This window comes from Cuculus canorus, chromosome 2, assembly GCF_017976375.1.
Source record: "Cuculus canorus isolate bCucCan1 chromosome 2, bCucCan1.pri, whole genome shotgun sequence".
In the NCBI taxonomy this organism is placed as follows: Eukaryota; Metazoa; Chordata; class Aves; order Cuculiformes; family Cuculidae; genus Cuculus; species Cuculus canorus.
Genome location: NC_071402.1, coordinates 101,601,302 through 101,889,659, shown reverse-complemented (window position 1 = coordinate 101,889,659; position 288,358 = coordinate 101,601,302). Strand labels below are relative to the sequence as shown.

At 39.4% G+C, this 288,358-nt stretch overlaps 4 protein-coding genes across 4 annotated transcripts; 3 read left to right on the top strand and 1 right to left on the bottom strand.

The window, feature by feature from the left end:
• Window positions 1-68,366: 68,366 nt before the first annotated feature.
• ADCY1 (adenylate cyclase 1) lies at window positions 68,367-226,051 on the top strand. The gene is given in 21 exon segments (XM_009568494.2): window positions 68,367-69,304; window positions 112,952-113,101; window positions 131,942-132,060; window positions 143,785-143,896; window positions 157,298-157,425; window positions 166,701-166,859; window positions 168,302-168,443; window positions 182,113-182,268; window positions 187,581-187,775; window positions 189,186-189,283; window positions 193,452-193,536; window positions 197,667-197,756; window positions 200,452-200,708; window positions 201,322-201,448; window positions 207,290-207,389; window positions 207,392-207,405; window positions 207,696-207,842; window positions 208,269-208,367; window positions 213,102-213,216; window positions 214,792-214,916; window positions 215,719-226,051. Coding segments are annotated over 21 exon segments (3,426 nt in total). The 5' UTR covers window positions 68,367-68,635; the 3' UTR covers window positions 216,058-226,051.
• An 8,998-nt stretch (window positions 226,052-235,049) lies between these two features.
• On the top strand, window positions 235,050-242,791 carry CCDC201 (coiled-coil domain containing 201). Its single transcript, XM_054060166.1, has 3 exons — window positions 235,050-235,122; window positions 240,635-241,197; window positions 242,122-242,791. The coding sequence occupies exons 2-3, from the start codon at window positions 240,655-240,657 to the stop codon at window positions 242,206-242,208; spliced, it is 630 nt and encodes a 209-aa protein (XP_053916141.1). The 5' UTR covers window positions 235,050-235,122; window positions 240,635-240,654; the 3' UTR covers window positions 242,209-242,791.
• A 15,027-nt stretch (window positions 242,792-257,818) lies between these two features.
• On the top strand, window positions 257,819-265,313 carry IGFBP1 (insulin like growth factor binding protein 1). The gene is made up of 4 exons (XM_054060720.1): window positions 257,819-258,269; window positions 259,787-259,965; window positions 261,587-261,715; window positions 262,833-265,313. The coding sequence occupies exons 1-4, from the start codon at window positions 257,852-257,854 to the stop codon at window positions 262,968-262,970; spliced, it is 864 nt and encodes a 287-aa protein (XP_053916695.1). The 5' UTR covers window positions 257,819-257,851; the 3' UTR covers window positions 262,971-265,313.
• A 7,011-nt stretch (window positions 265,314-272,324) lies between these two features.
• Window positions 272,325-286,903, bottom strand: IGFBP3 (insulin like growth factor binding protein 3). The gene is made up of 4 exons (XM_009568458.2): window positions 286,065-286,903; window positions 281,980-282,209; window positions 279,706-279,825; window positions 272,325-274,048 (listed from the first exon to the last, which is right to left on the bottom strand). The coding sequence occupies exons 1-4, from the start codon at window positions 286,447-286,449 to the stop codon at window positions 273,923-273,925; spliced, it is 861 nt and encodes a 286-aa protein (XP_009566753.2). The 5' UTR covers window positions 286,450-286,903; the 3' UTR covers window positions 272,325-273,922.
• Between the last annotated feature and the right edge of the window lie 1,455 nt (window positions 286,904-288,358).

Genomic DNA, 288,358 nt, shown 5'->3' with positions numbered 1-288,358 from the left:
ATAGCATATTCATGCTAAGCCTTTGTTTTAAACTAATTATGTTTTATATTAATCTGGCATACTTTGCGCAATCCTAGCTGTAGAATCCCTTACACAGTCGACTACAGTGGTGTAGAAAATTTCTCACAAGCACTGTGTGTTTCCAGCTTCTGTGTGAAAGCAGATCATTAAAAGGCTTGCCAGTCTTCTATCTACAAGGTATAAGGCTGCACGCTTAGCCGTGCAGGTGAATTTTCACCCTCTCTAATGTGCTATTTTATTATTGTCAGGCATCAACTTTTCCAAACTAAAAGTGATTGATGTGTGGATGCAAAATATTTGGAAACGGTAGTGCAGAGTCTCTTTGTGCATGATTGTGTTCCTGTAAGTGTATGTAGAAGATGCAACAAGTTAAAAAAACCAATTAAGTACTGTGAGGAGCAAGAGACAGTGTAGTTCTCAGGTTAACAAAACCTTTTTCTTTTTGTTAAACCCTACAGCTCATTTAGACAAGGAGCAATCCCCCCATCTCCACAAATTTATTTTTGTATTTTTGAAGAACAGTCTCTGTCATTAGCTAACATTTTTGTCCATGGTAGAATGGGAGAGATTCATGTTTTCAGTGGTGAACGATTATGTACTTTAAGACTATTATGTTCTCTTTAATCCATTTTATTTCACTTCTTGAAAATTTACTCATTCTTAGAGGTAACTCCCAGAAGGCAAGAGGGATTTTAATAAGATAACATCAGGATGCAAAATCAGATCTACTCATTCACTCATTTAGTCTAGTCATTTTTAATATACACCAGATAAGTGCTAGTACAAAATCCCACGTGTAGAACAGTGTTAATGTTAATAAGTTATATTACTCAAATACAGTGCAACCTTATTCATTCTATCTCCTTAAACTAGCAAATATTGTGATTGCTATCATGAATAGGTGATTCTATTCATATTCAAAACCTCAGCTTCATTTCTTGAGTTACCCATTTCATGCAAAGCTTAACTAGCAATGGAGGACAATGTGCTATTCATTTCTGATTGCAAAACCGCTGTCTTCCTGCATAAACAGAACCTTGCTTTCTTTTCTGCAGTTTGTTTAATGTGAAGATGGGAACAAAAGAACCAAAATCCATTGATCTTTTAAAAGTTACCTTAGTTGTTCCTATTGAATGCTTGCTTTCAGCACTTATTTATAAATGTAGAAGACACCTAGAGTAATTGACCTGGTAGCAACAACAGTTTGGAGCACCCATCTCATGAAAATGCAATGAATGTAAGTAGAATGAAAACAAATTTAAGACAATATGAAGAGCCTGTCTTAGAAAGTCATTTGGGTTTTTTTTTAAGTTCTTACATGTGTATTTCCAGCCTTCTGGAGGACACATGGACTTCAATGTGAACTTGTAAGAACATTTAAGTGGGATTTGGGTAACCCATCTGGTTTTTGCCAGGACATTTAATTTAGATGGTGGGCCCTTGCTAGATTTTAGTCTAGAGCTAAACTCAGGACATGAACAAATTCTTTTCTACTACTAGCACTGGTAAATTTGTACCAAGAAAATGCTGTTGACTCAGACCTGTCTTTACTTTTAGTAAAGACTTTTTACATTTAGTTTTTTACTTTTTACATTTTACATTTTACTTTTTACATTTAGTTTTTTCTACCTTAAATATTTGAACTCATTTTGACAGGATTCTGTATAGAATATTCTCTCAGGGTGGCACAAAATGTAGAAACAAGGCATAAAATCAAAACAAGAGGGAAAATACCCTAGTAAAGAGATGTAGAACCACAGTACAAATATATTAGGAACTATGCTCTTTAAGGCTTAGGAGATCTAGATCAGAGCAGAGGTCTATAAAATATTTCAGTATCTGTCCTCCACATTTTAACTGTAATTTTTTTTCCCCTTCCTTGGATTCAAACCATGTGAGTTTAGGTAATTCTGTTACAGTAGTAAAACTATCATTTGCTAATCTAAGCTGTTAAACATCATGTTGTCATGGGATGATATAAGAAGGCTAGAGGGCAAGAACGGTTTTTCCACTGATAGGTCAAAGTATAGATAAAATACTGAGCATCCTGTACTTCCATAATTTTTATTTATATATGAATGCAGGGATATGCAAAAATTAAAAAGTATTTTTAAATCTACTTTTCTCTTCAAACTAAGACAATATGCAGAAAATAAAATCTTTGGAAATTTCAAGTTCTTAAAACTAAAGGGAGAAAAATCTTCCTAGAATTCTCAAGCTGGTATTGTCTTACAGAAAATAGTCTTTAATTTGGAAAGCAGACGTGATTATTTTTTAAAAAGGGTATTTTGGAAATGAAGTATTTTTCAAAATCAAACCTGAATTACATTAAAGCAGATTATTTTGAGTATGGTACATATGTCTGAATTAGGTTAACTTTATTTGGCTTCTTTTGTTGTTGTTCTATTCTTTGTTTTCTACTACAGATAAGGCCTAACATAATGTACAGAGATTTTACCACATGAACACAGCACTATTTTCTCTTTTCACCTCAAAAAGCTGACTCCTTTTTCCTACAAAAAAACCCTCAAGTCCTGGTTACAAATGAGCACGATGATTAAAGCTGCATTTCTCCTTGGGGCTTTTCCAACTGGAATTTTGCCTTGAGTTACTTGACTGCCAGGTAAGTCACAGTAAACCTGTGGCTGGAAATGCTTGGATGCCCCTGAGTAAGAACAGAACCAAGACACAAATAAAACTGGAAAATTTGTAGCACAGAATGGATTTTAAAGAATTTACAGAATAAATTTATAAATGCATTAATTGATATTTAACTAAACTGTGGTAGAAAATGCTAATGCTAGGTCTTGTCTCAGAGTCAGCTGTTAACTGCTAAAGTCAGGTACTGCACATGGTGTCCTGGGCCCCAGAAGGATGAGGTTGTTCACATGTGCCTTTGGAGCCCGTTGGCTGGGCTCTGCTCCTGCTGTACTTCCAGGTCAGCTAAGTGGTATCATAATTGATCTGATATGGAGAGTGTCCTTGCACATTCACAGATCACTCATTTTCTCTTGCAACAAAATAAGACAGTACATCTCTTAACACCATGTTTATTTTGTTTTCCACTAGTCCTTAGTAGAGAAAAAAAAATACCATTACCACTCTTTGGATCCTCGTAATAGTAATTCATGTACAACTATAAAAGCTGTCTTTATAAATGTCACTTAAGTGGAACAGCAACCCTGAGGGACTGACTGCTGGAGTCTATGGTGAGTTTGAGTAATTTCAGCACTGAGAAACAGCCAACCTATTGCCACAGGGAGACAATCATTTAGTGCTGCTGTTGCTTTCTAAATGCTACGACCTGGCTCAAAGCCTGATTGCAAGGCTTCAGGATTTTGGCAAGCATGCTGTTTTGCTGTAGCTTTCATGGCATTACTTTTTCAGTGGCTTTACCTATCAGTGAGAGATGAACTAGAAGTCAATTATATCCCCACTCTTTCTAACAGGGTAATTCAGAAAAACGAAGACTGAAACCACACTGTTCTTGAAACCACACTGTTTGTAAAAGCCCTTTGGTTTTTCATGTCCTTGTTTGTTTTGCAGCTCACTGTAGCAACTTCATGAGAGCAGTCTGTAGGAATTTGACAGGTTTGGATGGCTCAGATAAATGTGAATTTCTGAGGCCAAAGCATTCTACACAACATACTTAAAAATTACTAACTGCAATACAATATTGCACTGACAGAAGACATTCACTCTAAATGCCACTAAGATTAGTGGTGATGCTGCGTAAAAGTAAGGTGGGTGGGGAAGCAAGAGAGTAGGCTCCTGGAGGTTTATAGGTCTGCAGGAAGATGTTATAGTTAAATAAATGTCATTAATGTTTAATAAATGTATCTTACCCACCTGATTACTGTTAATTTCTTGAAATGAAACTAATCATAGTTCATAGTCATCTTTGCCTGCCTCCTTTTTTCCTACTCACTCTGGTTTTGAGGCAGATGACTGACACAAACTGTATGCAGTGAAATAGAGCATTCAGTAAAAACTCTCTCCCCTCCCCGTTGAGAGTAGAAAATTCTATTAAACTTGTTTTGATTTGAACATGAATTCTTTGTCATTTCTAACGACTTCAGTATACTTTGATGTTTCCTTGAGAATAGGATAACTGAATTTAGGTGTAAAATTTATAACCTTCTTACAGTACAAAGTGGGAATTTTAAGGTGATAGCCTATATTATGGCACTATATAGGTCAGTGGATTGTATTTGACAATAGATGTCTGTAAAGAGTGTACAATCTCTCAGTGCTTTTATGTTTTTAAGCAGAAAGACTAAACGTGTATGTGTATAAGTGTGGAGGTAGTTAGCCATGTAAACATCCATATACATTTATACAGCCATGTATGTGGCAAACACAGCATCATGGTATCCATTAAGTTGAAAGGCACCATGGGAGGTCTCTAATCCAACCTCCAGCTCAAAGCAGGACCAACGCTGATCTGAGACCAGGTTGCTCAGGGCTTTATTCAGTTGAGTCTTGAAAATCTCAAAGACTGGAGACTGGAGAGTACCTTTCTAGGTAGCCTGTTCCACTTCTGGACTCTACTCACAGGGAAAAAGTTTCATCAAACTCAGTCTGTCTTGTTTCAGTTTATATCTGTTTTCTCTCATTTTCTACCAGCAGCAGAGCTGCACCATAGCTATCTAGCCTCCAGCCTGTACTGCTGCAGGGTTTGTCCAAAATTGCCAGAAACATCATTTGTCCTTGTTGACTTTCCTGCAGTTCCCATTGGCTGATTTCTCCAGTCTGCCTTGTCTGCTCTGAATCTCTGTCTTGCCCCTGAAAATACTGACTGTTTACCTTACTTTCAAATACTCTACAAGCTTGATGAGATGGCACTGCAGTTCCTCCAGATAACTGACAAAGATATTAAACTACTATAGGCCCCTGTGGTGCTCTACTTCTAAGCAGAACTCAAGCTGTTTAGTAATATGATTTTGAACCATTGTTTACCTGTATAGTAGTAGTCCATTCATCTCAATTATAGCACTCAAAGTTCATCTTAAGGATGCTGTGAAAGACCATGTGGAAAACCTTGCTAATGTCAGGGTAATCAAGATCTACTACTCACTTCTCATGCACAAGTCTAGTCATTTCATTATAGATGGCAATTAGGTTGCATTTGCCTCATTCATCTTTTGCAAATGCATGCTGCTTATTTCTAGTTACTTTTCCATTCTTTCATCTGTCCGGAAATAGAGGTCTCACTCTATGATTTTTCTGAGTACTCAAATGAGGCAAAACCACCTATACTTTCCTGAGTCATCTTTTTTGAGAATGAGTGTCATATTTCTTTTTCTTCAGCTACTACGGGTCTTTCCTGATTAAATGACTATTCAAGGATGACAGAGAGTTTCAGAATGTCAGCTTTCATAGCACACCCAGATACATTTCATCAAATACCATGGACTTGCGTAGGTTGAGATTTCTCAAGCAATAAGTGATTTCTTCCTGTTCTGTTCCTGGTAGGTTGTCTGTTCGCTGAATTTCATCTCTAGACAGAAAGACTTGGGAGACTTTATTGGTGAAGACTGAGACAAAGAAGGCACCGACTACCTCAGCTTTAACTGTGCTATTTGTAATACAAATATGTATTGCAACAACCAGGAATAAAGGCTGAAACTGTTGCTTAAAGTGTGACTCTAAGTGGCTATGGTAAAAATTGTCAATCTTAAAAGAGAATAATAACTATTTTGTCTAAAGTTTCCATGTTTCTGGAAATAAGGAATTAAAGTGGGTAACAGTGTTAAAGCTTCAAATATGCAAGCCAGAATTAGGATTTTCTGTCCATCTTTTTTTTTCTGAAGGTTGAAAGATCTTCTTGCTGTTAAGTTACCAAGCCAGACTTTTTCAGAGGGATTTTCTCACTATGTGTAGCGTTCAGTCAAAGACAGAATATGTTATTGAATGTTACTTTCACATATATAGCTATCTGATCTATTATCTGCATTATTTACCCATCTATGCACATTGACGTATAGAAATGTACACACATACATATAGATACACATACAAATATTTATATACTTATATATAAAGATGGGTCTTTAGTACCTGCTTAGAAGCACAAGGGAGGTAAGGTTCGAGAATGCTTTAAGTCAAGCATGAATCATGAAGGGGTTAAGCATGACACAATATAACTTTTCATGCTATAACTTAATCATTCAAAGAGTACGCTGAGCTTGTATCTCTTTAAGCACAACAGGGATGCATGAAGCCCAACCCAAGTTAATCTAATAAGCATAATAATGACAGATAGGCACTGATGGTGGGCCTTAGCATGCTTAAATATTCTCTATAGACCATGCATTAACTCTGCAATATAAATATAGGCAAAGATCTATGTTCTTACACAGCTCTGAAGGTCTAAAAAACAATAGAATAAAAGAGCAATGGAGTGGAAACAAAATGTGCCAGCCAAGATACTGTCCAACAAAATGATTGTTTTCTATGAGGGAGAGGGGAATTTAAGATACTGAAAATTCTTTCTCATGTGACTATTCATTTCTGCACCTTTATTTGCTGGCCATTTTCTCTAGGCCTCCATGGTGTCTTAATGAAACCTTTGTGAAACATTTCAGAACCTTTTTATGAAAACATGTTTCCTTTACCAAATAATTGTTTGAAAAATATGGAGTAGCTAAGTCATGCAATTTCCTCTGTTTCTGAGTCTACTAAATATAATGGTTTTGTGATGGAAGTCTGACATAGTTGCAGTAAAGTACCCTGTTTCAGTTATACTTGCCCTGTGTGAGAGGTTTTGACAACAAAATAATACACTGAGAAAGTATCCATGTAAAAGACAAGTTGTAGGGCATGACCAGGATAAATTTTATGTGTAAGAATGAGAGGAAAGGCCAACAAGGCAGATATCATAGTGGGTGTCTGATATAGACCCTGATACATACAATTGGGATGAAGAGTCAGATGAAACAGTGTATAAGCAACAGGAAAAAGTCTCACAATTTAGCTAACCCTTGTCCTAGTGAGGGACTTCAGCCTATCAGATGTCTCCTGGAAATTAAATACAGTGGAGAAGAAACAGCCTAGGAGGTTCCTGCAGTGTGTAGAAGATAACTTCCTGACACTGTTGGTGAGGGAGCCAGCTACGGACCCCGCTGAACCTGTTGTTCACAAACAGAGAAGGACTTGTGATTGATATAATGGATGGTGTTCATCTTAGGCACAGCGATCACAAAATAATAGTTTTCAATTTTTGAAGAAGTAAGGAGTGGGGTCAGCAGAACTGTTCCCTTGGACTTCTGGAGGGCATACTTTGGCCTCTTTAGGAGACTGTTTGACAGAGCCACTTAGGAGGCAGTTCTGAAGGACAAAGGAGGCCCGGAAGGATGGACATTCTTCTAGAAGGAAATACTAAATGTGCAGGAGCAGGACTTCCCATGTGCCAAAAGATCAGCCACCGGGAGAGACGACTGGCCTGGTTGAATGGAGAGATTTGGCCGGATCTCAGGAAAAAAAAAAGAAAGTTTAAGACGTTTGGAAGAAGGAGCAGACAACTAAGGAGGACTACAAACATGTCATAATGTTATGAGAAAATTAGAAAGGACAAAGCCCGTTTACGACTTATTCTGGACAGTGCTGTAAAAGACAAAAAATGTTTCTATAAATACATTCTCTGCAAAAGAAGGAAGAAGAATCATCATCTTTTATTGGATACACTGGAAAATCTAGTGACAGAGGATGAGGAAAAGGCTGAGGTAATTAATGCCTTCTTAACTTCAGTCTTAATAGTAAGACTAGTTGTTCCCCATGTAGCCAGCCCTCTGAACTGAAAGACAGGGACAGGGAGTACAATGAAGGCCCCATAATCCAAGGGGATACGGTTAGCAACCTGCTACACCACTTAGACATATGCAAGTCTATTGGGCTAGATAACATCTGAAGATACTTTCTTCAAACTGTCAGTAGTGCTCACCAAGATACTTTCAATCATTTATTAGTAGCCCTGGCTAATCGGATTGTTCCCAGTTGACTGGAGGTCAGCAAATATGATGCCCATCTACAAGAAGGGCCAGAAGGAGGATTTGGGGAACTACAGAACTGTCAGCTGGACCTCAGAGCTGGGAAAGTTTATGTATCAGATCATCTTGAGTGCCGTCAAGTAGCACATACACGATAACCAAGTGATCAGGCCTAGCCAGCATGGTTTCATGAAAGACAGGTCCTGCTTGACCAACCTGATCTCCTTCTATGACAAAGTGACTGGTTTAGTGGATGAGAGAAAGCTTGTGGACATTGTCTACCTAGAATTTAGAAAAGCCTTTGACACTTTTTTCCCCCAGCATTCTCCTGGAGAAACTGGCTGCTCATTACTTGGACAGGCGTAATGTTTCTGAGTAAAAAACTCGCTGGATTGTCAGGCCTAGAGAGTTGTGGTGAATGGAGTTAACCAATTGGTGGCCGGTCACTATTGGTGTTCCCCAAGGCTTAGTGTTTGGTCCAGTTCTGGACAGAAGGGATTGGGTGCATCCTCAGTAAGTTTGCAGACAACACCAAATTGGATGGGAGTGTTGATATGCTTGACAACTGAAAGGCTCTGCAGAGGAATCTGTACAGGCTGGATCAATGGACTGAGGCCAATTGTATGAGGTTCTACAAAGCTAAGTGTTAGGTCCCGTACTTGGGTCACAACAATCCCATGCAACGCTACAGGCTTGAGGACGAATGACTGGAAAGCTCAGTAAAGCTTTCAGCAGAAAAGCTTTTCCAGAAGAAAAGGACCTGGGGGAGTATTTGTTGACAGTCAGCTGAATATGAGCCAGTAGTGTGCCCGGATGGCCAAGAAGGCCAAAGCACCCTGACTTGTGTTAGAAATAGTGTAGCCAGCAGGATGAGGGTTGACCCCTGTACTCAGTGCTGCTGAGGTCACACTTCAAACTGTGTTCAGTTCTGGGCCTCTCAGTACAAGAGACATTGAGGTGCTGGAGCATGTCCAGAGAAGGGCAGTGAAGCTAATGAAGGGTCTAAAGAAAGAGTCTTATGAGGAGCAGCTGAGGGAACTGGGGTTCTTCAGTCTGCTGAAAAGGAGGCTGAGGGAAGGCCTTATTGCTCTCTACCTGCAAGAAATTTGTAGTGAGGTATGTCTTGGTCTCTTCTCGCAAATAACATGTAATAGGAGTAGAGGAAGCAGTGTCAAGGTGCACCGGGGAAGGTTTAGATTGGATATTAGGGAAAATTTCTTCACCAAAAAGGTTATCAAACATTGGAAGAGGCTGCCCAGGGAAATGGTTGAGTCACCATCCCTGGAGGTATTTAAAAGACATTTAGAAACAGAGCTTAGGGATATGGTTTGGTGGTGGAGTTGGCAGTGCTAGTTTAAGCATTGAACTCTATGATCTTAAAGGCCTTTTCCAGCATAAACGATTCTCTGATTCAGTGATTTTAAAGGTTGAGATTAAATTAGTTTGGGAGTTCAAAATCAAGGTTCAAAGTGTTTCAGGAGCTGAATAGCATCCACTGCAACCATCAATCTGTATTAAGATTCATATCAAGATTCAAATCTCAATGAGATTTTATCAATCCAGGTCTCATTTTCTGTGCCAGCGTTTTCCTATTCAGATGACAGCAGAGCATCTATTCCAAGGATCAAAATAGCTAGTCTTTCTGCTAGGTTTTGTGCACCTGTATGCAAAAGAAAGTTTCTAATATTCGGATCAGAAAAAAAATCTTATTATTGGCAATAGAGAACATGGTGCAAAGACTGCCATTGTACTGTATGATAAGGAAAATGTGGGCCGCAGAAATCTGGAGTGCTACCGAGTCTTGGCTCATCCACACTCTGCCACCATCTGCATTGCACAGTGCTGTGGCCTTGTGAGTAAAGAGGAAGAAGTGATTCGGGAATTGGAGAGCTCACTGTTAAAGGAACTACCAGAGAGTTGCATACATACTGTCTAGTTAAACTTCAGAGGACAAAAGAACAATCCATGGAAGTGGGTTGTAAAGGTAGCCAAAACCATCATGCTGTTCAGCTGTTTGAAAAGCACATCCAAGCTCAAATAATGAATGTTTACTTTTGAAGTATTTGGAATGTGTATGAGAAAGATTTAAACTAAACCCACTCTTCCTATGGAACAATGGGAGCTTTAGGATCTAAGAAGGAACAGTAAATACACTTCTCGTTTATCAATGTATATGCTTGTTTTGGTTTTCATTTTCTTACTATACTGTTTTATTTAGCCTACTAGTATGGAAGAATGCAGATATCAAAGTAAAACAGAATTATTTTCTTATGCTTATCTAATAACTGCTTGCAATTTTGCTGTCATTTCTTCGTATCCATTAGTCCAATCAGAACAAAATTACTGTTGTTGAAATCAAACAATAAAAAACTGTAGAGGTTTAAGTTGCTATTTTTTCTGCAGTGAAAGTCTGATCCTAACAAAAGACTCTCGGTGTAAGGGATATCTCTTCTGCGCACTGGTTTTAAAAATTAATATGATGACCTGTCCTAAGGTGCCACTACAGTCATTTATTAAGCATGTCCCATTATACTGTTTATTTACTATACAATACTCTTCAGCTTATCTAGGGATTATTAACACCTGCAGACCTGTGTTCAGCAAAAGGAGACTGCTGCTGGGATGAGAAAAGTAGAATGTGAAAGCAGATGTTTCAACCAGAAGATCTTGTCAGGGAGACACCAAAGAGTGAATCCCATTCCTGTACCAGAAAAGCAAAAGTACTATTTAAGAAACAACAACAAAAAAATATCCAGCTATTTAATAAATGCTGAATTTGATGGAAGGCTTCTGTGGATTTTCATGGGCATTGAGCTTGTGTTGCCAGTTATTTTCACACACCTGAATCTGTGTGCCTGTTCTAGTACTGTCCATTATCTATGAAATATGTTTCACTACCCTATGTTTTCTATGGGCATAGAAGGCACTCTACCTCAGCTTATTATTTTTTGGGCAAAATTCTAAATGCTATTCCAAGTTCCCTTCTTCTATGCAAATCAGTTGTCTTTTTGTACATGGTATAGTCTCTTCTGAAAGCTTGCTTGAAATAACAGGAAAGAAAGGAAAGAAAGAAAGAAGAAAGGAATGGTGGGATTTCTGCTGGCAGGCAAGGTTTTCTTAGTGCTAATGCTATAATTAAGCTCTAATAACCTTGATAGATCTGACGGGCGAGAAACTATATGCAAGGAATTGCCATCAGTGTGAGGTTTAAGACGTGGATGGTCAGCAGTTTTCTCATCAGATTAAAGGTGATTCTACTTATCTGTTCTGATAGAACCTGACTACAGAATTTTTCTTTTAGCTGTTTCTTACCTTATTCAAAAATTCTCAGCCCAAATCACTAGAAAAAGTAACATTTGAAAGAAAACATTTGAAAGATCTACTATTCTAATTGTCTGATGATCCGGAAACTGCAGCTCTCCCGGTTTCCCAGCTTCAGAACCATCCTAGTGTTTCAGCAGATTTCTTCTTCATTATAAACCTTCTGCCAGAGATGTTTTCAGTCTACACAGTGGTGGAAGTAGAGTAAGTTAAGGACATATACGTCTTCTGTTCTACATGATGAAAGACTGCTTTTCCCTGACTCTTTGGAGTACCCGGAGTGAGGAAAATGCCTCTATATACTGTTTTTACCAGACCAGACAAAATGTTTGCGTAGAATTTTTGAAGTTAAGGTAGTGATAAATTAAATGAGAAGCCCATTGCACCTATAGGTATTGTACTCTCATTGTCCTGTGAAGAATTATCTGTTCCCAGCACTTAAGGTGAAACCTGTGGAAAGGGAATTCATTATGTGAAGATGAGAATGATCTAATCTGCAAGAATAACAAACTGCTTATACCAATTAAGAATCCAAGCCATATGGCCCTTCAGCAAGACTTGCTGTATCTCTGCTTGGTGTGATAAATTAAAAAGCTGTTTCTATGTTCATACTCAGGCCAAACATGTTTTCTTCAAAAATACCTGCTGTCTTAACCACTCATTAGGTCAAACAGGAGGTTTTTCTCTTAGTTTGGTTACTGTTTATCATCCTCCACATTCTCAGCTGGCACCAACTCATGCTGACGTAGATAATGATGTGAAACTCAGTGCTTTCTTTTCACAGTAGAAACTGTCCCTGTGCTTCTGTAGTGAGGAATCACAGCCGGTGTGTTTCATTGTTACATAAAGGAAATTTCCTAAAACTGACATTCTGATAATTGAACTACATTCTTCTGGGATAGTTATTCACAGCTCCAGTTTCCTTCAGTGGCTGAAAACTTTGGAAATATACCAAAGCTATACTCAATTCACTACTGCATGTAACTTCCAACCCCAAGCTAGGCTTCTGTACACTTTCTACGAGGGACTTGCCCAAAGTAACCAGTAAAAGATGATAAGGTAGAGGTGAGACTTGAGTAGCCAACTGCAACCTGGAGTGGGATTGCCTCCTTTTCCTCAGTATTGACAGCCAGGATATTTGTCTTTGAGTTACAGATCTAAGTCTTTCCTACAGAAAACATAATGCCAACGTAGCACCTATTAATCCAGTAATGAGAGAAACTTTGCTGTGTTCAGAGAAATAATTTGAATGTGGCCTTCCAGTAGAACGCTATCATCACCTGCTGATAGACCAGTGTGCTCCAGGCTCTCCTGCTGAAGCTCTTTGATTCTCTGTAAACAGTTAGGTAACCAGCAGATGAGAGAGAGAGAGAGAGAGAAAGAGAGAGAAAGAGAGAATGTAACTCTTATTTAGTGGCTTAAGTGTTGATGTGGGTGAATCAAATTTCTGTTTTGATGAATCTTCAATTTTTTTCTGAAGAATAAGAATGGTTTCAGTGGGTTTGAGCTGTATATTAGATATCCTGCTGATTTCTGGCACTCATTGGGCTGAGACCTCTGGCCCAAAAGGAATTCTGAATCATATCTGTAGAGGTATGTTTTCAGCAAGTGCCTGAGATAGAAGTGATATTACGAGCAGCTTCTCCTAGCTCTGTGTGAGTATGGGAGAGACTGAAAGCAATGGAACACCAATAGTGGGGAAGTAGGGCTAGCTTTTACAATTCTTCAAAAAGAAGAATTTAAATTCTAAAAAAATATTTTGATGTCACCAAATATTTGAGCTTGCCCTGCTAGAAAACATTTGTATTGAAAGTTTCTCTTTCTGTGTCATTGCTTCCAAAAATAGTTACAAACATCTACTAGAACAGTTTCCAACTAAAACTAAGATTTGTGACTTGCTGCTTATCCTTAGTAACTTTACATATTCATGGGAGAATATTAGAATTTTTTTATCTCTTTCTTCTAGTCAACTGTATGTGTTGAAAAAAAAAAACCAAACCAAAAAACAATAATGCTCCAAGGCAACTGTGACAATAGGGCCTGTCGTCATCAGTCAAATAGCCTACCAAGGCATGTCAATGTATTCTTCAAAATTTTCAGGTTTGAACTTGGCTAGATTTTATATTTATGATGCATGTGCCACTCCTTCCCTGGCTCCCTTCATCTTCATAACAACAATGGTCAACCTATTATTAAGCCTCTGAAAGTATTATGCATGTAAATATGCATGTAAATAGGAACTATATGAGTAGTCCATAGGGCATAATTTTTTACCTTAATCACTGTTTTCTGGTACTTGGATGTGACAACAACTCAGACTGGTTTTGTGGTATTTAAAAAATGGCTCAGATTCCTTGTAATGCTTAATTGTCTCTACCATGTCTTTGCCCTTATCTTCAAAACAGCACTTCAACAGATAGGAATTAACCTCAGAAAAAGAGATTAATTCCCAGTCTCACTCTCATTTACTCTTGACATACTGCAGGTCATGAACTAGTTAACAGTATGATGGGTAGGTATCCCCATTGTGAAAGGCTGGAGTCAAGGGAAATTCTGAACCTGACTGCATACAGTTTTCAACTGAAATACCCATCTGTGCCCTTGATTTCCTTCAAAATATTTTTCTTTTTCTAAATCTCCATCTCCCCATCTCCTATCAGCATGAGATGAGAAGATGGAGATATATTATGTGCCAGTAAACCATCTGCTTATTTTTCTTTCAAAAGCCTCTTCTGCACTTACTGGTCATTTCATAGAAGATTATCCATAACCTTTACATATCTTATCTGAACTGGTTTTCTGTAATAAAATATAGTTTTGTTTACACTATAGTCATCTTTTACATCTTTCATTATTTCTGCTTATATTATGCGAGATGCTTCTATTATACGTCTCTTGAACATGACCCAAAGCATGTGGGATGCTAGAAATATCAAAATCTCCATATTGAATCATATTCACTGATGTAAGTGTGGTAAGATTGCTGTCTGTGTGTTCCAACACTTGTGAGAAAACTGTAAGCCTTGTTTGCCTGTCATTATTGTATAATTTCAATTGTGCTCTGTATGAGAAAGGAATATGTTTGACACAGGTATATAGGAATATGTGTTGCTATCAAATCTCAAATTACATTCTGGGCATTGTCAGTGGAAAAACCAAGCAAATTGCAAAGAATATTTGCCTTGAAACCAAAACCTTTCCTACTTAAGAAACACGTTTTTGAAAGGAATGTTGTGAGCGTTGTGTTCTTAGAAAAATCTTAAAACAAACAGTGAGAAAACGTTGGCAGCTGGAAGATAATTAAAAGACTGGAATATAGTCAAGATAAGTAATTTCTTTAGTACAAAAGGTAAGAAAGGAGCTTTTAAAAATATAATAAATTATTTCTTATAGAAGCCTGAATTACAAATATGAAACCTGAACTTTTCTCTCTTGAAGCCAATAGCAAAGATACTGGCAGGTGTGAGAATAGCTTTGACACTGTAAGTTGCTACAACTATATGAAATTCCTTATATCCACACTGCAAAATGTACTGCTGATACAGTAAGTCAGGTAGAAATTACCTCAGAGTTAAAAAAAATATGACGTCTGACAAGAAAAAAAAAAAAAGAGACTAACCCTAGCTCAGGAACAAAGAGTGGGGGGGAGAGACTAAGAAGACAAAGGGATGGTTATAGAACATGTTCTAACCTGTCAAGCGAGACAAGGCTCAACTTGAGTACTTCACTCAGTACAAGTGGATGCATGTTCAAATACAGATGCTTTCCTACCCTTGGTCAGAAAATGTCAGCGAGAACAGTAGGTCAAGTTTCTTGTGTACCTGAAGAAATCTGTGACAGACAGAAACTTCTAAATTATTGACTAAGGCACAAGGTGAAGATATCCCAAAGATCAAGTCAGTGCTCAAAGGAACCCATTATTTGCTTGTAGAAGATGTGAAAGCAATAACAACAGAGATCTTCAACAGCCTTTCAAAAAATGATCTGCAGAATTGCTTTGAATGTTGGCAACATCGTATGCAGCTGTGTCAACTCAGAAGGGAACTATTTTGAAGGTAATCGTAGTTGATTTTCTTAATTTGGTAAATAGAAAGAGTTACGTGCACAGTCTCGGGGGTTTTGTGTCAGATCTTGCATATATTTGCTTTATGCGGTACATCCTAAGATAGTTAAAAGTGAAAGACTTAGTTCTTCTGCAGATAAGTGACATTCAAACATGGATCTGTAGATAACGTGCAGAGTTCAGGTGAATTCAGAAGTCAGTTTTAGCTTGTGAAATGTGTACTAAAATCTACCCCTGCTGCCTGCTCAGGAAAGCTAGAGCTGAGGGTAGATGGGAGAAAGCCTGAAAGGAAGGCAGAGGGAAAATTAGGTTTGACAGGTGCTGACAGCACAAGGTTAAAATGACAAGTATACCTAACGCTAATGAGTCTGTCATACTACACATACTCTACTTCTGTCTTTTGTCAGGAGTCGCTATTTACTCTTAAGGCAGCATAAAATGTTGGGAGGGAAGAAAAGAGGAATTTGGTGTAGTTTCTCCAAACAAAACCCACACACAAGCATTCCTGCTACCCAAACAGCTTTACACTCTAGAAGAGGTTGCTGTGTTTGTCACACTGGCTTGTTTCACAACCTTCAGCCAGCTCTGAGCATAGAGGTAGAAACTCACGGGACACCACCAGCCACAAAAGTGGACCTGTGTTATGAATGGCAATGCCTTCCTTGTAATATTGACAACATTGCCTGAATCGGATGTCTTTGATTTTGCCATCTTCTGTCATACAATTCTGTCATGTCCTTCCCTTGTACTGCAGTGGACTGTTTAGGTGATAACATGCACAAAACATCAAATTCTGGGTTACATCACTATTCTTCTGACATTATGTAGGCAGGCACACGAATCTTTGGTTTTCTTTGCTGTCACTATTTGTCAAGTAGAAGTTTTCAGTTATAGCATTAACTGTATATCTCAAAAACAGAGATAAAAGGAGATGGGGAGTGTATAGTTATTTGAATTCAGGGCCCTATCTTTACCTCTTTAAATAGATAGATAGATAGACAGACAGACAGACAGATAAGTCCTCTTTTGATCTTTGAAAGCAGGTGGCTTATTTATATTCAACAATCTGAATTACTCTGTTGGGGTTTTAAAATCTTGACAGACCTATTGATAAAATAGGTAGCATTCACTGGGAAAAGATAATTGAAGCAGGAATAAGCAGGCCCATTCAGGCTGCTGCTTTTGTAATTCAAGCTTTCTGCCTTTGCTCAATGATTTCATCAAAAATAAGTCATCAAGGGAAAGTCTCATGTTGTGCTTTGTTTTTTCAGGAACCAGGTGTGGCACATGTTTGTAATTTGAAAGTGCTGGTATTCTGCAATTTCTGCAGCATAGGAAAAATCTGCCACAAAACCAACCTCATTGTCCAACTTTTTTTTCTTTCTCTTAAGTCAGTAAGATACTTTTCTACTCAGCTACAGCTCTCTGAAAGCCGACTCTCTAAAGACACAACACAAATAAATTATCAGATTAACATTCCAGTTTTGCTGGATAAAGATATTCATAGCTTTTGTATTCCTCCTCTGTTCTCTTATTAAACGTGTAAGGAATCACGTCATGTCAGTGAAAAAGACTACTTTGTGGAAAACTGAACAATTACCCTCTGACACTTTAATAATAAATACTCAGATATTCTCAGTTTCTAGTTTTCTACACCTCATAATTAGTGTTGACAAAGCTGACATCATGTCTGCAGCTGACATAAAACTAATATTGGCTCTTGAAATCAAATAGTTTATTTTTGGCAATTAACTAGGATTCCCACTAAAATAATGTATAGTACATATTTATGGAGCTATTGCCAAGAGTAATTCCCTCTTGTTTATAGTATACATCTTCATAATTACAAAGCACACAGAGATGTTCAGTTATGAATTGCTTTCTTCTAAACTAGAAATTGTTAAGCAAGGAAAAGGAAGACTTCACAGCAACAGGTGAAATGGTTGTGCAGGGGAGGAGGTGGGAGGTAGCATATAAAACAGTCCTGTAGTAAAGCCAGTGTGCAGTAGTTGCTAGTCAGTACTGGGTTCTCCACATCCTTAGGGAGCCATGTGTACCTTTACACTCAATAGTGTGAGATGTCCTCAACATGGGATGGATAGTGTTAGTAATGAGGAAACAAAAGCTAAGTTGTATACCAAGGGCAGCCTGTATTTTCATGCTTATTATACCTGCTCACTGTCTGCTGGGAAGGATGCCAGTTGCAAGTGCTCAGTGAAGACAAGCTATGCCCTAAATATTACTTAGATATTCTGGAAGTCTTTAGATTTTTTAAAATATAAGACCCTAGAAAGTTTCTTGAAAATTTTAAGTTGGCCAAAACACCAACTGATCTACTACAATCCCATTACCCTAGTAGTTAAAATATCTAGGATTCAGTTAAGTTATGTAATTATTCAAATCTTTGAATAGTTTTATCACAGATCTGTCCACGGGAAAGAAAAATCCTTCTTACACCTCCTTATACACGAAGGAGCTAAAGGGCAGAGACAAAAGGCCCAATATTTGAGACTGCTGAGGTGCTGAATGCACGTGAAAAGAAAAGATGACACTAGGGTCTTCCAAGACTCAGGCAGGCACTGAATGTCTTTGCCTGTTCTTTACGCACATCTTAGAGCACTGCCATTATTTTTATCAACACTTCTGTAATACGTAAAAGGGAAAGTACCATGCAGTCTTTTATTGCTGTATATCTGTATATCTGTTTGTAAAATATATCTCCCACTTCCTCAGTGGTTCACTCTATTGAACCTGTTCAGATTACACAGGTTTGCAGACTTTAATTGGTAAGGAGTTAAAATATTTTTAAGTAGAACACATCATATTGCCACAGGCTTACATGATTTCCATCACAAATTATGAGTATGGCCACGCAGAATCCTTTGAAAACTAGGTATAGAAGTAAATATCGTGTGAGTAATCTGTCAAAGTCAGAACCTTGCTTGCAAATTCTTTAGGCCTTGGAACAGTTGTGGGGTTTTAATCTATATCAAAGAAGGTTGCAATGAGGTGAAAAAGTACATTGCAGGCAACTTTAGTGAGAAAGAGCCATACAGAGAAATTGAAGTAATACATAGTTTGGGGTCAGAAGTTACCATCCCCTCTAGATTTTTGTTTTGTTTTGTTCTGTTTTAACAATTCAATATTCTTAGTTCAAATCAGTCTGTCTATACCTGCATCATTCACAAACTTTAATTTCCATGACAATTGAACACTATTCCCATTTTCCTGGTGGGATTCAGATGGAGACAAGCAAGTCCTCTCTGTCTCTGTTGACTAGGAGTAATCAGCTGTCAGTTCTCTGTTTTAACAAGGCAAGGTGTTAGGGAGAAATGTAGGGAATAAATCTGAACTGCTGTGATCTTTTAATATTTTACTTTATGGGTGAAATTTTATTTGTTTAAAAATGAAGTAGATGGTTAGAACTGATGTTTTTCTCTTCCTAAGTGAAATGTTGTAGAAGACTCTTACCCATGACTCTTAGAAGTTTCTTAGATAAAGAAGAAAGCCTGACCTTGCACTGTTGTGCTGTTAAATCACTGGTACACAAACATACATTGAGAAAGCATTGTGTCAGTAGTATTCCATTCATTAAAAGCAAAAGTAATTGAGTAAATCATAGGTGAATACACAAGCTGATGGAGGCTAAAGCTAAACAGGCATTTGTTTTTGTAGGATGAATTGAAGAATATCTCAACTTTTCCTATCTCTTCAAACAGTACTTAATGTATTACCTTTATTATGATAATTACTATAGTTAGAGGCAAGTAAGTTAATAAAATTCTGTCTGGCTTCATCCCAAACCCTTGATCTGGCTCTGCTCCCTATCCCTGAACATGTATGAGCTGAAGACAAGAAGAACCAAGTCAGAAAAATATTCAGACATTATACTGATAGACATAGAGGAATAGTGTGCTCATGCATCACATTCAGGACAAAGATGTCCTCAAAGGTCTCACATCTATTCTGATAGTTTTAATCTAGCTGCTAGAACTGGTCCCTAGCCCCCTGTGATCCGCACTGTAACCATGATACACCCTGTACAGTAGCCTGATGGTATTGAAGCATTAATAGCCCAGTGCTTTCTTAACTGCAAGAGACATGGGGCGCTACTTATTCCTATTTAGCAAATATTGTTGTTCTTAGGCCTCTATTTCATGACCTTTGTCCGACAGAAGGCACAACTTAGAGCATTTCCTCTGAAATGAATTTGTACCTTATCTAAGCAACATCTTATTTTCACCTTTTGGATTATTTGTTCCTCATAGTATTACTTAAGCAGCTTTTGTAGTTAGAAAGAAGGCAAGCTAAAACTTAAGTTTCTCTGCCTTTGTTAGGATTTTTTTTCATTCTATTTAGGTCTTTCTGAATAATGATGGGTTAACAGGTTTCACTTCTGTATTTTCTGCCAACACTTCTCCCTTCCTCAGCTGTGACTGAGCTGCATTCTGATGCTGGGCCAGAGGACTATCTCTACCAGGAAGCTCACCTCACACTACTGTCAGGAAAACAGCAGAGCTGATGTCAAGGTAGGAGCATCGTGAGCAAAGAGATGAGGAAAGAGATGGGGCAAGCAGCACTTGTGTAGACTGTGGGGCTTTTCAGCAATGTATGAAGACACTTCCAAAAAATTATCAAAATATCTTTTTGAGACAGGGAAATATTGTGTCGCTTGAAAAAATGAGAACTTGAGGGATAGAAGTAAAACTAGACTCCTGAGTTTTACTGAGTACTGTTTTCCATCTCAGAATACCAGCAGAATAGCTCAACTTTCCTGTGTGTAGTACCTTGTATAGTTCATAAACACTAGTACGAATTTATGAACCTTGTTTTTCTTCCACATAGGAATTTTACTATGGAAAATAAATGTTATATTATAAAATAAAAAAGTTATATTCAAAAATCCTGAAAATTAACTGACTGTTTTTCTCAGTTTCTCTAGTTAGCTAACATTTCTTTCTTTGGAGGTCACTATGAGGAGAAGTTGATATGTTTTACATCTTAAAGAACTGTAGTTGCTAGAATGCGAAGCCTGTTTTCTCCCGTGTCTTGCTCGTCTTGAGAAATTCATGGCAGAGAGTGCATGTGGCTAAGTTTCCATGCGTGGACATCTCCTGTACTCAGCGGATTTTTTTTTTTTTCCAGAAATATATTCCTCTGCACATTCTTAGAACATTTAGAAATGCAGTAAGTGTTTAAAGTAATTTTCATACAGGAAATTGTTTTATATTTTCTACTTGTTAAATCAAATCTTTCTCTGGATTTACTCACATGTGCCCACATAAACAACTGAGACATCTTGTAACCATTTTTATAATGTGTTCATCAACAGGAAGTTAGTGAGATAGTAATACTGAAATCTAAAGGTAACATGACTTCTAATGCATTTATTCCTGCTTAAAGTTGGTTACAGGTTATATTCAGAGAGGAAACAAAATGGCTTATGAAAAAAATGGATATGGAAATTTGGGGGGGAGGCTATTAAGTGTGTTTGGTGTCTTTAGTGGTTATATTTATGTGTTGTTTTTTCCCATAAATTCATTGCAAAGCATGTGGATCTGAATACAACATCAAAGCATAGCATATTAGTTACAGATCAGTTAATCTGCAATTCTATAGGCTGTCTGTTAAATATTAATTAAGTCAACTAGTGTGTATTTGAATGTATTTCCTATCAGTTATCATTGCAGACTCTATTAAATGAAGATGAGCTAATGAACAAATTACACATACAGACAGACTCATGTGGCATGTTCTATACAGCAAAAGCAGGAAGTAATACCTTAATGTTACAGCAGGCTGAGAATTGTTCTTTATTTATATTTGCAGAATGTGGAATGTTACCTTGTGTATGTGGTATTGGATTTAAAATTATCACCTTTGAAGTATAAAATGAGATCCATCAGAAAGCAGATAAATTGCACCTTGCGTGGGGAATGTGTGGCAGAAGGGATATTTTTAGGTTGGCAATCACACAGCATAAACTATTATTGTGGCAAATGAACTCCAGCAGTTTTAAAGGTTTGGTTGCTTGTTTTGATATTGTGTGCTAAGCATCCTTACGGTTAGTTGGCTGTGGATTATGTTGCTCACCACAGGTAATGATTATCTATAACTATAAAACCTGCAGTACATCAGAAGGCTCTAAATAGCTTTCTGTTATGGACGCCTGAAGGAACTCCTCTTACTAAAAGAAAATTATAATCTGACTAATCTTCAAAAAATCCTGAAGCCTTTCAGAGAGGTGCATAGGAAATACATACCACAATGACACTATCTTAGTCCTTACATCTATTTGTAGCAGCTAATCTTTTAAATCTTGTGTCTCGATAAAGTCTGTGTACACATCCTGAAATTGAGAACTAGGGGAATTTTAATAAAGCAAAATTGCTGCATTATTTTCTATTCTCAGGAACTCATGCTGAATTATACTTTTATATGAACCTTCTGCTGGCAGTTCCAATTTGTTTAGGAGGCCATGACTTTAAAATTAACAGATGCTGGGTATCCATGCATGCTTATTTCAGGCCAACTCTTGCAGGCCTCCCGTGAAAGCACCTAACATTCAGAAATCAGACAGGTAAATATAAATACAGCAAACCTCAAATTTGTGCATATGGTTATACAGAAATATTAGTTACCAGATATTTGAGGGTATACTTGATAAATGATACCTTGCCAAGGATATTATCTGCATAACATTTTGTGGCAGCAGACTCAACATTAAAACTTTTATGGATTGTACTGTATATAGTTAGGATCACACATGTTCTGATGAAGTGCAAATTCATTTGACAAAACTGGGTCTTAGCCAACTGAAAGTTACTTAGACATTTCTAAGAATGTTTGGGGTTTTTTTTTCCTTTCTTCTCTATTCTATACATCGATGACACTTAAAAACCGTGTACCTCCTTAGTAGGTAGACATTTTAGGGCAATTCACAAGTTGCCTAAAGTATTGCCTCCACTGCCTTCACTACTATGAGTGCTGCAGTGCTCTGTTGCTGCTGTGGCTGGAGTCTCACAGAAATCAAGATTTGAGTTGCAAGTATCAAATATACAGTAGGAGTACCAGAAGAATTCTGGGCAAGGTAAGAGGACTGTTATGACATCTGCTGCTGGTGTACCTGCTGTCTGTACACGAGAAAAATTTCCAGTCAACAAGTATTGTCTGAGCCAGGAAGATCGGTTTGGCCGTGTAGAGTCTGGGGAAAGAAACAGAGTAAGGTTTCCATTTTGAAGTCTTATATCTAACCCAATCTTTCTTTGAGAAGAAAGGCCTTCAGAGGGCAATAGACAGATATAGCAGCCAGTCAAGACTGAATAAAATACTGTAAAGCCAAAGAGACTATATTTAGCCACCTGTCATGCAATACTGAATGTATTTAGTCACACTAGCTTGTGCTGCTGTGCGGAAAAGGTTACAAGAGGCTCTCCAGTAAATTAAAATGCTTTGAGGGGAGAGAGAGAAAAAAAGCTAACTTTCTGCCTGTCAGCCTTCAGTATACTTTGCATGACTGACCTCATATGCTGGAAAAAACAGAATTAAATCAGACTTCCAAGTATCTTTGCCTTTGCCATGTTAAAACAAAAGGCTCAGCTCAGGTGTGTCCCAATGAGGGACTTCTCAGTGCTATTCTGTGTTGATCACTGGTGCAGTTTGTTCCCTTAATGATCCAGAGAGACACTGATCTCTTTTATTTTTATCTTTTTGATCAGTTTCAGATTTTAAATACTGTTTTAGAGATGTCTTTTGCTTTTTTTATTTGGGATCTTGCCACATTTGTAAATTGCTGCAAAGAAAGTGTTTTCCATTATTGTTTGTATTAAAATGAACAATTAGCTATTGGAGAACAAGCTAATTTTTCAAGCCCATGCATTTCAAGTGGTCCCATTCAGCATCAGAGCTGTATTTTACTTTCTCCACAAACTTGCAGGGCCTTTGACTTGCAACTCTTATGCCAAGTCCACATGTTTTTACCACAGACTATGTGGTAAACGCAATAGTATGTTTAATTATGCAGAGCAGGTCTCTTAAATTCTCTTACGACAATGCAAAACATACATAGCATTTTTTCTTCTTCCACAAATGTGCCAAGACATTTGTGCCAAGAAGGGGTGGTAGAAATAGTTTAGATGTTCACCGTTTATTTGGCTGAAATCCCATAGATTCCATTTAGTTGCCCACCCTAATAACTATTCTAAAACAAAGTTATCTCAAGCTTATCTGCTCTTGGTGGTACCTTCTTAACCATACGCTAGTCAGCATCAGTACTGTGGAGATATTTAGCAGCTGGGAAAGGACTAACAATTGTATATGAATACAAAAATAATGTAGCCCTTACCACTGCCTTTAAGAATACACAATACTATGATGTGCACAAGCAGAATTTGATCCATGAACTTAGGTATCGATAGCTTATAAATGTCAGCAACTTGCTCAAAAATTGTTAGCAATTAAGTGGTAGTCACTTAATATGGTGGAAGCACTGCGAAATGAAAGATTTCTTGAAAGAAATAATCTCAGATTGCCAGTTCAAAGTTTTAAAAATCTAATAAATTGTTGTCTGCTTTGAATTTTGAACTCCATTTTGCCTCATAAGGCTTTGCTGTTTATCATTGAATAGGAAGAATGTCAAAAGGGCTTATCTGCCAGCTATTGAAATCTATCTTTAGAGAATCACTAATAGGCAAATATAATCACAAGCATAAAAGGAAGACAAGGGAGTAAACTGAAACTCTCTTTGCTATCACAAGTTGAACCAGAGTAGAAAGTCATGATAGCCTTTTGTTAATCCCCCACTATGTGTACTCATTTCTGGTATTTAGGAAACTATAGATTCCTTTATCATATTTCAGCTAGATGTTAAGGCATATTTCAGCAGGCATCCCTAATACACAGTGGTATTATAGCATTTATGACGTAGAACCATATAACACCCAAATGAAAGCACATTTGATGGTCCAAATCAAGAGCATTTTTTCCTTCATGGAGATTATTCTAGCTAAAGATATGCAATATTAAAACGTTTTAGTGTACAATTAGTATAGAAAAGGATTCTTGTTGCTTTAGTTACAAAATCCAAAACCGTTGATGTCAAAGGTATCCAAGGTACCTCCACATTAGTGTTTTAACTTTGTTTGGGTGTTTGCTTTCAAAAAAAAACCCTCCTGATTATCCTCACTACCACACTTTGTCCAACATTGCAGAGCAGTCTCAGGGCACATGCACTGGCTTTCTTTATACCCTCTAAACACCACCTTGCCTTCAGTGAATGGGAACATGTCCCTTTTTAGCTCCCCTGTTCTAGCTAGGTCAGTAACTAAAACTGGGCAGCTTTAATCCCAATCCCACCACAGTAAAGGGAAAAAGGAAATGAGAGAGAAAGACTTACAGGTTGGAAATTAACACTAAAACAGCTTTAATGCAATAACAATAATAAAAGGAAAATAGCAATATTAACAAGAAAATAGTAAAGTATATACAAGCATATGAAAAAACAAGTCAAACTCCCCCAATAACCATAAGTCTGTGCTTGCTAACTCTTTAGGGCAGGTGCAGGGAAGGTTCCTGACTGAACTCAGCAGCAGGTGGGAGCTGGACTCAGAAACGTGTGGCTGAGTTTGGAGCAGACAGGCAGGTGAGGTCCTCCCTGAACACTGATCATTGAAGAAAACCAATCCCCATGATCTCTAAGCTTTTCGACTGAGTATGACATATATGGCATGGGTAATTGCAGCACCAAGTTTTGAGGGAGCCCAACAAAGAACACTTTATTAAAAACGACAGTTTGACATTCGGGATTTTTAAGCAGAGTTCTTGCAAGTTTTTTCTTGACCTTCACAAAAGCACTCCCTAGCCCTGCAGGTATGTTCTGCTGGAAAAGGCTTTCCTCCTCCTAGATTGCCCCTAACTTTCGCTACTGCAATGAGACCTGAACGGAGGTCGGAGGAGAACCAGTAAGTAGTAGATATTAGCTCAGTCTCTTAAAATAACTATTGAATTCTGGCAGCTCAGATGCAGAAATTGTAATCCTGCCCTCTGCTATGGCTTACTGATAGAAGAAATAATAATATTTGCTTATCTCTCAAGATATAATACTAATCTTGAAACACGAGAAAATAGTATTTCCCAAGCTGCTGCAGGTAAGTCGATGTGGTTGTCCTCTAAAGCAAAGTCTGCTGGCTCTTTAACATCTAATTTCAGGAACAGAGGAGAGGAATAGAGATGCTGGGTGATAATAGAATCTATATAAACTGTTAGGAAGTTTATGTCACAATAGAGTAAAGGCTTTTAAAAGTGTAATTGTGAAGTGTGTAGAGGCTTGTGTGTAATTATTTTAAAACAAACACAATTATTTTAGCTGTTTTTGATGCAGTGTTAATAGGAGTTGAAGGAGAAACAAAAAACATACTTACAGATACAGCTAGCTTTTTTAGTGGAATGACAGTTCTTAATTGCAAATCTTTTCAGCTAGTCTGTCTGTGAAGCTCCTTTTAAGTCAATAGAACTGCACTGATTTACAGAGATATGAGCATGTATCTTTGATCTTCCCCATCTCCTTACACAGATATTTTCCTCCTTCCTCTGCATTTATCTTGACAGATTTGCATCTGCATCATTAAAGCAGCATTTCCTTACTTGCCTTTCTTCACAATCCCTTATCTGTAATCTGCTTCTGTGGTTTATGAACACACTGGTTCTCCAACAAATTTCATTAAGTGACATCACCTTTGTACTTGTGTAGTACTCATTGAGAGACTTTTTCCTTGGAGAGGTGACACATCTTCAGAATTTGTTCATGTTACTCTTGTCACCAAGTGACTGCCCAATAATAAAGCACTTGTAAAGTTACCCTAAATCAATACTTTTGCTGTGAGCTACTACAGTGGCTCACCAACTGACGTATGCTAGCGATGAAGGCCAAATTATGTCCTTCACAAGTAAGCCATGTATTTCCCAAAAAGTTTTGATCTCTAATCTGTGTTTGGACAGGAGATATACACTGTTCTGTCTAAAGAAAGTAACTACTCCTCCACCTACCTCTCACTGCAGCACAGGTAGACTTTTGGAATGTTACATTCACAGTTCCCCTCAGAAGTGTCAATATTACATACAGACAGAAAGTCCAAAATGGTGTAATATTTTTATAGCACATCAAACAATGTTTTACGTTTTAATGCTTTTGGAATAAATATGAGTGATCTCTAATTGTGAACAAAATACAAACTTGAGACAGAAGCACAACAGTCATTCCATGAATTTTTACTTGTTTACTGCAAGCTAAAATGTTGAGAGTCCTTACTCCATGTCCAAGTAGTCTTTCAACCCTCTGTGCAGTAAAAGATTGCTGACTATAAAGATCCAAAAATGTTTTTTCAGCGTAAGTTGAAATGCATCTGGTTAGCACAGTCAGTCAGGATTAAACATCAAAATATACTTCTAGATATCATAGAATTACAGTCTTGGGTTGGAAGAGACCTTAAATATCACCTAGTTTCAATCCCTGTGCCATGAGCAGGGCCACCTTCCGCTAGACCAGGTTGCTTAAAGCCTCGTGCTGCCGGGCCTTGAACACCTCCAGGGATGGGGCATCCATTAATTCTCTGGGTAACCTGTGCCAGTGCCTTACCACTCTCATAGTGAATAGTTTCTTCCTAATATCTAATCTATGTCTACTCTCATTCATCTTAAAATTGTTACACCTTGTCCTATCACTACATTCCCTTGTAATAAATCCCTTTCCAGATTTCTTGTAGTCCTCTTTTAAGTACTGAAAAGCTGCTATAAGGTCTTCCCAGAGCCCTCTCTTCTCCAGGCTGAACAACCCAAATTCTCTCAACCTTTCTCCATAGAAGTGCTCCAACCTTCTTATCATATTAATAGCCCTCCCCTGGACTCACTCAAACAGGTTCCTGTGGACCTCGGTGCTGGACACGGTACTCCAGGTGGTGTCTCACAAGAGTGGAGTAGAGAGGCAGAATCACTTCCTTCAACCTGCTGGTCACACTTCTTTTGATGATATTGATCTTCTGGGCTGTAAGCACACATTGCCAGCTCACGTTGAGCTTCTCAAAGATCAACACCCCCAAGTCCTTCTAAAGGCTGCTTTCATTCCACTCTTCACTCAGCCTGTATTTGTGCTTGGGATTGCCCAGCCCAGGTGTAGGACCTTGTGCTTGGCCTTGCTGAAATTCATGATGTTCATATGGGTCCACCTCTCAAGCCAGTCAAGTTCCCTCTGGATGGTAACCCTTTCCTACAGCATGTCAACCACACCACGCAGCTTGGTGTCACCTGCAAACTTGATGAGGTTGCATTCAATTTCATTGTCCTTGTCACTGACATAAATGTTAAACAGCACTGGCCCCAATACTGACCCTTGAGGAACACTACTTGTCACTGATTTCCACTTAGAAATTGAGCCATTGAAAGCAAAAATGTTTGAGTGTGATCATCCAGCCAATTCGTAATCCACCAAGTGGTCTGTCCATCAAATCTGTCTCTCACTGTGCCATGTTATCCTCTCCCTCAGATTGAGGCCCACACTTACTCACCCTTTCCAGTGTCCCACCCTGTTTATACATCCCTCTTGTATAACTCTTCTCACAGTTCCAGGTTGTTCTTCTCCCCTTCTCATCCCTTTGTAGTTATGTTTTACCTCCCAGAAATTCATGCTGGGTTTTTTTAGGTTTTACTTTCCTGGTGGTGATATACCCATGCAGTTATGTCCTATTTGAAAACAGACTAAAGGCTTTTTGAATGTACTCTAGCAGAAGAAAAACAATTCATTAAGTGAAGCCAGAATCAATAAAAACCAACTGTCAGTCACCAAGGGGACCTGTTCTGGAGCTGGCCAGGCTGAAGGCAGTAGCTTAAAAGAAAGGAGTGGTTCAGGGCAATCCCAAGCATATATACAGGCTGGAGGTTGAAGAGAGTGAGAGTAGCCCTGCTGAGAAAGACTTAAGGGTACTGGTGTATGAAAAGCTGGACATAATGTGGTAATGTACACGTGCTGCCTGAAAGGCCAACCATATCCTGGGCTACAAGAAAAGAAAAGAAGTGTGGCCAGCAGGTCAAGGAAGGTGAGTCTGCTCTTCTACTCCAGTCTCATGAGATCATACCTGGAATACTGTGTCCAGCTCTGGAGTCCTCAGCACGGGAAAGTCATGGACCTGTCAGAGCAGGTCCCCAGGAGGGCCATTGATATGATCAGAGGGTTGGAGTACTTCTATGAGGAAAAGCTTTGAGAATTTGGGTTGTTTTGCCTGGAGAAGAGGAAGGCTTTGGGAAAATCTTATTGCAGTATTTAAAGAGGGCTTACAAGAAAGGTTGGGACAAACGTTTTAGCAGGGCCTGTTGCAGTAGGACAAAGGGTAATGACTTTCAACTAAAAGAGGGTGGATTTAAAGTAGATATGAAGAAGAATTTTTTTTACAATGAGAGTGGTAAAAAACTGGAACAAGTTGCCCAGACACATGGTAGGAACCCCACCCCTGGAAAGATTCTGGGTCAGGTTGTATGACAATTTGAGCACCCTGAGTTAGTTGAAGATGTCCCTGCTTACTGCAGGGGAGAGTTGAATTAGATGACATCTAAAGGTCCCTTCCAACTCAAACCATTCTATGATTATATAACGAAGAACATTTTGGTTATTTTATTTTGTTTTTTAAAAAATGTTGAGGGAATTTAGTGTGGCCCTGGTAATCGTAAGGAAAATGACTTTTCCCTTGCAAGTCAGATATTTTCAGGAAACAAAATCTATCAACCTAATAATGTCTTAGATGCGCATATCTGACACTTGTTGTCCAGCTGTAACATTTTAATTTCAGAAGGCAGATCTCAGCAGGGCGCTGCTGACTTGGAAGGAATTTTGCAACAGCTATCTGTCAACTTCATTGCACTGCAGAATGGGTACTCTTCACCTGGATATTTTAATGTTAGAACTGTCAGCTTGGTCAGGCCTGTTGTGGTTTGAGCTAAAGTAGAAACCAGTTTTCCAACTACAACTCAGTCTTGTCTAAGTAACTTCTTTTTCTGAAAGTTAATTGCATTGTTTTTCAGACAGTGTCCTCCCTAAGAGTGATAACATAGAGGATTGGTATGCAGAAAGGCCAATGCTTATATTTCTTCCTACAGTAACCAAGGTCATGCTCTAGCTGGTGGAGCTGTAAGTCAAAGATGAAGAAGGGTCACACCTGCAGGAGGGCTGGACAGGACATGTGACCCCAAATTGAACAGCAGAGTACTCCACCCCATACATCATACTCAATATAAAACTGAGAGATAACAGGGGTCTCGCTCTCTTCTTCGACGGCCCATGTCCAATGAGAGTCTCATCTGTCTGTTTGCCCTGATCGTCAATCCATGCATTCCTGAATACAGTTCCTGGGTCCTGCTCCCTCCTAGCCTTGGACCCTTTTCCCTCATGTCTGCTCTGATGAATAGTCATCAAGGGGTGGTGTGGGGGAGCAATTTTCCTATATTTATATATATTTTAGTATTGTCTTATTACATCATCATCATCATTTATTATTATTATTATTGCTATTATTGTTATCATTATTTCATTAAGGCTGTAGTTTTAGTTTCCAAACTGCAACAGTTTTCTTCACTCTCATTCCCCTTTCCCTGGTGGGAGGAGGAAGGGAATTGGGAGCCCAACTGCTTAGTTTTAGCTGTCCAAAGCTGGTTGGGCTGGGGCTGACAGATGACAGTTTTTTGTCACCCAATGTGGGGTGGTAAATTGGGCCAAACAGAACTGAACCAAATCACATTGGGTCCATCTGAACTTCTTTGATATGTCTGGTCAACCAACTTGAAGTAGCTCAGCCAAGGACTGCAGAGAAAAAAGTCTGTGCTGTGAGTCTCTGAGCACACAGCAGCTCAGCTGGCAGCCTTGACCAGCTCTGCTGATAAGGTTCACCTGGCAGAGTGGCAGCACTGTAAGCCTGAAGCTCCTGGTTACCAGGGTGAGATTTGCAAAGTACAGTTAGAAAGTGTTACAGTTCTGTGTTTTCCCTTGAGAGCTGAAGGGTTGGAAATTTTAACAGCTAGTTTTTGCTGCTTTTGAGAAAAACACTATGTTTTGGTTTTGCAAAATTTTTCTGACTGTTGATTAAAATAATATATACAGTAATGATGCAGATACTAATGACTGACATACGGATCAGGGATCCTCGGTTTTACTTTGTATTTTGTTGATTGTAAGTGCTGGGAAAAGCCATGTTACATCATGGATGGCCTAAGCATGATCTACTTGGTAATGTGTATAGTAGTCCATTTCCCTGTGAATTATGAGTTCAAAATACCTCATGATGCCCTTGTGAAACTTTGTTTACAGCTATTTTTCTCAGTGTGGCATGTGAGACAGAAGGTATGTTATGGCTTACTTAAAAGAAAAGTCACATAGAATTTCTTTTCTGAGAAAGATTGCTCCAGTCTCCAGTGGATGGGAACCTAATTCCTAGCTACAAGGTGTGGGTAAGCAAAATTTCCCCTGTGATCCAAGCAAACCCATATCTTGATGGGCACTATGTTCCAAACCAGAGGTGCCCTTTCTCCATCCATGTCATACTCAATATAGAACACAGATCATGAGGATCTCGCTCTCTTCTTTGACGGCCAATGCCTAGTGTCTGTCTGTTTGCCCCTGATCCCTGATCTATGTGTTCCTGAATCTAGTTCCCGAGTCCAGCTCCCTCCTAGCTGTGGATCCATTCTCTCATGTCTGCTCTGTAGCATTTGTGGTGATGTACAGGCATCAAAAGGTAGGCTGGGGATGCAATTTCATATATTTGTATATGGAAACCTGGCTGAAAACCAGGTGCCCACGAAGCCACTTTCTCACTCTCCCTCCTCAGTTGGACAGGGGAGAGAAAATATGATCAAAGACTAGTGAGTTGAGATAAGGATAGGGAGACTACAGATTACTGTAATGGGCAAAACAGGCTCAACTCAGGAAAGTTAGTTTAATTATTATGAATCAAATCATAGTAGGGTAATGGGAAATAAAAATTAAATCTTAAAACATCTTGCACCTTCCTGCTACCCCTCTCTTCTTCCTGGGCTTAAATTCACTGCCAATTTTCTTTACTTCTCCCCTGACGAGTGGCACAGGGGATGGGGAATGGGAGTTATAGACAGTTCATCACACATTGTTTCTGCCACTCCTTCCTTACCAGGGGGAATCTGCTCCAGTGTGGGGTCCATCCCACGGGAGACAGTCTTCCATGAACTTCTTTGACTTGAGTCCTTCCCACGGGCTGCAATTCTTCACAAACTGCTACAGCGTTGGTTCTTTTCCATGCAGTGCAGTCCTTCAGGGAAAGACTGCTCCAGTGGGGGTCCTCCACAGGGCCACAAGTCTTGCCATCAAACCTGCTCAGCTTGGGATCCTTTACCCACAGGGCCACGAGTCCTGCCAGGACCCTCCTCCAGCACAGACTTCCCACAGCATCAGAGACTCCTTCAGGCATCCACCTGCTCCAGCATGGGGTCTTCCATGTGCTGCAGGTGGATATCTGCTCAACCATTAACCACCATTGGCTGCAGGGGGACAGCCTGCCTCAACACAGTCTTCACCAGGGGCTGCAGGTGAATCTGCTCTGGTGTCTGGAGCACTTCCTATTCCTCCTTCACTGACCTTGGTGTCTGCAGAGCTGTTTCTGTCATGTATTTTTACTCCTCTCTCCAGCTGCTGTTCCCCAAAGAAGTTTTTTTCTCCTTCTTAGATATGTTATTGCAGAGGTGTTACCGCTGAGTCTGATTGGCTCAGTGTTGACCAGTAGCTCTATCAGACATAAAGGGAGCTTTTAGGAGCTTCTCACAGAAACCACCTCTGTAGCCCCCCAACTATGATAACCTTGCCATGCAAACCTAATATGTCTGGTAAAGCTTCCTTCACCAACCATGGCTTCTTCATTCTGCTGATCATTTATGATGGTTTCTTCGTAACATTTCCAGCTTCCACTCATCTATTCTAGATCACTAGAATGTGCAGCCATTCTAAGTGCAAATATTGCACTGCAGACATTCCTTTCTTGTTTACATCCCAGAGTTAGCCTACTCAGGCTTATGGCGTGAGCATTAAAAAAACATCTCTAAGATATTGGGTTGCTTTTTCTTCATATTTACAAAGAGAGCTTTAGCATTTGTTCAGAAGACTTCCTTTTGACTCACTAGAAAGTAGCAGCAGTGCAAGGCGATCTCCTTTTAACAATAAATGCAATTAATTCAATAAATAAGTACAAAGACAGAAAATCAAAAAGTTGTCATACTGCCTTTACAAGGCTAAAATGCGAACACTTCACTGGGGCCATGACTTCCCTCCAGTATAAGATGTGGTGCAGTGAAGGACAGGATTCCTGCAGGTGGAGAAAGTACTTAATTCAGCCAATTAAACTTACTATCAGAGGATCATCTGTTCTGAGTTTGAACTTTACAGCTCTGGCCAACGTTAATAAAACTCTTACCTGAGCTGCTGTGTTCTCTCACCTGCTAACCAGCTTTGCAAATCCAAGAAAGGCAATAGATAAGTGTTTGTTTTTACTTATCCCAAATAATGTTCTTGTACTCTGTAGTAAATGACAGTACAAAGAATTAGACTTTTTATTTGGTTGTCCATTTTCGTTAAAATTCAAGGTTCACATTTTCTGTCTCAACTTGCTCTAGATTTTAGTACTTAGAAGTGCTCATGAAAAGTATCTCTTCAGACTGAAATAATTTTTAGGTCTGCTATAAGTGCATTAGACATAAAAAAAGAATGCTTAAAAGTAAACTCGCCTATTCAGGAATGGAATTTGGGGTATGTAAATGTTTTAGGCATTAAATTATCTAGATTACATCCTCCATAATCTTTTCTGCAATGGGGAAACTGGATGAAATACGTTTATACAAACCAGTATAAGAGAGCTGTTGCTAGGATTCACAGATGGTTTCTTGTTCAAGATGATGCAGACAGTGTAAGCTTAGAAGACAAGTTACAAGTAGATTGGAACTCAACTTATACAACTCAATAGAGTTGTATATTTTTTAACCAAGAAAGTACTGTTAAAATAAACAACTTTTGTTACAGTTATGTGAAGAAAAAAAAAAGGAAGAAGTTTGTTATATTGTTTAGACAGGGCTATCTGTACAATACTTAGTCAAATAAGCGGTGTTTTCTTCAGTGGGTAGTTCTAGTAATTTAAAGTGCACAGTTAATGAGAGTGGTATCTGCGGTACATGAATTTCAAATAATTTGATGATTAAACAACTATAGATGACAGATTTTTCCATGTAACCTTAACTTTTAGTGTAATGCTGTGGCTGTGATTATTCTGTAAGTAAACAGGAGAGTAAAGAGATACTTTTTATTGCTGCATACAGAATTGAAAATTAATTGCTTGGAGTAATGCTGGAATAATCTCTAATATCCCTATGTAAACATTTGAGAAAAATATATTGAAAAGTTGTAGAAGATTAAGAAAATATATTAATATAATTTGGAATTTTAAGAAAAACACTACCTTTAGAAGAAACACTTGAAGATTATCACCTGGAGAAGATAATGTGACTGGTTAGACTAGCAGTATTCAAGGGCACCACCAAGCTAGTAGTAAATGGAGCATGAAGTTAAATTGAGGGATCATTCCGGACACTACCATGTCAAATTTGAGTGAGCAAAAGGAGGAAGAAGGTGAAGTGCGTACTGTAATGTGGTGCTCCTCGGAAAGGAAGCAGGATGATGAGTTTGTTGCAGAAAGCTTCTTAAGCAGACCACTGCGTGAGCTGGGCCTACTTGTGCACATCCCAACCCTGCTTCAATGGGGAGATGTAATAACCAAAAATCTTTTGGATCTGTCAGGAAAAGGAACCTGAATCCCTACAAATTCAAAAGGAAAGATACCATATTTTTCCAGTGGTGATGGTCCTTAGCCACAGGAAGAAATGTTGAGAGAAGTGATGGTTTCTCCATCATTTGATATACTCTGATGGAGATGAGCTATCTTTCTGAAATACATGCTTTATCAGCACAAAGCTCCTGAGCATAGCATAGTATGAAAGCAGCCTGAGGTGAATTCACCAGACGGGGTGAACCATGTAAAAATCTATCAGCTCTGGACAACTAACTAAAGGTTTCCATACCAGCTGTTTCTGGAAGAGCTAGTGCTTCATCATTTAGTAGAACTATTATGAAGTTTAATCCAATCACATCTGTAAGATACATGGACTTCTTCCTGTAGAAACTACCCCAGAAAAAGAAAATATAATTAGCGCAGATGATTGTACTAACTGTGTGCTCAGCAACACATCTCTCTCAGTGTTTCCTCATAAGGAAAATGCTGCATAAGCATAGTTTGGACGATAAGCAAATCATATGGAAGATCTCTTGCTCATATCTTCAACAAGACACAGATCTTTCTGAAGATTAGAAGCTGCTTTCAACTTTCATTTCACCTTTTTGACAAATTTTTATATGTATGCAAGGGGAAGGAAGCACATTTGCAAACTCATGGTTAAAAGAGAAAAGCATATGAGTTATCCAGCACCTGTTGTGGTATCATCTGTGTATTTGTTCCCCCTGTACTCTGCTTTGAAAAAATGAATCATGAATGGATGATTTGCAAAGGATATTTTGCATGAAATTAGGAAGGACATTTTAGCTTTTAGATATTATTAGTCTCTTTCTCTCTTTTAGTGCAAAATATTTGCCTTCTCAAGTCATCGCTAAACCACAGTAGTGTATGATCCTCTGCCTTGAGATCATCCTGCTTTTTGCCCCAAGTTTGGCATGAAATTCATCCCTGTGCTCATGCCTACCAGCATACAGGAAAGCAGACTACTTGGTGATATGAATGTCTGGAGACGTCCCTGCCATCTGTCCAAGAAAAGAGAAATACTTGCACACATTAGTTTCCATCCTTATTCAGTCATTGGTCTTTTTTTATTCTGGTATTTCCTTTCTACGTGTAGCTTAGATGATAAATTTTTCAGGCAATTATTGTGATGCTCATGTACATAATTATATAATGACATAAGTCAGAATTGATGTTATTTCAGTAACAAAACCCCCTCTTTCCTGCTTCAAAACTAAGACAGTGGCCTTTCAAACCCACTATCTTCAAGAAAGAAAGGGAAATGGAAGAACACAATCTATGTCCTTTTGTTCTTTCAGTGTGCCATCTCCACTGCAAATTAATTTGTTAATATTCAATTAAATAAAATATTATGTGTCTCATTTCATACATGTTATAAAATTACACCCACTGGATGTATCTTCAGATGTTTTGGCACAGTTTTGGAATAAAGAGTCAATTTTTAGCAAGGCTTCTGATCAGGGCTTTTAAAGATGCCTTCTAGAAAATATATTAGAGCATAAGTGCTACTAATATTTCACAGCATGAGGCAAGGCTATTGCCTTGCTGTTCATGGTAACTTCTGTTCTTTGGGTGCCTATAAATTTCAAAGCCAAAAAAGGAAATATGGACTTCAATGAATACTCTCTCCTTGAGGCTCCAAGAGAGAAATCTCAGTGCAAGAAGAGTGCAGAAGCTAAGGAAGATAGATAGATAGATAGATAGATAGATAGATAGATAGATAGATAGATAGATAAGTAATCTGGCATTAACATAGCCTACCTCTGCATTAGATCTCTTTCAAAAGGAAAACAGTGGAGTATGTTCAATTATTAGTGCAGATGTCAAAACTGTGAGTAAAGGAGCACATGAGAGAGGGAGTTGCACATTGTAACGTCAATTAGATTTTTCTCTGGATTATTTAAGAGCATTTAAAAATGCTTGAAACAACTTATGCAGCTAATCACTAGGATAGAGATAATGTATGTGTCCAGGAAGATAGTTTGTGCTATCTCTAAAAACTCAGACCTCTCTTCCAGCCTGTAGCTGCCTTGCATATAGGAGAGGAACTGGACTTCTAATGCAAGGTGCTTGTCAGATCTCATTCAGCCTGGATATCAAAGTGCTTGCTGCCTGTACTGTATTTTACACTTGTTCTTAGTTCTCTGCATGCAACCTCCAAGGCACTGGCAGCACAAAGAGCAGAACAGGAAGCTGTGAAATAGTCTTTTGTTGTGTTGCCAATAGCCGCTTTGGTATGGCCTTTTTTTGTGGGGGGTGTGTTTGTATGCGAGGGATCATTCCCCTAGGCATCTCTCCCCATACCAGCACCACATTTTGTTTATCCCTGCTGCACTTGTCTGTAAGAAGGAGGCTGTCTTCTCTTTTAATAATTTAGGGCAAAGAGCTAACAGAGTTAGAAAACTGCAAGAGCAAAGTCCTTGAAGTTAAATGGCTGGATAAAAATAGACCTTTAATAAAGAGAGGCAGATACTCTGCTTTCTGACTGGCAGTTCATCAAACAACCTTTAACACTGCCGTCACCGCCTCCCATCATCCTGCGAGCAGGCAATGGGGATCTCTTCCATGTCTTCCTGTCAATGGAAGCGCTAAGGCCAGTGGTGACACCCTGCACAGAGGTGTCCTGCCTGTCCACATTCAGTGTCTAGCAGCAGTATTTATCTTGCCATGCAGACAGAGAGAGGGCAGAAATTTTGAATAGATTCCAAGCCTCTGTACCTGTATTCCTGCATGTACTGCCGCTGATCTTGTTGCTTATGTTATTAAAAAAGACAAAAAAAAACTTTGGAAGACTCCTTTCCTCTCCCCTCCTTGCCTCTCCTCCACAAATGTTATGGAGAAGGAAGAAAAGGGCATTGTCACCAGCTGACACTGATGTTAGTGTTTTTTTACCCTGGTAAACTTGAATCACGGTAAATATTGTATCTGATAGATAAAAAAATCCTGGGGTCTGATTTCCATAGTGGTGTCACCGTGCTCACATTCATTTTGTACTAATGCATACTCAGAATTCCACATTTATTTTCTTTAAATACCTGAAGACCTGCAGGCATCCCTCAATCGAATTTCAGGATCAAACCATCTGTTTGCATTGTGTTTCCATTTAACATTGATACGAGGAGGAGGGATCTTGCTTACATTCAGCAGTTCCTTTTTTAAAGTACCTGGTATATATGTGAAGATACAAAGTCTATATATACACAGGAACTATGTATACTTGAAAACTCCTAAAGCAAAGGAGTAAGGCACTGGTAGCAGATGTAAATCTAGCAAACCCTTCCCATGTGTAATGAAATTGCTTGATAAGGGTAAAAAAAAAGAAAGCAACCACCTTGCAGAGGCCTGATAAGTTTTCTTACTGAGTGCTACAACCCTTGCTGTTGTGCTGAAAGATACAACCCTAATTCCAGGGAGACACAGAAGAGAGGTGGCTTTGATATTGTAGTCAGAGAGATGTGCATTCAGTGGAATTCACAGCTCTGATTCCTTTCCATATAAATTTGTAAAATGACTGTAAAAGATGGAAGTGGATTAAGTTTCCCTTACAGAAACAGCGGTGTTTCAGAAGGTAGTTTCTGAGGGTCAATATTTCTTGGACCTTGTTTCAGGTTAATCCATCTTGCTCAGTATTCCTTGCTATAAGCTGTACAAGGACAGCTTCATACTAACCAAATAATTATATTTTGCCTTGCTTAAAGGTGTTCTACAGACAAAATGTGTTTCAAAATAATTCAAATCAAGCCTTATCTCTTTATTATCTTGCTTTGCTTTTATTGGTTGGATATTCATGTAAATTGGTGAACTTTCAGATGAGTAATAAGTACCTACTGGAAGATGAACGTAGAATACAAAGTTGCAGCCTAACTGTACAATTTGTTTAGGCTGCCAAGTACAGAGGCATACTAGAAACAAACCAGACATGCTTCCTCAACTTGATCAAATGATACACCTCGACACAGGGCTAGATAGGAATCTGCCCACCTCACTACAAATGCCCAGGTTTGAGGTTGATTTTGTACTTCACAATAGGCTGATGGAACATCAGAAAGATTTGGTTAAGGCTCAGATGAGCAAATCTGGCTAATTCCGAGTCTAAGAGCTTATTTTCTTCAGGAAGGTGTGCTTCCTATATAAATCTGTGGAAGCTGATTCCCTATTCATAAATTTTTGACCGTCTGCTCCTCAAATCTAGGTACAATACTGATAAAATTAAGATTCCCAATCTAACTGTCAAACAAAAATCATCACCAGAGGTTAACAAATCTATTAGTTTTCATTGCCTCTTTAAAAATTTGTGTTTGAAGTTAATGCATGTGCATTAATCTTGCTTGGAAAAAAGTCTTTCAAAAAGTCATCTTAACAACTGTTACTGAACAAGGACCCTTTTTTCATTTGTCTGCTCTCTTGTGGGCAAACCTCAAATACCACTATCTACATTTTGGAGTCAGAATATCTCTGCACTATGACCACCATTTCAATTGGCTCAAATTTTAAAGCAACATTCTGCTGAAAGCTTGAATATCCATAGAAAGCCTTTCAGCATCTGAACCTTCTCCACAGGGCTTATTTGGGGTTGCTGGGTTTGTGGAAAAACAAAAGAAAGGACAGAGGTTTCCAGTGTCTTTCACTGGTTGTTCAAGAGAAAAGGATATAAAATAAGGAAGGGAGTAGTTGCATTGCAGATGATACTTTCTTAGCAGTATATGTGAGAAGTGGGACAAATGCACACTGTAGTACTGCTGAGGCAAAGTAATCTCTGTCTGGAAGACTAAGCTGTCTGCAGGCTATAGTTCTAATTTCAGCCTCCTCAATGCCTGTGTATGAAACAAATATTTTAACATAAGCCTGAAATGAGACTTTCGGATTTCCAGACCAAAGATAATGTATTTATTGCCCACTCCCCTTTATTGTTCGCCCAAATGAAAGATCTTGTTCAACTTCAGCATTTCACTTTCTCCCCCACCACTACCAACCTTTTGCAGTCAGGGAATCTGGATCTCTCACAGAGGACACTGAAGATAAAAGACTATTTACGTTACTTCTTTAGTGGCAAAGTTGGTGTTATGTGTGCTTTTGAGGAGTGAAAACATATTCTTTAGATTTGTTGAAAAGACACTGAGCATTTAAAAACAATATATCTGCATAACTTTCTCCCCTAAGCTGTATCTCTCTTGTTGGTCCATAAATAGGAGTAAGCTATTTAGAAGAAATGTCATTTTGTATACATCCTAACTATGGTTAGGTGTCTATTCTCAGTTTAATAATACTAGCACCTGAGAACTATTTAAAAAGAATTATTTAAGTCTGTTGTTTCTTGACCCATTGTCATGGGTTCTGAGCGAGACTTAATCCCTTCCCCCTCTGAAGCACTCACAGAGAGATTGTGATTTTTTTCCATTCATCTTCAGCCATTTTTTTTGCTTCACGTTTTGTGCCACTTCCTTAGGCCTTTAAGTTCCTTCCTCTGGATTTCTTCACTTCTTTCAAATTTTCCTTAAAAACACAGCTTCACAAAGTAGATACTATTCCAGATGAAATGGGCCAGAGATGTCTCAGGAGTAAAACATCTGTTTATAATCCCAGTCTCTGGGAGAAAACTTAGTGAAAATATAATACTGTTCATTCACGTCAGGCTTCTGTTCCACTGTAAACCCTGGCTACCTTTATTTCAGAACTACTCCCTACCCTCATCTGTATTTATATAGCTGAAGATTCACAGTAACCACAGTTTACAATAATACAGAGAGTGAAGAGCTCAAACATTTCATAATTTCAATTAAAGATAACAGTGAACTGTTACAAACTTGGTTCTAAACAAGGATATCCGCTGCATAGATCTATCTTGCATTGTAAATGTGTCATCTCTCAGTTCCTGAGCAAGTTTAGTAAGAAATAAAATTTCAGAAATGCTCTGTGAGCAGCAAGCAGTACAGTGTACATGTAGGGAGGGTGGAGAAGGAAGTAAGTTCAGTAGACATTTCAACATACCCTCTTTCAGGCCATTATAAGCAAAAAATTTAAGCTGTCCTTAGGTAGGCTTCCAATATGACCTAAAACCGATATCCCCATTATCGTGTACTAAGTGATGATTAATCTATAATGCTGATGAGATATTTCAAATTAAAATTAAAGGTTAGGCCAAATGACCTTTCAAGGTCCTGGGCTATTCCAGCCTTGGCTTTTCTATGTCTTTATGAAAATAGAGGAAGAAAGAAAATAAGCCTTTAAAATTATACTGTTCAGGAAGAAAAGAAGAAGAGGGAAGGTCAAGATACTCATTGTGCTCTTAAGCCATGTGTAATCAGTTGATGCACAACAGGAGAAAATAGAAAATGGCACAATAGCTATGCTGAGCAAAGGTACTGCTGTACTGATAAGCGCAGAGTGGTTAATAACCCTGCCCAGATGCACATAACTAGCGGCACATAGGTCATGCATGGTTAATAGGACCCAGAAACTGGAATTCATCCCTTATATAAGTAATAGATATGAAGGCATCTGGCACAAAAGAAACAGAAAGGATTTGAATACCTCTGGGAAGTGTGTTTGGCTGCACACTCACTAAATATCTCAAGACAAAACTACTTACTATTGGGCTCCAAAATGTCATGGTTTGCCTGCTGACATTGAAAGACTGTGCCCAGCATAATAATGATCAACTCTGATCTTTTGCTCTGTGCCTACATGATACAGTGTTTGCTGTTTTGCAGGATCTGAGGAGGAGAGAAGCAAGATGCGTGGTTCTGGAAACACACTTGTACTGGAGCTTTTATGGCTCTCTGTGTGGCAGCTGCTGAAAGAAAGACACAGACGTTTTCTCAACTGCAACTTAGCACAAAATAAAAACCAAACTAAATCTCCTTCCCCAAACAATGTTACCAAGAAGTTCAGAGCTAGTATCTCAGGATGATCTTTCCACCTTTGTGTTTGTGTTCAGAAATGTGCTGCATTTGCAAGGGAAAGAAAAACCCAAGGGGTGTTTTGAGGTTGAATTTGTAAGTTCTGCATTTGTCTGTGTTTCCGCAATAAGTGCGATCCACTGCAATGAAGAAGAAATAAAGGGACATACTTTCTTTCAGTTCTGAGATCCATTATTCGGTTTAAATTTTCTGTTTGTTTTGATAATTTTTCTTTCTCTCTTTATTTCCTCTATTCCAGTAAATGAGCCAGCTCGGATAAAAGCTTTATTTTCTGGAGTAGTTACTGATGTCTTATTACAGTATAGTGGAGCTAGTTCTGCTGTAGGAAACACAGGGAGATTTTTCCTTCAAGATGTTGATGGCAGTCTGCATGTATATTTTTGTGGCTTGCTGGTAAATTATTGCTGGGACCAAAACTGATAAAAGGCTTCCACAGAAAAAAGGCAGACAGAGTGGAAAACTTGTCCTGCAGATGGATTGCTTTGAACCTTGGTGACAGTGATGAGAGCTCTGACCATTCATCTTGCCTTATGCCACTCTTCAGAAACCTTGCAAAACCCATCTAGTCATATAAATTGCTACTGAGCCCTCCAGCTTGCCAAGCAGCCACAAGGAAAGAAAGTGCATGAAAAATAAAGCAGGCCCAGATCATTGCCTGAACCTGAAAGTTTCCCACTGCAGCTGTTCTTGAGTGAGGGCATAAAAATGCTCAGATCAGATCTTAACAACTATATTTCTGGTGCCCGTATTTAAGAAATGACTTGTGAGACTGCTCATGAACATAATTAATATGCTTTTTGGCTAGAAACTATGCATACAGATTCCAAGGCCTGAATAAGAATTAGAAAAGGGTTAAGAATACTTGGAAGAATCAGGAACCCATTTCAGAATGATAATAAGAAAGATATTTGCAACAGACACAAGATTTTTTATTTATTTTGATATTATGCCACTGATATATGAACATTTATATTCTACAAAACTAATTCAGATAGTAAGGGACAGAAGTACACAGAAGACACAGGCTGAAATAGACTAATTCTTAAGAAAGTCCTGTTTCCCCATATCCATACTGACTATTATTTGTTTCTAATAAGACCAATGATTCAGAAGACCAATCTCCAAACTGTAATGTTAACTTAAAAGAACAATTTATGATACTTCATACGAATGCAATGAAGGACGTTTGTTCCTATGAATATAATTGCATGATTATATTAATACATTTAATTATATTCATTCACAATAATGATTCAAAGACATATAAACTTCTAGATCACAATCTGCACATTTATTTTCCATTCCTTTCCTGCCTTCTGTCATCTCCTTAGCTTCTCCCCTTCCCATCCTCAGAAAAAGATAAAATCCATTATAGAACTGCTAGTAAAACAGTGCTTCATTATATGCAAACCAGCAATGATTCTTGGACACCCACAGGAAACAAGACGCCTAAACTGTACTTCTTTAGTGACAGCATATAAACGTACTTTCAAGAAAAGTCTACCATCACTCACAGACAGCTAACTCCTCCTTTCCTTTTGCATAGGAAACTGCTCTGAAATGGGTATTTTCCCCTGCCCTTCTCTTAAAGTATTGTAGGCTGTGTGAACACTAAATGAATTCACTGTCTCTTTGTCATTTGGTTTGAACTTGTTCTGCAGTCTTTCAGGCAGCAACAGATCAGCTGCTATTGCTGGTGCTTGATTGCCTGATAGCCCTGGGAGCTGAATTAGTGTCTTATTTGGTAAACCCATTTTGTGTATGGATGTCTGTATGAAGAATGCAGTAGTTAATCCCATTGATGAACAAGAGGAGGAAAACCAAAGTAGGATAGGCTGAGATACTTGGGGTATCATGTCAGCCAGTACATTGCAGCCTCTCACTAGCACCAGCCATTGTGGCAGCCGTTCTGTGTTAGGTGAGATGGATGAGAAGCTGCACCACCCACACCACAGTCTACCATGAGGACAAGAGGAATTGGACTGTGGCTTGCAGAGTCATAGAATTGAGGGAAGGAGGAAAAAGGCTATTTGCCATGTGTTTGCATAACAGAAAGCTGTAAAAGATATTTACAAGTATTGCTGGAGAATTTAAATAATACAAACTGCACTTCAAATGAATGATTCCCTTACCTTCATTTACAGGGATTTCAGGGCAGGTTTGCAAACTTTCTTTGACACTACAAAGTCTAGATGATTTTTGCTTTGGAAAACACCTTAAGATGTTTATGCAGTGACTGGACTCCAGGAACTGTATCTTTAAGAAAACTGTCAAATAATGCACAATGTCTATAAAAGCTCAAAAAGGGAAAAGAGTAAATTTTTACTTTTTTCTTTTTCTTAGAATCATAGAATTGTTTAGATTGGAAAAGACCTCTAAAATGAAGTCCAATCCTTAATTTATCACTGCCAGCTCCATCACTAAACCATGTCCCTAAGCACCACATCTACACATCTTTTAAATACCACCAAGGAAACCACTTCCCTGGACAGCCTTTTCCAATGATTGACACCTTTTGATATGGAAATTTTTCCAATCTAAACCTTTTCCAGTGCAACCAGAGGCTATTTCCTCTTGTTCTATCATTTGTTACTTGGAAGAAGAGACCACAACCCACCTCGCTACAACCAACTTTGTTGCTCTTCTCTGGACATGCTTCAGCACCCCAACGTCTTTCTTCTAGCAAGGGGCCCAGAACTGAACATGGTATTTCAGGCGCGGCCTCACCAGTGCCAGGTACAGGGGGGCAATCACTTCTCTAGTCCTGCTGGCCATGCTGTTTCTAATACAGTCCAAGATGGTACAAACTGAAAGGCAAATTCTCAGAGCTCTGAAATTAATAATGCACAGACAACACTACACTTCTGATGGCAGCATTATCTTTTGCTTAACTTCCTGGATGAGCCAGCAACCACTGTTTCAAATTTTCTCCACAACATCTGTTCCTATCAGCTGGAAAACAGGAAGCAATGCAGAGGAATAAGCAGGGGAACTTTGCCTTTCATAAATCTGTGCTGTTCAATAGCAACATAACATGGTTTATGCTATGTCATAACAATGAGATGCTTTTTAAGAAAATCTTTTTCTTCTGTCTTTAATTCTGAGAATGATTGGGAGTTGAAACAGAAAATAAGAAGGCTGCTTGATTTCTGACATTACAAATAATACCAGAGTTGAATTGACAATGTTTGTTTAGTCCAGACCTCAATTTTGCCACCTGGGGACAAAAGGAAGCATCTACATTAAAAAAGAAAAATATCTTGTTGCTTTTTCTCTAGTGTCAAGATTGTGCAGTAAGTATGCTGGGCTATGCAACAAATACCTGATCTCCACAATTTTTCATTTGCTTAACTTAAGCAATTAACCAGTGTCACAGAAACTTTCATTACAAGACAACCTTTAAACTCAAAGCTTGCTACAAGCAACAGATGGTTGTGACCAAACTCCTGATGTTTTCTCTTCTGTTATGGAAAATACCAGACTTCTCTTTCTGTACCAAAAAAAGCAAGAGCTAGGCTTTGGACAAGGCAAGCAGAAAACAGTTACTGTGCATTTTTCTACGTATGGGTATTTTTTTAAAATTATGTACTAGCAGTAGTTGAGTAAATTTGGACAAAAAAATTAAAAATAAGGAACAGCTGCCTTCAGGAACAGACTGTGCTCTTACACATATGGTAGCAGCATGCTCTTAAAGTGCAAGAAAAAACAAAGAGCATGTTTTCAGACTGGTACCGTCAAGCCAGCACTATACAAAAGTTTCATGCTGAGCTGCAACCCTTTGCACTTTAAGCAGTGTTAACAATGTATTTTTCTTGACTTCTGCCTCCTCCTGTAGAACACTGACTGAGAGGGCTGGACAGCTTGCAGTAAGTTTGGCAGTGCTTGCCTGAAACACCAAATCCAAGAATACAAAGCAAGTAGGGAGCACCTTCCTGAATGTACCATGAAACGATCCAGGTAGGAGCCTTTTCTAGAATGAGAGTGTCCAGGAACGTTCAATAAGGGAAGACTGGAGGCAGAGGAGAAAAATAATGATTGGCAGCACTGATTCTACTGCCATAAACAGCCCATAATTATTTGGGGGGAATTTTTATTTGATGTACTATTAACAATGGAAACTTCTTTAGCAGCTTTGATCCAGTGATGGATCAAAGATGAAGAAAACATACACATCTCTCTGAAATGAGCAGGTTGATATATTTTTGTCCTGTAAGTATGACATACATTATTCTGATATATCTGTAATTCAAGAAGAGACAAAGTGTCCAATATGGGCATTTGGGAATGATACCTACCTTGTGCCTCAGACTTCCCTGCCAGCTGGCTGAGCACTTTGAGACCTCCTGAGGAAATACGTTACTACTTTCATAGATCTTAAAATAATTGGTAAATTCTGAAAGATTGGAAAAGAGCTACTCCTATGTTTGTTCTGAAAAATGGCAGACAAAAGATACAATAAATTAAAGCTTGTTACCAGTTGAGGCAAAGGAGTGGAAAAGCAGGTATGGGAGTCACACAACATAGAAAAAAAGGGATCAGACTGTAGCTACAACTAGCAACATAGTTTTAAGGAAAACAGGTCTTCGTAAAGAAACCTGACTAAATTCTCAGAACTGTTAGGTTAATAAATGCACCTATAGGCAGGCTTTAATAAAGCATTTGAATGTTAAATTCTGAACAAAGTGTTGACTTTGAGGACTTCTCTAGGCACTAATGAACCTTGTGTACCTAAGAAGATGTGCATGCTAGATAAGTTTCTTCCCTCTTTGTGTATTCCTTGATGTCTACTAGAATGTGAGTTGACATTGAAGCTTTTTTTTTTCTCTGCCAAATCTTTTAAACAAGCTGTCTCACTTGCCATGAGGGAGTCTGTTTCTATAAAGCTGTGCAAAGTTAATAGTCTTTGAAAACTTTAACTCAGACAAAGATAAAAATGGTTAAATAAAATTAGTATAGGTTGTGGACACACAGGCAGATGAATGATACAAGTACAGTGAATATAGAAGCCTTGTTTCCAAAGCCATGCTAAAAATTAAAACTAATATGAAGTAAGCATGTTTTTATTAATTTAAAAACAGGCCAAATGAAAGCACCAAATAGATACCCATACCTGAATGGGATGCAGGATAGCAAATGGAGTAGTTATGGTGACACTCAACTATAACCTTTATAAACCAGTAATAATATTTGTCCCCTTACAGCCTTTCAGCTGTACTATTGTCAAAACTATTTCTATGCTTCACATGGTGGATTGTCTCTGGTATTACTAATAGGAATAACTAGGTGCTACTAAAGATCCAACATGCTGATATTACATGCTCGTGCAAGCATTCATGCTTGCCACTAAAGTTGTACCTCTGGTAAACACTTGGTCAATGAGGGTTTAGCTACTGAATAAAGTGAAGGTAACAATTCACCTGAGGTTTGTCATGGTCTGATATGTGAAAATGTTGATGGCATGATTTCACATCCATACTGACTTCAAGAGTAGAAGGGATTATTTGATCCTTCACCTTTGGCTTTAAGTTTGTTCTATTGATTAGTGTACCTGAGAGGGTCCTGGAAACCTTTACACCATTATAGCTCTTCCAGAGGTTTCCAACATCAGATTCACACAGAAAAAAAGAGAAGTTGCTGGCCTAACAACATGGTGTGGTACTGAAATAGGCTAAAATAATGCAAAAAAAATAAAGCTTTTAAAAATAAGCATGTCACTGATACTCTACTTCAAGCCCATATGAAGCAAACAAAAGTTTTGACACATTTTCATACATAACATTTGTGTATCTTTATCATTACTCAGTCTTTTGTTCAGGTCTATGGCACCATTCCATATCATGCTGTTGAACAAGAGCATCTGTGAGATGCTTTGTGCATGTGGCAAAAGCTCAGAGTAGGTTTGTGTGTACAGTAAATAGGGGATCACACCTCTGACTCTCTGGAGGGTCCTGTTTCCTGCATTGAATTACCTTAGTCTTCTCTATGAATTAAAAGAATCATAGAATCAATAGTTTGGAAAAGACCTTAGAGATCATCAACTCCAACTCTACTACTAAACTATGTCCTCAAGCACCTGCCTTTTAAACACCTTCAAGGGTTGTGACTCAACCACCGCCCTGGGCAGACTGTTCCAGTGCTTGATAACCCTTTCTGTGAAGAAATTTTTCCTAATGTCCAATCTAAACTTCCCCTGACGCAGCTTGAGGCCACTCCCTCTTGTTCTATCACCTATCACTTGGGAGACGAGACCAACACTCACCTCCCTGCAACCTCCTGTTAGGTAGTTGCAGAGAGCAATAAGGTCTCCCCTCAGCCTCCTTTCCTCAAGGCTAAACAACCCCAGTTTCCTCAACCTCTCTTCATAAGTCTTGTTCTCCAGCCCCTCCACCAGTTTTGTTGCTCTTCTCTGGACACCCTCTAGGCACTCAATGTCTTTCCTACAGTGAGGGGCCCAAAAATGAACACAGTACTCGAGGTGTGGCCTCACCGGTGCAGACTACAGGAGGAGAATCACTTCCCTGGTCAAAAAGAAAAACAGGGCTCTAATTTACATAGGATTATCAGCTCAAACTTATTGTGGTAGCCAGAATTAGATGGGATTCAAAGTTTATGTTCTCTTTCCCTGCTAAGCTGTCCATGCTGTATGGCACAGAGTACGGCACAGAGTACAGCACAGAACTAGATTTGTTCCTGCTTTTTAGAGAGCCTTCTTCTGTTAACCCAATGGAGTCAGCAAAACCAACTTTCTGCCTTTTTTGTTGTTGTTGTTGTTGTTATGTCAGCCTTAAAGTACATGAATTGGAGACAAGCAGACGGCATTTGGTCTCCTGTTTCTTGAAACTCTTCATAATCCTTGTTTCTTAAGGAGATGGCTCCTAGATATATTTTATTAGCAGACAGTACTGCTCCATAGAACCTATGTGCAGTCAGCCTGTAAGATGCAGCTGCTCTCAGGGGTTAATGTAGCAGTGCTTGTGGGGTCCCAGTGGATTCCTTTATGTGAGTCACTACTGACAGTCCTCCCTGCACCAAACAGGCAGGCTGGAATGCATTATGCAGGTGCCAGTCACTGAAAGATGCTTTGCATATAATGAACTCTCTTTTTCAGACTAGACGTTGAGAGAAAGGTATTTAGTATTCAAATGAAAACACATTTTAGTGACATGTCAACTGTAGTGACTACACTGTGCAAAATTGAAGAGAGCTACCTAAGACTGTGCTATATATAATTTCCCTTCTTAAAATATCTTCCTCTCTCCTTTATGTAACCTCTATTTTGAGTGTTTTCTGAGTGAATAGGTATTGCCAACATCTGCTTGGCTTGTGCTGTCATAGTAGATTAGTAATGTCAATGAACTACACTAGTTAGGTTTTCTCTTCTACTGAAGCATACATGGAATAAAAGGATGCAAGACCTCTCTCCCAGAGGAATGGCTGGGATGTGGTGAGTCTGAATTTTGCTAGATGATTCTATGTGTTGGCCTGTTGGATGATTCTAAGTGTAAATCCAAACCGAGTAAAAAATGCCGCATAGTTTCTTCAAATTTTTAGCATTAAAGAAGGAATCTGCATAGTGGGGAATCAGCTGAGATGCAGTGGAGAGTCTGCTTTTAAGAGCAGGTGAATTTGTCTAGAGGGAAACTTTGCCAGCAAGTGACAGTTCTGGGGAAATCTTCAGCAACACAGAAGTTGCCTGAGTTCCTGTTCTGGCCAACGACTACAACGTCTATGAGGTTGATGTGTGACATTTTGTGTTTATTAGCCAAACATCTCATATTTTTTAACAGCCTAAGCCTAAGCGGAAACCTCAGGGCTAAAGTTCCTTAGACCTTCCCTTCAACTTCTTTTCCTCCTTTTCCCAAATTGAGAGCCACACTTTCATTTTGAATCATTCTCATCCTTCAGTTTTATTCTGTTGGGTTTGGATAACTATTTCTTCCATCATTGTTAATCCACAAGTAAAAAATTCCCTTACATTTCTTTTTATTTTTTTTCTAACTCTCCAAAGACAGTAGGAGGTAAATTGGGATTCCCTATCCTGTCTCATGTATCACTTTGCACTGGGTTAGATCTAGGAACATTATTGTCTCCTTGGCTCTTGTCAGAAGACAAAACATTTTTCATACTGTGAAACTTACAGTTCAGGCATACTGCTCCACATTTTTATGTGATAGACAGTTACCTTAAGTAGCGTTAAGTATCTGAAGAAATAAGGATGATGTGATATCATGATTGGGAAAGTAGATTAAAACCTTACTTAGTAGTTATTATAGATATTATTTTAGTCTAGCTTCATGTCTCCGCTATGCCAGTGAAGACAACCTCAGTGGCCTTGTTGTGGCAAGTCATCATGTGGAACTAAGCAGGAAATGCAAAGTTGTAATGTTCCGGGACAAACACAAATCAAACACACGCATATGCACACCAACCCACCCATCCTGCAAGGAAACAAACTCCAACATACAACCCCCTAACCTGTACCTGTTCTGTGAAGAATAAAGCCCAAGGGCAAAGATGTTATAGCACCTTTGATTCCGCAGAATGTGATGACTGCTGCTAATCTGTGTGTGGGCAAATGACATCTGTTCTATTGGCGAACAAGAGGCAAGTTGTTTATGTCCTTAGTAATAGAGCAAGCATGTAGCCTTATGTCCAGGACAAAATAAAACTTCAAACAAATAGGACTTTACAAAATACCCTCTAATAGTATTAATGATGATAAGTATTCTAACAAAATCCTGTCCATGGATCATAACGGAGAAGAAAGAGCAATATAGCTGGAGGTATTGGGGAGGGAGAATTCAAAGGACCTGACTGAGAAAAATTAAAGAAGCACTTTTAGACAGGATAACAGAGCAAGTAAGAAAGCTCTGGAAAGCTAGATGTAAGCACTTTAGATAAGTAAGAGACTCATTAGAAACTTTCATCTCCATGACCAGAGAAGTTACACAACTCTAGTTACTCGGTCAGCTTCCGACTTGTGCTGGATTTGTGGATGCCTGAGCTCAAATCGCTTTGCAGCAATTATTTTGCATGATCTACAGCAGCAACCCTTTAGCCTAGGCAAACTTCATCCTTATTCCCAGATAGCCTTCCCACAGAGTTCCTGTGTCTACAACTGAGTGTTTAGCACAAAGGTAAGGTGTAGCCTATGCATGTAAGGCTACAGATGCAGCCCACCTAAGAAAGTATTCATACTCTGAACACAGAAAGGATTTTAACTAAAAAAACCCAAACACATAAAGATATAGAGAAAAGTAGTGGTGCAACTGCAACTCCCAGTCTTTTTTTTTTTTTTAAAGCCAACTGCACTGTCTCCCAGAGACATGGAACTTCAGATGTCACACCACTTTGAAGGAAATTAAATGCTTTAAAGCTCAAATGAGACTGAAAGAAAAGGAACCCACTGTTCCTACTATGTTGCAGAAGGAGACCATCAGTTGCCATCAGAAGAGAACTCATAACTTTTGGCCTTTGTTGCCTTGTGATTTTCTAATCATCATTTTTAGACATGAGCTGTAGGATATTTTATTGGTCTCTTCCAACCTGGTGGTCAACTCTGCATCATCAGATGAAGTGCTGTAGCTCCATCTCATAAGGGACACCATGATCACCTGTAGCTATGTCAGTTAGCAGCTAACTAAAATCTTGTACGGAGTCTTCTGTTGTTGCTTTAGACTATGCTTAAATATCCCTGATACAGGATAAGACGGGCATCTTTGCTCTGACGAGACTGGATATGTAAAATAGGAACTTTTTTAAGATTCAGAAGTTGCAGTTTTTATCAATGAAAATGGAGAGAGAAACCAGAACAGCAGTTTTGACATCCAAATTTGGACTGCAATAATTTGGTTTTTCTCTGATGTCATTGACTCATTTTAAAGGTCCATTTGCTTGCTTTCCCACAAGATAAACTATTAAAATTATAGAGATCATAACATTCTGAATGTATTTCACTTTTATTGACTCACTTTGGAAACTACAAAGAAGAGGCTGTGCCAGATTCTTAACATGGATATGTGCCAGCCAGTGCAAATGTATGAATGATGTAGTCATGTTAGTGAGTCAAAATAGCCATTGCCATAAAATTATTGCTGTCTTTCCTGTAACCCCAGGAGCTATACCTTGGCAAGTTACTTTCAGTAGTGTGGGCAAGGTAGTTTATTGATTTCCTGACAGCAAAATTTACTTCTGACTGTAATGTTACTTCTTTGTCAGATTCAGGTTTAACACATTTGAGATTCAGTTTAATGAAATATCATTTGGCCAGGTTACTATGTGTTAACATATCAGCCAATTAAGACCTTTTTCATGTTTTTTATTAACATCTTAAGAGAAGTTTCTAAGGAAGATGGCCTGGGTGCAAAATTGTGACATCTTGGCAAGTGGCAGAACTCTCCCAGTTATCAGGAAGATCAATACTCCAGCTGTTGTACCCTGAGCAGACAAACCTACAGAACACTGCCAAAGGTAAATAGTTGTGAGTAGAGGAAAGACTACTTTATTCTCCAGTAGGAAGGGGAAGGAAAGGAATCAGAAGGGAAAAAAAAGTATCATAAATGGAGGAGGAAAAAACTTTTAGAGGGGAATACATACTGATCTCTTCTGTCTTTGCCAGCAGAAATTAACATGAAAGATGTCAGTCTTTTATATTCTGAGAAATCCAGAAAGAATAATCCAACCAATAGGTCAGCCTTTAATTATATGATCTATCCAATTATAGATAAAATGGCATAATGAAATTCATGCCAAAGGAAAAAGAAGCCACTGTTTTCAAGAAAGGCTAATTTGTTTTGTGAACTTTTGAAGATGGAGTAATAAGCACGGACACACCCTTGTGATAGTTTTCATGTAATTGTATTCATGTACAAAAAGGGAAGCTATATCATCTCTTTATTGCTGGTAATAAATATCAATGACTGCATGTTAAGAATTGTCCTTATATCAGTCTAACAAGAGTCTAAAGATTAATGGATTCTATTTCCTGCTTTTCACTGAACAGTTCATAGTATATTTGTGAAAGCACACAGTAAAAGCAGCATACATGATACTGCATGTTATTCAACTTTATTGTGGTACATCCCAGCACAGATATACACCTCTTTCCCTGTATTGTCCTACATATAAACATAATTTCTAGTTTTCTGCTTCTGGAAAAGGTATGAGTGTGTATGAATTAATAGAAATAGGGAGCATTTTTGGAAACCAAGAGAAACCATTTAAAACTAGATATGCAAGCTGAGATATTGGGGTGAGGGGCTGTTGCAGCACTCTGAAATTTTAGCATCATTTATATTGCAGGAATGTGAAGAAAGATCAGGAAACGGCCAGCCGCTACCTGTGAAATCACAGGTTAATTTTAAAAATCCTGCTCCTGTATTCAAATTTTAAATGCAAGTAAATTACGTCTTCACTATAAATTAAATAAAAGGCTTTCCCTGTGTCAGGTGCCTTGGGGACAGGATTGCAAAATTTTTTATTCACAGGTTTTCCAGCATTGAGCAGGTGTTACTGGGAAAGTCATTGCCCCTTCTAGTGTCTGTCTTTATCCATATTAGGCAGAGATTAGTTCATTTTTCAAAACATTGTATTCTTATACGAATTATAAGATGTTTTCCAATTTGGTCCTGTCTTCTCAAGGAAAGCGTCAAAGGAAGAAACTCCAAGTGTAAAATCATGGCAATTACAAGAGTCTAAAAAAAGAATACAAAATTCTTCAATTATAAGAGCAAAGTAGTGGTACTGACAGTGTTTCTAAAAAAAAAAAATGTTCCACCCTTTTTTGTTTCCTGTAGTTCTGTTTCTTCAGTCCATGAAAAAGAACATATCCTTCTTTCCTCAGTGACATAGCTATTGACCTGCAATGAAACTGGAATACACTGGAAGACATTCAGTGTGAATTTGTATGGAAAATCTCACTCTTGCTTACTCAGTCATTCTAGCCCATGTTTTTAATATATATTACCATCACTACTCGACTCTGAACAGACATGGAAAACAGGTTACCTGAAATTCCTTTTTTTCTTCTTCTTTTTTTTTTTTTTAACAAACCAGTGTTTTAACTGAATATCCCTTTAGACATGTATTAGCTGATGCAAACTGGTACCGAGCAACTTAAGGTGAAAATATTGTTGGAACATTTACATAAAATTATTTAAAATACATTAAAATATGTATGACCTAAGCCTACTCTAAGTAATTGCTCACATCTCTCTTTATATTGTTGCTTTGCATTATATGTGACAAGATTAATAGACCCTGTCTGCTACCATCAGGCTCTGACACATTGTTTTACCAGCTATAACACAAACAGCATATTGTTGATTTTTATCTTTTTTTTTTCCCCCTTTATAATCTACAATTTTGTAGGACAAATTCCTGCAAAGAAAGGTTAACTGGTATCACTGGGGACCCACTCAGCCCTCACCACCTCAAATTCAGTGAAAACTCAATGCACTTAATTGTGATTTATATCTGCTAACTTCCATCTATTACATTTTTTCCTGAAGAGGAATGCCTTTTTAAAACACAGTTGCCTTAGATAATACACAGTAAAGTAGTTGGTTTCGCTTTACTAACTGGAAGACTTTAGTTACTTTACCACATGTTTAGCTTGTTTACTTCTTCTAAGAAAGAGAGCCAAACATTTTTGGATATTCATGACACCTTTCCTTGTTCTGTATATGCTACCTTTGCAGTGACAGTGTTTCCTATTCCTTCAAAGTCCAAACCCAGTAATTCTTAAAGGAATAACACATTCATTCACACTTATGAAATATCAACTGCTTCTATGACTGTGCTGCCGTCATACCCATAATATGGATGCTATCTAGGAGGGTGATGGAAGAAAAAGAACCAGTATACACCAGCTATTTAGCTTCTGTTACTACATGATGATTGGTTATATGAAAGAGATTTTGAAAATGAAAATGTCTCTGCTTTGATCTGCAAGTGAACTTTGAGTCCTGAGCACACTGCCCATCTTTCTCTTTGAGTTACTGAGAAGGTATAGTGGACAATTCAAGCTGTTTAAAAGTCAGACAGGAGAATGTAGTTCTGAGGTATGAGTGCTGTATCAACAGGAAATACATTTCAGTCAGCGGAGACAACTCAACTCTTTGACTTTGACCAAGTTACAATCCTGTAGAAAATGAAGTTAGTTCTGAACATGAAGGTAATCAGGCAACCAAAAGCTAAGTTTCTTTTCCCAGAGTTGTGCAGGGGAAAAAAAAAAAAAAGGCCCAAGATCTATTTGTGATGACAACATACAGATTTTTATTTCTGGTAGGTGATGATTGTGTGGAAATTTGTGATTTTTTCTAAAGAAATCTTTACTAATGTCCTTGCAAGAAAAGTAAACAACGTGTTCAGGAATTAGGCACAAATAGACCTTTTTCTCCTTGTTTCTTCAAATTCTACCACCTAGAAGTCACTCTTTGAATGTTACTCTTTACGTAGCTGAAGTCTACTTTAGCTACCAAAAAAATATGTCATTAAAATATTTCCAGTGATGGAGCTGTTAGAACAAGTTTGGTTCCAAGTAAATATACAAATGCTTCCAAAAGGCAAAGTATTTGCCCTTGGAATTTCATCTACCAAGGTGGGAAAAAAAAAAAAAAAAGCATAATGAATTGTGTCTATGATGAAGAAGTGCAACCACTCTGCTACAGGGTATTATCATATTGCATAAATAGTGTCCTCTAGTGAATGTGTATTATATTTTTTGGACTATACCAGGGCTCTTTTTTTTGTCTCCAGAATCAAATCTCTCATAATTATATCCCATATATCCCATGAGTTTGTTTACTGCAGGTAGGTCGTCTTTTGATGCGTGCTACACAGTTCCTATGTGTAGGTGGAGGTAAAATCTTTGTTTCCAAATTAAAATCAGACGAGAGATGCAGTTAATTAAATTTATAGTCTGAAAGTCACCAGTGCTCTATCTTTGATTCCTATTCAATGGATTCATACATTTTTGAGAAAGCCGACACTTATTCTTTCCTTAAAATCCCTTTGTTTTCAGCAGTAGTTTTTTTCCCTGCTTTCACTTTCAAAATAATTGTCCCAGCTGAGACGTATTTTTCCAATGATTTCCAGTTGTTAAATGTACTTTTCATATCTTTCAAAACTTCCCAGATTGTACATATTCTCCTTTCATGCTGAAACACTTCAGTTAAGTTCTAAACAAGCTTCCTTATGTTGTTCCAGATGTACTTGAGAAGATATCAGCCTGACAGTTTTGTTAGATCTCATCTACCACCTTCCTAAACCACTGAAAAGATTTCTAAAGATTGTGTTCTTCCTGATTTCTTTATAGCTCCATGAAAATTCATATTTTGCATAAATTCTGCATGTCCTGTGTCTGAATGTTCATGCAAGTTGCTCATCTGTATTTTAGGCCCTGTAGGTTTCTAGTTTGGTTAGTATTACAGAATTTGACATTAAGTTTTTTCATAGTTTCTTGAGCAAGTTGATTACTGTTCAAAGGATGAGGACTTCTCCTTAAAGATAACTAGATTTTTGTAGCTATGAAAGAGCAGGCCAACAGATATAAATCTTGGAAGCGGGGATTATATGCAGTCGAAAATGACAAATACAGTGCATTCTCTTCTGAAAAGGGTGTCAGCATAGCTATTGCTGTCCATGTGGTTATTGAAGCAGTACTGAGTCTCTCAGTTCTAAAGCTACTGAAATGTTGATCTCAAGTGGAACAGCCAACATCCAAGACAAAAAAAGGATTTTTATCTGTCTATTAGTTATGTTAACAGAGAATGATCTTTCTTTTGCAAGACATAACTAGATATAGAAAAAGTAAATGGATTACGGTTAAACGAAGAGGAGATAAACAATATTAGTATTTATTCCACTAGCTGTTGTACTGATTGCAAAGGTAAGCCTTGGTAAGGACAGAGCAGGAATGGATAGAATTTATATGAGATCACTTTTGAAAATCCTGTGCTTTGATTTTGCTTACGTAGACTGTAAAATCTTCACTGTGGAGATCCATCATATTTCTGAAGTACCAAGTGTGTTGTGGTGCTATGTAGATTTCTTCCTTTATGTTTACTGGCCATTCACAGTAGCTCCTAACTTAGGCATTTTTTTTTTTCCACTGTGATGTGGTTATTAAACCAATTTGTACTTCTGTTAAGTCAAGACTAGATGGCTCCCCAATGGAGGCCAAGTAGTCATCTGTGCAGTCGTCCAGGCCACTACTCATGTGACCAAGTAGAAGTACAAAAGGTGAAAGTATGTAGTTAAATACATTGGAAATAAGATTAAATTTTGACTTTAAAAAAATTACATATGTGACCTGTTTGACATGTGATGGGTAGTTTGCATATCATGCTCACATATGCATTTTTATAGAAAGCAATGCAAGAAGAATGAGAACTTGCACACGAAGGAAAGTCAATGTAAAGCCATGGACAAAAATCAGCTTCAGTTCACTTGGTAAGTACCCTGTAAAACAATTGCTCTGAGCTGCAGAAATGATTTTTTTGTCAGAAAGAGAATCAGAAAACTGACTTTGCTTGTAGATTAAATAAATCCTAAAAATTTCCTGGCAGCTAACTGAGTATTTGTCCTTAAAAATATTTTTTTACATTTAGTATGCTTTTTATCTTCTGTAGTCTCCTTCAGTCTTGCTTATTTAGGCTACTAACTTGTCAGGAATGGAATTATTATACAATATATTTTTACAGAATTTTCCACAACTATATTTTAAACGTGGCTATAGTAGAAATATTTTATTATGATAGTGGTGAAACATTGTAACAGGTTGCCCAGAGAGGTTTTAGATGTCCCATCCCTAGAAACATTAAAGGTCAGGTTGTATGGGGCTCTGAGCAAACTTATCTAGTTGAAGATGTCCCTGCTCATTGCAGAGGGATTAGACTAGATGATCTTTAAAGGTTCCTTTAACCCAAACCACTCTATGACTCTATGATTGTCTGGTATTACTTTTTGTTATTATAAAGTACAAGCAACTAATCCTAAAAATCAATGTCTGCAATAATGCCATAGTTTAATGCTAACATTTTTGTATGAGTAAACAATATTCTGTCCTTTTTTTTCCCCCAAGACTGAAAAGTTCATTATTGCTGCCTTTTGTACTTCGCATAATTCCTAAGATGCGATGACGTCTTGTTATCTTTATATTTCATCAGTTATAGATGTAGAAGCAAAGGAAGAAGAGGAATTCCACCCTTTCACTACCTTGAACTAACTGCTTATTGTATGAGTGCTTTGTGTTATTTTAATGGGTAACCCTCAACCCTCGAGTGGCTTAAAGTACATGAAAAGGACTATGTAAATTTACATGCCTTAGAAAATCTGCAAATGAATTACTGTAAGCAACAAATCTATTACAAATAGATTACTATAAGCAACAATACAATCAGGTGGGAGCTTAACAGGCCATTAAAAAAAAAACCTTTAGGCCCAAAACGCATCTACAAGAAACAGATGCAAGTTTCAGTGATTCACAAATGGTAAGCACAACACCATTCAGCAACTATATCAAATATACATGAGGTTGTTCCTCTGGCAAAGGCTCCAGTCTATTCTGGTTCCCTAAAATGATACCAAAGCAATTGGGAGAACGGAAAAAGGGCTTTGCTTCATTTATTGACATGTTATAGCTGTCCAAGGCTATATGGAGTTGAGTGTCCACTTACAGGAGACACTTAGAAAGGTAACTGAAAGACTCCTCAACTCATGTTTGCTGTTCTTGTCTCAGGAAAAATTGTATATTACAATGAAACTAGCCAAATGAAGTTTACATATAGAAGAAAAAATGAAGAGCAAAGTTTAATACGTAACACAACTTTTGGACAAATAGAAAAGGAAGTACTAGTTGAGCAATCTACTTGACTCAGTGTTTCTATATATTTTCTACATTTCCCTCCTCATGATTCTGCCATGGCTCGGTATTCCAGGTGTACCTGTTATTGTTTTCACCTTTGGATCTAGGGTACTGAATTTGATCTTTTCTTATCTTTGCTGATAAGAAACATCAGCTGGAACATAGAATAGCAAAATCATAGAATAGTTTGGATTGGATGAAACCTTCAAATATCATCTACTCCCCTTGCCATGGACAGGAATATTTTGCTTTCACTAGTTCAGGTTGATCAAAGCCAAGTCCAAGACCACATCTTGGTTGCAGTATCCTGAGAGATGTGGTATGTATGTATTCCCACAACCAAATATACAGTAAAGGAGAGAGGTCTTAGGATTTCATTCTAATTATCTCTAAACCTGATTTTAACCTGCTAACTCAAAACAAAGCCCAAGGGTCTCATCTTTACTGCTATTTTAATGACGTTTATCTAGAAGAAGATGACAGAGCTCTTCTTCTTTTTTAATGACTGCCAGAATACCCCCAGCCTATACTGTAGGTATGCCAGCTTTTGAATATTTATGAAAATGATACCAGTTGAATTGCTTTGTATTATGACAGGCATAATACCTTGTATTCATTACCATAAATGTATGCATAAAACCCCTCAGATTAAAAAGAGTCCCTCTTGATGATAAATAGGTTTTGAAAATCTACTGAAAAGCCAGGGTGATCCATTTCAAATACTGAAATTTTAGAAGGGCATTTCATCTAGTGTGTAACTGAAATGTTATACAAGGTGAAGAGATGTAAAGGAGTCTGAGAAGAGTTTCACTGAAATCATAAGGACACAATTATATAAGGCACACACAAGGATGTTACTGAACCAAAACAACTGCTGTTCAGATATAGTGAGTGAATAGTAACTAACACTGCTAACATTTCCTTTCTTTTAATTGTTTTGTTAGTTTAATCATGTAAATGATCAAAGACAGGAGGAAAAATTTTGCAAACCTGCAAGCTCCATAAATTACAATATATTTAAAAGAGGAAATAATACTCACTTCTGTGCAAAACACAAAGGCTACGAAATCAGATCGTTACACATGATAACTTTTGAAAGCTATGCAATGGTATTATTTCCAGGCAGAATATTTTAAAGTTTGTGAAGAAGGTCAGCTTGACAGTGCAGTATTTTCCTATTTCTGTACTCATGCACAAATTTTCACAGTCTGGGTCAGATTCCATGAGTGATCTCAGCAACCAAATTAAGAACCGACGCACAAATTACGGTCCTCAAATATCACATTCAACTACTTAAAAAAAAAATAAAAAAAAAAAAAATTGAGTTCTAAAGTAATGTTTCGAGGCTGAACAGACCGTGCCTTCTCAGACTTCGTTCACAGGAGAGATCTCCAGCCCTTTGATCACATTTGTGGCCCTTCACTGGACTCTCTTCCATACATTCATGTCTCTTTTGTACTGTGGAGCCCAGAACTGGACACAGTACTCCAGATGTGGCCTCACCAGTACTAAGTAGAGGAGAAGGAGCACCTCCCTCAACCTGCTGGCTGAAAATCTCCCAGTGCATCCCAGGATACCATTAGCTTTCTTTACCACCAGGCTACATCACCGATTTATGCTGAACTTTGTGTCCACTGGGGCCCCCAGGTTCATTTTTGCCAAACTGCTTTCCAGCTCAGTGGCCCCCAGCCTGTAGCAGTGCATGAGATGGTGCATACGATCCCTGCATGACCAGGGATGGTACTTTAGCTTCCTACATCCTCAGAAAGTGCTCTCAACACTTTCTGGATTATTGCTGTTACCTCTTCCTACCAAGTCCTCAAAGAAAGGTCCATGGAGCTCTTGGGGGAAAAAAAAATACCTACAGGTGAGAATTTTGAATGCTTAGTCAATAGGGCATCTCTCTTCAGTATCTACTTGGTGGCTAAGACTGTCTTGTGGACACTTGGACCTCTGGAAGCACCTTGCTGACTGCAGGGGCTGCTGCAAATCTCACTGAAGAGGTCTATCAGACACACACATATCTTGAATGTAAAGACCCCAAAGTTACAAGCCAAGCATAAAACTGTGTAGAGTCAACGGAAAATATCCAATTGACTCCCTTAACCTCTGGACTCAGCCCTGCAGGATATGTTTCCACTGAAATCAGAGGAATTTTTCTTAGGCAGTGCGATGAGCAGAGCTGGCCACCACGAGGCAAAATTCACCACTGGGCACCACAGAGCAGCATCTGGGGCTAAGGGGAGTGGAAGGTCGATCCTAGCTTTTGTTGAGTTCTGTGCAGGGTCAAAAGAGTACATTGGTGCTGGACAAAACTGTAAAACTTACTCCCCAAAACAAGCACAGGTTTCATCACTGAGATGGTAGCTGAATATTCCTACAGATTTTTTACTTTAACGTTACAATTGCCTTGTCTTCCCTAAAATCCTTTGGAAATCCTTTAGGAAACCCTTTAGGAAACTGAATTGGCCCTTCAGAGATATCTGATACCTTTGCTGTAATCTTGCAGTGACCTTTCTCCCACTTAACTGGAATATTTAAACTGCCCAGACTACCACGTTGTCTTGCTAAGCAGGATTAGGGGAGGACAAAATAGCACTTAACCTTGTTTAGGGAAGTGAGAGATATTTCAGACTACAGGATAAGACCCGAGCTATAATAGATGAAGTCAGGTTTGTATGTACTCAGTTTAGAGTTAAAAACAATCTTAAACTCTCCTTAAGAGTAACGCATTTCTATGCTTTAAAGCGCTGTCAGAGCTGAAGAGGAGAAGCATTCACAGGGATTAACTTCTAAGGTGCTACAAAAATAGCTGTACCAAATATACAATTAAGTTTTTTGGCATGCAGACCTATATTTAAACTACTGTTTTTTTAATTATTTTTTGCAATCATAACTTGTGAGGAAAAAAAGCCTACTTTTAAATAAACTCTAAGTATATCTTTTGTTTCTAAAAATGAGATGATCCCTTTGAGTTCCTTACAACTAGAGATATTCTATGAGAGTTTTAATTTCACCTGTAGGTTTTTAAAGAAACAACCTGATTATCAACTGTAATCTTGACAGATAAACAAATAGGTTGTCGAGTAAGTAAATGCACACACAAAAAGCAAAGGAAGACTGTGTGTGAAAGGTATGAGATGTAGTGTTAGCAACATCACCAACAGACTACATAACTCTCAACTTGTCTCACATAATGAAAAAAGTAAAATTTTTCCCTATTTGTCTTAAAAAAACACCAAATTCTGCTTCTCTACATTTACAAACACGCATGTATACACACGCAGACATGTACACACACATATGCAGGAACAGCTATAATGTTTGAAGCTTTTCTTAAGGCTCCTACTTTCGTGTATGCTCAGAAAATTTTGTGCTTCCCCTAATCATTAATAAGAACAGTAACGGTTATGTCTTAAAATTCCTTTTGCATACACAATCTCTTTTTCACACCTTTGTGCACATAAACACATGCACAGCTTGTAAGGAGGAAGAAAGAATGAGGAAAGAAAAAATTAAGTTGCTTTACTAAGCTGGATTTCTAGTTCATCTATTTATAGTAACAGTGGGGCATAAGCTAAATAGCATTATGCAGGTTTATGCAAATTGTTTAGGATGAAAGGGGAGCACAGGTGACAAGAAAACAAATATAGCATTGAAGGCCACGGAAATCTGTCTTAACGTTGATCAACAGTCTGACTAAAGGAATAGTAAACACAGCACAACATGAAGTTGTCTTTTTAATTGTAACATCCAGCAGTTGTTACCTTAAATGAGGGTAGATCCATCTTGAGGGTTTAAACTCAAAATAGATCCAATAACATATGTGCCGTTAATTTGACCTAATTAGTTGTTGCTAGTTGTAGGACTTACATGAAGAATCTCATTACATAGATAAAATAAAGGCAATCTTGGCCCTTGGTGGAAATCAAGTGGAACGGCAGTTTAGTGTCTGACACATGCTGTTTCTGGGCACTCCAGTCTTTGCAAAGGGGTATCAGAGGAGGTGAATCTCCAGTAAGGGTCTTCTGTGACACCGCCTTCTGTAAAAAGCTTATCTTTCTATTTGAAAAGCATCATTAAGGTTTTTATTTGGGTTTATAAAAGCAGCCTAGGACTCTATCTGTATTCACTTCAGCGAAATGCAGAGTGCAAGTACTAATTGGCAGGAAAGACACTGTCTGCATTATGCTATGTCTTGAAACAATTGTTAGCTTCATAGAAAACATCAGAAAACACTAAAACTAGTATAAAAGAGCAATTTTTTTCTCCAGTGGGAACTGACTACAAATATATTAGTTCTTGTTGTTGTTGAATTCATACTGTCAGTGTACTTTTACATCTTTGACAGGAGGCTCTTCAAATGAAAATATGAAGGCTTTTAGAACACTTACTCAAGAAAAACTCTCAAATGAAATCAATGTGTAGTTCTGCCTAAATCAGAAGTCCAGAAGGGAGTCTCATGTTTGGCACTTGATGAAGCTCTTTGCAGAACTGCTAATGAGTCCACTCTGACGGAAACTCACAGCAGAGCACATCCGGAGTATTACCAAGAGTGAAAACCTGATATGACATTAAACATATGTGGAACTAGGAAAAAAAAAAGTCTTAAGCACCTGATAGTCTTCATTTAAAACAAAAAAAAGGGCTGGAAGGGCAACTGTTTACTAAACTTTCAGTTCATAAATAATATAACCACGCTTTAGCATAACTGATTCAAGAATACTTGTGGAGTATAGCTTAGAGATGAGCAAAATAGGATGAGCCCAGATCTGGTGAATATGAATTGCTATTTAATGCATATTTTTTTAAATGTACGTATCAGAAATATGAATTTTGGAATTCAGCTATAATTTCTGTCTTTATTTTTGCTTACATCTTGGCTTTTCCTTTTCAAGGGATCACACTAAGCAAAATAAAATATATCTAAACTGCATTTTGTGAGGCAAACAAGAATGTGATAGGCTCTGAACAAAGCCATTCTCCTACTTTAGAAAATGGCAATATGAATATAAAGAAAAATAGAAACCTTCCTTGGGAAATAAGCATGGTTATAATATTAGGGCTAATATAGCTGCAGTGAACATCAAAACTTCCTTTGATTTCATGGAACAGGACCAGAGCTGTGTAATGTTGTTAAACACTGTCAGTGCCCTGATGCTAGGCATTTGCAGAACTCCTAAAATGAAAATTGAATGCTTGACATGGAAGCAAGGAGAATTAAAAATATTTTCTCCCAAGTGGTCTCAATTTTCTGAGTACATTCTTACAGCTAAGGGACTTTTAAGAATGACTTGGTAAACCAGATCACCTGCATAACAGAAATTGCTATCAAATCTGCTAAATGGTTTGGGAAATCTTCATTGTTCTGTTGCATGGACAAGCACTGAGATGTTGGGGGAGAAGGGCTGAGTTTGTTTATTTGTTCCTCTGAAAAGATTTACAAAAGGAAACTTGTAGGAATTCAAAAACATTTATATTTTGCCTGAGAACTGATCCAGCTTTATATGATTATGGTTTTTGTGAGTTATTGATTTTGGAGTCAGCTCAGAAAAAGTCTGTTAACCAAGATGACCAGGAAAGACAAAATAATAGCTTTATTGAAGTAAAAAAAAATCAAACACAGCTGCTCAGGCTATATCCTGGCCTCTGATAAGAATGTGATTCTGAAGGTATCAATGTGTTGAAAGATCTGCCCTACCGAAAGGAAAGAAAGGAAAAGGTTGTCAGTTGCTGCAGGCTAATGTAATAGTTCTAGTCTCCAAACTGCAGTGCAAAGATCCCAAGGCAGCCCTGAACAAGCTGTATCCAGACCTGGTTACTGCAGAACCCTGTAAATATAGTATGAAGGCTGACCTGGTAAGCTCTGACACAAGTGCAAGGCTGTGTAACGTGCAGCTACATGGGATTCTGTAACTGATCTGGTACCTCTGCATGGAGCTGCATTGCACAGTGAGGATGTATCAGAACATTCATAGCCAACTGAGACTAGCTGTATCATACCCTCTGATGCACTGTTTTCCACTGAGAAAGATTAGGCTTTAAGCTGCACATGGAAAACAAAATAAAGTATATACCATTGTGGTATACCCCTTGGCAAAGTAAGCAGTGAACTGTTTTAAAGAAGCTTTGAAATCTTTCCTGTGTCATTTCCATGTCATTACCAACCACAGGCTCATGAAGGAAAAATCCAGACATTTTCCTGGGGTAACAGGGATGATGCAGTAGGGAGTGGTGAGACAGAAGCATGACTAGATGGGGTGCGGTATTTGGGAAAGTTCTGGAGAACTGTGGCTTACTAGAGATCATAAAAGAAAGAAACAATGAATTCCTCATAAAAATGCACCAATCTCCTTTCCTGAAATTTTGCCTATATAAAAGTCTTTAGATAGCTCTAATTTTAGGTGAAGAATAGATAAATCAGAGTTGATGCAGTACTGATGGAGGAAATTAATAACGTACCAAAAGCTGCAAGTATCCAGCTGACCTGCTATAAATCCATGCTGGCTGAAAAGGACGTTGCTTGCTCACTGGAGAGATTCATTAGTATTAATATAGAAGTTCAGTAGGTCACAGAAGTCTCATGCTCTCCTGGAAGGCTTAGAATAGAAGAGAGAGGTAAAGGATTCAAATGCTTTTAATGTCTGTACTCTCTGCTCAGCAGAGGACTGGAGAAAAACCCATTCCCATTCTCTCCTGGCAAATTAGGCACTTCAGCCATATTATTTTTTTGTCAAATCTTCTAGCTACTTCAGCAGCAGTCTTGTCTGACAAGTGACTTGAGGTCAATGCTGTAATGTAATTTCCTTCTTATCTGAATTTTTTTTCTTACACAAATAAACTTCCATGCAGATATAATTGTGATTAAAATAATCTCAATGGACACTGTACAGTCCAAAGGAAATCAAACGAAAAAACGTGCTGTTGTTAGACCTGAGCAGAAGCTAAGGTACGTATTTGTCATTGAGTGGTTAGTGTTACAACTTAAACTTGCTGTTGAAGGGCTCAACTCTGTTCTGGATGTGTTAGGTAACCACTTGTCTTTTAAAATTGCTTCTTGTCTGAAGAAGCACAAAGGAAAAGTTTAAGTCAAGAAGTTGTTTTAGAGAACAGCATTGAGGTTAAATGGTAATGTTTCCTAACACCTAGGCTTGCAGGTGTTCTAAGGCTTTCTCTGGGCAAAGTTTATTTTAGCTCTGTAGTAGAAACTCTTTAGTCAGATGAATTCAAAATTGCAGTGAAAGTTGTTTAACTGTGGAAGTGGAGTATACCAGAACTACTTGTTTCATTTGTTCTCCATCAGAATACATGCAATATAAATCAAACTTTAAAATCAAAATTAATTTTTAGGAACGGTTACTATGATGCTCTTGAGATCCATTCAAACAGTATTTCAGTAGCAGTATTACAGAAACCTAGTCTATATTTCTTGTAATAGGAATGTGAATGGAGTCCTCATGCTGCTTCCACATTAAATCTGTGCATGATTTGGAAAATGTATTTTCACATTTTTCAAATGCTGGCTTTTCTCAAAATCTAGAAAAAACCAAACAGTGAATATATTTCAGAGATCCATGAGAGGAGGAAAACACTTTGTTGAAGTTTTGTGTTTAAGCCTGGTCTTTCTCACTATTTTCTGCAGGACCTCTTCTGTCCTACTATCATCCCTGCTTTCCTCTTGCTAGACACATTTCTGTGGTGGCATTAACAAGCTGTGCCCGCTAGAATGAGTCTGCAGAAATTTCTCAACAGCTTTATGCAGAGTCCTTACTCTCACTGTCAGAGGGGGTGAGAAGAAAAAAAAGATTTTAATCCCTGTCTCAGATGATAGAGCAAGGCATTCTGTTACAAGTAAGTAATACTAAATATGGATAAAAGATCCTTAACTCCAATACAAATTAACTCAAGATAAAAATTCTACAGATGCCAAATTTTGATGATGCTTAAATCTAAAACCCTCATGAATCTTAAAAGCTCTACTTCTGTGAAAAGTATTGCTTCCAAAGATGACCTCTGGCCAATGCATCACTCAGTGAGCGCTTGAAACTGTTACAGGTGAGGAGATACAGAGAGCAAGTATTGAGTTCAGTAAAGTAAAACAAGATGGACAGTGAAAAATAAATAATTATTAAATGGATAACCTATATGCACAAAGTAAATAAATGTTCTGAGACTCTAAGTAGCCCTTTCATTCAAGACCTAAGGTCCAGTAAAAGGCAGGGAGGCTTCTGCTTAGTGTAACATAGATCCATATACCGCTCATCTCTCCATGAAGAAATGTTTTCCAATTCCAGTGATTCAAATAATCAAGTCAGCTTGCCTCTCAGGAAAAGGCTGAAAAAACAGATAGGTTTTGCAATGCAAAAGGTGAGAAAGCTGGGCTCTAATTGCCCTTTCCTGTCAATATTACATTTATTCCCAGACTAGTTGCTGGTTACAAATGCAAGGACATTCAATAGGAAGAGCTGGCTTGAATTTGGCAAACATCCAGAACTTTAAGGTCATTATATATCAAACCCAACCACATATGTTCCTTAGAAATGAGCTAGAAGTGCACTACAAACCACAAAGTGTTCTTCATAGTTCACAAAACCCCAACGAGGCTGCTGTCATCTGCAGCAGATAAATTTGGTTAGAAAATACAGCACTGTGTCAAGTGCATTCCAGTAGTTTTACAGCTGTAAAGGCAGTTTACAGCACCCAGGCCAGGAAATCCAACCCTTCTACTTTCTTTTTGAAGAAAGCTGGCTAAACACCAGCTATTTTTACAGTTCTGCAGTGTTTTGAGGGTTTAAGTCACAGTCTAGGAAACCATCGTGACTGGCATTACATGAACACAGAGTAACAGTCATTGTCTCAAGCGTGAAGTATTTTGAATCTATAACATAGGCTCCAGCAATGTTGATTCATTCCCTTTTCGTAATGAGGTCTGCAAAGGTTGAAAAGAACAACTGCATGTTGAGTCTGGAGTGCTAAGACTAATATAAAATACTAAAACATTGACATAAAATAATACGTTGCTTTAAATCATACATCAGAATTTTCTTAAAGCTACTTCAGTATGCAGAAGTGAAGTACCAACACCATTCACAGTTGTAACAAATCTTAAGGAGCCCCTTCCTGCTGTTGATCTCAAGGAACTTCAGCTCAAAACTAGAAGCAGCATCTGACATCACTGACACAAAAATCAGCAATTAAATCTTCACATACCCGCAAGATTCTGCTTTGATTCTGGGAAGTGTTCCTGCACTACCTTTCAAAAGCCAAATGGTCCTAATCTATTAGTCTGCTACGTTTGACATTTTCCTAGCCCTGATTCTTACAAATGCTTGATCCACCACCAAAAGAAACATTGGAGTTCTATTCTTTGATGAATTTGGAATCAGTTTCAAAATCCCCAAATTAGATTAAATGGTTACAGAAAAGAGTATTGTATCGTATTCTTTAAAGGCAACTCGGTAATAGTGATACGTGGTAGCAGCATTATAAACAGAACTGGAAGGTTTTCTTCAAAAACAACACACTGACTTCCAACTCAAGTTTATGATGAGGCATTGAGTGCAATTTTGTGTGGGATGACAGTTAAATCCTGTCACGTGAGTAGCCATCCACAGCTATTGACTGCTCTGTACTCCCAGACGAGCAGAAGTGCACACAAAACGAGTAAAATCAGCCTGTTTATTCAGGCAGATAAGCCCTTAGTTCCCAAAGGAACTCGGATTCACCTACATGAATAAATCCATCTCTATATACATATTTACACACCTAGGTTTACAGGTATTCCTCTGTCGTTACACACAGTCGCCGTGCGTGCCTCGGTCCCTGCACAGGTGCGAGGCGGCGGGCGGTCTCGGGCGCTCCGCCCGCAGCCGCAGCCGCGGGACGTGCCCGGCTTCCCAAACGGGCGGCGCTGCCCGGCTCCGGGGAGATGCTCTCGGACCAGGGAAGGGAATCGCCTTGCCTTTCCCTGCCTCCCGCTTTCTCTCTCTTTTCCATCTCTTAGCCCAGTCCCCTGGCACGGTATCATTATTGTGGTTTTTTTCCTCGTCGTTGCATTTTTATTTATTTTTAACGTCGCCCGCTCCCCGGGAGCCCGCTTAGCACCCGCTCTCCGTAACTCCTGCCTTTGAAGGGAGACCCGCCTGTTGATTATTCTCCACTCCCCTGCCCCCCGCTTCCACCCACCCTCCGCCCCACCCCTCCTTCCGCTTCGTTCCGAACCTTTGGATGGTGTTTTGGTGTCATTAGGAGATTAACATCCCTGGAGCACCAGGGGAGGAGGAGGAGAAGGAGGAGGAGGAGGTGGAGGAGGAGGAGAAGGAGGGCGAGGGTGGAGGGGGGAGAGAGAGACAACAGGCAGGAAGGTTGGCATATTAACACGAGTGAGGCTCTCCCGCCGCGTCCCCGCGATCCCCGGCTCCTCGGAGGGGGGCGTTTGCGGTGCGGGCTGCGGCCGGCGCGCTGCACCCGGTGCCCGCGGAGCTGCGGGGGGGGCGACCGCGGGTCCTGCTCGCAGCCCCCCTCTCTTCTATGAGCAGCGAAGCAGAGGAGCGGCAGCAGGGAACACCAAGAGAGGCATTTCTTCCCCAGGGTTTATGAATGGCACTGACATGGAGGAAATACCGTTTCAGAAAGTCAAGACCAAGAGGAAGAAGTGCTGCCACTGCTGCTGCTCCCCGCCGTCTGCCGCGGCGGCGGGCGCGGGAGCCGGGCTGGGGGAACCCCCTCCCTTGCTGCTGCTGGATGCCATCGCCTGCGAGGACGAGTTCGACTGCAAGGAACTGGAGGCTCTCTTCCAGAGCTACAACCTGAAGCTGGAGCAGACGTCCACCCTGAAGGCGCTGGCCGTCCTCATCGTGCTCACCGCCAGCCTGGCCCTGGTGGAGCTGCTCTCCGGCCCCAGCCTCACCATTTCCAAAGGCTCGCACCCCGTCCACTGCATCATCTTCCTCTCCCTATTCATCGTCACCAATGTCAAGTACCTGCAGGTCACCCAGCTGCAGCAGATCGTCAAGCTCACCTTGCTCTTCAGCTTCACCTTCTCCTTCCTCTGCTGCCCCTTCTCGCTCGGCGCCTACGGCATGGAGCCCCCCAGCGCTCCCGAGCAGGGCATGTGGCAGCTCATGCTGGTCACCTTCGTATCCTACTCGCTGCTGCCCGTCCGGACCCTGCTGGCCATCGTCTTCGGGCTGGTTGTGTCCGTCTCCCACCTCATCGTCACCGCCACCTCCGTCAGTGCCAAGCGGCAGCGGCTCTGGAGGACGGTGAGCGAGGGCAGCGCCGCGGGGCTGGCGGCGGGGAGCGCCCGCTGGGGACGGGGCAAGCGCGCACCTGTGCGGCAGGCGGTGCCCCCAAAGTTTCTGGGAGGCAGGTGGGGCGTGGGGGTCGGGGGGAGATGGGACATGTCGGCTTTGTCTCTCGAAGGAAAACCAGGGAGAGGGCGGGGGGGGGGGGGCAGCACTGCCGTTCCCACGCTGGAGCGGGGACACCGCGTGCACGGTGCGGGTCCGCTGTGGATAAATGACAACGCTTGACACCGTACAAACTTGGCATAGACAGTTTCCCCGGGCCAGCTGCTGTCCCTCTCCACGGGCATTACCTGCTCTGTCAGTGAACTTCCTAGCGCTTCCCGTTGGCCTCTGAATTAATCCAGCAAACCCTCCCTCTGCAGCAAGCGTCTTTGGAAACGTGCTGCTGCACTCTCCCCCCTCCCCCGAGTAGCTATTTATAGCCCTGCAGGGCTTTCTCCGGCTCCCGTGGCCTGATGGGCCGCGCTGTCGGGGAGGAGGAGGTGCGCGCGGGGGAGACGCTGGGGATGGGAGTCGGGGTTTGCTGCTTAGGGCTCCGTTATGTGGTTTCCTCTGAAACACCGGGAAAGAGAAATTGAAAAAATGTTGTGTCCTCCCTCGTGTTGCATTGAGTGTGTCTGCCCTCAGGGGAAGCACGGGGTTCTGGGGTTTAGGTTTGTATTAAATAACAATTTAATGCGTAATTGAAGTACTTAGTACTTTACTTCTGCTGGATTCTGGTATTGTTCTCCATGACTGTAAGGCTGTGTTGTGATGCTGTGATGCGCACAGTTGGCATGGGGATAACCACTGCCATAAGCAGAATTGTACACCTTTGTGCCCAGAACTGTGAATTCCTTCTTCCTCCTTACGTGCTCACGTAAACACACACATCCCAGCATGACATAATGGAGATGCACGGTGACAATCAAAAGAGTGGTGTTAGTGAGACAAATAGGATTACTCATGGCTTCTTGCTACTGAGCTGGTGGACACAATAAATTCTATATTTTGAAGGGGGAGTGAGAGATAAGCTGAGCTTTATGATTTACCCAGATAATCTGATGGTCTATTTTTAAATGCGTGATTTAGAGTTTCCATGAGAGGGAGAGCTGATGAAATGCTGGAGCACTGAGAGAAGCCTTCCTTAAAAACACTCAAAAGGATGCTAAAAACACTAGAATATTTCTCTTTGAGGAGGACTGGAGATAGCTATTTTTATTGGTGTGTCAATTAGTCCTTATAGGAGTCCAGGGTATCCTGACTGCCCTGACACAGAGGCAGATTTTCCTTGCTGCCAAGTTGCAGCTCAGTGTGGTACCTGCCATTCCAGAAGAATAACATGAAAGAAGCTGACAATAATGTCTACTTGCTATATCACCCATTCAAGGGCTTGAACATGAAACATTTTGAAGAGAGGAAGTCTGCAAACTTAGTTTCTTCATACTAGTTTAACTCAGTTATTCAACAGGCAAGAAGCTGTCTTAGAAATACACAGAAATAGTTGACTAGCAGCTGAGGTAATGTGTATTTCTTCTCCATCACCCTCTCCCACCCACCAAAGCAATTTCAGTAATTTGTATGCAGTCCCCAGAGCAGTATGCTTTGCTGATAACAAGATGCAGAAACAAGCTCAGAGTCAAGGAAAATAACTGGTCTGTGGACTTGTGTCGCACAGAAATGCACATTGATTTTTCACATATTTGCAAGCAGAAAGTAGTCTGATTTGAAGCCTATCTGTGTGTATGAAAGAGACCCTTCTCTTACAAAGAAATTTTTCTTTTCCAAAGAACAATTTAATAGCAGTTGGAAATTTAAATGTGTGTAAAGGCCACATCATCTGAATTTTATTTGTCTGGCCTGAGAATAACCTGTGAGTAGCCTAGCCTAGTGAAGGCTAGAATGGATGCTGGTTCACAATCTGGATCTGCTTCCCTGGCACTGGATTTTATCATGACTGTCCCAGTGCTTGTCGACAACAGCATGCAGTCAGCTTGTCAGGGAGGCTGGACTGCTCTATTCAGAGCTGCAATAGCGTGAACAGCTCTGTTCTTTCTCCCAACCTCTTGCCTCCTAGCCCCAATCAAATGGGTGAGTTTATATCTTTAAATAGAGATATCTTGTATCCAGAAATGCAGAAACACCTGCACCAACTACTGAAGCTGGTGTTCTGTTAAAGATGTCTTCGATTTTGAGATTATTCAGAAAGGGAACCAATTTTATTATTGTTTAGCCTAAGCTTTATGAGATTACAGATCTAGTAATTTCCATTAAAGTTAAACTGGCAAGTTAAGTTGTCAGCAAGCCCAAGCACTTCATGTTGTTTCAAGTTCAACTCATTAAAAACCAGACATAGCCAAGTTAAGGGATTTGCTGTGAAATGGGGTTTTGGATGCACATCTTCTGTTCCATGCAGTCTGGGGAAGCACCATATGCAAATCTTTGAACGCCAGAAGCCTCACTGACTTCGATAGTGCTGAATCAGACACTGAGTGGGTCCCATGGTGTGCTTAAAATTTGAATACATATAAATGTACAAACACTTCAGCATATTAAAATCAATAGATCAGCTCCTTGTGGGAAGTTTGTTGTGAGGTCTACACAGTAAAGCACATTTAATTTGCAAGGAATAGTTTTCTGACAGCACAGTGTTGTCTGCGGGTGGTCTGCAGGCTCATTTCTTCTAGCTCTCGCCACCATTAAGTGCCATGCCATGTCATGTCATCTTGGAGTTGAGACACAGGCGAGAGGAGTGGAGGAACACAAGTGCAGGGAGGCAAAGTGAACCAGGGGAGTAGTGTGGCAGACCTTGAGCTTCATCTTTCCACTTAATAGCTGGTTTTTCATCAAATGAAAGATTCCAATCTGCTAATCTGTCCTGCTTATTTCTTAAGAGAAATGTAGTAATATATAATATATATATATAAAAAAATCAGTGGAATATTTAAAATATACAAAGTACTTGTGAACAATCTTGACCTCGATTGGAATAAGTTTGTGGCAAAAAGAATGCTGACTTCACAGCTGGTTTTGCATGTCTTATTTGAAGCTGTGATAAGGATTTAAATAGTGTATATAAACAATAGCATCTTGGTCGTGTAAATAGCGTATATAACCAATAGAGGATTGGTCATGTTAGTAAGAATTTTCACTTCCTTTGTATTTATGGAACAAAACATTCCTGCTATATAATGTGACAAGGTGTTCACAGGTGGCTGAACCTACAAGTTTTAAGAGCTTGGACTATGTAGTCTTTTTATTCCCTGCAGCTTCCAGATCTATGTTGGGTGCTTCAGAGAAGTTACAGAAATACAGAACCCTGCCTCAAGGAGCTTAGTCTAATTTTTATTGTGATGCAGTGAGTGGGTGTTAGAGACATTAAGGCCAGATGGGGTGAGGAAGGCAAAGGCTGCCTACAGAAATTACTCAGTGGTGACATGTGAACAGTTTCATGACTTACTGTTAAAGAACTTTTTTGCCCCTCTAAAGATTCTTATCTCCTTGGGATTTTTTTTTTTTTGGGGGGGGGGCTTGTTTTTTTTTTTTTAAACATATACTTACAGAAAATGCAAAAGCAAATCATACACCAACAAAATATCCTCATACGTCACAGGAATCTCTATGAAAGAGCAAATCTTTTGTGTAAACCAAAGTTCCAACATGAAGTGAAAAATTTTTTTTTTCAACAGGGTGGCAAAATAAATGCTGTATTTTTCTGGCTGTATTTAAAACTGTTTTTATGAATGTCTTTATGTATTTGTATTGATTTATTGTACCAAAACCATAGTGGGAAATGGGTAGACTATGAAAAGGACAATGTGGAGAAACTGGTAGCTTATTTAAAATAGTTTGTTTAATACTAAAAATTTTATTTTATCTTAACTCTTTGCAGGTTATGTGATAGTAGTCTAGGATATCACAAGGAATTTTCATTGCCATGCCAAAGTTAATCTTATTTCTGCTAGTGTTCAAAATGTAATTAATGATCAGATCACTGACAGAACTGTTGATCTCCACACCTTTGTCTCTCACACAGAAGGTAGAGTCTGGCAGCCTAATAAAAAGGGTTGCAAATCAAAGACAGCTCAGCTCCACTGTTGTTATTATTCGGTGCAAAGCTCAGGTTTTCTCCTTTATGCATATAAAGTACTGCTGAAGGACTGTAGTAGATCATTCTCTGTGGAGCTTTTCAAATATTAGAGTCCAGAATATCTCTAGTATTGCAAACGTATCTGTGCATTAATAATGTGTTTTCCTCTTTTCAAAGATTGGGATCACTATTCTTACAGATTTACAATATCTGCATGTAACTTTTAACTTCAGGTTGACATTTGGTCCTTATTAAAAGATTTTTACAAGTTTTTTTGTTGTTGTTTTTTTTTTCTTTTTCCTGGTTACAATGGGATTTTAATCCTCATTTGTGGCATGGGGACTGCTGAATATTGACTGCAGTCTTTTTACCTAAAGCCGAAGTGTAGGATTTTCTATGATTTTCATAGTCTATACTTGGACATGGATTTTCTATGGATTGTAGAGCTCAGGGTCATTTTCATGTAGAGATTAATATGCTTTTGGCTTCCAGAGCCTGCAAACCACTGACACTGCTACCCTTCATGGGTTTCCAAATAGTAACAGCATGCTGATGGTTCTGCATGCTTGAGAAATGAGAGGCCTTAGGGAAACTGGCAAGAATTATACTGATTTGGAGAAACAGTAAATAACAAATAGTTTATATGATAAGTATAGTTGATTTTCTCCTTCTTAACAGCCTGGGGAGAATGCAGCTTTCCTCCAGCGAATGTCACCATATTTACAATTTTAAAAGACTTTGATGTTTTTGGTAGCAGTTCTTTGCAATGATTTGTCATGTGACCTATGTATGGACAGCTGTGGCTAGTATCACACACAGAATCACACACAGAATCACAAGGTTGGAAAGGACCCATTGGATCATCGAGTCCAACCGTTCCTAACACTCCCTAAACCATGTCCCTAAGTACTTCATCCACCCGTTCCTTAAACACCTCCAGGGAAGGCGACTCGACCACCTCCCTGGGCAGCCTGTTCCAGTACCCAATGACTCTTACTGTGAAGAATTTTTTTCTGATATCCAACCTGAACCTCCCCTGACGGAGCTTCAGGCCATTCCCTCTAGTCCTGTCCCCTGTCACTTGGGAGAAGAGGCCAGCTCCCTCCTCTCCACAACCTCCTTTCAGGTAGTTGTAGAGAGTAATAAGGTCTCCCCTCAGCCTCCTCTTCTCAAGGCTAAACAACCCCAGCTCTCTCAGCCGCTCCTCATAAGACTTGTTCTCCAGCCCCCTCACCAGCTTTGTTGCTCTTCTCTGGACACGCTCCAGAGCCTCAACATCCTTCTTGTGGTGAGGGGCCCAGAACTGAACACAGTATTCGAGGTGCAAATAGTATATTGCTATTTGCATTGCAATAACACCTGTGGCTCCCCAGGATGGACTAGATGCCTGTTAACTAGTCCAGTGAGTAAATATGTGCTGAAAGGACAGATTTTCTCCTTCACTCCACTTCTCCACTTCACTCCACATTCTATACTTTTTGACTGAAAAAAACTTCCCATGGAAATGTACATTTAAATCTTAATCAGCTAATCAAAGAACCTTTAATGGGTAGATCCCACTATTACCAAAGAAAAAAAGGACTTCCCTGCAGAAAGTGTTTTAACATAATGAAGCAGATAACACCGTTAACACACTCATTTCCACCCTCTTCCCTTGATGTTATGCTCACGCTTCCCCTGCTTCTCCATGTCTTAAGGTTGGTGGCTTCATTCTGCTGCCTATATTGGCAGCATCTGGAGTCCTTCACTGGAAAGAAGGGGATGTTTATGTTAATGGTTTCTTCTTTGCTCTAGGGTTCACTCCAGGACATTTTTATAAGTTTGTTATCACGTGTTTCTCTTCCTTTATTGGCCTACGGCTCCATGTTTCATCCAATTTACTATATATTGTTCCTTTTATGTATGTTAGGTACTTGCTCTTTGTTAAACCTAAACCCATTTTTCTCCATCTTCAGGTCCATGTTTCTTCAACTGACCATTGGTTTCCTTTATAGCTATGCATGTTGTCTTCAGTCCCAAGCCTATGCACCTGCTTTTGTAATCCCATACCTGTATTCCTCTACACCATCTCCTGTACATCCACTTCTCAAGGCCTCTGCTATGTTTCCATAGGCCTGTATTTCTACATATTCCTTCATAATCTTATGGTCATAAAACTGTTGTGCCCACATACTAAGATAAGCAAAAGTAACACAAATTAGCTACAGACATCTGGTCAATTAGAAAAAAAGGCTGTTATGTCTAAACCAGGTAAAACGAAAATGCAGGGATGTTAAAATAAGTGTAGTCTTAGAAGCTAAACTTTTAGCCCAAAGCAAGTCTGGCATGCCTCAGTCCAGAGGTCATGCAAAATCAGTGCAAAGCTTAGGGCTTTCTATACAGCAATGGCAATACAGTAATAACAATGGTAAAAAGAGTATTACAGGGCTAATATGGTTGCAATCCTTGTGAATATATGTGTGGTTTAGATTGTCTCCACATGTCTTATTGGTTCCATTTTAATACTAACAAAGTGGTCTGAATGGTGGTTTAATTTCAAAATGGTAAAATTTTATTGTCTAGACCCTGGTTGCAAAACGTTGCATGTAATGTTAGTAATTACGGACTGTATTTAATTTACATACTTACTGTGTGAAAAAGCAGTTTTCATATGCATTTGTGTATCTCTGAGCTTAGGGCCTCCAAGTTTTCATATAGAAAATTTTGAAAATAGGGTATAGTTTTCCTTGATGTGATCTGCTATTTTGTCTTCTGGATTCAAACTTCTAATTTTTTTTTTTCTTATCTTTTTTTTCCCCCAGTTATTGTAGTAGTGCAATATCTTGCTGGACAGAACTAGCATGATATAACATATAGCCAGAGAAGGTTTCAATTTCTTTTCTTCTACTTCAAACAGAGTCGTGAATGTCGGCATATCTATATGAGATGGCCCTCACTAGCTAGAGCAGAAGTTCTCTTTCTAGTGTTTTCTTATCTCATTCTGTCAGTTTAAATGCATTACATTCTTACATGCCGATTTCTGCTGTTGCAGTTTCAGAAAACATCAGGTAGCATAAAATAATCTTTTTTGTCTATCACACTTAAGATATTGTCTTTTACTTTCTTAGACTCAAAAGGCCATATACTCATGTCTTCCCTACAGGAATATAGTAGTACAAAACATAATTAAATGCAGATGTCATTTATGGAAAGAGGAATGAGCCAGAGCAGCATCATTCCTTGTTGCTTTTAAGCTCTTGGTTGTGCCAGTATTGAATAATTGAAAATAGAAAGTCTTTTATGAGTGTGGCAAAGGGATGGCATTGTTTAATGCAGGTTTCATGTTCTGATTAATTCATAGTATGTTGTAAAGGAACTTCGTCTAGGACTTCAAATGTTCATCGAGTACAACTGTTGAACATTGCTGACAGGAAGAAGTCAGGCAGTATTAACTCTTCTAAGACTTTTGTTGTTGGGAAGGTGTTATGAACCCTTTAAACGTTTTGTAAATTCCAATTGGTTTGAGTTCAACAATTGATTTTATTTGGCATTTATATTGTCTTATGCTGTGGCTGTGGCTATTGGAAAACAAGCATTGGTTTGTACAAAAAAGGGGCAAAAGAGAGGGAGAAAAGAAAAGAGAACGAGAGAGAGAGTTTTCACCACCCTTGGATCCAGCGCCAATCCTCTTTCTGTCATCACGGTCTTCAGGTCATGACTGCATGCGATGTGTCACCTGAGAAGACACCTACTATGCTCCAAGCCCCTTCCTCCTCGGCGTTGGAGGCAAGAGGAGGCATGGTCTCTCTCTGTGTTTGTTGGACAAGGGTCTCTGAAGGTCCATGAGGAACTTTTGTATTAGTTACTGTCAAAATGCTAGGCAAAACATTCACAGGTCAGTCAAGCATGGCTTCTCCGCTGCTCTGATTGGCTGATTTTTGGGAACTCTGTTCCAAGAACAAAGCCCAGTTTTCATCACGCTTTGTTCTCAGGTGCAGTTCCTGTGGTCACAGCAACCAAACTACAAAACATAATGTTTAGAATGGTTTAACAGATCCAAGCCAAAAATGTTTGGGATATTCTACATGAAAACAGTATGTGACAAAAGGGGAGGAAATGGTGCAAGCAGAAGAGGATGGTTTGAGCTCTGTCTTTGGCTTACTATGATGGATGGATCCATGAGTATAATGTAACCCATATGTTTCAGTGTAGAATTTCTGAAGTATACGATTTCCTTTCTTACCTTCTTTCTCTGGAAAACCTTTCATGAAAGAAATTTGCTTTGCTTCAAATTTTTAAGATACCTAGCTGGAAGAATTTGAGGGAACAACAGAGTTACTACTCTGTCCACCTATTTCTTCTGTGTTTGGAATTATCAGAGACAATTTTGTTACCTTTCATTTACTCAAGTGTAATCTAGGCAAAGCACTTGCCTTCAATGTGGGTTAATGTAATATAAGTTTTAATTGATATTTAAGTACAATAAATGTAATACAGGAATATTTATTCTGTATGAACATTTCCTATGCACTGATTCCTGAAAGAAATAAATTCACCAAACATATTGCATATACATAAAAGCTGTTTTCTCCGGCAGGATTTAAAACAGTTTAGAATCCCAGAAATGTGGATGTAGTGTGGCTCTAGGGCAGGCAATAAAGTGCAGCAAAGCTGTAAGAAATGTAGTTATTTCTTTAGTTGTGGTTCAGGAATAACAGAAGTCCTTTGTCATCCATAGATGCTTGTTGCAAGAAATCATCTAAGTGTGGTTAATATGAAAAACATTATAGAACAACATTCTATTGTAACACTACCTTTCAGACATTTCTGGGGCAATGTGTTCATTATTGGATTTAGTAACAAGTAATTGTGCATCCTCCTATACAACTGTTCAGACATAAATATCATTAACTTTTCTTTACTGTGGTTAGCACATAAAATTAGGGGTTGCTTATAACCAATGTAACAGTTTATTTTATTACATAGGTGGCTTATTCTTTCACTGTAATAGCACAGAAATATTTTTCGATTTCCAGAAATCTGCTTATGATTCTGCCTCAGAAGATGAAAGTAATTATCCACCCCTACAAAACTAGGAAATGAAATAACACTAATAAAGACAGTGTAAAAGAGATCTACATAAAATAAATCCTTAATTTGAAGTATCAACAGCCTGAAAAAGAATATTGTGCTTGATCAGAACTTGTGAAATTTGTTCATATGAAGTTGAGAACAGGCCTATGCTTTCTAAATATAGACTGTCTTCCTTTCTGTACAAAGTTTGAGTTAATCTCTATAAAATAACATGTGGGAAATTAAAGCTTTGACATAAATTAATAATTGTTCATCAAAAGGTGAAGGATGGTAGGCCTGAGCCTCATTTGACTTTTAAACACCAAAAACTATCTACCAGGCCTTTGGGGAGATTTAAACAATGCATGAAAAAATTTTCATGCCTGTAATAATTTCATCTCAGAATGATTTAACTTAAAGAGCACACCATTTAATGTGAACTGTATAGGAAGTGAAGGTCCTCTTTTTTACCCCATCTCATAAAAGTGGGAATGACAGTGTTGAAGAACATCTTATGGGCAAACAGGTCTGTAAAAGAGAGGAGCTGTATCAGGATAAAATTCCTGATGTTGAAGGTTCTTTCTGGAGTCTGCTCTGGAGACTCCTGGTCACTGCTGTCATGGGTGTCAAAGACTGGATGCTACTCCTCACCTGGGGTAATGGGTCACAGGCCTTAGTTGCTATACTCTGGAAATTGAGGATGTCTTGGCGCTGGACTCTGCAACCATTGCGCTGATGTCTTAGATGATCTATGAGGGTTTAATGCAAATAAGTTGTAATGGGGCTGTGCACATTGAAAAAGCTTAGTTTTTAAGTCCATGGTTGGATTAGCTGTGATGAGTGCTCTATCTGTCATTCGTCTGCGGTTTGAAATGTAAGGAATAATGATGCTTTTAAAAACAGAAAACCAAACTTAGCATTATCTCCATGTTCAGTATGTAAGTTTCCTCTTCCCATCCCCAGTTACGTACCTGACGGATAGCTGCTTGAGTTCCCCAGATAGAAAGTTTACATTAGCTTATTTGGCCTTTTCCATGCATTCTTCTCTCTATTTTAGGCAGCAGTTGATAAGAGGAGATTGCAGCTGAGTTAATTTGCCTCATCTCTTAGGCAAAATAAACTGCTTTATCAATAGTTCATTTCTTCTTGCTTACACTGTTAAAAAGATTAGTCTGATTCTTGCCTTTGAAGAGGCTGTAGCCTGAAGAGGGGATTCCTGTACTAAAATGCACTTCATAGTATTAACACAATAGCTAGACCAGCTTTTCTAACTGAGAGTGCATGCTGTTCTTATAGCGGCTTCTGGTATGTCCTTCACTGAAAAAGGTGATGATGTTTAAGAGGAGAGAGGGAGCACAATTTGCTGGGCTGGTAATCAGTTCCATTGCTATTGCTAGATTAAAAATCTAGAAGAGGGTGAGCGTTAAAAATATTTGACATGGCTTTTTTATCTCAACAGCTTTATTTCTAAGCCATGTTTGATATCTGACAGAAGTATTAAGGGGATCAGGAATGAGTTCATGAATACCTGATGACCATTTAGCACAACTCTTAGGTGTAGTTAATATATTTATTTGGAGGGCAAGGGACAGAGTAAGGCATAGGATTTTCTTAGCTTGCCTGTCAGTAAGAGACATGAAAAATGCATCTTTCCTACTCTTGAGCTTTAGGAGAATATGCTGAAAAATTTTAGAACTGGCTTTTAATAGTTAGGATGAAGTCCTGAAATGGGCAGTGTCCACTTGCAAAGCTATTGATTATTCTCTATCCTTAACTGATATTTTTGTAGTACTGCTGATTTATCATTAGAGGACCTAATAACTTAAAAAATATTTTGCTCGCTTTTTTTTTTTTTTTTTTACATTTTTCTGTTGCTGTTTTTGTGGAACCAGTCCCTGTCAGTTTTGTGCTGAATACTGTAGTTCTTAGTGCAGTGACCTCTACCAAACTTCCCACAAAAGAGAACATCAACCAAATGCAAAACAAGGAGTGTTCTCCTGGGATGGGGACGACTGCAGAAAGAAGGTTGATCTTTCCTAATTTCCCTAAGGGTGCACAACATTCAGTCCCGGGACTTCATCTGTCTTGTTAGTTAGTGAGTCTACTCTCATGAAATTTAGTCCCAAATCACGATGGTATCATTTACAAAAGCCCCATTTCACCAGCACAATAGTATACTGAAGAACTGAGCTTGGCTACTGATCATAATGATTTTTCCTTCTCTTGGGAAAAAGATATAATACCTAAACTAGGGAGAAATTGTCTTTCTTACAAAATGTCTTACATGTCCCTGAAGTTGTTTTTTGAAGTTTACTTTGAGTTGCTGGTCCTCTGTAAGGGTAAGGATTTGACATTTATATAATCCATTATCTAACATTCTCAAAGAAGTCTCTTTACAGGGAGATATCAGGTGCTACCTTGGCTTCTTTTCCCTTGTGTGTAGTTGCTGCCATTCCACTTTAAAAAAAAAAAAAAAAAAAACCACCGAAAAGTCAAATACTTAAAACTACTTTGTACAAGACAGTTGCAAACCTTTTTCTGAAGTTGTAATAAAAAAAAAAAAAAAATCCTAAAGCACATACATAATGCATTTCTGAGTTAACAGTAATCTTACTGTGCTCAGTCCTAAGTGTAGATGGTTTTATTCAATGGTACAAACCTTGGAAAAAAATATATGCATATATATTTTTCCGTATTGCAACTAAGGAGTTCAAAACTGGAGCTGTATGAGGGAAAAGCATTTTCTTCTTCAGGGTCGCAGTTCAAATTTAGGTTGCCAAGGTGCAAGTTTCCTTACTATCTAAAGATATTTTGATGACATACTAAAAACTGATGCCAATAGTATGGTTTCTGAGATGCAAGTTTTTTGTATAGCATTATTGTTGGAAACTCAGCAAGCTCAGCAAACTTGAATTTGCTTTCTTAGTCTGTGGGCAAACATGAGTGTTGTTTTGCTTATGAGGTAATGTGTATGTCTTACATGGAATAGTAATGAAAGTTCATAGGGCCTCTGCATTGGTGGTATTAACATGTATAATAACAGAATGCGAGACAAACATTCTTCCAGGGTATTACAGGGCCTGCCGCTGTGTTTGACTTTTAACAGGTTCGGTAAGTATAATGATTCTTACCATGGCAAAAGTCCCAAGAGAGAACAGAGAGCTTTGACCTGTCAGCAAATGATAGCAGTGCAACAGTTTAGTAGACATTGGGTACGGCATGACGTTATTCTTTGCCATACTGCAATGAATGCAAAGTATTTTTAGTACATGGGGTGTTTCCTTTAAGGAACTTTTAAGTCATCTGGAAACTACCAGGTACAGTAGTTCAAAAGCTGGCATGCAGCTGGCTGCCTTGAAGTAGCTGAAGAAGGGAAAACCATTGGGGGGTCAGGTTACTCATCCTCAGGAGTAATATTTTTCTCTAGCATGTGGAAATCTCACAGTTGTTTTCAGAGTAGTTTAAACTATCTCTTGTTGGAAAGCTTCTTAGGATCAGTGTGGATGTCAAAGGTCTACCTGTGACTTAGACATAATACAATATCACCCTATTATATACCTGGATGTAACATAAGCATGGAATTGCTAGGTTGGAAAAGACCTTTGAGATCATGGAGTCCAGCTGCCCAGTTGTAATAAACAACTCTGATTGGTAATATCAGTCCGTAGATTGAGCAGTTTCTGAGTTAAGTTCTTTTGGAGAGTTCCATGTGACAAAGGAGTATAATAGGAAAAATAATACCTAGGTAGCTTTCTCAGTCTTTGTCCAGTAGGTACAAGGCCTTATTTCTTGCACGTATCCCAGTGTCTCTTCAGAGGTGAATTTTTAGTCTGGCACATGATTCCCTGAAGAATGGAGGAAGGTGTTCTTTCTCCAGACAAAATTACTGAAATGTAAACAGATATTAGGCATCCTTTTAATAATAAGCACCAGGGGCTTGGTTCCACCTTCCATTTTATGGATTAATTTAGTCCTTATTAAATGGATGGACACAGAAGATTGTCATTGTCAGTCAAACATAATGCCAAAGACAAGAAGCATATTGTTCTTTGCACTAGCTTTTGATAATGCCCTTAGGGTCTCAAGCACATTGTTCCAGCATGGGGTGCTCCATATACAAATCCTAACTCATGTTTGTGCCAGCTGTATAATGTGTGTGAACAGAACAGGAACTTCAGCTAATACATTTTTTGCTCTGACTTGAGGAAACAGGAATACAAGTCTTTATATGCAGATGAGGAGAGCCTTGGTGACACACCTTATTGCACTGTGTTCTGGTGCATTCACTTTCTTCACTATGGAGTCATTCCTTCCATTCTAGGTTAGCTGTGCCTCTGCCTTTGGTAAGGGTGGGTGATACTCCACTGGTTTTTGGGAACCCATCAGACAAGCATACTCATGAAAGCTTACAAACTCTATCACACAGCCAAATTCATTTTGTCAATACAGCTTTCTCTGTTGCAGTCTCATATTTGTGTGGATCATAAAGTGGCATAAAAGTGCTAACATGCAGGTCAGATAAAGGGAGAGGTAACAAAGCCCGGTGATGGCATCACACCTGCTGTCTATGTCCTGAATAGTAAATCTGGAAAACATTAGTGGGTGTAATGACGTGTGATGCTCAAGTAATGGTCTCTGAACAGGAATCAGAAATCACTAGGCAGTCCCTAGACTTTGTTCTGACTTCAGGAACATCAAGTATCCAGAGTCTATTGGGAAAGAAGTCTCATAGGTGAGTGATTATGGTTATTAAAATAATAAATCCAGCTATATCTTTCTGGGTTTCCTAAAGCAGCTATTAATGGCCTGGTTTTACTCTTGAGCCATAATCTGACTCATCATTACCATTCAAAAAGTAGTCCCGTGGATGTGGATATGCGACCCTGTTCACCCATTTGCACCACCTAAACACAGCTGAAGCCCTGCACTGAATGGACCAGGGAGCTAATGCAGATTAGAACCAGCCTAATAGCTCCTGGATGGATGAATTCACTAGTGTTGTGCACACCTGCATGGGCTTCTGTGCTGGCATGAAGAGGCTGGGAACAGGAATGAGTAACCAGTGTGAAAAAGAGGGCAGGAATGCTTTTTTTTAGTGTTCTGTCTGTTTATGTTCTTGTGTTGTAACAGCAGCCATATTGTATTCACTGCTGCTTGAACTTCGGTGGGAATAGCATGAGCCAAATGACATCTTTTGTAAATAGATAAGCCTAACCTTTCACTTCATAGCTAATCACATGTGCCGTAATTTAATTACAGATGCTTGTAAAATAGGTAAATTAGGTGATATAACCCTAGGTTGTGTTGATTTAGTATAGCTGCTAAAACAATGTTTTTCATTGATGGAGCCTGGAATAGCTTTCAGCACAGGTGGCAACCCTTTATAAGCAATTTACAAGCATAAATTACTGTTTAAGACCAACAATCATATTTTCTTATGTTTCAAAACCTCTTTAAAAGAAATTCAAGGATCCCCACTTAAGTCATTTATATGTGAGGACTAGTTTGTTAAAAGGTGCCAAAAGAAGGAAGTGACTGTTAAAAATGGCTAGAAACAAATAATATTTGTTTAAAGGTTTTGCATTTCTGCAAGATGTCATTTTAGGCATCCTTAAATGCCTCCAAACTTTAAAAATCACTTTGTAAAGAAGTTTTGTATATCACCAGTATGGTGAACTCAATGATGGAAGCCATTAGTTCTGGAGCAGGTAATGATGTATCTGTTGCCGAGTATAGAAGACGCTATATGGGGTTTTGATATGGGAAATCAGTGAGCTTTGCATGTCAGCATGGAAATGTTATGTAAATACGTTGTTTCTTTAAGAATGGACAGAAGCAATCTTCTCTGCACACAAAACAGGCAATTGCTATCTTACACTATTACTTTGGCTATATTTGGTTCTGAATACCTGAGTTACAAAGCAGGCACTCATAAAACAGCTTAATTTTCATAGCAAAGTTGATACCCAGTAATAATTTGTGCTTTTCAGCACTGCTGCATCCAGTCACAGTCAAGAGCAAGAGATTCACAATATGTTTAAATTTGTCTTGCAGTGTCTTTCAGGAAGAGGCCTTGCACAGTCGTGTAGTTGCATGTATTCAAATAAAGATGTCTTGTAGCAAATTCATGGAAAACACAAAAGAGCGCTTGCTGATAATTAATGATGCAGTGCTATAAAATACATCAGTTTTTTATCTTGAAACCAGGCTCACTTTGCAGTAGTGTCTCAGAGAAGCACTGCTTTTTTAAAATGCTTCTTTTTCAGTGACTGTTTTCTCATTGCAGCTGAGAAAACAGTAACACAAAGCAAAGAAAGGATTGCTTACAAACCTTATGTATCGTTCTAGGCTGAAATTCAGCTTGTCTTATTATTTACCAAATAACAGTCAATCACTAGTCCTCTGCTTGACATGGCAAGGAACAGAAAATAGACTGGAGACAGAGGAGACATGTTACAGTGAAATGGAGCTTGTTTATCAGCTGCTTAAACTTTTTTCCATGTATTTGCCTCAGTAACTTTGTTATTAAGTGCATAAGATGTAAGTGAAAGGTTGATTTTGTTTACTTAAAGCAATGACATGAATGTGCACAACCAAGAATAGCTCTTCATCCATATATCTTCATCAACTAACCTAGTTGTCGTCTATGACAAGGTTACCTGCTTAATGGACAAGGAAAGTCTGTGGATGTAGTGTACCTGGACCTTAATAAAGCCTTTGACACCATCTCTCATAGTATTCTGTTTGAGAAACTGGCTACCACTGACCTTGACAGGCACTCCCTCTCCTGGGTAAAAAAGTGGCTGGATGGCTGACTTCAAAGAGTGGTGGTAAATGGAGTTAGATACAGTTGGAGGCCAGACACAGGTGGTGTTCCCCAGGGCTCAGTGCTGGGTCTGTTTCTGTTCAATATCTTTACTGATAATCTAGATGAGGGGATTGAGTGTATCGTTAGTAAATTTGTAGATGACACTAAGCTGGGAGGAAGTTTTGATCTGCTTTAGAGTAGGGATGCTCTGCAAAGGGATCTGAACAGTCTGGATCGATGGGCTGAGGCCAGAGGGATGATGTTTAACAAGGGCAAGTGCAGAGTTCTGCACTGTGGACACAACAACCCCGTGCAGTGCTACAGGCTTGGGGAAGAGTGGCTGGAAAGCTGCCTGGCAGAGAAGGAACTAGGGATGTTGGTTGACAGCCAACTGAACGTGAGCCAGCGGTGTGCGCAAGTGGTCAATGGCATCTTGGCCTGTATCAGAGAATATGGCCAGCAGGACCAGGGAAGTGATTCTGCTCCTGTACTCAGCATTGATGAGGCCGCACCTCGAGCACTGTTTTTAGAAAGGACATTGAGGTGTAGGAGCATGTCCAGAGAAGGGCAATGAAGATGATGAAAGGGGTGGAAAACAAGTCTTCTGAGGAGCAGCTGAGGGAACTCATTTTTTTTAGCCTACAGAACAGGAGGCTGAGGGAGAGACCTTATCACTGTCTACAACTACCTGAAAGGAGGTTGTAGCAAGGGAGGTGTTTGTCTCCCAAATGACAGGTGATAGGACGAAAGGAAATGCCCTCCAGTTGCAGTTCTTTTGCAAGGGAGGTTCTGATTAGACATTAGGAAAAATTTCTTCATCGAAAGGGTTATCAAGCTGGAACAGGTTGCCAAGGGAAGTGGTTGAGTCCCCACACTTGGAAGTATTTAAAAGTTGGATAGATGAAGCACTTAGGCATATGATTAAGTAGTGGACAGGTATAGTGGGACTTGATGATCTCAAAGGTCTTCTCCTACCAAGTGATTCTATGATTTTCCAATAATCTGTATTGGGCAAAGTGAAGCTACAAGTATGGTTTTGAATAATTTTGCCATTACATTCCAGCCATATTGTGTACATTTTGATGGCTATTCACTATAATTCTGTATCCCAGATACAATGTTGAGATAAAGATGAATTGTGTTATGCCCAAGCATATTGTATTTTAATTCTGGTAATGATAAGAAACTAACACTAAACAATGTGAAATCTGAAAAATGAACATGGTCCTTAAATGCTGTTTTCTACAAACAGTATTTTACTTTCTACGTGGTATTTCTAAAGAAATATTATCAGGCTTTTTTGTAGGCAGTACACTGGTTTACCTGCAGAGGATTTTGTTTCCCTTTTGCTCCACAATGTAACAGAGACAGATGTAGGATGTGTGTACCTGGTCAGGATGAGACAAAGCTTGAGGAAGTCAGTGGTTAGTCAAACTAAACAGAAGAGAGAAGCTATTCTATAATTCAGTGCTAACTGATGATAATTCCCAGGAGCAGCTTCACTAATATTGTGAGTTAGACAAATCTTGCCATGCATGTTATGAACTTTCACCTGTAAGTGTATGTTTGACAGCACATGGTTGAAGCATAGTGTAGCAGAACAAATCAAAAGTATCAAACAATGCATTAAAAGTTTATTATGTGAGGAACAGAAGTGGCTTTGTTTTATAAAATGTTTTGAAAGATTACCATTTCCCTCCTCCTGTCTGCTTTCATTTGTGAAACTTTCACTGTGCTTGTTTTTGCTATTTTAATATTGTATTTTAATTTTGCAAACGCAAGTCTAAAATATACAGTTGCCTACATAAAGATAGAACAGATTTATTGTGAAAGAAGTATCCTTCCTGTTTTCTATTTTTTATTTTTCCTTATTCGTTTTTTCTCTCCCAAAGGAAATGAGTCAGAAGAACCTTAGTTTCTCCTTCTGCCTGTCTTTTCCTTGTTAGTGTTCTTGTGCAGACCTCTCATAAATTTTCCCTCAACTCATTTCTAAGCATCTCTATGACTAGGGGAAGGTCTCTTTTCTTGGATATCTTTTCAGATTTCTTGTATTACACAGGCCATAAATACAAATTTCTGCATCTTCTTCAACTCCTGCTTGTGCAAGACCCTCAAGAGAGGAATTCATGCAGGTGCAGCTTCCATTCCTTGTGCTTTTCAAGAGTAGGAAATGATGGAGAAATGAGAAAAATTGTAGTGTTATCTGTTCTGCTTTATCCTGGTATAAGCAATTCACCGCGTGACTTCAGTGGTGGATTTGCATGAGTATGAGCAGCAAGACTCCTCTGCAGACTGTTTTTTACTATCTAAGTTCAGGAAACAGTAGGAAGCGTATTGGCTCTTTCTGCATGGTGTTTTGTACAAATTAAATTTGCGAACCTCTGATAGTAGCTGAAGGGTTGAGGCTTTTTTTCAGAGTTCTTAGGAAAAATAAAGCTCCAACTGCTTCTAAAATTAAGAGCATTTTGTCAGTTAAGTATATGAACTTTTTTTTTTCTTGCATATTACACTTTTTCTAAGGAGATATTCTTTGCTTAGTCATTACAGAGTAGGTCCTAATCTGATGGAGGTTTCTGGATGCAACCTCAGGGTCATTAGTGGTAATCAGAAAATGCTGACAGCACTGAAACTGATGGTGTTCCTTTTTTTTTTGCCTTCTGTTTGTTTAGAAGTTCTCTGTCTAACTGTAATTAGCAAATGTAACATCCTAAGTGTGTTGCTCTTGACTTGCTGTAAACACATCACAAAAGTACAACTTCATATTTTTTTTCGGTTTGCTTCTTGAAAGTTCATTTATCATCAGCCAGGGAGAAAAAAATTACACCACTCAACTTTCTTGAAGTGAAGTTTGCTCTTTTTTTGTAAATAAATACTCATTGATAGTTCTCATCTTCTGAAGCTTTAATGCAAATGTTAAAAGCCTCTGGGGCAATATAAATTGTGGCCCTTTACAAATATAGTTTCCAGGGCAACTGAAGGGCTTACTGTTTCATAAATTCTGTGTTCTCAAACAGAAGCTTTTGTCGGTCTGCTAGAAAATTATTTTAAATTTAAAATTATACTCCCCCTATGAAAAAATACCACTATCATCCTTATTCAAGCCTGAACCATATGAACATACAAATTGAATACATTCAAATATATTGTACAACTGCATGTGTAAGTGAGGTTTGGGCTCTAAGGATCACTAGTGTGATATGAAAAAGTTGGCAGATTTCCTTGTGTGCTGCAGCAATATCCTTCCTCTACCACCACAGCCCCCTCTCACTGTGGTGTGCTTTGCCACTCCTGTCTGTTGGAAAACGTGCTTAGATTAGTGAGATTGTTTCAAAACCACCTTATGCACTCCTCTAATGTTAGACTAATATCCTCCTTGAACAATTTAATTACTTGCAATGACTAGCGCCATTTTCAGCCTTTAAGCTCTGAATAAAATTCTTTGTCGTTTCTGCTTTTTTTGTGATATACTACTCCATGTACTCACAATATTATAAGCTTGGCTTTTGCATGTCCTATTTAAGTATTAATGTAGGACCAACAGACAGTGTGTAAACCTTACCTTTCTTATATGGTGTAATCGATGTAGTATACGAACAGCTAATTGATTGACTTGGCTGGACTTAAGTGAATTGTTGATAGATTGAAAGTGAAGTCCAAACCAAAGATTTGAAAAATCATTTGAGTGCCTTTCTAATCGTGCTTTGGGTAAAGTATTTTCAGTATTTTCAGTATGGTTAGTCTTGGTGAAATTTAGAGAATATGGTAAATACTGTGGTAACATTTTTAGTTTTCTTGTGCAACTAAAGAGTTATTTTAGGCAAAGTAATTTTGGAAAACGAAGCAGATCTTGTCCTCAGCTATATTTGCATAACTCTTCCTGATTTCTGCACCAAATGCGTTCATGCATATCCGAGTACTATACAGAACAATGACCTAGATTAGAAGCTTGTTTTCATTATGAATACTCAATTTAGTACATTTTAAAGAGTTACTCTATTTTTTAAATAATTTTAAGTGAGATGAGAACTTGCACTTATTTGTTAAGGCAGCTGTCTCCAGTGAAGTTAATTCACATAGGTTTAGACTCCATTAGTTCCTATTTTTTATGTCCATTTCTTTCTTTCTTCTCCATTTTTTTCTTTTTTCTTTCCCTTTTCCCTTTGTGCTTTTTTGTTCTTTTTCTTTTGTTCTTTTTCAGTCATTCTTTTTTCTCTTTGTCTCTCTCCCTCTTTCTCTCCTTCTCTCTTTCTCCAGTGACAGGAGAAAGAAAATAAACACTTTATTTTTATTCATTTATTTTCTTCCCTCAGGTACAAATGTTGACTTCACTCTGTTCATGCAAACTGCTCAGATGATGATTAAAACAAGACTAGCACACTAAAAAAATCTGTAGGAAACTGTACAGGGCTAGAGCCTGTGACCTTCAGCAGGAACATGTTCTGCGTCTGACTTCACTGGGGATTTGACTAGAAAAGCCTAAGTAAAGTAGAGATTTCAAGATTTGCTCTTCTGTCTGCTTGTAGTCTTTCATGGATTATAGCATTTTAACGTCTGAGGCTTGAAACAAATTCTAAGGATTCTTTGCACAGAGAAGCAGCAACTTATTCACGTCTCATCACCAAACTGGTCAGTAAATATAAAGACATTTAAGAATAAATTCGTAAAGGTATTTTCTACACACTGTTATGAAGGGTAAATATCCCTTTAGAAATAATTTAAGACACAGTGGTTATTGTGTTCTTTAATTCAATACTACATTGTCTATATATTCAAAGAGTCTCGACCTGTGAGACAGGTACTCACAAGTATATGTCTCAGATTGAGAGGTTGATATCTCAGGTTGTTTTTAAGAGACAAATAGGCACCTAAATACCTATGTGCGTTTGCACCCAAGTCAAGTCATAACTAACTGCTTTTAGCAGCCTCATAGTAATTTCTCCACAACCAGGCCTTTACTAGCAGACACTATTAAAACTTCAAATGCTGATGAAGCTCTGGTTCACATCAAAGCAAATGCTAAGAATAGGCAGGACAACTTTTTTTTTTTATTTTGCCAGTAGGGCTTGTTTTAATGTTTATCAACTCAAGAATTGCTGGCCATTTGTCAGACTCTACATCAGGAGGAACACAGACAAGCTGTGAAGTACAAATGAATGCAGATATAAATGGTTTGGTGTGTCCCTATTACCTTTGGCATTTACTGGGCACAGCAAAGCAAAAGTGATTAAAGTCTGAGAAACTGCTTTAACTGGCTTTCCTCTGCAGAGAGACATCTGATTCTCCCTGTTCCATGACAGAATCATAAAATGGCAGGGGTTGGAAGGGACCTCTGGAGATCATCTGGACCAACACCCCTGCTAAAGCAGGTTCACCTATGTCAGATTGCACAGGAACGCATCCAGGTTTTGAATATATTCAGAGAAGAAGACTCCACAAGAAGACTCACAATATGTTGAACGAGATTTGGCCAAGTACTGACCTCTGTGGAACAATACTAGCTACAAGCTTCTGAATAGACTCTACACCACAGACCACACTTCTCTGTGTTCTGCTGTCCAGCCTGTTCTCAATCCACTTCACTGTCCACTCATCTAACCCACACTTCCTAAGCTTACTTGTGGCATGTTGTGGGAGATAATGTCAAAAGCCTCGCTGAGGTTGTGATAGACAACAAAACCTTGAACTTCCAGCTTGGGACTGAGGTGACTACTCCAATATGACTCATGCTACAGAAGCTGTGCTACCATAATGCTCCAGCTGTGCCAGGAGTACTTGTATGAACACCTTTCAGGATTGCCTATTGAAAATGTCTTAGCTGTTGAATTCAGTTTGGGCTGAAATATCTGAAAGGTTCCTAGTCATGCAACTCCCCAATATTTCGGTTGAATTAAGTCTCTAACTCTAAGTATTGTATTAGTTCTTGGAACTGGATAGAGTGGGGCAGAAAGACCTGTATAAGCCCGAGCTCTTGTTTTGCATAGAGAGGCTGTGGCAGCTTCACAGGACAGAATTCCTGCTGCATGGCCTTTTGAGTCACGCTCTGGTTCCCACGGGCATCTTCATGAACACCACAGACTGGTGATTCCCTAAATGTGCACGTGAACACTGTCTGTACACTGCACAGCTGGTCAGTTTGTGATGGGCCTTTGTTAATTATTAGACTGTAGTAAGGCGTTGTGTTTCAAAGGTCAAGATAGGAACCACAGGTACCAAACAGACAATCAGAAGTGCATACTGAAAGGGTACCAGTGTACTTATGCAACTGTTTGCTCAGGTACTGTCAGTAAAAACATAGTGATAGGTGCTACATTAATTATGAGAGCCTATCCAAACAGGAGAGAGAGGTTTATTTATTCATTTCTCAATTAAGGATCGAACTTTATTCCGTGATCCAGAGTATACTTAGCACCGTAGGTCCAGTGACTTTAACTTATATAAACTGAAAAATCCACCCCCAATGTTTTTTTGCTTTACTATGACTGAATTAGTACTGTAAAAATATTTCAAAAGAGGCATTTTTAGACTTTTCTTGGGGTCATGTTCTCAGTAACAGGAATAATATTGTTTGCTATGAGATCACTCACGGAGGAGAAAGAAAGATACGTTGAGACAGAACCACACAGATAAGTGCTATCTGTATTATCAGGAGGGATTGTGGCTGGGCTACCATGCGGTTGTAACTGCCCAGCTTAGGTTTTCATTCTTAATCACAATGATGAGCACAAGCAATACAGCATCAGGGCCAGGGATTTCCAGAGCATTAGCACTCACTGAAGACAGAGCATATGAGAAGCATATGCTAAGTTTTCATGCTAAGGAGTCTCACAAATCTGTGGCAACTAGAGTTCTGGATGAGTTAAGCTGATATGAAGATGTTTTCCATTTAGGAAAAGAATAAAAAGTATTCTTAGAATTTTCTTTGGGTCTACTTAAAAGCAGCATTATGGCCAGTATATTCCTGGAAGGGTAAGGTTTCTTAAGCTATGATACTGGAAAGACAACATGCCATGTAGGTTATCTTAACCTAGAGGCTCTTCCTTAGCTCCCTGCTGCTCAACTGACAGAATATATAGCACTACCCCTCGTATTACTAGCCCCCATGAATATGAATACTGTGCAAAGAAATAAAAGAGGCAGGAAGGGTCAGGCAGAGCTTAATCAGACAGGCAAATCAACCCCCCAAAAACTTCCTTTCTCCTTTCTCCAATAGCTCTTTAGCACTTTTGCCCAGAAAACTAAATCTGATAAAATAAATTTAAAATACCTCGGAGAAGATGTGCATCAGAATTTTGTTGAACTGGATGATGTGTTAGTACAAAACAGAAAGATGGTCCTTGCCTCCTTCCAAATAAATGTATTATTATTGTGCTTGATAGTAAACCATAAATATTAAAGCACTGAAGTACGGTAATAAATTATTGTAGTAATTGTATGATCAATGCACCCATGTTGCTTTAAGGTACATGTACTTACATTTAGAAAGAAGCTGACTTCAGGGAAGGTAAGGAACTGTCCCACCTGTTCGATAGCTTCCTGTGTCTTCTGGAAATAATCCCATCTGCCATTATTGCCAGTCACTGTGCCACCGTGTCCTTCACCTTCCTCTGTAGATATGCTTTTGTTAGTGAGTGCTTCAGCAGAGCACTCCTAGTCCTTTTGAAGGGTTCGCTGCATGTATGTGTCTCCATCACTGATCTGTTCCAAGAAAAGAGTTTCTCCTTGTGGCTTGAGGAATGGTCATAGCTGCCTGTCATAAATATAGATATTTATACAACATGAAGTGAGGCCAAATAGAGTGTAAAGGATTATATGAGAGAGACAAAAAGCTGAGCTCAAACTGAGAGCGGTGTAAGGGAAGCATCTAAGTAACCAGTTGAATTAGAGGACTCCAGTGCTCTGCAGATTTTCTCCTTGGGATGGTGCAAGCTTCACCTCAGGTATGTACAACAGCTAAGGGAGATCTTACCTCATCTCTTATAGAAGCGGAACCTATGTGTGTGTCAATATAGCTACTCTCTGGATACGTTTCTGGATAGCTAAACTTCCATATCACATTTACCTTCTGAAGATTATGGTCAAGAACATAGTACATTTCATTACCAAAGAAACTCTTATTTTAATGGCTTATTACCCACTTAAAAACTTATGCTTGCTTCACTGTTTTTAGTGCCTGGGGCAGGTTCAGTGATGTTCTCAGCAGAAGTTTTTCCCTGAGATTTTAATGATGCCTGTGCTGTTGGTAGCAGGTTTTTGAAACTTGCTTCACACTCCCTTTTTTTCCCCCCTCTGTTCTCCTTTTCCGTGTATCAGAGTGGAATGATCTCTCAGTTAAAGTTAATTCAGGCCCTCAAATTATGTGAAGCTGTGGGAAACCATGCTTTACGATGTACAAGGTTAACAAAAATTAGATACAGTTATAGTTCTGCGTATCTAGTAGTAAGAAATGACTGATTTAGTGATAACTCTGCCCATAATTAGCACACAGTTACCACTCACTTACCATTCAGTCTAGTAATTAAAATGAACTGTCATTCCCCTTGCAGACTGGCCACATTGGTGCTGACACTAGCAGGGCAAGTGGGACTGAGTGTGACCTCCAGACCTCTGGTGCCAGGTTGTTCACCGTGGTTGTTGCTGCCCCTCAGGTGGAGGTAAAATGAACTGTCATTCCCCTTGCAGACTGGCCACATTGGTGCTGACACTAGCAGGGCAAGTGGGACTGAGTGTGACCTCCAGAACTCTGGTGCCAGGTTGCTCACCGTGGTTGTTGCTGCCCCTCAGGTGGAGGTCAGTGTTGGGGCAGATACTGTCTGGACCCTGACTACCAAACCAGCTCATACTTCCGATGTGCGGCGAACTTTACTTTCTTTTGTGCTATGGACTGTATTCTATTCAAATTCACAAGTTCTTGGAAGGGCCAACACCTAAGCACAACGAACACAAGCTAGAGAGTCCACTACAGACAATGCTGCAATGCTTCTCTCTTCACCCTGAATAAAAGTAAGGGTATAACTTAGAGTGACAGTTCATTTGAGCAAGTGGATAGTCACTGTGTAAAAACTGGATTTAAAATGCTAAGTACATAGTAAACCACTTAACAATGGGTATATCTTTGAGTAACTTGTTAAAGGGGAATGGAAATTGTAAATTCGCATTACTTCCGATTCTAGTTTGGCAAATGCTGCCCTTATTCTACCTACATTTTTATTAGTACTTAGTAAAGAAGCATGTTAGTGAAGATGGTAAATCCTTGTTGTAAACATTTAGCTCGTTTCTGATATATCATCTGCATTTGGGAGGTAGGAGGCTTGCATGTGTTTCCATGAAGGTGGGAGTCATTTGCAGGAGTCAAGAAGCATGACGTACACTCGCAGAATCAGATGTGCCCATATTGCTCTGTGGGTTGGCTAAGCACTTAATTTGAAAAACAAATAAAGCACGTCAAGGGGTATTTGGTATGGAATACATCAGAACGTTGGCAATTCTTGCTCACTTGCAAAGCTACCTGAAGCAAGAGTGGGAAATATGGGAAGGCAGCATGAAAATTTGGGTTGAGTTGTAATTAGAAGTAATCAAGGTCTGTTTAATGAATGTTTTATATTTTATATGTTTTGATGTTATGATATTTGGAATGACTAAATTGGAATTAGCAATATATATGTGTGTAGATAATATATATACATATATAAAACATATATAAAAACATATACAGATGTCACAAACATATATACACACAGAGGTCATTTTGCAATGGATGATTTTGGAAATGAATTTAAATTTAAACTCCTTTAAGTAGGTTAAGATATTCCACTTACCTAATCAGTGGAATGCAGTCACTGACCTACATTTGTAAGGAAATAATTTTTCTGAAAATGATGCTGTAACTTTAAAAGGATCATTAGCAGAGCATATCTGGCATCCTAATTTACATTTTAGATAACTCAGAATTATTAATTACCGTGTTATACCCAGGCAAACTTCTAATTTCTGCAGAGCAGTATCTAGGCCTTTACAGCTTGAAAAGAGATAGCCTCAACCAACTATGTAACAAGGGATAACTGTACGGGATGAAAGGGATTTGCTCTCCTATGGATTTCCTACTGTGCTATTTTGAATCCCTTGGCAGGGTTACAAGGCTAGCCTCATTTCTTTCTGCCTCATCTGGTTTTGGTTTTGGTCTTGGTCCTTTGCCATGTAGTGTCTCATAGGTGATTTTTCCGAATTCTTTCATATATTTGTATATATGCATAAAATATCTCCACAGTGAAAACATCAGCTATCCAAAACACACTGAAATCAAACTTGATTTTTTCAGAGCTAGTGTCTCACACCTCTTTGTTGCAATGCTTTGTGCAGTGACACACAGGCAAGGATGTGTGTAGCTGCCTGGTGTATACCAGCCACTTTTAACACCAGCAGATTAGCCAAGGTCCTTCTCCTATATCCCACTGCTCTGCGAGTGGCTTCTCTTTTAGGTAATGAGAACAGAAGAGACCTTGTATTTTTCGACAGATTATTTTTCCAATGTAATTATTGTGCAGACCATGGCATGCCACTACTGCCAGTGGTTTCTTATGAGAACCTGGAGAGTCCTCTGCCTGTCTGTTTGGTTCAGTCTGTCCCACTGATGGTTTGGTTTGGTTTTTCTCACTCAGCAGAACTGTTGAGTGGGGGCTGTGCAACAGCGAAAACCAAACAGGATTACCTCTCACTTGAGCTGCTAGATCCACTCATTCAATTTTGTTATCACCGCTGTGATGCTTGCATTGTTCTTGAAGGCCAGAGTGCAGAAACTGTCTCATCCCACCCCAGGAGTAAAATGCAAAATCATATTTTGGTTAAAGGCAAAAATACTAAGCCCTTGAATATATGCCTCATCATATATTTCATATTTCATCACAGACCCCATCAACTACTTTTAACTGCACGTGGTGAAATAATAGCTTGTGCAGCAGTTTTAATGCCACAGCTTTTCGGCTTGACACTAGGTTCCTTTAATGGTTCCCAGCTGGGCTCTGTCTCACAGCACATCTGAACTCCTTGCCAGGATTGCCAGAGTGCGGTTGCAGGGTAGAAATTCCCAGAGCAAACTGCTGTTTGACAAAGAAAGCCAGAGGTGTGGAAAAAGGTGGGTTTTTTAAAATTTTTTTATAAAATGAGTTGTGCAGCAGTTGAATTAAATATTGCTAAATAGGAACCATATGACATATCTTTGCAAAAGACATTTGATATTTGTAACCCTCACCTAGGGTGCTTATTTAAATTAAAAAAAGTTATCAAAATACTGCATGATACTCATAACCTTCAGCAACTGCTGAAAAAAAATGGATTTTGAGCTTTGATCTTTTGTGAAGAATTATTCTGTCTGGAAATTGTGGGTTTGACTGTTTCATTTCTCAAGTCTTCATGTGATCTCTGTGGTGGGTAAGCATCTGTTCACCAGGTACTGCAGTTAGCTGGTTCATCACTTGGTCTCCTGTTCCATTTTGGTAGACCTAGAAGTAATGGCTGATTGGCCTTGTTTTCTAGCTGGCTGGTATAAGTACTGTTTTCATCAGCTATATTGGATGGTCAATTTATAGTTCTTGGATTTTGGTTAGCTGATTGGGTTTTTCAAATGAACACTAGGTAACTGAAGTGGATGTTCTCAACAGAGCTAAGGCTTAGCAAAGAATATTGGTTTTATCTTACTGGTTTGTACCTGTACTGTTAAATAACTTTGATGTTTGAAGTCATATTCTAGGTTCTTGTGCCACTGTAACTAACTTAAATGCACTTTGCATCTTCAAAGTCAGCATCTTCTTAATTGTCACCAGCGTCCCTGTGGAAATAACCAGGGCAAACATTTTATGACTTAATACAAGTATCTGTGGCATTTTGCTTTATTAATTTTGTTTAGCTGGAACAGTTTCCATGCAGTGGTGCATCTCATGTGGCTTACTGTTGAAAAACCTGCTATCCCCCAAGGGGCACACTTCTGAAAAAAAATGGTTATTTGTAAAGAGTGTGTTATTTTTGGCCAGGTGAGTTCCCAGAGACAGTTAGACACATGACCACTGGTACAGGATAGGAAGTAGAGTCAGCAGAAGGAAAAATAGCATTAAGCTATTTTTATATGCTTCAGCTGGCTCAAGCTGTCTGGGTGCCCCCTGACTCCCACTCCCCATTTAGTGCATAGGTAGCGGCACTAATGCGGACATATTGCAGAGCTTACAGAATCCATTCAAACACTGAAACCAGAAGCAGTATGGCCACAATGGCACAGCATTGCACCCAAAACGATTAATTCCCTTGAGAGAGAGTTTCAAGTCTCTCAGGCAGAAAGACTGTATAGCTGTGGAAAGATAAGAGGAAAAACAATTCTCAAAGCTCCGTGGGTGTTATCTCTGCAGTGCTGTACTGTGCCCAGGAAATGTACAAGCAGTGGTCAAACTTAGAACATGTGCCTTTGAAGGGTGTTAGGTGACTGCCTCGCTATTTGGATGTTGCAAAGCAGTCTGGCACCCTAAATAAACTGATTCATTAAATTATGCAATGTCTTTTGCCAAAAAGTTGCATTGCTAGATCAAATTATTGATCCACCTATACATGTATCCTACTCCTGTCAGCAGTCTTGTCTTGATAACCCAGAATGCTGTGCCATACCATGCATGCACTACTTAATAAAAAAACATGGAGAACCGAAGGTGTTCCCCACCAGTAACTCAAATGACTGCAGTGGTGATCTCTAACACTGAGTTGTTGCTGCATAATGTTGTATTACTGGAGACAGCAACACATAGGTTTAATTAATTGTGCAATATTACAGACAATAAGTTGATTTTTATATATATTGGTCTGTTGGAAAGCATGGTGAGACTTTATAGACTCAGAGGAATTACTTTGCCTGCTGCATTGCTGAAAAGCCGCTACTAGAGGTGAAACACAGTAGCTGCTTAACAGCTGGCAGATTCCTATAATCAGCTGAACCTAGGGGGGTAATTTAGGCAGGCAAAAATGTAATTACTTAGTGTATTTCCTACACTGAACTAATTACGCAGTGACTTACACTGGCAAAATGTCTCACACAATGTCCCTATCAGTACAGGTCTCTAAAGGTAGAATTGTATATAGTTTATATAAACTGAACACAATTACAAATCATCATGTCTCAGTGTAAAGAGTAGGGTTGTATCTCTAAAGTAGTCAGAATTTTGAATTAACATCATGGATTTTGTCTCTTACTACTGTTTTAGCTGGCATTTGGACTTACTGAAATAAATACTGCTAGAAGTTGCTGGAGACTCCTAGAAGAGAAAAGAAGTAGTGTTCCTGTGATTGGTGCTTGTGTTAGTTTACACTAATTTTTAAATAAAAATACCTACTAGGATAGACTTTATGTTTGCTTTCCTCTAAAAGCACTGTATTCACCTTTCCCTAACTATGATTTTCTACAGATTCTGTTGGTATTCGTAGTTTTTAGCACTTTGCCCAACATAAAAGCAATAGTTCAGTAATGTCTCACTGGAGTTTTGTAGAAATGGATAGCAGAATATGGCCTGGTCCTGACAATCTGATCCCCCTCATTTGGGAATTTTTAGAACCTATTTAATGGATAGTTAAATCAAAGAGAGATTCCCTGATATATTCCTTGTAAATAACAACAGTTTCAAATCAAACACTATTGTAGATTTCCTCTTTGGTTTGGTTTGCGCATTGTTTAATTTCTTTTTTTTTTTCTCCCCTGCAAGGATATCTAAGTACTGTGTGCGTACGTGTCCTTTGATGGTAACATTTTGAGGCAGTTATTAGGAAAGTGGTCAGAAAAATGTTCAGAAGTTCTTCTCCTCCTGTTAGTTCCCCATTTAGCTGCTTCTGGTAACAGTCATTTCTGGGATCTAAAAGTTTGTCTTAGTTTCATGATTCAGTGTAATAGTTACTGAGTCTGCATACTGAGTCTCCCTTTAGTCTACATTCTGCAGCAACAGCCTCTCTGAAAGCTCCCCAATGAGCCATATTCCCCTCTTTCCATCCTCCTCAGGCTATGATAGTATTGCTTTCTTAATATGCTTTTCCTACATAAGTATCAAATTTTAATCCATGGAGATTCTGTTACATCTCAGTACAGTTAACTGAATCGTCTGGTTGCGCTGCATGCTTCCTTTAATGCGTAGCACCACTCCTGTGACCTTGTCTGTTTTTTTTTCCTCATGTGTTCCGCACCTTACCGTGTCCCACTGATGATTTTCTTTTTAGTAGCCTTCTAATATTATATTTCTCATTCAATATTAAGCTTTTATTCTTCTCAGTTCCCCCTTCTATATTGACATAGAAACAAATATCCATTTAGCCTGACTACCTACTTTCTGTACTTTCTTTAGATGGGACTTGACTGTTTCGAGCTGTTCTTGGTTGTTTCTCCCTGCAGCTGTCCTTGGTCTAAGTAATCATTTGTTACTTCGCCTGCAAAGGATGTGTACTCTGTGTGATTTTCCACCTTGTCAAAACTCCTCAGTTTGTGGTTTTGTTTTGACCCATTTTTTATTTCTATGAAGTTCATTCTTCTTGCAAAAACTCATCTGGTTCCAAAATTACTAATTCAACACCACGATTTTTTTAAAGGTTTTCATTGAAATTCTGTTATCACCCCAACTTTCAATAACCCTTGACACAGTGTTTGATGCCATGTTCTTTTAAGAAGTATTTCAGATTATTTCATTGAGGGAATTAGGATCAGATCACCAATATTTAGTTCTGAAGGCATGAAAACTATCCCTAATGAATCTATCTGTGTAAGTTAGGATTTCGTACAAAAGGGTTTGTGAATAGCTATTGTAAATACTTCATCAGAGCATCTGAGGCAATCTCCCAAGAGATCTTCAGCTTATCAGAACCTTGCCAAGAAAATTTTTGAAGGATTTGACATAATTTTTTTTATCTTTTATTATTGTTATCTTCACTTCAAAAACATACATTAAAAAAGACTGTAGTAATGATGACAGTAAAGCAAAGTCTTCATTAGCATAATCTAATATGTACAAGTCTTTACAGAGTCATAAAAATTAATATAACTAGTATCATGTTGTTGCTGCAAGAATGTTTCACATCTAGTTTTATTCTTAAGTACAGAAAAGGGAAAAAAAGAAAACTGGAGAAGCTGTAGTGTACTGTGAGATTATATGTTCTTACTTAACGTTTCTGGTATAAGAAAACTCTGAATATCATGATTACTATAAACCTTTAATTCCACACCACATATCTCATTTTTAAATCCTCTCTTACAGACTTGTAATTTCTAGGATTGTTTCTGACATCACTCTATAATGTTTCAGGAACTACTATTATCAAGAGACATTAGAAAATACTAAAATGGTTGACAGATTATTTAACGTATAGGGGAATAATACTTTAAACACAGAATAACAGGTTGGAAGGGACCTCAAGAATAACTTGTAGGTAGCAAGGCTTTGCCATGGAGTAATAAGCATCTGCCAGACCTTTGTGTATATTGTAGCTTGCACGTATACATGTTGTATAATAAACAGAACTATATTTGCTTTTATTGTGTGACCCTGTTATAAACATTTATGCTTAACATGATTCAGCACATATGTCTGTGATTTAAGTGCCATCTTTTCCTGTACCTGTGCAGTCTTTATGATACAGATCCTTTAAGACTTACTGGGTAATGGATCATTTAGAAAAAGTAATTTCTTCTTTTTTTCATGCTTGGGGCAGGGGGTAAGACACAAAAAAAAAAAAAAACCCATGAATCTCGTTTGTATTCTGGAAATACATATTGTGCCTTTAAGACCAGAGGCTTAATTGCAAAGTGGTATGGTAACTGGTGTGCAGTCCACAAGACCAAGCCAGAGCTGATGCAAAGTAACTTTTCCCCAATGCACATAGTGAGGGTATCCGGAGCACTGCCTCTTTCCAGCTGCCAGTCCACTCCTCCTGGACATTTTTTTTTTTTGCTGTTGTAAACATGTCAAAAATAGTCCTTGATTTATCTTGCATCTGTGGCATCAAAGACCAATGCAGAGCCCACCAGAAGAAAGTAAAAATACAACAGCACTGAAGAGTACAAGTCATATTCCATACTTGTTATTTCTTCATTTATTTTTGCCAAAGAGAATGCAGTAAGCAAACCTTAAGAGGGGATTTTGTGTACAGTTAAGATGTAATATGACATAATATGACATATTATAGCACTTGCAATTGACTCATTATTTTTTTACTAGGGAGCAGCTTCCTTTGGGGCTTAACTTATTGTCTCCTCTGTCTCATTTGTTTTGAAGCAGAATAAAAAATTGCTGATGTATTATGTTTTCCTCTGTAATTTTCAGAATTCTCCGTAACTCAGTTAAATCCCACTCTTGTCTTTTCCAGGGCATAAAATTCTGTTTGCTATTTCTTGTAACGTACATAGAAATAGCACAATTTCTTTTTTAAGATTGCATATTGTTGATGGACAGCCCTAAGCTAACCAGAACTGACAAGATGTTCAAAGCAGAAAATAGACCCAACAGACAGTTTGTGGGAAGGAGGACTTTGGGAAGATTTTCTGAGTATTTTGTTAGCAGTAGGAGCAAAAAACATCCCAGGAAGGCATCTCATTCATGAGTTAAAGAATAGCAGTCCATGATCCTTATCTATCATCTCTTTCATTCAAGGGAAAAAAAAAAACCCAAACCCCTCTCTAACAGGACATAACAAAATATGACATTGGCAGCAGAAAAATAAAAAAACAGCAGTTTTTGAGACCGTGCTAAATTTTCTCTAAGTTCAGCATCAAATTTGTAATCCTACCCCTCTTATTCTTTTGCTCTTCTTTTGGTTTCAGATTAGGCATGTTTCAGTTCCACTTTTTACCATTATTTTCCTTATTTCTTTTTTTTTATCTCCCGTTTACCTGCATTTATTCTTCATCTTAAAAAAAAAAAAAAAAAAAAAGTTGTTTTATGTCCTGTTATCTCTTACCCTCCTCCAGGTTAGTGACCTAACACTGATTTATTTCTGCAGTTCAGCTTGGTATTTTTAATGCCTGACATTCACAATACTGTGACTTTTTTCCAAAATCACTTTATGCATTGAAATGATGTTACATTAAAACAGAACCAGAAAACCTACACATGACAAGATCAAGAAGCTATTAGTCATATGCTCTGCTGATATGTCTTTAAAAGCATCCTGTTGCTCACAAAATTGGCATATTGTTCTTTCTGAGGTTCTGATCCAGCAATGAAGCTTGTATGAATCGTTTTGGAACACTAACGAAACTCCCAATCACAGAATCATGCCTCTGTTTTTTAACACACTCAGATTATTTTTAATCATACAGCTTAGAGATTCTAACAACAAACTTGATTTTTAGGATCACTAACTGAAAGTGAGGTTCTTTGGTCCTATATGTTTAGAATTTCTTTGACTTCTCTTGAAATCATTGACTGATGATTTCAGTTGTTAAACTGAATATAGGTATATCTTCTTGTTTTCCTATGAAGCCTCTCAAGTGCAAATGTGACAGGAAATATTTTTTTTGTTAAAATCTTTCATTGATTTCTTGTTTGATCAGCTGCTTAGTGACATACTGTATAGCTGGTTTCACTTTGCAAAGATAATTTTCGAAGTTGAACAAGAAAATGGCTAGCATTCTTTATTTCTTCTGTTTAAATTGCTTCTTTGCAACTTTGACAGTATTGAAGCTCTCAAGTGCCAACACTGACAGAAGATACCATAGCTTAAATGACTCTGCAGAGCAAAAACCTATTATCTGCAGAGACAGCTCTAGCAAGTTGTAAAGCACAATAGGAGAAAAGTAAACGGGCTCTGTGTAATAAAAGATAGTATCCTCAAGGCAAACACTTCGATCTTCTCAGGACACTTGACCAGAAGTGACATCATTCACCAACTGCTTGGAGAAGAAAAAAGAGAAAAGAGATACTAGAGGACATTTGTCAGGTCTAGCAAACAACCCTTCTGATGGGAAGAGAAACCAGCTAAGATCACTTTAGTCTAATGCAGTCATGTTTTCATTTAGCAGTACACAGGCAGCCAGAGCAACACGGTATGCACTTTTTCCCCTTTTTATCTCCAGCTGCCTTCATTCATCTGGAAAAGGACCAGGTGTTTTGGCAGCGAGTGAGACCCAAGGCCTCACAGTTTAGTCATTCAATTTGATTTGCAGGTGGCTTGTTAGAAGACTTATGTATATTTCTTGACATTTTGGGGGCAACCTTTTTTTAGTGGTATGAAATAAATATGAGGTCCCATGCTTGATACGAAAAATGTGTACCTGACACTGCTTGGGTCACCAAAAATGAATTGCATTTCCTATATAAGACCTTAAGTAACACATTTCAGCATGATATTCTAATGATGAGTTCATTGCAGTGTAATATTTGGACAGCTGCTTGAACTTAACCTGTGATTTTTATCTCATCTGCGATATGCCTGTGATCACACCTAACAGACATACGCTGACTTGGGAACCTGGTTGTATACATGGCTGTCTCCCAGAATGTGAGAAAGTCCCCTGAGGTTAAATTCAAAAAAAGGCACTTTGGGATTCTAAGCATGAGTGTCGCATTTCCTAGGGTTTATGTACCCAGCGTTCCAGGAGCAAAATTCAAGCCCTCTTTGTGAGTAGCCTGTGTACAGCACAGGAGAGTGTCATTTCAGTAACAAATAGATGGTACAATGTCTGTGCAGCGTATATATAAACCCTGGGGATAGTACTTCAGCAGCAGCATGGTTCCTAGGCTTGACAAGTCTTATCTTGAACCGCTGGAAAACAGAGCTGAGACTTGGAAGACCCATGTGTTGTTACCAGCTCCGTCACTGGCCAGCAGAATGGCTCTAGCACTGTTTATTGGCAAAGCTTTGCAGAGCACTTCTGAGTTTTTACAGAAAACACTGACAACCAAACTGAAGCTGATGAATCCTGAGTGAAAAGCTGGAAGTGTATTCCAGCTGCCAGAAGGTGCAGGAGCTCGGCACAAGCTATCCATTTTCAGTAAGCCAGGTCCCTTAAGAGGCCCATTTTGGAGTACTTTTTATGTATATAATCAAATCATGCCACAGGAGCGTGAGAGTTCAGTGGGCCAGTGACATACAGTGGGCTGCAAAAGGAGCTTGGCTGGGAGCCTGGGAAGGAGGCTGTCCCACTCAGACTGGGCAATCTTCCTCTTGGGTTGTTACAGGAGCAATTTGAAAATGTGGTGTCCCTTCCTGAACTGAAGCCGTGGCCTCATTTTGTGTCTCTGTAGTCTAAGAGCTGTATGCTAGATAAGAAATGCTTCCTGTCTGCAGCAGCCAGACGCCAGTCTGAGGCTGCTATATGCTTTTTCTCAGCCCTGCACAGGACTCAAATGAAGAAAAATTGCATTTAAGATCTGAATGTCTAGTCACCTAGCAACGATAGTCCCATCAAAGGTTTCAAACTGGCTTGGGCTGTGTATCCCCGCAGGTCTTTTTTGAATGTATTTAATTACTGCAGCTTTTAGGAAAAAAAAAAAGTATTAAGATATTCAGATGGATTCTTGTTGGGACACAAGTATTGGAAAGGAAACACATGTTGCTTATGCAACAAATGCAAACAAAATTTGGAAAACAGATTATTATGTTCTAAATGCATAACATTTACTTGATGGACAGCCTCTACTTACTAATAGGAAAAGGGGAGAAAGCTGCAGATTTTTGGTTGATGTAGAACAGCTTTGGGGGCTGATCACCTGGACTCTGTCGAGCAACTAAATAATATGCACAAATAAATAAAAACACTGCCCATAATTTCTATTAAAATTATTTCAAGTGGCATTGGCAATATGTTCTAAGTCTGTTGTGATAGATAACAGCTATTCTTAATTCTTGGGAACAACCGCAATGTCTGAAAAACTCCAAACCATAACAGCCCACCCCAAGAGCACAGAAGAATTGGAAGCTTATTTGTTTTATGGTGACTTATAATATACCATAAAAGAATGCAACATCTAAATCAGGAAAGAAGTTTAAGAAACATTTGCCTCTCTCTTCTCAGCACAAAGAAATTTGTGGGTTGTGACTTATAAGCCAGATGGCAAGAATATTTTTCCTTTTTTCTGGGTAGCTCGTTGTGTCAGCACTAACCTTTTCTAAGAGAATACTGCTATTTATTTAAGTCTTTTTTTTAAATGCACGTTTTATGAAGTTATTCATTAGTTTGAATGGTTTGAAGTGATTGAGAAGTTATGCTTGAGGGTATTTCAGCCCGTGTGCTGCTTGCAGTGTTTTCCACACAGTCCTTGATTTTTTTATTTCTACAATTTTCTGTACCAGTGGTCTGTTTTATATCACCTGTAAGTCTTCTGGCTGATATTTTTCCTATTCCCTAAAAATCAGCTGCCTTGTTTTTTAATTGAAAAAGTGTAGATAAGAAGAAAAGTTCTTGCACATAAGCACTTATTTATGTCTCCTACCAAGTGAAAAATAAAAATATCCGGAAGTGATGGTACCTCAAAATAAAGATTCAGATTGTTGCTACTGTGAAAGGTAAAAGTGGTGGAATTGTTGAGTTCCTTTCAGAAATTTACTAAGAAAAGCACAAGTACTGAGAGTATCAGCAATAGGAGCCAGAAATTAAAGTCACAGATTCATGTCACACATCTGAATGACAGTATTGATGGGCTCAGAGTTGACACTCTGGGAATTCAGCAAAACAAATATTTGATATCTTACATAATCACAGATACCTTTATCAGAATGCTTTTAAACTGCAGTACTACGTAAGCTTTAGGATTCAATATTTATGACTCAGTCAGCCCTAGTTCTGATATTCTATCATAATTCTCTGCTTAATCTCAGAGGTATGTACCACAGAAACTGGATAAACAGCCAACACTGTATAATGTGAGAGAGAGGTGTACTTAGCTGTTCTCCCAGTGCATGTTTTCAAGTTAAAAGGACACATCCTTATGAGAAAAATGCAACAAATGAACTTCTTAACAGTGGGGTGCTTGATGGCTCTCAATGGCACTACACTTGTAGAGGACATTTCTTAGAAAAGTTTATGGTGTGTCTTTTAAACAGTGGTTATAAATTGTGTCTTGTATTTGGTCAAACAGGTAGGCAAGCAGAGAAAGACACACAGAGTGTATTACTGCAATTACTCACTGTGTAATGTACACCTCAAAAAAACTGGCTATGGTTAAATAGTCACAGCTTCCTAAATATCCTAAAAGGGTTTCTTTTTCACTTTTAAGGCTGTAGACACCCCAGTGCTGCTATCTTTTCATCAACAGTGGCATCCTCTTTCATTCAACATATATCTGAAATAACTAGTCTCTATAGATTCAGAAGGAATGTGAATGAAGCAGAAACCAAGGAGAATACCACAGCAGAACAATATTTCCTTAGTACCTGGCCTAAACTAGTTAGGCCAAAACCTTAGAAAAATAAGAGAGTGTCATTTATTCAAAGATTTGTTTGACTGCCTTTTCTGGTACGTGAGTGTGGTTTTTGGGATGCAGTCAGGAACTAAGGAGAAGTCCTCTTGTCCTGTGTTATGCCAGTTCAGCAAACGGAGGGAGCAGATGTAGCAGTTAAGTCTTTTCCAAAAGTTGTGAAATTAGTTGATTAGTTGAATTACTGAACTTAACAAAAACATGTCAGGATCAAGAGGCAATTGTGCATTGTTTTATGCAGTCTTGTGTTGTAAATAAAGCACTGCTCCAATGGTGACACTATAACAGGAAAAAGAGGAATGATTTTTGTTTAAACGTGTAAAAGGTCTTGTCACGATATCAACAATTTTAATAAACAGCACAGTCTTGTCTTGTTTTTCAGGAGTTTTAATGGTGGAAGCACTGACTCATTTTGATAAGCTACTCATGATTCTTTCCTTAGAGGCATGCCTCACAGTAGACATTCATATTTTACAGTAATGCATTTCATCGCCATGTTTCAAAGTATTTTGACAGGATGAGTAAATGTTACATTTTCTGCATGACAGGAACAGTAGTGGCACAGAAATTAATTGCAGTAAAATTCAATTAACCGAGAAAAATGGAAGTAGAATTCAGGCCCTCCATGCCTCTTGTCTGATCAGATATCTGAGGATTAAGATATACAGAAACCACATTGGTCTTGTCTACAAATTTTAACCTTCACTGGGAAATGCTGGCCACATTTCCTACGTATTCCACTCTTCTCTACTTCAAGGGATATTGTGAGAACTCATACTGCTAGCAATAAATTGAGTATTGATATTAGCCACTAAAGTACAATCCTGGAAGTGGTAGTTTTTGAAATCCTTTTTCAGTCCCGTTGATACCACAAGCCCAGCTTTTGTAAAGGATAGTGAAGTTCTGAGGGAGTTTCCTGAATATTTCTTCTCTGCTAATTTGTATTTCTCATTTAGTCTACTTCAGTTGGGTATTTCAACATCCATCCATGTGAATACCACTTTGCAAAAAAGTCTGAGTGATCCAGAAGTTATTTACATCTTTGTCAAATAGCCACATTTTTCTGTAAAGCAATTTTGTGAGACAAGCAGAAAGCTACTCCACAACAAAAAACAGTCTCAGGTTTGAACCATCTGCTACGCATTTGTTTACCTGTATTACTCTGCTGAGTAAACACAGTCCTCTCAAAAGGCAAGTAATAATATGGATTTTTTCACCATTGTTTGAGAGAGAGCAAATTCATGCGTGGATGTACACATGAGGATTCTTACTTTCAAACGAAAAGAAGTGGGGAGTAAAACCTATTTGGAATAGAGAGAAGAGTTTCAAGTGACTGTTCAAAGAATCTCTCAATTATTCCCAAGGGAAACTCAAGAAGTGGGACATCGTTCTGGGGAAAAAACAAAACAAAACAAAACATTCTTAATGTTACATGCTTAACTCCAGAATTATTTGCTCATTTCTTGCACAATTTGAGTTTCCTACCAAAAGTAATGTGAGACCACTGAAAATCAGAAATTCAGAAAAAAAACCCAAGAAAGACATAAATTTGGTTGAAATACCTGCTGGAGCTGCCAATCCCTCTTCACTGACTAGTCAGCTCACAACTTGGAAGTCTTGGTAACACTCTCTAGAGGTAGCACAAGGAAGCATACCAGAGTTCACCCAGCGATGGAGGGTGTGCACTACTAAGAACTACGCAAACTTAAAGCTCAGGATGTTGGTAATGAAGTGCAGTAATTATGCAGAATGCACGATACAAGATTCAGTGACAACAATAAATAAATAAAAAATTAAAAGGCTTTCATGACCCTGATATCCTTTTTTGTATTCTGGCTAACCTGTAATCTCATTATGGAATGTGAAAATAGTATGATTTGAAAGAGGCTGCAGCACAAAAATATCTTTGAGTCACTTTGTGTTGCATTAGGTAAATTGTTCTTTGGTAATTCCGTAAATAGAAGGCGATGGTGACACCTGAAAAGCACTCTTTTTTTGCTACAAGCAGTGCTATAGTGGGAGTTGGTATGATTTAAAATTAAATTGCTTGATATTTCAGCAGTTCTGGATTCCTCGGTGCCTCTTTAAAGATGCTTAGTTTTAACAGCAAGTCTCTCAATCTTTTCTGGAGTTTCAGCACGTAATGTGTGTAAATTATATATGTATGTGTATGCATATATATAGAGGTACATATTTACATACTAAAATGAAAGTGACCAGGAAACAGCATGCATTAGAGAAACCTAGAGAGAGATATATGTAGCTCACAATTGGGGAAAAAATAGTAATTAAGCAGAAAATGGGTTGTGGAGGGAAGGAACTCTTACCTCAGGAGACAATCTGCCCTACTTTATTTTCTCACATCTTGAAATCTATGAATCTTTTACTGGCTTTATCGCTTTCCCCAGTTCCCTGCAGGCCAGAGCTGACACTTAAGCCGCTGTTTTATCTTAAACCGTTCAAAGCACATCTGAAAATTACTTACCCTGCTGAGTCTGAAAGTGGCTGCATGATTGCAGGAACCCACATACTGGTTACCTCCAGTCCAGGTGATCGCCGTTGTTTGAGTGAAGTTATGATAGCCCCAGAACTGCTGGCACATTTTTGCAATATATGGTCTTTTATTGCTTCCAGTTGAAAACTGAGTTGACTTTTTTTTAATTTTTTTTTTATTTTTTGTCTTAGGCCTCTCTGATATCTGCACATAAAGACAGTAATAGCTTTTCACCTTGTGTAATTAACAGCTGTTTTGTATATGGACAGGATCAAGCAGTTGAACTCTCTGTAACTATTGTGATTGTTTATTCTGTGGGCTCTCTCTACTGCTTTTGAATACAGCCTTTACAAATCCTTTCTGGTTTTATTCCATTGCACTTCTAAGAATTAGCTTCAAAGTATACTGTTGTCACTACACTTTGGCATGATAAAATGCAGGGATGAGTGCAGTCACATTCAAGTGTCTAAAACCAGAATTCTACTGGAATTTCTACAGCATTTCATTTTAGTAGGCTTTAACGTGTGTTGAAAATTGATATACCTCAAACAGTTCTCTGTGATGACACAAAATAAAGCAGGATAGGAATCGCAGGCTGTTTATGCTCAGACCATGTCATAAAATGATATGCTTTTGTACTGCTTTTCATCTTCAAAGTTTTTCCATCTGTATTACTATGTTTGAGAAGTGGCATATAAGTAACTGGTGAATTAAACCCTTAGGTTGAAAGTCTTCTGACTGGTGACACCTGAACCTGCATTTTGCAGTTCTTGGGAGGAAGCTGTAACACCATTTTTCACTGGTATTACCTCTTGCAAGATAACTGTTTTCTTTTTTGATATCTGAGGAGAAAAAATACAGTAATGCTAGGCCTACCTCTTCTTATTGTCACAGAGAATCTTATGATTTTGCACAGGTGAGAATGTTTGGAGGGAGGTTGTTGTTGATGTCCTTTGAAGGTAAAAGTTAGAGGACTTGTAAATATATGAAGGTCTGGACAACCTGTCCAAAATAAATCTTTCAATTCTCCCCACTATACTGAGATCACAGGAGACGAAAATGTATACTGCTATTAGGTGCACATATTAGAAACTTCCATTTTTTGTAGGGTGAAATATTTCGTAAAGACTCTCCAAAATCAGCAGGGAGTTACTAGATGTCATTTTGGATCTTTGATTACCTTATTGGCAGAATTCAGGCCTTCAACCCTAGTCCTGTTTATTCGGTAAGCATTCTCTACAATGATGTCAATGGTTTTATTTCTTTTTAAAATTCAATTGTGTTTTTGATACATCTGTACTCGCTAGCAGTGCAAACAAGGACAGTCGTCTCATCTTCTAACCTGATTGCCTTCTGTGAAGGTGACCCGCTTAATGGATGAGGGAGACTCTGTGGATATAGTGTACTTGGACTTCAAAAAGGCCTTTGACACCATTTCTCACAGGATGCTCCTTGAGAAACTGGCTTCCACTTGCCTGGACAGGCACACCCTTTGCTGGGTAAAAAACTGGATGGATGGCCGGGCCCAAAGACTGGTGTTAAATGGAACTAAATCCAGCTGGAGGCTGGTCACAAGTGGTGTTACTCAGGTCCCAGTACTGGATCCAGTCATGTTTGATATCTTTATCAATGACCAGGATGAGGGGATTGAATGCACCCTTAGTAAGCTTGTGGATGACACTAAGCTGGGAGGAAGTGTCAATCTATTGGAGGGTAGGGAGCCCTCCACAGAGGGCTCTGAACCGTCTGGATCGATGGGCTGAGGCCAGTGGGATGAGCTTTAACAAGGGCAAGTGCGAAGTCTTGCACTTGGGACACAAAAACCCTGTGCTGCGGAAGAGTGGCTGGAAAGCTGCCTGGCAGAGAAGGACCTGGGTGTGTTGGTTGACAGTTGACTGAACATGAGCCAGCAGTGTGCCCAGGTGGCCAAGAAGGCTGATGGCATCTTGGCTTGTATCAGAAACAGGGTGGACAGCAGGACCAGGGAAGTGATTCTGACCCTGTACTGAGCACTGGTGAGGGCACACTTCAAATACGGTGTTCAGTTTGGGGCCCCTCACTGCAAGAAAAAAATTGAGGTCCTAGAGCATGTCCAGAGAAGGGTAATGAAGCTGGTGAAGGGGCTGTAGAAAAAGTCTTATGAGGAGCAGCTGAAGGAACTCTACCTGAAAGGAGGTTGTAGAGAAGTGGATGATGGTCTCTTGGCCCAAGTGATAGATGATAGAACAACAGGAAATGACCTCAAGCTGTGCCAGGGAAGGTTCAGGTTGGATATTAGGAAAAACTTCACTGAAAGGGTTATCAGGCTGGAACAGGCTGCCCTGGGAGGTGATTGAGGTGATCACTGGAGGTGTTTAAAAGGTGGGTAGATGAAGTGCTTAGGGATATGGTTAAGTAGTGGACAGGTACAGTTTGGTTTGATGATCTCAGAAGTCTTTTCCAACCTAGGGATTCTGTGATTCTATGATTCGATTTACACTAGCAGATTATGCAACAGTAGAGATGTACTAGCTTGAAATGTGTACTTTGAATTAAGAAATAAATGTCAGTTATATGGTTTTTATGAACTTTTTAGATGCATAGAAATTCAACATTGATTGCTTTACTTGCTGTAATATCTTTCTTTGCTGTTATTATACCCAGTCTTGGCCAATTTATGTGCCAGCTGATTTCTGAAATTTTGTAACTTACAAGTCCCTTGAATCCTTATCATGATGCTGTGGCACTAACTAGAGTAAATATGGAGAATGAGACTGAAAAGATATTGAGTAAACAAACAGGCCTTATTGCCTCCTTTCTAAACAAATACTGCATTGGATTGTAGAATGTACCACCTGAAGACATGTTTCAGACATCAGAGAAGCAGTGAGAAACTTGGATGAGATTGTCATAGATAGGGAAGCTGTATGCAAGCAGCTAATGAGTTATTTAGATCAGTTAACTAAGTTTATCATATATTGTTATAACATTAAAGTAAACCAGAATAGAAATTGGGTGATTTATGTGTCCTTTATCAAAGCGGTGTTGACAGAAGCAATTCCGAGGTAATTCATTGTCCCTGCTTATAGCATTTGCAGTGCCACTAAGTTTGTGCCAAGAACCATCATTTTAAAGCACTTGGCACCTTCTGAGAGGTCTGCTGCAGGATAGCACCAGCAATATTTTGGATGATTTCTCAAGGAATACAGTACGATCGCTAATATTATAGATACAGGAAGAGAAGCAGATTTTCCAAATGCAAACTGCACAATATGCAAATTTGGTGTACCCAGGCATACATTTTGATTTAGTCACAGATTTTGCCAATGCCTTGTTTCTCAAAATAAAAGGGACAATAATATCCCTACTTTATGAAGGCATAGGTAAATTATTTTGTTCTTCCAGATATCTCAAACTTGGACACACACTGAAGATGCTGTTGTCCTTATTAGATGAACAGATCTGCCAACAGGTTGCTGAAAGAACTGATGCTGAATGAAAGTGATAAGCTAGAGATCATCATAAGTGACATTAACTTCAGCAGATGTGAAGTTCTGTATTATGCAATATTGCTTGCCCAGACTTGTGGTAGCTATTATAATTTCTTCACTGCAGTTGGATTGTGGGAAGGAGTATCAGTGACATGGCTATGAAGGCAAAATTTTTAAAGACAGTGGGTTTTTTTCTCTTCACTTTAAAAAAAAAAATAAGTACAAATGTAAAATAAAAATCTGTATTTTGAAATATTCATTTATTTTTCTTTCTTTCTTTCTTACAGCTTGTGGCCAATGCAATCCTTTTTGTCAGTGTAAATTTGTATGGGGTCTTTGTGAGGATTTTGACGGAAAGGGCTCAGAGGAAGGCGTTCCTTCAGGCCAGGAACTGCATTGAGGACAGGCTGAGGCTGGAGGATGAAAATGAAAAACAGGTCAGTTTCTAAGCCTTATTTCATTTGCTGTGTTCCTTCTGTGATGATTGTAGTTATGTGAACCACAGGTCAGGACACTGCTGCTGAGCTCATGAGAGGGCATGTGTGTTTCTGTTGTGAAAGAAGGGTGCTGCGTTCCCCCCGGCTGCTTCAGCTCTTCCTCTCACATGCACACTCTGCTCTTCATGTGCAGCACACAAAGAAGGTGCAGGCTGACCCCACAGCTACTGTAAGCTCCAGCACCAGAGGGGATGTATTTTAGGGCGGAGGCGGTGCTAGTGTACTATTGCAATGTAAGATCCTGGGGGGTGGGGTTCTGCAGGTATGTTTTCAGGTGAGTGTTAGATATGCTGTAAATACTTCTGGCTCTGTGTGCTGTAATCTGTTTGCATTCATGACACCTATGAACAAAGGCCTACATTTTGTGGAGAGCAGGCTGCACTGATATATGAATATCTGTGATAACAATTTATACCTTTTTTCAAAAGCCACCTTAGTAGTTTGATCATTTATTTCACACAGTTTTATCAATCAATCTTCTGAGTAGATTTGGAAACAGTGAGAAAAAAAAACGCTATATTAAGAACCTTTCTGTCAGTACCCACAGGTCTGAATCTTAAACCTACTAAGATCTGTTCATCTATATGGTTTGGAGTAGATTTTTATTTCTGTCTTGGTGATAATAGAGGACCATGCTGGATATAACTCCATTGACCTCTATGCAATGATGGTAGCATGCCAGCACTTAACTGGTATTCCAACCTTGCTATACGGGATGTCGAGGTCCACAAAGCTTGTGTGCCTCACACACTTTTACTTCCTTTCACTTGCAGCTTCTCTAGCAAATCTGTTCCTGTGTGAAATTAAACCGGTCCTTAAATGCTTTCTGTTATGAATTGACTGAATGCATTTTTATGACCTGAACATACTCTACAATGAGTAGACATCTTCTTTGAACAACTGTGTATCTTTGCCGGCTGTGTAAAAATGGTATTGGGTTCAAAGCCTTCAGGTTTGATTCTGCACTTTTGTAATCCAAAGCTGAAGATTTTCAAAGACACAAATGTGCCATAAATTAATTTCCATGGGAAACCTGCCATTTGTGCCTTTGAAAACCCACTTGTGGTGTAACATGAAAATAATACTGATTTTTGTATTTCTTTAGTTAGCACATTAGTGATCTGTCTTATTTTATATTTTATCCATGCATATAGAAACACAAGAAAGCAAAAACATTACACATAAGTTGATAGTACACCTAGAGAAATGTTTTGCAAAAGTTTTTGCAATGCACTATACAGGTCAATGAAGAGAATACACTTTACTCTATAGTTGTGAAGATAACTTTATGCAATGTAGCGTAAAACTCAATACAGAGCTGAAATATGCTAATTAGCTGTCAGAAATACCACCAAAATATTTCTGTGGCTGCTCTAATTATATATTAGAATACCTCTAAAACCATGGTGAGAGTTAAGACATGATTACAGGCTACAAAATTGTTCTGTAGTTGCTGTGGGATAATGTAGACCAAGTTTCCAGCTGGCAATACTCAAGTGTTTGAGAGGAAAAAAGATGTTGCTGACCTAGTTCAATTTTTGTGATCACTCCTGTATTTTTGTTCTCTGAACCACCAACATTACATGTTAAAAAGGACTGATATTTTTCATCAGACTTTCTTGTCTTATTCAAATGCTCTGACCTAAATACGGTAGCCCTTTTACACTGAGAATTGTAATTCAAAATACTAAAACCTTTCCCTTTTATTTCTGTGCAAGTCTTTAATAGGAAAGGAAAAAACATGCTTTTGAACATACACAGCCTTCTGGAGTTAAAGTGTTGACTGTGTGAGACATTACCACACTTGAATGTCTAAGTGTCCTACTTACAGTGACTCTCCTTGTGTGGGATGAATTTGTAGAAATAGCCCCACATGATAATTTTGATAAATCTGTTTTTATGAGTAAGAGCAAATATCTCAAGTTGTAACATTTTTTGAGTCATCACACAGGGGTTTGCAAGTAGGCTTTAAAAGTGTTGCAGGGAGAAAGGGAGCAGAAGGACTCTATTTGTTTTAAAATTCAGTTTAATGTTCATCCTGTTATCTGTTCTCTGTGGTCACAACATATAACTGGCCTTGATAGTGGCATCATCCATTTGTTACATTGCTAAATATTAGAGTGCAATACCGGAGTAACGCCAGATGCAAAGGCAAAGAACCAAGTAAGCTTTAGACTATAAGCGAATAATTACAATCATTCACTTTGGGGAAGCTTCTTCTCTCATTTTCTATAAATCTCTGCAGCAAGACCATGCTCTACAGAGCAAGCAGTTAAGAATAAATATTGTGAGGTGGTTCCCATTCCCTGGAACTGCACTTGTTCTGTTCCTGCTCAGTGAGAACACCTGAGCACTTGCCCTTTACTCTCGCTGTGCCATCTCTCTGTCAGCACTTCATTAATTCCAGACCATTCTTTGCACCTATAGCAAGACATTTTCACCCTGCTCCCTGGAGGACTCACAGCGTTAGTTGTCCCTACCATAGCTGCAAGCAGCCTTCAGGCAGTGCTTCACTCCTTCCCAAGCGACCGCAAATGGAACAAGCAGGTATAGGGAATGGGGGATGTGTTCAGCATAGAGAAGGAATTAATGTGCTGCTCGTTGAGGCTGCTTGTGATTTGATTCAGAGGGGAAACTGGTAGGGAAGTTGTGGCTTACCATTTATTAATTCCCAGAGTGGTGGCTCCTGTGGTGCCGTGCTCCAAGGAAGTGGTAGATTTATAATTCTGAGGCCATCTTAATTTGAAGTACAACTGGACCACTGTGTATAAAGGCCTGTAGACACCCATTTTCCATTTTTCTAGTCTCTCAGCATGTGTATAGTTTTGTCCTCCCCACAGCGTTGTGATGTTGAATTTCATTCTTAGTTATGCACTGTGAAACAGAACTTCCTTTGTCATAGATTTGATTGGGTGCTCTCCAACTCTTGTTTTGTAATAAATTATGAGTAATGGTTGTACAGTAACCTTTTCCATGCCACTCATAACACTATAGGCTTCTTTCCTAGTCCTGCTACTTTGTCTTTCCAAGCTGAAACATTGTAACCTGTTTAGCCTCCTTATGCAGAAGCTGTTTACTACCCCAATCTCTCCAACTTTGAAACTGATCTTACTCATGGTTGTCCCCCAGCTATAGAATATTTTCATGCATATTCATGCACTGAATCTGGAGATAAAGTGTATAATTTTCATCAGTGAAATGCACTTGCTGCAGCTCAGGCTGATGTGAAAACTGCCTGTTGTTTTCATATGACGAAGGCTGGAAGTGTTTGACTTCATGCAAAACTCCAAAGCCCACAAAACCAACTTTGATACCTTCATTGGGTTTTAATTGCTTAAATATATGCAAATATGTTTGCAAAATAAAGAACACCTTTCAAGCAGCTTGTTTATATCATTCCTTCCCTCCTAAACATTACTTTTGTACTTACAGTTAGAATATGATGGTGGAGAAACAAATTGAGGAAAACAGTCTCCAGAACTGGGAGTTTGCTATCTTAAAAGCTATTTATCAGTTTACATTTAATCTGTCAAACCATTGGGGCTGAAGAAATTTATTTAGTGATGGCATCCATCTTTCATTAGATAGTTGTGTACTGCACTACAATGCATAAAATTTAAATTTATTACGGACTTTAACATAAGAAGTTGAAGGAACCACAAAAAACTAAAGGGAGTAAGTAGGCACTGGGCTAAGATAGCCAGCTCTGTGGCTAGCTTCAGGTCCAGAACCATGGCACTCCATCTAGTCTAATTAGTTTTGCTGAGAGGAAGAGTTGTTCCCTTTGCTAATATGACACCATGCTGCTGCAGTAATGCTAGTTCTCGGAGAAAGGTTAGCACCGTGACGTTGCTCTGCAGTGCTTGTGTACATATTCACTGGTAACGAGTAGTGTTCCACAGGGGCTGGTACTGGGAAGTGTTGGGACCATTGTTGTTTAACATCGTTGTCAAAGACACCGACAGTGGGACTGAAGGCACCCTCAGCAAGTCTGCATGCAACACGAAGCTGTGCAGTGTGATCAGCGTGCTGAAGGGAAGGATTTCCATCCAGAGGGATCTTAAAAGGCTTGAGAGGCCGGCCCACACAAACCTCATGAATTTCAGCAAGGCCAAGTGCAAGGTCCTGCACATGGGTTGGGACAATCCCAAACTCAATTACAGGCTGGTTGGAGAATGGATTTAGAGTGGCCCTGAAGAGTTGGGCTTAACATGAGAAACTCAACGTGAGTTGGCAATGTGCACTTACAGCCCAGAAAGCCAACTGTATCCTGGGCTGCATCAAAAGAAGTGTGACCAGCAGGTTAAGGGAGGTGATTCTGCCCCTCCGCTCTGCTCTTGTGGGACTTCACCTGGAGTATTTCATTCAGTCTGGAGTCCTCATAACAGGAGCGACATGGATCTGTTAGAGTGAGTCCAGACGAGGACCACAAAGCTCATCAGAGGACTGAAGCATCTCTCTTATGAGGACACAGTGAGAGAGTTGGGCTTGTTTAGCCTACAGATGCGGCGGCTTCGGGGATACCCTAGAGCAGCCTTCCGGTAGTCAAAGGAGGCTTATAGGAAAGATGGGGGTTTGTTCTTTATCAAGGAGTGTAGTGATAGGTCAAGGGTTAACAGTTTTAGTCTCAAGGAGGGTAGATTTAGATGAGGTCTTGGGAAGAAATTTTTTACTGTGAGGGTGGTGAGGCACAGGAACAGGTTGCCTGAAGAAGTCATGGAAGCCGCATCCCTGGAGGTGTTCAAGGCCAAGCTGGGTGGGTCTTTGAGCAATCTGACCTTGTGAGAGGTGTTCTTATCCATAGCAGGGGGGTTGGAACTAGATGCTCTTTAAGGTTCTTTCCAACGTAAACCATTTTATGATTCTGTGGTTACCAGATCATTCAAAGCTAGCTAAATTATCTTTCTGCAATGCTAAATGGTGCATACAAATGCCTGCACGCACATGTGTATGCATTCCAAGTGTCTGCTGCATTTATGGCAACATCTTGTGAACGTTGTGTATAGGTACTGGAATATCACTGAGTTAGAGACTTGATTAATAACTATTCATGGAAAATGAAACATTGTCAGCAAAAGATACCAGGAGTCCTAGTGAAGAATACTTTTAACTATTGATTAGGACATTTGGGTTCATATTTTCTGCTGTGTTCAGATCCCCCTTCAAAATAATTTTATCTAGATATGACACGTTTTGGATACTGTACTGCCTCCTGTACCTTTGGGTAAAAGGATGGCACCTGTAGCAAACTTCCACTGGTTTTGTCTGGTATGTTTAATTTAATGCATTTCTGAGAAAATGAAAAAAATACATTATGTTTGAATCGAGAAAACCATGTTAGACTTTAATTCTGGTAGTGGATAACACGTTGCTGGGACTTTCTTCTTCCATTTCAGCAATCAAACTGAAGAATTACTTATTTACACAGCCTCAGGCAGAAGTAATTTCTAGGGTGCCTGACATCAAGCTTATCAATGCATAATCAGGTACTCCTCATATTCCCTGTACTCTCAGATTCTTGCATCTTTTTTTCATTGTTGTGCAGGAGGAAATATGGAAATTATCATTAAAACACAGGCTTTGTTTCTATAATCATTCATTCTGGCTCTACGCATCAGCAAATTGCCTTGCAGTAAAAATTTCATTTGGATCATGTGTGGGCACAAAAAACATGTTCTTGTCAAATTATCTAGTGTGCAACATGGAGGTGATTCTGATTTTACACAAAGTACAGGGAAAGAGGTGATACTTGATCCTCTGCAAAAACTAGGCAGTGAAATCTTTGAAAAATATAAGTGGGATAACAAATTTTAGCTGATAGGGTGAATCTGTACCACATTAGCCTATGTTACAAGGAGGCTTAACATTTTGTCATCAAACCATAAACTTACACAGGAAAGTCAACCTTCAAAAATCTATTTGTTGTTTTCTAGGATCAGAGAGAAGAGAAAGTAAATAGTGTTACAATTTCAGACTCACAGTTTGAACCGTTGGGCTTCCTGGCCATTTGTGCAGGCTGGCCACCAATGCCTCTTAGCCAAATTACAGCAGCAGCAGAGATAGGAACTTGTCCTGCTCTCTGCTTCATTTGCCACCTGTCCTGGTTTAACCCTAGCCAGCAACTAAACCTCATTACCTGGAATCCCCTTCCCATCCTTTGATATAATGCATAGATATTAGAGACCTGAGGGGAGACCTTATTGCTCTCTACAAGTACCTAAAAGGAGGTTGCAGGGAGGTGGATGTTGGTCTCTTCTCCCAAGTAACACATGGTAGGACAAGAGGGAATGGCCTCAAGCTGTGTCAGGGGAAGTTTAGATTGGACATTAGGAAAAAATTCTTCACCGAAAGGGTTATTAAGCCCTGGAACACACTGCCCAGGGAGGTGGTTGAATCGCCATCCCTGGAGGTGTTTAAAAGGTGGGTAGATGAGGTGCTTGGAGACATGATTTAGTAGTGGACAGGTACGGCTGGAGTTATCTCAAAGGTCTTTTCCAACCTAATGATTCTACGATTCTATGATTCTACATATAGAGATATATAGTAAAAATATATATAAAATACACACCTTCGTCAATACATCACCCCTGGAAAAAGTCTGTAAAATGTCCATAAATGTCCACAAAATGTCCATTGAATTAATTTAGTCCCTGACTCTGAGCTCCAACTGTTATGGTGGTCACTCAGAACAGGAGCGATGGTGTATTGCATGGAGTTACCAAGCACAAAAGCCAGCTCAGGTCACATCAATGCTGCACTTGCATTGCTTCTTGCAAGGTTTGTCTCAGTTGGTTCCCGCTGTAGTTATTCCTGTAACATAAAACTCAAATCATGTGTTGCAACAATTTCAAGGTATATCCATTACAATCTCCGCCCCTAGTCCCTTTGGGTCAGGTTATAGGGTTTAACATTGCAATGAACTCTTTCCTTTGCTCCTAGCCTAGCTAGCAACAAGGGATTCCTGTTATAGGAAATCCCATAATGTGCAGCTCATATCCTGGGCTGCAACAATTTAAAGGCATTTCCATTACAATCTCCACCGCTGGCCCCTTTGGACCAGAGCATAGTGTTTAACATTGAAAGGAACTCTTCCTCTTGCCCCTGGTCCTTCTTGGACTTATCCACAGGCTGCAGTCCCTTAGGGGTGTACCTGCTCCAAGTGGAGGCTTATCTATGAGCCACAGTCTCTCCAGAGGTATACCTGCTGCAGCATGGACTTATCTATGAGCCACAATCCTTTTGAGGTGCACCTATTCCTTAGCCGTGGGTGCACTCCCTCTTTGGAAGTACCTGCTATGTCATGGGCTTATCCTTGGCCACATGCTTTGAGGTGCTCCGGAATGCCCTCATGCACAGCCACTGATGCTTTGAGGTGCTCCGGAATGCCCTCATGCACAGCCACTGATGCTTTGAGGTGTACCTTCTGCAGCATGAAATTATCCTTGGACCACAATCCTTTTAGAAGTATATCTCCTGCTGCTCAGACGTAACCACAGCCACAGACACTCTGAGATGTAACTGCTCTGGTGATGACTTATTCACAGCCACAGATGCTTCAGGGTGTCTTGTTCCCATAGGGACTCATCCACAAGTCACAGTCTCTTCAACTGGAGTTCACACTGGAGTTCCAGCCTGTCCAGCACAGCAGCACAGAAACAGCACCAATGTCCTGGCCATCTACTAGCCCAGATGCATTGCCACTGCTGTTCCCAGGCACAGCAGGGTAAGATGATAAGCAGTACAGCAAGCGGCAAAAGCAAAAAGCAACCACTAACAAGCACTAGTCTCTAATATACAGTAAGGCAAGCAAGCCTCATCGCAAGCACAGGAGCCTCCCAATTAATAGCTAAACAGCAGAAAAAGCTTTAAATTCAAACTAGCACATTCCAAACAAATCTGTCATTGTCTTGAAACCTTCAAGTCCCATGTTAGATGCCAATAAAGGACTGTCATGGTTTAAATCAGCCACCAACTAAGCACTACACAGCTGCTCACTCACTGTGAGCATGCCACTGCTGAGCATAACATCTTATGGTATGGGATATCCCTTTGGTCAGCAGGGGTCAGCTTTTCCAGCTGCATCTCCTCCCAGGTTCTAGTGTACAGCCAGACCATTCACTCCAGGGTGGTGTGAGAAGTTGATAAAGTCGTGACTCTCTGTAAGCACTGCTCAGCAATAACTAAAGTGTCTTTTTATTATCTACACTGGTTTCGGCACAAATCCAAAACAGCCTCAGACTATCTACTATGAAGAAATTAATTCCAGCCCAGCCCAAACCAGCAGAGCTTAGACAGAGCTAAGATGACCTGTTGGTTGTTTACCTTTATTCTGCTATGTGCCACCACTGGTCTGTCTTCCACCTTTCTCAGGTAAAAGGACTTGTGAAGAGGCACATTTGTCTCACCCACACATCAATAATTGCCCAGAAGCTTTCCACTGAATAGCATCTCTGTGTATTTTCTGTTAGAGAGAATGGAGGAGGAGGGACAAATAACAGCACACAAACCTGTTGTTATGTAATTAAAAGTGCACTACCATACAGTTTTCAAGAGATAACATGATAACAGCTGCTAAGACAGATTATCATAGGTAAGAACACCGGCTATAGTGTATTAGATCCTTAATTTAAAAAGTAAGATAATTACTTTAAGATAAGTACTTTCTTACAGCTGATTTCTAAATCTAGAGCAATATCCATAAGTGCAATGCTGTGTGAACACTCATGGAGTGTTTTTATTTATTTTAGTAGGATACCACACTATCAGGGCTGATTCCTAATATTCTCTCAGCAGCAAGAATTCATAGGGAGCTTTAAAGTGGCATTAGGAAAGTTTTCTTATATCTATTTTTATTGTTTTCCACAGAATTGTTTTTACTTCTAGAAGTGTCTTAACTATAACAAAAAGGTAGTTAATGCTTTAAGACAGCTTGACACAACCTTTTCCGTGCCACTCTTCATGTGCAAGGCAATTCCACCATAGACCAGCAATTCTGCCACATAGGTGCTTCCCATTACAACAGCTGACCTAGCCACATGTGCAGTTTGCCACATGATTCCTGAGTCGCTGTTACTGCTTAAGCAGAGATTATCTCCATGAATAGGGTACTGAACTGAGCATTTTGTTTTCATTCTTGTGTGCAACACTATACGCTATTTGCGCACACGCACTCTCACAGAAGTTTTGCCTGTTCCTTTTGATCAGCCTTCTGAGATGAAAAGGCTAGGCCACAGCCCATTAACAGGCAACAAAAATACATTCTAATGTAATTTTTTTATTCAGGTTTGCCATTCTAGAGTGAGCTTCCATCTATCATGTAAATTAAATTCTTTCCAAGGCTTCTGTTCCTCAATACCCAATATAAACTGATTTTATTTGGAGATTAACCTCCATTCAGACACATTTGATTAGGAATTTCCCAGTTTGACAAGGTAATAATGAACTAAATCTGAGTCACAGTTGTTATTTTAAGTGAGTGAATACACTTGTTTCTTCTTTAGCATGTTTGTGGTTGGGTTCTTGTTTTTCCCTCTTTGGAAGTCAATGAGATTTGCTGCTGATGGGTTCTGCTCTGTGAAGGCAAAATGAGGACCAGTAGCAAAGGACAAAGGCTTTTAGATTTTTCTCATCTAGATTAGTATAATTCTGTATTTCTCAAAGAAAAATATTATGTCTTAGTCTCTGGAGATTTTGGTATGCATTCCATTTTACTGTTTTGCACTGTGGTTTGCTTTCATATTGCTGTACTAAAGGAATCTGTGGCTTCTGAAAGGAAGTGCTAACTGCTTACCACTTAATACATCTTACTTACATTCTAAAATTATTATTTTTTATTTGGAATTCTTGGGTTTTTAAAAATCCTTACTCTTCTTACACCTACTACTGAGCCCAGTTTCTATCACTAACTATCAAAAAGATTTATCTTTACTGAAGAGTTCTTTCCTGTTTCATCACCAGCAAAAATCTAATAAGAAATGACATGTACTGATACTGAGTGGTGACTGCAGCTTTAAATGTATGCTGTATCATACAATAACGATGTGGTGAAGTAGCAGTACTAGTGCAGCAGTGTGTCCTTAATGTTCCTCTGATTCTTCCCTTGTTCTGGACCCTCAGCTGCAGAGTATGTCTGTTTCATCATCCAGGAGAGTACTAGAGATGCGTGCAGCCTTTCTATCTGCACTGTCCTACACTGGCCCCATTTCTCAGCAAGGTGCTAGAGCAGACCGCAGCAGGTTTATCTGGGTTTTGGAGGAGTGTCATGAGAGATGTCAAATCTCATGGGGCACAGGAAAAGCAGAGTGTGCCACAATCCCAGTGCCATCTTAAGCTGCAACATGTAGCATGTTATTTGAGAAAAAATCCCGCTAGCTGGGAACTGAAGGATTAGTAAGGGCAGAAGAGGGGGATGTTTCTACATTGCTGAAGGCTGAGTTCTGTGACATTTTTGTTGACCTACATTTTGAACAGAACAGTGACCAATTTGTGTGGAAACTGTACGCCTAGTTAGAGCATATTTGAAAAGTGTGGTTTAAGGCTATGATACCACAACTGCTGATCGCTGGTGGTTGCACCTAGGGAAATTTTCAGACCTGTCTTTTACTTCCCCGTGTTCATTGCAGAAAGGCAAAGAATTTTCCCACTGCCTTGTCTTGTTTCTGGTTTTGCCAAGCAGAAGAGACAAATAATGTGGTGCTCCACACCTAGTTTGAAGGAGTCACTTTGAAGAGATAATCACTGCTGGAATCAAGTAATACCTATTCCTAGCAATGTACTGCACAAAAGGTATTCCTTTTTCCCAGCCAAGTGTAAGGAGGGTTTTAAGTTATCTGCTCTAGAAAATGTTCTGATTATATGTGTATGGCTACTTGCCTGCACTATAGTGAGACAAATAAAGATACCTTGAGTAAAAATGCACTGTTTGGTTGTGTGAATTTAGCTGCTTCTTGCTCAGGAAGCTCAAGAAGTAGGAAGATTTCCATCAGGTGAATTGAGTATCATCCTTTTCCTGTCAAGTTTTCTGTGATGGTTTTGTGGATACATTGAATTTTGCCAGTTAGGTTTCAGAGAGAGTGAATACTAATGATTGTGGGGTGAAAGTAAAAAAGATGAATGATGGGTTAATGCTGCAGCCATTTAATCATTGCTGTTTATATCTAGTGTCAACACTGTTAGCTTGCCTTTCTGAAGATTAATTCTTACTGATACATTTCTAGAGCATTCTGATTTAATAGATTTGAGGCCAACCAGGAAAACAGGCTACGCTTTTTATACTTATAGTTTCCCTGTTTATCCTCATTGCCTTTCTCTGCTTTTGTTCCTGTTTGAACAAGATTCGTAGAGCTGATCTCAAGTTATCCTAAAAGCAATCTTACAGTCCATTCTGCAATCACATGTCCCTTTTTAGGTTAGCATCACATAAATATTCCATAGTTATTTAGTGGGTGTCTGGAGCATTTTTTTACATGCTGAGGTTTCCAACTTTATCCATGTCATATGGTTTTGTGATACATGAAAGACAGATACTGCTGAGTTTTTCTCATCCTTATCATTCCACTTCTTGAATGCTGTCCTTCGAACTTTATGCCTTTGTGCAGTTTTATAGTCTCTTTATGCTCACTCTCCTGTGTGATACTTCACTCCCTGCTGCCCATTACTCTCGGTGTTTTAGCCAAGACTTCACCCTCCCCTAATTCTTTCACAAAGTCTTACCTTCTCCATTGTAACTAATAACTTTCCATGTGGAACCAATTAGTACCTCATTAAACACTATGCTGATGATATAACCTGCCTTTCCTTTGTTCAAAAATAAACTAAGTTAACCATAGAAAGATGTCAAATTGGTCATTCACAGATCTACTCATCCTGAATCCATCTTGTAGTTCATATATGGTATATCAATCATCTACTATGACTGTATGTTGTTAGCCATCCTTTTACTCCTCCAAATCTGTGCATTAGATGGCAGGTTTATGAAAGATCTTTTAGGATTATGATTGTAATAATGACTTACTGATAAATATAATTTTCAAGAAATCTCAAGAATGTTCTGAAACATTGCCACCTCGTGGCTTTTAAAAAATCACCTTCTTTAACTGCTTTTTCTTGTACGTAGAAGAACGAGCATAGCATAGTTTATTTAAATAATTTTCTAAGGAAATCTACTATTTTTGTTTTGCAGCTTACAGGAAGTATAAATTAGTTCTAGTAGTTTTACATAAAGTTGTTCTTCCATGCATTGCACTAGGCTATGTTTCTCTCTCAGTTTTTTGTTTTCCTTACTGGCAATTAAATGGCTGTGCAATTGTAGTATGGGGATGATAGACACTGTGAACCCACTAAACAGTAGCTTTTAAAATTATGCAAGAGTGAACTTATGAAGGTATAATTAGGTAGCAGATGGTAATATTTAGGATGTCCTTTGGAGTCACAGATGACTGAGTAGAAGGTGAATCTCAAAATTATATACATAAGTTTACTTTGAAACACTCTTTTTAATATTTTATATGCATGTTTGATGCTTGTCTTCTCCAGGAAAAAGTGCTTTTTAAATATGATGACTGTTTCCATTTAAGCATAGCAATAACAAAAGAACATCTGTGGTAGACTGCAAAAACTGGTGGATTAGATTTCATGTTTTGTATTGTAAAAAAACCTTGTAGAGTAGATGATCAAAATACTCCATTCTATTGTGAGCTCCCTTTCCTATTTGTCATCATTGTTGAAGTGTTACTATAACAAACAAAAATATCTATATTTTATCAGCCAGGAAACAAAGGTGCCAAACCTGGTTTTGTTATATGCCGCTTCTTTCTCTCTTTCTCTCTTTCTTTCTTTCTCTCTTTCTCTCTTTCTTTCTCTCTCTCTTTTTCTCTTTCTCTCTTTCTTTCTTTCCTTCTTTGTCCCTATGAAAATGCAAAAAAACTGTGGACTATACTTATGCAATCTGTTCGGAATAACATGCCAGGGAGTGTGAGAAAGGACCAGGATCTGGAATGCCATGCAAAGTTACTACTTTCCCAAGTATGAGCTTGTGAACCTCTGAGTCCCATTTTGAGCAAGCCTCATGAGACAGAGCTCTCTTCCAAACCAGGTGCAGGGTCCAGGCTCTGTAGTGGGTTGTAAGCAGGCTGGCTGTAAGCAGCAGTTCAGGAAGAACCTGTGGAAGCTGACTGAAAGAGACCGAGTTGCATGTCATGGGACTGAAATAAATGCAAAGCAGTGAAGTTTTTCTGCATGGCCCTTCAGCACAGCCAGACTGTAGCTACCTTCTCAAAATGAATTCCACTAAATGTGCAGGTACAGTAGTGTAAGAGGATAAGGAGCAATGAGCAATTCAAAAACCCAGACACGCATGAACGCCTGTAGCTTCAAGGCAATGCTCTACAGTTCCTCTGATTGCTTCTCTTGTTTATTTCAGAAAAAACAGTGACAGCAGTTTCCTTTGATAAAATAGTTTGCACTGACTATAAATAAGATTTCCATTTTGTTTTCTATTTGTGTCATATGATAATCTACAGGAATACAATTTAGCATGGATAAGGACACCAAGTACAGACAGTTTATAGGTAGAAAGTTGTGAGGAGTCATCCAGCTGCACCACAAGCAATGAGAAGGGAGGGAAAGGACACTGGCTGGGAACACGAAGACATTTTTCTGCATTCATTCTTCTTTTCTGATGAAGGGAAGGTGGGCTCACAAAGTATTTACAACCTGCTGAAGGAATCTGAAAATGTATCACAGTCATTTCCCCTGCAGGTGTCAAAATAAATAACTTTGTACAATAAGAATACAATGCAGTATTGGACTGGGTAGTATTGTTTGGGAAACTGCGTGAAGTTATTATAAATCAAAGCAAAAATTTCAAAGGGACTTTGAGAAAGTTGTAAGTGTTTGGAAAAAACCAATAAAATAAGAAAGGAAATTGTTTTCAAAGTAGGGGGGAATGGCATCTTCATTTGGAGATAGGTGCAAGAAATATATTAGGAATATACACTGAGGACTCCCATAAAAGCAGAGCTGGGGTGCAGGTGGGAGAAGTTGTCCAGGACAGGGTTGGAAATGGAAGAAGGTATTGTGCTGAGAAGCTTCCAAATTGAAGAAAACTGAAGAGAGCGTTGGGGCACAATGAGGGGTGCAGATGATGGAAACTGTTGCTTCGACAGTCTGTGTTGTCTGCTTGCTTCTTTCTGATTCCCCTCTCAGGAAACAGAAATCAACAGTACTGCTAGAAGGTGCTGAGCCTTGAGCTCCCTTGCTACTTTGGAAGCCACAGATGCGTGTGGTAAGGTGGCAGGGTGGCTTCAGGCCTCCCCAGGAACCCTTAGGCATCCTGCACTCCTAAACCTTGTGGTGTTGTCCTCCTTGGTACAACAGTAAGAAGGGACCTTCAGACATCACCCAGTTCAACAACCCCTTCAAAGCAGGGCTGCCAGCTACATCAGGCCTAGTCAACTTGGGCTTTTTGTAGCCAAGTCTCGAGTAACCACAAGGTTCTTAAAGTATTTCTCCGTGTCCAGTTTCTCCAGAGTGAAATTTGAAATACAGGAGCTTGTACTTGCAATTAGAGTTGAGAATATTTCCAAACAAGTAGTAATATAGGATCTTTGTGGCCATTAGCAATAGGACATTATTTTTTGTTTTGTTTTCATTTTTCTGCCTTTGCATATTTTCCTTCTTTGTCATGTGTATAATAGTGCTAGTTGTTGAATAGTATCAAGGTAACTACTCAAGCTGAGCAATTCCTTTTTGGCTTGGGATGCACATTTTTACTTGTCTTGTAGTCAAATGAATATTTGTTCCTTCTCTTATTTCTAGTAATGCTTCATTACTGTGGGAGAAAGAAATCTGGCTGTTTTTCTAAATTGAGCATCCTTTTCAAAATTAACTAAGTCTTCATTAATGGTGCAGAAATCCTCATTAATGAGGATAAGACAGTTGGCAGAGGCAGCACAGTTTAGCATTCCAAATCTCAGGATAGGACTGGCAATTTAAAATATAAATTTAATGAAAAATGCTGTGAATGAAGGAGATATAGGTCGTCATCTGTCATTTTCTTTTCATAGTGAGCTTTTTGCAGGGACTGCAAAATCATTGATGGACATTTGCAGTCCTTGGAGAGGATCTCTTCTATTCACCATGTGATTTCACTTTAGACCGTGTTAATGCTGAGTGAAGATTTAAAACAGGAGAAGAAAAAAGCATAGATTCCTAAAATAACATAAGTTGGTCATAAGGCCAAGATTTCATTTTCTGGGTAGAAAGCAGCTATAATAAGCCTAAACAGCATTGTGGATCAGTGAGAAAGGTGAAAATATGGAAACTTTATTCTCTATAGTAGGACTTGCCTTTTGGAATATGCCACATGTTGAGGTTACCTCAATACAACATTATTTGTCACCAATAAGATCTGCAGCGCGACTGTTGTTTTATTCTAGTCAAAGTTGCTGCAACTTGATTAGTGCTCCCTGTCTCAGTCTTTCAATTTTTTTCAACGCCTGTCCCTGTCAGAGGCAACCTACTCAAGCATGAATGTCACCACAAGTATGACTGGCCTTGTTTTGGTGCTGTTACTTGTTCCATTCAGTGCAGTATACAGCCATGCACATCCAGTATTTCTTTTAGTCTGGTTTTCAGTTTATTTTTTGAATGAGATCAGCGGTACTGGAGCAAATGAATAAAATTAGGCAATGATGACAGTACTTGCTGAATAGAGACCCAGATGGAGCCTTTTCCCAAACTTTCCAACAGCTGTCTTTAGTGTAAATGAATTCATTCCTGGAGCTCCAAACGTCTCAGTCCTTGATCATTCCTTAAGCTAACCTGAAAGGCAATATTGCTTTGGTTGACAGATGAGATTTTGCCCAAGATAAAAGAGACTTTTCTCAATTTCTTTTCTAGAGTGCTAGATGCTGTCTTTCAGTGCTTTGATATTCCAAAATGAGTGCATCTTCCTTGCTCCAGCCTGTGTTCTGTGGAACCTGGATTCTTGGATCTGTTGAGATGTGGTTATATGAATTCATTCACACTGTTGCCATGACTGAAGTTGGCAGTCCGATGGATAAACTTGAAACTGCATTTTAAATGGCAAATATTTTCTGTGTGAAAACAAAACTTAAGTAGGTGTCTAAGGAAGCCTTACAAAGCCTAAGAAAACCTGCTGCAAGTTTTCCAGGTGTTACCTATGAATGGGCCAGAATATGTGGCAGAGCCACATAGGCCTTTATAGTCTCAAGAAAGACAAGATCCAAAATGGCAGACATCCTTTCTATGCAGGTCAGTGACCCACACTAAAAATCCCTGTGGATATAGCAAGAAGAAATGTGTTTATCTAGAAGTTTGAACCGATACATTCCATTACTGAGCTAACTGGAACAGACACTGGATAAGAGTCAGAGAATCACAGCATGGTAGTGGTTAGAAGGGACCTCTGAAGATCATCAAGATCAACCTGCTAAAGCAGGTTCATCTATACTAGATTGCACAGGAACATATCCAGGCAGGTTTGAGTATCTCCAGAGAAGGAGACTCCACAATCTCCTTGGGCAGCCTGTTCCTCTGCTCCATCACCCTCACTGTGAAGTAGTGTTTCCTCATGTTTAGGTGGAACTTCCAGTGCTCCAGTTTGTGCCTTTTACCCCTTGTCCTGTCGCTAGGCACAGTTGAGAAGACTCTAGCCCCATCCTCCTGATACCCACCCTTTAGATATTTAAAAGCATTGATAAGTTCCTCTCTCAGTCTTTTCCAGGCTAAATGGACCGAGCTCACTCAGCCTCTCTTCATAAGAGAGTCCTCTGATAATCTTTGTGGCAGTCTGGAGGCAGAACTACTGTCTTCTTGATACACCCCAGGTCACCATTGGCCTTCTTGGTCATGAGAGCACATTGCTAACTTACGGTTAGCTTGTCGTCCAGCAGGACTCCCGGGACCTTTTGCACAGAGTTGCTTTCTAGCCAGTTAACCCCTAACCTGTGTTGGTGCAGCGGGTTATTCCTCCTGAGGTGCAGAACCCTACACTTGCCTTTGTTGAACTTTATTAAGTTCCTCTCTGCCCAGCTTTCCAACCTGTCCAGGTCTTGCTGCATAGCCGCATGGCCTTGTGGTGTATCAGCAACTCCTCCTAGTTTTGTACCATCAGAAAACTTGCTGAGAGTACACGCTGTCCCCTCATTCAGGTCACTGATGAATATGTTGAACAAGACTTGGCCCAGTACCAACCGCTGAAGAACACCACAGGCTTCCAAATAGACTTTCTTCAGACTTTCTCTTTCTTCCTGGGTCTGGGATCCCTGAGGGACAGCCTTAGAAGTAAATGCTGAAGCAAACGCTTTCAGCAACTCTGCTTTATATGCATCCTCCATCACTACAGCACTCATGACATTTAGCAGTGCGCCTACATTTTCTCTGGTCTTCCTTTTGCTGATGATGTACTTGAAGAAGTCTTTCTTGATGTTCCATAGCCCTCCTGATCTCATCCCTACATACTCTGTCAGCATTCCTATAGTCCTCTTAAGTGGCCAGTTCCTTTTTCTGGCCTCCAAAAACTTTCTTCCATTTGAGTTTTTCCACAATCTCCTTACTCATTCTTGCAGGCCTCCTGCCTCCTTTGCTAGATTTCTTACTCCTAAGGACACATCAGTATTGAGCCTGTAAGAAGTGCTTGAAGATTGCCCACTAGAGCTTTCTCCTATGGGATTCCTCCAAGTAAGTCTTGGAAGAGGCTGTAAGTTAGCTTTCCTGAAGTCCAGTTTTGTAATCTGCTTATTGACCTTCTTCTTCAACACTGTATCCTGAACTCCACCATCTCGTGGTCGCTGCAGCCGAGGCTGCCCCAACTTTCACATCACCAACCAGACCTTCTTTGTTTGTTAGTGCAAGGTCCAGCAGCATTGTTCTGACCAGCTCCTCCACCGTATGTGTCCAGAAGGTATCATCTATCCTCTGTAGGAATCTCTTTGTATTGTGTGTGCCTAGCTGTGTTGTCTTTCCAGCAAATATTCAGGTGGTTGGAGTCCCCCATGAAAACCAGGGCTTGCGATGATGATGCTACTTCCAGCTGCCTGTAGAAGGCCTCATTGACTTCCTCTTCCTGATCAGGAGGCACTTTGGTTAGTATACACCCACAACAGTGTTTGCCCCTTTAACTTGCCCCTTGATTCTTACTGCCCTCTGGTGTATCAGCCACTCCTTCCAGTTCTGTGACATCAGCAATTTTGCTAAGGATACACTCCGTTCCCTTATTCAGGTCACTGATGAACAAGATGATAAGATGCCATTAAAACTGTACCTTTATTACTGCTTCACTGATTCAGACTGTGGATAAATCTATCATCCACTCACACTGCTTAATAATCAGCTGTCATAGTCCTTGTAATGTAACACTTTCATTACAGTTAGGAATAGGGCACACAAAAGGATAGCAAATGATCCTGGCAAATCTTTCCTAGACAGATAAATGCTATTAACAATAAAGTAAGTTGTTATTATTAGCATTGTGATGTTAATAAAAATTATGGACAATTATCTGCTGTTGAAGCTGGCTCTCCCCTTTCTGAATTTTTTGTCTGATTTTTTTTTTTTTTTAAATACAGAAGACTTAAAGACGCCCACATAGAAGTTTACAGAAGTTTGAAAAAGAAATTGTTTGTATTGCTTATGCAGTGGAAATTCTCAGGGAGCAGACTAGATTAGGAAAATATTGTCTAGTTTTCTTATTTAAAACTTTTGAATAATAGTTGCATACTCTGCCACAAAACTGATGTTGTTTATGTTTTCTTTTAGGAGCGCCTCTTGATGAGTCTGTTGCCTAGGAATGTTGCAATGGAAATGAAGGAAGATTTCCTGAAACCTCCTGAAAGGATTTTCCACAAGATTTACATTCAGAGGCATGACAACGTTAGGTAGGATTGATGTCGCATATGAAATAATTTAAAGTGGAGATTAGTACCATATAGTGACATGCAATTGCAGTCAGGTCTTAGAGGAAAAAAACCAACAAGCAGTACAGTGAAGATTTGTCATTTATGCAGAGGGGGAGAATGGTTCCACTAGTCTAGCTACTTTTTCTGCAAGTGCCTTGCTTCCACAACCAAAAAGAGTGTCAAAGAGGTTTACTTGGTGCCACCTCTGCACTAAGCAAAATGTAGGCATGACGCAGAGCTGCCTTGATTTGCATCTTTGATTTGTGGCAAAGGAGTAAACTCCCTTAGCACCTCCTTCTCTCCCTCACACACTGGTAAATTTGGTCAGTTTTAAACATCACTGAATTTAAACATGAGCAGCTCACTTCTTGCTAATGGTTAAATATTACATAATGTTGGTCATCATCACTACATATACAAAACTCTTTAACAATTTAAACAATTTAAAGTTAGAGCTAAGTGTACAGTCCCCAAGAGCTGATGTTGCAAAGTTACCCTAGTTGGTCACAGTCTTTTGATGGTTCTCAATTTACAAAGTCAGGTTTGAGTGCTCCTGAAGGAGATAATTCAGGATCAAAAAGTGGGCTGTTTTTCTCTGATTTTCCATGTTTATACTTCATGCTTTTATGCTGTTCCCCCCCACCCCATTTGTCTTTCTTTGTTTTTCTTGCCAATCTTCCATCTTTGGATGATGGCCTATTTGCAGTCACTTGTGCTTATCTTGTCTGCTACCTGTCACGTTTTTGTTGCTTGGTGCCTTCTACTATCTTTGTTTGTCCCTTTGGTGATTATATTACTTATAGACATAAAGCAGTGACAGTGCTACGAAATACCTGTTTGCTACTGTTAGTCGCATTTACATTGAGGTTCAAGGCAAGCCAACAGTGATTATATCCTGATTAGTACATTTAAGCATTGCATGTCTCACAGTCTCTGCATTAGTTATGCTGTGGGTGGTTTTCTTAAAGAGCATTGCTTTGCATCTGGACTGCTTATTTATAGTGTTTCTGAGTCCTTTCTTGTGCTGAGATCTTTTTGAAATGTAACCTCAGGAGGACCCTTTTTTTTCTACATGAAATGATGTTTCGCATAACCAGCGAGTGGCTAACTCACTGCTTCCATGTAGAGTTCATAAAAGATTTTGAATGTGAGTGTACGTGTCTGGAGAAGTGAACTCATTTTCTGACATTAAGTGAGTACTTTTAGGTCAAATGAAGGCAAAGCAAGAGGGTCTCATTAATATTAATTAAAATAAATTAAAATACCAAAAGAGAGATCCTCAGGGAAGGGAACTGAAAACAAGAGACCTCCCCTCACCATCTGCACTAGAAGAAACAGTATTACCTTTTATTTCAGCAATGCAACAACTGTATTAGAAAAATAAAAGATAAGAGGAGAGGCATAGTGTCCCATTAAATACCCAGCAAGCCGTTGCCAGCTGGTACAGGTATACCAGAGTTTCACCCCAGGAGCTTTGTGACTGCAGACCTGAATGATGTAGGGCAACTCCCTGCAGGTGCCACCCTGACACCAGTGTGGAGGACAGCACTAGACCATCCTTCTGGTGAGTGCTGCTGGTGGTCGGTGCCAATAATAAGATATGTGCTTTACCTGTTTTTGGAGATGAGAACTATTTTTCTTCTTTTGAGTAGTGGCAGTTCAGTGCTATACTGGGCAGACCTAAGAGACAATTCCCATATTCTCATGACATGCTGTCTTCACACCAAATATTCTGTAAAATGCCACAAACAAGCAAACAAAAAGGCCCTCTATTGTTTGAAATTTCTGGAGTTTTTAACCCCAAAGCTACATAGTAGAATATAAAAAATGAGCTGCAACTTTACCTTTCATATTGCAGCACTTTCTTTTTCTCACAGCAAATATAATAAGTGTCAGAGCATTATTCTTCAGAAAGGATAGGCTGGAGGCATTAGGTGTGCAATTAGTAAACTACATGGGTTTTCCACCCATCACATATTTTTTAAAAAAAAAGAGACAAAAAAAACCCCCAACAACAAAAATCCCTCACCACCAACAAAACCCATCTTCTAAACAGCTGCTTGAAGACCCAGAGTCTTTAAGCACTAGACCTTGCATGTGAAAAATAAGAGATTCACACGGCTACCTTCTTTACCTCCACCCAGGAAAATAGAGGGGGATACATTACAGTGGGTGCGTACATACCCCTGAAAGAAGTGAAGGAAGTACTGGGAAAAGATACTGGCAAATTTCAGATACACCATGGCAACAGACCTGGTTTATGAATTACTTGATAAATATTTTATTAACTATCAAATGGTTGTTGAATGACTGCCTGCAACTGACTGTGCCTCCAGAAGGGAATGAAACTTGCCTCTTCATGTTGACAGCACAGCCCTCAGTGTTGTGTCAAGCTTCAATGAGCTCTTCCCAGATCTGTAGTAAAGAGAGGAATTTATTTTGCTCACAGATATCACTCTTCAGTTAGAAATCACTTCTGACTTCCACCTTAGTACCCAGGCTTTTATTTTTCTTCCTGCAGTACAAACCATTGAACTTCTTCAATATCAACTGAAGATTTCTGTGTGGAAAGGAGGGCAATTTAAAAATTATTTCATATTTCCATTTGAGACTGTTCTAAAAGCTCCAATGAATGTAGCCCATACAAGAGCATTGAATAGGTGGCTTTCTATGCAGAATGACATTGTCATGAAAGAAACTTGCAAGAGCCCTGGGAACCAAAAGTTTCTGCTAACACACAGACAACCTCATAACTCAGGGAAGATCTGTTATGTAACTTTACTGAAAGTGCTAAAAATACAGAGGAAGGCTGAAAGCTTGAGCCATCCATGTTCCTACAATCCCAGAGCCTGAACTTTTATGATTTAGTTCCAGTAGGTGCAGATCAAAACTCTGTATTTGGTAGCACATTCATGTCAAAAGAGAAGGATCACTAGGACTGCCCTGGGGTTGATTGGGATAGAGTAAATTTTCTTCAGATATTATACTGGCCTGCCAACAAGAAGGCGGAGAGTGCACAAGAAGATGGGAGGGGACGCAGCCAGGACAGCTGACCCAAACTGGCCAAAGGAATATTTGATACCATAGCAGCATATAAACTGTGGGACCGTGCCAGGAAAAGGAGGATTGCTGCTCAAAAATGAGCTGGGCATCATTTTCTTTGTGGCGAGCAATTGCACTGTGCATTACTTTTTGTATATTATTTTATTATTGTTGTTGTTATTGTTTTTCTCTTCCTTTACCATTCTATTAACTGTCTTTATCCCAACTCATGAGTTTTACCTTTATCCTTCTGATTTTCGTCCCCATCCCACCATGGGGGAAAAGGAGTAAACTAGCAGCCATATGGTACTTAGTTGCCAGCTGGGGCTAAACCATGACAACACCCAAATTCACCTTACTTTTGAAAGTAGGATAAAGATGCCAGAAAAGGTTATTATCCATTCTAATCCTCTGTGTGTATTTGTGCGTCTGCGAAAAGAAGCAAGAAATCTCTCCCATGGAAATTTTATTAGCTTCTGTATACACTGTTTAAAGGGTAGTGGTTCAAACAGAATATATTTATCTGCGGAACCTTCCCCAAGAAGGGGTCAGAAGGAATTGACACATGTTGATGAATATCTGTCCTTTGCCAAGAAATTGTTCACTCTACAGATATGCTGTTTCTTTTCCTATGTTTTGTATGGAACACCTCATGATCTTGAAGAATATGCTTTTTTGTTTTTTTTTTTTTATTAAAGAGGAAGAAATTGGGGGGGTTATATCTTCTACCTTGTAAAGTTTTTGAACGGAATTGTGGGACTGTAAGAAGTGAGTGCATGTGTTTTAAATGGAAACAAACAACTTAATGCAAACAAGACATGCAAACACACATCCAAAATTACTGGAGTGTGAACCCAGCGTGGACACTAAATTCAAACATCAGGAAGGTAAAGTATTTGCAACCAGTATAATATCTGTGCCTCATTAGATGGAAATAGTCCATATAGAGTTTAGGAGCCATTTCAACACAGTACAGCTGTTACCATACTAGGGTGATACCAACCAGGGTCACAATGAAGGATGTGAGGACCAGATGTCAGCTTACATGTGAAGACTTTCCAACAGAATATCTCTTCTGTGATGCTAAGGGGTATGATTTGTAACAAACAAGAGACATCTCTTTCCTAAGATTAGGTTATGTAATGCAGGATTAATATTTCCTTTTCTTATCCTACGTCTAGCCCTATGGGGTTGAGGAATTTACAGTTTACCTATGTACAGTGTCTACTGTAAAAGCACAGTACTCCTGACTGAATTTCACCATGCAGCTAGGATTCAATTAACTAATTTTGAGTTGTGTTTCAGCTCAAATATATGCCTTGTACAGAGCACTCAACACATTTTCTTGTTTGTCTCTTTTGAAGTGGACTTTTCCCACTCCATTAGGTATTAATGACACTGTTTCAACAAAATCATGGGTGAGGTTAAAGCTGACTTGGTATGTTAACAGACAACTTCTCACTCTTCTCCATAACTCAAATAATGTTCAAGTGATGAGATAAACAGAAAGTGAACATTGAACTGCTACCAATTTCTTGACCATCTGCTACAGCAATTTCATTTAGCCTAATATTACGAATATGAAATAAAACTGGCTGCTTTGTAAGAAGAGATATTCATTTCAGGCAATACACTGCCCAATTCAAAGCTACCAATAAAAAGATTCCTCATGGCATTTACAGGTTGTTGTCACCTAGTCTGAAGCCAGAGCACAGTCTGCAGCTATTTATACGCAAATATATCTCTCTTGTCTTTTAGAAAGCATCAGAACTATTTTTTTTTTAATTGAACTTACCTATTTCACTGTTTTAAAAAGCTGTGAACCTGATGCCTGTGAACAGCCTTTGTTATGCAGGCTTTCTGAGTTCATAAGACTTCGCAGTGAACTGGTATCCATGAATGATTATTTTGTAAAATCAGCCCTCTCTTTGCTTTTCAACAGCCCTCTAATTTTTTCGAGAACACCTGTTTCTTCATCATCTCAGTGAATTATAGATAAAATTATTAATAATTTTCCCTTATGATTGATCTTTTAAGGAAAGAAATAAAGCCCTATAGGTTCCTTTCTGAGGCAACGTGTGCCATGGAAATATCACTTTTATTATAAGTTGTACTCTAATTAAACAAATAACCCAAGTGGAAAGAAAAAACATAGAATACAACCCCTCCTTATTTTGCTGAGTATTTGTTTGTACATGTGGCTCCACTGAAACCAGCAGCTCTATACAAGTGCACAAAGCACATGAATGAGCACTGTTAAAAGTGAACATTTACCACCTACAAGCTCTTAAATGTCGTGTGTAACTTGGCAGGATTTCTCCTTCTAAAGACCCCATAGAGTGACATAGAAAAGGATCTCTCCGTCAATACTCGCAGCTGGGAAGCAGCTACACCTCTTAAACCAAGCCACAGGCTTTCTATAATTGGTTTTAGGAGGTGCAGCAGGTTCCTGCAGTGCTGTTGGAGGGCTGCAGAGTCACCGGGCAGGTGCTGGCTATACATCCCTGCAGGAATCACAGAGCAGAAAACAAGAATGCAGAAAGACCTGGAGGGGTGACTCCATGTCTTGCAACACAGAAATGCTCTAGATAATCAAGGAGTATGAGACAACAATGTCTGGAACTTATATTGTTGTGCTGAACCAGTTCAATTCCTTGTTTGTCCCTTATCATGATAAAGGGTATCTTTTGCTATATCAGGTTGCTCAAAACCCTGACCAGCCTGACTTTTAATACTTCAAGGAATGTGAAATCCACAGCTTCTCTGCGAAACCTGTTACACCCTCATAGTAATAATGTTCTTCCTTCTATCTAATCTAAATCTACTCTCTTTTAGTTTAAAAATATTACTCCTTTCCCTGTCATTACAGACCCTGGTAAAAAGTCTCTTCATCTTTCTTACAAGCCTCTTTATATATTGAAAGACTGCAATAAGGTCTCTCTGGAGCCTTCTCTCCTCCAGACTGAACAACCCAGCTCCCTTAGCTTGTCTTCATAGAAGTGCACCATTCCTCTGACCATTTTTGTGACCCTCATTTGGACCCACTCTGTTAGGTCCATGTCTGTCTTGTGCTGAGATACCCAGAGCTGAACACAGTGCTCCAGGTGGGGTCTCGTGAGAGTGGAGTAGAGAGGGAGAATCGTCTCCCTTGACCTGCTGGCCATGCTTCCTTTTATGCAACCTGGGATACAATTGGCTTTCTGGAGCGCAAATGCACAGTGCTGATTCACATCTGATATTTCATCCACCAGTACCCCCAGGTACTCCTGTGCAAGGCTGCTCCCAGTCCAATCCTCAGTCTGTGTCCATATTTGGTATTGCCTCAATCCAGGTGCAGGACCTTGGATTTGGCCTTGTTGAACCTCATGAGGTTCACGTGTGTCCACTCGTCAGGTATGTCAAGATCCCTCTGGATAGCATTGCTTACCTGTAGCTTTTTGACTCCAACACTCAGCTTGGTGCCATCTGCAAACTTGCTGAGGGTACACTCAATCCCTCTGTCTGTATCATTAATAAATTCGAAGGGAAAACAAGTCAAAAGTAAAACCTGACTCTTCAGTGCCTACAAATCTGTATTTACACGTTAAGAGATAGATACGCATCACATATGTTTTGTTACAGTAATCTGTGGAGTATATATTCTTATACTAAATTCATGTGGATATTAGAGTTTAGGCATGTTGTCTGTGCATGAAGCATCTATCAGGAATTGTTCATCAGTAGTTGTAGATGCAATTACTTTGAACTGTAATTGGAGGAACTGTTTTTTCAAACTGTTTTGAAAAAGTTATCTTTTCGGAAAGCTAGGTGCCTTTCATTAGGATCAGAGGGAAAGATGCAGTGCATAGCAACCATAACAGGAAATGCTCTGTTGCTAACTAAACTCCTTTGAAGAAATTTATTTGTAAATTCAGTGATTTTTGCAGTTGCAAATATTTTCATAGTATTATATATATTTCAAAATGGTACCAGCAAGTAGTTATTAGCTATAAGCACAAGGTGTTACCAGAGCAATGCTGTTTTTAAGTCATGGAAAAGGTAAACATAGCTGTTACCTTGAGAGAGAAAACCAGTAACAAAAGTGTGTCTTGTATGTCTAATAAAGCCATCGGAAGGAAAGATTTCAAACCAGTGTCCTCCTGCTGCTGTCTTGCACTTTAGCGATGCTCCATCACTAGACATCAGATGTTCCTTTGCAAGCAATGTTCTTTTGTAAGCCAGTGGGCAGTGTTAGCAGCAAGCAAACCTCTAACCCAGGACAGCACTGCCTCTGCAATACAATGGTGTCACACAGACTTTAAAATCAGGAGCAGAGCTGAAGTTTTACAAAGCTCTGCTTAATAATTTATTATTCCATCCCCTCCAGGATTTAAGTAGAATACTGACATGCTGTTGTAATTTATGATACTAATAACTTGTCTGTCTAAAAGCCAAAATGATTTGATTTTTACCAGATTAACCAAACTTCCCAAGCCTGTGAATTTACTGGTTGGACTCAGATAATCTTAAAGGTCTTTTTCAATGTTTAATGAATTTATGTCTCTGTGGTAAAATCTTGGTATGACTGAAAACTACAGGACAAATCCTGAATATCTCAAAGAGCATAGGATTGCGGAGATTTTGTATAGCCCACAAGCAAAGAGAAAGATAGCTCCTAGAGATCCCTTTGCTTGGATGTTAGACAGAGGAGTAAAAGCATTGCTGAGCACCTGAGTAATGAGGCAACGCCAGGCTTAGCACTGTGATAACCAGCCTTGCTAACCACCACATTTACACCACTTTTCACAGGAAGCTGCACTGGAATCACACACAAGCTATGCTCTTGAGCAAACAGAAGCAGACTTTGTACCTTGTTTTCACTTTCTTTCCACTTTCATTTATCTGTTTTCTTTAATAGGTGTGGTTTAATTGATATTGGGGTTTTTTTTGTTTTTCGCCGGAGTGCCCCAACTGCATTGTTAAGATTTCTGTGGAATTAAAGCAGGGAGAGTCATGTCCCTGAATGGTTGTTAAGAGAAACAAATGTTGAAGGGTAGCTTCTCATTTCTTGTTTCTATATATGCTAATATATATATATATATATATATTAAATGAAATTACTTGATAATCACTGTGAAGTATCCCTTTTCATACCATACCATTATGAAGAGTCTTTCATGCATAGATAAGGTAAAGGTAGCCCTAGTTTAATCCTCTCTGAAGATGTGGTCCTCTGTGGCAATTAGCAATAAGTTACAGTGAACCAAGTTTACTTTGCTTTTGAATGAGTGCATCTACCAAAGTGGCTAACATGCCTTAACACTGAGGTCACTGCTGTAGTTGCTGACTTAATTTTTCTAAGTATGTCAATGTCATACATGGCCTACGTTTAAAACTCTTTTTATTTTTGTGTGAATAATGTATCCAAATGAAAGGAAAGGCAATTTCAGTGTTAATTTGTGTTCTGCAGAGAAACGCGTGGGAACTTGGACATTGAAAAATATGCAAATATATTTGAAAATATGATTTGTCCCTGGAAACATGTCAGACATATCGCTGGAATCCTGACGTTGTGTATCTTATCTTTTATCTCTTCAGTACGCCTATGATTTTTATTGCCACAGTAAGAATAGTAAACTTTTTTCAGTTCTCAATCCCTATGTCAGATTTTTCTTCTTCCTGATAAAGGCTTCCTAGGTCCTTTACATACCCAAAACCTGAGTAGCATTTTTAGAATATCAGAGCTCCATGTGTGCAAGAGAAGATTGTCCTCCTCAAGACTGTTGTCCTTAAGTGATAATAGGACATGAGGCAGTAGGTTCACAATCTCAGCTGCACTTCAGGTCTACAAAGACCCTGCTCATCCATTGGTTGTTTCCTACTATCCCTGCTGAAAAATCGGGTTTGGTCATTTGTATTTCAGCCTACATTCAAAGAAATGCAGCAGCTGCTATGGTTGTAACATTGCATTGTGACAGAAATGAGCAGAATTTCTCAAAAAAAAGGCCATGCTTACACTCACAGCATTGCCCCATCTGCTGTGCCGTGTCCAGACACAGGAGTTATACTGTGCACATTTTAAGAATACTGTATTAAAGCAGTTATAAATTTTGTAAAAAAGCAGTTACAATTTTTTGAAAAAAATTATGCCAAAAAGTGTATCAATAATCATGTTAACTAACATGTTCCATTAGCTTTAAAATGTATACGTGCAGTTAAATGCAGTATGAAATAATTCACAAGCATAACTGAAATACAACTGTGTCTCATCCCACAATAATTGCATATTTTACCTAAATTTGCAATTACACATTCAGTTATGCACTGTGAGTAATTTATGGACTTCACTTTTTTGTATAGTTACCAGTGTTTTGAATCAAATGCTGAGAGCTAAGCATTAATAGATACTCTTTTAAAATGTTTAAATGATTAGCAAGGATCCCATACTTATTATTAAGACAGTTGTATGTAAAATAACTTTCCTTTTAACTGAATAATTGTGCATGAATGTATTTCTTGTGCTTTGCTTAACTAATTGAGAGGTTTTAATGCAAGTGTAGGTGTACATAACCATCAGCGGTGTAACTGTTGCTCTTTTAGTTGTCTCCACAAATACTGGATGTTTCTCTTTTGTGTGTATGTTCTTCACTGTTACAGATCTTGGTAAATAGATAACATGGTTTCTCCTTAAAGGCCTAGTCCTCCTCCCCCAAAAAAGGCTTTTTTTTTTTTTTTTCAAGTAGAAATTGTTGGTGCTACGGGAGGTATTATTGTTACTATAAATGTGGACTGTCATATTTCAAATCAAAATAGAAAAATTAAAACAATCCAAACCTAACATGCAAAGGAAGATAAGTAAAATGGCAGAGAAGCTAGTGGAAACTGTTGTTATAAAATAGCATCTACTCTCCCCCTCCATACTAACTAAAACCTAGAAACTACATGGCAGGTTGGATTGCAACACTTGTTTCTTCCTGTGTGTCTTTTCAGCTGTATGAATTCTGATGTGAATTTAGGTCATAAAGCAAATGGGTCATAAAGCAAACTGTATGAAAGACCTTGGTGTGCATTTAAGTGCATTTGAAAATCTTCAAGGAATTTCAGAGGATGTTTTGATCCTAAGGCTGTCAAACAACAAGAATGTCAGTCCAGAACTAAGAGAATATGTAGAACTTCATGGGCAAACAGGCAGAGCACTTTGCTGGCATTATTACACTCTGTTAATGCCTTTTACTTTACCCATCACTTGATTGGTTCACATTCATCACAAGAGAGCCACAAATAGTAAAATTGACTAAATGCTGAATGTTTTATTTGAAGAAGCCTTTTTGTTGCATTTAAACAGCACAGAAATGGAACAGTTGTTTTTTCCTCTGACCAGGGACATCTTGAGCAATGTTCTCATAAAGCATGCTCACTAGAGAAGAGAGTAGGGCAACTGCACCAAAGATTAACATGAAAACATAAGGGTTTTATTTGTGGATGAAAGCTGCTGAATTTAAGATGAGTCCAGTTTGTGGTGGGATGTTACCTAATCTGCTCTGGTGGGCAAGAGATTTTAGCAACTGGGTTAAATGAAATTATAGATATAGGTGCTGAGTCAGGAGTTGTATTTGCTCTTTTTTTAAGTTTCATGGGAGATTTCAGGCTTGGTTATGGTGAATGGGAAAAAGTAGACTTGCTAGTCCTGCTTTTCTAGCATCTGTTTTATCTGTAGAGTGAAGGTTTGTTGAAAGGAAAAGGAGTGCATAATGCTGAATTTAACTTAGAGTTTGCAAGCTAAGTTTTACACTATGTTAAGTACACCTAGGCCATGTAGCGCAGGACTGTTTGTTAGCATTTGCATAAATAAAGATTTGTTTGACATTTATAGTCTGGGTGTTGGAGATAAATGCATTAGGTCTCTGCAGCATTAGGTTTCTCCGGGCTTTTGCCAACAGACAAAGGAATCTAAATAATTAAAGGATCACATACCCTCTAGAGTTGCAGGATTTGCAAAAGAATTTTTATTGTATCATGGTAGTATCTGTGCTTCTTTCAGCTATCTCCCTTTACCATCACAGATGGGTAGGGATTGTTAAAACAGATTAAACTGTTGGACATTAAAACCTTGCTGACATTGCTGAAAGCTGGATGAGGCATGGAGCACAAAGAAGCCTGGCTTGACACTGTGGATGCTAGCTCCTCATGAGGAGCAGTAAAACCACATCACGTAGCTACCATATGGAAGTTGCTAACTCCTCTACTAAATACTTAGTAAACCTCATGCAAGGTTTGTCAGTTAGGCTGTGGAACTCTACCAGTACAAAAACTGTCGTTGAAACCAATTGAGCTGAGAAGATTCCAGCTGTACAGAGGAAAAGTCATTGTTCTCTGTACTTCTGAAGTGCTCATGTGGGAACCTCATGAATGAGGTTCTTTGCCATATATACTCCAGATAAGTATATAGGAAAGGTATATAGGCATTGAAAGAGGCCCAGGGCTCTCTACAGCAGTCGACAGTACCAGACTGATGCCTGTTTGTCTAAATCTTGCCATTTTTGTTCCAACTATTACTTTATGTGTAGGATTTCAGGGCTTCTTTGAGTTTGTGCTTTGGATCACATTCATTCTATAAATGATAATGAGAATTTGAAAGTTACTTTTGTACTGATATCTCTCTGTCTTTTTCCTTTTTTACAGCATTTTATTTGCAGACATTGTAGGGTTCACTAGTTTGGCATCGCAGTGTACTGCCCAAGAGCTGGTGAAGCTGCTGAATGAGCTCTTCGGCAAATTTGATGAATTAGCTACGGTAAGTACAGCACTCTTATTTCAGTTGAATTTAAATTCCTTTCTGAAAAATGATATGTGATTTACACATTAGAAGTCAGTAACAGATTGGTTTAGCCTCATGTTTTGAATTTCTAAACCTTCCATTTTTGTTAATGTTCAGGAGACAAGCAGTCTATTTTAATTGTTTAGGAAAGAAGTTGAAGTTGCTATTTTTAAATGTACTTTTCTTCCCCCTCCTTGGAGGCCATCAGTGTTCTTCAATGGTTTTATTTTCACAAAAGGCAGAAAATATTTAAATATTTACATTTCTGTCCTGCATGGAAAAAAAAACCCAAACCTTGGATAATGGATAAAAAACCCAAACCTTGGATAATGGAAAATATGAATTTTGGAAGTATGGCATAAAACTACTTTCTGTAATAACAGAAAGCTAGAAAGTAAATTGTTTCTTCACAGAGAGCACTCCTTGTCACAGAAATGATGGTAACTTTCCAGAAAGGCTGTTGTTGGCAAAATGGGATCTATATCATAACTGAAGCTAATGTTTTAGTCACTACATTTACATTGTGCCAGATTCCCCAAGGAAAAAGAAAATGAGAGAAATATTGCTTGCCTAGAACTCAGAGCATCCTAATGGTACAACAAGCAAGAAATGAGAGGATTAGAAGTGCCTGAAAAAGCCACACATCTTGTTTCAAATTACATTTAACAATATGCTGAAAATATGTCTTCCCCTTGAAAAAAGCAGAGGTTCTTCAAATCTGTCTTGTTTGCCAACCACGCCCTCAGAGCCATCGTTGCTAAGAAGTATTGCTTAGATATAAATTATGCTCCTCCACTATCTAGCCGTCTTGTCTTCAGAGTCTATGCAGCAACCTAGAGAACATACTTCTTCAGGTCCCCGACGTAAACAGCATCCACCTTTTTTCAGTCGAAACTCACTTCTTGATGTAGTCTTCCACATGAGAACTCTGAAACCCATGGACATTATGCATCTATGGCTCCCTCTTGATAAACAAGTGTTAAGGACCCCAAGGAGAAAGACATCTGCTCCACAAGATGCCAGAGTTGAGGAAGATCTATTCATAGTTAAATGGGTTATCATTTGATCAGATACCGTGTCCTGATTTGCCCTAGATCTTCTGTGCAAGTCAGAAGAGAGATGAACCATAGTGTTTAATAGTTTAAATGGCTTTAAAATTTTCAAATAGTCTCCTAACTTTCATTTCAATACTGAATTCAATCCTCCAAATGTCAACCAGCCATCTAATAAGCTCTTTTAAAACTTATACTGCCATAATTTATGGAGTAATCGTAGCCAGAAATCACAAGACAATGTAATAACACAGGAGTACTGTGACATAACCTGAGATCCCAAATGTGCAAACAGAAGTGCACATGGCTCTGATGTGACATGGCATTGAAGCCAGGAAGATAGCTATTGGACTATGCTTGCTCCCTCGGCAGTGGCCTGTTACTGTCAGTGACACCTGAAGCCAGGGTACCAGGCAGGTGGGAGCTTTTGGTATGAGATCGGTTGTATGTCAGGAAAAGCAGATCAGAGTTAGCAGAAAATCTAAAAAGCCTTAGCTTTTCTCTTCAGCCTGTGTGCTTTTTTTTTCCAGAAATGAAAATTAATCTCATGGTTACTTTCAGCTATGTGAGAAAGATTTTTTTTATTTACTGGTCCTTCTAGTTCGGACTGTACTGCATGGGAATGTGGTTAATGAGCTTCTCTTGGTGTCTTCTGATGCGGTAAAGGGAGACTTGTTATTGTGTCTTCCGCAGTCAGAAGAAATGTTCTGGGTAGTGCAATTTTTCAGAAGGATTCTGGTATTTTGGTTAAATCAACTTCCAGATATTTATTAATAGGTCAAAACAGAACTAGGCTGATTTTAACACAGTACTATGCTTTAGTATTATGAATGATGAAGGGGGAAACTGCAAGGACATTTAAGAATGTAATGGTGATAAGTATGTTCCCTGTGACTACTAAGTGTGATCTGTGGGTGTGCACGCTATGTGCTACTGTTTCTTAGAGAGCAGTGTCACCTGGAAGGGGCAGTTTATGACAACCCTTATTAAAACAATTATCCTGTCCTAAAACAGTAATGCTGTCAAAGCCCTGTCACCACTATGGAAAGTGTAGGAAGTGTAAAGCAGCATCTGTTTGGTGGGATTTTCCTGAAGAGTCTTGGCATTTTGGCAAATGACGCATTGTAGGAATAGTGAGTCTTTGCTTTTTGACAGTATAGCTCTGAAGCTGACCATAACCGGGTGTTTCAGATGAACTTGAAAAGTTCTTGTTGAGAGACATGGGGCAGTTCAATCTTAAAGTTTGTCGTGACATTTGGAAGATTGTTTATATATTTTAGCATTAAGTTTTTCTCTCTTTCTTGTTGCTGTTTGTTTGATTTTGGGGAGTAAGGCAAATAATTTTGCTTTTTTTGAAATGCTACACCTTCTGTTAAATCACAATAGCTTCAAATATAGTTACAGCTCATGACAGGGAGTTTTGAAGGCAAACCTTAGGTTTTAATTTATTGTCATTGTACTCATTTGAAAGTTTACTTGTATATTTCTTTAATAGAGAGGGAAGAAAAAACCCTGATCTTCTTACACCCTACTAGAAATGATTTGTACGTTTATCATGTCCTTTCTTTTTTATTCAGCTATAGCGAAAATACATTTTCAAAAGCTTATTTGTACAAGTCATTTTAGTTTGTAAATCGCTCAGTCTTTGAACTCTGCTTGGAGAAGAGGTGATCAGAATACCATTCTTAAAATGCTGGTATGTTTCGTGTTTTCACTGTAGCACTGTTTGGTTTTCTAAAGAAACAATCTTAAGTAGTCATATTTTATGTCACATTAGACTTTGTGATCCCATTAATAACTTTTGAGTGTATGGGCCTGTTTCAGTGAGTTTGAAGGAGGGAAATCGAAAACTAAACAAAAATGAGTATTAGTATCATGGGAGTGTAACTTCATTCTAGGTAAGTATCAGAGAATCGACATGGAGACTTGCTGTTGTGAATGCCTCAGGTTTCATTTCTATGTCTAGTTACTGAAGTACTTGTAATATCACAGTCTTTTGGCACCCTGATGTTCTGTAAGTGTTTTGGCTAACTTCACCCATTCTGCAGAGATTCCCTTGAGACTCTACCCAACAATAGCAAGCCACTTTTCTGGATGTATGCAGTTAGTTAAGTTTCTCATAAGGCCTATGAATAGTACAAATAGAAAGAATGATTTTTCATTGATTTCTACTGGAGTTATCTGTTTTTCAGGCCTTGTTTACTTAGTTCAGGCTGTTACTTCTGAAGTTTCTCACTTTCTTCCCTTTTTGGATAAGCAGAGTAGCTTTGTGCAGGGTCAGATTTGGCCCTAATAATAGTTATTCTTTACTACATATTATCAATGAATGCTTTAAACAACTGATCTTTGAGTGAGGCCTTCAGACGCCTTGTAATTAACCTTCAACACTTATAGCTAGCTTCTAGTTTGTCATTCTTCAGATTACTTGAAAGACTGACAAATTTTAATAAGATATAATCTTTTGCACCGTGTTGTTTTTATGTTCCCAAGGAATTCTTGGACATGTGTCACTAAGATTAAGACCCTTGTGGCTTTAATATACTGTACATTTCAGTGCTTTTTCATTTCATGCTTTTGCTATGATTGGATTTACTCTGAATCAGAGAGCTTCTCAAGGCTGCTTTTACCCAAGTAGCATCACTCAGAGTTGAACATGCCCCTGCTTGGGTAGTGTCATGGTCAGAGCTTCAATGTCTTATTATATAGTTCAGCTATACCCAAAATATTTTACCTGTAAGAAGTTATCTTAATAGAAAACAGGAGGCATTTCTCCAGCTTTATAATGAAACAGATTTGCATTTTAGAAAAGTTTTGATCTCCTTTAATTGTTCTTATCTTTGGTAGATTTATCTCACATGCTTCCTGCATGTAATCCATGTGGACAATTAATTATTTGTGTTCACATGTTAAGTTGTTTCTGTTTCAACTTCCACACTACTGCATCTTGGACTTCTAAGACTTTCCATTTACAAGTGGATAAGGGTAAATGAAGTTTAGGCTCTTTTCAGAGGACGTCGCTAGAAGATTTTGACATTCTGAATGAAAGATGTTCATGCCACTTTACTTGTTCGTGCCACTTTTGGCATCACATCTAGTACTGACAGACACAACTTCCTTATTCTTTCCTTTTGCAGTTATGTATTCCTCCAGGATTCGTCAGTACTTGTAGACTGAGTCTATTTTTATGACTTTCTGTGTTCTTTCTTGATTATCTTCTTAGCTTTTAACAATCTTTGCTTTCCAAATTTCGGTGTTACTGAAGTAGCTTTTTGTACCTGTTCAGCCTCAAGAATATTGAACTTAACAATGTTGCTGCTGAGCCTGAGGCACAGGGTCAGTTAATAATATTTTTAATCAGCTTCTGTGTTGTTTGAATTTTTTAACTGTGTCAAGAATAGTCATATTTTGCTGTGCTTTGAAGTAGCAATTCCTAAAAGCAATCACTTTAAGAATTCGATTCTATTGAAACTATAGAATGCTTTTAGTTTATATGAAGATGGTTATGATGTATTTTTAAAATATAAAATGAGCAAAGTTTTCTGGGCTGGTTAAGATGGGAAAGTTAGTGCTGGAAAACACAGATATAAACTTACAGCCCATAACCCTTTATGTAAATTGTGTAAAGTGTGCACTAAGGGGGGATAGTGACAAAGGTTTATTTGAGGAGACTGTCTCCCCAAGTTGATAATCTGTTCAGACATAGGATCCCACTGAGGAAAACCGTGCACGTAATCTTGAGTCTGGTTCTGAATAGCTGTCTAGAGAAGTGTCCAAGACAGACCTAAAGAAGAAAGCTTTCTTAAGTTAAAGTGATCTTAATGAAAATGCCTCAAGCTCTGTAGGATCAGGGACTAATGCTGTGAGTATATGGTGTGAAGATAAAGTGTCTGTGAGACGATTTTGCAGGAAGAAAGATAATGCTATGCTGGTAGGACCATATAAATGGGCAGGTACCACAGAGGTCAGGTCTTCTCTAAGCTCCTTTAATCGTACTTTTTAGCTAAGAAGACACTGTTCTTGGTATGCCAATTTACTGTCTTAATGCTTGCCATGATTTGCATGCTTGTGGCAAATTCTTCCTGATTTCAAATTTGCAAATCTGAGATTTGCATCTTCATATAGGACTGTGTTGGATTATTCTGATCAGCTTCAAGTGCTTGCAGTGTGGGCATTTGTACTGAAACTAATCATTTTGGTTTCTTGTGTGATTAGCAGAGAGAAAAGTATTTCTGGAGTTCAATGTTTGTCATCCAAGGGGGATGTCTAATTGCACTCCAAAAGAGCCTGCTTGACTTCATTGTTGTAGGGCAATTTGAGTGATAACTCTGGTGCATATTTTAGCTGTCTAATGAACTCAGCTCACACAGTGCTGTCTGGAGTCCTTTGCCCATGAACAGATCTGTTATGCAGGGCATAGCAGTGCATCAGGGGAGAAGTCATCAGGACGTCTTCTCAGCCTGGGAGGGGAATCAGGCTTCCTACGCTGGAGTCCAGAAGCACTGTCCTCAAAGCAGTTAGCTTTGCTGTTCTCAAGGCAGAATTTTTATCTCCTTGAAGTCTATGGAGATCTTTCTGGGTATTACTTCCTTTACAGCCAGCTGTATACAATATCTTGCTAACTCTTCTCATGCCATCACTTTTCAGTAATTCTGCCATGCAGAGGGGAATGGCCATTTCCAGCGATTAGGTCTTAAAGATTTCCTGGGCATTTTTGTTTGGAGCATGACTCAATTTCATAGTTTTATCGGTGCACAAGTGTGATAGTTTTTTTAAATCCTCATTACTGTATTGTTGCAAGAAGAATCTGGAAAAATATCCATTTCCTGAAATTTAGAGATTAGTTTTATAACATTTTATAGTGCATTTGGTTTACACTTGTTTCTCCTGGGATATTCCTCCTCATAAAAAGACAGCATCTTAAGGGATACTTAATGAAAGCTGGCAGAGACAGGCATGCATATCGGTCATGATGATTGTGTAAAATATTCTTGCTAAAATCCTTTCTCTTTTCCCAGTAAATTAACATGTGTGACAGTTAAATAGGAGCTCGTTCTCCAGGACTAAAAACATTTAATATTCTAGTTTCGTGAAATTACTGTCCATGTAAAGTAGAGAAGGAATTTATTGTGAGAATGGGAATGCACAGAAAAGGTGCAAGAATCAAGTTAATGCGGGTCAGTATATAGAATTGCAAATAAAATTGTGGGAAAGGAAAAACCATTTGAAGCAAAAAGTCTTCCTTTTTATACCCATCCTGAATAGTTCTACATTTGTTCATGGCTCCTGTGATGGTAGATAATTTGTCAGAACTTCACGAATACATTCATAAGTTACAAGCTTACATATGCTTATCTGGAGATAGCCTGCTTTCCTCATTTAGAAGCCATTTTCTGTGCTAAACAGATTTGTTTTTTCTTTCCTATTATTTCTGCCAATCTGTAGAAGCTCTTCTTGTTAAGTCCACACTATTATTGCTATGCCTTCATTACCCTCCTAAACTGAACTCTATGAAGTATTGCAGTTTGTTCATTCTAAAGGTTTCTTATGCTGGGACTAGCAGATGTGTAAGAACTAGTGTAAATTGGCAAAGTTACTATTTGCAGGCAGTATTCCATTAAAAGATTATAAAAATAGTTTTTCAATCTTTAAACCCACAGTTCAAAACCTGGGTGAAAAGAAATTTTACAATAGATAATGCAGTAATTGACAGGATCCAATGAAATTTTCTAATGGGCTGGTCAGTTTTCAAAAGTATGTTATTACTCTCGGCACACTGCAGTGTAATGCAGCTGGTTGTAATTTCCGTGTTACTTCATTACACTCAGGATTTGACTATGAGGTTTTTCTGATAAGCTGGCTTCAATAATCTCTCACATGTTGTGACCCACATTCAGCATGGTTATAAAAATAGATTTGGAGACTACACAGAGATACTATGTTGGTGAATCTTTTTGTTTTACTGAAAAAAAAAGTAAAATTATAAGTGAAATTACTGTTTGTCATTGCTGAAAGTTGTAGATTGTGTAGGTAAACTGCATCCAACTCTGGAGCCTCTAGCACAAGGAGACCATTGATCGGTTAGAGTGGGTCCAGGACAGAGTAAGAAGAATAATCAGAGGGCTGGAACACCTCTCCACTGAAAAAAACCTGAAGGAGTTGGGGTGTTGTTAAGCCTGGAGAAAAGAAGGCTCCATGGATGCCATGTTGTGGCCTTTTAATGTTATAGATAGAGCCCTTTTAGGTCTCTTGCAATCCAAACAGTTCTAAGACTCTGTGATTTTGTGATTTCATAGATTTTGCTGTCAGAATTTAGCCTAAGCAGACTTCCTTTTCATCAGCACAGAAAGGGCCCTTTCAAAGTAGGGTTCTAAGGAGCATTTTGCATGTAAATCTAAAACCATTTCTTCATCTTTTCTGCACCTAGCTGCATCTCTTTTGAATACTGATGCAGTCTAAGAGACTTTCACCAGCTTATCCTTCCCATGGAATGTTTTGGGTTTTGCTTTTCTCTAAAGCTCTTTAGTGTGCAAAACAGTGTTACAGAACTGAGGGAAAAATAGAAAGATCTTTCAAGTTTTGGTTAATTTTATAAGGAAATCAGGTTTAGTAGAGAATAGTAGAATCATAGAATCATAGAATGCTTTGGGTTGGAAGGGACCTTAAACAGCATCTAATTCCAAACCCCCTACCATGGGCAGGGACACCTTCCACTAAATCAGGATGCTCAAAGCCTCATCCAACCTGACCTTGAACATCTGCAGGAATGAGACATCCACAACTTCTCACCCTCGTGGTAGAACATAGGATACTTGATATTTACTCAAAAGGACTGCAATTGTGATGTGGTTAGCCTGGATTATTGAATTATGGCTTGGGTCCATGAGGATTAGAGAGACAGCTGGTATAAATTAGTGTAGTTGCCCTGAAACCATGACGCCATACTGATTAATATGAACTGAAAAGTTGATCCCCATTGCCTACCTGATACAAACAGTTCAGCTGTAAGCACAGCAGGCTGCTCAGAGAAAGCAGTTAGAATGGGTCTTCAAAAAGCAAATGACTGATAAATCAAGAAGGAAGGAAAACAAGAGGAAAATGATGGAGGGGAATAAAGCACAAAAGTACTTATGTGATGTGTCCTTTCCTCACAGGCACTGATTTTCCTTTTGGCTCATTGAAAGTCTGTAAGGGAGGGTAACCGTGCTCCTCTGTGGTACTGCCTGGCCTCAGTGATGAGTGCTTGACAGCAATGACAGAGCCAGGAGAGTAATGTATATTCCTTCTTCAGCCCTTGTAGTTCACTACTATCCTCCCAGTATTAATTCATCTGTCGGTGAAAATGGAGCCATCAGAGAGTTGCATTTTGATGGTTTCCTTCCACCCAAGACTTATCTTCCAAAGGTGAAGAAAACACTTAGCTAACAGGTTTTTTTCTTTCAGGGAGTAGGGCAATGATTTTTCCCCACCCCAGAGTCAAACCATTTCAGACAGTGAATGGATGGGGGGTGGCATGAAGGGAGTTTGAGATGAAGAGTTGCTCCCTCTCCTGCCAGTGCATCGCCTTCCACTTCCCTGTTGCCTGCAGTGCTGCTCTTGTACTAATTTATAGCTATACAAGGGACAGTACTCAGAGGTCTCACTGGTGCTGAAGTCTGAGTTTAGTGAGGATACCATAGATTTTTGCAGTGACAGAAGACAGAGCAATGACTCTTTCATGCAATAGCATCTGCCATCTTTAAAATAAATAAAAGCTTTAAAGAGGCTCTTTTCCTACCAGATACTGTTATCCCAAAACTCGGAGGATTATTTAGCTGATGCACAAGCCAATAACACACAGAGCTGAGGTATCAAGTTTTATTCATAGTCTGTGCAAAGTGGTGTGCTAGCTGAGTAATCTTGCAAAGCTAGAACACCTCAAGAGAATTTCACGTGGTGTTCATCCTATTCTTCATTTACAAAACTCTGTCCATGATTACATCAGATTTAAATGCAGTGATTATCTCTCATTAATTAATACTCTATGTCTTACTAGCTAATATGGTCCTCGCTTGCTATGTAAGTTAGCTGTGCATTCCCCCTATTGTCCAAATTTTGTGTTGGAAGGTTTCTTTGGTCAGTGGTCCATGAGGTGGTTGTTGCGATGCCCCTCATCACAATTACCTTTGTCCCAATTCCTTCAAAAATTCTGCTGAGTTGATGTTAGCTGGCAAGCCACATCAGCTTGGGACCCTGCTGAGACAATGGTCTTCCTTTTGGTTTAGTCAGGTCTCTTGATTTAAGGCCTTCCATGTTCTTGTCATTTACCATACACACACATTAAGGAAGCTTAATTACTTTCAATAAATCATTAATAGTTGCTAAACCAAATTAGAGAGTTTATAGCAGCATTATCTGGTTCATATTTTGAATTGTGTTTTTACAATTTATTCTCTTGCATCAATAGTGTTTCAAGAAAGGAAAATATTGCCCTGATCATCTCTGACTTTGTATCTATTCATGTAACAAATAATTACTTACTTGGATACACTATAAAAAAAAAAACCCAATAAAATAGGGCAGTGACAGTGAGAATTGTTGCAATCTGACATGTGGTAAAGATCCTCCTTTAAAAGACTGCATTTAGCCAGTACAATCTCTCTGTTCAAGAGAACACCTAGCTGTCTGCTTAGGTATTGTGCTGGGAAAGTTCTGAAAGCATGTTAAACATTTCCTTTGAGACAACCTATTTTGATATATATATATATTTTTACAAATTGTAAATTTTCCAGATTTCCAGTTTTGCAGACTTCATTCCTTCTGAAAATGCATTTAAATAAGGAACTACAATAACAGCAAAACCACAGAGTTCTTAGAAATAGAAGACACACACATACACACCTCACCCCACTCCGTTCTACTTAACAGGTAGAATGAACTGCTTTATAAAGCGCCTGTCTGAAAGTGTAAAGAATTCCAAGCAGCTTCCGCTTCACACTGACAAACCCACTGACTGACAGCTGTGCCAGAGGGAATTCTGCAAATCTGCTAGGAAACGTCTCAGCAAGGCACCGCAGGTGGGCAGGCTGCCTGGCTAATGCAGTGCTAGCAATTTCTGGTGCTTTTTATCATGTGCATAAAACCAAATTATCAGCTGTTTCTAATTCACACTTGAATTCATCACTGTCACAAATGCGAAAAATATTGCCTAGTCAAGAGTTTCTTTGGAAGTTGCTGAGGAAACAAAACAAAGAGAAGGAAAGAGGTTGTTTTGTCAATTTGCATATCAATCCTTAAAAAGATTGCTCTTGCAAAGCTGCACTGCATCTCCTTCCTGGAACTCTGCCTCCCATGTTGGGAAAAAGAAAACAGATTTTTTTGCTAGCGATTACTGTATATTAATTGATTATTAAAAATAAAGACTGCGAGGATAACATCTGATAAGGAACAGGGTGGTGGTTTCAAAAACAGCATGTGATTAATAAGTCATATATCTTCCATCGAGAGCAATGTCCCCTGAGAAAATGCTGTAAGCCTTATTTTCTTTTTCTCTTATTTTTCTTCTGCACATGTTATAAACTGTCTTGGAAAAGTGGATCATGCTCTGTTCTGGGTTTTTTTTGACTTTCTTAAACTATCTACCATGCTGCTAGGCTGTGCTGTGCCCATCTGACAGCAATTTTGTGTATCCCACTATAAAATGAGCACTACTGTGCTGTAGCCCAGTAAGTTGTCTAGGAAAACCAAGTCATTAGAAATGAGCCAGTTTGGATGTAGATACTGAATAGGAGGGAACATTTATTCACGCGTATGTATTGTCCACCCAGATTACTGAAATGTTTATTTCTTTTGGCTGGATCAAATAGTCATCTCCTGTACACCAAATTTGAAGATGCAGTTTGCTTCATAGAGGATAGTAAGGCATGGGCCAAAAGATTTGTTGTGCAAAGTACTTTCTTGCTTTAACTACTGATTACTCTCTACTGCTTCAAGATTTGCCCACGATTTAAAAAAAAAAAAAAAAAAAAAAAAAGCAGCTTATTTTGGCAGTATAATTTAGTAGTTTCTACTAAAATACTTAGTGATTTCTTTCCAAAAACTTTGAGTTGGAAGCCCTATTTTGTGTCAGGATAGATTTTGATATCTGTGTATTACTTTGTGTTGCATCAGTAATTATTTTACTCATAAATACTATTTAGCCAAGGGTCTCTAAATACCCAATTAAAACTCTAAGTAAAATCTGTAAGGCATTCTGTGGCTATAGTCTGTGGCACATTGTCACTATAAGGCCTCAGTGATAATGCTTCTAGAACAATTATGCTCGCGTTCATTAAAATATGTATTAGTGATGATAAATAGTGGTATACTTCAAATCCTGCTGTACAGCAGAAGAAATGTTCAGTTCTCACTCTTAGAAAAGACTTTTCCAACCGCGCAACATACCCAAAAAGCTGGCTCTCTTCTTTGATTCAAGATCTGTATTTACTGCTTAATTTATAAATAGAAGTAGACAAACCTGTTTTCCCAAACAGTGTTAGCATACCTTTTTCCATGCCTGAACAGAGGTAATTCTCATTTTAGAATATTTGTTCAATTCTTGGAAACATTTACAAAGAATACAGGCATGGGAATGCTTGCAGCTGGAAAAGTGTGCGATAACAAACCACGAATGCTGGTGTATTACATGTCAGAGAGAAACGGATTGCTGTAGGCATAACCATCACTTCTCACCTGAAATATGGGTAATGATGTGGAGCGAGTGGTCAACTTAGGAAGGCTTTGATTCTTGTAGGAGGTCAGATGCATTCATAGGTGATGAAGGGAACTGGCAGACAAAGTTGCTAAGACACTGTCCTATTTTAGAAGTCATTGCAGTTCAGTTCCCACTGACTGGAAAAGGGGAAAAATAATCCCCATTTTTCAAAAAAGGGAGAAAATGAAGACCCAGGGAACTACTGGCCAGTCAGTTTTGCCTCTGTGCCAGGCAAGATCACAGAGAAGATCCTCCTGAAAGCTGTGCTGAGGCACGTGGAAAATAAGGTGATTGATGACAACCAACATGGCTTCACTAAGAACAGATTGTGCCTGACAAATTTGGTGGCTTTCTACGATAGTGCCACAGCATTGGTGGACAAGGGAAGGGGAACTGCTATCATCTACCTGGACTTGTGCAAAGCATTTGACACTGTCCCACACAACATCTTTGTTTTTAAGTTGGAGGTGAATGTACCATTCAGTGGATAAGGAATTGACTGGATGTTTGCACTCGAAGAGTTGTGGTGAGCATCTCAATGTCCAAGTGAAGACCAGTGACACGTGGTGTTCCTCAGGGATCAATATTGAAACCAATGCTGTTTAACATATTTGTTGGTGATATGGGCAGTAGGGTTGAGTGTACCCTCAGCAAGTTTGCCAATGACACCAAGCTGTGTGGCATGGTTGACACTCTGGTTGGAAGGGATACCATCCAGAGGGATCTTGACAGGCTTAAGAGGTGGGTGGATTGGTTTGAGCACATCCAAAGGAAGGCCGCAAAGATGTTCAGAGGACTGGAGCACGTCCCCTACAAGGACAGACTGAGAGAGTTGGGTTTATTCGGCTTGGAAAAGAGAAGGCTCCAGGGAGAATTCATAATAGTCTTCTAGTACTTAAAGAGAGCCTGTGGGAAAACTGGGGAGGGGCTCTTTGTCAAGGAGTGCAGTGATAGGTTGTGGGGTCATGGATTTAAACTGAAACAGGGTAGACTTAGATTAGGTACTAGGAGGAAGGTTTCTTACTGAGAGAATGGTGAAGCACTGGAACAAGTTGTCCAGAGAAGTAGTGGATGTTCCATTCCTGGAGGTGTTCAAGACCAGGTTGGATGAGGCTTTGAGCAGCCTGATCTAGTGGGAAATGTCCCTGCCCATGGCAGGGCATTTGGAACTGGATGATCTTTAAGGTCCCTTCCAACCCAAACCATACTGTGATTTTATGATTCAGTTCTTTGGTTTGGATTCATACAGAAGGAAAGTCTCATTGGAAATATTGAATTCATACTGACCTAATCTGAGGGCAAGAGAGCAATATTTTTTCAGAACTATAGTTTTAAGCAGTGTTTCCCTGTGTCTGTTGAACAATATGGGGCTGATCTCCAGTATATACAAGGGTATTTATAAATAAATAAACAAACAAATATGTGTATGTCAGCTGTTTTGTACAGGGAGCCCAGATTTTGTGAACTGTCAATTACTTCATTTGACCACAAAATGATTTTCTGAATGCTGGGATGGTATTGGAGAAGATTTCATCCTGCAAATATTGGAATATTCTTATGAATAGTAAAACTTTTCCCATTCTGTTTCTATTAAAGGAAAACCACTGCAGAAGAATAAAAATCCTAGGGGACTGTTACTACTGTGTATCAGGACTGACGCAACCCAAAACAGATCATGCCCATTGCTGTGTTGAAATGGGACTGGATATGATTGACACCATCACGTAAGTACTGTGCACAGTGATCCCAGGCAGGAGTGCTACAACTTCTACATGGCATTCAGGAAGTGTGTTCTCAGAAACAACAGTGTCTGCTACCAGTACCCACCTAGAAATTCAGTGTTGCATTCAGGTCACAGGATACTGGTTTTAGGAAGGGTCATTCTAGACATCGATTTTCCACTCTATTTAATCGCTCTGAGGAAAAAATGCACAAGTCTTATATGTAGAGGCATGTACGCATACTAATGAGGGTAAACAAAGATACTGGGAAATAGCAAAATATGGCCATTTGACACAAAGAAATGAGTCTTATTTCATGTTTTACTGGGATAATCACTGCTCATTTTGCACACCAGTATCTAAACTCAAAGCCAATCCTGATTTATGTGTGTTGTAAATGTGTTTATATTCTCAAAATGATAGCTTTCTGATTTCTCCTTTCCATATGTCATGTTTAAACCTTTAATTTATTCTGCCTTTCAGAAATGTAATGTGAAATTCACCTTGCTGATCAGAAGAATTTTTTTATTCTTCAGAGCTCTGCATTGATCATTATTTTACCAAGGCAAAAAATGTCAATGTGAGAGAACTATGAATGAGCTTTTAGCAAGAGCTGAAGATCTATTTCATTACGTAGTAGGGAAGGGATAAAGATTGGAAATTTCTTCACTGCTGTATTGCTCTGTGTGTGTGTGTGCATGTATGTGTTTTTATGGAAAGGTGATAGGAGGGAATGCAAACCTGTATTAATTCTGTATTTTAAAAAAAAATGGTGAGCACAGTGGTATTGCTTTTGGAATGAGCGTGCACAAGTTTGTCACATCAGAGGCTGTAGCCTGTTCTGTACTGGAAAGTGTCTGACCACTGTTTCCATTTCCCAGTTATTCTTCCTATCTGTTGTCAGATGGGCCATTGGGAATATGGAGATGACTCAGGGTACTTCCCCTAACTTAATTCTCAAGTTTTTGCTTTGTACACAGAGAAGAGCTGCCTTCTCTGTGAAGATGAGTAATCACAATTTATAAATAAATAGTAAATAAAGAGAAAAAAACAAACCCAAAAACAGAATAAGCAAACATAAGGTTTATGAATTCAAATTATGCATTTTTAATGTGGAACATTTCATCTTCTTTCTTGTTTCTTATAAAGCTTTTGACACATCATATATTTCATGTGTTCTATTTGTATGTGAGGATAGTTTTGGAACATATATGCACACGAAGAAGTTGTTTTTCCAAAAACAAATTTGGCTCATTTGTGGAGAGTCTTGGTGTTGCAGAAGGATGCATTATGATCCTCTCACAAAGTTCACTGTAAGTTTTGCTCAATAGAGTTGGGTTTATCTCTTACAAAAGTAATGGCTGGTTGTTCAAACCCTGCTAATGCCTTAGGGGAACATGGACATTACCACACACTTTTGTTGTTCCATATCAACCTTAAACTTTTCTGTGCACTTGAATTCATTGAGCTTTCTTTGCAGAGGACTTGAATGCTTAGAAAAAAGGATAGAAGTACTTTAAGCTATTGAAGGTTGATTCTCATTTCTAGCTCAATCCATGTGTTTTCATTATGATATTAATTTATAAAATCTCTCAGAATGTCAAGAGTCGGGTAAATCATATTCTCTCTCTCATTTTATGCAAGTTTATCATCTTTGTAAAAACTGCAAAATTGATAAAAGACTTTGTAATCTATGATAATAGATGGTAGTCTGTGATACTATAAAATCTTAAAAGACTATCCTAAGTCCGCAAAATATGTCTATGTGCATTCTTCCAGAAGTGTATGGATACTCCATTTATAAGGAAGCCTTGGCCTTTAGAAGCATAGTTAGATATATAGGCCTTATAAATGTTATCTAAAGTCTTTTTTTTTAATCCTTGAAAAGCAGTAGCTTATGCTCTTGGTCTCGTCATCTTTAAAACCAGCATCAGTCTTTAATTCATTAGCTCTGCTGTGTTTCACATATACAAAAAAGCTAGTGCTATAACCATTTTGACTTTCTATTTTTAAATGTTTCAGTTTTACTCATATCAGAAATGAAACATGTTCTCTTTTTTATCTTATCATTTATTGGCTGTTGTGATGATAATTTAAACTTGAAAAAGGAGTTAAATTAAAAAGGAAGGAATGAACTAGGAATGTTCAGCCTAGAGAAGAGAAGACTCAGAAGGAATCATATCAATGCATACAAATACCTGATGGGAGGATGTAAAGAAGACAAAGTCAAACTTTTCTCAGTGTTATCCAATGTCAGGGCAAGAGGAAGTGGACACAAACTGAAATACAAGAAATTCCATTTAAATATAGAAAAAAGATTTTTTTACTGGGGGATGTCAGATGCTGGAGAGGTTCCACTGGAAAGCTGTGGTGTTCGCATGCTTGGAGAGATTTAAAACCCAGCTGGGCAGAGTCCTGGGCAACCTTCTAGAGCTGACCCTGCTCTGAGTAGTGGGGTTGGTCTAGATGATTTCCAGAGACCCATTCTAGCATCAGCAACTCTGTGATTCTAAATGGATGGGCTGTGGTGTGTTCTCTAGATGTGTTTAGTCAGAGGCTGTGGTAATAGATAACTGCCTGAGAGTTTCAGCATTTTGTATAAAAAAAAAATCATAATTTGTAAGTTTTTAGAGTTTGTAGTTAGCAGTCAGAGCATGGCAAGAGGGCAAAACAGAGAAGAGACAAGACTGTAAGAGAGTGACAGTTTTATTTAGTGTTGTTGAATGGCTAGAGACCAATTCTTCATTCTTTTATATAGAAGCACAAATAATAAATCCCAATTCTTTTTCCTCAGCAAGGAACCAGTAATGTGAGTAAGGATTGTAAGGGCCAGGCTCGTTGCATATTTCTTCTCTTAGTATGTGCCTGAATGTGCCTGTGCTGCTTATGTTAGGAAAAGGGTAGAAGTTGCATTCCGAGTACAATCGCCCTTGATAGCAGTATTATTTTTTTTCTTTTACTACAAGTGAAGCATCATCTGCCCAGACATTGTTGGATTCTGGGTGAGGTTCTTTTCGTCACAGAAACATGTAACTAAACCAACTGCACAAGGAGCTCCAAACCAAGAAGACAGGTTCTACAGAAGATTAGGAAAAAACTATTCACAGAGACCAAAGTTAGAAGATGGATTTCCCAGAATAATTTGATTGAAAATACACTGAGCAAATGAAAAGCAGAAGTGAAGGGCTTATTGCGGTAGAGTTGGACACCAGCTGGTAGTCTTCTAAAAGTCTGTTTGCTGTACTGCAAAAATGAGGTCTTGGCATTGTAAATTTATATTTGGAAGTTGTCATCTCTAGTGACAGGTTTGTCATGTTATCTGGGATAAATAAATCAATAAAATTAACACAGTTAAAGTCAGACCAGAATCATTATGGGGGGATCTTCCCCCCCCCACCCCCCACCCCGCATCCCCCTTAGAAAATCCAAAAAAAATATCATGTTGGTTCTATTTGAAAAGAATTTATGATGTCAATGTGTTTTGTGTCAGTGCCTAAGTACAAGCCAGGTGTTTATCCTACTTTAGAGTCACTTAAGCCATCATGACAGTGTTTCAGTGGAAATTAAATGTTGGATACTACCAATGTTGCTTTCATCAGGTGAGTTTTAACTGTCAAATTTTTGTTAATAATATAATCAAAATAGCCATGTTCACAACCTCTAATGTGCCAGATGTTGCTTTGATGTGACAGTCGATGGTCCTTACATTAGTTTTGAACGGTGTGTTAGGCCAAGTGCACTCTTCACCTCATTGAATTGCTTGTCTTCATAAATTCCACTATATTTACTAGAATATTTTACTTTATAAATTGATATATTTATTGACTAATTGCCACATAGAAAAGTTTTACCTAGCTTCCCAAGCTCTTCCATCTCTCCCCCATGAACTGGCTGGAGTTCTGGTTTAAGCTAGTGTTAGGGGACCATTTTATACATTCTTAATTGTTTGTCTTTCCTTACAGAGCACCTCATCAACTGATATAAATGACATTAAACAATTCTTTGGCTCAGTCCGGAAATATAACCTCTCAGGAGATTAAATGTAATGAAATGAGGGAGTTATTTAAACGCACTAGATAATACTATAGGATAAGAAGTGAACTGTAATGTTTCCAGCTGCAAAAGAGGACGGTATCTGTGTGAGCAGGATACAAATGTGAGGTTTGGGACTGGGCCAGAGTACTGGGGTTAACATTCATAAACTTGTCAGAAGTGTAATAGGATTCATGTCATCACATAAACAATATGTTTGTATGATAATCCTTCCATTGACATCTTATTAGGATGTCATTTTAGTACTCACTCAGAGGGAATCACACTACTAGATGCATTACTGTGTGCGTCTACATTAGTAGGTAGCATGGCACAGCAGGAGCACATCTGTAGATCACAGCAGCTGGTGCTGACTACTTCAGTTTAACCTATATGTATTACAGAGGGAGGAGGGGAAGGGTTACTTTAGAGTAAGTCTCATCTGACTGTCTGTATTGAATGTTCCTACTGCATGAGAAATTTGAAGAGGTCTGAAGTAAAGTGCCCAGAAAATTTTTGCTTCTTGAAATCTGGGCACCCCATTGGGGTCTTTGAAGAGATAGATCAGCTTTCCTCTGTGTCACATAGGTGAGTTTATCCCATATGAATGACTTCATCTAATATGGATAACTCCACCAGTCATCCATTTAAGATCTTACCAATGGAAGTTGGGCTTCTTTTAGGTCCATGCTCTAGCTCTGTGATGTCGTGCTCCAGGTGAGCAAGGTACCGGGAAAGCACGTAGCTCTGCTCAACATTTAAAAAGAAGAAACACCACAAAGACTGAAAGAAACCAAAAAATACCCTAAACCTGACCTGGAGAAAGAGCTACTGAAATGGGACAGCAAAGATTTGCAAACAACAAAACTTAATTACATGAGAGAACTAACATGGAAAGACAAATCAGAGAGAGTGCAGTGGTGAGACACTGGAACAGGTTACCAAGGAAGGTTGTGGTTGCCCCAGTCCTGGAGGTCTTCAAGGCCAGGCTGGATGGGGCCTTGAACAGACTGATTTAATGGGATGTCCCTGCCCATGGCAGGGGGGGTGGAAATATATGATCTTTAAGGTCCCTTCCAACCCTAACTCTTCTATAATTCTATGATTCTATGATCCTAACATATGGGTGTCACTTGGTCGTTGAGGCCATGGTCTGCAGCCACTCCTCTCATGGCCTGCTGGGCTGACAGAGCAGTTCACAGAAAGATAGTCTTTGTCATTAGCATCCAGGAACTAGTTCCTGATGTTGTAATGTAACTGACACAGAAATATTCAGGGAGACATGCAAAATTGAAAGACACTCTAATCTTAGAACCATGGATGTATAAAAAGCAGACAGATGTAACTGAACAAAAAATCTTGTCCATGCCTCTAACCAGGAAACAGCTATTTCCATGCAGATATTTTTGGACCAAAAGAAGAGCCAAAAATAACTTGTAACATGGCAGTAACATAGACGTTGCATGCTTTTAGTGAAAAAGGAAATGTTTTTCAATTTCCATTTGTTTCTGGGCCTATTTTATTTTAACATTTTGAAAACTTTTAAGAATATTATATCTGAACCTAAGAGAGAATAATTTATGATGAATAATTTATTTGATAAACTTCTTTTGGCTTGTTTGTGAAGTGCTGATATTTTTTTCAGATATGTATTTATAATTAAAAATGCATCATCGTAAACTTGGGATATTTTAGTGCAGAAATGTTGATGGCTTGGGGGAATATGGTTGTGCTATTGCTCTGATTTTATATTCTGACCCTATTTTTAATATATTACTTAACTTTCCTCATTTTTGATAGTTCAGCGGGGTATATTCATGGAAATTAACTGCATGAAGGGCATACAGGTCTTCAAGGTAAATTCAAAAGTTTAGTGAACTGTTTATGAGCTTTTTTTTCCCTACTCGAATTTAATAATGCAGAAAGCATCCCTGAAACACTCTGTAGTTTCTGGGGAAAACGTGACTACTTCTGGAAATCTTTTGTTCAGAGCAGAGTGTTTTCAGATTCTGCTTTATGGTTTATTGGTACATTTTACTGTTCAGCTTATTTGACAAGGAGTATAATCAGCCACCTTGTATTTCTCTCCTCATTTATTTTCATTTATTATTTGTTATGCTATTCAGATTTCTAAAAGCAGATTAGATTTTTCCTCCCTCTCTCAAGCCACTTGGGACAAAACAAGGTCAAAGATCTGGTGTGATCTTTATCAATGTCTGATTTCACTGTCTTTCCACTTACATTTAGCCTGAGGTTTCATACACTCTTTTAAATGGAAGAAAAAAAAAAAAAAAACAAAAAAACCCAACCCAAACATTCATTTCCAAACTGAGAAACTCACACATTTGCAGGTCTGCCAATGAAGGTAATTACATAGGTACTAATTATGCAGAGGGACATAGGCAAATAATCAAGGTATAGTCCTGAAGGACTTTGACTTGCAGGGTATGGTCTTGGTGTAAGGTCAGTCTGTTATTGACATAATACACATGCACAAGTGAAGATATAAAGTTTATTGTTAGCTGCAACACTTGAGTACTTTTATGTCTCCTTGAGGCTTGGCTGGGAACAGATACCAAATAAAGGAAAGCTGATTTGCAGTGAGTAGAAATAGGACAAGGAAATATTTAATCTTTCAGAAAGCTGTGCATAAGCCTTTCTGTGTTGTTGCATAAAATATGACTGAAAAATGTGGCATGCCTATATTCCCTGTGGGGCAGAAAAGATCTCCACATTACTCACTTTAGTGATGGCTGACATGGTATATATTTCAGTACTTCATGGCTGCAGAGTTCCTTACTTAAATCATGGCCAGGTATCTTGTGCTACTGGTCCTACATCTTGATCTATGCTACCAATTCTGTTAATTGTGTTTAAGGAAGTACAACTATACAAGAGGCAAATGTAGTGAATACTCCTAAAATAGCTAGAGTCCTCCTAAAGGCCTTTCTACCAAAACTGGTATAGTTGGATGATACTTTGAAGGATATGATGGTAAATCAAGATCAAGGGAAAATAATACCCAGAGCCTCAGTTTAAGGTCTTCTCCTATTAAATACATTGGAAAAATTAAATTTAAAAGTCTAATGAAAATTAAGTCATACACTGGTTAGTCAGTTTCATTTATTCACCAGTGTTATCTCTTTTTGGACTACAACTTAACTGTGGAATGCTAGGTTTCTCTGTATCAGAAAAAGCTGTGAAGATTTGTGAACAATGTTATAACTGCATGTAATGTGTAAGACTATTAACTTCAAGGCTCCTTTTCAGTGTTGACAATTCAGTGCAGGATTCAAGCTATAGCATGTCCTGCATTCGTAGAAATGAAGAATCCTTCCTTACTCTGGCACCAAAATAAAAAAAATCTTTTAGTAATGACTTTGATATAAAATTAAAATTCCTGAAGAGTAGATTTAATTTACAGGTGCAACTCCATCGCTACAGGGCATTTCTGTGCCACTCTTGCAGGAACTTTGGAAAAATATCAGTTATAATCACTTTTCGACTACTGTTCTTGCACTGGTTTATTTCTTTCATATTTTTCTTTCTCCTATACCTCTATAACTGATAATTGAACCAGTTAGAATATAGAGATGAGTCGTTGCTCATCCGTCATCTATTATTCTATTATTTACTTTCTCAAATAGTATCTCCTCATACCTTTTTCCTTGCAGAAACTGTAAGAGCATTTAAATATATCTGTACACTTTCATTCTCACCATAGGAAATGATGCTTATTTGAGAATACTGTAAAGGTTAAGGTGCAGCATATCTCTCTGTGATTAATAGTAGTTGCAAGACTTTCCTAGCAAGTAGCATAGAGTGAAAAAAGCAGATGAAAATACATCATGAAGTATTAAATAAATATCGTCTAAGATGACTAAAAGTCTGAAACGCTTTGGGAAAAAAGTGTTATTTTTTAACTGAGTAGGTTTTCATTCAAAAAGAATTATAGTTATATGGTGTATCTAAACTGTGACATCATAAGTGAGACAATAGCATTTTAAAAATTATTTTTAACAGTCTATATTTGACCTCTTTTTTTCTAGATTAAATGTTTCAAAATTAAGTGTTTTACACTGTTATCTTGAGGTCAAGCTACTGCAAACAAAAGGAGTATGGAAAACAAATTATTATTTTGGTATTACAGATGGAGAACTGAAAGAGGATAACATCACTTTGAGTCACAATGAACAGTGGTAAAAGAGCAGAGATATTAAATACAAGTCCTGAGTGACTCAAATTTATATTTTACTCACAAGACCAATCTTTTCCTTAATGGTTAACATTAAACTCTTTCAAAACGAAATTCACTTCACTTGTACAGGATCAAGCATGATCTTTATGTAAGTGAGGTGGGCGGGGAGTGCAAAAAAGAATTAGAGGGAGAAAAATCCACCAACCAGTAAACCCAAGACTAGGATAAAGAGAAATATTAACAGAGATTTTTGGTAAGAAGAAGCCTGGCAGCCTGTTTTAATAATGAGTTGAAAGCAGTCTAGAGTAATGTTAGAATTGAAACATGTTTGCTTACTTACATGTCAGGTTAAAATTAACCTTAATAGATAGTTTCAAAATCTCTTTTTGGTTCAAACAATTATGTTGTGGTCACTTGTCATCCTGCTGAAATAAATATGTGTAGGGAAAATGGAACATTTATAGCAAAAAAAGTAAATACTTGTGAGATGCAAGATAAACAGGAAAGTACAGGAGTTAAGCTGTCTGTTTCTGAGTTATTTGAGTTACAGCCAGAAAGTTCTTTGTTTATCTCCCAGTAAACATCTTAAGTTTCTGTAGATTCATAATAGCAAATACTGCAAAACTGGCAAATAAAGCCTGAAAACTATATTCTTGGGAAATTTCATAACAAAGCCATTTACCACAATTGCTTTATTCTCCTTTTTTTTCTTTTTTACTTTTATTAAATATAATGAAACATAACCTTTTCTAGGTTTCCTTGGAACATGAAAAATTAAATTTTAATGTACTAGGTCAAGAAATTTAGTAATACTGAAATTTTGGTTCAATGGTAATTAAAACATGGCCAAGAAAATTATTTCTTTGGAGTTCTAACTGGGGCTTTGAAACTGGTGAAGGGAAATAAGCGTAACTGTCATCTGAGAGTTTTAAAAGATCCTATCATGTTCAGTCATGTATATATATAAACTTTGAGGGAAGGAGAGAAAAAGAAAATCAAGAGCGATGTCATTGACTAAAGACTAACATTCTGATGCTATCTATTCCAGATCTGTTGCAGAAGCCACAGAGGTTGATCTCAACATGAGAGTTGGATTGCATACAGGCAGGGTGCTTTGTGGGGTTCTGGGTCTCCGAAAATGGCAATATGATGTCTGGTCAAATGACGTGACTTTAGCTAATGTAATGGAAGCTGGAGGACTGCCTGGGTAAGTCCAAGAAAGAACCACAGAAAAAGAAATCTGTAGGGGTGAAAAATTTATTGCCTTCTTTGAGGCTTTTGTAAATGAAATTGCTATCAATAAAATGGTTGTGTTCAGTAAGAGCAATCTATGTATTATGTGATTTATCCTGTTGAATTCTCCAAATTATCTTGATATTTACATGAGTAATAGGTTAGATTAGAAGCAAAACATTTCCAAATGAAATCCTTATTGGAAGCTGCAAATATAAAGAGTAGAAATGAACCAATGCTAAGAATGTAGGAGTGCTAGACTTTCACTATTTCATGTTATAAAAGTAAAATCCTCTAGTTATTCCAGGAAATTTTTACCCTCGAACCTCTATGCATATGAAGGGTGTGTACCTTAAATTACAGGATTTCCACCACTAGTAGTGTGCTATAGAAGGAAACAAAAGTCTATGCACTCAGATATTGATTGTGTGTGTGTGCAAATGATACAGTAGCGCGTACATCTGCAGCCAACACTTGGGACATATCCTGCAATTTTAAGTATTCTTTGTACAACCTGGACCAAATATTAGTGCACACAGTGCAATTTCACAAAAGTGCATGAGTGTGCTTCTGTGCGCAGCTCACGTTTGGACTGGGACCTACCATCCTGTGTTGGACTTTTATGAGACCGTGATTTGCTGAATAGAGAGATACTGGAACCTCTTAAATTTTGTGGTTAAGATGAATTTCTGTTCGTTACACAATGTACACAATGTCTGCCTTAGACAATTTTGGCAGCATCTACGTTGAGGCTTTCCAGCAGGAAAAAAAAATCTGAAAATATATTTAACGGAGAAAAGCAGTAATAGCTTTTCAAATAGTTTCTGTGAAGATATTCCAAATATATGGTGTCTTTTGGAGAAAGTGTAAAGATAGTTTTCAGGATAAGAAAACTCACAAAAGGCACTAGAGATGGCTGTGCTGACAAAATAAAATTGAATTAGAAAGCTACCTACAAAACATAATGAGTAAATTAAACAAGTCAGACATTTGAAGGGGAACAGAAAAAGAAGTTTCTCTGTTAAGCACAGGAGAGATTCGTAGTGTGAAGTCACAAGTTTCAAACAGGAAGATGTTTTTGCAAGCAGGCGGTGAGGTAAACACTTAAGAAAACCACACAATCTGGAAGATGATATGCAGATTTTCACTTTCTACAAATCAACAAATCTGCAAGTGTTTGGTCAATCAACAGTTATCTTTCTGTTCACTCTGCCCAAGTTTAGACAATGCATGGAATAGAAATGTTTCTATGTTCTCTTTAGTTGAAAAGACAAAACAAAGCAGGTTTTTTTTCCATCAGAAATGGCGGTTTGTACATAATTTGTCCTCTTTATTGTTGTCTGCTCAGGAGTGTATTTCAGTAGCAACTAGCTCATGTCTTTGCTTTAAACAAAAGTGTCTTAATTTTCTCTCCAGGAAAGTTCACATTACAAAGACCACCTTAGAGTGCCTAAATGGGGACTATGAGGTAGAACCAGGGCATGGTCATGAAAGGAATAGTTTCTTGAAGAAGCACAATATTGAAACATATTTTATTGTGCCATCCCATCGTAGGAAGGTAAGCTCTGTGAAATGCTTTTTTAATTTAACAACTGTTCTGTGAGATTCTGAAAGCAGAGGCAATACTGGTATTTCATATTTCTAAAATCTCTTCAAACTCTCTCGAAATTAAATCTTTGGGTTTTGACTGAGGTGAAATACTAAAAAAGCTAACCTTGAATGTCACATAGAGAAGATGATAAATTTACTTTTGAAGTTTTAAATTAAAACATTTTTCCCTTTACCCTCCAAAAGAGAAAGCTGTTGTTTTATTCAGATTATGTAATAATTCTATCTGAAATTATAAGATGTGTTACCCCAAAATTTTAAATCACTCTTTGCTTCATTCAAAAAGGTGTTTCAGAATATTAATGCTCACAGCTTGGCTGGTTTTCTTCTGTCTTTCTTTAATCTTTCATTCCCGTATTCCCCTGCCATTTTACTCATGGCCTCCTAACCCTCTCTACAACCATATGTGATACTGATGACTCCTTCCTGGAGTCTGGAGGATTCCCCAATGAACAGGCACATAAAAAGTATAATTACGGACATGTCATGCCCACAGCAGAAAAGTTAGTGAAATAAATTCAGCAGTGATTTAACTCATATCCCCTGGAAGTCTGGAAAAGCTGCCATGCTGCCAAGATATACAACACAAGCCATTTTATCCAGGTCGGAAGAAGAGGCTGCAGTCAACCATCCTGCTTTTGAATGTATATACCACTGTACCACAGATCAGGTATTTATGCTGAAGTTAAGTAAATTTTCTAAGATTATTGCAACTAATAATATATTCTCTGTCCAAATCACGCATGTTTTCTTCTCCTGCTTATGACAAATTCAATGTTTTCCTTGCTTGCTCTGCCACCTCAGAGGCCCACAATGATTTTGGTCATCCCTTTCTTCTCCTAGCTGCCCTTCCCTCCAGATGTTCTTAAGCTCCCCTCTCCCTTCAGCTTCTTCCTTTTGTCAGACCCCAAGATACATACTGGGCAAAGAGTAAGCCAGCAGTGCTGTTGAGGGACAATAACATTTTCTGCTGTTTTCTTCTTTTGGGTGGAGAACAGAAAATGGAAAGTATGGAAAGAATAAGGTAAGAGAAGATTTTAGCTCATTTGAACAGGAACTTAATTTCTTAGATGTTGCTCAGGATTTAGCCACCATGAGACTCCTCGTTCTAATCAGATTCTCAGGATAAGGAGAACAGAAGCCTAGCAATGCAATGGTAATATCTTGAGCCTCAGCGTGCACTGAAGGTTGTGTCAGTGATTTTCCAACAGGTTAATTTATAGTCACAACTTTCTTTCTCAACTGGTTACTGAGTTTAGGGCTGCTATTTGTTCTACTAAATGTTTTGTGACTTCAGTAGGAGTCTTGAAAATTCATAATCATCATTTAAACGCATTCAGTTTGTTCCAACCTTTTCCACATCAAATAAGGCTTGTCTTAGAATTTCTATGTCATAGCATGTTACAGGCAAACATGAAATTTATTGCTCTTCATCTCAGCCAGAGAACTTGGGATACAGACTATTTCACCCTTATCTCCTGAGACTGCCCAAACCAGTTTCATTCAAGGATTTGACCTTTAGAGGGAAAATTATAATATCTAATTTTAAAAGTAAGTATGAAAACAATACAAATGACCCTTTAAAGTGATGTCAGAGCTCCATGTTTGGCAGCGTTGGCCAATGCCTGTTTGACAAAAATGTAACCAGGGAAAAACATATCATCTTAAATTCCATACCCACAGTCAGTCTGAATTTGATGACTCAGTGAGTTTTTATGGAAATATTGGGAGTCCAGTCACAGGGGAATTTGATTCTGGGAGTGAAAGCTCTTGTTGTTTTATCCCAAGAAAGACCAGTGAAAGGTTATTTCTTATGCACTTCCTCTAAAACATATTGTTATTAGAGAGATGGAGTGTTCTCATCATTACTGTGAAAATCTCGCATTTCCGTGTTTTGTTCTTTGGGCATATATGATTAGATTCGGGTCTAGATAGTATGAAAGAAAACAAGTGGAAAACCAGTGGGCTAGATTCTGTTTAGGCAGTCAATGAGAGATTTTTCTGGTCACTTTCTTGAAACGAGAGATGGTTTCTAAATTAATCAATCCCAATAAAAAAGAAAACATAAGAGAGGGTTTAATTAGGCTAGATGTGTTGCTTATTGCTGCTAGATCTGTTTGTCTTGGGTTTTGGCTGTATCCAGTAGTACAGGATTATGTATAATTTCATTTCCTATGTTGTTATGTATTGGGTTTCATTTCATATTGAGAAGAGAAATAGCTGAATTTCAGAAAATTGTTGATAGGTTGATGCACAGAGACAAGTGAAGAGGAAAGAGGATAAATCTGGCTATTACAGTGCCATTCACGTATTGCAGTAAACCAGGCCAATGCATGTTTAATGTGCAAGCATGAGAACCTACTACTGTGTGAGCACATATCCTCATCTTTGCAAGACTGCTGAAAAATCACTGATTGGTTTGTCATCAGCTACATAAACCAAATGCCATCTTACCCATGGGTGTCACTGATTGGTTTGTGGAAGTGGCAGATGCTGTGGTATAGCTTAACTAAAGACATTAGCTCTCTAGTGTGCATCAGTGGCGTGTCGGCCAAACTAGCAGAAATAAACAGTTCATGAATTTTACTGGTATTGACTGGCTTCTCCACTGGGCTTGCAGATCAATCAGCGTGTCACTTTGCTCTTTGTCACAGTACATCACATCTGTCCCCAGCCTTTGTAGACTTGCATACTGATCACTGGACCATGAGCTACATAATAATATATCTACCTTCAAAATAAATACCTGCTGTCCCCTCCTACCCTGATTCAGCCATTAAGTCTTCAGAGACATAGAAACAGAAGGCAAACCATGATGCACAGACAATATGGAGTTTCTTTATGTGAATTCAGGTATCTATTGGTTTAATATTGTATTCCTTCCTCTGGAGCCTCACTAGCTAAAATGCAGCTAGCATTCTTTATACATCATCTCTGACATTAGTATGAATTGACTTTAGCAGGTATGATGCCAAGAGGAATGAAAATCAATGTTACGAGCAACAGATGGCCAATAATCTGTTGAATTTGAAAGGTAAATAAGCCCACTGAGGTTTTTTAAATTTTTATTTATTAATTTAGAAGACATATACCCCACATTCTTCCATATTTGGTTTGACAGAAAGATATTTCATAACAAATATCACCCAAAACAGGAACGAGAATACCAATATAAGGCGATTCATTCATGTACCAGTTACATTTTAAGTGTGAACAAATTATGAAATATTCCAATTTTTTAAATTATTTTACTGAATCAGCTAATATCCACAGTTTTGGGATCTGATCTGATTGCTAGCTTGGTGTATAAGCTAATATGTGTGAGAGCACTTCTGAGTGGCCGCTGTGGGAATACATTTCTTTTTGTTTTGTTACAGTTTTTGTTTTGGTATAGATGATATTAATCTGTTATTGTTATTATTAAGCAATAATTATGCCTGTTTGACTAGATAACGTTCAGCTTCTGAACAGGCTTAAATAATTAATACGATTTCCAAAGGCATATAGAATTTTTTTTAAATCAAATTAAATTTTTTTGCTGGGCGTCATAGTTAAAAATGTATGCAAATATGTTTTTTAAGTATAATACAAAATGTTATAATGCCCTGATTAAGTTTCTAGTTCTGAAGATCCTTTTACATGAAGTTTAATTATGTTTTCATTATATTTTATATAGATACTAAATCTTACGGTGATGTGACCAAAACATTGCACTGAAATAAGATTTGAAAAGTTCGATTAACATAGCTAGCCACAAGTTGCACCACATACATGAATATCCTGGACTTTTAAAACAGGTCTGATCCAGTTAGAGAAACAAATCTCTTTCTAATATATTAAATATTCAGAAGATCCATACTCTACGCTTTAGATACACGGACATTCTCTTAGTTGCAAAATGCCATAGCTTTCTGAAGTTTTGTAAATATTGCTGTCTGTGGATATTCTTTCAGGAGAAAAGTAAAACTGGGCCAGATCTGTTAATCTCAGAGCCCCTTACAAGAACTTTGTAACTCTTCTTAGAAACAGATAAATAACTTTTTCCATTAATGATTCCTCGGTAATTTACCTGTTCTCACTAATCCTGTTCTGACTTCAAACTGGATGCTTAAACTTTGATTATTTTTTTTTTTAGCAGAGTGGATCTAGCTTTCATCAGAATTCTTTGTTCTTCCATTGTCAGCACTGACATTAGTCAAAGTATCTTTGCCTCAGTTTTACAGCTGACATAGCTGGCTCCCTGAGGCACAGCAGAGGTAGTGAGGTTAGCTAGGCTATCCACTTCTGTGGTTGCTCTAGAAGGTATGATTCTCCTGCAGTGTAACACCTCCTAAGGTTTGACCACAACCTTGAGGATAACTGAGTGATTTTTGTACTTGGACTTACTACTTTGTTTTGCTGCAGCAATTCACTCTCTGATGGCGCCTTCCTAGTTTTGAAAAAGCACATTAATTTCACAAGCTGAGAAAACAGCCCAGCACAGACAATTAAGTGAAATTCCTAATAGCCAAACAGCAGTCAGAAGCAGTCAAGTTTTTGTGATGGGAAAGATTTCTCAGAATATATTAGTTATTGCATTTCCTGAATCGAATCTGCAATCACTGTTACTCATTGCCATTGTCTGAAGTCTCTGAGTCATACTATGATCATCCTGAAAATCCAGGTGAAGGGGTCTAACTTTTTTTCTGAATCCTTGTTCTGTGTCATAGTTTAGTCCCAGCCTGGCTAATTTTGGCAGCTAAAACTGAGCAGTTGGCTTCCGATTTCCTTCCCTTCTCCCCCCGCCTCCCATGCCCCTAGGGAAAGGGAAGAGAGAAATGAGAGGGAAAAGAAAAATCCTTGTGGGTTAGAAACTAAAACTACAGCTTTAATGAAATAATAATAATGATGATGAAAATAGTAAGAAAGTAATAAAATATATACAAATACATGAGATCGCACCCCCACCCCTTGATGACTACACGTCACCACAAATGCTGTAGAGCAGACACAAGGGAAACGACGTCCAAGGCTAGGAGGGAGCTGAGCTCAGGGACTGGATTCAGGAATGCATGGATCCAGGATCGGGGCAAACAAAGACGAAGTCCCTACTAGAAATCAGCCGTTGCAGAAGAGAGTAAGACCTTCATGATCTCTCAATTTTATACCTAGTATGATGTATATGGGATGGAATACTCCGTTGGTCAGTTTGGGATCACCTGCCCTGTCTGCCACTCCCTGCAGGTGCAGCCTTTTTTCACCAGCTCAAGGATGGCCTTGGTTTCTATAAGTATAAATATAAGCAATGGTCTTTCCACATACCAGTGCCCCATGTTATCTCTTCTAGAGAGTAACACTGTCTGAAAAACATGCAGTTACTTTTCAAAAAGTGAAGTTACTTAGACAAGACTGTGCTGCAGTTAGAAACTGATCCTACTTTAGCTCAAACCACAACATTCAGTTATCCAGGTGGAAGGAAGCAGACATTGGTTAGAGTTATGACACCCTGTCTGCTACCTCATTTGCTATGTTGATTCATGTCCTAAAGATTCCAGCACAGGCAGCTAAAATTTCAATTTTATTTTTGTTCAAAAAATAATTATAGTCAAACCAAAATACCAGCAATCTATTTGAAAACAAAAGTTAAATCAACAGTTGAGGAAGAGGAGAGCACTTTTGTCACTCTTACGATTTCAGGAAAACTCAGTTGAAAGCATGAAGGTTCAAGAATCCTCTCAATAAGCAAACACAGATCAGGAGCACCCTTTGAAAAGTACCATTTAAAGTGTAAATACTCCTGCAAATGTCAGAAATATTTAAAGCCATTATCTGCACTGCACACCTGTGGCATAATTTATTGTGCACTGCAGATGTATTTAACAGCTCAGAAGGCTAATCAGTTAATTTCTTTGACTCATGATTGAATAGGCAGAAATTCATTAACCTAGTTTCGTTCTGGCTCGCATGACAATAGCTGCAAGAAAAGCAGCTAAGGCTGTCACATTGCTTGCATATGTTGTTTTTTCATCTAGCATAAACAGCTGTGTTTTTAAACTTCCTACATTGCAGTTCTGTCGCCAAGAAGTAACAGGAAAATGAATTTTTCTATCACTTTGATTCTTGAAAAGGCAGTATTTTTTGACCTGGAGTACAACATCCTGCTTTACTGTTAATCAGCATAGCTTTGTTGCATGAAGCAGGTGATCAGCCTTCTATGTTAAAATAAATTACTAGGCTCCATATCTTCCCACCACCAACCAACGGATGTTTTCTGCTTACGTTTTCCCTGGCGATGATTTTATTTTTCTTTCCCACAGCATGGAATGGACTTTATGCAATATAGCACAGAGAAAACACCATAGATTCATGCTTTATGCTTTGTATAGGTGGAATACATAGTAACTACACATGCTTGCCTTTTGAATTTATCAATGAATCACTTTCACCTGTAAATCTTTGTTAGCAACTAACATGTTTCACAAGTATAACTGTTTGTATACTCTCCTGAGATACTTTCTATCATGTCTTAATAATACTTCCATATAACTTTCTAAAGTGAAGCAATTTGATATGTATAGTCCATTTATTACTAGGATTTTTGGTGGCAGATTGTTGGATTTTGTCTAACCTGGTAAAAAAATATATCATCTTGGCATCATCATGTGAACAATAACAAAAGAAAAAGAAGGCTACAGAATGGAAAAAGTAAACAGAGTGAAAAAATAAGTCTAAAATTGCTGCACTTGAAGACCTAGTTCCAAATCCCCTGCCATGGGCAAGGACACTTTCCACTAGATAAGGTTGTTGAAAGTCTCATCCAGCCTGGGCTTGAGCACTTCCAGGGATGGGGCATCCACAACTTCTCTGGGAGAACAGTTTCAGTGCCTCACCACCTTTATCGTGACTAATTTCTTCCTAATATCTAATATAAATCTGTCATCTTGCAGCTTAAAACCTTTACCTCTCATCCTGTCACTGCACTCCTGGATAAAGAGCCCCTCCCCATCTTTCCTGTAGATGCTCTTTGAGTGCTGGAAGGCTGCTATAAGGTCTCCCTAGAGCCTTCCCCTCTTTAGGCTAAACAAGCCCAACTCTCGCAGCCTGTCTTCATATGGGAGGTGCTCCAGCCCTATGATCACCTTTGTGAGCCTCCTCTGGACCCACTCTAACTGATCCTTCCTGTGCTGGGGATTCCAGAACTGAATACAGTACTCCAAGTGAGGCCTTATTAGAGCAGAGAAGAAGGGGAGAATCACCTCCCTTCTTGACCTGCTGGTGACACTTCTTCTGATGCATCCCAGGGTACAGTTGGTTTTCTGGCTGCAAAGTGCATGTTGCTAACTCATATTGAGCTTCTCCTACCACAGCACCCCCAAGTCCTTCTCTTCAGGGCTACTCTTAATGCATTCTGTTCCCAGCCTTTAATTGTGCTTGGGATTGCCCTGACCCAGGTACAGGACCTTTCACTTGGCCTGGTTGAATTTCATGAGGCCCACCTCTTAAGCCTGTCAAGATCCCACTGGATAACATCCCTTCCCTCCAGAGTGTCACCCATGCCACAGCGCTTCATGTCATCGGCAAAGTTGCTGAGGTTGCCCCAAATCCCACTGTTCATGTCACCAACAAAGATGCTAAACAACACTGGTCCCAATACTGACCCCTGGGGAATGCCACTTTTCACCTATCTCCATTTGGACATTGAGCAGTTGACCACAATTTACTGAGTGCAACCATCCAGACAATTCCTTATTCACTGAGAATTCCTTCCATCGTATCCGTGTTTTTCCAATTCAGAGTCAAGGATGTTGCATGGCACATTCACATGTGCTGAATGCTTTGCACAAGTCCAAGTAGATCATGTCATTTACTCTTCCCTTATCCACTAATACTGTAGTCCTGTTGTAGAAGTCCATCATATTTGTCAGGCATGATTTGCCCTTAGTGAAGCCATGTTGTCACTAATCACCTTATTTTTTCATGTGCCTCAGCATAGTTTCCAGGAGGATCTGCTCCATGACCTTGCCTGTTATGGAGGTGAGACTGACTGGCCTATATCTATTTCCGTTCTGATTGAAATTTCAGCCATATTTGCAGGAATTTCCTTCTCTGCAAAGTTAATTTGATTTAATCACTCCGTTTAGTTCTACACGAACATGCCACACTGTTCTCAGATTCTTGTGGTTTTTTCCAAACATGTAGAATTTTTGTTTTCCACAGAGCACTTTAGCCCAATAAATCTATCCATATGCATAGCAGCTCCCTAGAGTATTTACGCAACTAACTTTTCTGAAATATTCAGTCCACTTTGTCTCAGGGAATTTTTATCTTCCTTATAAGTTGTCTGCTTTCTGGAGTAATTGATTATGAGGATATTTTAACTTGAGAGACTGTACGCTTACCAGCCCTCATGGAGTGCTAGAGGTCTAACTTCTTAAACTCCCAAGTACTAAGAGAAGAAGAGAGCTTTACAGTTAGTGAAAACATGTGAAAACTTTTCCAACTATTCAGGCAAACTCTCTCCTCTGCTAACCCGGAACAAGTAAATGTGTTTGAAAATTTTTTTCTAATTTGACATACCCCAAGTTAGACATCTGAGCTTATAGCTGGGCACAAACTGATGATTTCTGCTTTCAAATTGATGACTACCTGCAGCTACTACTGCTGTCATGCGTAGGAGAGTCCAGGGTTGTCTTTGCTCTCAATGGCTGACAGCTCCTAGCAAGGAACTTAACTAGGGATCTGAATCCATAACAGGCACTTCAGGTTTTAACACCTAAGATGTATCTTAGCAGATCTTATTTAATACATAGACAAACAGCCTTTTGATGGTAGCTCTAGCTTGTATCTGGACAGGAGCTGATCTGTGCCTGAAACTTTGCATTGCACAAGTTGTTGTAAAGCATGCAGCCCCACGCTGGAATAGACTGCTTATTTTACCACCTAGCAAACAAGGACAGAAGAATGATGCTTGCTTTGCAGCCTGTATTGCTCTATATCTTCAGGATTGTTCCTGCAGTTGCTGTGAAGCTGCTAGTGTATCGCCATCAATATGACAGCTTGGGCTGTCAGTGATTGTGGGATTAGGTGTGCTCTAATATCATTCTTATATCTTTTCTTTTTCTTCCATCAGAAATGTGGAATCTGCAGAAGAGAGAATTGTAGGATACTGGTATAAGATTTTACCTGCTAGTGATCTCCTTAAGATTGTTTTATTCTTCGTAGCTGCTACAAACTTTTCTACATCTGTGTCAAGAAAAGTGACCACAGCATTCTGAATGTTAAGAGTATGTCTTATAGAGGCATTATTATTTACTGGTAAAAATCACTAGTATACCTTCCTGATACTGAGATGTGATAAACAAAATGTATCATAAGGGCAGTAGAAATGTAAATGTCTGAAGATTTTAACTGTAAGAAATAAAAAAATAATATTTGCTTACCTATCTCAGGACTAAACGGCTTGTGGATAGTAATGGAATAACTACTACTGCCAAGGGGCATGATCTGGTCTGCCTGAAGGTATTTGCCAGCCTGAATGTATTTGCCAGCTGGTCTGCACAAACAGACATATTTCTACAGCATTTATGGTTTCTGTAAATGTGATTTGAATGTCATTAGAATCTTCTTTTCCATGCCATTTTAAGCACTGCGATTGAATATAGTCAGGAAAGTAATATTCTGCTGCTGTTTCTGAGAATGCCAGATAAGCACCAGTGAATCCCTTAGCAGAGTATTATATGAGATTCAAACACTGGGGTATTTTCCCAGAATTTTAATCAGTGCTTGTTTTCTGCATACTTAAAATGCTCACAAAGCTGTAGTCTGGCTGCTTTCAGAGTGCTTTTATAAAAAATCTCAGCTCTTAAACATATTTGCCAACTCTGCAAACAGTCAACCTTTCCCAAAATTATGAAGCAAATGAACAATGCACAGAATCAAAGATGATTCCAAGGGTCAAAAAGAAGTGTGGAAGTAAAATGCATTGACAAAACGAGCTGGAATGAGAGTGCTGCAGTCCAGCTTTTGTATAATGCTGGTCTGGAGCAAGTTCAGAGAAAAGGTAGTGTGAAAGACATTGAGATTGGGTTTTTTGTTTTTTTTGAAGTTTTTTTAAAGAGTGTTTTAACAGACTAATGCTTTTGTTGCCTTTACCAGAGATGTACAGCAGAAGGTGAGATGACTTAAATAATCCACTCAGATGTTCACTCTGTCAAAAGCATTGTTCTGCTATAAATATAATAATAAAAAGGGACACCATTCATGAGATGTAACTGGAAGAGAATTCCTTTGTTTGATACTTTTTTTATTCTATATATGTAACAGCAGAATGGAAAATCCTCAGTCTCAGTGCAGAATCTATGTATCCTGCAACCACTAGATTGAAAAGAATAAAAAAGCTATATATGAATTTGATGATCTGATGATCTGAGAACAGCTACCCTACTTGTGTGTATCACAGTGTCCTTTGAGTGGTTAGGTTCTTGACCAGACATGATGAAGAGCGTCTGTATGTGTTCCATGAGTTTTCATGGCATCACGCAATAGCTGAATTTGGAAAGGGCCTTTAAAGATCATATGTTTGATCTCTCTCCTCAAAGCAGGGGCAGCTTCACAGTTAGATCCATTTTTGAAATTGTACGTTGATCAGGGTAACCGTCTGAGTGAGTGCCGAGTGTTTCCCTGTCTGGGGATTTGACAGCCTCTCTGTACAGCGTGCTCCAGCACATGATCATCCTCACTATTAAAACTTCTGTGCTTTGTATCAACTAAAAATTTCCTTTGGTCCAGCCTAAGTTCATTGCCTTTTGTGCTTTTTATGAGCATTTTTTGAGATGTGTCTGGCTCTGTCTTCTCTCTAACTACTACTTAGGTATCTGAAGACAACAATTAGAGCCTCCATTAGCCTTCTCTTCTTCCAGCTAAATGAACTGAATAACTTCATATTCTTCTCATGTGTATATGCTTTAGAATTGTAATTGTTTTGGTGGACCTTTGCTGAACTCACTCCAGTTTGTCACTGTTTTTCTTGTAATGAGGAGACAAGAAGTAGACACACTACTCCTTTTTTTTTAGTGAACCGAGCCGAAAAACTTCTATTTGACTCCCAAGACAGCTGGAAAACTCTCCTGTATTTCCAGCCTACAAAGGGTATATACAATTGATATATTATCTGCCAATAAGATTTACAAATTAAAAGAGCAATTGATCTTATGAGTTAAAAATGTTCTCCCTTCTTCTTTGATGATATAGTCGGGAAATTGCATGAAAATATGTTTTCGAGGAAAAGTCATGTTGATGGCAGGGCCACCCTGACTGAGGCAAACTGTATCTACTCCAAATTTTCAAGTTGCAGAGTGTTCTCAGAAACACACCTATTATAAGAAGTTTGCACTAGTCTAATTCTCATGGGACTTCAAATCCTTGAAGGAGGATATAGTCATGCCCATGTGCTTATCTTTGTCATACTTTCTAGAATTTTGCTAGTAAAATATTCTGCCTATTCTTTGCCACTCTTGCATCTTTACTGTGGCATTTCCACAATGAAGGCCATCAGGCAGCTTCTGTAGTTCTCTGCACTTACTTAAGATCATCTTTTCCAGCCAATCTAATGGAGATCTAAACCTTATGTTGTTAATCTAAGTAATGCAATGTCTATAGAGAAAGGATTGAACAAAGAAAGAGCTAATGATCACTTGAGATATGGTCCACCTGTCTGTAAACTTTTGCATATTTCATTTTTATATCCGTGTCTGAAAAAAAAAAGAAGCAAAGTGCAAAACTGGAGGCAGTTTCAAGAAAGTTGCTAATTTTTTTTGCATGCAAAGTTTAATAGGGGATGGAGTGAAATATGTAGTACTTCTTAGAGGAATTATGGGTACATTAAGAAAATCTGTAAGTGGAGTACCTGTCCAAAAAGTATGTTGTAGTTGTTGTGAATGGTAGCTCAAAAGCTGATTGTATCTGCCTTTCTCAAGTCTCACAACTATCTATCTACCTGGTGTCCTTAGGAATACATAAACTATGTGAATATCCTTGTACATCTTGTGTATCTGTCATGCAGTTATTGCGATACAGCGGTAAGTCTTCTACCAGAAAGTACTCAAAAGAAAGGGTATATATTGGGAATCTCTTCATGGAGACTTCTGTTAAACTATCACATACACAAGTGATTCCATATTAGATACACTAGTGTTCTTTTAGATTCCAGCTGATGGCAATGCTTGTGATGCTTGCTGTCTTCAGTCAGCCTTTCAGTGCACAATAAAGCACTTATGCACAGATAGGCACCTTTCCACATTTCAAACTTGTCACATGTTTATAAGATAAGTATCTGCCAATAAAAAGTGTGCAATTATAAAGTCATTCTTCTGTTTCATAGCCACAGTGTAACCAACTAAAGAGGGTATTGGTAGATCAATAAGGTGTATCATTGATCCTCAAGAAAATGTAAGTGCATAGCTGTATGCATTAAACAGGACAGCAAACTAACACCTGATGCCTTTCAGAATATAAGCAGTGTCATTTGCCCTGACTCTCTAAATTTAGGTACCCATGAAAACATGTATCAGACAAATGCTTCCAGTTTACTTCCTTCTTTATTGCTTTATTGTGGAACTAATGATGTAAACTGTTCTAGTAAATCATACTGTTATGAAGACTGGACAGAAAATCCTCAGTGACCTTTGTGGGTTTTAGAGTATTTGAATAAAGTTTTTGGAGTGTGATTTGCTCTGTCTTTTATATCTAGGAAATCTAGAGATGAAATCTTCTGTGCTTCTTTATTTTGCTGTTCCAGAAAAGATTAATTTTACAAGCTTAAATTCCCGTTCTGTAGTGGCATGGGGTCCCTCCACGTGTCCCATGAACACTGCTTTATACATTCCAGAGGCCAGAAGCATAAATAAGATTTGTATAAATACTGAAGGTAGAATAAAGGATCACTCTTATTCTGATCTGTGAAAGCATCTGAACATGTGCTAAGGGTTTCTTAAAGTCAGCAAGAGTTAAATACATGCTTAAAAGTTGACCAAGAAAATATTTGTCCTTGCTGAACTGGGAGCTTTGTGGTAAAAGGAATAAATTATATCCAGCCCTTTGAAAGCATTTCTCTGTGCCATAGCACTTTCTTGCTTTGAAGAAATAAGATGTAAGATATAACCTCAATGTCTCACAGCTTCATTTTAGGGCATGTATATAAGTGTATCTTTAAAGCAAAAGCTGAGGTAACAAAATTAAGAAATAAAAAAAGAAAGGCCGAAGCTATTTTTTAACATCAATTAATAAAAATGCTAATTTCCTCTTTATTTTTCATGTTTTTCCAGAATTTATTCCAACATTAAAGAAATACAAATATTGCCTCCTTTATAAGTTTGTCATTTATATGCTTTTTTAATAGTCTACATTTCTAACAGTTCCCAAAATGTTAAGTATATGTTTAAATGCTGTCTGTTCTTTATATCTCAGGTTAAAAAGATGAAGTGGTCTTCATCTACAAACAGACAATGTTGATCGAAATACATTGCTTCTTAATGAGAATATTGCTTTGTTCCTACCACTAGATGGTGTAAATGTCTGCAGATATGTTTGTCTGCATGGGAATGTAATAACACAGTTAAAAATACTATTTTTCTGACCAACAGATATTTCCTGGGCTAATTCTCTCAGACATTAAGCCTGCCAAACGAATGAAGTTCAAGACAGTCTGCTACCTGCTCGTTCAGCTCATGCACTGTCGTAAGATGTTCAAAGCAGAGATCCCTTTCTCCAATGTCATGACATGTGAGGATGACGATAAGGTAATCTATCAATGCTTTTTGGGCATCAGTTCCATCAAGCAGACCTGCTCTGAGAACATACAGGGTGACCTGACCAACTGATGGAGGAGTTTCTGGGTTCTTGCTGGAGCTAGAGCTATTTAATGCCCAAAGCCTTCTCCTAGTAAAGACAATACCTAATTATAAGAAGCCATAACTTTGGAGCAACTCTTGAACAAGCCACTACCGGTTGCCTATGTGACTTTCATTAAGGACTTCCTTCTCAGGAATTGTAGTTTCTGAGGCTTTTTCTGCAAGAGCTGTTCTTTTGCATTACGAGTCCATCACAGTCTGAAGCTGATGGCAGGAAATGCAAATTAACAGAATAATTGTTATTCCTAGATGGTTCTCTAAAAAGTGAAAGGCATATGATCAGTCAAAAAAAATTCTAAATTCAGAAGTACGTAATACAAATGTTAAAATTGCTTACCTGAATGGCTTATCATGTTGTAATTCTGAATTGCTTTACATACTAGTAGACTAGTTCACTTTCTTCGCTGTGTGTGGTTGTAACCGGAAGCATATGGAGAAAAAACTTCTGAGAGTTGCTCACTCCGGTTTTTTTGCCAGCAGGTGGCAATATTACATAGGTCACTCCACCAGCGTTTTAAAGCAGGGCACGTGTGCATTGCAATCGGCAATTCGTCTTGACTGATTGCTCCAATTTTTTTTTTCCAATAGTGTACATTTATTGAAGATTCAATCTAAATCCAACTTTCAGAAAGTATTCTAACTTTTATATTTTGGATTTTATATATGCTTGTGCTTCTTCTGCGGAAAAAGGGGAGAAAAAGAGAAAACTCCATTAGTTCCTTTAAAACACAGTTTCAGTGAAGACTTTCAGAAAGTCCAGATTTGACTTTGAAATTGGCTGTCTAGAAGACTTTCCAGTTGTGAACTAGTACTGTTCTTTGAGTATTCAAAAAAGTAACACACACATTCCTTGAAGTATATGCACTAATTTACAATGTGGCTTGTGTACATATATAGAATCATAGAATCACCAGGCTAGAAAGGACCCACTGGATCATCGAGTCCAACCATTCCTAATACTCCCTTAAACCATGTCCCTAAGCACTTCATCAACCCATTCCTTAAACACCTCCAGGGAAGGTAACTCGACCACCTCCCTGGGCAGACTGTTCCAGTGCCCGATGACTCTTTCTGTGAAGAATTTTTTTCTGATATCCAGCCTGAACCTCCCCTGGTGGAGCTTCAGGCCATTCCCCCTTGTCCTGTCCTCAGTCACTTGGGAGAAGAGGCCAGCTCCCTCCTCTCCACAACCTCCTTTCAGGTAGTTGTAAAGAGTAATAAGGTCTCCCCTCAGCCTCCTCTTTTCCAGGCTAAACAACCCCAGCTCTCTCAGCTGCTCCTCATAAGTCTTGTTCTCCAGCCCCCTCACCAGCTTCGTTGGTCTTCTCTGGACACACTCCAGAGCCTCAACATCCTTCTTGTGGTGAGGGGCCCAGAAATGAACACAGTACTCAAGGTGCGGTCTCACCAGTGCCGAGTACAGAGGGAGAATAACCTCCCTGGACCTGCTGGTCACACCGTTTCTGATACAAGCCAAGATGCCATTGGCCTTCTTGGCCACCTGGGCACACTGCTGGCTCATGTTCAGTCGGCTGTCAACCATTACCCCCAGGTCCTTCTCCTCTGTACAGCTCTCCAGCCACTCTTCCCCCAGTCTGTAGCACTGCATAGGGTTGTTGTGCCCCAAGTGCAGGACCCGGCATTTGGCCTTGTTAAACCTCATGCCATTGGCCTCAGCCCAGCCGTCCAGCCTGTTAAGATCCCTTTGCAGAGCCTCCCTACCCTCCAGCAGATCCACACATCCTCCCAGCTTAGTGTCATCTGCAAACTTGCTGAGGGTGCACTCAATGCCTTCATCCAGGTCATTGATAAAGACCTTGAACAGGGCTGGACCCAGTACTGAGCCCTGAGGAACCCCACTTGTGACTGGCCTCCAGCTGGAGTTAACTCCATTGACCACCACTCTCTGGGCCCGGCCATCCAACCGATTTTCAACCCAGGAGAGTGTGCGCCCATCCAGGCCAGAGGCAGACAGTTTCTGAAGCAGAATGCTTTGAGAAACTGTGTCAAAGGCTTTACTGAAGTCCAAGAAGACTACATCCACAGCCTTTCCCCCATCCAGTAGTCGAGTTATTTTGTCATAGAAGGCGATCAGGTTAGTTTGGCAAGATCTGCCTTTTGTAAACCCATGTTGACTGGGCCTGATCACCCGGTTCTCTTGCATGTGCTTCATGATAGCACTCAAGATTACCTGTTCCATGACTTTCCCCGGCACTGAGGTCAGACTGACAGGCCTGTAGTTCCCCAGATCCTCCCTGCAACCCTTCTTGTAGATGGGCACAACATTAGCCAGCCTCCAGTCTAGTGGAACTTCCCCAGTCAGCCAGAACTGCTGGAAGGTGGTGGAAAGGGGTTTGGAAAGGACATCTGCCAGCTCCTTCAATACTCTTGGGTGGATCCCATTCGGCCCCATAGACTTTTGGGTGTCTAGGTGGGCAAGCAAGTCTCTAACCTCCTCCTCTTGGATCATAGGAGCCTCATTCTGCTCCTCTAACTCCTGGGTTTGTACACAGAGGGAACAACTTTCCTTGCTATTAAAGACTGAGGCAAAGAAGGCATTAAGTACCTCAGCCTTGTCCTTATGCCCTGTCACTGTTGTTCCTTCTGCATCCAACAGGGACTGAATATTCTCCCTAGTCCTCCTTTTCTTGTTGATGTATGTATAAATATGGTCGTATATGATCTGGATTTGCTAGGGACCTGTTCAAAATTGCAGGGAAGTTTGACAATGCTACCTTTAACTTAAACAGTTGTTCAGAGTTTTTGTACCTAATACTAAATGTTGTGGAGCATGATACATGATTTTAATATAAATACACTGTATTGTTTCTTCAGAGATATCCTCAAGTCATGTAAAACAAGATGTGGCTATAAAGGCTTTGAAGGCAGCATGTTATTGTAACATGCAGTTATTTATTTAATTTCTAAGAAATATAAAATGCTGGATCTTGATTGTCTATATGTAAGTCTATTGTGTGAAATGATAATAGAGATAAAAATAAAAGACCTAGTGAAAATAATTACATGTAAGAATCAAAGGTTTTGATTAAGTGAAGTAACTTTAATTCTATTTCAGAATGGCAGAATAGATTATATAATTTAGTCCATATATCAGAATGACTCCCATAATCTACTGTCATTCCAGATTTTAAAGCATAGAAACATTTTTTAAATGCTGTTTTCCTCACCCCTGTTATTATGATATGGCCTTAGAATTGCATTATAAAAAATGGCCAAAGATGTACTTGCTGCTGCACCATAAGCAGTACATATGTTAACCAATTAGAAAGAGCAAAATTGTATCTTCCCAACAATATTCCTGAATGCACTCAGTTTCCCTACAATCTTGTGGGACAAATGTCTCCTACAAGAGAATAAGTTTATCTCTGTTTAGAAACCTTTAAAATTGTTGTTTGGCTGGCAATTTAAGATTTCTGTTATGGCTAATTTGAAAGCGTTAATCCATCTATGTCCACAAGATTTTTGTTCATGTCAGAGCAATTTTACACCACAGACAAGTAGTAATGGGATCTAATAGAAGAAAAATGTCTCAAGTAGCTTCATAATTGTTTAATCCTGGCATAACCTATGCTCTGCATATAGACAGTGAAAGAGGGCTTGGAAAGTTTTTCTATCTTTCCTAAGATTCATTCAAGGTATCAGTCAGAAGTTAAACTTTTGCGTTGTTAGTAAGCATTCAGGTGTAATATACATATAACATAAGGTAGGAGGACTAGTGAACTGCTGTAGTGCACTGTTTGTTCACTGATGAGGATCTCATAAGAAGTGCTTCTTGTGGAACAAACAAGAAACTGCCATTTCTGCAGAACTACTTAAATAGTGATCACCACCTCTTTTTAACATCTGGTTTAAAATGGTATTTTGTAGAATAGCTTTTAAAGACTGGGTTGTTAAGTACTGACGGCTCTGAAGAGAGAATTTTTGTGTGCTTTTCTAACAGCTTGCTGACTGACTCTACTGATTCTGTCTTGAGCCAAGATTATCATTATCCCTAAGTGGACTTATCATTCCATAATGTTTTGAATTGCTTTCTTGAATTCTGCAGATGTTAGATAAAACAGTATTACTAACCTGAGCTGGATTGTCAGACCTCTCCTGGGAAGTAAATCTTGACCCCTTGTGAGGTGAAAAGGATGTTCAATTGATGTCTCTTCCTGCTCAGTGTGCGTCTAGGCGACTATTTTTTCTTTTACAAGATTGGCCTACATCTTCCTCACTCTATGTTCAAAAATGTGCTGATCTACGAGAATATTTTGTGAAAGCCCTGATCCTTTCAGTGTGCTGGGACCTGGGAAGTCATGTTAATGCAGACATAGCTGTAATGGTTTAGATTACAATACTAAAAGTTACTACCAGTGTTGCTGAGAGGCTACTCACAGTCTTCTGAGTGCTCTCTGTGAAAAATGGGGCAGATTGTCTAAAATCCCTTTCAGATATGCTCTGTGATAAATATTTTGCACTATGAGTGATCCTCTTGTCATCTGAGTCCATGGAGTAATTAACCCCAGTGAGGCACAGGTTAGCTCTGATAATTTATTGGACTGCTCCATCTGGGTCTGCAACCCAAGAGGTCTTAACAAGACATACCCAAGGCATACCCAAGAGGTCTTAACAAGAGAGCTACTTGGATGAGTTAAAGATAGGAACATCTGAGATTTCAGATCCACTAACCCTCTGAAGTCACATATGGTTATTGTGCAAGAGGTTAAGGAAAATTATCTTTTCAAAATATATACTGTTACCTAGACAGTCTTGGACAATAGGACTTGTCTTGTATCATTAAGAGCCTGGTTATCTTGTCTTCAAGATGTCCAGAGCTCTGTGTCTTCCACCAAGAAAAAAGTACTACTTTTCTAGGTAAAGTCACACTGATTGGGATTAAAATTATTACTTCCTAGGGGGCAGAGAAGTGTCAGGACAGTATGTGAAGAGAACTTTTATAGATGAGGACTGAAATCCTGGAATGCAGAGGGGGTTTTCTTGTTGATTTTAGTGAGATGAAGATTTGGGCTAAGGAGTTTTTAAAAGATGGCAATCACATGGAGAAAAGATCTCTGTCTTTTGTCGTTGCTCTGCTTAATGAATTCCTCATTCTGGCTGTGAGTTTGAGAATATATGAATAGCAAAGGAAAAATTCAATGTTAATAAAATATATGCTTCTTTCTTCATCTGTGCTACAGAGGAGAGCATTAAGGACAGCCTCTGAAAAACTCAGGAATCGTTCCTCTTTTTCTACCAATGTTGTATACAACACTCCAGGAACTCGAGTAAACAGATACATCAGTCGTTTGATAGAGGCCCGGCAAACTGAGTCTGAGATGGCTGACTTGAACTTCATTACCCTGAAGTATAAGCAAATTGAGCGTGAAAATAAAGTAAGGGTTTCTTAAGTTATTTTTACTGATTTCACTGACCGTGAGCCAACTAGCATCGGGGTTTTATTTGGTTTTAGGCAATATTTAAATTGTACTAATCCTCTGGACTGTCACTCAGTTAAGAAGGAGACATTATCTCCACCTTATTCCAAGCACTGAAGGGAATAAAAACAAAGATCGATAACTTTCTACTCATCAAGTTCCTCCCCCGTATAGTTATACAACCTGTGTTTTGGCCTCTCCAAACTGCCTCACCTTCATCACCTGTTTGATGCTGTCTCATGGCAATGTGGCTGCCAACTAACTCAACTGCTCTGGAGAAGCATTAATGACAGGAGGATGCTTCCCTCTGCATAGGTATCCTGATAAGTTCTGATCCCATCAATGCTAGATAATATAAAAAAATCTTAAATCTCTGGGCCAGGTTGCAATCTTATGCCAGTGTGACTGTGCTCAAGGCAGTGCACTTAACTCTGGACTTATAGAGCATGCATATAAGCTAACATAATGGAGCTATTTTTTTCTACCTTATTTTTGTTTGTAAATATACACTGATTTAATAAAAAAAATAAAATACTTTGGTTTATGTGTTTGAAAAAGCAAAAGTGATATGATTTTTTTTATTGATTTGGCAGTTTTCCCACCTTGAGTCACTTCATAGTCTAAGATTTCATGTCACAACTGTTTCAAGTCAGAAGGCTATGTGCCACGTTAGACTATTTTTTTAAAGTCTTGAGCATTAACTTTGATTTCAAGTTCCCACAGTGAATTCGTATTTGACTGTAATTGTTTTCTTTCAGAATAAAACAGTTTTGGAGGACTTTGGATTGAAATTTGGATATTTCCCAGAAAATACTTGTGCATTTCTACCCCTGAAGCGTGTTCTGATGTAATGACTGTGGGTCAGTGGAATAAGAAGCAGTAAATGCTCAAAGCTGAGCCCCTGTGTCTGATTAGCAGCTACCTCCAGCCCACCTGTTAGTGTCCTGCCCTGAGTATTCGAGGTGGCAGGACTCCTTGAATTTAGCACCAAGTGTGGTCTTTATTTGTGATTAGGAAGTTGAGAAGAGGAAATGCTACCTCCTTCTGATTCAAAATGGTTGAATTGTTTTTGCTCCAAAAGATAAACTTATATTCTAGCTGCACCCAGATTTGCCTAGTTACAGGGTAAGAACTAACCAGCTAGGCCAACAGGAGCAGCTGAAACAGAAGGCTGTCAAGGAAGGTGTTGTGTAGACTTGCCTCATCATTTTTTCATGGGAAGTAAACAATAATTATTTGTATGCTTGTGAAAATGAGTAGGTCTTGTTTTATTTTAGGCTCTGGTTCTTTCTTACTGACAACAGACAAGTGTGGGTGGCTGAGTGTGTATGAAATAACTCTGTCTTTATTTCTTCCTTTCTTTAACAGTATCACCAGCTTCAGGATGAGTACTTCACCAGTGCTGTAGTTCTCTCACTAATTCTAGCTGCCTTATTTGGCCTTGTCTACCTTCTAATAATACCACAGTAAGTTTCTATCTTTTGCACTTATAATTCAAAGCAAAACATCTTCAAGCATACTGCACAGTAGAAGAATTTTCGTGGAAGAATGCACGTAGAAGACAAAAAAAATGAAATCTGCTGAACTTATTTAAATCTTTTCTGCAGTACAAACAAAGATGTTACTGCGGCTATTCTACATGTATTTGTTCTGGCTTTGAATGAGATAGTTCAGGTATTGATAGCAACATAGACAGAAATGTACAGAGCTTAACGGGAACTAGGTACTGAAGTATCCATCCTGCTTTTCAACCCAAATTTATGGCCACTCCCCCTTGAGTTGCAGTCAGACCTTGGCTGCACTGAAACAGACATAACGAACTGCTCATGATATACTTGAGGGGTGTCTCGTGCCTACTGTTGTGTGATATAGTTTAGTGATTACTTCATATTTCTTCAATTCTTTGTGAATGCTAACTAAAGAAAAAAATAATTAGACTTCACTTTCAAATCTAGCGGCTATAATAAGTATGTATAACTGTGTTCAAGGTATAAAAACTATTAGCAATAAGCTATTTCAGATAAGTACATCAAAATATTCAAAATAAGCTTCACTCATCTTTACTAATTATCAGGATTTTCATGGGAATAGAACTGGCCACAGGATAATGCTTTTAAAAATCCCAGTTTAAATTCTCATCTTTTTTTATTCACAAATCCCCAGTCAGAATAATACTTGCTGCTATATTCTATTGTTTCTAAGAGAAACACCTTTTTTACATTAATCATAGAATCATAGAATAGTTTGGGTTGGAAGGGACCTTAAATATCATCTTGTTCCAACCTCCCCTGCCGTGGGCAGGGACACCTCCCACTAGATCAGGCTGCCCAAGGCCCCGCCCAACCTGGTCTTGAACACCTGCAGGGATGGGGCAGCTACAGTTTCACTGGGCAACCTGTGCCAGTGCATCACCGCCCTCATGGTGAAGAAATTCCTCCTTCTGTCAAGTCTAAATCTACTGTTCTCCTGTTTATACCTATTGCCCCTTGTCTTATCACTACTAGCCTTTGTGAACAATCCCTCCTCAGCTTTCTTGTAGGCCCCTTTTTAGGTACTGCTATAAGATCTCCTCTGAGCCTTCTCTTCTCCAGGCTGAACAACCCCAGCTCTCTCAGCCTGTCCTCATATGGGAGGTGCTCCAGCCCTCTGATCACCTTTGTAGCCCTCCTCTGGACTCGTTCTAACAGTTCCATATCCTTCTCATGTTGAGGATTCCAGAACTGGACACAGTACTCCAGATGAGGTCTCACAAGAGAGGAACAGAGGCGCAGAATCACCTCCTTTGACCTTCTGGCCTCACTTATTTGATGCAGCCCAGGATACATTTGGCCTTCTGGGCTGCAAGCGCACATTGCTGGCTCATGTCCAGCTTCTCATCAACCAGTATCCCTAAGTCTTTTTCTGCAGAGTCGCTCTCAATCACATCATCCCCATCCTGTATTGAAATCACGGATTGCCCCAACCCGGATGTAGGGCCATACACTTGGCCTTGTTGAACCTCATGAGGTTCAACACTTCTCCAGCCTGTCCAGGTCCCTGTGGATGGCATCCCATCCTTCTGGTGTGGCAACAGCACCACTCAGCTTGGTGTCATCAGCAAACTTGCTGAGGATGCACTCAATCTCGCTGCCTATATCACTTATAAAGGTATTAAACAGCACTAGTCCCAGTATGGACCCCTGAGGGACACCACTTGTCATGGATCTTCATCTGGATTTTGAGCATTAACTACTAGTCTCTGAATATGACCATCCAAGCATTTTCTTATCCACCAAACCATACACCCATCAAATCCATATCTTTCCAGTTTAGAGAGAAGGATGTTGTGGGGGATGGCGTAAAAGGCTTTACAGAAGTCCAGATAGATCACATCTATTGGTTTAGCTGTGTCCACTGCTGTGGTTACCCCATCATAGAAAGCATATGGTCTTGCAGGACTTGCCCCTAGTGAAGCCATGCTGGCTGCCATTAATCACCTTCACATCCTCCATGTGTTTTAGCATTTCTTCTAGGAGGATCTGTTCCATGATCTTCCGAGGCACAGAGGTGAAGCTGACAGGTCAGTAGTTCCCAGGGTCGTCTTTTCTACCCTTTTTAAAAATGGGCACATTACCCTTCTTCCAGTCACTTAGCATGTCTGCTGCCGAACTGCATCGATTAAATGTTGCTGCTGGCTTTGCCATGTTTAAATCTCTCTCAACACGTAAATTTGCTATATGATACCTTTCATTTGAAGAATTCAAATTCATTTGCAGTAATCATATAATTTCCAGACTAACAACCTCTGTTGACTAATTAGAGCATAGTTAATAACTTTCACCTACTTCTGAAGTATAGCCCAGCTGCAATACATGGCAGTTTAGAACAAGGAGAGACAAAGAGTATTAGTGTAGTTGAAACAAAAATTAATATCCAAGAATCATATTATATGGTAGTTAGTAACCTTTCCAAGTAGTACTGTCACTTAAAAAACAACTGGACAGAGATTCAGTATAAGCTGTGATCTGACAGATGCACAAGGTCCAGCAGAACACGGCCACCAAAGGCCACAAAGATGGACTTGTTCATAACTGGGTTAGTTAGTAAAGCCAATCATGAGCTAGACTAAAACTTTGGGAGTATTTAGAAATCTCCTCTCTCCACAGAACTTGCAGATTTAAGTTTCTCTTTCCATTGCCAAAGTAGTTATAAGTATGACAAGAAAATGCAAAAGCCAAGACAAGAAGTGTAATGTGTTACTATAATGAGAGAAGTGATTATAATGGTGTTTGACATGTATCACAATGTTCCAAGAGCAAGGTTTGAAACCTAGAGTCTAGAAAATGTTGTAAGAAAGCTAGTTGCTTCATAAATACACAGAAAGCAATGGACTTGACATTCTCACAATTCCTATGATCATCTGACCAAAACAGCTTCTCGGCTAAAGACATATTTTATATCCCCAGATGGAGTTGATGAAAGTAATGCCATGTTCCTGTCAAGCTAAGCTGTCCAATTATGGAGGCAAACATGCAGTATAGCCACTAAAAGCCCTGACGATAAACCTTTTACGATGTCTTATGATGGATTTATTTTTAAAAAACAACGTAGCTTTTTATTACTGGTGTGAACCCAAATCTCTGTCAGGGTCCCACTCAGCACTGGTGTCAGTTGTTGGCTATTGCTGCCTTAAAAGATGGTGTTGCAATCTTGTCCCCTGCATATTTTCTAGCATACTACCATCCTGAATACAAGGCAGTTTTCTAAAAACACAGGAGACCCTGCTGTCTGTTAATACTTGTATTCAGAATTTACACTGACAGCATCTAAAGTCACCTCACCATCCTGGATACATGTACCACACCACAGAATTTTCCCTGTTTATGTATTAGTAGGAATTGTGACCTGAATTTGAAATCAAGCCCAATACTGAGCAATTCTACAGCATAACAATTGCACTTTTCTCTCCTACTGTTATAAACCCTATATAAGCAATCTTTCCCCAGTGATGGTCAAGGGCACAGATACATATATGCCTGCAGCCAGGGCTCACATCTTTTGGACTCACTCAGTTTTTCTCATAAGACTAGAAAAGAAGGTGTGAAGATCATGTTATGCTGCTGTCACTCCGCCCTGGTTCTATAGCTGCCTTGGGGCCAGGCTGTCCCGGAGCATAAATCAAAGCACCAGCACTGGTGGAACAATTTTTGCCAGCTCACTCACATCCATAAGGTACTGTTCCAATCACACAGATTTTCTGGAGGAGGAAAGTGCTTGGTCTGCACCTCTCTTCTTATCAAGAGCAAGTTTATTTTGACAGATAAGGAGAGGGAAGATGAATTTTAAAAGAATTATTACAGCAAATTTGTGAAACCTGAGATTTTTCTAATCATTGAGGAACTCTCAAAAGGATGGAATTGCTCTGATCTCGTCGCCGAGGTCAGAGTGGGCACCATATACTAGAGGATTTACTGATTTCTTAGACTTGAGAGCAGTGCATTTCACTGTACAATTTCCTCTGTGACAGTATTACAATAAGTGTGATGGGGAAATCTTCCATTATTCATCCAAAATACTGTTTCAGGAGGACCAGGCTGTTTGTTCTCATCTGCTACCAAGTAGCATTGCTTTACTACTCTTGTGTTTTCATTGTAGGAGTACCGTAGTTCTTGTTCTCCTGGTGTTCTGCATATGCTTCCTAGTGGCTTGTATTATGTACCTACATGTCACGCGAGTACAAGTAAGTGATTTAAGATTTTATGATCATTCTTCCTTTTGGTGTCTATGCATAATCATTACAGCAATATTGCATTCAGTGCCATTAATGCTGTGCTTTTTGTCTTTTTTTTGCTTTGTGTTGCCTAAACACCTACCACAAGCTACTGAATCATTCTATAGTGTTCAGATAAACAGCTCTTTAACCTGACATGTTCAGCTTTCTGACTACAGCACACTAGTTCTCCCTTCTGTTCTGACTAGTATCTGGGTGTAAAGTCCTGCTAACTTCCCCTCTGTTTTCAAAACTTTTCCTGACAAAGCAGCAGCTGTTTTGATGGTAAAGCACAGTGTTTTGCATGTGCAGCCTTTGGCCTTTTCAAAACCTTTAGCAATTATTAATTCTCCTGCATTACATTTTCACAGCAGTAACGAAGCAGGAGAACATTTGGTAGGAGAGAACTATCTGCCAGACCAGAATAAAGAATCTACAGACTACTTTTCTGATGAAATAAATCTGTAGTGGCTTAATATAAATCTAGTCTTTTCAGAGAAATGTCAGGACAAAACACCTGCACAGTTAGTTAATCAGCATTGCTATTAGCACACACTAATGTTTTAGGGTCAAGGCAAACAGTACTTTTCACAGAACCATTGAGGTTGGAAAAGACCTCTAAGATCAAGTCCCACAGTCAGCTTGTGCCTACTAAACCATGTCCAGAAGTGCCAGAACTACATGATTTTGAACACTTCCAGGGAAGAAGACTCCACCGCTTCCCTGGGCAACCTCTTCCAGTGCTTGACTCTTACAATAAAGAAAATGTTCACAATATCCAGTCTAAACCTCCCCTGGTGCAACAAGACCATTTCCTCTCATCCTATCACTTGTTACTTGGGACAAGAGATTGATGCCTACCTCACTACAACCTCATCCAGATCACTGATTATTTTGAAGAAGAGACCAACACACGTCTCAGTACAACCTCTCTTCAGGTAGTTGTAGAGAACAATACGGTCTCCCCTCAGACTCCTCCAGACTAAACAGTCCCAGTTCGCTCAGCCACTCCTCATAAGACTTGTGCTCCAGACCCTTCATCAGTTTTGTTGCCCTTCTTTGAACACGCCCAGCGTGAATGACATTCTTGTACTGAGGGACCCAAAACTGAATACCATATTCAAGGTGCAGCCTCACCAGTGCCAATTACAAGGGGACAATTAATTCCCTACTCTTGCTGGCCGCACCGTTTCTTGCACCAGCCAGGATGCTATTGGTCTTCTTGGCCACCTGGGCACACTGCTGGCTCATATTCAGCCAGCTGTCAAGCAAAACGCAGTCCTTTTCCTTCAGGCAGCTTTCCAGCCACTCTTCCCCAAGGCTGTAGCAAGTGTCCAAGTGCAGGACCTGACAACTGGCTTTGTTAAACCTCATACAATTGGCCTTGGCCCATCAATTCAGCCTGTACAGATCCCTCTGTAGAGCCTTCCTACCCTCAAGCAGATTGACACTCCTGCCAACTTGGACTTCTCTGCAAACTTAGTCAGGGTGCACTCGATCCCCTTCTCCAGATCATTGATAAAGGTATTAAGTAGAACCAGCCCTAATACCAAGCCCTGGGGAACAGTGGCCATGTACTGGATATAGCTCTCTTCACCACAATTCTCTGGGCTCGGCGGTCCAGCCAAGAGTACACCTGTCCAAGCCATGAGCAGCCAGCATCTCCAAGAGAATGCTGTGGGAAACTGTTTCAAAGGCTTTACTGAAGCCAAGGTAAATAACATCTACAGCCTTTTCCTCATCCACGAGACAGGTCACCTGGTCATAGAGTGGATCAGGTTGGTCAAGTAGGACCTGCTTTTCATGAACCCATACTGGCTGGGCCTGATTTCCTCGTTGTCCTCCACATGCCCGATAAGCACACTCAAGATGTACCTTTCCATAATCTTCCTCAGCACCAAGGCCAGGCTGACAGGCCTGTAGTTCCCTGAATCCTCCTTCTGGACCTTCTTGTAGATTAGCAACACATTGGCAAGGCTCCAATCATCTCAGACCTCCCGTTATCCAGGACTGCTGATAAATGATGGAGAGTGTCTTGGCAAGCCCCTTCAACCACTCAGTACTCTTGGGTGTATCCCATCCAGCCCCATACACTTGTGAGTATCCAGGTGCCATATCATGTTGCTAACTGCTATGAGGGGTTTGTTCTGCTCTGCGTCCCTGTTTCCAGCTCAGAAAGCTGAGTACCCTGGAGACAACTGGTCTGACTATTAAAGACTGAGGGAAAGAAGGCATTAAATACCTCATTTTTTTCCACATGCTTGGTGGTAATGTTCCCCCCCACATCCAATAAAGGCTGGATATTCTCCTTGGGTCTCTTGTTTTTGTTAATATATTTGTAAAAACATTTTTTGTTATCTCTTACAACAGTGGCCAGATTGAATTCTAGCTGGGTTTTTCCTTTCTGATTTTCTTTCTACCTAACCTAATGAGATCCCTGTACTCTTCTGGAGTTCCCTGCCCCTGCTTCTGGAAGTGGTAGACTGTCCTCTTTATCCTTAGTCCCAAACAAAGCCCCCTGGTCAGCCAGGCCTGTCATCTTCCCCATGAGTTCATCTTTTGAGCCCCTTGAGGTTCTTTCCAAACTGAACTGCATAATAATGATGACTAAATGATGAATAGTCTATCTCTTTTTTCATACTGTAATTTTGGACAGTGCTATATACCCTCCCCTGAGACGCGGTGTTTCAAAGTTAGATTCTTAGAATTCTTGGGGTTTGTTCTCACTCTTTTACTAAAGTTGCTACAGCTCAGGTATTCTAATATATTTCACTGTTGCTAATAGTTAAACTGGTTTCTGGTGTAGCAAATTAACTCAGGTCCTCAATGTGCTTCTATCAATCTACTATTAATATTATGTTTGACTTAATTGATGCTGAAGCCAGAACGTATTTGCAGATCACACATGTTTTTTTATTTTTTCTGTAATTGCTTTATTCTGGTTTCACAGCCCAGATGAGGTTGATTCACCTATAACTATCTCAAGCTTTTAATTTGTGGTCACAAATACAGGGGAAATGTCTCTGCATATGTGAGAGAAAGGTGAGGAGTTCCTGTACATTGCCAATTTCTGTTGTGCCAAGGCCACAGAAGCTGTTTTCTATAGGGACCTTGTTGCCTGCTGAAAGCAATGCTTTTGATGTGATGATACCTATGAAGTCAACTGTTTTTGTTCAGGACTAGTGACTTTCATACAACAATAAGCTGTTTGCTAGGTCCATTTCTTCCGAAGTCTAAGCCCTCACAGGACTTTTTCCCCTTTAAGTATAATTGTTTCCTGGAGTTGATTAATGCCCCTCGAAGTCACTGGAAGAAGTATGTATTGTGGATCCAATACATAATAGATGGCCCAAATGTTCCTAATGCAAGAGGAAACAGAAGGAAAGCAGCTTTCCCTGAAACCAGTATGACTGGAACAAGCATCAGTACTAGAACCTGACAAACTTATCCTTCCTCTCTCACCTGCTGTCACTGGCTTCATATTTGCTCACAGCAGCAAGCACTGCACAGCAATGATGGAATTGGGGTAAAAATGGAGATCAGCAAGAGATTTGCAAGACTCCATTCCACAAGATTTTTTTGTTCTCTGCTGCTCTTTCTGCTCTGGCAAATTCAATATTTTTAATTAATTCTGTTAATTAAAACTACCCTGGCATTCAACATGATTGTTATAGCATAAGACATAAATACCACTCCAAAGTTCTATGCTACCACAATATGTTCTCTTGGATCACTTAGTTGTAGCCGATAATTTGCAAGGCAAAAGATGCTTTGGATATTTTCCCTATGGGAACAAAATCAAATGCCATCCTAATTTATTATTTGACTTACGAGCAGACATCCTACTAACCTTTCAAAGAGTTTTAATTATAGTGCGAAATAGTATATAGTAATAAATAATTTCACATTTATTACCCCCAAAAAATCAATTACCATTATAACATATGTACACAATAATAACTGCTTGTTTCATAATTTGCAGTGCAGGCAAGTTTTCCATGTCTCTTATTTACTTCTTTTTATAGACTACTGAAAAATAACAACACTCCTTTAAAAATATTTTAAAATATTTATATGTAAATCTTTTTTTTCTTCCTTAGTGTTTTCCAGGGTGCCTGACGATACAAATTCGTACCATTTTGTGTATTTTTATTGTGATCTTAATATATTCCGTGGCTCAAGGATGTGTGGTGAGTGTTTAATTCAAGTATCACTTAATTTAGTGTTCTGTTTAAAGAATAAACTGGTATGTATCTGTTAAACATGTACCATATTCTCGTTTAGTGAATTCCTACTCTTTTTATTATTCATACTCACTTACTATGTTTCTTCAAAATTAAAGCCCTTGGTATGACTTGAACTTTCACTGCCCTGAGTCAGAGTGTTTAGTTAGGAATGGCAAAGCTATTAGCAAATTACACAGACAATAACTAGTCAACACCTGTAGAAATTTTTATATCAAACCTTAGTATCATATCATCTGCCGATGTCATGCTTTTTAAAGGAAAACCATTTTTCAGTGTTCAACTTGCTTACCAGCGCAACAGTAAATATTTTGTGACAGATAAGGCATGGTTTAAAACAGCATTACTTATTTCTATATGCAACTTATAGAACATATTTCTGTGTAGTAACAAAGATATTTTTACTCCAGGCACATTAGAGAAGGTAATGAGAACTTAAAATACAGACAGTACTGGGTAATGAGAAGAGGTGCTTGCACTGTGGTACTTATATGATCCATTCACACCTGATGCCTAGGAAGCTTCTCTTGTATGAAAAGAACTTGCTCAAAGCTTCTGAAAGTTTAGTTTCTTTTACTGTGGATTAGCAGTTAGTTCCACATGGTGGACTTGACTGTCAAATAGGATTTAAAATTCCACTTAAGTATTTAACATTTAGTTGTCTTGTCAATTTGAAAATACTCAATTTCAGTATTTTGGCTGCAAATACTAGTGAATTAGACATGTTAAGGTACCTGAAGGAAAGAATCCACACAAAAATAGCATGCTAAACACAATTGGAAATGCTGAGAAGGCAGATGTCTCAAATCGTGCCTCTCTGCAGGAGTTAGGCAATGTGTTCTGACAGATAGGAAGACAGTAATTTCATGAGAAATTCACAGTGCTAACTGGGATGCCAAGCCCTTTATTTTGTATTTTGTATATTCACTCATCCCTGGACCTGCTCAGAAAACATCTACCACTCTGGTCCCCATGAACTGAATGGGCAGAGTATCCCTTTAATGTGAATTCCAGTATCCTGAGAGGTAACAAGAACTACTGACATTCAGATATTTCTGTGGATTCCTGAACATCAGCTGCGTAACACACAGCCCTAATAGCACAGACACAAATGTGGTTCTTAATGTGCATATAAGGCCAAAATGCATAGAAATGTGCAGTGCCTCCAGGCTAGCTAGCATCTCAGCAAATTCTGTGTATCTGTATGGCAGCCAGAACCTTTATGGACCAGCCCCCATAGATGTGACACTTACTTTGACCAAATGAAACAAGCACCTTTATTGCCACTTAAAGCTGGTGAAAATAAGAAACAGACATCAGAAAGCCTAGGGCAGTGTTGAACATCAGTAAGAGAAGGCAGATTAGGATTCAGAAGTTTTGGCCTCCAAAAAGGCAGTAATCGTTCAATTAGAACTTAGAATAAATCACAAATATAACTTTATGCTTTATTGAGCAAAAGAATAGGCTGTAACCATTGAAATGCTTAGGAGAAATGTTTAATCAGCAGAAATTATTGGTTTCTGCAAAATAATGCCCTACTCCTCAGTTAGCAGAGGAGTAGGATGTTGAGATTTCACTCTTATTTGTAGAGCAGATGGTGTTTTCCTGGATGTATTGCACATCATTTCTGAAGCCCCCATGCATTCCTGTGTTTTTGCATGAGTTCAGTGTGAAGAGTATTTTTAAGGATATTGAAAAAAATCACATTAAATGGATTTTTCATTTTGCTCTTTCACATCTCATTTCCTAATGTTAGCCATTCTATGTTTAATTCACATTTTATCTCCTGTGTCTCATCTTTTTAAATGACTACAACCACCGGTAAGATATGTTGCTTAATCACCTTTCAGGTTGTCAGTTATTTTACAGCGTGGTATAAAATTTCATTATCAGTGGTTAACATGGGAAAAAAAGATCTAATAACACACTTCAAAATAGAAGCTTAAGTACAGGGCAGGGTTTATGTGGTAGTGCTTGTTAAAATCAATTTCACACTACCATCCCACTCACCCTGTTTGTGCTAACTCTTATCTTCTCCCTTTGTAAAGTGTGAAGGTTGGAGTGCAATTCAAATTGAAGCTCTAGGGACTTGGACTATTTGCAAAAAATTCCTCTCTTCCTTGGGTAACAGTTCCAAGATATGTACGTGACATTGCTTTTGGAAGACAGGTTAAATTTCCTCAAATTTCCCATAGGATACACATTAAACTTTATTTAAAAAATATAAAATTCATAGGATTTGAAGGGTCAATAAAACAAACACATTTCTTTCTGTGCTTTGTGCAAAATCATTTCTCACCTGCATAGCCCTATAAAAGTTTACACAAGTTCCTGAATTTTGCAGGAATATGTTGGCTTGAGGAACTCTTGGTTTTGAGCACTATTGAAACTATTCAACTAAACCCAGACTTTATCTAGTTGGCCTTACTGGCATCTAATAAACAATCAGTGTCTCCCACCTAAAACTGAGTAAGGCATTACAGGAAAACGAGAGCAATTTTGTTAGAGCAGTAAGCAGGATGGGATCTCCATGACCATATTTTCCCAACTGTAGATTAACTACGGTAAGGCCCGTAGCAGCTGCGTGTTGTTTATTTCACATTTAACTTTCTCCTTTTCTCTCCTCTCCTGCGTTTTCTAGGTTGGCTGTATGCCTTGGGTTTGGAATACGAATTCCAGCAGTTCAATAGTTATCATTTCTCCTGGTGGAACAAATAAAACAATGAATGAACTTCCATGTGACACAGCCCACTATGCTTTTCTTTCTTGTGTGGTGGGGACTCTCACCCTGGCAATATTTCTACGAGTATCTTCCTTGCCAAAAATGATTCTCCTGCTTTTTGTTACAATTTTGTACATAGTTATTCTGGAACTCAGTGGTTACAGAAATGCAGTGGGGTATGTATCGTGCATAGTTAAAGCAATGGGTATTTCTGTATAGTCATGGCGATGAATTTTTTTTCTCTAGCATTTAGTGTTGCTTAGGGCTATATACTTAGTATAGCACAAGAAATATTTAAGCTCTCCTTTCCCCAGCCACTCTAGGATCTAGTAATGCCCATCAATAGGAGATCACCTTTTGTGAACTAGCAACTGCTCCTCATTATTCTCTATTTTTGTGCTAACATACCTCAGCTGAACACACTGCAGTCTAATTATAGTATGAAATAGAAAAAAAAACAGTTAAAAACTTTACTTCCACATTTCAGTAGCCCTCGAGCAATTCCAATTTCACTTAAACTTTTGAGCTTTTGAGGGGTTTTATATTTCCTAGTTGCACATACATTGCAATAATGTATAGCATTATAAAATCCTCAAAAAGTTGAATGTTGGTGTGATGCAGTGATCAAATTTACTGTCACCCATCTTTCTGCTCATATGAGACTCTTCAGAAAAGTCTAGTGATTAGGGGTACCCACAAGTTCTAAACTAAAGTTCTGATGTTAAAAATATGCAGTGTTAGGTATTAGAAAACCTGGAATAACCCATTTACATTCGTTTTATTTTCAAGGGGTGGCTCCTTTTATATGCGTGGCTATGAACCAATACTAGCCATTTTGCTATTTTCTTGTGCTTTGGCACTGCATTCCAGGCAGGTGGACTTGAAACTGCGTCTGGACTACCTCTGGGCCGTGCAGGTAAGTCACAGGGATTTTCTTTCTAATATCCATGCACACAAAATGATTTTTGACTTTTTGACTTGGATTGCAAATACTTTCAGAACAAATTAGTTGGACAAAGATGCTTTCAAATTTTTTCATGGCTGCTGGGGTTTACAGAGAAAAATTATTAGGTTTTTTCCTAACAAGCCTATAAAATTCGTTTGTTCTGGAGAATTGACTTCTTTTTGGTTTTTTGTAGTTGTTCCCCAACAACACATCATTAATGGGTAATATATTTATATCTAAGATGCATTATGAATAGAGAGAACTTTAAACATGGGAAACTGAGGGCAGTATAAACTTGAGATAAAGAAATTAAATCCATGGGTTTTCTTAATCTTGTAATACAAAAAAAAAAGAGTGAAAATAAGTTGATGTTCAGGTAAACTGAAAAGAAGGGTATAAAACTGATAAAAGGAAACATTGATATTCATATCTTGCAATAAAATTAGGGAACTCTTTCCCAAAGGTAGACCAGAAATTAATTTAGATACCAAGTGCATAGATTTTTTTTAAAAAAATGTATTTCCCAACTATCACTATCACAGCAAAACCTATAGAAATTGTATCAGCCATATGCAGAGTCATCAGGAGATGTCTACCTCCTGTCTGTTGTGACCCAAACTTGGTTTAAAGAATACCATTTCTGTCATAGAATTGGCCTTGTACACTGTCACACCTCTCAGCAGTCCTATTTCCACCTCTGAAGTGTTTTGCAGCCCTCAGGGAAAGAGATCCTTGAAGATGTTAAGTTTGTTTTGGTGAAACTTTGAAGTTGTCTTTCTGATACATCCTTGTAATTCACAGAGGTTACACCCTGTTCTCACCTGCATCCCATTAACCATGTTGTTAAGAGGACTGTATAAATTGTTGCAGTGCTGGCTTTTATGCATAAGATCGACAGTTGGAACACATGGGTTAAACTCATCCCTGAGTCTTCTCTGTTACCAAGAATGGAGCAATCAGGAATGGCTTTGCTCTGTTATCTTCTGTTCTTAAAGTTTTTCAATCTAACACTTAAGGTCTTCTGGGATATTTTGTTTGTTTTGATGTCAAAGACCATGTCTGCCTCCTTTATGATTTAAGTGAATCTTGTTGTATAATTTCTGCAGACTTTGTCCTGTTTAACTGAGCCAACAGTGCGAGATCACTTAATTTCAATTTTGCCCTGTGACCTGTAGTATTGATAGGTAAAAACATCAAGTACAAGAAACTAATGGGATATTTGCCTGCTGAAAGGCAAGAACTGGGCAACAGTAAAACAAGAAATACAAACCTTTTCTATTTTCTTAGAGCCAGGTTTTACAGAACTACCTAGTTGTCTACCACTACTGTTAAAAACGTTGTACACTTACTTCAAATGACAATGAAGGGATTTAAGACATATGGATGCCTATCAAATTTCATTATCTTCATGTACCATTTCAAAAAAATGCTTTTCTTCTAAGATCAAGTGCCATTTTCAGATCTTTCAATTTCAAATATGGTACTTGTGTGGTACCATCTCCTCTGTGAGATATGCATGGTAATAATCAGAAAAAGGAAAAAAATCATTGTGGGTAGAAAATTCGGAAATTAGGGAACAATGTAACTACCGTTGTTTGAAATCAGTATGCTGGGTAGATGCCTGGCCTCTGATGATCTGGGCATATACCCTGGTTCTTCTTTATTCTTTTTGGAAGGTCTGTTCCCTGCACAATAAGTAATAGTGGCTAACATGTTCTAAGGAATGTTGTCTTGGTTTCCACTCTGTATGGCTTGTCAGTTATATACTATTCTTGAGCTAATTAATATAATGTGCAGAAGTACCTCAGTGATGAATGTTATAGAAGTGCTTATGGTGTTTACCTATTCAAATGAGTAAGTTAAAAAAGTATTAACTTTGAACTTATTAGGTCTTTGGCATAACAAAAATCTGAGTATTAAAAGCTCTAGAAAGACTGTTGGTTGGAAATATCTGTATGTTAGAACTGCCTTTGAGTAGTTAGCAAACTCTGAGCTACTAATTGTTTAACAATCTTTAAGAGGAGACAACAGTACAAACCACCTTCCTGAGTGACAATTTTCTCCTGCAGCTGGACTGCAGGAACCCAATATATGGTTAAACAGTATTTGTGGTCATATTTCTCCACAGCTGCAGTACTGCTTACCATTGAACCATGTTGGGTTAACTTGGTTACATTCTTGGTAGCAGAAATTTTAGAAAGACCATTAACATTGTGCACAGGGACTGTGGAGGGTTTTTTTCTGTTTTACAGAGCGAGTATGCTGGTTCTTTGTGCAAGCCCTGAGTTGCATGAGCCACTGCTAGTGCTGGACACTCGCATCTTCTAGTAGCCAGCCACTGTGATCTCAGTTGTTAGTTTGCAACTGGGAGAATTTCAGACTCAAGGGCTATTCTGGAAGTTATAAGCAATTTGGATACATTTAGCAAGGCTTATGGTGGAGCTAATCCTGTAAAAATGTTCTCAGTTGAGTAAAGCCATTCATGGCATAAGCTGCAGTAAAAAAGGATTTCCTAGGTATTTTCATTTACTTCATCATAAACATCAAACAGTACTAAATAAAAGATATTTTAAACACTGAAAGTATCCTGCCGTTAATACCATTACCAATCTCATTAATAAGAATATATAGATAGGTGCTCAGTGGTCTATGCAAAGGTCTGAAGAAAACCCATTTCTACAGATTTTGTCTGCCACACCAGCAAAAAATTATGCTGAGAAAAAGCAGATTTAAAACAAGAAAAACTAATTTAAAAGAATGATAAACTTTCAAGAAAATTTAATCTAATTTCCATATATCTGAGCTATATAACCAGAACAGAGATAATAAAGTATGATTTATGTATATCATGTGGAAAAAAATATATTTTTCTGATTGATGATAAGTTATTAAGTGTTTATACTTAGTGTTCACACATCAGTGGTGTTATAAGTTCTTGTTGATTTTGCTAAATTTGTGCCAAATTTGACTTTTCTGAATATCACAGTATATCCTGAAATTATCTGTGGTAGGGATTTTCTAGACTTTATTTAACAGGCAGTAGGAAGAGAATTTAATTTTTTACATAACATTTTTAAGTAACTCTGTGTGGCTCATATGACAATAACTGTGAATAACAAATATAGGAGCATTCTACTTATTTGTGACTGATAACCACTTTTGCTTATGCAAATTATTAAACAAAATTGGAAAAAAAAAAAGAGAAGAGAAATAAATACAAGCAATAAATGTATGAAGAAGCTAAAACTGCCCAAAAAAAGGATTTGCTCACTCACCCAGAATTTGTCAGGTGAGGAAAAGAAGATTAATACAATCATATGACTGGTTTTTACTAGGGGATCACTAGAATATCGTTCAGCCATCTTTTCTAGTCCGTAGCACTTGTAAGGAATTTTACAGTTGTAAGGTATTTTACAGCTGGCAGGCAAGTCGTGCCCGGTGTGTTTGCACTTCCTCTTAAAATCTGCCCTTATATCAGCCGTGTGATGGGTCTTTTCCCTGGGGTTTTAGTGCCACCTTCAGGTACAAAGCTGACGTTCCTGCGGCCGCGGTGCCTGGCTTCTTTTTAGCTGAAATAGTGGATTTTCATGTGATAACTCAGTGACATTGGTATAGCATTTTTATGCTTGTTAAACGGTCACCTGATAACTCAGGTGATGCAAGGTCTCAGACCTCTTCCTGAACAAAGGATGTGTAACCAGTTACCAGCATTGTAAAAGCTGCGGAATGTTGTGTAACTTTGTAAAATGCTGCAATAGCTCTTAATTACGTTGTCAAAAGCCACAGTCCCAAAGAACATTTTAAATTTTGTCACGAGGTCCGAAGCAAAAACAAAGCCTGCTTTTAAATACTGTAGCTCTGCAAATACAATTAAGTTCTGCAAAATGCCTGAGCTGCCGCAAATACAAACAGGTATAAGCAAAAAGCGTAATTTGAGAAATGGTATTTCTCCTGCCTGTTCTTTCTTTTTTCACAGTAATCTGCCTTGGGTTTGAGCCAGCAGCTATTGCATAAATATCATGCTGGCAGCTTTCCTTAATTAACCAAGAGCAATACAGGCGAATAGATGAAGGTTTGGATGCTCTTTAGCTGTTTGGATAATATTCCACCATGAATGCAATGTCTGTGATCCGTACTATTCTAATCTTTCTTCAGCCTCAAGTACTCTTTCCCCCTTCTCAGTGTCTGTTTTGCCTGGGAAAAAGGGGATGCCTCCTTTTATCTCAGCTGCTCAAAGAGTAGGCACTAGGAGTTCATGAGTCACAAGGAGGAAAGACAGCTTTCAGTGCATTCCCCTGAAGGGCAGAAAGCAGGAAACTGGAAAAATGTCCAGAAAATATCAGTAATTGGATTACTACCCTCCCCATAGAGCCGTGTGATGGAATAGTTTTAGAGTCCTTACTGCTGAACATGACCAAGTCTTTTTTTACCTCACCTTCACGGCTTATCTTCTCCAGTAAGAGACAGAGGAGATCTTTCCTCTTTCCCCAGACAGCTCCTGAGGAGTTGCTTATGTGGGCTGTCTTAGTGCAGGGCAAGAGGATGGATACTGAAATGTTGTTACACAGTAAGAGCAGAGAAGGTACACTTCAGTTCCTCTTTCTAGCAGATCACTTTAATAAAGGCAGGGTGTTAAACATTTGATATGTCTGGATGGTGTAAATGCAGTCCCATGCAGAGGCTTCGGCTAGGGACCCAGCAACAATATAACAGTATTAATCCAGTGTGTGGTCCTAAGCTAATGTACCTTGCTTTTCAACATGACTAAGTAGCTCAGAAGGAGTGCATATGCTAATTCCACAAACGGTTCTGCTTCTGGGGTTGGGGCTGGGTCAGAAAGAGCTAACGCAGTTTGTTCTTCATGGCACTGCATTACTATACATAGGGCAGTGTAAATGTCTCCCTGACCTACAGGGAGAGAGTGCAGTCGCCTGTCCCTGCTGGCTGGGAAGTGCCTGGCTTGAAATAAGCCGGGTCACAAAAAGTTAAGACCACGTGACCTCATTCTGCTATTTGCATATTTTGTCTCCGTTTAGGGTTTGTTACCATTACCCACCATGGTATTCATTATTCAACAGACTTCCATGACCTTAGTGGCTTTCCTCTTGTTTCTGGCAACTGAAACTTCTCAGAGTCAAAACTGTAGTTTAACAGTTTTGCATCTAAAGAGGGGAAGAGCTGCTTTCTAGATGTGTTGAAAACATAGCATTCTACTGTGTTTCTTAGCAATGCTGACATCCTTGATGCCTTTCTCTGCTCTTAGAGGATTTTGCTACCCCTTCACTACACTACATATTGCTGAAGAACATTCTCAGTCATGTCTTCCAAAATGAACACTATAGTCCGTAACTGGGCAGGGCAGAGGAATCTGATCACACATGTCCGGATCAGAAACACTGGTGATTCTCCAGGCTTCTCTTTTCTGAAAGGTGGATGAAATACTGCTGCTGCTGTCTCCACCTACGTGGGAAGTAATTGGCCTCCAGGGCCAATGTGAGTTAAGTGGGATTGTTCTGGCTTTGACTGTGTAAAATTACCAAGGGCCTACTTAAAAGAACAGAGAATTATGGAAGACAGCCACACTTAGCTGATCAGGCCGTGAAAGTAGTCATCGGCCCAGAGACTGCAGCTTGAATTACTAAGCACTTAAAGGCTTTTGCGCCTGTGTAAAAGAATTTGTATAGGAGTACTGTTCTCACTCTCCTTTGCAGACTCAATTGAATTTCTTATGATGAATTAATAGAAGCTATTTCAAGTTTCAGCTAACTTTTTGCCTTTTGGAAAGATTTTTCTTTTCTTCCATCCCTACAGGCAGAAGAAGAAAGAGATGACATGGAGAGAGTCAAGCTGGATAATAAAAGAATTCTCTTCAACCTGTTACCAGCACATGTTGCACAGCACTTTCTTATGTCTATCCAAGAAATATGGTAAACCAAGATAAAATTTAAATACATGGTGATGTTGTGTGACTGTGACACTGTGTAGCCTTGAGTCACCTTTCAACTGTATGTTTTCAAGAAAGTCTTGGAACTTTTCTTGGTTTTGAGTAGGGAGAACTTTCAATTTATTTTTTTTTAATAAGAATTACTATCTCCCTACCAAAAATCATGGCTTTTGTCCTAGCTATTACTTAACAATAGAATAGATATCACAATAAAGATACCTGGTTTAAAATGATACTTTACAATAAAAAATTTTATCTGCTCATGAACTGCAGGACCTTTATTACCAGTCATACTCACAAGTGGGAGTGATGTTTGCTTCCATCCCAAATTTCAATGATTTCTACATCGAATTGGACGGCAATAATATGGGAGTGGAATGTTTACGGCTTTTAAATGAAATTATTGCTGATTTTGATGAGGTAAGGTCTTAACACTTAGTCTTTTGATCATATCTGTTCTACCTACTTAGTATCAACAGAGATCATATGTACCAACTCAGTGTATCTTGAACTGCCTAATAAAACATTATTGTAAACTTCGTATTTAATTGCAATTGGTGTCCACTGGGCTTCTCCAAGTGCCCAGTTTGTGCTTTTAGCACATGGGTCTGACCTCAAATTCTCTAATGTAGGAAGAGTATTAAAATATGAGTTAGCAGTAGTTTTATCAATGGTCTCAAAGTGGGCAGGCCTCAACTTCTCAAAGTAATATATGATTATTATATATTATAATATATGATTATTATATATTATAATATATATTATATCAGCTTGCACATATTATCTGATAACTATGATTGTCTAAAATATTATGTAATATTTAACAGTTTTATGTTTTAAACAAAGCTTATGGACAAAGAATGTTATAAGGACATAGAAAAAATCAAGACAATTGGAAGTACATATATGGCAGCTGTGGGACTCGTACCTACGTCAGGAACTAAGGTAAGAAGATTTTACATGACAGTCATTTGTGGAGGAACCATTCTCCATCAATACTGTCCAGTTCTGGGCAGGCTGGATCAAAGGGCCAATTGTATGAGATTCAACAAGTCCAAGTGCCGAGTTCTGCACTTTGGTCACAACAACCCGGTGCAATGCTACAGGCTTGGGGAATTTTGGCTGGAAAGCTGCCCCGTGAAAAAGGACTGGGTGGTAGTCAGCAGCCAGCTGAACATGAGCCAGCAGTGGCTCAAGTGACCAAGAAGGCCAACAGCATCCTGGCTTGTATCAAAAATGGTGTGGCCAGTAGGAGCAGGGAAGGGATCATGCCCCAATATTTGGCACTGGTGAGGCCATGCCTTGAATACTGTGTTCGGTTTTGGGCCCCTCAATAGAGGAAATATATTGAGCTGCTGGAATTTGTCTGGAGGAAGGCAACAAAACTGGTGAAGGGTTTGGAGCACAAGTCTTATGAGGAGCGGCTGGTGGAATGGGGGTCATTTAGCCTGGAGAAGAGAAGTCTCAGAAGAGACTTTATTGCTCTCTACAACTACCTGAAAGGAGGTTGTCCCAACTAACGAGTGATAGGATGAGAGGAAATGACCTCAAGTTGCACCAGGTGTGGACTAGATTGGATATTAGGGAAATATTTATTCACTGAAAGAGTAGTCAAGCATTGGAACAAGCTGCCCAGGGAAGTGATGGAATCTCCTTTCCTGGAGGCGTTCAGAATACATGTAGATGTGGCACTTCAGGAAATTCTTTAGTAGGCATAGTGTTGTTGGGCTGACAGTTGGACTGGATAATCTTAGAGGTCTTTTCCAACCTTAAAGATTCTATGAGTCTATGAATTTCCAGAGAAACATCAGAAACACAACTAACTCTGTTTGATTATAGATAACTTGTATTATTTCTTTACAACAATTTAAATCTGAATTTCAATGAACAACTGTAGACCAAAAAGAAAATTGCTATTCTAGCAGTTTCCCATGTGGCTTCATTTGGGATTTCATTGTCTCCAGCTCTGAATTCTCTGCAAATTAGTACATAAATCTCATAGGTCAGAGTGGTAGTGCTTTAAACCTGGTGTCTTAGGTGACCTTGTAAGATGCAGGGAAGGGAGGACTCTAGGTGTAATGAATTGCTGCAGACCTAATGCAAGAATATTAAAATGTGTTAATTTTCTTTCTTTTTAACACTGAAATCTGTGTGCAACCTGCAGTCAAAACAAACAGCTTCTCCCAACCCTTATCGTGGACCGGAACTTAGTGCTAGATACATTGCTGCACTTTACCCTGGTCCCTCCAAACTGACTCTTCTTTGTCTCTGCTGCTAGCATTCTGTTTACACCTTTAATTACTCAGCTATAAAAAGAAGTCAAAAAGTAATTTCTGGACCCACTAGTTCTTCTATATCCTTATTACTGCTCCTGAGTGTGTTTCTTACTCTAAGTATGTCTTGGGACAGAGTTTTCCTAGATTTGCATGGCAGCATCTGGAAAGCAAAGAACATTGTGGACAGTATACTGAATATATTCTATACAAAGTAAAAGCACATAAATAATTACATTAATAAAATTTATTTTTTAAAAAGTAATAGAATTAATATTGCCTAGAATTTCCAGACACCTCTCCTGTGTTCTGAAATGCACATTACATATGTTGTAGACATATATTCATATATATGGTTTAGCATTGCAAAATAACACTGAATTAGAGGGCAAAAGCAAAAAAGGGGCTGAAGATGGGCCTGTGAACTTTTAGCAAGTTATCCTTGTTAAGTAAATCAAAACCAAGGCCACATTGAAAACAACTCTTAGAATCATATTGGAGTATATCACATGCAACTAATTTTCCCATCTGCAGGATATTTACAACTGATACTTTCTATCATTCCTAGAAATCGAAACATTACCAAAAAAAAGGTATTTTTAAAACTCTGTTTGTGCTGAGACAGGCAAAAAATTGATCCTTCGTTCACTGTGATCTCAGGCAAACAGGCGACAGCATACTTATGTGCCTGCTATAAATGCTCTTTGAACTATAATCCTGAAAACAAGTGTGTTATTGGGTAACTTGGCAGTATATGTTCCAAAAACCTAAACATGTTTAACTCTTGTATTTTATAGTTGGTAACTGAAGGGTCAGCTGTGTTAGCCCAATACTGAAGATACTGCTCTGAGCTTATGATAGTAATGCATTTTAAATCACTGCAGAAGGTCTTGTATAGGATCTGCATTTCTTTGAAATCTTGGGGCAAGTTTGACCTTTTCTGTACAGGTAGAATTCATCTAACATTCTATATTCAAAAAAACCTGAAATCTTGTGTGTAATAGCCAATATTTTTTTACTTTTACTTGGGATTTCAGCTTTCCATTATCCCTTCCTGATGCTCATTTGATGCAATCAAGCTGAAGTTATTCAACATCCTCTTGGCAGTTTTCCCACAAGGTCTTCAGCATACAGCTATGCAATTAGAAATCCTGTGATCCTGGGTAGGCCCATCATGTGCAGATGATCGCTGCCAGCCATCACACAGTCCCTGGGCTGCCCTACGGAGTCGTATGTGTCCTGGGGAGCCCTAAGAAAACTCAAGTGCTTCTGATCTCTTCTGTGCTGGGCTGTCTGAGCTTCAGTCAAGAAAATTTGGCACAGGCCTCTGATTGTGAGCCACCAATGTAAGCCACCAATTTCATACCAGGAGTTGGACATCAGCAGAAAGCAGTGGATGGGGTTAATTTTGCTCTTAACTGAGGATATTTGCGCACACAAGAACCCAGTACCCTGATGAAGTTAAATATTTAAATCCCATATCATACAGGACTATTGTTTCTGCAGCTTGAATTCAGCAGGTGACTATAGTAAGTGCGCATTGCCTCAGTCAGTGAGGTTTTGCTGTGATGCTCGGGCAGTCTTTCCAGTAAACTATTCCTCTGATGTTTAAATAAATAATCGCTTGTCTGTTACATCATCAGGTCAGCACACAAACCAAGCTCTTTGTAGATCTTTTGCACAATGTTAAGTTCATTGTGTGTGAAGTCCTTTGAAATTAGGCCTGTGATTTCACCAGGGTCCTAACTTTGTGGTGTTCTTCAGTGCAGATTCAAAAGAGTTTGCTGGTAATCCTTTGGAAAGACATCTATCACCTGCAGCACACCCAGTATTTGTCACCAGTCCTCTCTCCTGCAACCCAGAGGGGCATTGCAGGGAATCAAAGCATTCATCAGGCTGCAAAGAAATAGAAGGATAAGGCATATAAAGAAGATGACAGGAATAAATAAAACTATACACTCCTCCCTCCTCCAGACATTCATCATTCTTCTACTTCTGTGTTCAAAGTGGAGCCATCAGCTCTTTAAATGTAATTCTTGTTCTTCATTTTTCTTAGTGAGGCTGGAAAAGAGTAGAGCTAGTTGACATTGCAAGAATCAGAATGCCAGAGACGCAGTCAGGTAAATAAAAATATCCTCCCTAAAAACTGGGAGTAACCCAACAATGGCTTTCATAATTTTTTGTTAGCACTTTGCTCTAGTTTTTATAAATTTCCCAGCCACATGAAGGAAGCCTTTCAAACTGAGCTGAATGAAGCAAATAGCAACCTGTTTCTCAGGTTTCTCAGCCACTGTCAAATACTCCATTTATACAATCTCACTTTCATGACAAAAACCCAGCAAGCTCTCATCTCATGCCAGCTGCCACAGCCCTGTTGTGTAACACCCTACTGAAGCTAGACTGTCACTGACCCTGCATTTCTTTCACCATATCCTACCTTTAGCCCACTTTTGCTTTGCAAATCTGTTCAAGAATTCGTATTTATTATTCAAATAAAAGCACAAGGTAAGAGCAATCATACTGAATCATGTCAGAGGTCTATTCTAGTAACCTGTCTTTAAATAGGCAATGGTAGATCCTGGGAGAAGGGCATGAGTTACAGGGCAAACATGCAGACTTTTCCAATTTCTAATGATATGCTGCTTAAGAAACTCTAGAGCTACAGATAATATCATTTAAGTTCTTTGTAGCAAATTTTTCTTCCATGAGTTTGAGTAATTATGTTTGAATCTAGCTAACTTGGAATCCACAATATCCTCTGAAAATTAGTTCCACAGTTTAATTAGGCTGAAGTTGTAAAAATTATTTTCTTATGTTTTGGAGATTTTTTACAAGTTGATACTTCAACGTTTCATTTGATTCCTTCTCAGTTTTTCACTTTAGTTCATTTATATATGTTTTATAACAGCACACTTCAGTTTGTCTGGAAAGAAAATAGAGGTGTTTTGCATCTCACAGGGTGCAAAAAACCTAGCAGGAATTTTGTCAATGGGAACTGCGTGCACCCTGTGGAGCTGGGAGCTAGCAAAAACCCCAAAGGGAAAAGAAGGCAGAAACTATAGTTATTAATAATCATCAGGCAAAGTGGTTTTGTAAGAAAGCAGGTTATATTCCCTGCCATGCTTACAAAAAAACATCTGCAGCTCTCTAGCAACGGATCCACTTTACCATGGGAACTTTGCTTTCCATTCTTCCCAGAAATCAAAAAGGGAGAGAAGGAAAAAAAACAACCCAGTACATGAGAAAAGAATGCAATGTGCTGTGGCCACCATCAAAAGTTTCTTTTCACAAAAAGCAAGATAGGTTAGATTCTTTTCCTAAGTCATTCAGTCTGAGCTTTTCATTGGTATGTCACCTGCCTCTCAGTACCATATAAATCTAATGTGCAATACTATTTTGTTTCTAGGCTAAAAAATCAATTTATTCCCACCTGAGCACACTGGCAGATTTTGCAATAGAAATGTTTGACGTTCTTGATGAAATCAACTATCAGTCTTACAACGATTTTGTCCTGCGCGTTGGTAAGTCACGTTTCTACAATTATCATACAACCAGCACATTGCTGTTTGTTGGCTTTCCCTGTGCTGTATGCAAAGGATTACATGCCCTGCACTAATGATTAAAACTGAAAAGCCTTGTTTAGTAGGAGAGTCACATCCATGTAGAAGGTCAGGAGGCTGGATGGTAAGCATCAATGCTAAGGAATTACAATTGTGTCCTATTCCAATGTGTTTACTGAATCTATGCATCCCTTTAAGGAAACTGCACCGATAATTTCATACAATATTAGTAGTGTAGCCAGCCTTGTGGCTTACACTACTTTCTGTTACTAAACTGCTGAAAACTGTGCTTAACCATTAATTTAAGTTGCATCTGCAAAAGCTTTGTTAGCATTAAAAGTGTGATGGGAGCTTTTTGTCCACAGATGTCAAATCACCTCAGGCTCGTTTTCTCCAACAAATCAAATCCTCTGTTCTTCACAACACAAACCTTCCCATGCAATCCTTTACATGTTTCTACATGTGTTACCTCTCAGAGTCCTTTTTCCCAGCCTTCTTAAAGAGCAAGTTCCCCTTTTCCCTTCCTTCCCTCGATCCCACTCCTCTCCAATGGTACTTCCACTGCTCCTCTCATTTCATTGCATATTCTAACACAGATATTTTTCTCCGGCTTCCATGTCTAAATATTTCCATGGCTAAATTGTGAGAATGGGCTGAATAAGGGGAAAAGTGAGGAAGATTGAGAAAGACTAAAGACATCAAGGATAGTAATATGAGTTATACATCTGTGCCCTCCTGTATATCCTATTAATTATAAACCCTAAATTCTCTTTGAACTCTGTTATAACTGTTTTTCCAGGTCACAAAGGGGCAGAAGACAAAAATCTAGCCCCAAGTCTTCTGCATATCTTGCCTGGGAAAGCCCTTGCACAGAACTTCATGCAGGGTTTAGCACCTGCAGCTATTCAGGGCACTCAGAAGAAGAAACATGCTCTTTTGTCTTCCAAACAAGGTCTCAAAATCAGTCAGAAATGTAGAATCAAGCCCTGTGGTCTCCCAAAAAGAAGCTTGAGCCATTTCCACATATTCCTCTTCCAGTGTCTCCCTGATCTGAGTTGTCTAATACTGACAACTCATGTGACATGCTCCCCTTACACTTTTCCTCATGTCTTCCAGTCCAGTATTTCTGTTCCGCTTGGAAAACCCCCATTAAAAGGCTTTATGTGAGCAACCACATTGGAAGTCAATAGCAGACAATGAAAGATATTTAACAGTTTATCCTGAATTGTTCTACAGCTAAACTCTGCACTACCACCTCTTTTCTGGTTTTCTTAAAACAAAAAAAAAACAAAATCCACAGATTAGCCATTTTTTAATGTTGTCTATCATATTGCATTTCCGATAAGATATCAGTGTGTACATCTTTTTTTTGTTTCTGGAAGTACCGTAGTCCAGTTGGCATTGATTTAACATGTAATATGTTCTATGACAAGAAAAATTCTAAGCCACTTGTGCTACATTTATTTTGCAGTATTCATGTTTCCTTTGTATAATATGTGGTTATGTTTGAAATCAAAGTGATTATTTTGATTTTAGGTATTAATGTTGGGCCAGTAGTGGCTGGAGTCATTGGAGCTAGAAGACCACAGTATGATATCTGGGGAAATACTGTAAACGTTGCCAGCCGGATGGATAGTACTGGAGTGCAGGGGAAAATTCAGGTTAGTGGATTCTGAGACAATGTAGCAAACTTCACACACCTCCTGTTTTACACATGGTTACATTTTAAGACTACTTAGAAAACACATCCTTGCCTGATCTCTTGTTTCTTGAGTAAAGGACAACATTCTCCAGATGATTCAGGCATCAGAGATATAGTTGTTTTCTGTTATATATGCTTCACTGCTTGGAGGTAACAAAAGCCTCAAATAAATGCTGACAGTGCATCGGCCAGTCTTCGTGCTGCAGGAATTTTGCCTGAATAAGAACTACAAGGAAAAGATCTATGTCCATTTGCATTCTGCTGCATTTTATGTAGCTTTAAAAATTCCTTGGATTGGAGAGGCTACCCAGGTAGAGAACATTATTGTTCTACTAGAGCTTGACTATAAGCTAAGCTGCACCTCTTGAAATTACAATGAATTCTTGCAGTTCTTTATCCAGAACACCTGTCTAGTCTCCAGGGATCAAAAGTTCTTGTGGAGTAAGTTAACGTCACTGGAACCGATCCAGTTTACAACAGTGGACAATTTGGTTACATATTTCTGTTGGATGGAGCTTAGTCTGGCTGTGTAATTATTCAGCTCAAGACCAGAAGTTCTGCTTCTCAGATTCCAGTTTAGTCAGAGATTTTTAATTCTGTATGAAAATGAGCCCAAGAGCCTGAGAGCAGTAGTAGGTGCTACTTCATTTTGTTTATGTGTATTTCATGACAGAAAGGTAAAATGAGGAGAAGCTGCAGTTCTAGGATTAACTTTATAAGAACAGAAAAAATAATAGCTCTTTTTTTTTTTCTGTCTTCAGGTGACAGAAGAAGTTCAGCGGATATTAAAAAGGTGCAGTTATGAATTCGTGTGCAGGGGTAAAGTCAGTGTAAAGGGAAAAGGTGAAATGTTGACTTATTTCCTGGAAGGAAAGGCTGATGGAAATAATTCACAAACACGGTCTTTAAACTTAGAGCGGAAAATGTACCCTTACGGGAGAGCAAACATTCAAACAAAACTGGGCACCAGCTGTCCATCGGTGTCCTCAGTTGCTAGCTTTACTGTAAAAGCTGGGCATGGAGCGGGCCAATCATCTGCCACTCACACAAATCAAACACTGCATTACCTTCCTTCTGTGCCAGCTGTGAAAGAGACATAGAATAAAGGAGGTTTGGTTGTGCCATTTGCAGTGAACTCAGAAAGCAATGGCTGCCTGAAGTTTTACCAACAGATCACAGGTCATGGCATTAACCAAGGACCACTACAACCCAACCAAAGAGAACTTGGGGACTGTGTAACGAACTCTTGGGATGGAACATATAAGGGCTAGAAATTCTGCTGGGAAAAGTCAAAACCTGATTTTCTGGAAAAGAGGAATATTTTCTTGGCATTTTTAAAGGGTAAATGAAAAAATGAGATAAACGTGCAAGCGATTATGTATGTGTATGTGTATATATATATGTTTTAATCTATATATGCACATATACAAATAGTCCTATGTAGACTTAATAGAGATTTATAGAGATAAACATTAGAAAATGTATTTATTTACACATCCACCTGCAATGACATTGCAAAGAGATTTCTCCTTCTGTCTTAGCCAACATTGTTGCTTCTGGGATTAGCAAACCTGCATTTGACTGTGGATTGTGGGGCAGCTGGAGACTCTCCAGGGCTACAGAAAGAGTTAGAGAAACTGTGCTTCCAGTGCGTGAGTTAAAACAAGGAGAACATTGTTCATTGTGCGGTGAATGGCAGATTAATGAAGGCTGGGTTTAGCTAATTGCTAAACCCTAGGTATATATTTTAAATTGTCCTTGCATGCTCCAAAAACTTAAAAAGAAAAAAAAAATCCAATTCAAAGAATAACACTTGGATGTAAAGTGGATGAACCACAGAGCTTAAAGGTTTGGCAAAAATGAGATGTATTTTTTAAATTAGAAAAAGAAACAAAGAGTGATGGAGCTTAGGAGTTGCTGCCTCTTCACAAGTCATTTGACTCAGCAAAACAGAGGAGCACCCTGCAAGCACAGCAACATGCTTATGCAATATAGAAACATTCCTTTATGTACACTGCTGATTTTATTGAAGAGCTGAAAGATGGTATTATTTCAGGTCCTGTGGCTCAGTTCCAGCATTTAGCTTTACCTTCCTAAACTGCTTAAAGAATGGTCCTGTAATGGTGACAAACATGCCGTTGCTAGCTTTGTGGCATTTGTATGTTTGCCAACGTAGTCTTACATCTTAATTGATTTTTAAATTTATGCCACAGTTTTATTATATCTTGATTCTATCCAGGCTTACTCTTCAAAGCTGTACAATTATAGAAAGCTATAATTCTGAGGAACAAGCACAGTCAAACTTTGTCCAAATGAGGAGCACACTGGTAAACATGCCAGGAGAGTGAGGCCTGTTCTTAATCTGCATAAAAGGGAACATATTTTGACTGGTTTTTTTTTCCTTTAATGCAGCCCACATCCTATTGTTCATGGTTTCATCTTGAAACACTGATCTGGATGTGAAGTGTGGAGTGCAGTTCTGTAGTTATGGTGGGGGCAGCTGGAGGTCATCCTTCCGAGTGACATGCGCTCCATGAACAGGTGACATGCTGTCCTCATGGGAATGCACAAGCTAACCAGCCTCACTGCTTTCCAAAAGAGAAACAAATCCTGATGTTGTCTAAAAACATGCAAACCTTCCTTTTAACTGAAAAAAACCAAACCAACCCCAAAAATTACCCAAACCCAAAAGACCCACTCAAGACTGCAGAAGTTGTCCAGATAGTACAGTAGAAAATTTGCATGCACTAGGTGTCACATTTCCCTTTTGTGGGCCTATTTTACTACTGATTTCAGTGGAAAGAAGATTCTGAGTAATTCTCCTGCAATCAGCATTTTCTTTGGAGGAGTCTCTATTTGTGTTAGAAGTATATGGAGAAATACTCAGTCAACAGACTCAAACAATTAAAGAAATGTGGCAGGAGTTTCTATTCTTCGTGTAGCCGTATAAGGCTGCTGTGGGACTCTAGTGGTTTTCAGCAGGGCTTTTAATTAATTTGTATGTACCCTGTCAACTAGGTACTTCATCACAAAGCTAGCAAAATTACCATTGTGATTGAAGTAATTATAAAAACCTGAGAATTGCTTCCTAACTGTACTAGGTGTATGCACTCAGGCTGATCTGTGCAGTCACTACAATTCTTTATTTCCTTAAATGCTATCCAGTTCATCACAGATATTCTTCTAGAATAATGTAATTAATAATTTATTTAATTAATAATTTAATTAAATTGAACAAGTGATGAATCATCACAAACGTAAGTTAAATATCTAACCAAAATTAAAAGCATTATGTGCAATAGCATTAATCACGATTTTTGAATCAGTGAATTTGGTATAAATTCACTGATAATAATAAAAAAAATATTTTTACAGGTACTGTTTTTAAATGCATGTTCAGATCCCAGCAGTAGGTCTGGTAGTACGTGAACACATAGACCAAAACCAGCTATTGACTCACCCCTAAAGTTACAATGAAATTATTCCCTTGTTACTTCTTTAATAGCTTCAAGATACAGGCATATTGCCATTGTTTCTTTTGTCGCTCAGTAGATAGTGAGCAGAAATGAATTGTTCCCTGTGCTAGTATTTTCAAGACTGTTCACATTCCCAGCATAGCCCTGGAGTAATGTCAGTGGAAGATCAAGTAGCGAGGTAAATTTAGATTATTCACTTCAATATTTTAAAAGATTAGCAGGTGCTGGTTGAATTACTCCAAAGGTTTCCTAAGCCTGATCCTCTTCACTAACAGTGAAATAAGGCATATGACTTTTGTAAGAATGTTTTCCATGTTGAATGGAAGAGACTAGACAGGCGCTGTGTATCATCAGCTTCTTATTCAGCCCTTTTGCAGGAGGTCTGTGCCTCTGGAGCAGGTTGAGTGGACCAGGTTGACTTGTTGGTGCTGCAATCAGACAGTTTCCAGGCTTTGTCTGAGTCCTTTTTAACATTTTTCATATTTTTGTTTTAGTTCTTGTTCCTGGTTTTACAATAGGGAAATTATATTTTTCTATGTAGCCCTGGACTGCGCAGTTCAGGATTGTGAAGAAAGTTCAGACGAGGCACAAATTAGTAAAAAGCCCTGTGAAGATGGTAGTGTTCAGTGGTCATTCCAACAAGGAAAACTAAATACCCATTGAAACTGTGTTATAATGAAGCTGTGCTCTTGTCTTTCTGCTTTCCCTCCCTACTCATATAATTTTTCCCTATTTTCCTTTTCTGTGGACACTTCAGCTCTCACGTGATGCCCTTAACTGACAAATTTAACATGCCTGCTCTTCTGCATTCTTAGATATATTCAGTAAGTTTTAGACATGGAAAGAGGTAGCAGTAATGCTTCCGAGAACCCCACAAATGCACATTTTCTGCCAAATTAGAAAAGCTTGTAATCATATTTTTACTTGCAATTGGGTGAAGATAGTATTTGTCCCACCAATATCCCTGAAAATCATGAGAAGGATTTATTGGATTGCTATGGGATTTGGGTTGTGTCCACCTTAATGCATGCAATTGTATTTCCTGTCTTGCATTTATTAATTTTCTGGTCAAGCTCTGTAAAATTTGCCTGGTTGACCTTCCTGTAGCCCGAGCAATGAGCCAATTCTGCTCCACAGTACTCATAATTCCATCACATTTAAGTAAGGATAGTCACTTGTATTGTGGGCAGAACAGCTTCCTGCACTTCTGTTGACTGTTTTGTGCAGCTGTAACAGAATGGAGCCCTACCACAGAGGGATGCCATTTTGGCATGTTGATGTCTGTCTATAGCAAGCACAATATTTCACATCAATTTGCACGTTTTCTCTTTCAGATAATAGTAATAATCGAAGTCTTTCATTCTCTATGTAAGGTGATAAGTATCAGAGCTCTTGAGACTTCGTTGTCTTGGAGATAATTTCAAATTGTTTCTGTGCTAACTTTATCTTTTAATTATTTTTAAATTATTATTCTCTGCTGAGATTACAAACTAGCATTCAGTTGAATTACTGGCTAGATATTTCCAAATCTTTTCCATTTGCATTGACTAGAAAGGTACTTTACCCAGCCTGAAAATACATTGTTTTTTGTAGCTGCTTTCTGCTGTGGCAAGTCGTACTGCTTTGTGTTCACTTAAAACACATGCAAATTCTCCCTAGCTTTCTCTAGGGGAGTCTGAGAGCCAAAAGCTTCAGCTCATTAGGGCTGAATCTGCATTCCTTGTGTTACCCACAAGGCAGAAATCTCCAGGAGTTTAGCATGCTTATGAATGTCAGGACTTGAGCTTCTGTAGGCCAAGTTCTGATTTGGGTTACAGCGATGTCTTGCGTCAGCACTGAACTGAAAATTTCAGTAACACTGTAACCAAGAGTAGGTCATGCGCCTAAATCTCTTTCACGCTGTTGTCTGTAATTTATCTGTAAGGCAATAGAAAGTAATTCAGAGTCACTGTTTTAAGGGAAACAATATATGACCTGTGCCATTTCAGTGCTTTGAGGAGTCTGAACACATTAGTAAGTAGTGTGAATCATTTTCATGTGTTGAATTCCTGCTTGTAGCAGACACAAATCATTTTCTTTACATCAGCAAGTCCAGATTCTGTATGTATTATGACGAGACAGGAAGACTATTTAGCCATAATGTTCTTTCGAGTTAGAGTTTTGTATTACAGTGAAAACCAACATTTTTTAATTTGTGATAAACCTGTATTATAATGCCTTATTTATTTTTAATCTTGTACAGTGTTACAAAACAACAGAAAACATTGGCCTTTCATGTATTATTCACTTTAAAAGATGTATTGTATTATGAAATTTTGTAAATAGTTTTAGCTCAGACAGGTAATTGCATGTACACTTGTATAAAAAGAGGTAAAAAGGCACACTTTTAATAAATGTTAACAATTTTTGTAAGAGACATTTTACATGTGCATGGAGATTATAAATCCTTTGGAAATGGACGTCCTTTTGCTTATCCTTGCAATCTATTGCATGCCACTCATGCCTGACTTCAGTAAAAAAAAAGAAAATGGTAAGTTTTCCTAAATGTTTTTGATATATCACTTCTGGCACAGAATTAAATCCACTAGTTGCATGTGCGTTCAGCAAAGCAAAATCAAAATGCAAACAGCAAATAAAGAAGAAAAATAATTTAATGATCGTGATCTGCCAACCTCAGTGTTGCAAGATCCATGATACAGTGTATGAAAAGTATTATAAACATCTGTCTTCATAAGATACTTTCTGGTCTATGCCGTCTTCATAAGGTACCTTCTGGTCATTAGGAGCAATAAACTCTACTTACTGTAATATAAAAAGCAAAGAGATATTCTAGTTCATAACGGTATAATATCTGACATTCAATGGGTATTCTCTGACACCACATTTGATGTAGTATTGTCAAGAAGGAACAAGTGTCAAATCCATCATTGCTGTATGCAGGTGCAACACTATGGAAGGTAAAGAAGTTTAATTTGGCCCATTGATGTTACCCAGAGTATATTTCTAATTCAGTAATAAGTTATTGTATGTGAAAAGTACACAGTGCGAATAGTTTGTTTTCCTAGATACATACATATATATATGTATGTATATATATAAAAATTAGTTTTGTTGCCTTATTTTTTTATCTTGTCTGAGTAATTTTCCAAACTTTCTATTGATAAGCAGAAAGTATTTAACGAAGATATTAGGAGAAGGTTCAGTGGGTTGTCTGGCTTTGGGCCATCTGGGTTCTGTGCAGATATTAGTCCTGCTCCTACTAAACCGATGCTTACAAGGATTCCTCCTCCCTTAAGCATCATAGCCTAGCCCCCAACTTGAGGGGTTGGGCCCCACGTCAGTTAGTGACACAGGAATAAGAAAATGCTATCTAATCCTTTAGCTCGTTTCTCCCATATTACAGCTGAACAAAACTTTAAAATCTGGAGGGTTGTTGCATGTTTCAGTTTTACCGTTGTCATATCTGTGTCACCAGGGACTGGGACTGCTTCTCAAATTACTTACATAATAGCTATTTGATAAATTAGGAGTATTGTAAGAGCATACCACTGACAGTGACTGCAGAGAGAAAGGATGTGGACTGTGAATACTTTCTACTGTGGATTAATAAAGAGTTCTTGTATTTTACAGATTTGAGCTAGTTTTATAATAGGCCTTAGAAATCCATTAATTTGTTCTTTCAATCAGTTGACTGTGGGATTAACCAAGCAGTACAACTTCTGCAAGTGCTTCTGTCATCATAAATTAGAATATAGATTCATGCAACTTATCCCAGTTGCCTACATACATGAACCACTACCTTGTACTGAATGATTGGCTTCTTACAGCACTTAAGGATTTCTAACAGTCATAAACTAACTCATCTCCAATTCAGTGGGTTTTACATCCCAGTGTGGCATAATTGTCGTGACTAATGATAATCTGTACTCTCCTTCTCTACCCCAACCCTGTTTATGACTGGCTTTTTCCAGGACTCTGTATAAGCTTTTTTTAGCTCTTCATTCCTTCTAATCCCATCTCTCTGTGTTTTCAGACCAAGTCTAAATCATTAATAAATATATAAACATAAATAAATGTGAGAAAAGTACACATAAAGGAGGGCTGCCTGTTGCTTTTTAATTACTCTTTGTAATGTCACATTTCTTGTGTTGCCTGGTGAGACTTATAATCTGCAAGGACAAAAAAAAGGAAAAGGAGTAAAAAAGAAAGCACAAAGTTAGCAGGAGTACAAAATAACAATAAGAAAAGAAGCCTGTGAGATAGCAGTTGCTGAAAGAAATCGGTGAAAAGCCAGTACTCCTTCTGAAGTCAGTGGTAAAGCTGCCAGTGACATGGAGCAGGTCTTAAGAATCTGAGCTGGCAGAGTATTCAACCAGGTTCTGAGTGCAACAAAAACAAGTCTGCTCAGCCATAACCATTTTTTAGTTTTCATTTTCAAGATTCTTTGAGATCTCTTGCTGAACTGCTTTCAGAATTTCAGAAGGAACTTATTTTCTGATCATGAGGAAGGACCGTGACATTTGAATTAGAATTGGTTAATATACATAGCCTCTGTGCTGAAAGGACTTGGTTTTGCTTGTGCCTTACTGCATGCTGGAGGATCTGCTTTATATTAGGATCCCCGTTTTATGCCTTCTGTGGCATCAAGCGTGTCACACCTGCATAAAACTGAAGGAACAAACAGTGTTGCATCACTGTGAAGCTTTTTTAACTGCTTCCTTTCCTGCTTTGGTTTACTACCAGCACAGATACGTCAGTGCAAGGAGTACTCCAAGAGCTTATCAAGGGAGGCCATACACAGGTATTTGTGGGTCCAAGCTAAATAAGAAACACACGGTGAACTGAGTTCTGCAGAAAATCTGTCCAGGTAGTTTGGAGCTCCTTTGAAAGAGCTGGCTGCCCTCCTCCTCAGGACAGGTTTATAACACATTGATTAAAAACATCCAGAATGCTTACCTAAGAAGCTAAGGTGTGTTTTAATTACTGCAGTTATGCACACTAACGTGTCTTATTTTCAAGTGCCTAACCTGCTGCTTTGATCTTAGACCTGGCAACAGTGGCAACAGTTATGAAAAATTTGACCTGGCACATCGAAGTTATTTAGGTGATTTCTTATGTTTTTTACTCCTTAGGGCAAAGCTTGTCTGTTCAAATGTCACATTTCAAATGCCATTCAACTGATATATCAAGAATTTTCAATGAACTATAGATGAAAATGAATTACCTGTGCCATCACAAAACTACTTCGCGATAATCACATTTTTAAATTGTTTGAGTAGAAATCCTTCTTTACTTAGAATTACTGTTTCTTTACGGTAAGATTACTAGGGTTCAATGAAGAAAAAAAAGAAGTAAAGTGATTGTGCAACTTGTTCCCATTTACAATTGTCTGCACAAAGTTGAACTTAGACAAAGCAAATGATGAGTTTCTTTTCTGCATTCAAGCAGCTGGCTTTTGCACAGAGGTGGCTTTGGAAGATGTTAAAGAATACAGTAAGAATGAAAGTTATCCTTTCAGAGTTAGTGGTCTGAAACCCAGATTGCAAGAGCACTTACGTTTCTAGCATAATTTAACCGAATACAGAGAATTCTAGAGCAGTGATATTAATTTTCGAGAAATTCTGACTGAGTTTAAAGCTGTCTTCTTGGAGTTTCTTTTCCATAATATGCTTGTATGTAGCTTTGCCTGTGTGCAAATCATCAGTTTGTACACAGAGTGTGCATAATGGTGCAAAACAGTAGTAATTCACACATTTTGCAGTTTTGAGTCAGTCTAGCCAAATTTTACTTATCTCTTAAAATCTCTGCCACTAAAATTTTTGCTGCAATTCACATCTGTCTAGATTTTATCCTGCTGATTAGTCCTTGTTCTCTCACATAGTTAATTTTTGCCTTTCTGGTATGTTTTAATAGGTTCTCCTTGGAAATGAGATGTTAAGTATTTTTCTGATCTGTTAATTGAAAAGATTTTAAAGTGCATGCAAATCCTTCTTTTTACAATGTAAAGCTCAGCATCCTAAGATAGGACACAGAAAACCACATGGTGCATGTGTTCTATGACCAAAATTGGTCTGCCTACACATTATTGCACAGTGTTGATTGTAGGTTTACCCATAATTTTAAGCATCCTAGAAATATTCAAATGTAATAAACGCCATAGCACTAGGAGGAAAAGGAGATAGGCATTCCTGCCTGTCTCTTAACATGACATGAGTCCTCTTTGGATGTAAAAATGTGACCTGCCGCTCCTAAACACTGCTTCTTAAGAAATTGGTGCCCCTCTTGCCTTTAACTTGCCTTCAGTTGTTCAGTGCCATCACATTTTTGTTGCAGGCAGTTACTGTCCAGTCAGGGCTGCTTACCATCTCCCTCTGAAGGTCCTCCATCACATGGCTGTCAAACTTCTTCAAAAAGAAAATATGTTTTCAAAACACTTTTTTTTTCATATAGTAAGTGTTTAGGGCAAAAGAAATAGCTTTGACATAATCTGTTACGAAGCAGCACATGCAACAACAAACCTGAATGCATGAATAAATGTACCCTGGGGTGCAAGTGCAGGCACTAGCAGCTGGCAGCAAGCTGAGCAGCAAGGCTTAACCCTGCCAGCTGCAGGCAAAGCAGCATCTCTGCTTGTGTCCCCAGAGACACAAGATAAGCAAGAGTTAGGTAGCCTAATTCATGTTCCATAGCAGTTTACTAAACACATGCAAAACCATTTCAAGGGTGGTCATGTAATCTGGATGACACGCTTTATTAAAAAATAAGAGCAAGGAAAGATGCAATATTGGGCTTTAAAAGGCTGGTTGATATGAAGTATTCAGTGAAAAGACTGTGCAAGAGGAATCTTACCTTAAGAGCTACTTAACCTGCAGATGTTTGCAGCAAATTCTGCCTAGATTCCAAATTAACCTGAATGTTTTGCTTAAACTTTGAAAAAAAATATACATGCATCAAGCAGAGATCGTTACTCCATTCCTCAAAAGGAAAAACACATGTATTCTTCTATTTAGTTTTCATACATGTTTTCAGAAGATCTTTTAGTGATCTTTACATCCCAGTGAATGGAAATATTAACTTTAATGATTGTTGAATTGATCAGGCCTTATTCTAAGGTCTGTTCCTCCCTCAGTGATGTCAAATGGAGTATTGCCAGTGACTTCAAAGGGACCAGGAGGAGGTACTACAATAGAAACATCTACATAGGTAAAAAAAAATAATAGCCCTAACTTTAAGGAATTAGCTAGTAAGTCAAGATGTCATTTTTCCAACTATTACAGCCCACTGAACCTATAAATAATTTTTGTATCTATATAGCTATACACTATATAGATATGGATGTATATACATAGTCCAATACAATAACTTAACACTGGGTAACTTCTAATGATAGATTTGCATTAATAATACGGGTCTATTTTTATGTAAATACAATATTGTAGAGTATCTTCCAGTCTTTTTCAGGATTGTTAAATTGAAAAGAGCAATTGAATATTTGTCCTATTTTTATGTTAAAAAGTGAATGGACTGAAATGTTAAATGTGAATGTAAATTTCTTATTGCAACTTTTATACTAAGTGTTTGCACTATTATAATTTCTGGAATCTAATTAAAAATAAAGGAAAAATTGCTTGAATAAATAGCTGTTTGGGTTTGTTGTTTTGTCTTTGTTTTTTTTCTTAATCAACTTGCATTCATTATTCTATACCAACCTGCCTTTTAAAGAGTCTAACCACATATTCTCAGTTTTCAGGCTACAAAGACCCATCTAGAAATCCTGCAATTTTACTTCTTCTACAATTGTGTTGAACTAAAGAATCTTATGGGAACAATTCAGCTCCCTTGTGAGTCTTGTTGACTTTCTCCAATGACCACAGAGACAGCCTGCTTGGGCCAAGTGCTCCATCCATTGTGCAAGCAGAGGAAAGTAGACGTGCAAATACTCTGGCAACATGCTGGCAACATAGACCAGGAGATGGGGAGGGGAAGATCATCTCTCCCTTTTCACAAGCCACAGAGAATTGGCTAGCTTGGGCCAAGCGTAAACCACATAGGCAGTTTATATTGGGCAAGATACAGAACTGAACTAAGTGCAAAATTTCACACATTAACTTAAAATTTATTTGAAAACTGATAAAGTTGTATTAGGTAATATCTCAAGAGACTCTATTAGCTTGGAAACAATACCAAAGTAATTCAGTTGTACCACTTCTAAATCACAGCAGACTCCCATCTGGCCAGCTTAGAACTAAAGCAGAGGTACTCAGGTCCTTCACCCCTGTCCATGAAGATATGCCCTGAGATAACTTGGAAATGCAGAGGACCTTATGAGGGAGAACAGGCTGGGCTCAGATGCAGGAACTTTTATTCCAAATGCTAGAATAAGATTCCCCCGCTGTTTCTCTTGCAGGGTAGAGAGCACAGTGTGAGTTGTACAGAATTACTGAGATGAGAGTGAGTGTGATAGAAATGTTCTTGGTTTGCCCTTACACTAGTGAGAAGTGTTTGAGGCCTTGTGTAGCCATTTTTTGTTTTCTTCTTCCCCTCTAAAAGATAGCTTGCCAGATCTTCATAAATGTCAATCAGAATAGCTCTGCTAAAGTTGAAAGGACATAAATAAACTGTAAATCTGGCCTTCATCTCTCATTGGACCTGTTCTGTCACATTGGTATTTTAATACTTTCTCTTAATACTAAAATGTGCAAGCCTCCCTGTGGTTTTTTGGGAATTTTATGTATATAAATACACACAGAGCTAAATATACTTGTATATAAAATATGTAAATACACACACATATTGTAACTAGATAGTGTACCTCCTGGATAAATGACCCAGGTCAGGTACTTTGAAATATTTTTCTGCCATGCCCCATGACACAGCTGAATCACTTCAGAAACATAATCATGCAGTATGAGAATTTGTTTTGCTTAACAAATGAGGTGGTGTCAGCAGTGGATTGCTTACATCCTCTAGCAACATTTTTGGACAAGAATACCAGTTCCAGTCCTAGGTGGTTTATGGTATGGAAATGCAGCCCCTGAATGAGAAATTCCAGAGAGGCTTATTTCTATAGCATAAATCACTCAGGACTGGAACTGGTATTCTTGTTGAAAATTGTTACCACAGGATAGTGTCAGTTTGACATAGAGGGAAGGGGAGAATGGAAGATGAGAACATTGTGTATATGGTCCAGGCATTATTGGTGTATTGCCATCGTATCTATCTCTAAGTCTTCCAGTCTTGCAGCCATTCTTTAGGGCAGTAGGTCACCTGATGCACTGTTCACTGTTCCCGTTGGCAGAACATGATATTCAGTGGAAGGAAGCAATTACACAGGTACCAGTCATGGACCTTAATCTCATTTGGGCCATTCTGAAGGAAAAAAAAAAAAAAAAAAAAAAAAAAAAAGCCATAGATGGAAAGTGAGCCCTGTAGTGGAAATTGTCTCTGACAACTCTAACTCTCATCAACCTGAACTACAGAAAGAGCATTTGAGGATGGAGATCTTGAGGTATAGCCAGGCTGCTTAGGAGTCCTGCTCCTAAACATCCAGTCCTGTGCAGATTATTTCTGCTATCAATTGCAGCAGTAATTTGGGTAGATTTTCAGGCTCAAAACTTAGACAATAGAAACCAGCTTTTAAAGTTAAATGAATATGAGCCTCCCAAGCTGTTTCTCTATTTCTAACCAGATATTGGTCTGCTATCATTAGTTTTAACCATAGCAAGCAATGAATAATTGCAAGGACCTAGCGATGAAGAAGTAATCATGATTATAATGAATGTTCACCTTTCCATTTACTAGGCATAGTCTGAAGATGTCAACGAGAGCTTTCATAAACACAGTGTAACAGATCAATTACTACACCATCACAGACAAAGCAGATGAGCTTCCTATCACAAATACTCTGCTTCACTAAGTCAGTGGTACACAGATGATTTCATTAGCATTTGCTCATCTCAGACCACCTGGGGATTCATCTGTGCAATTCTAACACAAAAACAAAAAGACATTGATATTCATCTGGCTTGAATTCTGCACAGGGCTAGACTCAATCTGGCCACGCTACTGCACTGCACAAACACAGCATTTTTTGTTTATTATTAGATATAATAAAGTAAAGCAAATACATCATTTTCTGGTTGCTGAGAGATTTAAAGGTAGACATTTGTTTGGCATTGGCCAAACTGTGATCATACCGTTGCCAAAGGTCATGAAAGCACCACTGATTGTTTTCCCCAAAACTCTATAGTTACTCTGTATGTTTATTGAACTTTGGCAATAATACTATGTGCTGCTCAGCAGCACTGCCAACATAATTAGAAAGGAGCAGTCATATCAGAAAACACACAGCAAGTTAGTGAGGAAAGGTCCCAGTTGAATATTAACTCAAATTGATTTCTGGGGTGAGGAAACACGTAGAAAGTGTATAGGACACCGTCTAGTGAATAAACAACATGCAGATGGAACACCCTGTGGCACGGTAGTAAGACTGAAGTGGATAAGCATATAATGAGGAGGAGTCATTGACGTAATTACAAAGGCAGGCAGTGGCACATTGATTTTATCAAGGTCAGTGACCTCTACTGCTATTGAAGTGCACCTAGTTTCTTACTACTGAGGTAACTAGACTTTTTGAAGTCAAATATTAATCTGCCAGATCTTTGGATAAAAAAGATGCTTTCTGCATTTAGATATTCCCCACAATGTTTTCAGAGTGGCTGCTTGTGTATGACAACCTTGTTTAACCAAGAGAGGCAATAATTTTTATTTAATGCCTTAATCGACAGCAGCATCTTCAGATATGTACAGCCTAATCCTCTTCTCCCATAGACACCAAGCACTGCATCTAAGAGCAGAGTTAGTCCATGCTGAGGGAGGATGTGGCACTGAACTTATCTGTAAGGTATAAAGGTGTGTTCCTTTAAGGCTTTTGTTTACTCAGTTTGAATGCTAAAATAAAGCAGAAAAAAAAAAAAATTGGCTGTTAGAATACTACTTTCAGTTCCCTGCACTTGTGGACCTAGGTGAAAATTTTATAACATTAACTTCTAAATTAAAAACATTCAAGAACATTTGCAGTGTTTCTGAGACAAAGAGCCAAGTTTCATTATTCCTCACTCTCACTGAAATGAATCGTATGGTAGGTGGTTTAGACATTTAAATAAGGTTTTGGCTTTTTGAGCAGCTGTGAAATGTGTTAGCATATCAGTTTTGTGGGTTTGAGTGAGCAAAATCAGATTTGTTGTCCAGTTGGACAGATCCAGTCATAGCAGAGGTACACTACCCCAAATCTGTAGCAATGCATAATCTGAAGCACACATTGTGACTCAGCATAATGCTAGTACAGTCATTCCTTTCCTCATAGCTTTTCCCAAACCATCTGACCAGGATTCCCTAAAGCCTTCCTCTCAGGCTTATGAGATGCTTCTATGACAGGAGCTGGAGTGGAAATTATACCACACTTAAGTCTGTTCCAAGAAACTGTAGGCAAAGACCTAGACCTTGCCTCTGGCCATTAAAAAAAGGTCATTGCCACACGGAAAAATTGGGATATTTCAACAGTCACAAAGGTACCACCACAAATAATGCCATATTTTTCTTCAGTGATCATAAAATCACGACTGAGCATGATTCTACCAACTATGAGGAAAGTCTTCCATAAGGCAAAAAATTTCAGTTTTCAGGAAAGCATTTTCATAAACAAACGTAAGTGTTTTTCAGGCACTGAAAATCTTATTTAGCAGACCACAAAGGATTTGTATAGTCCTTCGTTTCCAAAGACTTCCACAGAGATTTTGTTGGTGAAAGAGCTGGAAAGCATATCCTCTGAGAAGAAGCTAAAGACTTTGGGTTTGTCCAGTTTGGAGAAAAGAAGGCTCACTGTTCCTTACAGCTTCCTGAGTGGGGGGGGGAGGGAGATTCTCCCTGGGATCCAGGGCCAGGATGCATGGGAATAGCATAAAGTTGTGTCGGGGGAGGTTCAGACTTGACACTAGGAAGCATTTCTTTATCAAGAGGGTCATCAGACCCAGGGACAGGCTTTCCAGGGAAGTAGTCAATGCCTCAAGCCTTTCAGAGTGTAAGAGGACAACGCTCTGAATAACATGCTTAAACTTTTGATCAACCCTGAATTGGTCAGGCAGTTGGACTCAATGATCATTGTAGATGCCTTCCAACTCAAAAAGAAAAAAAATCCATTCCATTCATTCTATCCTATAGTGTCTTCAAAACACAGATATAAAATTACTGTCTCCCCCTATCATGAATCACAGCATTTTCAGTAATACCCAAGCATGTAATTCTTGTGAAAATAAGTGGAAATAAAGTGCTAAGGTGCTTCTACAAAGTCCCTCTGGGTTCCTCTGTGCAAATTTGTGTACTTAAAGAGACTAAGCCCACAGGCAGTGTTCAGCTGTTTCTGTTTCAATGGCTTTCCAGGGAGTCTAGAATCATAGGATCGTAGAATCATTAAGGATAGAAAAGACCTCTAAGATCAAGTTCACCACCAGACCAACACCACCATGACTCAAAGTGCCACATCTACATGATTTTTTTAACACTTCCAGGAATGGTGACTCCACCACTTCCCTGGGTAGCTTCTTCCAGTGCTTGATAATCCTTTCAGTGAAGAAATTTTCCCTAACATCCAGTCTAAACCGCCTCTAGCACAACTTGAGGCCATTTCCTCTCATCCAGATCACATGTTACTTTGGAGAAGAAACCAACACACATCTCTCTACAAACCTCCTTTCAGGTGATTTGAGAGAGCAATTAGGTCTCCCCTCAGACTCTGCTTCTCCAGACTAAACAATCCCAGTTCCTTCAGCCACTCCTCATAAGACTTGTGCTCCAGACCCTTCACCAGCTTTATTGCCCTTCTTTGCACACACTACAGCAACATTCTTATACTTATGGGCCCAAAACCGAACACCATATTTGAGGTGCAGTCTCACCAGTGCCAATTACAGGGGATCAATCACTTCCCCACACCTGATAGCCACTCCATTTCTGACACTAGCCAGGGTGCTACTGGCCTTCTTGACCACCCAGGCACACTGCTGGCTCATGTTCAGCTGGCTAACAACCAGCAGCACCCAGTCCTCTTCCATCAGGCAGCTTTCCAGCTATTCTTCCTCAAAGCGGTAGCATTGCATGGAGTTGTTGTGTTGCTTGTTAAACCTCATACAACTGGCCATGGCGCATCAATTTAGCCTGTCCACATCCCTCTGCAGAGCCTTCCTACCCTCAAGCAGATTGACACTCATGCCAACTTGGTGTTCTCTGCAAGTTTAACTCAGGGTGCACTTGATCCCCTTCTCCAGATCATTGATAAATGTATCCAGCAGAACTAGCCGCAACATTGAGCCCTAGGGAACACCATGTGTGACTGGCCATGAACCACAACTCTCTGGGACTGGCCATCCAGCCAGTTTTCACCCAGCAAAGAATACCTGCCCTACATGAGCAGTCAGTTTCTCCAAGAGAAAGCTGAGGGAAATGGTTTCAAAGGTTTTACTGAAGTCCAGGTAAATAACATCCACAGGATTTCCTTTATCCACTAGGCAAGCCACCTGGCCATAGATGTGGATCAGGTTGGTCAACTAGTACCTGCCTTTCAGAACCTATGTTGGCCGGACTTTATCCTCTGGTTGTCCTGCACATGTCTGATTAGCACATTCAAGGTGATCTGCTCCGTAATCTTCTTTGGCACCAAGGCCAGGCTGACAGGCCTGTAGTTCCCTGAATCCTCCTTCTGGACCTTCTTGTAGATTAGCACCACATTGGCAAGGCTCCAGTCATCTCAGACCTCCCCTGTTATCCAGGACTGCTGATAAATGATGGAGAATGTCTTGGCAAGCCCCTCCAACCACTCCCTCAGTACTCTTGGATGTATCCCATCCAGCCCCATACACTTGTGAGTATCCAGGTGGCATATCATGTCACTAACTGCTGGGGTTTATTCTGCTCTCCGTCCCTGTTTCCAGCTCAGAAAGCTGAGTACGCTGGAGACAACTGGTCTGACTATTAAAGACTGAGGCAAAGAAGGCATTAAATACCTCAGTTTTTTTCTCATGCTTGGTGGTAATGTTCCCCCCATAAAGGCTGGATACTCTCCTTGGGTCTCTTGTTTTTGTTAATATATTTGTAAAAACATTTTTTGTTATCTCTTACAACAGTGGCCAGAGTAAGTTCTAGCTGAAAGATGTATTGTGGATCCAGTAGATAATAGATGGCCCAAACATTCCTAATGCAAGGGGAAAAGAAGGAAAGCAGCTTTCCCTGAAACCAGCATAGATCAGTATGACTGAAATAAGCATCAGTACTAGAACCTGACAAATTAATCCTTCGTCTCCTTTTTCTCCTGAGTCTCTGCCAACAGAGACTGTTCTGCCAGGCTGGTCATCGTCCCCAGTGTGTCTTCTGTATCTTGTGGCACATGGGGATGGCCTTTAAGACTTCCTTCTTCAAGACCACCCAGGCTTCCTGCACTCCTTTGCTCTTCAGGAATGTTTCCCAAGGCACTTTCTCAACCAGACTCCCAACAGGCCAAAGTATGCCCTCTGGAATACTCTGCCCATGGCAGTTGCTTTGCTGACCTCCCTCTTTAATTCACCATGAATCTAGAACTCTATCAGTTACTAAGGCCAAGACGGCCTCTGACTACCACATCTCCCACCAATCCTTCTCTGTTTGTAAACAGCAGGTGAAGTGAGTCACCTCCTCTATTAGGCTCACTTACCAGGTGTGTCAGGAAATTGTCTTCCACATGTTCCAGGAGCCTCTTAGACTGTTTCCTCTCTGCTGTGCTGTATTTCCAGCAGATGTTCGTTAAGTAGAAGTCCCTCACGAGAACAAGGACTAGCAACTGTGAGAGTTCTGCCAGCCACTTGTAGAATGCTTCATCTACCTCTTTATCCTGGTTGTATGGTAACGGATTCCCAGCAGGGTATAGAACTTGTTGCTAGAGCAGGGAGAAGGCCTGATACCATTCTGTCCATGAAGGACTGCACCTAACTTCTAACTGCTTGGACACTTTTCTAAGATTTGTGACTTCACAAACTAGAATTACACATGCAATTCAATATAATATATTAGGGAAGCATATGAGTTAAGGGCTAGTTCAGCATCCAAGTTCTCTTCAATAAAACTGGCAATATCATCAGATATGAGAAATGAAGAAATTAATAGAGCAACACTTGAAGAAGTGTAGTCTCTCAGATTAGACCAGAACACCAAGGGAAAAACATGTCCCTTTATGTCCCTGCATGTATGTTATTTCTTCATAAATTGAAAAAATAATTCCAGTTTTGTTCTCTTCTAGATGAGGCCTCCTCAAAGTTTCATGTCTCTAAATCGAATTCACGCATTTGAACTAGAATGAGAGGCCTGAAATTTGAACAAAACACTATGCTGTTTTTATTTTCCCCACTTTTGTTGGTTTTGGAAGCAAAAATATTAAAAATTAATGCTTCCCACAAAGGAATGCAAAAAAAAATATATTTAAATCATTTACTATGTGGGTTTTGTATTCTTGGAACAAATTTTGAAAGGGAGATGAATTTATCTCCTAAAATGAGATCAACAAAAGAATCTTTCAAGCCATAAATATAAAGCAGTATGGGGTTTGATATAATATAGACAGAGCTGTATAATATTATTGTTAGAATTGTGTGCCATCAGCATCACACAGCAAAAGAGTGGAAGGTGTGTAAACATAGACAAAACAGCTGGAGATAAACAGACTTATGGAGTTATTGCTCTAAAATGTCAGGTAGACAGTGCTGAGGGGGAAGATGACCATGCCAAGGAAAGAAATTTCAGTGAAGGAATTGTTCATAATGAATAGGTGCGAGTGCAAGACACAGTATGTGTCATTTTTTGAAAGGTGCAAGAAGCCTTCAAGGTGCTACTCATGCCAGAGCTTGGGTTTTCCACATCCATGCTAGAGATGCACCAAGGCCAAGGTAATATCACTGCAGCTGGTCTGCTGAGTTCCACATGCTTGCATTAATTTTGGGCTCTTTTTTTGTCTTATCTCTGCATGGTTACGTCCTTCCTGTTCTCTGTAACATCCTTCTACCACTTCATAAAAAGCTAAATCTGTAGGACATGGCTAGCAGTCAGAAAAACTTCAAATCTCCTAATAAGTATCTTGAGAACGTTTGGCAAAAAGACCCAGAAGAAATAGCAAGTAATGGCTTTGCAGAAAAGTGGAAGTTATTTTTAAGAGGTTTGTAGGAAAAGGCCATGAAAGGCAGGCATAAAGATGATGCAGCTACAAACAGCACTGGTGGAGTGTGAGATGTCGTGAAAAGGATACACTAGAAAACAAGGGCAAGCATGGCAAGGAGAGCAAAGCACAAGCTGGAAGCCAAGGACAGGAGTTTTTGAAAGGGTCCAGTGAAAATATATCAATTTTGTTCAGACCCACCAAAATGCTTCTTATGGAGGTTCATGCTGCACAGCATTGTCCCACTCTGTCACTGGGAGAGGTGATATTGTGGCCCACTGACACAGCAGGACAGTACAAACATTGCAACATTATGTCAAGACATAGCTCTCCGCTCTGTGCTATATAAAGAACTGGCTTGCCAGGCTTTGCAAGGTACGCTATGGCCGACCTGGTGGGTTTACTCAGCAAGCCACAAGGCCACTACTTTGAAAACTAACTACTAATATCAAAATAAGGTAAGGGTTGGTCTACCCTCTTCCATGTTTATTAAGGACTGATTTTTTTTTTTTTTTTTTTTTTTTTTGGCCAGCCACGAATATCTCAAAATAGTTTTTGTTTAGTTTTCAAAATATTCCTGTAGGAACCTCCCCTGGGAATTTAGGAAATAAATAGCTTATCCTGGACAGACTATTTATTTCCAGGATGTTTACTCGTGCAATCCATGTGATTGTAAAGTGCCTCCATTTCTCAAGCTCTCTTTCAGTTCCTTAGGGGCACATAATTTAAACCTAGAAGCCTTCCCTATATACTGAAAAACTGTTATTCCTAAATATTGAACTGGTAGCTCCAATCCTCTATTTATAGTGCAATTAGTACTGTGGCAAGAGACAGTGGTTTATGATTAGGTTTGAAATGCTCAGACTTGCTGGAACCACAAGTTAAAATCCCAGTGAGATCAGCCCTTTGCCCCTCTGTCTGCGCTACACGCACTCTGCAACCTCAGGTCACCCACATAAAGCCCTGATCAGCCTGTCTGATCAACTTATGTTTTAAGGGTCCACAGGTCATGCTTTGTCAGAAAGGGCTACCCTAGTATTTCTGCACATGCTCCCTCACACCTGTGCTTGCTCTATGGTGTTGTGGTAGCAGCTGCTTACTGCCATCCACCACAGAGCTGACTTGCAATTCAGCTGGGCTGGTGCACTCCAGCTGCTTTTCTCTTGTAACAAAAATTATGATCCTCCATTTGAACCATCCCATTTCAAACCAGTGTAATTCTCATCTAAAAGCTGATATTTTGAAACCACTTACTTCAAGATAAAGTATTTCTATTTCCACAGTTGTTAGCTGCAAACACTGTGAAATTCAGGCTGCGGGAAAATCTTCTGTTTATTCTCATTACTTGTTTTCCTAAAAGAACTTCTTCATGACAGATTTAACATTTGTTTTCTCACTTATATTTTGGGCAAGAGAAGCAATGAAAAAATAAAAACTCACTGGGAGCAGATATACTCCATAAACATGCATATGTTGATCAACACACATCCACCTTGTGACAGACCCTCAATGTGCCTTAAGCAGACACGTGAAGCGAATTAACTGCTAGTTGTCTTTTTGTGATTGAAATAAGCAGCAAGCAGCAGAGATTAAATAGCAATAAACATAGCACATAGACAAGTCGGATAGCCCATTTTCCTATGATTAATTCATACTAGATTTCTATTTAGTAGTTTATTCAGTTATCAGCACAGCTGAAACTCCTAAAAAAGAAGCTAAATGTATGATTTAGGGAGTCTCTGTAGCAAAGGAGGTTGGGAGCCTAGCAGGACTATAAGAAGTGAAGTAGCAGCTGAAGCTAGGTTACTTGAGAAGTAGAGGAAAACATCAGAGAGGACTTGGTAGGTCTGGTAAGGCTGTTTTCTTTTGCTCGAGTTGCTTCAAGATGCATTCTTCATGGTAGACAGTGGCATTCCTAAATGGTTTATTTTTTTCTGTTGTCTTTAGACTTCTTCTATCCTTCATCTATAATGGATATTACATATGTTATATAGATATTATATGTTATTACAATGACTGAATACAAAGTGTGTTGCTTGTATGTATTTCTAAAGCATAGAAATATGTGAAAAAAAGTATTTCTCAGAAGATTTGGTTAAAAATGTTCTCTAAACCCAAAGTTTAAATAAATAATATATTTTAATTGACCATGTAAATTTTAACAAGTAAGGGGGAAAGCATTAAATTATATAGCTAGAATGGGCTTGATGTGGGGGTGGTAAACTTCTTATTCTTTCTCTAAGTTTAATCATGCAAGTTTACTGCTAGTAAATTTCTATCATAAAAAACTAAGGGAAGTCAATCTGCAGACAAAGTATTCTATAAGCAGCTGGGAGAAGTCTCACAATTGCTAGCCCTTGCCCAGGAGGAGATTCCAGCCCATCAGAGATATGCTAGAAATGCAATCCAGCAAAAAGGAAACAGTTTAGGAACTTCCTGGAGTGTGTGAAGATAACTTCCTAAAACAGCTGGTGAGTGACCCTACAAGGGAAGGTACCTCATCTGAGCTGCTGTTTACAAACAGAGAAGGACTGGTGGGACATGTGGTAGTCAGAGGCTGTCTTGGGCTTAGTGACATAGTGGAGTTCTAGATTATTGGTGAAGTAAGGAACAGAGTCAGCAAAACCACTGCCATGGACTTCTGGAGGGCAGACTATGGCCTGTTTGAGACTGGTCAACAAAGCTCCCCTTGGAGATAGTCCAGAAGGGCAAAGGCATCCAGGAAGACTGGACTTCTTTCAAGAAGGAAATCTTAAAGACACAGGAGCAGACTGTCCTTATGTGCCGAAAGGTCAGCCAGTGAGGAAGATGACCAGCTTGTCTGAACAGAGAGCTCTTGTTGGAATGCAGAAAAAAAATGAAAAGGCACTTGAAAGAAGGGGCAGGCAACTGAGGAGGACTACAAGGATGTTGTGAGGTTATACAGGGAGAAAACTAGAAAGGCCAAATCTGAACTAGTACTTAATCTGGTTACTGCCATAAAAGACAATAAAAGATGTTTCTGTAAATACCTTGTCAGCAAAAGGAGAGTTGAGGAGAATCTCCATTCTTTATTGAATGTGGAGGGGAAACTTGGTGATCAAGGATGAGGAAAAGGCTGAGATACTTAATGCTTTCTTCATGTCAGTGTTTTAACAGTAAACTCAGTTGTTCTCTGGGTAGCCAGTCCCTTGAGCTGCAAGACATGGATGGGGAGTGGAATGAATCTACTATAATTCAAGTGGGTACGATTAACAACCTGCTACACCGCTTAGTCATACAAATGTTTACAGAGCCAGAAAAGATTCAGCCAGGTGTTCTGAAGGAACTAGCAGAAGCACTTGCCAAGCCACTTACAATCATGTATCACCAGTCCTGGCTAACTGGGGTGCTCCCATCTACAAGTAGGGCTAGAAGGAGGATTCAGGGAACTATAGCCCTGTCAGCCTCACATCTATGCCAAGGAAATTTGTGGAGCAGGTCATCTTGAGTGCCATCATATGGCATGTACAATACCACCAAATTATCAGGGGCAAGCCAGCATGGGCTTATGTAAGGCAGGTCCTGCTTGACAAACTTGATCTACTTCTAAGACAAGGTGACCCCTAAAGTACATGAGGGAAAGCCTGTGAATGTTGTCTACCTATAATTTATTGAAGCCTTTAACACTGTTTCCCGTGGCACCATCCTGCAGAAACTGGCTGCTCATGGCTTGCATAGGTGTAGTCTTTGCTGGGTAAAAACTGGATGGATGGCCAGTCTTGGAGAGTTGTGGTGAATGTTCAATATCTGGAGAAGTGGATTGAGTTGGCCCTGACTAAGGTTGCAGAGAACACCAGGTTGGTATGAGTGTCAGTCTGCTTGAGGGTAGGAAGGCTCTACACAGGGATATTTACAGTTGAATTGATGGACCATGGCCAGTTGTATGAAGTTTAACAAAGCCAAGTGTCGGGACCTACGCTTGGCACACAACAACTGCAGTGGCTAAAAAGCTGTCTGATGGAAAAAGACTGGTTGGTAGCTGGCTGAACATGAGCCAGCAGTGTGCCCATGTGGCCAAGAAGGCCAGTAGCACCCTGGCTGGTATCAGAAATGGTGTGGCTGGCAAGAGTGGGGAAGCAATTGTCATCCCTGTAATTGGCACTGGTGAGACTGCACCTTGAATATGATGTTCGGTTTTGGGCCCGTCAGTACAAGAATGTTGCTGGAGTGTGTGCGAACAAGATCAACAAAGCTGGTGAAGGGTCTGGAGCACAAGTCTTATAAGGAGTGGCTGAAGGAACTGGGATTGTTTAGTCTGGAGAAGCAGAGTCTGAGGGGAGACCTAATTGCTCTCTCAAATCACCTGAAAGGAGGTTTGTAGCAAGATGTGTGTTGGCTTCTTCTCTCTAGTAACACATGATCTGGATGAGAGGAAATGGCCTCAAGTTGTGCTAGAGGAGGCTTGACTGGATGTTAGAAAATTTCTTCACTGAAAGGATTATCGAGTGCTGGAAGAGGCTGCCCAGGGAAGTGTGAAGTCACCATCCCTGGAGGTCTTCAAAAAGCTGTGTAGATGTGGTGGACTTGGCAGGTTTACAGTTCAACTTGATGATATTAGAGGTTTGCCAATCTGAATGAGTCTATGATTCTAAACAATTCCATGATTCTATGTCTGAACAGGAAAGGAAAAACATGGTATCTGTAGGCTGAGTGCTGCTTATAAAGTGTCACAAAAGATAGCATTGCTGAGGAGTGAGAGGAGAAATGGATATTCAAATAAAATGTGGCTTTCTTCCCCCACTCCACCTCAGCCTTTCTCTAAGAAGAGAGAGAGAGGAGGAAAAATGGCCCACAACACAAAACACCTGACTTACTGCATTGAAGAATAACTTTCTACCTCTTGCCCCCTGTTCTTCAGGAACACAGTGATGTGAAACTGCTGAATTCAGACCCTACACAAATACAAAACACTGACAAGGAATGGAGAACTGATGTGTTTCATTTCAGTAAATATATCTCCCTGTCTTCCTGTGTCCCTCTTCATTGCCTTGTTGCTATACCTCACCAACCCCCAGCCAAGCCTTTGATCTATGAGGCTCAGAATATGGGCACTTAAAACCTATTTTCCCCTTGATGAGCTTCATGCAATCTACCAGCATGAAATATCCAAACTGCCTCATGAAAGCAAAGAGCTCAACACTTACTAGAAGTACTTATCTGCTCATTTAATTAAGATATTTATCTTAAATCTTAAACTGGATATATTTGTCCTAGGCTTCTAAGGACAAATTAAGCTTAAGAAGTCAACTTCCTTTTAGTTGGAAGTTGGCAAATGGCTAGGGATAATGCTGCTAACAATCATCCATGCCATTGTTGTATATTCAGTTGAAAAGAGACTTGCACAGAACACAATTGTTTTAAGGTCATCTGAAGTAGTAAGCCAAATGTTAAATAGGAGGGAATGAGAGGTTTGTGAGCCCTCACTTAAGCAAATAAAGAGAAACAAAATGTCAAGTGGAGTAAGAGATGCTCACTTGAATCCAGAACTTCTCTGCACGTTTCTCTAGAGTGCTTGAGTTTTTGCTACCCTATGGTAATCATTGGCATGTAATAGTTTTAATCCACGTACCCAGTGTTAGAAGCAGTGACCCTAGGAGTATTTTATTTCTATACTCTGGAAGGTAAAGCACTGTCTTAATGACATTGCAGTTAATGAGATTTAAAAAAAAAAAAAAAAATTAAATCCAGCTTATGTGCACCTCCACATGCAGAAGGCTAGAACAGAAGCAAGTGTTGTATGCGTGACAAGCTCTCTTCTAACGTTCTATCTTCAACATGGCTCTTCCAAATCCTTGAATACTGATCTATACAAAGGATAAATTCCTTGTAAAAATAGAATTCATGCACAAAACCAGGAACACCTTGCGTTTGTTTTTGCAGCTGAATACCTTACATCGTTTTTCTCATTTTGTGAGTGATGACACAATTTTCTCTGCTTATTTCCTTAAGGTAGTAAACCTGACTTCAAGATGTTGGAAGAAGATTCTTTTCTGAATGTGAAAAGATCTCTGAAAAAGAGAAAGGTGAAACACAGCACTCCTGTGAACTCAATGCTTTCAAGAACAATACCATCTCTTACAGATCTATCAAACCAGTCAATCAAGGATCAAGATGCCAGTAAGAGAGTTTATAGATCTCCAGTGTCAAAGTCAAATCTAAGCAGATCATTTGCTCAAGTATCATTAGTAAGTGTTGAAGCATACTTCCCTCGTATGTCCCCAAGCATTTCAAGAGTATTTGACTCGCAAGAACTAAACAAAGAAACTAGCCAAGGCTCTCGGGCTGTATTTTCTAGAAGAAGGCTTTCCACAGTGCTGGCCTCTGATGAATCTAATGAAGAGACAAGTGACAAAGGTGTTCCAAATTTGGAAACTCAAGCTTCTACCAAAACATCTGAGGAGGCTGCAGTAACTCCCAAGAGTGGGCCTTCGTGGCTTTTTACTGGAATACCAGGAATAAAAGATCCCTTGATAGCAAAAACCTGGAAGAAGAAAACTGATAAAGCTCTTGTGGTAATTGCTTTCCCTTAGTTATGAAATAGCTAAGCTACACAACTTTCTACCAGTGCTGAATATATACAGTTCTTTCTAGTAATGTGGGAGTATTTTAGTTGTGGAAATGTTCTGTAACTTTACCAGTGTGAGCATATACTTCTAAATTAGGTAGTAACTGTCTAGACTCTGTGGTATCATTACTAATCACAGCCTAGATGTGAATATAGCCTTCCAAACCAGTACTTGCTTCAGTTTGTGAACTTGCATGCCTAGTGCAAAAGTACAGTTTAAGATACCTTTCTGCAGGAGGAATTTAAGAATGGGAATAAATCATTGATTTTAAATTATCAAGTTTCATTTGATGTTGGCAAGTTAAGTAAAACAGGACAAATAATCTACTGCTTTCCTAGTTTAACCCAAATTGTTGTGATTTATAAAAGAATGGCAGTGATGGCAAATGGCATCTTGTGTGTAGTCATTCAATTAGTGTATGGTTTCCTGGGGAAATCTTAGATTAATAAATCATATGCAGACCTCGCTCCTCTGCTCTGTAGAGAATGAGAACTCAATTTCCTAGATCTTTGATAACTGGCAAGGGGCCTTTGGAAACCTTATAGAAAGGATAGGGTGTCAGCGGAGTTAGATGATGAAGCCTGTCATGTCAGTTTGAAGCTATCAAATTCTGTTGTGGTTTGGATTCTCCACTCTGCCATGTTGTTAGTGTGTATGTTGGTAACTCGGAAAAATTTGCTCACTCTGAGAGGAAAGGCTTCTTAACTTAAAACAAATGGAAAACTTCAACCAAAATCCAGTTTGGTTCATAACACCTTTGTGTAAGTTGTGTTTCTGTGGTATTTTTTCTTGTTGCTTTTTTTTTTTTTTAAGCAGATGATATCTGAATGGATTAGGTTGACTAAATAAATATTTTCTTTTCTATAACAGAGAAAGAAAGAAAGAGAATGGGTGCTTCGTCAGCTTAAAAACATTGAGGAAGCAACGAAACATGAACTGACAATTGAAGAAGCCTGATTGACCCACCTATGGAATGAGTGCTATCACACTTCTTACGGGAATTGCTAGTCCACTAAAACATATCTACTATAGTGCCTGTTAGACTTCCTCTTGCCTTCCAAAATGTTCTTTCTTTGTTTCAATTATTGTATTCTTTTTTTTTTCTGCCTCCTAAATCTAGGAGACGTTGGGTATGGATTAAGAAGCGCCTTGGCATGAAAGCCAATGTTTAGTTATAATCATTGAAGGCCTAGAACAAAGAAGGGAGGGGAACTTTGTGTAACAATCCTTCTTCATCCTGCCACAGGTCTTCCAGACCACAGTTCCAATCTTCTAGGGTTGCCGATGCTCTATAAGTGACAAAGTCCTAGTGGCCACATATAGTGCAATCCTGGTTAGCCAAAGGAGAATCTCCTTGTCTAACAAGTAATCAAAACTAATGCAGTCAAGAGTGGTTTTGCTGCTAGCTGAGGAGATGAGGAAATAGTGAGAGGCACCAAGGAGGGAGCTCAGCCTCTAGAGATTACTAATTAATGATGGTTTGTTTTGAAGTTTTAGTTCAAAATTAGTTTGTCCTGGATAGTCAGTGTAACTTGGTGTTGCATTGGATGTCGTTATTCTCAGTTGTGTGCTTTGAGGTGGGTATTATGTTTTTTTTTATTGTTATTTTTGTTTTTCTCTGAAGCTGCTGCATGCGAGGGGACAGGGATGGGACAGGTGCTGAAGAATGGTGTCTGCCTGACAGCTGTATGGGCAAATGCCAATTTAGTTCATGGCAGCTCTTTCTGAAGCACCAGTCAAGAAGTAACGCAAAAAATAAAATGCTCATGTCAGTCCCTACTGCTGCCCATTACTTAGTTTTTAGGCAGCTTAATGTTTCTAGGTGACCTATGAGGTGTTAGCAGCAGGAACCCAGAATAGATTTACTGCATGTACACATGTATTTGTGCACTTGTGTAGCTCTAGCGCATGCACTTCCCTGACTATACAGGTTTTGCAGCCTGCCCCAGGCACTACCTAATTACCCTGAAGGGGGGAGGTCTTCTTCAAAAGAAGCTGTAAATTAAGGATAGAGGCAAGGGAAGCTTTTGCATTTCTTTCTTGCAGACTGAAACTTTTAATATCTCCTGTCCAAGATAGCAGAGAAGCAGAACCATGACTCAAGCCAACATTATGAGATGGGCTAACCAATAGCAGCTGTGCTATGTTCAACAATGCAAGAGTGGTGTTGTGGGTTTACAAATGCAATGATGATTTAAAAGGAATTGGGATGTGAAACTCCTCAGAGTTTCTCAGGAGAAAAAATCTTGTCCTTGGACCTGGCTTTCTGTGGTAGCCAAGCTGTATGGTGATGTTGCACCTCTAGTCACCAGCCAAAGCATGTTCACTTGGCTTGATATTTAGTTAAATGTTCTGGTATTTGTTTGTGTGTGTTACCCAGACTGCTTGTCTGGTCTCCATAGGTTCCTCTGGCAACCAAGGAACTCCTGGCTAATGTAGATTCCGAGCTGCTTTTGGGATAAAATAGGCATGGTTGCAGATGTGCTGCTATTCCCCTTGAGCTTGCAGGCATTTCATCAGCATCTGATTTGTGCCAGGGGCTGAACTAAGATCAGGCAAGTGCAAGGTTAGTGCAAAACCCTCCTCTGCCCTTGGGACAAGAACAGATTAGTCTGGCCACATGACTTAGTTCTGTCTGTTGTTTATTTGTACCTTCCCAGACAGCCAGTTCCACTTGTTCCTTCTTCAGGCTCCTCATCTTAGTCTCAGAAATTCTTGATAGCATTTCAGATTTTTCCTTTCTAGCCACTTTTGGCTCCTGCCCAAGCCTATCTAGCTTCTTAGTCTTCAAATGCTCCTGTCTAATGTCTTTGGGTTACTGCTCAGGGTTGCAGGAGAATCAGTTCTCAGCCCGCCTCAACTTCCTAGGTGCCCGTATGCAACCGATGTGAGGCACTGAAATCAGATGGGCATGCAGCTGATGCGGGTGTAGGTCCTTCAGGGATGGAGGGGTTATCTAGGCAGTCAACCCCCTGCATCAACACCACTCGTGTAATGACAAAAAGAAGGGTAGTTGTCATAGGTGACTCCCTTCAGAGGGGAACAGAGGGTCTGATGTGCTAACCAGACCCAAACCACAGGAAAGACTGTTGCCTGCCTGGAGCCAGGGTAAGAGATATAGCTAGAAGGCTCCCTAATTTGGTAATGCCCTCAGACTATTATTCACTAGTTGTTTTTCTTGTAGGCAGCAAAGAGATAGCAAGAAGCAATCCTAAAGCAATCAACTGGGAGCACCACATGACTGGTATGAACAGGTCCAAATGATTCCTAAACTCTCTGGACAATAACTTCATGGCATCTGTGCTGAGGGAACTGATCAGAAAAGCTATCTTTCTTGATTTACTGCTAGTTAACAGAGAGGTTCTTGTGGGTGAAGTGGTCGTTGGAGGCTGCCTTGGTCACAACAACCACAGAGCAGTCAAGTTTATCATCTATGGTAACAGGAGGAAAACTGACAGCAAGACTTCAACAGGCTGGATTGATGGCATGAGGCCAATGGGATGAGATTTAACAAAGCCAAGTGCAGAGTCCTGCACCTGGGACACAAAAACTCTGTGCAGTGCTACAGGCTTGGGGAAGAATGGCTTGAAAGCTGCCTGGCAGAGAAGGACCTGGGGGTATTGATTGACAGCCAACTAAATGTGAGTCAGTGGTGTGCTCAGGTGGATGAGAAGGCTGACAGCATCTTGCCTTGTATCAGAAATGGAGTGGCACACAGGACTAGCGAAGTGTTTCTGTCCCTGTACTCAGCCCTGGTGAGGCTGCACCTCGAATGCTGTGTTCAGTTTTGGGCCCCTTACTACAAGAAAGACATTGAGGTCCTGGAGGTGTCCAGAGAAGGGCAATGAAGCTGTTGAAGGGTCTGGAGAGCAAGTTTTATGAGGAATAGCTGAGGGAACTGCGGTTGCTTAGTCTGGAAAAGAGGAGGCTGAGGGGAGACCTTATTGCTCTCTACCTAAAAGGAGGTTGCAGGGAGGTGGGTGTTGGTCTCTTTTCCCAAATGATAGGTGATAGGACAAGAGGGAATGGCCTCAAGCTGTGTCAGTGGAAGTTTAGATTGGACATTTAGGAAAAAATTTCTACACAGAAATGGTTACCATGCACTGGAACAGACTGCCCGTGGAGATGGTTGAGTCACCATGCCTGAAGGTGTTTAAAAGGCTGGTAGATTAGGTGCTTGGGGATAGGATTTAGTAGTAGGCAGGTATGGTTGTAGTCTATGATCTTGAAGATCTTTTCCAACCTTATTATTCTGTGATCTCAGGCTATGAGGAAAGTAGAATTCAGGTTGCTTAGGGAACTGCTTAATAAGGTTCCCTGGGTTAAAAACTTTTGAAGGTGCTGGAGTCCACAGTGCTGGTCATGTTTTAAGCACCACCTCCTAAGAGCACAGGACCAAACAGTTCCGAAAATGCCAGAAGTCAAGCAAGACAAGACAGAAGGCCAGCCTGGCTGAGCCAGGGATCATTCTACTCAAACTGAGGCATAAAAGGATAGTGTATGGCCAGTTGGAAACAAGGACAGATGATGTGGGAGGACTACAGGACCCTGTTTGCCACTGTAGGGCAGAAATTCACGTGGGCAAAGCTCAGTTGTAGTTGAAAGCTGCAAGCACTGTGAAGGAATAACAAAAGGGCTTTTAAATGTATTAATAACAAAAGCCAGGCCAGAAATAACATTGCCCCATTACTTGATGAGCATGGACACCTCATAAAAAAGGATATAGACAAAACAGTATATTTAATGCTTTTTTTTGCCTCTATCTTCAACACTGATGATGGGCTTGGGACCCCCGGAGCCCTGGGCTACAGGATGAAGCTGTGTAAATGATAAACTCCCAATCAACCCTGAACTTCTGCAGGATTTGCTGCTCCAGTTGGATCCCTATAAGCTGATGGGCCAGAGGGTTTCATCCAAGGTACTTAAAGAGCTGGGTGATGTCATAGCAAGACCTCTCTCAATGATTTTTCAATGCTATTGCAAATCTGGAGAGATACCAGTTGACTGGAAGCTGGCAAATGTTTTGTCCCAGTCTTCAAGAAGGGCAGCAGGGATGACCCTGGTAACTACCCCAGCCTGTCAGTCTCACTTCAGTGCCTTGTAAGATTATGGAGGAGATTATTCTGGGAGCTTCTGAAAAACACCTGAATGACAACACACTCATTGGGCCCAGCCAGCTTGGGTTATAAAGGGCAGGTCTGCCTAACAAAATTAATTTCCTTCTATGACCAGGTTACCCACCTAGCTGACCAAGGAAAACCAGTTGATATAATATTTCCAGACTTCAGCAAGGCCTCTGACACTGTCTCTCACAGTAGCCTCCTAAACAAAATGTCCAGCACACAGCTGGAAAAACACATAATGCAGTGGTGTGAGCAAACTGGCTGATGGTCAGGCTCAAAGGGTCACAGTGAATGGGGTACGCTGGGATGGTGACCAATGACTAGTGAGGTTCTGCAGGGATTCATCTCAGGACCAGTCCTCTTTAATATCTTCATAAATTACCTGGATGCAGGACCCGAAGGTTCACTAACCAAGTTTACTGATGACAGTCTTGAGGGTAAAGAGGCCCTGCAGAGGGACCTAAACAAATTGGAGAGCTGGGAAATTACCTACCACATGAAGTTTAACAAGGGCAAGTGCCGGACTTTGCACGTGGGACAGAGCAACCCTGAATATGACTACAAACTGGGGAGAGAGAGAGCAGACCTGCAGAAAGGGATCTGGGGCTTCTGGTTGACAGCAAGCTGAACATGAGGCAACAGTGTGCATGACAGCCAAGAAGGTCAACTGTGTCATAGGATACATCCAGCACGGCACTGGTAGCTAGTCGCAGGGACATGATTGTTCCACTCTACCTCCACACTGTTGCAGCCCCCACCTAGAGTATTGGTGCAGTTTTGGGCACTGCAGTTATAGAAAGCATATGAAATTATTGGAGACTGTCCAGAGGAGAGCCATATAAATTTGGTGAAGTATCTAGAGGAGAAGTTGTACGGAAGAGGCTGAAGTCACTCGGTCTGTTCAGCCTGGAGAAGAGACTGAGCAGGCACCTCATAGCAGTTTACTGTTTCCTCACAAGGGAAGGAAGAGGAGCAGGTGTTGATCTCTTCTCTCTGGTGATCAATGATAGGATTGTGAGGGGTGCCAAGAAGATGCGCCGGGGGAGATTTGCGTTGGTTTCTTGGAAAAGATTCTTCAGTCAGAAGATGGTGGAGCACTGGAACAGGCTCCTCAGGGGAAGTAGTCATAGCACCAAGCCTGACAATATTGAAGAAGCATTTGCACAATGCACTCAGACACATAGTTAAAATTTGAGGGTTGTCCTATGCAGGTATAGGAGTTTGGATTTAATGATCCTTTTGAGTCCCTTCCAGCTCAGCTCATTCTGTGATTCAGTCTGGCCTCTAGGGCTTATAAGACACAGACGTTTCCTGCTTTCCAAACTTGCTCTTCACTGCTGGATTCCTTAGCCATCTGATACCTCCAATACCTGATGTCAGTCTTCTGACAAAACTCAGACTCAGCTGTCATGCCCTAAGTGCCTTTGTTTTACTTAGGTTGACAATGATGCTAGGCCGGGTGGAAAGATCATTAAAGGCCAATTGGACCAAGTTCCAGCCCTTAGCATGGCAGGATGTAGTTGCTGGGAAAGTCCCTACTCAGACCCTGCTTTGGCTGCATCAACTGTGAGAGTAAATATTGGGTAATATGGTTTCTTAACGACTAAGAAGTCTTTGGTTTTGTGCCAACTTCCACTCAAAATCTTCCAGGATTCAGAAACTCTGGGAAAGCTTTCCCAGAAATAAGGCTGCCACCCTGTCAAATCATGGAACTAGTTGAGGCCAATAAAATCCCAGAGGACTTTCTTCAGTGGAGGGAAACAAAATGCCCAGAATAGTAACACAGAACTGACTTTGACTGGCTTTTTGCAAGTCTTGAAAACTACGGGCTTACAGGATTTTGCGAAACCACTTTCTATTTCTTCTCTTCAGAGTGTTTCAAAACACATCCTGAAGACTGCATAGCATTATCTTACAGTATTTTAGGTCCCTCAGCACATTACAGAAGTCATGATGATGCTCTGATAAGCTTTTCATGAGAAACTATTAACAGAATGAATTATGCTTTGGAGATTTCTGAAATGTGTCTGATACTCTACATCAACAGTATTATTACAGTTTAGAATAACAAGGGACTTCAACCAGACCATATAGTAGTAAACTACACAATATCTCGAGGAATTAGTTCTCAAAGAAAGGCTTGCCCTTTATTTTTTAAGAGCTAGGATGTTAGGGAATATAAAGCTACATATATAAAACTACACATACGAAACCTTATTACTCCTATTGTACTTCACATCTAAGTAATCCATTGGGCAAAATGAAAAATAAAACAAAACCACAGTGTAGTATTTACAGGGTTTTCACTTTCATTTTATTTCTCCAGTAGGCTCTAAGTTTTAGTTTCTGCTCTGGTACAAACATATACTTTGAAAAAGAATAGGCTTTGAGAGGGGCACTAGCAGTATGCTGTTTAATGTTCATCCTCTAGTGGCAACAAGGGTGAATTACTGTTTGGTTAGCAACTCTATTCATGTGCAAAGTTCCTTTACCAATATTTATATTGCAATATCACCAGAATGTAAAAAAAAACCCCACAAACTTAAAGGAAGCCATAAAGTCCAATACCTCCGAAAAATAAACCTCTATAACTATTAAGGACTTCAAGTATGGATTGCAGGTGATGAGGCTTGAAAGATAGGGATACAGACACTAGATCTTATGAGAAGAGATCTCCCAGTCATCACATTAAAATAAAAGCTGTTTTTCTGCATGGAATGAACGTTGAATCAGAGTTGCAAAAGATTCTTAGCATTTGGCCTTCCTCTGTCTTTCAAATGCAACACATGAACGTGTTTGTTAGTTCAGAACAAGCCCTCCCACTGAGGGTACTCTTTTATCGTAGTATTTTTCCTTTAGGAGCTAAGCTATGACCTGACCTAGGGAAACTGTTTTCAGTACACTTGTCTCTGAAACGGATATTACACAATCTACCTGATGATGGTGACTAAGCATGATGTTGGATGGAGAAGAACACAAAACACCATCAAGAACAGAGCAAAGAGGACAGAAACGTCTTCACCCTGGATTATGAGCTCAGCCTTTGTTCCCACTGAAGCAATAGTAACAATCCTGTTGACAGAGCTGGGAGAGCTCTGCCCAGCTGCAGTGCTTCTGTAAGAGGCCAAATTGAAAAGAAAATGTTTTCGCACACATAGTTAACATATTTCAGATATTAAATAACAGAGAACTGGTAACTAAGTTACTGCTGTGCTGATCATAGCTGAACAATTTTAGCATGACTAGGAAAAGTGAAAAACTCTTAAATAAAAACATACTTTTTTTCCTCAAAATCTCAACATAGTACATTTCTGCATACAGGCAAAACCCGGAGTAAAGTCACACAGTGTCATTGACCTGTATTCTGGAGTGTTTTGTTCTATGAGACACACAAGCACAGAAGTGTCCCTTAGCTCATCTGTCATGCAGTCCACAATGCCTGTTAGAGCAGCTTACTTCTCAACACTTCTGACTACTAGAAAAAAATCAACAAACATACCAAAGTTTTGACCGAGCCTAGCAGCACCTAGAAAAGTTGGACCAGTTGATGCTACTGGGTACCATTATTAAGTGTTGTTAAAAACTAGATCTAGGCACAGATCCTAAGACCCCACCTAGGATGTAGACACCTGCACCCCAAAAACCTCAGATCAGCTACTCAGTCCTCTGCACTGCCATGTAGGTACCTAATACCCCTTTACAATGAAATGTTATTTGGATACTTCAGTCAGTCCCAGTGGGCATGCAAGCCCAGTAGGGCTTGACAGCAGCTCCTGGTTGCCAGCCTCCAGAGTCTGCCCTATGCATGTTATCTCACAGTAGTTCACATCAACCCCATCCCTCCACCCTGAAATGGGACGTGTGCACAGCAGATGCATAGCAGACATGAGAGGACATGAGTCAAACAGGAGGTATTTCTATCCATCTTTAAGTTTCAGCAGCAGTTTCAACAGGATAAAAACTCAGGGAAATAAGAAACTGCATTTTAAATCCCCTTCTCATCTGAGACAGGACCTTGAAATCAAGCATCCTAATTCACAAGGCCCTAATCACCCTCTCTAAACTAACTGGCAGAGTAAGGGGTTTTACGTGTTACCTGTCAAAGTTGTTCTAACTTGCATAAGTATTCATTAAAAAAGAAGATGGACCTGCATCATAGGTCAGTAACTCACTGTCTTGCATCTGTGGGTATTTTATTTCATTGGGGTTTAGTGGGGTTTTTTTTCTGTTTTAATTAATTTTTTGGAAAGAAGAATGGGAGAGGAAAATATCCTTCATTACTCCTAGGGAGCAAAAAAGAAAGAAATAATTTTTTGGGCTTCTTATTGTTGCTGCCATTTTGATCCCTCTTGTTGCCCCCACATTTCATCCTTCTGGCCTTTTCCAGCTCTGCATGTCATCTTCTAACTGGTTTATGCTTTCAGCTCTTCATCTCATCTCAGATTTACCCCCAGTAGTGACCCTCTTCTACTGGCAGATACCAAAAGCCCCCTAAAGCTTACATCTTGCATCTTCTCTTAAAAAGGAGGTGCCAACAACGCAAAAAGGAAAAGAAATTGCTCATACATCTAGGATAGGAAAACAAAGGTTCTCTTCCTAGAAATGGAATAATTTAATTTTCTAGTATGGAAAGGTAAAGTGAATTCAGATATAGGAATGAAAGTATGGACAACACTGCTGACAAAACTTACTGGGAGAGGAAGCGTATCCAAAAAGGCCTTGATAAGATGCCTAGGTAAATTAGGTTTCAAAGTACTCTCCCACCAGTCAAGTAAGCACCAGACAATTTATTTGACCATTCAGCATGCAATTAAGTCAAATTGGTGCTGCATGACAGTATTCATACAAAGTAGATGGGTGCTTTAACATTGGTTGCTGCTCTCTAAGAAAAATAACGCACAAAACCCAAAACCCGCACCAAACATAGCTCTACAAGAGCAACCAGCTTTGCCACCATGGGAGGGAGCCATTGCAATTAGACAGAAGGCTTACAACTGCAATGAAAACTTTAATTACAAGACATACACTGATGTGGATTTGTGTTTTAATTCTGACTGTGTCAAAGGGAAGAAAGAAGGAGTGGAACTAGGACTGTGGAGAAAGAAGGGCCGTTTGGCATCCCAAATGTCCCAGACTAACTGAGAGTGAGTCCACTGAAACTGCAGGACTGGAAATGTACTACAAAGTTTATGATGCAAGCTTACAAATCAATAGGTGTATCCTGACCTTGACTAGTATATTCAGTAGTAGGTGGGGGGTTTGCACAAACTGTGTGATGATAAAATTGATTAAAGAAAACAAAACACAGAGCAAAGCCTTTACACAAGACCAGAAAAAATGAACGCTGTGATGACTACATTTGAAGAAGAGATGAATAAGGCAAGCAAAGCGCAGTAACAGGCTCATGCAACTTTAAAAGATTCAGTAGGACATTCCAGTTTCTCGGGAATGCAAAAATCAGTGGAGTTAAAGGAAAACAAGACTTGACATTTAAAGGTGGTATTTTTTTATTTTTTGCATAGACTTAATAAGCCTGCAGAACATATTTTCACTAGACAGATATCTTTGAGACTGAGAAAATTATCAAATGGGGGAGGCAATAATATATATGAACATGTAGAATGTTACATGAAAAAAGGTGGTATTGACAGAGTTGTTTATTTTTGTCATGTTGACTGTGTCGTGGTCAACCAGTTGTAACAACAACAGCAACAAGAAAAATATAACTAAACTCTTTATTTTATAATAATATATACAAGCATTTCTACAACAGATCAATTAATCAGATTTCATGAGACAAAAGCTTTTGAGGCACCTACTTATGCTTCTCTGTCTGTCTTAGTTTTTACAACTGAGTCATCATCACCAAGCCATGGGTCACTAGAAGTTCTATTCTTCTTCACGTGGCTTTGCTACAGAAAGCAAAATCACACTGATATATTGAATGCAGTCAAATTCCTAATTGTAAAGAAAGGCACTCTGCTCTCATCCATAACAAAGTGCTTTGACAATCCTAATCTTGGCTTTTTGCTTTGCTTCATTATACATTAATTATATGATTTTTTTTTAATCCAGTAACTCTGTGATCTCTGTGTTTGATGGCAGAGATTATTTATACAGTAGGTCAGGCAAATATTCGTTGTGACATTCGATCTATGTCCAGTGTGATTTTGATATAATAACAGGCTGGATTAACCCCCTTCACATCTCCATTTGCAAAATGTGCTCTCCTTCAAGGAGCCTTAAAACTGCTGACAAGTAGAGTTAGCAGCTTCAGTTGTCTCTAAAATGCTTGCTGAGTTCTATTTGCCCAAGAGTAGGTGCTACACAGTGTGGCCTATAATTAATAACAATGATATTGCTGAAATCCAAAACACCTCAGGACAAAAGGTAGGAATAGATTTCTTGACAAAAGCAGCTAGGCAAACGGTTTTATTTTTGTAAGAACCAGTGCAGAAGTGAATAACCTAAATGTAGAAAGCAATTGGAAATGATCCAGATAAATGTGCCCTCTTCTTTAACAGCGTACCATTTTGCTGTCAGTAACAGCCCTCTTGCTCTCTTGGGTCAGAATTTCTGGCTCCTCTGCCTGCAGCCTAGTCCCCTGTTCCTGTAGCAGGCACTGTTCAAGCATGTTTGTAGCCCACTTCGGGCTTTCCACTTCGTAGGACAGGTAACCAGAGAAAATAAACCTCTTGACTTACTGTGGTCTGGGTCCTATGACTTATTCCTATTTTTATTAGCATTCTTTAAAAGGATTAAAAAGACGAAAGTACAGCATTTTAGGATCTTAGTACTAACAGCCAAAGAGGAAAAAGCCTCCATGAAGCCTTAGAAGAAAAAAGCAACAATCTGAAATATCCGAGGCTCCTTCATTTTTTGTGGTAGCAGTTAAGGTCCTTTAAAAATCCCAGCCTCTCTGCTGTTACATTTGATGAGGTATAAACCAATATAAATAAATTTTTGTTGGCTATTGTCCCATGGACACTTTTCCCTAAGTTGTGTAACCGCCTAGTTGGGGCTGGATCTCGCTTTTTCTCTCATCAGTACTGTCTACTTTTCTCCCTACTGCATGTGAAAAGGTTTGTTCCTGGAAAGCCATGTACCGGGGATTTTCATGTCCATCCTGATGTTTAATCCATGTGACAGACCTAGACATTAAAGTAAGCAGTAGCCTTCTGCTACTGTCTCAAATTGTCCTTCACAAGAGATGCCTCAATATTGTATTTCAAGCCGTATGATATTTAAATTGCCTTAGAGTAAAATCTCTGGGGAATTTACCTTTTCCTTTATCTGCGTAAGAGAGCAACCACTTAAGAAACTAAACCTAACCATGGTGAAGGCTGAAGACTCATATCACCGGTGTCTACAGCCCTCAGGGATGGCAGTAAAGGGCACATTACTTGGTTGGTAGCGCTTGTTTCTGCTACTTGGCCCAAAGAGACACAGTGACTAAAGAATATGAAGATATTTAAACAGATGATGCTAGTTTAAGTGCCTGGAGTCAGTGCTAGAGGGTTCATTTACATTTTTCAAAGCCACTGCTAAGCTATAGCTTACAGGTAGGCACTGAAAACCCTTCATTTTCATGGCTGATCCCCTTCCTAGGGTTAGTAATGTTGATTACAGGCAGAATGAGTGAAGGCGCTTTTATACATTAATTCTCCACACACTCGTGATCTGCAGCCTGCTTTCAGCTTTACTTCTTGTCCAAGTGGTTCTGTATTATTTCTCCAGATAGGCAAGCTCACGCTTGTGCCATCAATGCATGGAGCATCTGGCCTATGGTAGGACAACTAGAGGAGGACTTTAACCTGTCTTGCCAGAACAGCTCAATAGTTCTTAGAAAATAACTATGTGGCTGGTCTGTACACACACAAAATTGTGAGCAGGGTGTTTTACTCAGTGCCCAAACACTTGGTGTGTCACCAAGGAAATAAATGGCTTTTTCTTTCTTTTTTAACCTGATGGACACATGATTTGATGCAGAAAGTCTATAGGCTTCCCTAGCTAGACTTGTGATGAGACAGTCCCTCCCTTTTCTTCTCTTACTAGAGTTTCTGCAGTTTTAGTTTTAGGTATTTCCAAAATGTTTTCCGCCTTCTAGCAAAATTCATTACTGCGACAAAATAATATCAAAAGTAAGCCTGCAAAAGTAAAGAACGTATTAGTGAAACACAAATTTGGAACACCTCCTGTTCTGCATCCAGACCCTAATTCTGAAAGTTACACTTATGCAACCAGAATAGAAAAATAATACTAAATGGCATATATTGCATTGCCACAAAGTCACAACAATCAATCAATAAATGCTTGACTTAAATTATTCATCAATAACATCAGCACTGTCAGTTACTTGAGTAAAATATTTCTAATAAACCACAGAGCTAAAATGAAGCATTTTTGAGAGGCGATAAATGATAAAAAAGGAGATAAGGTTTTTGTATTTCTATCATAGCTGTTTCTCTTCATATTCTTGTCGCCAAACAGTCCCAGAAGAAAATAACCTGGCAAGTCACTGGAATTCTTGATGATTAGAAGACAAAGATCACTTGTACACAAACCTAAATAAAACTTTATATTCTATGAGTCAAACCATGTGGCTTTAAAGAAAAATACAAAAATTCCCAAACTTTATTTTACATTCAAAATGAGGTTGTTGACTAAGAATTATTGGGGAAAACAATGGGGAAAGTCTTATAGAAAAGTAACTCCTGCCTAGGATTCATGTGGTGTCTTTTGACAAGTGGTTCAAGTTACTGAGCAGCAGTTGGAACACCTGAAAATTTCCATCAAAAGTCTTCAATAAACACAGCTTTACATCATGGATGTTTTTAACCTTCTGATTCTTATCTTTTTGTGTTCTTTGAAGCAATGTCAGGGTCAGAGACTGAGACCGGTAGATGAGTTGTAGTATTACATCAAACAGAGCCTACATAGGCATATACAACATTTTCATTTCATTGATATCGCATGCCCTATCAAAAGCACTGCCTTGCTCATTGATGCTGCCCTAAGTTATCATAATTTGTTCTGAAGTATGTTCATTATATTTATGAAATATGAAATATAAATGAAATATGAAAGGACCATTTTTTATAGGTCTGCCTTTTGTGCTTACAAAGACTGCTTAAGCAGAATTTTAGTTTTCCTCAGTTTCGTTGTGAAAAAGACAGCAAGAGAGAAATTGCTGGGATATCATTTAGATTTGACCTGCAATCATAAATGAAACAAAACAAAAGCACTTGAAAAATGTTTTATAATCTTGGGGGGGGGGGGGAAGAGGGATGTTGGACAGTTGTTTACCTTTTGTTTATCTTACTGTGTAAAATGAAAAAAATCTGGATTCTAAAAGGATGCCAGTTGTTACAAATGGCCTCAGCAGTTCAGATACTGACAGCTGCCCCACAGCATGGAAAAATATGCCAAATACCTGAAAACATGATGGTGCTTTGGAAGAATGAGATTCTTATGAAACTAATGTAAGTTTTGTGACATAGGCCTGTACAACACAAAATTATTCTGTTCTTGCATTAAGTGTCTTTCTTTATCCAGTTACTTCAAAATGATGGTGATGAGTCAAAAAAAAAATTTTTTACAAACATTGCACATGTATTATTAAAAGCTATTTGCTCTCAGTTTGCATCCCTTTTTTTTTAAAAAATAGAAAACTTCAGGCAGGATGGTGGCAGTCACTGTGGAGTACAGGCATTTCAAGGGCAAGTAGCTTATGTTAAGCAGTCAGTAGTAGAATGATCCTCAATTCTGTTCATATAAAGCTACCTAACACAGCAGAGAGCCAGATAAGTGAATGAATTTTTGCATACACATATATAAATGCATATGACTTCTTCGTGTCTTTGTCATTTTACAGCTGTGTCAACTTTTCATTTGTAATTCTTTTTTCATGTTTCATCATGAAAGTGACTTAGTTTTCCATTGTTTTCTTTTTCTCTTTGAGGGAGGCAAGAAGACATGTTTCTGTGTATTTTCCACTTCTCTACAAATGGTTAGAGAATCGTGATTTTTCTAAGACAGATGAACAACAAAAAAAATAGAAATTAAGAGGAGAAAAGAGCATTAGAGCTTAAAAAAATATATTTGCGATGTAAAAATTATCCTAAGTTTCTACCCAAAATTTGCTCCTAGTCAGACATGTGAAGTCCACAGAATTCTTATAAAATCTGTAAAATTAGTATCGTTTAAAATGCTAGTGAGTTTTAAGGGCTCCGACCTTTTTTCGTATCTGGATAGAGATCCCTAAAACAACATGAATATAAAAGAATAAAAGCAGATGAAGCAGTTAAGTGAAAATGCCTAGAGTTTTAAAAATCTGTAATTAGTAAGAATACTTTTGTGAAGTGAGTTATGAATATAGGGGGTTAAAAATGGACTACATTATAAATAAAACTTTTGATACCAGAAAAAGAAAAAATGAATAATAGAACATTAAACAATGCTCTGCAGTTTTGTTTCACCTTCTTTCACATAAGTGATGTATATACAAAAGAGAACTAAACGCAAAAAAAAAATCCCAACCAAAAAAATCACGCTACAAAAATCATTAGATCGTTTGACAGTGGAATTTTCTATTTCAAGCGCAGTACATACTGCAAATACTGGCATAAAATAATCCGTTCAGCACAGCGGAGTCTGAATACTTTTGCTTTTATTGTAGTAACAACCGTCGCATGCAAAGAAGAAAAAGAAAGATTTTTTTCTTTCCCCCCCAGGTGATACTTGAGGAGATGGAGAGGGTAACAGGACAAAAAAACCAGATATCTCATTTGTTTCTGGACTGTTTGACAAACACCATTTTCCCCTAAGTTCACGTTTTGAGGACCGACTGTCCTCTCACCCCTGCACGAGCAGCAACACTGAGCCCAGGCTCAGGAGGTTCCTCCAGATTCAGATGTGCAGCCACTCCCAGAGGTTAATTCGAGGCCTCCTACGTGCGTATGTGCAGCAGTTACAGGATCCTGATGGCTTTATTACTCTTGGGGCCTCCTCTGTGGTATGTCAGTGTCCTCCTAACCTGCAGCCACATGATGAGAATTAAACAAGGGTTTGTTGCATTTGTTGCTGTGGAAATACGGAGTCGGTTGCTTCAGTTTCAATGGGATTTCCCTCCTCCCCTTCTTCTTAAAAAAACCCACAACAACAACAACCACTTTTTGCAAATGTCAAGAACAGGAGACAGGAAACGTTCGCGACAGGCGAACGCGGCGTCGATGGCTTCCGCGCATCTCTTCCCCTCACCCCCAGCACATTTTTCCCTGTTAATCGCGCTAGGGCAGAGAGGTGCGGGTGAGGGAATAAAAGCATTCCTGCGTGTCTGGAGGTAAAAAAATAGATAAAGGGGGAAAGTGAAAGGGGAAGGGAAGAGCGGTCGGGGACTTGACGCTTCTCCAGCCCTCCCGTTCAGATAACAGTTAACTCGGGGTTAACGATTAATCGCCGGGCCAAACACTGTATAAATGGCCCGGGCGAGGTGCTCGCACGTGGACTGCCTCCCGCTACGCAGCCCCGCGCTCCCTGCCGCCAGCGACATGTGCATCCTGCGGTCGCTGCTGCTGCGGTCGCTGCTGCTGCCCGCGCTGCTGGCCGCCCCGCAGCCGCTGCGCTGCGCGCCCTGCGCCCCGGAGCAGCTCGCCCGCTGCCCGCCCCTGGCGCCCGGCTGCGCGGAGCCGGCGCGGCCGCCGGGCTGCGGCTGCTGCCCCGCCTGCGCGCTGAGGCACGGGGAGCCCTGCGGCGTCTACACGGCGCGCTGCCGCCAAGGGCTCCGCTGCCTCGTCCCCGTCGAGGAGCCGCGGCCCCTCGCCGCCCTCCTCCAGGGGCGCGGGACGTGCCTGCCTGCCGGCTGGGTCACGGGGATGCGCGCAGCCGAGCCGCCAGGTACCACGCGGGCGCGTCCCCCGGGAGAGCCGGGGCTGGGCGGGCGCCGAGTCGGGAGCCTGGGAGAAGGAGCAGAGTTGGGCGGGCGTTTGAAAACTGGGGAAGGAGGACTGCGTTCTCCGGGAAAACGTGCTCTGACCTGCGCGAGGGAAGGCGCATCCTTTTGCGGACCAAAGGGATGCTCGCAGCGGGCAGCAAGCGGGAAAACGCTGGAGGGTAGTAACGGGATGCGCGGAGTAACTGGAGATTTCTGGGAGACTAGAGACAGGTTTTCTTAGTAGCAAACTAACTAGAGTAGGACAAATGTTTTCTAGGCTTTGTTTATGTCTGCTGCCAAAAATCATGAGCAAAAAAAAAAAAAAAGACCTGAAGGGGCTTTATGCCTGGTTTCATTTCAAGGCTAAAACATATCTGAAGTAGTGCAGTGATAGCCAAACTATTTTTGAGCAAAAGGACATAGCAGGCATCTTATGCTATACGATGATCAGGAACTTCTTCAGTGTTATTTCATTATTTTACAATTTCTTATTATTTTCACGATCATTACTTCGATGTTCATGCAATGGTGATTAAGATAAGTCAGGAGGATTAAAAAAATAATTGTTGACTCAAAGTAACAATGGCCATTGGTGGCAGTAATTGGTGGAGTTTCTCTTGTACTTTGAGGCAGGGACGGGAGATAAAGGTGACTAAACTGAGTGTTAAAGCCTCTTGAAGTTAAAATGGTCTACTATTTTATTTGATTCCTTCCTTCCTTCCTTCCTTCCTTCCTTCCTTCCTTCCTTCCTTCCGTCCTTCCGTCCTTCCTTCCTTCCTTCTCATTCCACCTCCACTTTTTTCTTAAACATTGTCAAAGAGGAAAACGGTTGGTTTTTAGTCTACAGCCTTGATCCAGCAAGTTATTTAGTCACATGTCAAACTTGTGTGCTATGATAAGTCCCTATAATTGCAAAGTTGCTTCCAGTGGGAGAGTTTACACGCACTGAGTTAGGCACTGGTGTGTGGGCCCTGATCTGGCTATTTGATCCACTGCTAGCTCCTCTCAATTGCTACGGCAAGCCACAGCACAAAGTACAGGATGCCATGGGATTAGGTCTGGACCAGTTCCTCTCCTGAATAAAAACTTAGACACGTCATGCTGACAAAAATCTAAATTCATTAGAAGTTTAACTCTAGTATTTCCTCATTTAGTAAGGCCTTTACAACCCACTGTGGTTAAGAAAGTTTTTTCATCTCTGACAGACTGGCTGCAGCTTCATCTTTGGCATTCGAGGGATTTTGAAGGATAAAAAACTCAAACCAACTTGTTAGAGAAGAGCTGATGAGTCCCTATATGAGTTTTTGACAAAAGTTTAATTTGCTATACTGCTTATGTAATTTATTACTCCTCAAGAGCCATTGTAATCGATCTGCCATATATACTACTTTTTTGTGGTTTTGATTCTTCTTTTTCTTTACCTTTTTAACTTGGAGAAATAAATGCTGAAGATCTTCACATTAATGTCATTCCTTTCCAGACTCTATTGAATCAGAGGATATGCCTTTGGAAAGCACTGAAATGACACAGGATCAGCTGCTGAACTATCAGCTGATGTTTCCTATAAGCCAGGAAAAATCCGTCCCCTGGAATGCCATCACTGCATATGAAAACATGAAAGCAAAGAGAATATCTGAACTCACGAAATGGAAAGAGCAGGTGGGTTATCTTTGCAAGTCCTTCAAAGACCATTTCAGTAGATGCTGTTGATTCAGAATACAAAATGAAGATGTGCATGAACTTCTAGAAGCAGTGGATGTCAGTATTTTGGGTAGCCAGCAAACAGACTTTTGGAATGCTTTCATCAGATACTTGAGGAACAGGCAAAATGTTGGGAGTGATTAAAACAGGTGCGAAATAAGATATGTCTTATACAGACTCCATGCACAGGCTGAATCTTTCTCTGCGTTTACTATCAGATTATAACATCAGCCTCTAATTTCCAGGAGCCCATACTAAAATCTTGGCTGCTTTTGTGTTTTAGTTAAAAAAATAAATGGCATTTGTCACTGGTCCAATGTCAGTGAAATAAAAGGGAATCCTTTCATACAGTTATAGACGAAACACCAATGCAAACTGAAACGCATTTCTTTCTGATGAGAAGGAAATGCTGTTAAGTATATGCACGTAAAAAGACAGAAAGCTCAACAATTAAAGTAACTTTTACGTTTGACACTGCAAAATCGCAGTGAGTAAGGGGGCTGTGGGGCTTTTGCAAGCAGCTCCGTGTTCCAGTTGAGGGCACCAGAGAACCACAGTTAGACCAGTTGCGAGCAAAGCGGGGTTGAATTCGATCATGCAAAGACCCAGTTTCATAGCTGTCATAGACAAAATGAGAAAAAAAAACTTACTAACGATTACCCCAGCCTAGGAAGCGTCATTCCACATCTGGAACAGGACTTGATCACTGATTTACTTTGAACTATTATCCCTTAGTGCTATTAGCTCCAGTTCTGATTTCTAGGCTTCTGCCTTTCTCACACAGAGCCACAGATAAGCCCGTTGACTGGAGTAGGACTGTTTATATGAGAGGCTGACACCTCTTGCAAAAGTCTTGCAAAGAAGTCTTGCAAAAGAAGAGGGTATAATTATTTTCACACTAAAGTAAAAACATTTATTCAGTCACTTCTACGATTTCTCTCATTTAAACATACTAGGTACAATTCATGTGCTGCAATTGTGACTTTGAAAAAAGGAGCAAGCAAATTGTGGAAACAGTGAATATTGCACAGTTTGTCTCCAGTTTCAGCCGCTTTGGGTCTGAGTCTTGGAGACACAAGTGCTCAGAGTGCTTTCTATACAGCTCTGCCCTGTACAAAAGGTAACAAACACTCAGATGTTTGTTCTTGCACCATCTATATATGTCTTGCACCTATTCTCCATACATCAACAGAGCACAGGTCCATGGCAACGGAGAAAACGTGGCTAGTCTCACGTACACCAGCCTCCCAATGTGCACCTCCCCATAATAGGAGAGATTGTACCCTCTGAGCAGTAATGTATTTACTTAGTACAGGTTAAATTTCCTTGTGTGGCAATTTAAGAACTTAAATCCTTGTGTTTCTGAGAACAGAAAATACCTCAAAGAATAAAAGACCTAAATGTGATACCAGAGTTTTCTGGCTGTGCTCCTACTGAAACAAGTAAAAACTACACACAAAGCAGCCTGGATTTTATGACTAATAAGTATTTTCAGCTTTTTGCTTATACTGATCACTTTTTGTTCAGCTGTTTTCTTTGTGATTTTGGTATTGACAACTTCTGCATTGCATTTCTGTAGGGACCATGTCAGAAAGAGCTCTACAGGGCCCTGTATAAATTGGCAAAGGCACAGCAGAGAACAGGAGGGGAGATTTTCAAATTCTACTTGCCCAACTGCAACAAGAATGGATTTTACCACAGCAAACAGGTACGTGCCTTTTTCCCCTGTCTGGTCACAGCAGTGCTGTGACTAGCCTGACACAGCCAACCCTTTCACAGCCCTCTGCTTCCAAACTCACTAGTTTGCAGCTGCTGGAAAAGCAGACTGTGAAAATAGGGATACTTAGTAGTGGGAGCAGATGGTTTATCCTTCTTTCCTTAAAAGTGAGCCGCATGCTGTGGGCTGACAGCAGTAGAGGCAGGAGTCTTTTTCATTCACAGAACAGATGCATGGAAGGCCTTTTGCAGAATCTTTTAACCCTATCTGCTCACAGGCCATATCAAGATTCATGTACCTGATTTGTTAGCATATTCACAGTTAATTCCCAGTATTAATTCATAATATCCACCATACTGCCTGCAAAGCCCATTGAATATCTAATAACCACTATGGAGAAAGGAGGCTCTAATATCCCAGGGAGTGAAAAAACTCTCTGGTAAAATTACCCTTCTGAAAGCAGAACAAAACCACTGATTTGTGCTGCCTATGTATTATGTTATATGCTCATTTCCATTATAGCCTCAACAAAAAGCCATTGCAAGTTACAGTGAGAGTAATCTACAAACCTAACTAAAGCTCCAGACCTCAAGCCACACCCTTGTAACCTCAGGTCATGCACACAAATTTAGTAGGTCTGCACAAATCTGTGTCACCAAGACTCCTTGGTTTTGGGCATGGCATTGCTGTGTGACTCACAAACATTGTGACCTGGGATCTAATCAGGCACAAACAGAAATCTGTTTAACCCCATCCCCAAGAAAAAAACCCACCCTATTTGCCTTGCATGAAAAGCCAAACAATTCAGTCATTGTTCTCACCCTACCAGCTCGTATACTCTGCTTCCTTCAGTTTCTCACACTGGAAGATATTGCTGTTTATCAAGGAGTGGGCAAACTGTTTTAAATCTGAAGTTGCTGTTGTGGTAGCTGAGCTTAGGTCATGGCTGTCTACTGGTCAGAGGCTCTGTCTGAGCAGGGACCACCACATTCAAAACAAGTCTGTGCATAGCAGATCCCCACCTTCTGATCCTAGTTCTGTCCAACACCTTTACTTGCAGTATCTTCTTCTTACTGCTACTTATCGTGTGTTTTGTTTTGCACTCTAGTGTGAAACTTCACTGGATGGAGAGTCTGCTGAGTGCTGGTGTGTCTATCCAAAAAATGGAAGAAGAATCCCTGGATCTCCAAATATTAAAGGAGACCCTGAATGCCAACAGTATCTCAACTCACAAGAATCAAACTAAACACATGCATTCATACCAAGATTTCTGTGGAGCCTGATCTAGTCAGAAGCCAATTCAGTAAGGTGGTTTTGTACACTTGATTTTCAGCATATGAGTAACCCCACTGAGGAGGTTTTTTACTGCACTGGGATTACTCAGATGCTTGAGTGACAGATATGAGCAACTCAAAGATCAAATTTCTACAATCTTGTATATTTTGTTTGTATACTATTATAGATGTCCTCATATGTAAAGCTATTGAATTATTTATTTCACAGTACGTGTATTTTTATCTGTGTATTGCTACTAATTTATATCCTCAAATATTTCATAACTTTATATGTAAATATATAATATTATTCCTCTTAAATGTATGCATTTTATGTTGAAGGAATGTTGCTACTTAAAACTTCAAATGGCATAACTTGAGAAAAATGGCTTGTAAAAGTGCATTTTTGTACTACGTATTTATAGATGTAAAAATGAATTTAAAAAAATACCTTTCAGTAGAGAACATGCTTAGAAACTTATTTAGAACTTGTTTCATTTATATATCATATTACTTTTGCACCTCTTCTTCAATGTAAAGCTGATTCTTAGAAAGGAAAGTCTAAACCTTGATTATATAATGAAGCTGATGATGAGACAGTATTTATTTCTATTTTCCAAACATATGCACTGGATAAATGGCAGAATACAATAGTATACTCTGTGCCACCTTTGACAGGTATAAGTTGTTTATTTGTTGACATTGTCATGTTATTTAAGATGAGCTATTAAATGTCTTCTATACTGTCCCAGTTTCTTGCTTTCTCTGTGTTCCCATTCAGCAGTCTGACCTTGCTAGGACAGCACGGCAGTGGGGGGTAGTGTAGGGGAAAACACACCTCTTGTGAGTCTGCATCCTGAATTCCTACCTCCATTTTCCTGCAGTGAGTTTTCTTTTTTAGCTCTTCTCTCCCCATTCACCTTCTCCCATCCCCTTCAATCCCAGCTGTGCTTTGCAAGCCTTTGCCTTGCACAAAGCAGCAGCCTCCAAGGGAAGTTATTACAAGGTTTTCTGGTAGAAAATCTGGATGCCTTTCTCTGCTCAAAAGCCCAAGGCCAGCTGTATTAGTGTGTTTAAAAGATAACGTCAAGGCTAGAAGGAGCCATTTCCTGCACAGAGAGTCAGAGAATATAAAAGGGAGGCTGGGGAAAAGCACAGCCTTACTCTTTTTTGCTGAATGCAGATCAGAGAGTCCCCCTTGGCTTGGGATGTGGTTTCCCTCCCTTCCCCCACATTTTCCTTCCACTTAGTGGTTGCAGAGAAAAAGACAGAAAGCGACTGCTCTGCTGGCTTCAAGCTGGTTTTGCCCATGGAAAACTGGTGCGGGAGTCAGCAAGTCCCAGAGGTGGAAACAGGCTGCACCAACCCTGCCTGAGAAAACAGCCTGAGCGGAGAGTAATAACGTTTTCTAAGAGCCTGGCACGAGGGAAACTCAGCATAAAATCCTCCTTCTGTTAGTTGGCACAAGGTTTGGGTTTTAAAGGGGAGCAGGAAGCAGCTTGTAGAAATTGCAAAGCTGAAGTGTGGAGATTGCTGCTCTCTGCATCATGGACCCATAGCATTGCTGAATGTGTTGGCTGTATTTGCATGTTAATATCAGCTGATCCAATTGGAATCTAATAAACTGCTCCAGACACAAAAGTATGGATATACTGCTGAGCTTCTTTCTAAAGTGGTTTTAGATCTTCACAAGGAAAGCATTGCAAAAGCAGTTGATGGCATTGATATAATGAATAATTCATGTTTAACGTCCCTGTAATGAGCTACAGTGAGGTCTGGCTAAAACTGTGTTCCATGACGCATTCACTGTGTCAAAATGCTTGGCAATCATTCCATCAAAATAATGAAGAAACAGCAAATTTGTGCAGAATCTTAAAATCCTTATGTGGAGTCTACACTGCACCAAACAAATGTCATGTGGCTTTGCCAAGGGAAAATTGTGAAGAAAGAAGGGGAAATCATACATTGATAGTTACAGCATACACTTAAGAGTACTCTGACTGCTCTGACCCCATCAAACTTGTGTAAAAGCTGATCTCTAAAGATTGGTTCTTTTTGTTGAGGTATATAAAGGAAATGTTCATCATGTTAATCATTACAAACAGCACAGTCTATGTGCAGTATAGCAATCCACTGGAAAGATACTTCTTTGCAGGGTGGCGGGTTCCCATCATATTTGCAAGAAATCAGATTTTTTAACAGGGACATTAAATGCCATGTTCCGCGAGCAGAAGTTGCTTCGTACAGCATTCAGGTATGAAAGGCCAATTTCTTAGAGGAGTTTAGCTTCTTGCCTCCCACTGAAAGCAACAGAGGATGGGTCCTTTCTTATCTGCAATCTGGTCTCATGTGACGTCTTGCCAGGACTCACCAGGACAGATTTCTGCTGAGCTGCCCTGTGGTGGGCAGTCTGGCTTGAGCCAAACTCTTCCAGATACTGGGATCAGGACTAAGGCAAGGAGGCAAAGAAGGCAAATTTTATGTCCCCTATCACAGTGCTGCCAGGAGCTTGAACTATGTTTAACCTATAGATGCCACATGCATTGTGATTTGTCCTGATTTTTAAGATCAGCCTCAGTAGTAAGCTGAAAAACCAAAAGTCTATAGTTTTCTTTTGGTTATTTTTTTTTTCTATCTGTGGGACTTGAAGAGGGGTGGGGATATGGAGTTGGGAGAGGTGTTGCATGTGTCAGCTAGCAATCCTGGCTTCAGCACCTGTCTGTTGCAGTGGTCCTACTTGTGCTGGAGAGCCAAGACTGATGGGAATGAGTGGGGAAACAGGGAAGTGTCACAGGATGCTCTTAGTAGCTAAGGTCACCTGGAATGCAGTTGGATGCATGAAGGGGTTGCATTGTTCCTTGTTATTTCGGCTCCCTCCCTTCACACCGTCTTGCACTCCTCCTACTCCACCTAAAAAAAAAATTAACTGTTAGGAAGGTCTTAGCTAAGCATCTGTAATGTTTGGTTCATGTTACCTGAGAACCCTACCTACCCAGTTTGTGCTTCTTCCTGACAAAACCCTGACAGGTTTACTGCAGTGGGGTTTGTTCCAGCCATGCTTCCTCCTGCCCCTGGCCTACTGCCAGCTGCAAAATCCTCATAGCACAGAAATGAGGTCACTGCCCTCTGCACTTTATTTTCTACCCTCCTTTTCCCCTAAAGCCGTTCAAGACCACTTAGTCACCTGGTCTTGGGCTCTGCTCATACTGAGTCAATTCTGCTTATAACTTTGGGGTATGGCAGAGACACATTTGGAGGCAAAGAGAGAGAAAGAAAATGGGGATGGAGAGCAGCCAACACTAATATTGAAAGCTCATCAGCATCTCTGTCACTTCTTTACCTTAAGAACACATGCTCTGCAAAAGCGAAACTTAGGCAAAAAACAGGTTTCTACAGATTTAGCCCAAAACATGATCAGATATTAATCATGTCAAGATTTAGCCTTTTTCTTTCCAAAACCAATATATTCCTTTCACTTTGCACTTGTGATTAGAGTCCTAAACATCACAAAATAAAAAAGCAAATAGAAAATGTGTCACGTGTAGCTTTCTATCCTCAAGGGAAAGTGGCATGGAAAAGAATTGGACATGGCAGAGGCTTGTCACAAGATCTACTGCACTCCTGGAAAGTGCTCGGTTCCTATAGCATCAGTCACTAAGAGGGAGGCCCAACAAAATACTAAAACAGAGTAAGTTTTTAGCTACAAAGTCAGAACCCAAGATGTTTCTACTTTACCAGCACTCAAGCAACAACTGATGTTGCAGAATTATAGATGTCATTTTTCTACCCACATTGCTGCCTTGTTATTGCAGAACAAGACCGATGTCTAATCCCTGCCCAACCCATAATAATAATAATAATAAAAATAATCTGTAAAACAAAAAGTTCGAGTGACTCATTCTGAACTGGACTATCAAGCCCATGCTGCATTTCAAATTGACAAGTCCTATCTCTATCTTCAGACAACACCTTCAAAGTGCTTCTACTTTTCCTTGGCTATCGCTTCACTGATAAAACACTAGCCTAAACAGCCTCCCCAGGCCACACTAAAGACAGGTCCCAGGCTTTCTATTTGCTGACACATTTAGTATTTATGGAGCGATTATTTTATGTACTTGTTGTAAATGGCATGGAGAATCAGGCAGGGATTCAGACCACGTGGGAAAGTGGAGTATGAGCATTTTAACAAATGTCTAATTGTGTTTAGCACATTTGTCTTTTAAGACTTGAGTAGATTGTATATAGTGAATAAGAGTAGGAGAACTGGGTAAATGGAGAGCTTGTCTTACTGACATGTCACCCTATATTACCTAGTCATATTTAGGTAAAGTCAAGAGGAGACAAAGAAAGAGAGGATCTGCTGGGAGCTCAGCCAGTTAAGTTCTGTATTACCAGAAAGTACCAAACCCATCAGGAGTGGGGCAGGAGCCAATATATCAGTGCTTGCACTCTGAGTAATGAAAACAGCCCTGACAATAGCTCTGTCAATAAACTAGGGCTTAATTTTATTTTCCTTCCTTTCCTCCTTTCTTGACCTGCCTTTTCCCTGAGGGTGCAAAGTTCACCTGCCAGTAAGCTGCTGCTATGCTACTGGGAGGGCAACATCCTGCAGGAGAAATGTGGGATCAAGGGTGCTCTAATCTAAACTTAGCCCATTCCATATCTTGTCTGTTTCATTTCGCAAAAGTTTCTGCTCCCCTTTTCAGACTCTGTGTTGGATTATCACCTGGGAGTGGCAGTATAGGCATCAGACAAAGGCAAACAGGGGAAGGCAGGGCTGCACACATACTTGTCTCTGATGCTTCCTTGCATTGGCCAGCAGGTATAGTGCCTGGCCAGCAGGCACTACTATTCCAGCAGAGCCTCCTGCTGCAGTTTTACTGTGCAGAACACTGCACAGTCTTCCTCCTGCTCTGTCAAATTCAAGCTCCTCCTATTAAGCTAACAAAGATCAGTACATTTGTGCCTGTGCTGAGGGTTTTAGTCGCATAATTGTGCCAGGAGTGATGTGTTATTTTTTTTTCTCCTTCTCCCTGATGGTGCTTTGTAGTTCAATGGGCTGACGTGTAGATGCTGAGATTCCTTGGAAAATCATCTTAATGTGGGATTTCTCTGGAGACCTAGAGCAAACGCTGGCTATACCATCATCTTCTTTCATAGTTTCTTTTTGCCTGTGGCTTCTATTTATTGCTGCATCAGCAGCTAAGCCCTCATCAGTCAGTCCCAGCAAAGGAACAGGAAAAGAAGAGCAGCAATGTGTCACTGGTAGCAGGGTAATAGCAGCTATGGAACTGTATGTCAGGATCTGAGGGATGAAGGTTGCCTGTGGCACCCAAATGATAAAGCAATAATCAACTTTTCAAGCTCCATTAGGTTTTTTGTACTGGGCACAAGTTATGTGACATGTAGCAAATACAGGAAAGAAGTCTTCACCTTGAATATTCTCTGTGTGGCATAAGCAGGCAAAAATAGCCTCTGCTCTACAGTTGCAGGGAGCAAGACGACTGAACACTCAGCCTGGCTTTCATGAGTAAGTCCCTTTACTACCCCACTTTTGGAAGATATTACCATACATGGCTGTGGGAAGCAGTCCTTCTCAATGACATTTTTTTCAGCTTCACAGATTTTTCTGCAGGAAATCTCAGCTGCTCTCTGCAGCAGTAACTTTCTTTCCATCCTCATGGGTGGAGAGAGTGGTGGGGGGAAATAAGCCATGACAGAGAAAGGCTCTTAAGGAATTTTGATAGGTCAGCAGAAGTGGAAAGCCAGGATACATACTGCAGCAGGACATGCATTCTGCAAGGATAAACTGAGATTTGCAGCATTACCCTCTGCTTCTGCTAATATCTGGTCTCCATTTTTTTTCCAGATGGAACTTTCAGCCTTGAAGTAATTTGCATTTTTAATATACATATGTACAGGGCAAAACCAAAAGCAAAGGTTTTTACAATGGAATTTTGCCTAAGGCTGATGTATAAGCTTCTACAGCTTCAAAATGTGAACTGGAAGAAGTAATACGTAAAATGCAGAGTTTTAAAAACAAAACTTCTTTGGGTGAACAACAAACTTGCACTAATTGCCATTTTACCAGGAAATTTCCCTTTTACCAAAAAAAGATGTAACATTTTCTCAATCAATGCATCATATAATGTAGGCAATCTCATGCACTGGAACTCTGGACACCAAGGTACCATACCCTGACAGGTTCATAGAATCACTGGATAGCTGAGGTTGGAAGGAATCTCTGGAGGTCATCTGGTCCAGCCCTCTGCTCAAGCAGGATTACCTAGAGCCAGTTGCCCAGGACCACATCTATCCAGCTTTTGAATATCTTGCGGAGTGGAGACTCCAAAATCAAATGAATGTTAAATATTTTCCAGTTGGAACAAGATACCCAGGTCCACTGGAGACACCAAAACACTTCTCTTCTAATGGCCTTGAAATAAATTTTGCACACTTGTAGATCAAGTCATTACTGATACTGGCTGCTAAAAACTTGCTCTTGGAATACTCTAGTACCCTTTATGGATCTTATTTTTGGTTCTCTAAGAAAGAAAGAAGCAGTAGGGGAAGAAAAAGAGGTCCTTTATAAGGCAGGAAGCAAGTATATTCTGATATAAATTAATAGATCTTAAGAGTTCCTAAAGGGGTAGGAGAATCCCTTACAAAACACCTACCCATGTAAATATTTAATTTTGAATATTAGTATGCTTTAGCATCTAGGAAAATTGCTCAGGACTTTTCATACATTAAATATAATTTCTATTGCTAATATTTTAAAATCTCTGTGGAGCCAACCTTGCTTACAGAGTTTTAGAGAGTGACTAGAGATACCAAAAAAATGATTTCCCAAAAGGTTTGTAAAACCATTACTTAAATTTAGGGCTCAGTTCAATAACGAATTATGCTGTGTTAAGGTTTCTATGGAATTTAGTCATAAAAAGTTCAGACTGTACTAAAAGCTAATTAATTCTGTGGGTTTGGTATTCATTGAAACCTTTTCCCCTGTTCACAAATAGCTAACATTATGCCCTCAAGGGCATGCATGCCAAAAAATTGGAAAAGGGTATTCTGAGCTCAAAAGACTATAGCACAGTAGGTCTATTAAAAAAGGGAACTTTCTCAAATAGTTCAAAAGATAATAGAGTTGCCTAAATGCAGCTTTTACTTGCATTCTGGCCAATTATACGGATTTATGCAACTGTTTATTACATTGGTTAAAATAAATACTTACTACATCAATCTGGGTTATATATGGTACCTGTGTAGCATCTAGACATAAAATACGGCCAAAAAGAAATCAGCAACTTCTCAGTACATACATTAAACTTTTGTAGTGCCTTCCCACGCAAATATTTGATGTGTAAACAGTTATGACTATTTTTCTGAGACTTCATAATGTCCATCCAGATCACCTGAGATTCTTGAAAGAGCTTGTTAAAAATAAGAAAGCAGCTGACAAATATCCACTCAAAAAAAACCCCAAAAAAAACAAAAACAAAAAAAAACCCCAAACCACCTGAGCTGAAGACAGTGAAGGCACCAAACCAGGAGGTAGTTCTCTAATGCATTGGTCCCATCTTTGCCACTAAAACCCAAGTCCTTCATTTGTTGCAGTGCTTAGCAAGAAACATTTCTAACCTGTGCGTGGAGATCTTCATCTGAACTGATACTGACCCATGCATTTGCTTCATGCTGCCCACACTCTGCTGCTTGGATGTAGCCCACAAATATTTTTGTTTAAATTGCAGCCTAGTTTCCATAGCCATAAGAAAAATCTTTGACTGACAAGTGACTTGTCTATTGAATTGAACCCTTGTCTTCATAGAAAAAGGAATGCTAAGGGAAAAAAGAACAAAATGTCACCACTGATTCTCTTCATTTTTAAGAGCAAATTTTTTGGGGAGGGAAATAATATTATTTCATATTTCATACCAAGAATGTCAGCTGCTAGTAACATCAGATAGACAATGGGAAGTATCCAGTATTAGTGCAAGCAACTGTGCTCAAATAAAAAATATCTAAAAGGCAACTTCTAAAAAAGGGGAAGCTTTAAATTACAGGTGAGTTGGGAGTTTTTTGATATTTTTAGGCACAGCCTTTGTTTCAAAGAGATACAGTGAAGCAAAATAATCAAACTGACTTGCAAAACATGCAATTCTTTTTTTTTTTCTTTTTTGGTTTGTTTCTCCTTTATGGCTATTATGTTTTCCCTGTTATGTAACACAGACCATCAGTACCACTGAAGAGCTGAATACAGTTTCTTAAATAATCCATGTGACAGATTGCTTGCTTGAATCAGTTTGAGTTCCTTGAGATGTATTTTTTTAAAAGTTAGGTTGGTGCTCTGCAAAGATTAGACAATTTAGTATCACTCAAGGACTTTTACTAGTCAGCCCCTACAGTGTTTTAAATGGTAGGTCAAAACATACAAAGATTAAAGATGTGACAAAATACACCAATACTGCCACAGCCTGTTAAAACATTTCTTGCATAGCAGCAAAATGTGGCTTGTAAGGCAGCTATCCACCTTTTTTGGCGAGAAGCCGTTTTTCTTATTTAGAAAGCTCACGAGACAGTGATTTTTTTTTTTAAAAAAAGACAAAATACTAGCTCACTTTCATGAATCCAACTCTTATTTTCCTATCTATGGTTATGTACCCAAATATTGGTTTATATATAAATTTCTTCCCTCTGTGAAGTTATTTGAAAGGAACTGGTTTACAGCTTAAAAAAAATAAGAAGGCCCAGCATTTATTTTTTTGGCAGGCGCTACATTTGCATTAGCAGTAAAAATATTGCAATAGATCTTCACCTCACAAAGCTTTCTGTAGCTGTCTGTCAGGAAACCTGTATTAGCCTGGAGCAAGCATCACTTCATGCATACTTTTTTTCTCACTCTATGATTAAAAAATTTCAGTTTTAATGATGATGTGAAGTCATTTAATAAGCTAGAAGTTAGGAAGATGTGTGGAATGCACACAGAATTGTTCAGCTAATACATTTCATGGTAAGGCTTTAAACATCTGATTTATGGTGATTGGCTGTCTTGATCCAGATAAACTGCATATCCAAACTTTTCCATGCCAGATTTTTAAGACATTTGCCATTGCTGGCAGTAACAAGGGTAGTTGTAATTCATGGGTCAGGACAGAAACAGACTTGTCAGCCCCGTGGTCTTCCATTACATCAGCATAACCCCTGGTCCCATTGGCTAGAAACCCACTGCCCTCCATCTCCACGGAGTTCTCAACCCAACACGGAATTAGTGTTGATGTGGTTTGTTTTTTTTTTACAGTGACATAAAACATTTATAGTGACACATATAAGAATATATTATATATTTATATAAATATATAAAATATTTATATAAAATATATAAATAAACACATATACAAAATATGGCATTACTTTCCAGAGAGATGTTACATTTCATAGGCCACCTTTCCTTACCCAAATTTCACTGTTATACAAATTTGCCATGAAGTTGAGTAAACAATCAAACTAAAAAAAAACATTTTGCCAAAGTCTTCCTTATGTGAAAGCATCACACACCAGAACAAAACAAAATATCTTCCAATTAAAAGTACATACAACATCATACCAGGCAGTTGGTTTAAATGTTTAAACCAAATGGTTCTTATTCTGTGCTTGGATACAGGCAAATTATTTATACCAAAGTCAAAGCAAGCAACAATTGTGTGTAGCATAAATGAAGCACGGGGGTTTCAACATCCAGGTCCACGATCCCCCATCTTGTCAGCATTGCTTTAAACACGAGTTCCTAATACAGAATATGTGCTTCGGTAAAGTGTACCAACACAACAGACAATACATACAGCTTTTCAAAATAAATAAGCAACTAGAAAGGGTGGTACTGTAATGGCATTTTTTTGTCTATGACTATTCTGTATTAAGTGTGAGAAGAAAACAGAGGAAATGTAGGTTCTGTTGCACAAACTGAAGCAAAGAACAGACAGAATGCTTTACCAAGAGCTCCAGTGCAACTGTTATCCTTTCCAGTGGCATAATTCAGTGATGGGTACATTAGAAATACCAATAATATAAAATATTATTTTTTAAATTAAAAAAATATTACCTTGGCATTTGTAGTTACTTCAAATAACAAAACTTAATCTCTTCTGGTAACACTTCCTTCACCCTACAAATTCACTTCTATATCTAGAGTAGATCAGTGTGTATGCATATGGATCTATACATATTTGTAAATCATTCCATAACCTTACTTTCTCTTTGCATACAGAAGTATACACTAGAATTATTGTGTAGTATTTGGTATTCACATGTTACACTTAAATAAAGTTTATTAAAAAACAATTATATTAAATACAGACTAAAAGAATATTCATAATATATCTTACAGAAAAAATAGCCATGTCTTTATTTTAGAAATACTTTTCTTCAAAAAGTTGAGATTTTTATAAAAATTTTTACCCGTGAAGATAAGTTTCCCGTCAGACCTGTAAAAAAAGCTTAACCTTTAAATCCTTGTGGATTTTCTGTTTTGTTTAATACTTTTACAAGCTTACAATCTGTAAATTCTTTGAAATAAAAAACCAGTATCTTTCAGGATCAAATTGGTCACAGGCCGTTCTTTAAAAAGTCCGTGGAGACTCCCTGAATCTATTCTGAAGTGCCTTTTCTGTCTCACTCTGGGTATCAATAGTGCAGATTTCCGTGGGGATTCAGAGCTCCCTATGCATCCTATAGGAAGCTCGATGCATGGTGGTGGCAGGGTGCAGCTGCAGCAATGTCCACAGAGCCTGCAACTCCCTATCTGCCGCAGGAGGCAGAGCTCATTACTCCATGCACAGTGCAGTCCACAGTGTTTGCCCAGCCCCTCCAAGGTCTCTGCGAGGTCCAGCAGCCACACATAGATGCCAGAAGAGCTGGCACCCAGCCCTCATTTGCTTTCCAAGTTATAGCAGTGTACATCTCCTTTTCCCTTGCCATCGTATCCAGGAAGTGGCTGTCCGTATTTATCCACGCACCAGCAGTAACCTCTTTTTCGGCCTTTAGATGGACGACACTGAAACAGCATAGTAAGACCCAGTTATCATTATTTTGTTTTCTCTGCTCTTAGTGTTACACAGCAGGGATTCCTGCTCATCTGATAGTTGCACTCCCATATCCTGGCCGCATATGATAGAAGGAAACAAAATATTTATTACCACTACAAAGTATTACAATAAAAGCTTACCTTCTCTGCCCATCAATTCCTTTGGGTCTAATAATTCTAAAATAAAACTGCTCTGAAAACTACCAAAAACCACCCTATGAGCTGCTCTCTGCTATATATTAGGCAGCACAATTGCCCCTTTGAATACCAGCACTAGTTATAACAGTACAAGCAGACAACTGGGACCCATCTTTGGAAAAGAAAGTTAACAGATTTGTTCTATGCTAAATCACAGGTCTGGCAAAGACAGGCATTGTAGCAATAAACACCCTTGGCTTGCATCTGTTTGCTGGAGGAATTTCAATACTGTAGTTGACATTTATTAACAGATACATAATCCTCCTGTAACAGAGTTATCACTTCGACAACTGCTAGGTATACTACAACTTTGCATATATATTTTCCTATAAAATAAGATTGCTTATGTACCAGTCTACAACCTAATGTCAGCTTTGGAAGTTGCCTGGTGGAATTTGTGAGTAATACTGACACACCTGAAACTACTACTAGACAGGCAACGACACGGAACTTCACTGAATGATTATGAAGTGTAGTATGTACTGAGTAAGTAACGTTCTTCTCAAGGAACAAAGAAAGGTGAAAACTGACTAAATGACATACATACTGCAGGCTGCATTCAGTATGCAACCCTGGACACAGTGTCTTTTCCATGTGCAAGTATGCAAGGAAACATTGAGCAAGTGTTGTGCTTCACATGCTGCCCAAAGTTCCTGACCCTTTCAATACCTAGTTTAGCGCCTCAGGTGAAAGGGTGGTATGTCAGACAGAACTGTGAAGATGAGTTACTCCTGGGACAGCCTGCACCAGCATATAGGCCCCTGAGCCAAGTAATTTGGGGCAACATGGAGTCTTCACTAGGAACTTGTAAAAGACATATAAGCACATCATACATTGGATACAACTTCCAACGAATTTCCATCTTATTTATTTTATTTTAGAGCATATTAAGTAATGTTAATCACTATAACTGCAAATTAATCTACCCTTCTGATCTATTCCTGAATAACAAGCCCAATGCCAAAATAAGATGCCTTCTCTTCTCTGAATTTGCAGGCCTTCTGCATTAGCCTTATGCAAATAGCATTAAAGTCAAGCTTAAGTACATATCAGTTTTATTTTAAGAAATGGCGATGAAGTACAAACCCACTGAGACAACAGCAAAATTAATAATTTGCTAAACTACATGGTTAGCTGCATTACAATTCTAATTACCTGTTTGGCTGGTTTTCTGTACTAAATCTTACGTTTATTGTCTTAAAAGCCTGACTAGGGATTGCATGTAGTCACTAGGATTTCAGTGAATGGCTGCTCTAAGTCAACACATGTCAATGGGAAACCTTCCTTCAATTCTAGTGGCAAATGGACTGGACTCCAGCTTAAGTGATATTAACAGTGATTTAAATTCTTCATGCTCAAAACTGAGAAATTCATAAGCAACAGCCTTTGCACAATGTAAATCTCACAGAAAAGGAAACTGAAGCAGCAGTTCTTGAGTTGTTTTTCCCAAGAGAGAAGGCACAGATGGAGCCCGAATCAGAGCACAGGGTTTCTGGCTGCCAGCCTGGTGCTCCAGCCATGAAACTACACTTCTGCTAATAATAGTAACACAGCCTCTCCTTTTAGAAGAAGAATATGAATTATGTTACACAACTCTTGCTGATTCATAGGCTTGCATCATTCTCAAAACAAATAATCAATTAAAGTTATCTCATGCTGTTGGAGGTTGTGATTGCTTTTTACAACTGCATAATCAATTTTTGAAATTAACCACTATATGAAGTTAGTCTGCAGGAAAACCTTTCCTACTAGTATTTTCTTAATTTCTTCTAAGCAACCTATTTGGAAAACAAAACCCTTAGGTCAGTCTACAGCTGAAATGATGAGGAAACAAGTTACCTTTCCAGTCTGCAATTTTGTACTACCACTAAGCCATGCTGTATAAAATAAAGGACTTCTCAAAAGTGATGCTTTTAACATGAAGCAGTTAGCTTACTCTCCCTACAGAAGTGTTAGATAGTTCATATGGAAATACACATATATATATAAATATCCACTCTTCTGAGTTTTCCACCCCATATACATTTCAAGGCTCTGCCTAGCTCTTCTATAGGATTTCAGAAGTTCAAAAAGCAGGAAAACTGCCCAAGCAGTGGAACCATTAATTACTTCTGATAGAAACACCAGCTGCATGGCACCTGCCCCTCTCCCACAAAAAAGTGCTGCAGAAGCATTTGTTGGGCACAGCAAAGCATATGGTATCCCACTGAATTCCTGGTCAGCCCAGACATCTCCATGGAGCTACAACTGCAGTCTCCCAGAACGTACTGCAGACAGAATTGACATTAACTTGAGCCATTTTGGTTCCCGCCAAGCCCAGCTCTGTTTTCAGTGGAATGATGCCAGCTCACATTTAGATGAGTATCTGGCTCTGGTACACAAACATGGGGCAATTGCAGTAATTGCCCCATATAATAATCCTAATTTCATCAAAACTGTTTTTTACATGCTTGAGAAAGAAATATGCATATATCAACCTATTCCATGCAAATATATCTATATACCACAGTTGAATAGTACAATGTTACATATGTGATTTAATAAGACAAAGAATTCTACTAGATCTACTAGATAGAGAAAAGCTCATATATAAACTCAAGGTGTGAAATAATTTTCATGTTATACCTTGACAGACAATCTTATGTTCTTCAAATGGTTTCACATATGCAAATTATTATTTATTGTTGTTCCTGAAAAGTCAATTTCTAAATATCCACAAATGTCTTGAAAATGTACTGCTTTCAACTTGACGTGAAGAGCAGGTGACCAAGAGGGCAGAATATACCAACAGGCGAAGTGTTTCCTGAATGAGTTTTAATGCTTTCCAGGGTGATCAAAAGTTATCAGACTCCTACCATCACACATCTATTAACATTATCATCCCAGAGAGTGGTTTTGACAGCTGTTTCCACCATGAAAAATGCATAGCTCACATATATTTTGACAGATCTACTGTCTACTTCATAACTTATAATTCTGAATTTTTTTGTCACAACAGAATATAATTGACTGAATGCTGCTAATAAAGCAATGAAGGAAATTAATAAAATAGCCTAGCATTCTGTTGATGAGATTAGACAACTGCTCATAGTGCCCAAAATGTTAGACCTAAGTGTTGATGCTCCACAAGAAAGCCAAACACAACTGGCATATTGCCTTGCGGATAGTGAACTCAGTCTGGACAGGATTCATTCACTTCCCAAAATTATGCTTTTTTCTAGGAATTAATTCTGCAAGGGCAACTCAAATACATTATTTTTTGTTTGTATTTTGTTCTTGTGACAAGACTCTCTAAGCCTGACCTGTGAAGGCCTGTTCTGAAGGTTGACTGAGGTTCATTCACAGAAGTACTTCAACTGCATTTCAGGTAGAATATTTACTCACATGGGCTCCTTTTGTTGGCATCTCCTACAAGATCCCAAGTTGTCTCATACTACCATAGAAACTACTGGATCTGTGTAAATTGGCACACTACTCAACAAGACTGGCCAGGTATGAAAGTGCCCCTTCATCCTCTATGTTTGCTAACCAGACGGGCTGTTACACGTAGCACAGCAACCTTTTCTAAAGCAGTTTGAAAGCCTCCAGGCAGCAAAGACGCTACACAGAAGGCAGAAGCACATCTTTGCTCTGTACCAACACCTTAATCTCATAAATCAGCTTCTAGGAACGAAGACTATAAATAAGTGTCCTATCTGTCTTTCCTATTTTTTCCTTTGCATTTCCTTTTTTCCTATCTTGGTGGCAGAACTATGACTGCACTTTAAAGTACAGTCATTCTTTAAAGCAAACCACTTTAATATGTGCTTACTGTGGATCTGATTTACTACATACACATGCCAGAGACGGCATGCAAACCACCAGCTTTTTGCTGACAAAGCAAAAACCTCAGAGTCTGAAGACAGATGAAAGGAAACTCTACTGAACAAAGTAAATACCAATCTGCGGTCTTCTTTAATATCTAGAGAAGGAGAAGTGCTACAGTATGCTTATGTGTCTTGAACGCAGTTAAAAGATGTGCTCTTCAACAGCAGCTAAGAAAACGCTTTTACGGCACAGGCAAAAAACACAGTTCTTGAATGACTCCACACAGCAGTCGGATCTATTTTCTGAAAAAATACAGACCAAGATGTGAGCATTGCTCTGTGCTATTTTACACACAATGGGCCATGAGTTATACAGGCTTCTCAATACTCCAGACAACAAAAAGAAACTCTGTCCCTGCTTGGGAGTTGCCACCACCTGCTTGAGAAAAGCTGAGGATCATAGACGGCTCAGCAGCATGCACTGAAGGTCAAACAACAGTCAGTGCTGGGCTGATGACAGAAGGGAAGGATGGAAACCTCACCCCTATAGCAAATGCCCCATCTGGCACTGCCAGCTTAACACAGAGCTCCAGGGAATACCTGAAGGGGAAAGACTGTTTCTAAGAAAACTGGGAGCCAAAAAATGGAAAGATACCATTCCTAAAATAAGGTTGCCTGGTCAGAGGTTGGTCTCTCCCTTCCAGCCAATGAACTGCATTAGTTAGTAACACAGCCACTCTTTTCGTTACCGGAGGTAGGGATGCTGACATGTGTAAACCCAAACAAAATCTGTCCTCACAGAGGGTTAGCCTTGAGGAAAACCTTAAAGAAACTTTTCAATTCCAGAAACTTTGGAATTACACCAAGAAACACATTTGGAGGCAGGTCACTAACTACTGGGATTAGATAGGATGTATGCACTAATCAAAGAATCCAGCACAACCTGCACTTCCCCAAGTTTATGAACGAGCTTCAAGGGCAGCACTGGATGGAGAACACTGCTGTAGCTCATACGGACACAACTAAAGCATAAATACCTAAAGTTTAGGTTTGCATTTGTCAAGAAAGTTCACAACCCCAGAACCAAATGGCTGAGAAGCCATCCTTGCTGCAGAGTAATTACTAGATGTATCACTTTCATGATAACATGACCTGGATTTTGGAAGCGATTTGTGTAGCCCATAAAGGACAGATATATCTCTTTCTCGAGTTGCTTTTTGTAATATGATCCAGTGCAGTTCTTCTAGGAACTCTCAAGCAGCTATTTACAATTCAAAACATTGATCTATTGCAGTCATATGGTAACTGCAACATTTAGCTCTGTGGGTTATTACAGAGGCATTGCTTTTTTTAAACCAGAGGGCATTAGTATCTAGGACACCAGTCAATCCATGTGTGATTAGGTATGAAGTTTCTCAAATCAAGCTGTTGTCACGAACAACAGAAAATAAAAACACTGTCCCCATGTGACAAGGTTCAGCACTATCAGATCAGCTCCTAAAACTAGAAATGAACAAGTTCCTCTGTAAAATGATACATAATGCACCTTGCTGGCAAGATCCACAGCAAAGAAGTAGAATATGTAAAGTGCACTAATTGAAATGATCAAGATTCTGTACTTACTTGCTTTTTCTTGTAGAACCCCTTCTTGTCACAATTCGGAATATGAAACCCCCTGGGACTCAAGACATTCAGGATCTTTAGGTGGTTTAATGTGTCTTCCATTTCTCTACGACAGGGACCCTGTTAATGAGCATGTTTTAAAAAACACAGATGAAACTTCATTCCCAGCTGCTATCTTTCACACAGGACTTAATAAATCTTTAAAGGGCAAGATGCACAATCCTCCAAAAATCCGTAAAATAAAAGTAATGGCTGGATATATCAAAAGATAGACCACTTACACATAAAATTCTGACTTTCTGCTTTATCCAAGATAATTCTAAACACTGGAGCCCCTCTCCTACGCTGAGGTATAGACTGGCTTTTCCAGTTGAAATCACAGCCACATATATCTACAGGAAGCCTTAACCAGTATGTAAATCGATCATATATAACATAATTTAGGTTTGGAAAAGCTGGCCTTGCACCAAGTGGGAAAAGAAGGTAGACAACTGGAAATACACCACTTGGAAGATTTTCCCTAATGCCAATTGATTTTTTTCATTCTGCTGCATTTGAAAGCTTGAATTAGATGGATTTAATTGAAAACAAGTAAAAAAAATGAAAACTTAGGCCAAATATTTGCAATTTCAATTGGACAAAATGGATGCAGCCATGCAAAGGAAGTTGCACATGATACTCTCACGTGCCTCACTTTCCCCATCTGCAAAAGACTGACAACAAAGAAAGGATTATCTCTAGGACAATGAGCCAAAAAGAACTTCCAGAAGCACTTTTAAGAGTGTGTCTCAAACACCACCTAATTATTTCTCACTACAGCCCTTCAGGATAGAGAGTAAAGCATTATGAGCCCCACTTTACAGTCAGAAAACCAGAAGCAGACAAGTTCACATTTTGCTAGAGGCCAAGAAAGCAGTTAGTGTCAGCACTGAGATGGGGATTCAAAAGTTTCAGCCTGCAAATGCTATGCTTAGCTACACTCGTGTCTGAGCACATTACTAACTCAGTCCACCACCCTGCTTCTTAAGCAGAGACCAAAAAAAATCCCTTCGCATGGGTGTAAAATGTTTAAGTTACTGTATCAACACACGACTCATTTGATGCAATTTTTTGAAATTGGTGCAATTGGAGTTTGAAATTAATATTTTTTTGTTAGCAAAGCTGCACCTTTGCTAATGAGGCCCAACTACCATGTAAGTGAAATATTCATCCCAGTTAAGAACAGGACCTTATTTCCTCAGAGATATCAAAGTTCATTCTTTTACTGTAGACTGTTTACTTCATGGGTTTGCAAGGATACACTGGAAGATAGATACTGAAGTGTTTTTACTAGATGTCCAGACATCAGCGACAAACTAAATATGCACCTTCAGCACCCTTGCCTTTTAACTTGGAGGCCACTCTCCCTTCAGACACAACTTTCCACTTCATACAATTTTCAAAACCTTCTTTTGCAGATGGGAGGCCATGTGTGGTTTCACCACAACTGTTTTGATGAAGTGCCAAAGTAATCCAGATGTATTTTTTTAGGCCATCTGGAACAGGCACAGAGATAACAACTGGGTTATCAGACAGGATGTCCAGGAAGAGGTATTACTCTGCCCTCAGATTCATGACACTCCAGCTGCCCTGCAAATCCACTGGGCACAGTTCATAGGAAGCAATGGCATCTCACTTGCCAGTGAGCCTTTACATTTAGGCAGTGGCACAAAATGACAACTGTAAGTAGCGGCAGTGTTCAGCACGTCATACAAACAATGACAAATCAGTCAAGATCCTAATCATCAACCCAGCCTAAGTTTAACTCCCTTGATTTGCATCATGGAGAGTGAACACAGTGCCTCTACACTGAATTCAAAACATGTCTTTTTGCCATTATTGCAATCCTATAATGCTATCTGCAATCAGATTTAATGATGACACTATTAAACTTGTCCCAAGTCCACTCACACACGTGTGATAATTACAGGGGGAACAAAAACTTTTATCTCTCAGAGTACACGAAAATCATACTTGTATCAATGTAAACATCACTGCATTAGACCTCCATGAATTTTCTGAATGTGATCTGCTGATTGTCTGCATTTGCAGACCCAATACCTGTCAAAAGACCTGTCAAACAGCCAGAACTCCCTAAATGGCTACAATAATTTCCATCATTAAGTTATTTAGTTTATTTATTTATCTTGTCATATGCACAAGATGCATATATATATACACACACAAGAATGCTCGGATGCTGGGAAATGCCTTCCCATTTACAAAAGAACTTACGTATTCAGTCTCTTGTTTGGATTCAGAAGAGAAATTCAGTGTGTCTGTACTCTGTGAATCATATTCCACTTTATAGCGTTGCGTATTTTTGGCTTGGACTTTCCTAATGATATCTATTTTGATGTGCGGTGGATGTGATTTGGAATCTGGCACCCTGTGAGAGTTTGGGATGGCCTGAGTTTCCATGCTGCTGGTGCTGCGGTCATCTTCTTCTGAACCACTGAAATTTCCTTTAAGAAGAACAAATGCAGTGGAGAAAAAATGTTAATCAACTGCCAGCTGTGTCTGGAAGGGCAAAACGCCCCTAGGTTAGTCTACATGCTTAACTTTCTTTTACAAAATAGCAGATACATAAAAAGATGAGCAACAGAGCATTCTGCACACATCAGCACCTTCGTTGCCACGTAATTACTTCTGTAACCGAAGCACGCCCTTGCTCCCGGCAGCCTCGCAAGCTACCCCACTGCAACGCCCGTGCTGGCTGAGCAGTACCCCAAATCGAGGTCCCTCCACTTCGCTGCAAGCCATGCCCCACGTCCCCCGCTGCAGTTCCGCCCGCTGGCAGGAGGGGGCAGCGCTGCGCCGCCCGCAGCAGCCCCATGGCCCGGGGCGCGGAGCTGCTCCTCCGCGGCTGCTGCCCCGCGGCTTAAACACGGGCAGCGAAACCCGGCTACCCTGGGGAACCCGGGGCTCTGCTTCCCCAGAAATGTCATTTGAAAAATAACAAAAAAGGGCGTTGATACAATAAATTCTACCACATAGCATCACGCTTCTAGTTAAGTGCTTTAAGCCTTTTTTTTTCCCCCTTAACTTTACTCAACAAACAGAACGGGAAAGAAAAGATACCACATTTTTATTCTTCTGCTATTAAAATCAGAAACATTTCTAGGTGTACAAAATACATTTTAAAGGTGAGGGACAAAAAAGTTACATTCATTCTGTAATGGTGTCAAAGGACAAACATTTCCTTTCATGGTGTGCTCCAAAAATACTTTCTCTTTAAACTACCACCCACAAAACCACAACAGAACATTTTTTCAAAATATGGTATATCCCGTCTTCCTGTACCTTCAGAGGTATTTGTCTACACTGTGCTTCTCCTTCTTAGGAGACTCCTGCAGTGTAACTGAAACTGGCTGTGTTTCCAAGAGGGAATTTTTCAAGTTTGGATATTCCCACCAGCTAAGTCACCAAATGCCACTAGTTTCTGCCTTGGCTGATGGCCACTTGGGTTTTTAAAGGAAATTATAGTGGGAATGCACATCACTGACATGCAAGGAACATCCTGGAAATCCATATTAAAATTGTACTTAATGGTTCAACAAAAAACCCCAAAAAACTCAAAAGCCAAGAAATTCAGTGCTAAAGCTCACAGTCCGTGTTCCCATAGCCCATTGACTCTAAATATTTCAACACAGGCAGTATAGTGGCACTGCCAATAAACAAGAAAAAGGTAGGAGAGGGAAACCAAGTTAACATCTTGGTACCAGTGGTTTTACTGTAGCCACTGCTGGCAATGGACATAATTGACCAGGAAAATCCAGCTCCCAGTGCAAATGGATTAAGGAAGTTTAAGTCTTAAGTCTAAATTTCCTGGCTTTTGTGGGTTTAACTCAGACTCTCAGTGGTATTTGAACATATTTTCGGTGGTTTAATGTCCTGTTTTTCAGCAGTGGTAATTTTTTTTCCACATCCTCTATAAAGTTTGCAAGAAATAACACAATAAAATATTATAAACCTGAATCTCCTAAATAGGAATACTAGGTTTTCTGAAATCAGTCCAATTCATTAGTTTGCCTCCTCTACCAAAAGTAAGCAGAAAACATCCTTAAAGTGCATTGAATAATTACCAGGCTGGACATTTTAGTTTAGATAGGCAATCACGTTTCAACAGTACTTGTTACATTACAGTTTGGAATGGCTGTAATGCCACATCTTAAACTGTAAGGCATATTTGATTAACTCTGTTTCACAAAACTTGGTGCATGTTAGCTTTACACCCTTGCAACAGAAAATTGCTGAGAGTTACTTTCTCCCTTAAAAAAGAGATTAGAAGCTTGCATATGCGCAGTACTACTTAACACTTTAGTGCCACAAAAAAGCAAACTGTAAAGAAAGTCAGTGGCCTACTACAGTTGCTGTGAAGAATCTACTGTATCACACTCCACCCCATACCAATTTCCAGCACTTTCTGTAAACTAGAAATGACCAGAAGTGTAGCACATGATGCAGGACCTAGCTGTGTGATCCTGTTTGGGGAGGATGCATAACAGGGAGTGTTGCATTGCATTTTGAGCTGAAAGGGGAACGGTCCCCACGAGGAGGCAAGCACTATGTCACACAGGTTAAGTATACTTATTCTGTCTTGCACCCCAACTTTGCAACCTTCACTCCTTGAATATGAACTGTAAGGGTCCTACTTCACACTTTTTAAGGAGTCAAAGTTCCTCCTGACCACAAAATCCGTCAGTCAAGAATGCAGAAACACGAACTCAACATTTTGACTATTTTGGCTGAAAACTGCAAGATTTTCAGAACAGTGCAGCTCTATCTTTCTCCTTCTCTAACAGTTACTGTTAAAAGCAATACTCTCCATTAAACAGCACCAACTCTCAAGTACCAACCAGACTCCCATTGTTTCCAATTAATGTGAAGGCTGGACATGTAGAGCCAAATTCATACAACGAAGGAAGCTGCTCCATGTTTCAACGTGATTTAAAACTTCAGTGAGTACCCGTGAACTCTCAAATTGCTGCAGCTTGAGGAACGCGTAAGTTAAGTATACTAAGAGATCTCCTACTCTCATAGAAGCCAGTTAACTGGAGCACTGGTGCCACTTTCTCAGCTAAGGAGAAACCAGATGAAGAGCCTCTGCAACCTAGCAGAAAAGCTCCTGGCTTTTTAAAAATGCAAACAGTGGAAAGCCTTTTGACACACTTTTCTACTAAATAAATGTTAACATACTTGCTGTTGGTTAGCAAACAGTTTAATTAAATGTTTGCATAGAGGGACTGTGCTTTCTTGATCTGAATCCCAAGTTTCCCTGTCTTAAGTTTCCAAATGTGTATGCTAACAGAACTTTTTCCAACCGTCCCTTCCTTTTCAAACAAAACAAAACCTGCTCTGTGAACGTTTCATTTATAAGCCATTTAAGAGGTACGGGAAAGCTTCGTTTGACCAAAGATTTATTTGCAGTGCAGGCAAAAAACCCAGCATCCTCTTAAGTCCTGCAGTGCAAATGCTTTGTTCTGAACAACCACCTTCCCGGGCCAGGAGAACATTTAGCTTCTTTTTTCTTCTCCCCCCCCCCCCCCCCCCCCTTTTCCGTGCTTAGCATTCCCTGACTTAGCCACGCTGCAGCGCAGGAGTTAGCCCACGCTCTCCAGTCTTCTCGCATCCTCTTTCCAGGAACACTGGGGACGAATCGCAAGGATTTCAACCCTCTCTCCATTCAAGCTCTGCAGCCTGGCAGCCCCACGCACCCGCAGGAGCAACATGCAAGCCCTCCCCACGCCCACACACCCTATTTAAAAAAAAAAAAAAAAAAAAAAAAAAAAAAAAAAAATGAGTTAAAGCTTTAAAGCTTCCTTTCCTCCGGCAAAGGCACCCCTCTTTCAATTCAGCCTCGGCTGCGTGGCTGCTCGAGTGCCCTGGCAGACCCGCAGCCGGCCGGCCGGCCGGCAGGCAGTGAGCGAGGGGACTTTCAGAAAGAATAGGGTTGCAGCGGGGGTGGGGCAGGAGGGGGTTGCAGCGAAGGGGGGTGTTGCAGCTGGGGTGTGTGTTGCAGAATGCAGTTTCAGCAGGGGGTCTGCAGCATGGGGCTGCAGCGGGGGGGGGTGTTGCAGCATGGGGCTGCAGCGGGGGGACGCAGGAGGAAGGGGGTTGCAGGAATTGCAGCGGACGAGGGTTGCAGCGGGGGGGTGGTTGCAGGAGGGGATTGCAGGAGGAAGGAGATTGCAGCGGGGGTTGCAGCAAGCCTGTCCCCACTTTCTGCCGTTCTGCAACTCATTTTTAACTTAACCCACCCAAACTCAGCAAGGCACAAAAGCATCCCACGAGAGAAGAGGTTCCCGCGCCCCCCTTACCTGCAGCGTGCGGCGCGGGCAGCAGGAAGGCGTGCAGCTTGCCGCCCGCCGTGGCGTTGGTGCAGAGCCCGCGCCCCTCCAGCAGCGCCTGCAGCGGCCGGGCCTCCTCCAGCCGCGGGCGGCAGCTCAGCCCGGCTCCGCAGCGCTCCGTGTAGATGCCGCAGGGCTGCCCGGCGCGCAGGGCGCAGGTGAGGCAGCAGCCGCAGCCGGGCTCGCGCACCCGTTCGGCGCAGTCGGGCCGCAGGGGCTTGCACTGCTGCAGCGCCCGCGCGTCGCACGGCTCGCACCGCACCACGGGCCCCGCCAGCGCCACCGCCGCCCGCCGGACCAGCAGCGCCAGCGCCGCCGCCGCCACTGCCCATAGCACGCCGGGCCGCGGCACCATGGCAACCGGCGGGGGGGGCGGGGAGGCGCCCCGGAGCGGAGCGGGGCGGGCGGAGCGCGGGTGCGGGGAGAGCGGAGCCCCGGGCGGCGCGGGGACCGAGGGGCTCAGCCGTGTGTCCTCGCCCGCATACAGGCACCGCGAGCTCGACGACGACAAAGTCAACTCTTTTTTTTTTTTTTTTTTTTCTTCTTTCCCCTCCGCTCCTCCCCGCGGAGCGCCTGAATCACTCGGCTCGAATCGAACTGCGAGGTTTTTTTGCCACACACAACAGGAAAAAAAAAATTATAAAACGCCTTGTACAAAAAAAAAAAAACACAAACCAAAAAACTCAAAAAATCCCCCCAAATACAAAAAGAGCCCTAAATTTAAAAAGCCAAGCCAGACAGTCTGAAGAAAACTTGATCCGAACCCGCTTCAGAATAGATAGAAGGACAAAGAGCGGGAAATGAGGGCGGGGGGGGTGGGGAATAAATTAAGAAAGCAAGGTTCCCGTCTTTTTATTCTCTTTGCCGCCGAGCACCCGCCGCACTCCGCGCCCCTCTGTCCCCTCCCGCCGCCCGGCCCGCCCTATATAGCGCGCCGCCGCCGGCCCGCCCCGCGCACGGGCACCGCGCCGCACCCGCCACGCCGCACGGGGGATGGGGCTGCGGGGGGCACCGGCCACCACAGACCCTGCCCCGGGCGCGGGGAGCGCCGGCCCCGCCGCACGGGCACGGGGGAATGGGAATGAGGATGAGGGGGCCAGAGACGCGGGAGCGGCGGGGCTTTATGTGTGCTTCTAGAAGTGAGCTTTAAGAGGCGGTTCTGCGCAGAAGGGGCACGTCGCGTGCCTTTTGTTTCCAGAAGAAGTGGCGTGTATGCGTGCATGTCCGTGTGTGTTTCCTTGTCACCGAGAAGGGAGACCAGAGCAAAGCTCGCGGGGAGTGACCTTTTTGGGGCTCTTGTCTACAGTCCTTTCTGCTCTGGGGCTGACAGAGCCCTGGGCATGGCGGGAGCGTGCCTTTGCTGCCACACGCACGCAGGCAGGTTCGGGGCATACCTTGGGACCGGCCTGCAGCTCGCATGACAGCTGCGGTTCCCGAGGAGGACGGGAGAAATGGATATATGCGCACACACACTTCTGCACGGATGTTGCTCTCTGGCGCGGGTCCACATGGTGCCCCAGTCTCATGGATGTGCTTCTCCTAACTGTCTTCTTAAAGTATTTTCTGAACTCTTAAAACTTTTTCCTGGGTCTGTATGAAAAAAGTTTCGACTGCAACTTCCTCACAAATCTACAGAAAAAGCCCAACACAACCCCCAAAACCCCCAACAGCAAAACCTGATGTCAATTTTGCACCATGCATGTGTTAGCATTATATTTGTAGCCACATCAGTTTCTGCCCTGTTCTGCTTGGCTTATTTTGTGCCCCATGTTAACTTGGCTAAACTTTGATGGAGAAAATCCAAATTGGCTATACCAAAACTTGTGAACATTCTTTCTGAAGCTCTCCTGCAAACTTCTGTTTCAGCCACAGAAGCTTGCTCTTCATGCAGAATAAAACCAAATAATGCTCATAGATACTGGCTCATGCAAATATATTCTGCTATGGAAATTATAAGAGCCAGACTATGGCTCAGTTTTCAACCCTTTCATTGTCACAGTGAAGCTGTCATTCCAGTAATTCATCGGCTGTTCATGTGCCTAAATTCACGTGAGGAATGTAGTATATACATTAGTGTTTAAGGTACTGGCAATCCTGCAAATCTCAAAAGCTGAACTTTTTACAAATTAGGTCTTTTTAGTTAATTGGAACCAACTATTCATTTTGTTTTGTCAGGTCTTTATTCGGTAATAGTAACTTTCAGGTACTTCAGAGGGGACCATGCACAGCAGGATAAAAAATATCTGATTCTATATGTGAAAAGT

Excerpts from the sequence above, each read along its gene's own strand:
- IGFBP1 (XM_054060720.1), top strand. The coding sequence starts at position 257,852 with ATGGCCCGGGCGAGGTGCTCGCACGTGGACTGCCTCCCGCTACGCAGC. Across the intron at positions 258,270-259,786 it reads GCGCGCAGCCGAGCCGCCAG|ACTCTATTGAATCAGAGGAT; the intron begins GTACCACGCGGG and ends ATTCCTTTCCAG. Across the intron at positions 261,716-262,832 it reads GATTTTACCACAGCAAACAG|TGTGAAACTTCACTGGATGG; the intron begins GTACGTGCCTTT and ends TTTGCACTCTAG.
- CCDC201 (XM_054060166.1), top strand. The coding sequence starts at position 240,655 with ATGTTGGAAGAAGATTCTTTTCTGAATGTGAAAAGATCTCTGAAAAAG. Across the intron at positions 241,198-242,121 it reads AAACTGATAAAGCTCTTGTG|AGAAAGAAAGAAAGAGAATG; the intron begins GTAATTGCTTTC and ends TTTCTATAACAG.
- IGFBP3 (XM_009568458.2), bottom strand. The coding sequence starts at position 286,449 with ATGGTGCCGCGGCCCGGCGTGCTATGGGCAGTGGCGGCGGCGGCGCTG. Across the intron at positions 279,826-281,979 it reads CCAAACAAGAGACTGAATAC|GGTCCCTGTCGTAGAGAAAT; the intron begins GTAAGTTCTTTT and ends GCTCATTAACAG. Across the intron at positions 274,049-279,705 it reads GGTTCTACAAGAAAAAGCAA|TGTCGTCCATCTAAAGGCCG; the intron begins GTAAGTACAGAA and ends ATGCTGTTTCAG.